Source organism: Callithrix jacchus, chromosome 5 (assembly GCF_049354715.1).
Source record: "Callithrix jacchus isolate 240 chromosome 5, calJac240_pri, whole genome shotgun sequence".
NCBI lineage: Eukaryota > Metazoa > Chordata > Mammalia > Primates > Cebidae > Callithrix > Callithrix jacchus.
Genome location: NC_133506.1, coordinates 93,076,680 through 93,326,161, shown reverse-complemented (window position 1 = coordinate 93,326,161; position 249,482 = coordinate 93,076,680). Strand labels below are relative to the sequence as shown.

Genomic DNA, 249,482 nt, shown 5'->3' with positions numbered 1-249,482 from the left:
TGTACAGCACCAGTCTGTGGCCTGCAGGTTGAGGACACCTACATTAACAGATAAATGGATAAACAAAATGTATACTACTAGTCTCTTCTTACCTTTGCACAGTTTCAATTACCTGAGGTCAACTGGTGTCTAAATATAGTCAATGAAGAATTCCAGAAATAATTCCTAAGTTGTAAATTATGCAATGTTCTGAGTAAAATGATGAAACCTTGTACCATCATGCTCTGTCCTGCCTGGGACATGAATCATCCTTCTGTATATGCTACCCGCCCTGTTAGTCACTTCATAGCTGGCTCGGTTATCAGATCAACTGTCAGGTATAAGTATGGCAGTATTTCTGTTTAAGTATCCCTTATTTACTTAATAATGGCGCCAAATTGCAAGAGTAATGATGCTGGCAATTAGGATATGCTAAAGAAAGCCATAAATTTCTTCTTTTTAGTGAAAAGGTAAAAATTCTAGATTTAATAAGAAAAAAATGTTACGTCAAGATTGCTAAGAGCTATAGTAAGAACGTGCCTTTTGGCCGAAAGCAGTGGCTCACGCCTGTAATCCCAGCACTTTGGGAGGCCAGGGAAGTGGATTACCTGAGGTCAGGAGTTCAAGACCAACCTGGCCCACGTGGTGATACCTCGTCTCTACTAAAAATACAAAAATTAGCTGGGTGTGGTGGCACGCACCTGTAATCCCAGCTACTCTGGAGGCTGAGGCAAGAGAATTGCTTGAACCTGGGAGGCGGAGGTTGCAGTGAGCCGAGAGTCTGCCATTGCACTCTGACCTGGGTGAGAGAGCAAAACTCTGTCTCAAAAAAAAAAAGGAACAAGTCTTCTATCCAAGGAATTGTGAAGATAAAAATTCATGTATCATATACATAGAAGTGTGGTACTATCTTTGGTTTCAGGTATCCACTGGGGGGTCTTAGAGTATATCCTCCTTGGATAAAGGGACACTACTGAGGTATATACATGCAATGGAATATTATTTAGCAATTAAAAGAAAGTTCTTATATATGCTACAATATGGATAAACCTTAAAAACATTATGCTAAGTCCAGATGCAGTGGCTCATGCCTGTAATCGCAGCACTTTGGGAGTCTGAAGCAGGCAGATCAACTGAATTTAGGAGTTCAAGACCAGCCTAGGCAACATGGGAAACCCTGTCTCTACAAAAAATACAAAAGTTAGCTGGGCATGGTGACCTGTGCCTGTAGTCGCAGCTATGCTGGCAGCTGAGGCAGGAGAATCGCGTGAGCCCAGGAGGCAGAGGTTGCAGTGAGCCAAGATTGCACCATTGCACTCCAGCCTGGAAGACAAAGTGAGATCCTGCCTTAAAAAAAATCGCTCCCCAGCCCCCAAAAAATGAAAACCAGCATTATGCTAAGAGAAATAACGGAGACACAAAGAGAACACTATTAGCTGGGCATGGTAGCATGGACTGTAGACCAAGCTACTTGGGAGGTTGAAGAGGGAGGAGGCCTTGAGAGCAGCAGTTCAAGGCCTGTGTAACATAGCAACCCCCTGTCTTAAATAAATAAAAATATTGTAATTTCACTTTATATTTACAGTAGGCAAATTCAGAGGCACAGAAAGTAGATTAAAGATTACCAGGAGCTGGGGAGAGTGTAGAATGGGGAGTTACTGTTTAATGGGTACAGAGTTTTTGTCTAGGGTGATGAAGTTTTAGAAATTAGTGGTGATAATTTTACAATATCATGAATGTAATTATTGCCATTTAATTGTATATTTATAAATGGTTAAAATGGCAAATTTTATGTATAGTTATTTTACCACATTAAAAAAGTAAAGATAAAGCCAAGGAACTATTAATTTTATATTCGCAATCAAACATACTCATAAACACCATCCTATGCATGACCATAATATTATCTGACCATTTGAAAAACGGAATTTGTTCATATCACATCGGAATCACCAAAAAAAAAAAAAAAAGAAAGAAAAGAAAGAAAAAAAACAATTTATTCCAAATCTTATTTGAAATATTTATTATTTCAACAAGCGGTTAAATGTGTGCTAGACATTGAATGGATGGAAGGAAGAAAAGATGAAAAGCAGGCAGGCTAGCCTATCACATCCACCTTACAGAGCTGCTAGAAGGATCAAATGAAATAATGAAGTGTTTATTTATTTATTTTGAAATGGAGTCTCCCTCGGTTGCTGAGGCTGGAGTGCAGTGGCGTGCTCTCAGCTCACTACAACCTCTGCCTCCCAGGTTCAAGCGATTCTCCTGCCTCAGCCTCTCGAGTAGCTGGGACTACAGGCATGTGCCACCACGTCCAGCTAATTTTTGTATTTTTAGTAGAGATGGTGTTTCACCATGTTGATCAGGCTGGTGTTGAACTCCTGACTTCAGGTGATCTGCTCACCTCAGCCTCCCAAAGTGCTAAGATTACAAGCATAAGCAACCGTGCCCAGCCAAAGTGTTTCATAAATAATTAAGAACCATATAAATGTTTTAAGTTGCATATCCCCAAAACTGAAGCTAAAAATACAATTTATTTTTTCTAAGAAAAAATACTTCTGAGCTTTTAATTCCATACTTTACTTTTTTTTTTTTTTGAGATAGTCTTGCTCAGTCCAGCTGAGGCTGGAGTGCAGTGGCGCAATCTCAGCTCACTGCAACCTCCACCTCCTTGCAACCTCCGATTCCTGGGTTCAAGCAATTCTCCTGCCCCAGCCTCCTGAGTAGATGGGATTACAGGCATGCACCACCATGCCTGGCTAATTTTTGTATTTTTAGTAGAGACAGGGTTTTGCCATGTTGGTCAGGCTGATCTTGAACTCCTCACTGCCGACGATCTGCCTGCCAGGTTCAAGCAATTCTTCTGCCTCAGCCTCCGGAGTAGCTGGGACTACAGGTGTGCGCCACCACGCCCAGCTAATTTTTTTGTATTTTTTAGTAGAGACGGGGTTTCAACATGATCTCGATCTCTTAACCTCGTGATCCGCCCACCTTGGCCTCCCAAAGTACTGGGATTACAGGTGTGAGCCACTGCGCCCGGCCTATTTTATATCTTTAATAACTTATTTGGGATTAGAGTGATTTTTCACAGGCATCAGAATAGGTTTCTCAAAGCAGAGCAAATTTCAAATTGATAGTATTTATTTGTTCTCAGAATGAATAATTTTTAAAGTAGACTCTATGAATAGTCTGTGTTATACGAACTGTGGCCAAGTTATGGTAAAACACAGTTGACACAAAAAACTTTGAAAATAAGTTTTTTCAGTGTGTGTATCAATATACTTATGTGTAAATGGATTACCAGAAAGGGTGATCATAGCAATGGCACAAAAAAGTAAAAGGCAATATACATATTTTATATTTGCCATACTCACTACAAGATGAAACCTGGATGCCATCAGTGGTTTGCCAGAAGGTGAGACTTTAACCAATTTACTGATGTAGCATTAGGCGGCAAGCCTATATAAACTGTGGGACATAGGTGTACTATTACAGCTTGAGTTAAAACCAAGTAACAGAAAATGCTAAGGGAGCTGGGCATGGTGGCTCATGCCTGTAACCCCAGCATTTTGGGAGACCAAGGTGGGTGGATCATGTGAGGCCAGGAGTTTGAGACCAGCCTGGCCAACATGGTGAAACCCCAGCTCTATGAAAAATATAAAAATTAGCCAGGTGTAATGGTATGTGCCTGTAGTCCATCTACTCAGGAGGCTGAGGCAGGAGAATCCCGTGAACCCGGGAGGTGGAGGTTGCAGTGAGCCAAGATGGTGCCATTGCACTCCAGACCAGGTGACAGAGCGAGAGACTCCATCTCAAAAAAAAAAAAAAAGAAGAAGAAAAAGAAAACGCTAGGGGGAAATCTTTATATTTACATGTATTTCATAAATTAATAAGAAATAAAAATCTTTGAAAAATAAAGCTTTCAAAAAGCTAAGAAACTGGCCTGGTGCAGGGGCTCATACCTGTAATCCCAGCACTTTGGGAGGCTGACTCGGGCAGATCACTTGAACTCAGGAGTTTGAGACCAGCCTGAGCTACGAAGTGAGGCTCCGCCTCTACAAAAAACATAAAAATTAGCCAGGCGTGGTGGTGTATGTCTGTATTCCCAGCTACTTGGGGCGCTGAGGTGGGAGGATGGCTTGAGTCTGGGAGGCAGAGGTTGCAATGAGCTAAGATTGCAGCACTGCATTCCAGCATGGGTAACAGTGCTAGACCTTTTCTCAAAAAAAAAAAAACCCAAAAAACAAAAAACCTTCTACATTTTTTTAAAATTAACTTTTTAAAAAATAAAGTGACAGAAATAATAATAAAAAAAAAAAGCTAAGAAATTGCCCTTCAGTTTCCTAAGTGGAAATGACCATCTATGAATGCAGCTTTTTTAGAGGTTTCAGATGAGACATGATTGCAATTTTAAAATGGTAACAAGTTTGTCACAGTGCTTTTCAAACTTTTTTTTTTAAGCAGCTACCAGCTGACACTTGTGAGTACCCACAGAGGACGATTTTCAAACTTTAATGTTTATATAATTCACCCAAAGATCATTATTTCTTGAATTATGTTGCCATATGAATTGAGGGGCTGAATAATGATTACTTTAAGATGTTTATAACTTAATCCCCAGACTTTATTAATGTTATCTTACATGTCAAAAGGGACTTTGCAGACATGATTGAATTAAGGATCTTCAGATGGGAAGATTATCCTGGAATATCTTGGGTGGGCTCTAAATGTAATCGTAAGTGTCCTTGTAAGAGTGAGAGAGGAGGAGTAATGGTGAGAAAAAGGCAATGTGACAATCAAAGCAGAGAGGGATTGGAAGAGTCTATTCTTCTGAGTCTGAAGATGGGTCTATGAGCCAAAGGAATGCAGGCAGTTTCTAGAAGCTAGAAAGGCAAGGAGTCAAATTTTCCCTTACATCCTCTAGAGAAAATGCAGGCCTGCTGACAAGTTGATTTCAGACCACTGAAACTGATTTCAGACTCCAGAACTGTAAGATAATCAATTTGTGTTCTTTTCAGCTATTAAATATGTGGAAATTTATTATAGCAGCAATTAAAAAATTAATAAAAAACAATTATTTCAGGTAAGGTCTTCCTAAGAAGAAAGAGCAAAAAACAAAATTTTTTTATTTCTTTAAAATGTAATTTATGCTGAATCCAAGGGGCACCAGAAAAAAAGGAACTTACATGTTTATTTAAAGCATTGTTTTTAACACTAAAAGTCAAGTAACAACTGAAACTCCAAAAAGAAATTTTAAAATTATACACAACTATTCAAAGTTGTCATAGAGCCGGGCATGGTGGCTCACGCCTATAATCCTGGGACTTTCCGAGGTCAAGTGGGGGGTGGGTCACTTGAGGTCAGGAGTTCGAGATCAGCCTGGCAAACATGGTGAAACCCCATCTCTACTAAAAATACAAAATTAGCTGGGTGTGGTGGTGGGTACCTGTAATCCCAGCTACTTGGGAGGCTGAGGCAGGAGAATCACTTGAATCTGGGAGGCAGAAATTACAGCGAGCCGAGATTGTGCCACTGCGCTCCAGCCTGGGCAAAAAGAGCGAGACTCTATCTCAAAAAAAAAAAAAAAAAAAAAATTAGCTGGGCATGGTCATGCATGGCTGTAGTCCCAGCTACACAGGAGCCTGTGGGATGAGAACTGCATGAACCTGGGAGGCAGAGGTTACAGTGAGCTGAGACTGCACCACTGCACTCCAGCTGGGCAAGACAGCTAGACTCTGTCTTGAAATAAATAAAGTACAGTGTTATGATACTTTATAAAAGGAGATTCTAGAGGCCAGGCACAATGGTTCAGCACTCTGGGAGGTTGAGGCAGGAGTATTACTTGAGCCCAAGAGTTTGGGAGCAGTCCAGACAATATAGTGAGATCCTGTCTCTACAAAATAAAAATAAATTAGCTAGGCGTGGTGTGCATGCCTGTACTTCCAGCTACGAAGGAGGCTGAAGTGGAAAGATCATCACTTGAGCCTGGGAGGTCAAGGCTGTAGTGAGCAGTGATTGTTCCACTGTACTGTAGTCTGGGTAACAGAGTAAGACCCTGTCTCAAAAAAAAAGAGATCCTACCTTATCTTACCTATCTTATCTGATACTTGGTAACACTGATATTTATCACTTACTTAATGCTTCATACTCTTGATTTTATGATTTGAGCAGGCAGAATATAAAATAATGGGCATTTGTTAAAATGATGGCATCAATTATAATAAAATTATATGCTTTGAGGCCCATAAAAGATAGTCACAACCAGTCATTCTATGTTAGAGAAGTAATTTGAAGTTAGTCTTGGTTCCTATCTTCTGTACTGGCATAATTGTTAGCAGTGCCTGCTTTCACTCCCAAGTCCTGGTAAATGATGGCTATTCTATATAATCCATTTCAGAAAAGAATAATTACACTGAAGTAATTTTATAAATTTACTGTTTAGTCTGTGATAGGAAATATCAACTATCACTAACACTTGGAAAATACAGGTGTGGCAGTATTTATTTATTTATTTATTTTTGAGACGGAGTTTTGCTCTTGTTACCCAGGTGCAATGGCGTGATCTCGCCTCACCGCAACCTCTGCCTCCTGGGTTCAGGCAATTCTGCTGCCTCAGCCTCCACGTAGCTGGGGCTACAGGCGTGCGCCACCATGCCCAGCTAATTTTTTGTATTTTTAGTAGAGACGGGGTTTCGCCATGTTGACCAGGATGATCTCGATCTCTTGACGTTGTGATCCTCCTGCCTCAGCCTCCCAAAGTGCTGGGATTACAGGCTTGAGCCACCGCGCCCGGCCTCGCAGTATTTAATATTCAATTATTTAAATAATTTTGCAACCACAAAAAAGAACGAGATCATGTATTTTGCGGGAACATGGATGGCACTAGAGGCTGTTATTCTTAGCAAACTAACGCAAGAATAGAAAACCAAATACTGCATGTTCTCACTCATAAGTGGTAGCTAAATGATGAGAATTTATGAACACAAATTAAAAAACAGGCAAGGCATGGTGGATCATGTCTGTAATCCCAGCACTTTGGGAGGCCAAGGCAGGCAGATCACAAGGTCAGGAGTTAAAGACCGGCCAGGTCAACATGGTAAAACCCCTCTACTAAAAATAGAAAAAACTACCTGGGCATGATGGCGAATACCTGTAAGCCCAGCTACTCGGGAGGCTGAGGCAAGAGAATCACTTGAACCCGGGAGGCAGAGGTTGCAGTGAGCCAAGATCCCGCCATTGTACTCCAACTTGGGCAACAGAGCAAGGCTCCATTAAAAAGAAAAACGAACCAACAGACACACACTGGGTCTACTTGAGGGTGTAAGGTGGGAGGAAGGAGAGAAGCAGAAAAGGTAACTACTGGGTACTGAGTTTAATTTCTGGGCGATGAAACAGTCTGTATAACAAACCCCTGTAATATGAGTTTATCTATATAACAAACCTTCACATGTACCTCTGAACCTAAAAGTTTAAAAATAAATATATAAATATGGCTGGGTGTTCAGGTTCACACCTGTAATCCCAGCACTTTGGGAGGCTGAGGTGGGTGGGTTCCTTGAGCCCCAGGAGTTTGAGACCACCCTAGCCAACATAGAGAAACCTCTCTCTGCTAAAGATACAAAATATTAGCTGGGCATGGTGGTGCATACCTGTAATCTCAGCTACTCAAGAGGCTGAGGCACAAGAATCGCTTGAACCCTGGAGGTAGAGATTGTGGTGAGCCGTGACTGTGCCGCTGCGCCCTGGGTGACAGAGCAAGACTGTCTCAAAAGAAAAAATAAATTTTTTTCCCCTACAGGGAAGCAAAGTAAATTTTGTGACTTGAAAAGGTGCCAAAAACTATACATATATATATATAGCTTTTTTTTTTTTTTTTTTTGGGAGTCTGACTCTGTTGCCCAGGCTGACGTGCAGTGGCACGATCTCAGCTCACTGCAACCTCCACCTCCCAGGTTCAAGCGATTCTCTTGCTTCAGCCTCCGGAGTAGCTGGGACTACAGGTACATGCCACCATGCTCGGCCTGTTTTTATATTTTTAGTAGTGACAGGGTTTCACTGTGTTAGCCAGGAGGGGGTGCCAAAATATTTTTAGGTGATTTTGAAACCATCACAAATAAAAATCTTTACTTAAGAGTATTCAAAGAAAAATGTCAATATAACAACTATAATTCTAGATTGGATCATACCAATCTTCTGTTTCAAAATACAGAAGTAAGGCCAGGTGTGGGGCTTACATCTATAATCCCAGCACTTTGGGAGGCCAAGGCAAGAGAATCGCTTAAGCCCAAGAGGTTGAGACCAGCCTGGGCAACATAGCTCATGAGACCTTGTCTCTACAAAAAAAATTTAAAAATTAGCCAGGCATGGTGGTGCCTACTTATAGTCCCAGCTACTCAGGAGGCTGAAGTGGGAGGACTGCTTGAGCCCAGAAGGTCAAGGCTACAGTGATCTGCTGTGATCATGCCACCACACTCCAGCCTGGGTGACAGAGTGAGACCTTGTCTCAAAACAAAAAAACAAAAATGTAGAAATAAATGATTGTGAGCCTATCAACCTGATTATTCTGGAAGATATATGTTCCAAACAATCTCTAGATAACAGCTCCAAGTCCTCCCTTTAATATCATAAAATGTCATAAAAAAGCTAAACAAATGGCTTAGATTTTAGGATTGAGGTCACTAAAATCAGTTTGGACACCCTAAAATTTGTATCTTACCCATAAAACTGAAAATAATAATACGCTGACTCATGGTGCAGGCTTCTCTTTTATAATTATAAAAGCAGATCAGGCGGGGCGTGGTGGCTCACGCCTGTAATCCCAGCACTTTGGGAGGCCGAGTTGGGTGGATCACAGGGTCAAGAGATCGAGACCATCCTGGTCAACATGGTGAAACCCCGTCTCTACTAAAAATACAAAAAATTAGCTGGGCATTGTGGCGCGTTCCTGTAATCCCAGCTACTCAGGAGGCTGAGGCAGGAGAATTGCCTGAACCCAGGAGGCGGAGGTTGTGGTGAGCCGAGATCGCGCCATTGCACTCCAGCCTGGGTAACAAGAGCAAAACTCCGTCTCAAAAAAAAAAAAATAATAATAATAATAAATAAAAGCAGATCATTTTAAGGAATTATCAAACTTATATTTAAAAAGAACAGTTGGTCACGGTGGCTCACACCTGTAATCCCAACACTTTGGGAGGCTGAGGTGGGCAGATCACCTGAGGTCAGGAGTTCAAGACCAGCCTGGCCAACATGGTGAAACCCTGTATCTACAAAAATACAAAAGTAGCCAGCCATGATGGCAGGTGTCTGTAATCCCAACAACTCAGGAGGTGGAGGCGGGAGAATTGCTTGAACCTGGGAGGTGGAGGTTGCAGTGAATCGAGATCTCGCCATTGTGTTCCAGCCTGGGCAACACAGCAAGGCTCCATCTCTCAAGAAAAAACCAAAACAAAACACACACACACACACACACACACACACACACACAATAAGAATATGAAAAAATCTTTTCTTCCTAAGATTTTCTAGGGAACTGGCAAAGAAAGGGGTTAAAACAGTTTAAATGGTAAATTCAGAGTGGCCACATGAGATCAGCTTTCCACATTTGTGAAATATAATAATCTCTATTGAATGTTACTGAAAATGGAAACAGGGTAAAATATAACTGTAGAATACTGCTTTACAAAAACTTTCAGAAAATCATATTCTTTAGGTATTTTTCCCATTCACTTCATATAATCTGGATTCATTCATGCCATAGTGTTTATTTATATCTTACAGTAACAAGTCTACTTGTACACATTGATTTCACAACATCAGTAAATTTATATACTTGGAAATTTGTTTCTGGGTTAAAATTCTTCCTCTGCATCTCGTGACCGTTTCCGGGTATTCAAGGAATCTTCTGTCTGCAATGAACATGCAGAAGTAATAACAGTATCTCTAAATCCCTGAGGCTGCAAGATAAAAAATAAAAATATAAAAATATGCTTTAAGAACATTTAAAGACCTATCTTCAAAATATTTTTAAGTAATTGGTAAGAAAGCTACTTTGCTCTAGGGCCAGGTGCGGTGGCTCACGCCTGTAGCTCCAGAACTTGGGGAGGCCGAGGCAGGCAGATGACGAGGTCAGGAGTTTGAGACCACCCTAGCCAACATGGTGAAACCCCATTTCTACTAAAAATACAAAAATTAGCCGGGCATGTTGGCGCATGCCTGTAGTCCCAGCTACTCAGGAGGCTGAGATAGGAGAATTGCTTGAACTCGGGAGGCAGAGGTTGCAATGAGCCAAGATCATGCCACTGCACTCTAGCCTGGGTGACAGAGCGACACTTTGTCTCAAAAAAAGAAAAGAAAAGAAAGCTACTTAGTTCTTGAGATAGATATTTATCACCCACTGTGAAGAGGATAAACCTCATGGGTATTTGTCTAAGCCTGGGCTATACGAGAATATTTTATATATACTTATTTATATGCATGCATACACACACACACAGAAATAACATTTCATTATAAAAATGTTCTCAGCTGGGCGCGATGGCTCACGCCTGTAATCCCAGCACTTTGGGAGGCCGAGGCGGGTGGATCAGGAGGTCAAGAGATCAAGACCATCCTAGTCAACATGGTGAAACCCCGTCTCTACTAAAAATACAAAAAATTAGCCGGGCATGGTGGTGCGTGCCTGTAATACCAGGACTCAGGAGGCTGAGGCAGGAGAATTGCCTGAACCCAGGAGGCAGAGGTTGCGGTGAGCCAAGATCGCGCCATTGCACTCCAGCCTGGGTAACAAGAGCGAAACTCCATCTCAATAATAAATTAATAAATAAATAAAAATGTTCTCTAAAGGACAGTCCTAACAAACTTTAAAATGGCTTTGTTAGAAGAACTGAAAGGAAATAACCTAAGTCTTCGATACTTTACAGATTTATTTTCATCATTAAATACTCTGAAGTTTTCCAACTAGGATATTTCAAATGCACCTGGACAGTGCAAAGTCCAGGTGGATAATTCAGTTTCAGAATCTCTATTTCTGTTTTTGTCCTTATAAAAATGAGATAAAGCCGCAAGCAGTGGCTCATGCCTGTAATCCCAGCACTTTGGGAGGCTGAGTCGGGCGAATCACTTGAGGTCAGGAGTTTGAGACCAGCCTGGCCAACATGGCAAAACCCTGTCTCTACTAAAAATACAAAACTTAGCCAGGCGTGTTAGCACACACCTGTAATCCCAGCTACTAGGGAGGCTGAGGCAGAAGAATTGCTTGAACCAGTGGGCCAGAGTTTGCAGTAAGCCAAGATCGTGCCACTCCACGCGGAACCTGGTTGGAACCTGGGCAATACAGTGAGGCTCCATCTCAAAAAAAAAAAAAAAGAAAATGAGATGCCAAAAATATACATGGTTCTCAACATTATTGATAAATATACATATTTTATCCAAAAAATATGTGTTCTATGATTTAAATTCACAGAAAAATTAACACCTTAAAGTGGGCTATATTTGGTGGCTACAATAGCTCTATAATACATACAAGACCAAAATAAGTAATATTAGTAGTTTTTCTTTTCTGGAAATCTTCAACAACTTTCCCTTTAAAGATTTTTAATATCCTGACATTACATATGGCATGGAACATGCTACCCGAAAATAAGTATTTCCTCTGTTCTTAAGAATAAATTTCAGTCCATTTGTGACTACAATATTCTGTATATTACTATTTTGGGGACAATGTTCTAAGCATCAAAAGCTGTCCTCAAATATGCTTGCTGCCTACAGAAGTTAACAGAAGCAAGTTGTAAATTCTCTCTTTAGATAATTACTGCCCACCAATATAAAAATCCCACTCTCATCAAATAATACTGACTGTGATTTGAAACAGTACTGTGGATTCCTTCTGGCTGGGTGACTTGTACAATGTTGCCAACCTGCTCAAAGAAAAATAATACATACAAACACATGAACTTAATTAATTAAAAATTCAAATGACCAAACTCATAATTTAAATGTATAGGTTTATTATATTAATAAATCTATTTTTTTTTTCTGTAAGGACAAAAAATAGAGAGAAATATTAAAATACACCCTTAAATACCTGTATGTATTTAACAGAGTTGTTTACATGAGTGAAATTTTAAAGCAATCTAAAAGTTCAATGACTGATTTAAATAAACTATCTTATAAATGAGATATTAGTTATGCTAAAAACTAAAGGTGGAAGGCCAGGCATGGTGGCTCACACCTGTAATCCCAGCACTTTGGGAGGCCAAGGTGGGCAGATCATGAGGTCAGGGGTTTGAGACCAGGCTGGCCAATATGGTGAAACCCCGTCTCTACTAAAAATACAAAAATTAGCTGGGGGTGGTGGTGCGCACCTGTAGTCCAAGCTACTTGGGAGGCTGAGGCAGGAGAATTGCTTGAACTCAGGAGACAGAGGTTGGAGTGAGCCGAGATTGTGCCACTGCACTCCAGCCTGGGCAACAGAGCAAGATTCTGTCTCAGAAAAACAAAACTAAACAACAACAACAACAACAACAAAACTAAACTAAAGGTGGAAAAAAATATTCAATGAGATAGGAAAGTATTAATAATATACTAAATAAGTTATACTGAATAATCTTATAAGTATGTATACAGACATCTAAAAAACTGATAGAAGACTACAATCAAATAGTTAACAGTTGTTATCACAAGGTGAAGGCTGCTTGCTTGTATTTCCCAAACTGTCTCTAGTAAATCATGTATTTTTTTGTTATTGCTGAAGAACTGTGATAATTTCTTATACTACAAATGAGAAACACTTATTCATATTATACCAATAAAAATAAGATAGGAAGACATTGTTTTAAAATGATATGGCTCATGTCTGTAATCCTAGCTCTTTGGAGGCCAAGGCGTGAGGATCACTTGAGATGAGGAGTTTGAAGCCATCCTGAGCAACACAGTAAGACCCCATCTCTACAAAAATAATAATAATAACATAAAATGATTATGTCCCAAAAATAAGACATGATAGAACAGTATCTGGGATTTTATTATGTCTTATACAAAATAATATAAAACTGAAAGCTGAAGGTAGCTGAGAAATTTCTAAGCTCTTATTAACTATATTCAAGTACTGTAACTGCAACAAAATAAAAACCTTTAAAACTGCTTTTTGGCTCATGTCTGTAATCCCAGCACTTTGGGAGGCTAAGGCGGGAGGATCACCTGAGGTTGGGAGTTCGAGATCAACCTGACCAACTTGGATAAACCCCATTTCTACTGAAAATACAAAATTAGCTGGGTGTGGTGCCACATATTTGTAATCTCGCTTACTTAGGAGGCTGAGGCAGGAGAATTGCTTGAACCCAGGAGGCTGAGGTTGCAGCAAGCTGAGATCAGGCCACTGTACTCCAGCCTGAGCAACAAGAGTGAAACTCCATCTCAAACAAACAAACAACAACAACAACAACAAAACTGCTTTTAAGAATTACTTTAGGCTGGGCATAGTGGTTCAGCCTGTAATCCCAGAACTTTGGGAGGCTGAGGTAGGCAAATCACCTGAGGTCAGGAGTTCGAGACCAGACTGACTAACATGGAGAAACCCCATCTCTACTAAAAATACAAAATTAGCTGGGTGTGGTAGCATATGCCTGTAATCCCAGCTACTTGGGAGGTTGAGGCAAAAGAATAACTTCAACCTGGGAGGCAGGAGTTTCAGTGAGCTGAGATTACGCCACTGGACTACAGACCATGCAATAAGAGCAAAACTCTGTCTCAACAAACAAACAAACAAAAAATTTACTTTAAAACTGATACACTTATAAGCAAAACAAACAAACAAACAAAGAACAAAAAAAAAATAAATAAATAAAACTGATACACTGTAACTTATTCACAACAGCCAGAATGTAGAAGCAACCCAAGTATGCATCCACAGATGAATTAACAAAACGTGGTATGTATATACAATAGAATATTATTCAGATTTAAAAAGGAAAAAAATTCTGACACATGCTACAACATAATGAGCCTTGAAGACATTATACTAAGTGAAATAAGTCAGTCACACCAGAACAAATATTGTATGATTCCAATTATATGGGGTAGGTAGACGAGTCAAATTCAGAGACAGAAGGTAGAATGGTGATTGTCAGGGGCTAGGGGTAAAAAAGAATGAGAGTTAGCATTTAATGGGTACACAGTTTCAGTATGGGAAGATGAAAAAAGTTCTGAAAATGGATGATGATGGTTGCATAATATTAATGTACTTAATGCCAATGAACTATACGAAAAAATTGTTGACGTGGTACATTTTTTTTGACACAGCATCTTACATTGTTGCCCAGGCTGTAGTGCAGTGGCGCAGTCTCGGCTCACTGCAATCTCTGCCTCGTGAGTTCAAGCAAGTCTCCTGCCTCAACCTCCCAAGTAGCTGGGACTACAGGTGTGCGTCACCATACCCAGCCAATTTTTTTGTACTTTTAGTAGAGACAGGGTTTCACCATGTTGGCCAGGATGGTCTCGATCTCCTGACCTTGTGATCCGCCCGTCTCAGCCTCCCAAAGTGCTTGGATTATAGGCATGAGCCACCGCACCTGGCTAAAGTGGTAAATTTTATGTTATATATATATATAAAACCACAATTTAATAAAACGGATATAATATGCTCCCCTTAAATGGAAAAAAAAAACCTGATATAATACACAAAATACATATTCTAAAGTAAAGGAAAATAAGATTCTCAGAGTTATAAGGGTTATTTATTTACACAAAACATAATGATTTGCTTTCAAAGACAATTCAAAAAGGACATTTTGGCTATGATTTGTTACTCTCTTAATTTTGAAATAGCCCCTCTTCTCAGACACAATTCAAAAGAAAAACAGAGACCAAAAACAGCAGAATCCAAAATGTCCTATATTCCATAATCGTAACTTTACACATAAACAAAATAACTGCTAAGTAATATGTAATATAAACATAGCTGTGTGCAGCCGGGCGCGGTGGCTCACGCCTATAATCCCAGCACTTTGGGAGGCTGAGGTGGGTGGATCATGAGGTCAAGAGATTGAGAGCATCCTGGTCAACAAGGTGAAACCCCGTCTCTACTAAAAATACAAGAATTAGCTGGGCATGGTGGTGTGTGCCTGTAGTCCCAGCTACTTGGGAGGCTGAGGCAGGAGAATTGCTTGAACCCAGGAGGCGGAGGTTGCGGTGAGCCGAGTCATGTCATTGCACTCCAGTCTGGGTAACAAGAGCAAAACTCCATCTCAAAAAAAAAAAAAAAGCTGTGTGGAGCCAGGTGTGGTGGCTCATGCCTGTAATCTCAGCACTTTGGGAGGCCGAGGTGGGCAGATCACGAGATCGGGCGTTTGAGACCAGCCTGGCCAACATGGTGAAACCCTGTCTCTACTAAAGAAACAAAAACAAAAATTACCCAAGTGTAGTGGTGTGCAACTGTAATCCCAGCTACTCGGGAGGCTAATGCAGAAGAATCGCTTGAACCAGGGAGTCGGAGGTTGCAGTGAGCCAAGATTGTGTCACTGCACTCTAGCCTCAGCAACAGGGCAAGCCTTAGTCTTAGAAAAAATAAAGAATGGCTGTGTTGAGTGGGATTATAAACGTTTAGGGTTGATAAACTATCTTTAATGCAAAAATTCACAAAAAAAGAGAAGCAAGGTGTATTTTAACCTGCCTTTATTAGGAAATCACTTTTTGAACAACAAAAATCAGCTAGCCTGCCAAAAAATTAGTATCCAAATCATCTCATTTCAACAATATGTCCAAAAAAGATACCCAGTACATCTATCCCAAGGAAATTATTAAAAAGTAATAAGCTTTTAAGAAGCATTTACATGCTTATTAAGAATCCTTAAGTCAGCTGGGCACAGTGGCTCATGTCTGTAATTCTAGCACACTGGGAGGCTGAGGTGCGTGGATCACTTGAGGTCAGGCATTCGAGACCAGCCTGGCCAAAATAGTGAGACTCCATCTGTATAAAAATACAAAAATTAGCCAGGTGTGGTGGCACATGCCTGTAATCCAGCTACTTGGGAGGCTGAGGCAGGAGAATTGCTTGAACCAGGGAGGTGGAGGTTGCAAGGAGCTGATATTGTGCCACTGCAATCCAGCCTGGGTGACAAAGTGAGGCTCCATCTCAAAAAAACAAACAAAAAGAATCCTAAAGTCAAAGGGCCATTAATTATTCAGGCTGAAAATCAACCTCAAATTTCTAGGTAAAAATACCATTTTTATACATCATGTCTTTTTAGAAATCTTTTTTTTTTTCTGGAGACAGAGTTTCATTCTTCTTGCCCAGGCTGGAGTGCAATGATGCGATCTCAGCTCACCCTCAAAACCTCCGCCTCTTGGGTTCAAGCAATTCTCCTGCCTCTGCCTCCCGAGTAGCTGGGATTACAGGCACTTGCCACCATGCCCAGTTAATTTTGTATTTTTATTACAGATGGGGTTTTTCCATGTTGGTCGGGCTGGTCTCGAGCTCCCAACCTCAGGTGATTTGCCCGCTTCAGACTCCCAAGTGCTGGGATTACAGCTGTGAGCCACTGCGCCCGGCTAGAGATCTTTTTAAATGAAAAACTAAACCAAAGAATCCCTTGGCTCATGGCCCCAGCTGAGATGTAGCTTAACATATGGCTGAACTACATAGTTTGGGTCAGGAAGAAACAAGACAGAAGCACAATTTGTGCTCTAAAACTGAGCACACATATGAAACACTGTGTGGGGGTGTTGATTTATTACTCTACCACCAGATCTTCTTGGCAAAGAGTAGTGTAATTCTGAATAATCTTAGCCTCATATAATCATGAATATGCAAACTGGAGGAAAACCCACATATTATAAAGACACAGATAAAGGTATTTATTTTAATAACTGTTGGAATATTATTCCATCATTAGTCTAAGGGTAAAAATCAGGTGTTACTGGTAAAGGATGGGGTCCGGGGCATCAGATAGTACACTTAAGTTTAATTCCCAATATGAATTTGGCAATTTAAGATCTTTATTTCTGGACGGGTGCCGTGGCTCATGCCTACAATCCCACCACTTTGGGAGGCCAAGGTAGCTGGACTGTCTGAGCTTATGAGGTCAAGACCAGCCTGGGCAACATCTTGAAACCCTGTTTCTACAAAAAATACAAAAATTAGCTGGGTGTGGTGGTACATGCCTGTGGTCCCAGCTACTTCGGAGGCTGAGGTGGGACGACTGCTTGAGCCCAGGAGGTTGAGGCTGCAGTAACCTGAGATCATACTACTGCACCACTGCACTCCAGCCTGGACAACAAAGCAAGACCCTGTGTCAAAAAAAAAAAAAAAAAAAAAAAAATTTAGTGTTTTATCCAAATGAAAAATGTTCTTTTTTTTTTTTGAGACGGGGTTTCACTCTTGTTACCCAGGCTGGAGTGCAATGGCGCGATCTTGGCTCACCGCAACCTCTGCCTCCTGGGTTCAGGCAATTCTCCTGCCTCAGCCTCCTGAGTAGCTGGGATTACAGGCACGCGCTACCATGCCCACCTAATTTTTTGTATTTTTAGTAGAGACGGGGTTTCACCATGTTGACCAGGATGGTCTAAAATGTTCATTTTTATAACGATTTTTCCCTGATATGAATTTCCATTTTCATCCTTTTAAAATAAACTAAAAATTTAAAAGCATAAAGCATATAAAATTTCACGCAACTTTTTTTTTTTTTGAGATGGAGTCTCGCTCTGCTGCCCAAGCTCACTGCAACTTCTGCCTCCTAGGTTCAAGCAATTCTCCTGCCTCAGCTATATTAAAGTAACCCACCACCATGCCTTGCTAATATTTTTGTATTTTTAGTAGAGACAGGGTTTTGCCATGTTGGCCAGGCTGTTCTCGAACTCCTGACCTCAGGTGCCTTGGCCTCCCAAAGTGCTGGGATTATAGGTGTGAACCACTGTGCCCAGCCTGGAAATACCATTTTTAAAGTAGACACAAACTGCACGATCAGTTGCAAAAGATATATACAGAAGTGTAATCAGTATATATCTTTTTTTACGAGCTTCAGGTCAGTAAAACCTAACTTGGTCAGGCAGGATTTTTTTGTTTGTAGAACAACAAAGAAATGCAGATTAAAAAACAGACAATTTCACTGGCTAGGCCCAATATGTATTTAAGTGACCCTTTAGTCCATCTTTGCTTGCATGTGATCTTAATTTCTCCCTTTATTAGAGCATTTCCAAACCAAGATCTATGTTATACCAATTAATCACAAAGCAGAGAGGCTAGCATAAATCTGACATTTTCTGTAAGTGTAGGAAAGACTTCACAGCTTTCAATGGCCTATTTTCAAGAAAATAAAAGCTGCTTTGTTCACTTGCTCAGCTGCTTTAAAAACAAATACAAAGACTTCATGCTGCCATACTTTTAAAGAACAATACTTGTGAAAGTGGATAATAAAAGCCGGACAGCAAAATACAAAATAAAAAAAATAACAGACACAATTTCATACAAGAAATACACTAAGCAACTAAGAAAAACAATCCTATCTTCCAAATAAATTAATTTTAAAGCTAACTTCAACAATTTTCCTTTTGTCCTGATTTTATTCTTTCTTTTCAATCTCTTCCAGGAACATAGAGTACTAACCTCCTTCTACATGGCTAATAAATGATTTCAAAGAGCTTTAGAAAATGGCATTCCTTAGCCACCTACTCATTTCAGGTGCATGCACCCCGTCATTTAAGTATTCCAGAGAATTTCCTGTGTAGCTAAATGTGCAGTAATAATAACACATTTCCATGTTTCCTCTAGGTGATATCAGACAAGGCAACAATATAGATCATTGTATATCTAAACCACAGGACTAGCTCTAAAAAACTTCTAAGTGTTCATTCAGTGTAATTAACCCAATATTCAGAATTATTAACTTGTTTCTATACTGACCTTTGCTTTCGGTCCCAATGAAAGATTAGCCGTATTGTAGCAGCATGTCCCCAACTTTCCCCTGAGAGTAAAGAACATAATAACTGTATATTGCCTTACTGACTTGGTTATAAATTTCTCAGAATGCCTCTGATCAAATATAATCTTACTTTACTTAATTTAACATAACAAAAGTATACTTGCTTTAAAAAAAAACCTGGGAAATGAGTAACATCCTGAGATTATAAGATTTTTACCTATCTAGGGGAATATTGCAAATCATTATCCTCTATTTGCTTTGAGAAAACTTAATAGTCTGAGTCCATATATTTGCCAATTTTCCATATCATCAAACCTAACATATTTCTGACCTCCAGAAGAAAAGTAAAAACTCTGGTAGAATATTCTTTAAGATTTTAGTGGACATACATCTTGAAGCATTGCATTCTAACAAAACCACGATATTTACTGTAGTGTGATTTAAGTGGATTCACCCCTCCTTCTGCCTAAAGCTGTGAATTATCTGGGGGCAAGAATCTTTGACACACAGTAGTTGCTAGACAGTAGATACTCAATTTTTTGAGACAGTCTCGCTCTGTCACCAAGGCTGGAGTGCAGTGGCAGGATTCCAGCTTCTCACAGCCTGCATCTTCCAGGTTCAAGCAATTCTCATGCCTCAGCCTCCCAAGTTGGTGGGATGTGTGCCACCATGTATGGCTAATTTTTTGTATTTTTAGTCGAGATGGGGTTTTCACCATATTGGCCAGGCTAGTCTTGAACTCCTGGCCTCAAGTGATCCAGCTCAGCCTCCCAAGGTGCTAGGATTACAGGTGTGAGACAATGTGTCTGGTCACTCAATAAATGTTAAGTAACTAAAAGAAACAGTCAGTATCTAAGGGTACTGTACTTAGTGCTAAGATTAACCAGTGAACAAGACAAATACACTCTGCTTTCATGGAGCTTATAGTATTCAATGAGAATCAAATGAAAGAGATAGGAAAAACTGTGATTAACTAAAATCTTTATCTCATTGATTACCCACCTAAAGCAGGAATGAGCAAGGCCTGATTTTTATCAATCTTTGTTGTCATCTGATTGGTTAAAATTACCTATAAAAACAAAATGTAAGAAAGTTAGGTGAGTCTCTTTAAAAATTATCAAGTAAAGTCTTGTGATTTTAGTAATCTGAAAACAATCTACCTACTAAAGATGGCCATTTATGTAATAAAAATTTTTCTGATTAAAAAACTTAAAAGATCTACCCATAAAATATGTAGTTATCTGAAAACATGATTCTACTGATCATAAAATATTTTATTTTCATACTTTAGAGATGGGGTCTTGCTAGGTTGCCCAGGTTGGCCTTGAAGTCCTAAAATCACACAATCCTCCCACCTCAGCCTCCTGAATAGCTGGGACTAGAGGAGTTTGCCACATCTAGCTCACAAAACTCTTTTTTTTTAAGCGACAGGGTCTTGCTATGTTGCCCAGGATTTTCTTGAACTCCTGGGCTCAAGCGATCCTCCTGCCTCAGCCTCCCAAAGTGCTGGGATTATAGGCATGAACCACTGTGCCTGACCTACAACAAACTTTTTAAAACATTGGCTGGGCATGGTGGTGCACAGCTGTAGTCCCACCTACTCAGGAGGCTAAGGTGGGAGAATTGCTTGAGCCCAGAAGGTTGAGGCAGGAGTAAGCCATGATCATGTCACTGTACTCCAGCCTGGTGACCAAGCAAGACCTCATCTCAAAAAAGAAAAAAGAAAGATTGAATTTTGCTCTGTTGCTTAGGCTGGAGTGCAGTGGCGCAATTTCGGCTCACTTCAACCTCCACCTCCCAGGTTCAAGCGATTCCTACCTCAGCCTCCCAAGTAGCTAGGATTACAGGTGCCTGCCACGATGGCTGGCTAATTTTTGTATTTTTAGTAAAGACGGGGGTTCACCACGTTGGCCAGGCTGGTCTTGAACTCCTGACCTCAAGTGATCCACCTGCCTCAGCCTCCCAAAATGCTAGGATTACAGGCATGAGTCACTACAACTGGCCTGAGTCCACGTTCTTTATCACTATTACCTCCCCAGAATATTTTTATTCAAAGGAATATGAAATCCTTAATAAATATCTCAATGTTTACATTTTTAGGAAGGAGGCAAATATAGTATTAGTTTATAATCTTATAGGAAAAAAAGAAACTGAGGCAACAAATTATGAGAAGAGACTTAAAATCATAAAGAAAGTACAATATAAGTAGATGAACTAGGAAAAAAAAAATCCTAGTAGCCAGGTCAAATGACTCCAAATTATGATTATGCTAAGCAGCTAGTAACAGCCACAGGTGTTGCTTTGGAACTCACAGATGGCCCTCAGTTTCATATTGCTAATTCTCTTGGAATAAATACTGACCTACAAAAAAGGTTCCAGGTTTTGAAAGATAGTAATTTTAAATAAAACAGGGAAAACAAAAGTGTTTAAGGCTGACTTAACATAGAAGTCAGATCTGTTCTTTTTCTACCCCAAAATCTCCAGAAATGGCTACTTTATATATTCTTCTAATACAGATCTTCCCTCCAGAAAAAAGAAAGTTAATACTGCAACCTAAAACTGATAACAAAATTCCATGAAAAACAGTTAAGAAAAAGTTGTCTACTCTGAAAATGAATTTTTTACGTAAGAAAACTGAGAAACAGGCTGGGTGCAGTGGCTCACACCTGTAATCCCAGCGCTTTGCAGGGATGAGGCAGGCACATCACCTAAGGTCAGGAGTTCAAGAACAGCCTGGCCAACATGGCGAAACCCCATCCTAAAAATACAAAAAGTTAGCCAGGCATTTGGGCAGGCACCTGTAACCTCAGCTACTCTGGAGGCTGAGGCAGGAGAATCACTTAAATCCAGAAGGTGGAGGTTGCAGTGAGCCAAGATTGCACCATTTTACTCCACCCTGGGCAACAAGAGCAAGACTCCATCTCAAAAAAAAAAAAACCTGAGGGAAAAAAGGTTATTTGGCTGTTACCATTGCACTGGTAACACCCTAACATTTCTTTTTTTTTTTTTTGAGACGGAGTCTTGCTCTGTCACCAGGCTGGAGTGCAGTGGCACAATCTCGGCTCACTGCAACCTCCACCTCCTGGGTTCAAGCAATTCTTCCGCCTCAGCCTCACGAGTAGCTGGGACTACAGGCATGTGCCACCACACCCGACTAGTTTTTTTGTATTTTTAGTAGAGACGAAGTTTCACAGTGTTGGCCAGGATGGTCTTGATCTCTTGAGCTTGTGATCCGCCCACCTCGGCTCCCAAAGTGTTGAGATTACAGGCATGAGCCACCGCGCCCGGCCAAAATTTCTATTTAGCCATAAAGGAAAAATCTGTGATTCACCTAGATCTCAATTAGATACCAAGGTGATGACATAATTTTCTTCTAGTTCCTCTCCCCTTACATGCCATAGGGCATTCTCCCTTTGTTACCTCACATCTAAGGACAGGCACCTTAGAATAAGCTAAGCAGGAACTTAAATTGGTAGCTTTTTTTAAAGAATATTTCTTAGAGATGGGGTCTCATTCTGTCACCCAGGCTGGGGTGCAGGGGCACAATCATAGCTCACTGCCTTGAAGTCCTGGGCTCAAGCAATTGTCCTGCCTCAGCCTCCCTAGTAGCTGGAACTATAGGTATGCACCAGCATGCCTAGCTAATTTTTAAATTATTTGTAGAGACAGGGTTTCGCAGTGTTGTCTAGACTAACCTCGAACTCCTGGCCTCAAATGATCCTCCCACCTCGGCCTCCCAAAGTGCTGGAATTATAGGCATGAGCCACAGTGCCTGGCCCATGTGTAGCTTTTAAAAGTTAAATTAAAACTATAAATTCAGTAGGATTCGCTGTATTTCAAGTGAACAGCCATGCAGCTACTGTACTAGACTGTACATTTTCATCTTTCCATCAGTTCTACTTAACAGTGCTGGTTTAGAGAGTATTTAGTTTACCCATTACGTATCTTCAGGAAAATATAAATCGAACTACTGATTTACCAGGTATTCGACATGTCAAACTTAGAATTTCCATTACTGGCAAATATTTATGTAGTAATTATATTATTTTTGCAAAATGATTGGCCTCCATGATACAAGTCAAAATTATTATGTGAATATGCCAAGCTTCTAAAGAATAAGTGTTTTGTTTTTTTTTTTTTGATGGAGTCTCACTCTGCTGCCCAAGCTGGAGTACAGTGGCATGACCTCGGCTCACTGCAACCTCCACCTCCCAGTTCAAGTGATTCTCCTGCCTCAGCCTCCCAAGTAGCTAGGATTACAGGTGCCTGCCACCACATCCATCTAATTTTTTTTGTATTTTTAGTAGAAACGGGGTTTCACTATGTTGGCCAGGCTGGTTGCAAACTCCTGACCTCAGGTAATCCACCCACCTCAGCCTCCCAAAGTGCAAGGATTACAGGCATGAGCCACTGTGCCCAGCAGAAAAGAGGATTTTTTTTTAAAAAAACCTGGAACTCTGTTTCCCAGAACCCAGAATTACTTTCTCCATAGGGTACAAGGTTATAGTTGACCACAAAAAAAATTTGCATGAGATTTGAAAAGTGAAAGTGAAGGAGCAGACATTTTAAATATTCTGAAGGTCATTGTGAGGTAGGGGTTTCTTTTTTGGGGTGATGGAAATATTCTAAAATTAGACAGTTTTGATGGCTGCAAAAACTCTGTGAATACACTAAAAATCACTGAATTGTACACTTTAAAAGGATAAATTTTAAGGTATATGGATTATATGTCATTAAAGCTGTTTAAAAAATTATCCTAATAATCAAAGAAACTTTTTTTTTTGAGACGGAGTTTTGCTCTTGTTACCCAGGCTGGAGTGCAATGGCGTGATCTCGGCTCACCTCTGCCTCCTGGGTTCAGGCAATTCTCCTGCCTCAGCCTCCTGAGTAGCTGGGATTACAGGCATGCACCACCATGCCCAGCTAATTTTTTGTATTTTTAATAGAGACGGGGTTTCACCATATTGAGCAGGATGGTCTTGATCTCTTGACCTCGTGATCCACCCGCCTCGGCCTCCCAAAGTGCTGGGATTACAGGCTTGAGCCACCGTGCCCAGCCTAAGAAACTTTTTTTTTTTTTTGAGATGGAGTCTTGCTCTGTAGCCCAAGCTGGAGTGCAACCTCCAACTCCTGGGTTCAAGCAATTCTCCTGCCTCAGTCTCCCAAACAGCTGGGACTGCAACTGCAAACCACCACAGCCAGCTGATTTTTTCATATTTTTAGTATGAAAATGTGGCCATATTGGCCAGGCTTGTCTCAAACTCTTGACCTCAGGTGATCCACCCTCCTCAGCTTCCCAAAGTGCTGGGATTACAGGCATGAGCCAGTGTGCCAGGCCAAGAAACATATTTTTTAAAGGACTTTCCCCATATCAATTTGGCAAAGATTTAAAAGACTGGTACCCAAAGTTGGTAAAGATATGGGAAAAAAAGTGTTCCTATTCATTGCTGTAGAGACATACTTTAGAACACAGTTTCTGAGGGTAATTTTATAATATATAACAAATGTTCAAAAATTGATTTCTTTGGCCTAATAGTTTCACTTTAAGAAATTTATTCTAGGCTAGGTGTGGTGGCTCATGTCTATAATCCCAGCACTTTGGGAGGCCGAGAAGGGTGGATCACTTGAGGCCAGGAGTTTGAGACCAGTCTGGCCAACATGGCGAAACCCCATCTCTACTAAAAATACAAAAATTAGCCAGGTGTGGTTGTGCACACCTGTAATCCCAGCTACTTGGGAGACTCAGGTACGAGAAGTTCTTGAACCTTAGAGGTGGAGGCTGTGGTGAGCCAAGATTGTGCCACTGCACTCCAGCCTGGGTGACAGAACAAGACTCTGTCTCAAAAAAAAAAAAAAGAAAGAAAAAAAAGAAAATCAATAGAGAGGTGGTTAAAAAATACATTCCAGGCCAGGCACAGTGGCTCATGCCTATGGAAGGCTGAGACAGGTGGATTTCTTAAGCCCAGAAGTTAGAGACCAGCCTGGGCAACATAGTGAGACCTCATCTCCACAAAAAATTTAGGTATGTATGAGACAGAGTCTTGCTCTGTCGCCCAAGCTGGAGTGCAGTGGTATGATCTTGGCTCATTCTAACCTCCGCTTCCCGAGTTCAAGTGATTCTCCTGCCTCATCCTCCTGAGTAGCTGGGACTATAAGTGTGCACCACCATGCCCAGCTAATTTTTGTATGATTGATACAGACAGTTTCACTATGTTGGTCAGGCTGTTCTCTAACTCCTGACCTCAAGTGATCCGCCTGCCTTAGCCTCCCAAAGTGGTGGGATTACAGGTGTGAACCACCGCACCTGGCCTCTACCAAAAATTTAAAAATCAGCTGGGTGTGGTGGTGTGTGCCTGTAGTCCCAGCTACACAGGAGGCTGAGCTGAAAGGATTGCTTAAGCCCAGGAGATTGAGGCTGCAGTGAATCAAGATCATGCCACTGCACTCCAGCCTGAGTGACAGAGCAAGAACCCGTCTAAAAAAAAAAAAAACCTAAAAACAAATACAAAAAAATCCTATGCTACAGTCATACAACAAAATACTACATAGCTGTTAGTGTAAAGCAGACTTATAAGTAGTGTACATAGAAAACAAAACAAAAAAAGTAGTGTACATAAAAAATGTTCATACTGTATTAAGCGAAAAACAGAAAGCTGCTTTGCAAAATAGCATGTATATGACCACATTTTCTTTTTCTTTTTGTGTTTTTGGAGGTAAGGTCTTGTTCTGTTGTCTAGGCTGTAGCACAGTGGTATGTTCTTGACTCACTGCAACCTCCGCCTCCCAGCCTCAAGCAATCCTCCCACCTCACCCTCCCAAGTAGCTAGGTCTATAGGTTCATGCCATTATACTTGGCTAACATTTTTAAAAAATTGGCCAGGCAGGGTGGCTCACACCTGTAATCCCAGCACTTTGGGAGGCTGAGGCTGGTGGATCACAAGGTCAGGAGATTGAGACCATCTGGCTAACATGGTGAAACCCCCATCTCTACTAAAAATAAAGAAAATTAGCCCAGTGTGGTGGTGCACACCTGTGATCCAGCTGCTCAGGAGACTGAGGGAGGAGAATCACTTGAACCCAGAAGCTGGAGGTTGCAGTGAGTCAAGATAGCACACTGCACTCTACCCTAGGCAACAGAGCAAGACTCCCTCTCAAAAAAAAAAAAAAAAAAAAATTGTAGAGACGAAGTCTCACTGTATTTCCCAGGTTGGTCTCAAACTCATGGGCTCAAGTGACCTTGGCCTTCCAAAGTGCTGGATACAGGCATAAGCCACTGTTTTGGCATGACCTCATTTTCTAAAAAGTAAGTTTGTATATGCATAAAGTCAAAAAAAAATATTTACACCAGATAACAATATTTACATCATTTCTAGGTAATGAATAATCACTTTCTGCATTTTTTTATTGTTTAGAACTTTTTTTTTTTTTTTTAACAAAAAGCATACATGGGCCTGATGCAGTGGCTCATGCCTATAATCCCAGCACTTTGGGAGGCTGAGGTGGGTAGATCACGAGGTCAGGAGTTCAAGACCAGCCTGACCAACATGGTGAAACCCCATCTTTACTATAAATACAAAAATTATCTGGGCTTGGTGGCATGCACCTGTAATCCCAGCTACTTGGGAGGCTAAGGCAGTAGAATCGCTTGAACCTGGGAGGCAGAGGTTGTGGTGAGCCAAGATTGTGCCACTGCATTCCAGCATGGACGACAGAGCTAGACTCCATCTCAAAAAAAAAAGAAAAAAAAGCATACAATATTCTTTTTTTTTTTTTCTTGAGACAGAGTCTGCAGTGAGCTGAGATCAGGCATTGCACTCCAGCCTGGACAACAGTCTGTCTCAAAAAAAAATAAACAAAAAATACCTTAAAATTATTATTTTCTTTTCTTTTTGAGATGGAGTCTCGCTGTGTTGCTCAGGCTAGATAGAGTGCAGAGGTGTGATCTCAGCTCACTGCAATCTCTGCCTCCTGGGTTCAAGCGATTCTCCTGCCTCAGCTTCCCGAGTAGCTGGGATTACAGGAGCATGCCTGGATAATTTTGGTATATTTAGTAGAGACGGGGTTTCAGCTTGTTGGTCAGGCTGGTCTCAAACACCTGACCTCATGATCTGCCTGCCTCAGCCTCCCAAAGTGCTGGGATTACAGGCATGAGCTACCTTGCCTGGACAATTATTCTTAGTTTATGTATTTTTTTTTTAAGAGATAGGGTCAGGCTTTGTCGTCCAGGCTGGTTTCAAACTCCTGGCTTCAGGCGATCTTCCCACTTTGGCCTTCCAAAAGTGCTGGGACTATAGGTGTGAGCCACCACATCTGACCTTAAAATTATAAAACACATTATCAAAAGCCATACATGTTATATATATATATATGCTAACTTGGGGGAAAAGAACCTTCAAGCAAAGAATTTATAAAGTAAGAGGGGGAAAGTGTGTCCCTGACCCCACAAAATCCTATCCTTAGAAGTAACCAAAGCTGGGCACAGTGGCTCATGCATGTAATCCAAGCACTTTGGCTAAGGTAAGCAGATGATTGCTTGAGCCCAAGAGTTAATGAGCAGCTGGGAGACATGATGGAAACCCCATCTCTATTAAAAAAAAAAAGTACAAAAATTAAGCAGGCATGGTGACATGCGCCTGTAGTTTCAGCTACTAGGGAGGCTGAGGTGCGAGGGTCACTTGAGCCTGGGATGTTGATGCTACAGTGAGCCTTGATTGCACCACTGCACTCCAGTAAGATTGCGTATCCAAAAAAATAAAAAAGAAGTAGCTACTGTTAATGTTTTGGTCCTTTCAGATCTTTCTCTTCATATATACAAATATAAATGCATACATATAATTTCAAGTTTTCTCTAACGTGGGATTACACTAAATATATTTTATATACAACTTAAATTTTCTCAATAATATATCTGTATGTATCTTCTTCCATGTTAGAACGTTTATATTTACAGCACTCTTCTTAAACACTACCTACTATTTGATGTTATTGTTTGGATTGCTTTTTTAGTCAGACAAGATGAAGCTATTTCTGTTAAAATAATAACATAAGGAGCCAGGTGCAGTAGCTCACACCTGTAATCCCAATGCTTTGGGAGGCAGAAACGAACGAATTGCCTGAGCTCAGGAGTTGAAGACCAGCCTGGGCAACACGGTGAAACCCTGTCTCTACTAAAATACAAAAAATTAGCTGGGTGTGGTGGCTTTCACCTGTAGTCCCAGTTACTCGGGAGTCTGAGGCAGGAGAATTGCTTGAACCTGGGAGGCCCTCTGCCTCCCAGTTGCAGTGAGCTGAGATCATGCCACTGCACTCCAGCCTGGGCAACTGAGCAAAACTCCATCTCAAAAACAAAACAAAACAACAACAACAAAATAAGGAATTATGCAACCCATTAGTCTTGAGTGCCCCCTACTGGGAGCTCTTAACTGACATTAACAAAATGCTAAATTACAATTAATTTAAGCAAGAAGTAATTCAAACATGGGACACTATGCTTTTCAGCATATGGCAAAAATCTGGAAATTCAAAGAAAAAAGTTTGCTTTGAAATGATTTTATTGGGGAAGTTCTTTATTTACTTATGATGTATTACAAGCACGCGCTAAGGTCTCTCTAATTAAGGTAAGGACAAAGAAATCAAGCTAAGCAGTCTGACCTTCTTATATCTTACTCCCAGACAAGTGTGTATATTTGTATCAATGGTGAGATGCGGTTTCAGAATGGGAAGTAATGGCAAACAGGCAGTTAAAAAGGAGTAAGGCAAAACTTTAAAAATATATAAATATAGTTAGATAGATAGATAGATATAGATATAGGTAGGGTGTGGTGGCTCATGCCTGTAATCCCAGCGCTTTGGGAGGCTGAGGTCGGTGGATCACAAGGTCAGGAGTTCAAGATCAGCCTGGCCAAGATGGTGAAATGCCATTTCTACTAAATATACAAAAAAATAAGCTGGGCATTTTGGCAAGCGCCTGTAATCCCAGCTACCCAGGAGGCTGAGGCAGAGAACTGCTTGAACCTGGAAGGCGGAGGCTGCAGCTAGCCAAGATCACAAACCACTGCAATCCAGCCTGAGCAACAGAGTGAGACTCCGTCTCAAAAAAAAAAAAAAAATACAAAACTCTTCACTTCTGAGCCTATATTTACTTCTCTCCTCACATTTCAAATCTTCAAGAGTTATTTAGCTCTACCTCAAATCATCTAGGTTGTTTACACTATGTAATGTTTAAATCCATCTTAATCTGTGATTATATATTACATAATAATCAAAGACTCGGAGTAAAAGAAAACCAGGGATGTTGGAAGAGTTGACCTGAAAAACATCCAAAGTTTATTTAAACAAAGAAGACACTGCAATTAATAAAGGTGGGACTTCTTTATCAAACAAAGTTCATTTTTTTTTTCTTGAGATAAAGTCTTACTTTGTTGCCCAGGCTGGAGTGCAATGGTGCCATCTTGGCTCACTGCAACCTCCGCCTCCTGGGTTCAAGCAATTCTCCTGCCTCAGCCTCCCAAGTAGCTGGGATTACAGGCATGTGCCACCATGCCTGGCCAATTTTTTTTTATTTTTAGTAAAAAGACAGGGTTTCACAATATTGGCCAGGCTGGTCTTCAACTCCTGACCTTGTGATCTGCCTGCCTTGGCTCTGGAAGTGCTGGGATAACAGGTGTGGGTCACTGTGCCTGGCTACAAAGTCTATTTTTTAAAATGACATATTAATTATGCTTGTTTTTTGAAGAAAAACTGACATTTATGACTAGAATTTTTTAATAGAAACCAAACCAAACAGAAACTTTACTCAAAACTGCATGTCTATATTATTTATTACTCAGGCAAATGCTATCTTGCTATTTCATTTTATACATTTTTTTTTTTTTGAGACGGAGTTTTGCTCTTGTTACCCAGGCTGGAGTGCAACGGTGCGATCTTGGCTCACTGCAACCTCCGCCTCCTGGGTTCAGGCAATTCTCCTGCCTCACCCTTCTGAGTAGCTGGGATTACAGGCACGTGCCACCATACCCAGCTAATTTTTTGTATTTTTAGTAGAGACGGGGTTTCACCATGTTGATCAGGATGGTCTTGATCTCTTGACCTCGTGATCCACCCGCCTCGGCCTCCCAAAGTGCTGGGGTTACAGGCTTGAGCCACCGCGCCCGGCCTTTCATTTTATACATTTTGACATGAACATTTTATACAGTCTTTACTTTGTTGTATAACTCTCTTCACTAGTTAATACTTACAGCTAATCTGTGATTATTCGCAAGACTGATCATTTGCTGGGCTAGGCCATTTAATAACCGAGTACGAAGAGACAGGTCATCTAGGTCATGACGAAATGGAAAAGCAATACCATCCACTATCACCAATCGAACCTAAATACAAAAGAGATAATATTAGATTTGGTATGAAAAATAAAATAATAAAGATGGCATCCAAAAACCATAGTCCATTACATGAAAAAACCTTAAAATCTAGGGTTTTATTTCCAGCTGTCTAAAGTATGGCTTTCTTGTGGAAAGTTACAAAGCTATTCACTCAATACCCTCTGCAATAATCACTAAAAATTAAAATGGACTCTGCTTTGATAATTTATTAACTTTAAAAAAGTAATTATTATAATTTTCTTATAACTTGCCACTAGTCTTTACTTATAAAAAGCACATTTAAAGTCCTCGTAAAACTTGTGAAAACGCTTAAAGAAAAAGTCTTGTTAAAACAACGAATTTGTCAATTAACTATATGAATTTTAACTTCAGGGTTCCTTTTATGTTTCCTTAAAAAAAAACCCTACGGGCTCATGTCCGTAATCCCAGCACTTTGGGAGGATGAGGTGGGTGGATCACAAGACAGGAAATTGAGACCAGCCTGGTCAATATGGCAAAACCCATCTCTACTAAAAATTAAAAAAAAATTAGCCATGCGTGGTGGTGGGCACCTGTAGTCCCAGCTACTCTGGAGGCTGAGGCAGAAGAATCGCTTGAACCTGGGAGGTGGAGGTTGCAGTGAGCCGAGATCATGCCACTGACTCCAGTCTGGGTGACAGAGCAAGACTCTGAGTCAAAAGAAAGAAAGAAAAAAAGAAAAACAAAAAAAAAACCCTCTAGCCTAGACAACTGAGAGAGATCTTGTCTCAAGAAAGAAAAAAAGAAGAAAAAGAAAAGAAGAAGAAAGCAGTATTAGTTTTGATTTTGACATTACAAATAAATTTCACCAAGTAGGCAAATTCGCAATTACATAATCTGTGCATAATGAAGATCTAAGTAGTTAATAGTGATTGTCTGAAAGCTTTCCCCTAAGATCAGGACCAAGACAAGTATGCCTGTTTTCATCATTGCTATTCAACATTATACTAAAAGTTCTAGCCAGATCAATTAGGAAAAAAAAAAAAAAAAAAAAAAGAAAGAAAGAAAGAAAGAGCATCCAAATTGTAAAGTAAAACTATCACTATTCACAAATGATAGGATTTTATACATGGAAAAACATAAAGAATACACACACACACACAAAAAATCATAGCCATGCACTGCATAAGCCATTTCAGTCAATAATGGACCACATTCACAACACTGGTCCCATAAGATTATAACAAAGCCTTCTATGAGGCTACTGGCTTTTGAGAAAATTTCTCTGACAGAGCAGAGAAATTCCTACAGTCTAGTGGCATCATGGCTATCATAACATCAAAGCACAATGCATTACTCAGAGTCTGTGGTGATGCTGGTGTAAACAAAGCTACTAAACTGCCAGTCATAAACAAAATGTGCCGTATACATAAAATGGAACATTATTAAGCCATAAAAAGAAATGCAGTACTGATATATGCTACAAGGATAAATCTTGAAAACATGCTGATCGAGAGAAGTGAAACACAAAAGACAATAAAATATATGACACCACAGAGACAGAAAGCAGAATAGTGGCTGCAAGGGTTTGAGAAGAAAGGGAAACAGGGAGTGACTACTTAATGAGGACAAGATTTCTTTTCAGGGAGATAAAAATGTTCTGGAGGGGCCGGGCACAGTGGCTCACGCCTATAATCCCAGCACTTTGGGAGGCCGAGGCGGGTGGATCACAAGGTCAAGAGATCAAGACCATCCTGGTCAACAAGGTGAAACCCTGTCTCTACTAAAAATACAAAAATTAGCTGGGCACGGTGGTGCGCGCCTGTAGTCCCAGCTACTCTGGAGGCTGAGGCAGGAGAATTGCTTGAACCCGGGAGGCGGAGGTTGTGGTGACCCGAGATTGTGCCATTGCACTCCAGTCTGGGTAACAACAGTGAAACTCCGTCTCAAAAAAATAAAAAAAGTTCTGGAATTGGCTGGGCTTGGTGGCTCACGCCTGTAATCCCAGAACTTTGGGAGGCTGAGGCAGGTGGATAGCCCGAGGTCAGGAGTTTGAAACCAGCCTGACCAACAAAGGTGAAACCCCATCTGTAATAAAACAAAAAAATTAGCTGGGCATGGTGGCAGGTGCCTGTAATCCCAGCTATTCAGGAGGCTGAGACAGAAGTGCTTAAACCTGGGGGGTGGAAGTTGCAGTGAGCTGAGATCGTGCCACTGCACTCCAGCCCAGGCAACAGAGCAAGACTCTATCTCAAAAAAAAAAAATGTTCTGGAATTAGACAGTGATGGTTGCTTAACACTGCACATTTACTAAAAGCTGTTAAACTATATACTTTGGTTAAAATGGTAAGTTTTATGCAATATGAATTTTATCTTAATTTTCAAAATTGTTCAATAAAATTTTTTTTCAGACAAGGTCTCACTCTGTTGCCCAGGCTGGAGTGTAGTGGTGCAATCACAGCTCCCTACAGCCTTGAGCTCCCTGGGCTCAACTGATCCTCCTATCTCAGCCACCTCAGTAGCTGGCACTACAGGTGCACATCACCGCATCAGCTAATGTTTTTAATTTTGTAGAGACAGGGTTTTGCCATGTTGCCCAAACTGGTCTCAAACTCCTGGGCTCAAGTGATCCACCTGCCTCAGCCTCACAAAGTGCTGGGACTACAAGGGTGAGTCACTGCAACTGGCCCAAAAACTTTTTATTTGAACAAAAAAAAAAAGAGGGAAGAAGGTAGGGCAAGATGGACGAATAGAAGTCTCCACAGCTTGTCCTCCCCACAGGAACACCAAATTGAACAACTATCCACGTGAAAAAAGCACCGTCATAAGATCCAAATTTCATATGAGTGATCATAGTACATGGTTTCAATTTCATATCACTGCAAAGAGCACTGAAGAGAGCAGGAAAGACAGCCTTGAATTGCCAACGCTGTCCATCCCCCAACCCCAGCAATCACTGCCTGGCACAGAGAGAAAATTGGCATGCTTCAGGGAGGGAGAATGCAGTAATTGTGGGACTATTCATTGGAATTCAGTGCTGCCCTGTCACAGCAGAAAGCAATACCAGGCAGAACTCAGCTCGAACTTAGGGAGGGAGCATTTAGACCAGCCCTAGCCGGAGGGGAATTGCCCATCTCAGTGGTCGCAACATAAGTTCTGACGAACCTTGCCACTGCAGACTAAAGTGTGCTGGGGTCCTAAATAAACTTGAAAAGCAGTCTAGGCCACAAGGACTGCAATTCCGGGGCAAGTCCTAGTTCTGTACTGGGTTCAGAGCCACTGGACTTCACGTCCATGTGACCTAGAGAGATACCAGCTGGGGCAGCCAAGGTAGCCTGGAGTCACCCCTCCCCTAACCCCAAGCAACACTTTGGGAGACTGAAGTGGGATGTGTGCTTGAGCCCAGGAGTTCGAGACCAGCCTGGGAAACATAGTGAGAGCCTGTCTCTACAAAAAAACAAGCAAACAAAAACAAAAAAAGAATCAAGCAGATGTTGTAGAGTTTAAAAATGCAGTTGACATACTGAAGAACGCATCAGTGTCTCTCACCAGCAATACTAATCAAACAGAAGAAAGAATTAGTGAACCTGAAGACAGGCTATTTGAAAATATGCTGTCAGAGGAAACAAAAGCATAAAGATTGAAAAAGAATGAAGCAGCTAGATGTGGTGGCTCACACCTGTAATCCCAGCACTCTGGAAGGCCAAGGTAAGTGGATCACTTGAGGCCAGGAGTTCAAGACCAACCTGGGCGACATAGGGAAACCTCATCTCTACTAAAAATACAAAAACTAGCTGGTACATGGAAGGCTGAGGCATAAGAATCACTAGAACCCAGGAGAGGGAGGCTACAGTGAGCCGAGATCATGCCACTGCACTACAGCCTGGGCAACAGAGCAAGACTCTATCTAGAAAAAAAAAAAAAAATGAAGCATGCCTACAAAATCTAGAAAATGGCATCAAAGGGCAAATCTGGCCAGGTGTGGTGGCTTATACCTGTAATCTCAACACTGGGAGGCCAAGGTGGGAGGATGGCTTGAGGTCAAGAGTTGAAGACCAGCCTGGGAGACTGCCATCTCTCTCTCTATATATATAAAAGGGCAACAAAATGAGACCCTCATCCCTCTCTATGTATATATAAAAGGGAAAATCTAGGAGTTACTGCCCTTAATGAGGAGGCAGAGAAAGAGATAGAGGTAGAAAGGTTATTCAAAGGGATAAATATGAGAACTTCCCAAACCTAGAGAAAGATATTAATGTTCAAGTACAAGAAGGTAATAGAAGACCAAGCAGATTTAACCCAAATAAGACCACCTTAAGACATTTATTAATTAAACCCCCAAAGGTCAAGGATAAAGAAAAAAAAGTCTGAAAAGGAGCAAGAGAAAAGAAACAAATAACTTACAAGGCAGTGCCAATATGTCTGGAAGCAGACTTTTCAGTGGAAACCTCAGAGGCCAGGAGAGAGCGGCATGACATATTTATAGTGCTTAAGGAAAAAACTTTTACCCTAGAATAGTATATCCGGCAAAAATATCCTTCAAACATGAAGGATAAAGACTTTCCCAGACAAACAAACACTAAGAGATTTCATCAACACCAGACCTATCCTACAAGAAATGCTAGAGAGTTCTTCAACCTAAAAGAAAAGGATGTTAATGAGCAATAAGAAACGATCTGAAAGTACAAAACTAACTGGTAATAGTTAAGTACACAGAATAGTATAACAATATAATTAGGCCAGTGCAGTGGCTCATGCCTATAATCCCAGCACTTGGGGTGGCTGAGGCAGGCACACTGCCTGAGGTCAGAGTTTGAAACCAGCCTGGCCAACATGGTAAAACCCCATCTCTACTAAAAATAGAAAAATTAGCTGAATATGGTGGTAGGTGCCTGTCATCCCAGCTACTCAGGAGGCTGAAGCAGGAGAATCACTTGAACCCAGGAGGCAGAGGTTGCAGTGAGCTGAGATTGCGCCCTTGCACTCCAGCCCGGGCAACAGATGGGAGACTCCATCTCAAGAAAAAAACAAACAAAACCCTACAATGTAATCATGGTGTGCAAACTACTCATATCTTAAGTAGAAAGACTAAAAGATGGACCTATTGAAAACAATAACTTTCCAAGACATAGACAGTACAGTATATACATAGAAACAAAGAAAAAGGAGCCAGAGACCATTATTCTTAGCAAACTAATGCAGGAACAGAAAACCAAATACTGTATGTTCTTACTTTTAAGAAGCTAAATGATGAGAACACATGGTCACATGGAGGAAAACAACAGACAATGGGATCTACTGGAGGGTGGAGGATGGGAGGAGGGGAAGGATCAGAAAAAATAACTAACAGGTGCTAGACCAAATACCAGATGAAATGGTCTGTACAACAAAGCCCTATGACATGAGTTTACCTATATAACAAACCTGTACAGTACTCCTGAACTTAAAAGTTAAAAACAAAACAGAAACAACAAAAAGTTAAAAAGGGGGGGACAAAGTTAGAGAATTTTTATTAGTTTTCTCTTTGCTTATTTATTTACACAACCAACGTTAAATTGTCATCAATTTAAAATAATGACTTATAAGATATTATTTGCAAGCCTTAGGGTAATCTCAAATAAAAAAATATACAACAGATACACAAAAAAATAAAAAGCAAAAAATTAAAACATACCACCACAGAAAACCACCCTCACTAAAAGAAAGAAAGAAAGGAAGGAAAAGAACACCAGAAAACAAATAACAAAATGGCAGGAGTAAGTCCTGACTTATCAATAATAACACTAAATGTAAATGGACTAAACTCTCCAATCAAAAGACATAGGGTGGCTGATTAAAAACAAACAAACAAACAAACTCAACAGTCTGTTGCCTGAAACACACTAACACACTTCACCTATAAAGACATACACAGACTGAAAATAAAAAGATGGAAAAAAAAATTCCATGCAAATGGAAACCAAAAAGAGGGATAGTGATACTTTTATCAGACAAAATAGATTTCAAGAAACTATACAAAGACACAAAGATCACTATATACTGATAAAAGGGTCAATTCTGCAAGAGAATATGACAATTGTAAATATGTATGCACCCAACATTGAAGCATCCAGTGTTGCTACTATAAAGCAAATATTAATAGAGTTAAAGCAAATACTAATAGAGCTAAAAGGAGAGAAAGATCCTAATACACTAGTGGAAGACTTCAACACCCCATTTATAGCATTGGGCAGATCATCCAGATAGGAAATTAGCAAAGAAACATCAGACTTAATTTGCATTACAGACCAAATGGACCTAATAGATAAGTACAGAATATTTAATCCAATGGCTGCAGAATACACATTCTTCTCAGCACATGGATCATTCTAAAGAATAGACCATACAGGCCAGGTGTGATGACTCACGCCTGTAATCCCAGCACTTTGGGAGGCCAAGGAGGGCGAATCATGAGGTGAGAAGTTTGAGACCATTCTGGCCAACATGGTGAAACCCCATCTCTACTAAAAATATAAATACTAGCTGGGTGTGGTGGAGTGTGCCTATAGTTATAGTCCTAGCTACTCAGGAGGCTGAGGCAGGAGAATGAATCACTTGAACCCGGGAGGTGGAGGTTGCAGTGAGCCAAGATCGTACCACTGCACTCCAGCCTGGCGACAGAGTGACTCCATCTCAATAAATAAATAAATAGACCATATGATCCATATGATAGGCCAAAAAAGTGAGAAGACACAAAATCAGAGAATGAAAAAGGAAAAATTGCCACCAATACCAGAGAAATTCAAGGTTCATCAAAAGCCACTATGCCAATGAATTGGAAAACCTAGAAGAAATAGACAAATTCCTAAGACGTATACAACCCATCAGGAGTATCTTTAAAAAATTCAAAAAATTTGAAATAATATCAAGTATTTTCTGACTACAATGCAATGAACCTAGAAATCAGTAACAAGTGGAATTTTGGAAACTAAACGAAAACATGAAAATTAAACAATATGTTCCTGAACGACCAGTGGGGTCACTGAAGAAATTAAGAAATTCAAAAATTTCTTGAAAAAAATAATGAAAACACAACATACCAAAACCTATGGGATACTAGAAAAGCAGCACTAAGAGGAAAGTTTATAGCTATAGGCATCTACATCAAACAAGCAGAAAAACTGGGCCAGGCGTGGTGGTTTATGCCTGTAATCCCAACATTTTTTGGAAGGCTGAGGTGAGTGGATCACCTGAGGTCAGGAGTTCAAGACCAGCGTGGCCAACATGGTGAAACCCTGTCTCTACTAAAATACAAAAAATTAGCCAGGCAGGGTGGTGCATGCCTGTAGTCCTAGCTTCTAGGGAGGCTGAGGCAGGAGAATTGCTTGAACCCAGGAGGCAGAGGTTGCAGTCGGTCAAAATTGTGCTATTGCACTCCAGCCTGGGCAACAGAGAGAGACTGCCTCGAAAAAAAAAAAAAAAAAGTAGAAAAACAGCAAGTAATCTAATGATGCACCTTAAAGAACTAGAAAGCAAAAGCAAACCAAACCTAAAATTAGTAAAATAAAAGAAATAATAAAGATCAGAAGGCCAGGATTGGTGGCTCATGCCTGTAATCTCAGCACTTTGGGAGGCCAAGGCAGGCAGATTACTTGAGGTCAGGGGTTCAAGATCAGCCTGGCCAAGATGGTAAAACCCCCTCTGTACTAAAAATACAAAAATTAGCTGGGAGTGGTGGTGGACACCTGTAATCCCAGCTACACAGGAGGCTGAGGCAGGAGAATTGCTTGAACTCAAGAGGCAGATGTTGCAATGAGCTGAGATCATGCTACTGCACTCCAGCCTAGGCACAGAGCGAGCCTCGGTCTCAAAAAAAAAAAAAGATCAGAGTAGAAATAAATGGAATTAAAACAAGGAAAACAGTACAAAAGATTAACAAAACAAAAAGTTTTTGAAAAGAAAATCAACAAACCTTTAGGCAGACTAAGATATAAATAAACAAGATCAGAGATGAAAACGGAGACATTACAACCAATACCACAGAAGTTCAAAAGATCATTAGAAGCTACTATGAGCAACTACATGCCAATAAATTGGAAAACTTAGAAGAAATAGACAAACTTCTAGACACACACAACCTACCAAGATTAACTATGAAGAGATTCAAAACCTGAATAGACCAATAACAAGTAATAAAACAGAAGCTGAAATAACATCTCCCTGCAAAGAAAAGCCCAAGATCCCTCGGCTTTGCTGCTGAATTTTATTTAGCAAACATTTATCTATTCATTCATTCATTCATTCATTCACTCACTAATTCACTCATTCAGACAGAGTTTTGCTCTTGGTGCCCAGGCTGGAGTGCAGTGGTGCAATCTTGGCTCACTGCAACCTCCACCTTCCAGTTTCAAGCGATTCTCCTGCCTCAGCCTCTCAAGTAGCTGGGATTACAGGCGCCCACCACCACACCCAGCTAATTTTTGTATTTTTAGTAGAGACAGAATTTCACTATGTTGGCCAGGCTGGTCTCGAACTCCTGACCTTGTAATCCGCCTGCCTCAGCCTCCCAAAGTGCTGGGATTACAAGCATGTGCCACTGTGCCTGGCCTAACAAACATTTAAAGAACACCAATCCTGCTCAAACTATTCTGAAAAATATAGGAAAATAAAAAACCTCCAAACTCACTCTACAAGGCCAGTATTATCCTGATACCAAAACCAAACAAAGACACATTAAAAAAAAAAAAAAAGAAAACCATAGGCTAATATCCTTGATGAACATTAAGGCAAAAATCCTCAACAAAATTACTAGCAACCTGAATCCAACAATACATTAAAAGATCATTCACTGTGACCAAGTGGGATTTATTTATCCCAGGAATGCAAAGATGGTTCAACATATGCAAATCAATCAATGTAATACAGCATATCAACAGAATGAAGGACAAAAACCACATATTTTGAGGCCAGGTGCGGTGGCTCATGCCTGTAATCCCAGCACTTTGGGAGGCCTAGGCGAGTGGATCACCTGAGGTCAGGAGTTTAAGACCAGCCTGACCAACATGGTGAAACCTCATCTCTATTTTTCAAAACAAAAACAAAAACAAAAAACCCCCACATATTTTCAACTGATGCTAAAAAAAGCATTTGATAAAATTTAAAATTCTTTCATAATAAAAACCCTCATAAAGCTGGGTATAGTAAGGAACATCCTCAACACTATAAAAGCCATATACAACAGACCCACAGCTAATACTATACTGAATGAGGAAACACTGAACTAAAATCTAGAATACCACAAAGATGCTCATTTTAACCACTGTTATTCAACATAGTACTGGAAGTCCTAGCGAGAGCAATCAGGAATGAGAAAAAAATAAAGGATGTCCACATTGGAAAGGAAGAAGTCAAATTATCCTTGTTTGCAGATGATATGATCTTATATTTGGAAAAACCTAAAGACTCCACCAAAAAACTATTAGAACTGATAAAGAAATTCAGTGAAGTTACAGGATACAAAAATCAACATACATAGAAGACCCAGAATAGCCAAAGCTATCCTGAACAAAAAGAACAAAACTGGAGAAATCACATTACTTGACTTCAAATTATACTACAGAGTTTCAGTAATGAAAACAGCATGGTGCTGGCATAAAAATGTACACATAGACCAATGCAACAGAACCCAGAACCCAGAAACAAATTCATATGCCTATAGTAAACTCAATTTCAATAAAGGTACCAAGAACATACATTAGAAAAGAGCAGTCTCTTTAATAAATGGTGCTGGGAAAACTGGATATCCATATGCAGAAGAAAACTAGACCCCTATCTCTTGCCATATATGAAAACAAAAAAAAAAAATGAATTACAGACTTAGATCTGAGGCTGGGCATAGTAGCTCACACCTGTAATCCCAGCCCTTTGGGAGGCCAAGGCAGGCAGATCATCTGAGGTCAGGAGTTCAAGACCAGCCTGGTCAACATGGTGAAACCTTGTTTCTACTAAAAACACAAAAAATTAGCCAGGGGTGGTGACAGGCGCCTGTAATCTCAGCTGCTTGGGAGGCTGAGGTAGGAGAATCACTTGAACCTGGGAGTTGGAGGTTGAAGTGAACAAAAAGGGCATTTTCTATGCAGAATCCTGGCAAAAATATTCATAAGATCAGGATGATGGATAACAGGCATTCTAATATATTGCTAATAAGAGTAGAATTGATGCAGTCTTTCTGAAGGGCAATTTGTGTTAAAAAAAATTATTCTAATATTTCTTAAAACAGTAAGGAGACTTTATTCAAGGCTATTCCAAAACGGGTATCACAATAGGAGAGAGACTGGGTTCAAATCAGAATACAAGGACAAGTGGGGATTCACAGCCAAGAGCAAGGTAAGGCCGGGCATGGTGGCTCACGCCTGTAATCCCAACTCTTTGGGAGGCAAAGGGAGGCGGATCATGAGGTCAAGAGATAAAGACCATAATGGCCAACCGGGTGAAACTTGTCTCTACTAAAAACAAACACAAAAGAAATTAGCTGGGCGTCGTGGTGGAGGCTGCAGTGAGCTGGGATTGTGCCACTGCACTCCAGCCTGGTGACAGACTGAGACTCCATCTCAAGGAAAAAAAAAAAAAAGCGCTGGTGAAGGAGTCAGTGGATAGACAATTTCTAACAGTGAGACATCATGGGTAAGGAAATTCTTACTAAACTGACCTAACAGGATTCTTATTAAAGGCAGGCCGGCCAGGTGACCAGCCTAGCCAACATGCAAAACCCTGTCTCTACTAAAAATACAAAAAAAAAAAAAAATTAGCCAGGCACAGTGGTGCATGCCTGTAGTCCCAATTATTTGAGCGGCTGAGGCAGGAGAATCACCTGAACACGAGAAGCAGAGGTTGCAGTGAACCAAGATCCCGCCACTGCGCTCCAGCCTGGGAAACAGAACAAGACTCCGTCAAATCAAAAAACTAAAAATTAAAAAAAAAAAGGCTGGGCGTGGTGGCTCACGCCTGTAATCTAAGCACTTTGGAGGCCAAGGTGGGTGGATCACCTGAGGTCGGGAGTTCAAGACCAGCCTGACCAACATGGTGAAGCCCCGTCTTAAAAAAATAAAAAAATAAATAAAAATAGAGAGAACTAGAGGATGCCACACTTTCAGACAAATTCTGGTCGCTCACGGAGCAGAAGATCCCCCAGTGGAGGAAACACACGGGTCGCCAGCGAGACTCTCGTGGCCGGCGCAGCAGTTCCACCGGCACCTCGGCGCGCAGCTCTCGGAGCAGAGTAAACAGGTTTGGAGGACCCGCAGGGGGCCCCAGCACAACACCAGAGCCTGGCAGCGGCTGTGACGGCACCTCGGCGCAGCAGCGCTCAGCACAGAGTAAACGGGACTGGTTCCCCTTCTGACCGAGGTTTGGAGCCCCAGGAAGGCAGAGTCGCCTACTACGGACACAAGAAGGAAGCCCGACAGGAGAATCCTGGGCAGAAAAGCACCATCAGTTTTAACGCTGCTGCTCTGGCCCTGGGAACTAACAACCTGGACGCCCACTCAAGAGACCTAATCTGAAAGTTGGTAAATTCAAAGACGGCAGGAGGATAAATTTACAATGACGGGAAGAAACCAGCGTAAAAAAGCTGAGAATACTCAAAGTCAGAACGCGTCTCCCTCTAAAGATGATCACAGTTCCTCATCAACAATGGAACAAGGCTTGATGGAGAATGAGCGCATCCTGATGACAGAATCACTCTTCAAGGAATGGATAATAAGAAACTTCTGTGAGTTAAAAGAACACGTTGTAGCCCAACGTAAAGAAACTAGGAACTTTGAAAAAAGGTTTGATGAAATCCTATTGAGAATAGACAACTTAGAGAGGAGTATGAGTGAATTAATGGAACTGAAGAATATAACACAGGAACTCCGAGAAGTATGCACAGGTTTAAACACTTGAATTGTTCAAGCAGAAGAAAGGATATCAGAGGTCAAAGTCCAACTTAATGAAATAAAACGTGAAGAAAAGATTAGAGAAAAAAGGATAAAAAGGAATGAGCAAAGTCTCCAAGAAATGTGGGACTATGTGAAAAGACCAAATTTACGTTTGATAGGTGTACCTGAATGCAACGGAGAGAATGAATCCAAGCTGGAAAATACCCTTCAGGATATTATTCAGGAAAATTTTCCTAAACTAGCAAAGCAGGTCAACATTTAACCCCAGGTAATACAGAGAACACCACAAAGATATTCCTCAAGAAGAGCAACCCCAAGGCACATAATCGTTAGATTCACCAGGGTTGAAATGAAGGAGAAAATACTAAGGGCAGCCAGAGAGAAAGGTCAGGTTACTCACAAAGGCAAGCCTATCAGACTTACAGCAGATCTCTCAGCAGAAACTCTACAAGCCAGAAGAGAGTGGGGGCCAATATTCAACATCCTCAAAGAACAGAACCTTCAGCCCAGAATTTCATATCCAGCCAAACTAAGCTTCACAACTGAAGGAAAAATAAAATCTTTTATGAACAAGCAAGAACTCAGAGATTTTATTACCACCAGGCCTGCTTTACAAGAGCTTCTAAAAGAAGCATTACACACAGAAAGAAACAACCAGTATTAGCCTTTCTAAAAATACACCAAAAAGTAAAGAGCACCAACATAAAGAAGAATTTACACCAACGAATGGATAAAACAGCCAGTCAACATCAAATGGCAGTAACCCTAAATTTAAATTGACTAAATCCCCCAATCAAAAGACACAGCCAAAACCCAACGGCAGGTTACATCCAGACATGTTTCACATGCAAGGATACACAAAGACTCAAAACAAAGGGATGGAGAAAGATTTACCAACCAAATGGAGAGCAAAAATAAATAATAAATAAATAAAAAGCAGGAGTTGCAATTCTCGTATCGGATAAAATAGATTTTAAAGCAACAAAGATATAGTGGTAAAAGGATCAATGCAACAACAAGAGCTAACGATCCTAACACCCAGATACATAGGGACTTAGATTCAATGAGACAGAAAATTAATAAGGATATCAAGGACTCGAACTCAGATCCGGAACAAGTAAACTTAATAAATATTTATAGAGCTCTCCACTTCAAATACAAATAAATATTTATAGAGCTCTCCACTTCAAATACACAAAATATACATTCTTGTCAATACCACATCACACCTACCCATAGGTTTAAATGAAACATTGATTGGCCATTATTAATAACCAATTTTTTTCAGAATAAAGCAATATTTCCATTTACTCTCCCTCTTTCTCTTCCTCTTTCTTCCTCTCCTTTACTTATTTTTTTTTTCTTTCCTTCTCTCAAAAAAAAAGAAATCAACGTGTAAACCTCTAGATCCAGGTCGGCAATGTCTCTCTCATTGCTTGATTTCCTTCCTTCCCTTCCCTCCCTCCCTCCGTTCCTCCCCCCTCCCTCCCTCCCTTCCTTCCTCCCTACCGTCCTCCTTCCCTCCCTTCCTGCCTTCCTCCCAAAAAAAAATTAAAATAAAATAAATAAAAATAAAAAATAAAGGCAGGCCAAGGATTTGAACATTGAAGGTAGGAAATGAGGAATGTGATCAGATATCAAAGGTGATCAGACTATCAAGTGTCAGAAATTCTCTCTGAATTGACAGCAGGATTCTTTGCTAAGACTGGGCTGGGCAGGCCAAAGATGGGATGGGGCCACGTTCCCTCAAGGAGAATCTCTGTCACTGATAATGTTTATCAAAATTAAAGGGCCAGGCACAGTGACTCATGCCTGTAATCCCAGTACTTTGGGAGCCTGAGGCGAGAAACCGCTTGACCCCAGGAAGTGACTCCATTTCTACCAAAAAAAAAAAAAAAGGCCATGTATGATAGCATGGCAGCTCAATGTAGCATTCAACTGCTGGGCTCAAGCAATCCTCCCAACTCAGCCCTGCTCCACCCTGGCTTTTAGTAGCTGAGACTACAGCTACAGCTACACCACACGTGGCTTTTTTTTTTTTTTTTTGTAGAGACAATATCTTTTTTCTTTTTTTTTTGAGATGGAGTTTTGCTCTTGTTACCCAGGCTGGAGTGCAATGGCGCGATCTCAGCTCACCGAAACCTCCATCTCCTGGGTTCAAGCAATTCTCCTGTCTCAGCCTCCCAAATAACTGGGACTGCAGGTGCACACCACCATACACAGCTAATTTTTGTATTTTTAGTAGAGACTGGGTTTCACCATATTGACCAGGATGGTCTCGATCTCTTGACATCATGATCCACCCGCCTCGGCCTCTCAAAGTGCTAGGATTATAGGCGTGAGCCACCGTGCCCAGCCTGAGACAATGTCTTACCATGTTGCCCAGGCTGGTCTGGAACTACTGGGCTCAAGTAATCCTCCCACCTTGGCCTCCCAAAGTGCTGGAATTACAACTATGAGCCACTATACCTGGCCAATAGTGATCAACTCTGGCGGGAGGCACTAGGAAACAGTAGCAGAAGGAAGTTTTTATTTTTCATTTCATACCTTTTTAGGTATGATATACTACACTTTCTAGGTATAATATAGCTATCCTACTATTACTGGAAATGAAATTTCTTTCTATATTATTTCAGTTTCTTACTCTGAGCATACACTACATACATATGCACAAAACAAACATAAATAAATTGTAGGTCAAGGAAGGAAGACATTTTCTCAATTGGCTTTAACTTTGATTTTATGCTAGTGTACTGGTTGGTTATTTTTTCATGCTTATCAGATACCTCAAAAAATACTTGGTTAGTTACATTTGAGTAGTCTGACTCATACCTGTGAGTGTTCTGAAAGGAAATCTGGAAGAAGATAAACTTGTGCCAGTAACTCTGTGTAGTCACGACAGCGAAAATAATAAATATGGGAAAGAATATTTTCAAGAGTGAAACCCTCCAAAGCTTTTCGATGTTCTGAAACAACAAAACAATCTTAATTAGTTTTACCTATTTGGATGTGCTGGCAATTGTAGGAAAACAATACTTTTTAATTACAAATTGTTCTCCTTTAGATAACAAAATTATTTAACTGAAAGATGACAAACTGTAGCAAAAATTGCTATAAACTATCAGTTCATAATTCCTGATCTCTCTTAATTTTTTAGAGGTGAGGTCTCACTCTGATGCCCAGGCTGGAGCACCATGGCAATCATAGCTCACTGCAATCTCCAACTCCTAGGCTCAAGGGATCCTCTTGCCACAGCCTTCCAAAGCACTGGAATTACAGGCATAAAACACTGTGCCCAGCCACTTGATTTTTTTTAATTTTTTTGAGATAAAGTCTCACTCTGTCACCCAGGCTGGAGTACAGCGGCACGATCTCCACACACTGTAACCTCTAGAGCCTCTGGGCTCAAGCGATTTTCCTGCCTCAGCCTCTCGAGTAGTTGGGATTACAGGTGCTCACCATCATGCCCGGCTAATTTTTGTATTTTCAGTAGAAATGGGGTTTCAACGTGTTGGCCAGGCTGGTCTCGAACTCCTGACCTCAAATGATCTGCCTGCCTCAGCCTCCCAAAGTGCTGAAATTACAGGCATGAGCAACCACACCAGCCTGATCTTTTATTTTCACGTTTTCCACTGTTTCCTTACATATCAGGCTTTGTAAAATTATTTATAAACAAATACAACTAGTGTTTTAATGCCTGCCTTTTCATATTTCTTTTCTTTTCTTTTTTTTTTTGAGGTGGAGTTTCGCTCTTGTTGCCCAGGCTGGAGTGCAATGACACGATCTTGGCTCACTGCAACCTCTGCCTCCAAGGTTCAAGCAATTCTCCTGCTTCAGCCTCCCGAGTAGCTGGGATTACAGGCACCTGCCACCATGCCCAGATAATTTTTTGTATTTTTAGTAGAGACAGGTTTCACCATGTTGGCCAGGCTGGTGTCAAACTCCTAACCTCAGGTGATCTGCTCACCTCAACCTCCCAAAGTGCTGGGATTACAGGCATGAGCCACTGCGCCAGGACGCCTTTTCACATTTCTAGTCACTGGTTTCATTGAACAGAAGTAACATAATGAAGTTTCTATTTCTTGTTTTGTTCCTTTGGACTACAAATTAAGTTAATGGCAGCCTGGGCAACATGGCAAAATCCCATTATCTGCAAAAAATACAAAAATTAGGTGTGGTAGAGTGCAACTATAGTCTTAGCTACCTAGAAGGTTAAGGTAAGAGGACTGCTTGAGCCTGGGAGGTCAAGGCTACAGTAAGCTGTGATTGTGCCACTGGACTCCAACCTGGGTAACAGAATAAAATTTGGTCTCTTAAAAAATAAAGTTGGGAAAAATGTTCAAATGAAGCATTTTTTCTGTTGAATGCTATAGTATAATTTGATATTTAACTAGCAACAATTATTTAAAATCCTCCTTAGATTGGATGTTTAAAAAAAAATTAAACAGTTTGAGGCTGGGCGTGGGGGGCTCATGCCTGTAATTCCACTACTTTAGGAGGCCAAGTTAGGTGGATCACTAGGTCAGGAGTTCGAGACCAGCCTGGCCAACATGGTGAACCTCTATCTCTACTAAAAATACAAAAATTAGCCTGGCATGGTGGCGCGTGCCTGTAATCCCAGCTACTCGGGAGGCCGAGGCAGGAGAATTGCTTGAGCCCTGGAGATAGAGGTTGCAGTGAGATGAGATTGAGCCACTGCACTCTAGCCTTGGCGACAGAGCGAGACTCTGTCTCAGAAAAAAAAAGTTTCATTTTGTACATATTTCAAGATTGCGCCACTGCATTCCAGCCTGGGTGACAAGAGTGAGACTCCGTCTCAAAAAAAACTTGAGGAAGGGCAGAGTTCCTTTATCTGTTTCTTCTCAATTGCCTTCAGCTCAAAATAATCCTTATGCCAAACTGGCATATTTTGGGGTGGCATATCCTGCCAGTGCCCAAAAGTCTTTCAGTAAGCGTGCCAGTCATCAGCTAAATGGAATACTTAGAACCTCCACAAAAAAGAAAATGCAGCTTACTACACTCATTTAAAGAAAATAGACAAATAAAATCTTATGAAAAGCATTATTTTTTTACAAAAACTTCTAGAGGAAAGAATAAAGACCTCACATCCAAAAAATAAATAAAGCAAAAGAAAACAGTCAATCAGGCTGGGCACGGTGGCTCACACCTGTAATCTCAGCACTTTGGGAGGCCAAGATGAGTGGATCATACGGTCAGGAGTTCGAGACCAGCCTGGCCAGCATGGTGAAACTCCATCTCTACTAAAAATACAAATTAGCTGGGCATGGTGGTGCCCACCTGTAGTCCCAGCTGCTCAGGAGGCTTAGGCAGGAGAATTGCTTCAACCAGGCAGGCAGAGGTTGCAGTGAGCAGAGATTGTGCCACTGCACTCTAGCCTGGGTGACAGAGCAAGACTCCGTCCAAAAAAAGGAAAAAAGAAAACAGTCAATCCATAAGCCATTTAATTTATAAGTAATTGAAAGAATAAGGACTTGCATATAAATTACCTTTCAAAAAACTATTTTAGGCCAGGCTCATGCCTGTAATCCCAGCAGTATGGGAGGCCAAGCAAGATTCTGTCTCAAAAAAACAAAAAAATTGTTTTATAGTCACTTTATTTTCACCTAACAAGCACCAAAGATACCTCCCAAACACTAAAACTCAGTGCAGTTGGCCGGGGCGCAGTGGCTCAAGCCTGTAATCTCAGCACTTTGGGAGGCCGAGGCGGGTGGATTACTGGTGGTCAGGAGTTCAAGACCAGCGTGGCCAACATGGTGAAACCCCGTCTCGGTCTCAAAAAAAAAAAAAAAAAAGTTAAAAAAAAATTAGTGCAGTTATGAAATCAGCTATACACTACGAAAGCCCCATGTCTATCTACTTAATATGCTTAATAATCCAAACATTTCAGACATAATTTTCTTTTTTACCAAAAAAATTTTAACCTTTTGAGTTGGTTTCAAACATTCTTTTCTTTTTTTTTTTTTTTTTTCAGAGACAGTCTTACTCTGTCGCCTAGGCTGGAGTGCACCAGCTCATTCTGGGCTTACAGCAACCTCTGCCTCCTGAGTTCAAGTGATTCTCCTGCCTCAGCCTCCTGAGTAACTGAGATTACAGGCGTGTACCACCATACCTGGCTAATTTTGTATTTTTAGTAGAGACAGGGTGTCATCACATCAGTCAGGCTGGTCTCAAACTCCTGATCTCAGGTGATCCACCCACCTCGGCCTCCCAAAGTGCTGGGATTACAGGCATGAGCCATTGCACTTGGCCTCACACGTGGTTTTCGAAGCTACCTTTGGTTTTTGGAAAGCTAATATGGAAATTATACATTGAATATATTTAACAACAGTCACTTATATTAAGGTGTCCAAAAACATTAACTTATACCTAATAAGATGGAGTATGATGACTGAAATACATACATAGGTTTTGTCCCAACGCTTCTACGGTAAGAAGTGAGGGCCATAAAGTGGGAGGGGAAAAAAACCAGTCCAGGCTGTGGCATTTCCCATTTTGTAAAAGTAGTAGCAGAGTTTAACACTAGTTCACTGTCAAGTCATTAGGCTTTATATTCCAAATGATCTGTTGCCGAGGTCTGAGATGGGCACAAATGCAAATTACTAATACAGAAAATGCAAATTATTAATAGAGAAAAAAGGAGGATTATTTGCTAACTTACCCTCTCCCTTGTGTTTTTCTGCTATAAGGTGAAGGTGCTGAATGCAGGCAGTAGCAAGGTCTACCATTCTATCAACCATAAAACTTCCCTCTGTATCAATAAAAACTGCTTCACCTGCCACTCCTCCAAAACATTCCGGTATCTGCACATCTACTGCCAACTGCATACTGTGGAGAGAAAGATGGCAAATTAACTAAATCATCATGATCATCTAAGACAGTGTATTTGAAACTCCAGATAATGACAAGTTAGATATCACTAAAGTTTTATAAATGCAAATATACTCCCAAGGCAACAGAAATGTCTAACTCTTCATGGCTCCAGATGTAATGTGAACCAATTGACTATATGTGAATCAAATGGATTAGGGGGAGGGTATGCCTATAAAATCAAGATTAAGGATATTTTAATATTTTCCAGGCCTCTAGAAATGGAACCCCTTTTTATACATAAATCTACTTTCTATTTTTGCTTTTTTTTGAGACAGAGTCTTACTCTGTCACCCAAGCTGGAGTGCAGTGGCACAATCTCAGCTCAACGCAACCTCCATGCCACATTTCCTTGACTCCACTGTGGTCTGTTAGGTGAAGCCTCAGAGTCATTAATAGGAATGATCTCAAGTGGGAGTAGTGACCAACAAGCACACACTGGCCAGTTACCTTTTTTTCTTGGTGTGAAAAACTCAGGCAACAATCATTTGGATTAGTCTGCATGCTCACTGTAGAGTTGCAGCCTCTTGGCTCTTCTCATTGGCCAACCCCCTTTTGTAATCTTCCTCGATTTTCAGGCCCCGGTGAGGGATTGTAGGCCAGCTCCCAGTGGCCCCTGGGAGACAGTCCCCATTTCCCGCACCCACCCATGCCTTCCTGGGAGTTGAGTCTCGAGCATGGAGGTTTCTGAGACTGTTATTCCTTCATGGCCTGCCTAGCTTAAGAAGTAGCTGGAAAAGTAAGCAACTAATGTTCCCATTAGTGGGTCTAGGCTCCTGGGATCCTGAAAGGGAGGAGCTGGGCTACACAAGAGCTCCTTTTGTGGTTCCCAGGTTCAAGCCATTATCCTGCCTCAGCCTCCTGAGTAGCTGGGACTACGTGCCACCATGCCCAGCTAATTTTTTTGTATTTTTAGTAGAGACAGGGTTTTGCCACGTTGGCCAGGCTGGTCTCGAACCTTTGACCTCAGGTGATCTGCCCACCTCTGGCTCCCAAAGTGCTGGGATTACAGGCGTGAGCAACAGTGCCTGGCCTCTTTTTTGATATAGGGGTCTCACTCTGCTGCCCAGACAGGAATGCAGTGGCGCAATCAAGGCTCACTGCAGTTTCAACCTCCCCAACTGAAGCAATCCTCCTGCCTCAGCCTCCCAAATAGCTAGGACCACAAGCATGTGCCACCACAGCCAGCTAATTTTTCGTTTTTAGTAGAGGTGAGGTCTCACTGTTTCCCAGACGGGCCTCAAACTCCTGGGCTCAAGTGATCCTCCTGCCTCAACCTCACAAAGTTCTGGGATTATAGGCATGAGACACTGCACCTAGCCATAAATCTACTTTCAAACATCTGACTTTCAAATATAGTCTCAGGAATGAATGAAGCAGAAACTTCCTGTTTAACCTTATGACTACAGTACAATTTGCAAAAGAAACATTTTTCATATCAAAATAATTGCATCAATTTATTAAGAAGGGATACTGAAGTAACACAAATAGTAAGTTAATTTTTGTTTGATGCACAGACACACTTAAAATTAAGAGCACATACATACCTTACTTGGTTTCCTGACTATAAACCGACAGTACAAAATATTACTTTCATAATATGTTATTAAACCTGTCCTTAAAAGAAGAACATTTTATTTTACCATAATTGTGTTTTTCCAATGCCTGGTGCACCACAAATTTCTGTTGTTTTCATTAAGGGTACTCCACCCCCAAGAATATTATCTAGTGCTGAACAGAAGGTAATTATGGAGCCCTGGATATGCTCCTGCTCAAGAAGTTCCAGTGCTGTACACTTCTTGCCTGACTCAGATGTACCAGCATATCTTGGTTTATTTGTGAGACATTCTCTTCTTATAATTTGCAGAGTTTCTAAGGCTTCATCTTTAGATATCCCAACTTCTGAAAATAAAATAAGAAAAAAAGAACCCTAATTTTAGAGATTTAAAACAGTGTAACGTGATCATGGATTGTCTTCATTAATTTTAATTTTTAGACAGCAGTGATGCTAAGGGTAGAGAAAGATAAAAATGTAACATTCTATCAACCATTTAACTTTTGAGTTTGGCTGGACACTATGGCTCACACCTGTAATCCCATCATTTTGGGAGGCCAAGGTGGGCAGATCACGAGGTCTAGAGTTCAAGACCACTCTGGCCAATGTGGTGAAACCCCATCTCTACTAATACAAAAATTAGCCAGGCGTGGTGGCACACGCCTGTAATCCCAGCTATTCCCTGGGAGGCTGAGGCAGGGAGAATTGCTTGAACCCGGGAGATGGAGGTTGCAGTGAGCTGAGATAGCACCATTGCACTCCAGCCTGGGTGACAGAGCGAGACTCCATCTCAAAAAAAAAAAATTCAGATTATTAAAGGAATTTGTTTTCTTAGTCATCACTTAAAGATTTTCCTATTATCTCAGAAATGATTCAACTAAAGCATTTCTGAGTACCTACAAGAATGTCTCAGGAAGCAGAAATAAAAATGTACTCACTATTTTTTTTTCTTTTTTTGAGATGGAGTTTTGCTCTTGTTGTCTAGGCGTGATCTTGGCCCACCGCAACCTGCACCTCCCAAGTTCAAGCGATTCTCCTGCCTCAGCCTCCCGAGTAGCTGGGATTACAGGCATGCACCACCACGCCCGGCTAATTTTTTGTATTTTTAGTAGAGAGGGAGTTTCTCCAGGTTGGCCAGACTGATCTCTAACTCCTGACCTCAGGTGATCCACCCACCTCAGCCTCCCAAGGTGCTGGAATTACAGGCGTGAGCCACTGCGCTTGGGGTTTCTTTCTTTTTTTGAGACGGAGTCTTGCTCTGTCTCCCAGGCTGGAGTGCAGTGGCTCCATCTCAGCTTACTGCAACCTCCACCTCCCGGGTTCAAGCAATTCTCCTGCCTCAGTCTCCTTGAGTAACTGGGATTACAGGCACACACCACGACGCCCAACTAATTTTTGTATTTCAACATGGGGTTTCACCATGTTGGTCAGGCTAGTCTCCAATGCCTGACCTCGTGATTTGCCCACCTCAGCCTCCCAAACTGCTGGTATTACAGGCATAAGCCACTGCACCCAGCCAAAATGTACTCACTATTAGCACATTTTTACTATCTCTTTTGGTCTTATGAAGCCACAATTATCTCGTACTCATAAAGTATACAAATTTTTCACATGAGAATGAAAAATTCTCATTTTTTAACTGGCTGAAATAAGGTACAACTTTAAGAAGCACATATGCATGTATTATTTACAATAAAAAGTTTTCATGGAAATAACTGATGTAAAAAAATTCATATATCACTGCAAACTAATGAGAACAATTACCCAATGCACAAGTATTTTAAAGAATTCACTTATGCTCCCTTGACTATGCAATTTCACCCGTCTGACAGTATGGCCTGAGAAGAGAAAATGGCAGTTACAAAACAAGCTGGCTGAAGAAATAATGGTGAAGATGACATCACTTATCAGTTTAATATATTGGTGCTTGATTTGATAAGAATATGAGCCATAAATATAGGGCTAATAAAAGACAATGGTGATGACAACATTTAGGAAATGAAAATCTTATCCAGTTCAAGAGCCTGAATGCTGGAATCAGATTGCCTGGGTTTGTAAATTCTGGCACCACTTATGGTGTGACTTTGGACAAGTTACTTCACTTCTTTTTGCTCAGATTTTTTCTTCTATAAAACAGGAATGAGACAATACATGTAAAAAGCTTGGTAGAGGCCCGCTGTAATCCAGTACTTTGGGAGGCCAAGGTGGGTGGATCACGAGGTCAAGAGATGGAGACCATCCTGATCAACATGGTGAAACCCCGTCTCTACTAAAAATACAAAAAATTAGCTGGGCATGGTGGTGCATGCCTGTAATCCCGGCTACTCAGGAGGCTGAGGCAGGAGAATTGCTTGAACCCAGGAGGCGGAGGTTGCAGTGAGCCGAGATCGCGCCATTGCACTCCAGCCTGGATAACAAGAGCGAAACTCCGTCTCAAAAAAAAAAAAAGCTTGGTCTTATGAAGCCACAAGGCCATCTAAAATGGTCAATAGTTGTTAGTGATTATTATTATTCAGCATCTCACATTTCTTCTTTGAAAAACCAACTTATTGAAGAAAAAGGAGCCCATCAAATTTTGGGGGACACAGTCTCCCTGAGGTAATGACTTAAACAGTTAAGGCTGGGCCTAGAAAACTTTTTTTTTTTTTTTTCCTTTTTTGAGACAGAGTCTCACTCTGTCGTCCAGGCTGGAGAACAGTGGCGCGATTTTGGCTCACTGCAACCTCCACGTCCCGCTTTCAAGCTATTCTCCTGCCTCAACTTCGCAAGCAGCTGGGACTACAGGTGCCCGCCACCACATCCAGCTAACTTTTATTTTATTTTTTTTCTTTTTTGAGATGGAGTTTCGCTTTTGTTACCCAGGCTGGAGTGCAACGGCGCGATCTCAGCTCACCGCAACCTCCACCTCCTGGGTTCAAACAATTCTCCTGCTTCAGCCTCCCGAGTAGCTGGGACCACAGGCACACGCCACCATGCCCAGCTAATTTTTGTATTTTTAGTAGAGACGGGGTTTCACCATGTTTACCAGGACTGTCTCGATCTCTTGACCTTATGACCCACCCGCCTCGGCCTCCCAAAGTGTTGGGATTATAGGCGTGAGCCACCACGCCCAGCCAATTTTTGTATTCTTAATAGAGACGGGGGTTTCACCATATTGACCAGGCTAGTCTGGAACTCCTGACCTTGTGATCCGCCCACCGCGGCCTCCCAAAATGCTGGGATTACAGGCGTGAGCCACCGCGCCCGGCCAAGACATTCTTTAGAGGCAAATTGAAACCTCCGTATTTTCCATCATTAAGGGCAATAATGAATAGCACAGGTCTGAGCATATCACAGTGTAATGTGCACAAAGAGTGACCACTGCAAGCTTCATATTTGTATACCTCAGGATGCAGGGGTTCCCACCAATGTATAATCTGCAGTGGTCTGGAATATGAGGTTTTGGGTGTTTTTGTGAATTAGGTAAGAGAAGAATATCCTTCCTACTGCTTCCTTAAGATTCCAGGGATTCTACTCCCTTTCTCATTCTTTGTGTCTCCAGTCCTACACAAATCCTGCATTTCTGAAATTTAGCCCTTACCCCTTGGATCTTGGAACAGCAAAAATTAGACAACCAATTGTGACTCCACTATTTCCTAACCCAATTATCATGAAAAGTTACCTAACCTCCCCAAGATAAAAGTTGTCTCTCTCATCCATATGCTGAACATAATAACCGTAAGCAGGTTCTTTGGGGGTTAAATGAGACAATCCTCAAAGCATTCAGCAGGCATTGCCAGAGGAAAAGCAGTTGGTTAATGTTTTCACGACCGCAGTTCTCCTAACCATTCAAACAACTTGTAAGTGGAGTCGAGGAGCTGTTTGACGTTGTAAACGCGGCCGTGAGAGGCAGCAGAATCTGAAGGAGACTGGGCTGAAGCCCAAGGCGGGAGAACCAAGACTGCGGCGGCACTGACGGCGGCCAGTGTGCCTCGGCTTGCCATCAGGAATCGTTACCTTTGCTAAGCTCGGAGGGTTTCACCTCCAGGAGTTCCTCAGCAGTCTGGAAACCCGCAGACACCAACTTCACCCGCACCGCTGAAGACAGCGGGAAACGCAGCAAATCCCGCTGCATTTCAAAGCGGAACGTCTTCTCGCGCAGTCGCACAGGCTCAGGGGCTAACCCCGGAGCGCCAAGCTCCGCACGCCCTCGCCGGGGAGTGCGGCGTGACGTCAGACGTAAAGCGGAAGGGGCTGGCCACGCGGCCGTGAGCTTTGCAGCTCTGCGCAGGCTTGTATGTTTTCATACTTAGGCACCATTCCATTATAATTCCCCAAAATCCCATTTAGAGATTCCTCAGGCCGGGCGCGGTGGCTCATAGCTGTAATTCCAGCACTTTGGGAGGCCGACGCGGGTGTTTCACGAGGTCAGAAGATCGAGACCATCTTGGCCAACATGGTGAAACCTTGTCTCTACTAAAATACAAAACAACTAGCCTGGTGTGGTGGCGCACGCCTGTAGTCCCAGCTATTCGGGAGGCTGAGGCAGAGGAATCGCTTGAACCCGGGAGGCGCAGGCTGAAGTGAGCAGAGATCGCGCCACTGCATTCCAGCCTGGCGACAGAACAAGACTATGTCTCAAAAATAATAATAATAAATAAATAAAAAGAGATTCTCTATCAAATGTACACCCTGACTGTAAAACAATGGACGGAGACCCTAAGATAGAGAGCAAGGCCCAGTGGGTTTTCCACACCACATTTCCTTGCCTCCACTGTGGCCTGTTAGGTGAAGCCGCAGTCATTAATGGGAATGATCTCCAGTGGGAGCATTAAGAGTAACGAGCATACACTGGCCAGTTACCATTTTTTTGGTGTGAAAAGCTCAGGGAACAATCATATCAGGATTAATCTGTGTGCTCATTGTAGAGTTGCAGTTTCTTGGCTCTTCCCGCTGACCGTCCCCCTTTCCTGACCCCCTCGCTTTTCCCGCCCTCGCAAGGGATTGTGGGGCAGCCCCCAGCTGCCGCTGCGAGAGATAAGTCCTCATTCACCGCACCCACCAACGCCTTTCTGTAGAGTCTCGAGCATGGAGGGTTCTGAGACCGTTATTTCTTCATGGCCTGCCTAGCTTTAGAAGTAGCTGGAAAAGTAAGCAACTAATGTTTCCATTTTTGAGTCTGGGGTCCTGAGAGGGAGGAGTGGGGCTACACAAGAGCTCCTTTTGTGGTACAGAGTTGGGAAGGGGCCTTCAAGCCATGGTAGTGACCGCTTCTAAATAAATGAATTTTGGGGAGAAAGGGAAGCAGTTTAGAAGGTGGTTTATGAGATCTTTCCTCGCCTAGGTGAGTGTGACTTATTTAAGGGGGGTAACTTACTCCCTACCTATTGGCGATGATTCCTTGTGTTGACTTTTCTTTCCAGCTTAGAAGAACTTCCTAAATATTGCAAATCAGAGCCTTCTGCATACTTAGATATAAAAAAAGGAAAAAAGGTATGTTGAGCACTTTAGCAAATCTCACACATTTCAGATGGCCATGAAGGAAGATAAGGAGATAGAGGCTCAGCATGTAGTTTAATATCAATTCTGATCAAAGAAAAAGGGCTGACCGGGTGCGGTGGCTCACACCTGGAATCCCAGCACTTTGGGAAACCAAGGCAGGCAAATCTCCTTGAGCTCATGCATTTGAGACCAGCCTCGACAATATGGCAAAGGTGGTGAAACCCCGTCTCTACCAAAAATACAAAAAATTAGCTGGGCGTGGTGGCGTGCACCTATGGTCCTAGCTACTCAGGATTCTTCTTCCTCAGCCTCGTAATCTGCCCTCCTTGGCCTCCCAAAGTGCTAAGATTACAGGTGTGAGCCACCGTGCCCAGCCTTCATCATCATTCTTAAAATGTCTTTAGGCTGGGCACGGTGGCTCACACCTGTAATCCTAGCACTTTGGGAGGCTGAGGCAGGTGGATCACACGGTCAGGAGTTCAAGACCAGCATGGCCAAGATGGTGAAACCCTGTCTCTACCAAAAATATAAAAATTAGCCTGGCGTGGTGGTGGGTGCCTGTAATCCCAGCTACGTGGGAGGCTGAGGCAGAAAACTGCTTGAACCTGGGAGACGGAGGTTGCAGTGAGTCGAGATTGTGCCACTGCACTCCAGCCTAGGTGACAGAGCGACACTTTGTCTCAAAAAAAAAAAAAAAATGTCTTTAATGCAGTTTTCTCTGTAGTCATGCTTTCAAACTGGGATCCAGGTTTTTGAAGCCAGGCACTAGGAACTAAACAAACCTATGGGATAAATATGGAAGGTGCACCTTCTTGTATTACCACTTTTTTTTTCAAAAAAGATTTTTAGGGAGGTAAGAGTTAAATAATTTACTCGATAAGTCATTTGAAATGGCTTACATTTAAACACACATTGCATCTGTGTAATGTAGGTAAATCATTTAAAATTTTGAAAAAGATACCACGTAAGACATGCCTTTGTTCCTCCTTAAAATTTTTTTTTTTGAAAAAGAAAATAAACATTAATAAAATGTGGGTTAGGCTGGGCTCAGTGGCTCACACCTGTAATCCCTACACTTTGGGAGGCTGAGGGAGTCAGATCATGAGGTCAAGAGATCAAGACCATCCAGACCAACATGGTGAAACCCTCTCTACTAAAAATACAGAATTAGCTGGGCATGGTGGCGCCCACCTGTAGTCCCAGCTACTCAGGAGGCTGAGGCAGGAGAATCGCTTCACCCAGGAGGTGAAGGTTGCAGTGAGCTGAGGTTGTGCCACTGCACTCCAGCCTGGTGACATAGTAAGGCTCTGTCTCAAATTAATTAATTAATTAATTAAAAGTAGGGTAAAATGCAAATATAAAAATAAATTTTAAGAGAAAAGCATGAGGTCAGAGACATATCAGGCTTAAATAGGATACTTCAGTAATCTCCCAAACTCCCCTAGGAATATATTTTGGTTTTTCTTGCAACTTAAGGTTGCTTCATGAAAAAATTTGAGGGACATTGCTATGGGCAAACCAGCATGGGCTACTACGGAATCATACAGATTTGGATTTGTATCACATGTCTGGAAGTTACCAACTATGTGACCTTCAGCAAGTTACCCAGTCTCCTCATCTGCAAGTAGAAGAGAATATCTCCTGGGGTTTTGGGCAAGGTTCAATGAACACATATACAGTATTTATCAAAAAAAAAGGTACATAATAAATCTGAGTCTGTTTCTCCATTTTTATAGTATCTTAATGTGCATGTTCACTTGGAATAAGTCCTTATAGAATACCTAGCTCAGCAGAATGCTGATGCTGAGACATTTTTTAAAAATGTCTACAATTGGGCTGGGCGCGGTGGCTGACGCCTATAATCCCAGCACTTTGGGAGGCCGAGGCGGATCACGAGGTCAAGAGATCGAGACTATCCTGGTCAACATGGTGAAACCCGACTCTACTAAAAATACAAAAACTAGCTGGGCATGGTGGTGAGCACCTGTAGTCCCAGCTACTCGGGAGGCTGAGGCAGGAGAATTGCTTGAACCCAGGAGACGGCGGTTGCGGTGAGCTGAGATCGTGCCATTGCACTCCAGTCTGGGTAACAACAGCGAAACTCTGTCTCAAAAAAAAAAAAGTCTACAATTGGGCCAGATACAGTGGTTCACACCTGTAATCCCAGCACTTTAGGACTCTGAGATTGGGGGATCACTTGAGGTCAGGAGTTTAAGACCAGCCAGGGCATCGTGGTAAAACCCCATTTCTACTAAAAGTACAAGATTAACTCGGGGTGGTAAAGGGTCCTGTGTTTTTTTCAGATGGAGTTTTGCTCTTGTTACCTAGGCTGGAGTGCAATGGCACGATCTCGGCCCACCGCAACCTCCGCCTCCTGGGTTCAAGCAATTCTCCTGCCTCAGCCTCTTGAGTATCTGGGAATACAGGTGCGCGCCACCATGCCCAGCTAAATTTTTTGTATTTTTAGTAGAGATGGGGTTTCACCATGTTGACCAGGATGGTCTCGATCTCTTAACCTTGTGATCCACCCGCCTCGGCCTCCCAAAGTGCTAGGATTATAGGCGTGAGCCACCATGCCCGGCCAAGGGTGCCTGTTATCCCAGCTACTTGGAAGGCTGAGGCAGGAGAACCACTGGAACATGGGAGGCAGAGATTGCAGTGAGCTGGTATCACCACACTGTACCCCAGCCTGGGTGACAAGAGGAAAACAAGACAAAACAAAACAAGTCTGCAATTGTAAAAGTGCCAAAGTAAAGTGCTTTTACATATTTTATTTTCTTCAACTGGATCCTTACAGTAATCCTATGACTGGAGTCTCCATTCAGGATTAGCACCATGAAGATTGGATCACTAAAACAAAATTAAATATTTGTTAAATGCAAGTTATGTGTCAGATGACAGGGTAAACAACACAGATTATCTGCCCTCATGGAGTTTATAATCCATCAGGATCTTTTTTGAGTATGTCTGACATTTTGTGTTTCTGACTTGTGTAGCTATCTTGATATAATACTAAAAGTAGGAAGGAGCTATTACTGTCAATATCTATAGTTAACCTGTTAGAGTATTCCAGTAATGAGACATTTTCAGGTTAACTGGGCTGTTTTCTGGAGATGTATGAGAGGAATAATATAAACACTTTTGTTAGAGCTGGGGAGAAGTTTATTTTCTTTTAGCCTAAGAACATAGAACTTTAAAAAATATTGACCATGGCTGTGTGTGATTGCTCATTCCTGTAATCCCAGCACTTTGGGAGGCTGAGGTGGATGGATCACTTGAGGTCAGGAGTTCCAAGACCAGCCTGGCCAACATGGTGAAACCCTATCTCTACTAAAAATGCAAAAATTAGGCAGGCATGGTGGCAGACACCTGTAATCCCAGCTTCAGGAGGCTAAGGCAGGAGAATTGCTTGAACCCCAGAGATAGAGATTGCTGTGAGCTGAGATCCCACCACTGCACTCCAGTCTGGATGATTGGGTGAGACTGCATCTCAAAAAAAAAGAAAAAAGAAGAGATGACCTTTCATGTTCAAGTTGATCTGGGAATGGAGAAAGAAGTGAATGTTGTTTGGACTGAGGGAAAAAAAACCTCTGAATGAAGGCATAGCTTTAGAGATGGTTATGATAAAGCTTCTTTAAGGCCTCAGACATATATAGTAGCAGTATTAATTTTACAAGGCGTTATACATAATAGAAGCCCAATATGTATTTGCTGTCCACAGACTCCTTGACACATTCTTCTCACTTGACTTCGTATTGCTACACTTCTGATTTCCTTTCTACATATTTGGCTTTTCTGTCTCCCTTGCAAGCTCATCCTCCATAACCTGGGCATGGCAGTGACTCTCAAATTTCTATATCTAGCCCTGACCTTCTGCCCTCTGGATGCAAATATCTAATTACCTACTGGACAATTCAAAGTCTCCTCCAACTCAGCCTATCTTAAATCTAACTCATTATCTTCACCCCACCCCCAGAACCTTACCCTTTTCTTGCATTTCCTGCCTCCATCAACTATATATCCATCCTTCCATCTGCATAAACCACAAACTTAGAAATCATTCTTGACACCTTCTTCCCTTTCGCTTTCCATGTTCACTGCACTCCATGGCAGGAGTGCAGTGGCATGATCATATCTCACTGCAACCTTGAACTCCCGGGCTCAAGGAAGAGATCTTCCTGCCTTGGCCTCCTAAGAAGCTGAGAATAATAGGCACATGCCACTGTGCCCAGCTAATTTTTTATTTTTTTATTTTTTTTGAGACAGAGTTTCGCTGTTCTTACCCAGACTGGAATGCAATGGCATGATCTCAGCTCACCGCAGGCTCTGCCTCCTGGGTTCAAGCAGTTCTCTGCCTCAGCCTCCCGAGTAGCTGGGACTACAGGCGCACACCACCATGCCCAGCTAATTTTTGTATTTTTAGTAGAGACGAGGTTTTGCCTTGTTAACCAGGATGGTCTCGATCTCTTGACCTCGTGATCCACCCGCCTTGGCCTCCCAAAGTGCTGGGATTATAGGCGTGAGCCACCGCGCCCGGCCAATTTTTAAAATTTTTTATAAAGACAAGGTGTTGCCCAGACTGGTTTTGAACTCCTGGCCTCAAGTCATCTTCCTGCCTTGGCCTCCCAAAGTGCTGGGATTACAGATGTGAGCCACCATGGTCCTACTGGCATGATCTTTTTACAGTACATTTCACTTCATGTCACTCATTATTTTGCTCTTAGGATAAAGACCAAATTTCCTAATCAGGCTTAAAAAAAAGGCTTGCATGTAGGCCGGGCATGGTGACTCACACCTATAATCTCAGCACTTTGAGAGGCTGATACAGGTGGCTTACAAGGTAAGGAGATTGAGACTATCCTGGCTAACATGGCGAAGCCTGTCTCTACTAAAAATACAAAACGTTAGCCGGGCATGGTGGCATGTGCCTGTAGTCCCAGCTACTCAGGAGGCTGAGGCAGGAGAATCCCTTGAACCTGTGAGGCAGAGGTTGCAGTGAGCCGAGATCGTGCCACTGTACTCCAACCTGGATGACAGATCCAGACTCTGTCTCAAAAAAAATAAAAAAAAAGGACTGTGGTCTGGCATAGTGGCTCCATGCTTGTAATCCTAACTTTTTGGGAAGTGGAGATGGCCCGATTACTTGAGCCCAGAAGTTTGAGCCCAGCCTGGGCAACATGGTGAAACTCTCTCTTTCTACAAAAAATACAAAAATTAGCCAGACATGGTGGTGCGTACCTGTAATCCCAGATACACAGGAGGCTCAGGTGGGAGGATTGCTTGACCCTGGGAGGCCAAGGCTGCAATGAGTTGTGATGGTACCACTGCACTCTAGCCTGAAGAAGGCACTGCTAGTCACATATCTTCTGAAATGGACATTTTGGTTATATTGTTTGGTGGTAATAGCAGTATAGTTCACATACCTCACCTTTTCCCTTACTTGAGTTGTTCCACCAGATTTCCTTTTTCTTTTCTTTTCTTTTTTTTTTTTTCAGACAGAGTTTCCTGCTGTCACCCAAGATGGAGTGCAATCACATGATCTCAGCTCACTGTAACCCCTGCCTCCAGGGCTCAAGCAATTCTTGTTCCACAGCCTCCCAAGTAGCTGGGATTACAGGAGTGTGCCACCACATATTTTTGTATTTTTAGTAGAGACAGGCTTTCACCATGTTTGCCAGGGTGGTCTCAAACTCCTGGCCTCAAATGATCCACCTGACTTGGCCTCCCAAAATACTGAGATTATAGGTATGAGCTACTGCATGCATCCAGCCCTCCAACCAGATTTCAAAGTATGTTTTATTTCACAAAACAAAATATTGGTAATTCATAGATCATACATATACATATATTAGATAAACTTATTTGAAAAGGCAAGTATGTAAAAATCAAACCGATAGACTGTCAAAGCATCAGGCAGAACAAGTTGTCTGCTTGCATCACAGAATCTCCTACCTCCTTGTCCCAATATTCTTTTCGCCCCATCTAAGACACCTCTTTGTTCTCGGTTGTTGCTTAACAAGATTTTTATTTTTATTTAATTATTATTTATTTATTTTTTGAGACAGAGTTTTGCTCTTTTCGCCCAGGCTGGAGTGCAGTGGCATGATCTCAGCTCACTACAGCCTCCACCTCCAGTGATTCTCCTGTCTCAGCCTCTCGAGCAGCTGGGATTACAGGTGCCTACCACCACACCCGGCTAATGTTTTGTATTTTTAGTAGAGATGCGTTTTTGCCATGTTGGCCAGGCTGATCTCAAACTCCTAGGTTATCTGCCCGCCTTAGCCTCCCAAAGTGCTGGGATTACAGGTGTAAGCCACCGTGCCCAGCCCAAGATTTTAAAACAGCTGTTTTTAAAACAGTATTATTTCTTCCTGTTGTAAAGATAGAAAACTGTGAGCTTGAAGTCAGTAACAAGGAAAAAAAAGTTATAAAACTCTGGCTAATATATTTTGGCAGAGGAGAAGATACCAGAAGAGTCCTTCTGTAAGATAAAAGATGTGGGAAATTAGGGTGGTTCTAGTGTGATCTTGGAAAGAAAATTGAACAACAGTGTTAAACTTTGTATCTCCAATTCGAATTTGTTTTTTTTTGTTTGGGGGGAGATTTTTTGAGGTGGAGTCTCACTCTGTTGCCCAGGCTAGAGTGCAGTGGCATAATCTTGGCTCACTGCAACCTCCACCTCCAAGAGATTCTCGTGCCTCAGCCTCTCTAGTAGCTAGGATTACAGGTATCCACCACCATGCCTGGCTAATTTATATATTTTTATTAGAGATGGGTTTCACCATGTTGGCCAGACTGGTGTCAAATTCCTGTCCTCAAGTGATCTGCCTGCCTTGGCCTCCCAAAGTGCTAGGATTAGAGGCAGGAGCCATAATGTCCACCTGCTTCATTCAAAATTAGAAGTAGTGTTGTGCAATTGTTCTTTCAAATAAGAGTGATCATTGCTGCATATTTGAAAGAGCATTTTGTATATAAGCTTGATACTTCTGACTGATAACCTGTACAGAGATTGCATTTTCAGATGTGTAGACTGGATTTTCAAAAATAATTTTACCAAATTTCATGTTTTCAAACTTACTCAGATTACATGTACAGCAGCTTGTTTAACTGCTCAAGAAATTGGTGTGCACCTGCTTTCGCAGCTGCTGGGGGAGGTGAAGCAGGAGGATCCGCTGAGGCCAGAAGTTTGATAACTGCCTCACCCCAGCCTGGGCAACAAAGCAGGATCTTGTTGGAGTGGGGAAGGGGGGACAAAAAGAAAAAAGACACCATAGTGACATCATTAGCGCAAAACCTTGAAAGGCAGGAGCTGGTTTATGTTATTTACCTTTTAATCTGTAGGGTGTCTTTAAGTTTTATTTCAGTTGTGTCACCAAGCGTACTGGGAAAGAACATACTGAATGATATCACCAGAAGGGGTGTGGAGTATGTAGATAAGCGTGGTGACTATTGGTTATTCATACCTTAGGCTTATATTTTCTAAGATTTTGAATAGCCAGATATTAAAAAGTTTGCACTGGGTTATTGTAGTTTGAAAAAATTTTTATTCCAGAAATTAGGGGTTCTACTGGTCGCATCAGAAAAATGACCATATATATATATATATATATATATATATTTTTTTTTTTTTTTTGAGACGGAGTTTCGCTCTTGTTACCCAGTCTGGAGTGCAATGGCGCGATCTCGGCTCACTGCAACCTCCGCTTCCTGGGTTCAGGCAATTCTCCTGCCTCAGCCTCCTGAAATGACCCTATATTTAGAGTGGTTTGAATCTAAGGGTGAGTTCTCAGGCATCCTCACTAGCTCAGGCTTAACTAACAGTAGTAATATGAAAATCAAGAAAGTCATTTTTCTTTGGTTTAAGTTTGTCAATTGTACTCTAAGTGTAGGGGATGTGGTTGAATAATTTGTGGTAGAGGTAGGACTGTGATTGTTTTCTACCCTGGTCTGGTTTCGTTTTAGAAGGTTTTTATTGGTTATGGTGGCTTGTACTTGTAATTTTGGTACCCTTGTGAAGTCAGCAGTTTAAAACCTGCTTGAACCCATCTCTACTAGAGATACAGCAATTGGGTGGGTATGGTGCACTCCAGCCTGGGTGACAGAGCAAGAAAAGACATTGCATCTTGTGTCTTCCACCACAATCTCCTGTTTTGGAGTATCCAGAGGTTTATATTTCTGAACAGTCATTTTCTCCTTCACACATATTTCTGGTCTCACCCCACTTCACTTGTTGGTTGGTGCTATAATTGAGTACTACAGTGATTTGCTGTTACAATCAGAAGTCTTCAGTTAAATTTTTCAGGAGGCTCTAAAGGAATGCTAACTCTCACACTTTCCTTGCTTGTAGCCCTTTCATTTTCCAAGCTAGCAATTTAGCATCTTCTGACTTTTCTTCTGTCTTTGTATCTTTTTGTGGATCTCTAGAGTCCTTTTTTTTTTTTTTTTTTTTTTTTGGAGATGGAGTTTTGCTCTTGCAGCCCACGCTGGAGTGCAATGGCGTTATTGGCTCACTGCAACCTCAGCCTCACAGGTTCAAGGGATTCTCCTGCCTCAGCCTTCCGAGTAGCTGGGATTATAGACATGCACTGCCACGCCTGGCTAATTTTTGTATTTTTAGTAGAGATGGGGTTTCACCATGTAGAGTGGTCTTGCACTCCTGACCTCAGGTGATCCACCTGCCACAGCCTCCAAAAGTGCTGAGATTACAGGTGTGAGCCACCGCACCCGGCTCCAGTGTCCTTCATTTTAAGGACACTGTGATTACATAAGGTTCATCTGGATAAGCTTTTCATCTTAAATCAATCCCATCTAAAAACTTCCCTTTATAATGGAAAATGTTACAGGTTCCAGGAATTAAGATGAGTACATTTTTGGTGGGCCATTATTCTGCCTTATTCTACCACCACAACTACAAAAGCCTCAGATTTGTCAGGAGCCTTTTTTTTTTTTTTTTTTTTTGAGATGGAGTTTCCCTCTTGTTGCCCAGGCTGGAGTGCAATGGCTTGATCTTGGCTCACTGCAACCTCCACCTCCTGGGTTGAAGTGATTCTCCTGCCTTGGCCTCCCGAGCAGCTGGGATTACAGACGTGCACCACCATCCTAGGCTAATTTTTGTATTTTTAGTAGAGACGGGGTTTTAACATGCTGATCTCAAGCGATCCGCCACCTTGGCCTCCCAAAGTGCTGGGATTACAGGTGTGAGCCACCAAACTCGGCTCATTGGGAGCTTTTTATGTCACCAAAAGAGGCTTGGAGTATGTAGATAAGCACAGTGTCTTCTGGTCTCATTCACATTGTCCATACATTTCTTAGGATATTGTAAATATTCTGGGTCCACAGTGTTGTTTCTGGCTTTTTTTTTTTTTTTTGAGACGGAGTTTTACTCTGTCACCCAGTGGTCTCAGCTCACTGCAACCTCTGCCCCCCACGTTCAAGTGATTCTCCTGCCTCAGCCTCCTGAGTAGCTGGGACTACAGGTGCATACCACCACACCTGGCTAATTTTTATATTTTTAGTAGAGAGGGGGTTTCATTGTGTTGGCCAGGCTGGTCTCAAACTCCTGACCTTATGGTCCTTCCGCTTTGGCCTTCTAAATGCTGGGATTACAAGCATGAGTCACCATGCCCAGCCATTTCTGGCTCTTAAACTTTGGAAAAGTCTTTATCTTTTAAGTGGTAGGCTAGACCTTGTGCAAGGAGAGTGACCCTATGTGAAGAGTGTTTTGAATCTGAGAGTGAGATGTCAGGCAACAACCATATCTTTCACTTACCTGGCAGGAAAGATACCCTGAGCACAGGGCTTGGCATGACTACACAAGGAAACAAAAACATCCTCACAGATTTTCAGAATTTCCCTTTGGGAATGTTTCAGCTGTCATGGAGAACCACTCAATTGTGGAGAATGTTTGAAACAGCTGGGTAAAATAAATTTTTAAAAAAGATATGCATAAAAGGAATGCCGGCCGGGTGTGGTGGCTCACGCCTATAATATTAGCACTTTAGGAGACTGAAGCGGGTGGATCACTTTAGGTCAGGAGTTCAAGACCAGGCTGGCCAACATTGAGAAACCCCGTCTCTACTAAAAATACAAAAATTAGCTAGGTGTGGTGGTGCACCCCTGTAATCCCAGCTACTGGGGAGGCTGAGGCAGGAGAATCGCTTGAACCTGGGAGGCGGAGGTTACAGTGAGCCAAGATTGTGCCATTGCACTGCAGCCTGGGCGACAGAGCAAGATTTTGTCTCAAAAAAAAAGAAAGAAAGAAAGAAAAGAAGGAATGCCAAGTAGCAGAGCAGTGAGAATGTAGTTGCAGTTTGCATAAATTTGGAGTATCTGGAGTAAGAGTGCTGAAAGATTCTGCAACTTTCTTTCTCCAGCAGTGCTGGGGAAATGGGAGTTGAGGAGATGACTGCTGGTTGGATCTCGGATCAGTTAGAGCAGGGAGTCCAACCTCCTGGGCCGCACATGGTACCAGTTGGTGGCCTATTAGGAACTAGGCCACATAGTAGGAGGTGAATGGGTATTAACTCCTAAGCTTTGCCTCCTGTCAGATCAGCAGCCACATTAGATTCTCATAGGAGTGCCAACCCTATTGTGAACTGAGCATGCGAGGGATCTACACTGCACACTCTATGAGAATCTAATGCCTGATGAGCTGAGGTAGAAGAGTTTCATCCCGAAACCTTCCCACCCCGCCCCCATTATCTGTGGAAAACTTGAGAATTGTCTTCTATGAAACTGATCCCTGATGCCAAAAACGTTGGGGATCTCTGAGATAGAGGAAATATGCTATGCTGCAGCATGAAGTAGGTGAGAGAGGGGGCTAAAGGCCTCGTGAATGAGATGACCTGGGAAGTCTGAAGGATCAGATGAATTGCGGGATGAGCTGTGGCAGGGATAACCTGAGGTCCAGGGAAGGCTTTTGAAAGCTTAAAATGTATAAAATGTTGAGAAAATGGAACAAGAAAACAAGTTTTTAAAATGTATTTCTAATCTAGCAAAAAGAGAAATCCACAGTGACCCAGAGAAAGAAACAAATCCAGAAAGGAAAGGTAGGGATGTACCCTGTGTATTTCCTGAGGACATTGGCTATCCTCGGAAGCTCCGGGCTGGGATCACAGGCAGGAAACAAAGCCTGGGGCCTGAGCTGGGTGGGATGTCTGACTAGAGAGTCCCTCCGCATTCTATAAAGTGGCAACCCCAGGAGATGAACACCCTCAGTTCTGAGGAATGCCCCCTCCCCAAGAGAAAGATGTTAGGGATATGTGTCTATGTAAGCCTCACTTAGAGAATGGGAAGGAGCACAGAAATCTTCACCACTATCTCATACTCACAGTCCCTCAAAATGGACCAGAATTCATACGAATATGTGCATATGATAGGGGATGGCACAGAAAGTTACTTTGAATTAGCCTGGCTTGGTAATGTCCCCAGGCACCAGGCAGAAACAAAAGAAAACCCTCTGTAGTCTGTTTATTTCTCAAAATGAAAGTACAATAATTGAAATAACAATCTTAGTGAATGGGTTAAAGAGCAGACATTGTCAAGGAGAATTAGTGAAGACATACATATCTGAAAAATTACCCAGGATGCAGCTCAAATAAATATAGAGATGGGAAAATGCAAGAAAGGTTCAAAGATATGGAGACTAGAATGAGAAGGGTCAAGAAAAATGTAATGGGAGTTCCAAATGGTGGAGTGCAAGCAATATTTGAAAAGGTAATGGTATATATAAATGTATTTATTGTGTATACATTGTTTTGAAGTATCTATACATTGTGGAATGGCTACAGGGAGCTAATTAACATATGCATTACTTATGTACTTATTTTATTGTAGTGAATATGCTTAAAATACACTCTCAGGAATTTTCAAGAATATATTAAGTATAGTCACCGTTTTTTTTTTAGAGGGATTCTCACTCTGTCCCCCAGGCTACATACAGTGCAGTGGCGTGATCTTGACTCACTGCAACTTCTGCCTTCTGGGTTCAAGTGTTTCTCTTGCCTTGGCCTTTTGAGTAGCTGGGATTACAGGTGCCTGCCACCACACCTGGCTAATTTTCATATTTTTAGTAGAGATGGGGTTTCTCCATGTTTGGCCAGGCTGGTCTCGAACTCCTGACCTCAAGTGATCCACCTGTCTCCGCCTCCCAAAGTGCTGCAGTCAATTACAGGTGTGAGCCACTGCACCTGACTAAATTTAGTTTCTTGATCCTTGATGATATCCTTTTTTTTTTTTTTTTTTTTTTGAGATAGAGTCTCACACCGTCATCCAGGCTGGAGTGTAGTGGTGTGATCTCAGCTCACTGAAACCTCTGCCTCCCAGGTTGAAGCAATTCTCCTGCCTCAGCCTCCCAAGTAGCTGAGACTACAGGTGTGTCCCACTGTGCCCAGCTAATTTTTTGGATTAGAGACGGGGGTTTCACTCTATTGGTCAGGCTGGTCTTGAACTCCTGACCTTGTGATCCACCCACCTAGACCTCATGCTCATGGGATTACAGGCATGAGCCACACGCCTGGCCAGATCCTTGATCATATTTTTATCTTCCCAAGGTTTTTTTTTAATCTTCCCAAAGTTTATTCAGGCTTCCCATACTCCTTTTCTATCACAGTTCTCAGACTGCTTTCTAATCATCATACACACATCCTATAGATAGATGGGTAGATAAAAAGATATGTAAGTGTAGATATCCTCCATGCCAGGTACGTTGCTAGCCTGAGACTCCAGCAGTGACTAAGATGAAAACTCTCCGGTCCTTGGATAGTCAGTAGTCTAGTCCAGGAAACTGACTGATAATCACACAGTGGAATAATGAATGGATTGGAGATGTGATAAAAACTACAAGAGAAATTAAATAACTCTTACTGTGATAACAGAGGGTTCTCAGCATGGGAAGAGAAGTCAGATTTAGCATGGTAAAAACATTTTAAGCAAGGGAAACTACACAGGCAAAGGCTCTGAGGCTGGAAGGAGGCTGTGCCTGTAGCTGTGGCTGTGGCATGGTGGACAGTACAGGGAGGCTGGAAAGGCTATGGAGCCAGCCCATGCAGAACCTCGAGCATGGGAAAGAGTTGGGGTTTTATCCAGAGGGCAATAAAGGGGTATTGAAGGGCTTTGGGCAATGGAGTAACATTAGATTAGAGCAGCACCAATGCTCCTTCTTGACATCTTGTTAACATGTATTCACATGAGGGTGCTTCCTGCTAAACCTCAATCAAGTCTCAAGCTGCTTGGCTTTTTTTTTTTTTTTTTTTTTTTTTTTTTGATAGGAAGTCTTGCTCTGTTGCCAGGCTGGAGTGCTATGGAGTGATCTCAGCTTCCTGCAACCTCTGCCTCCCAGGTTCAAGCAGTTCTGCTTCAGCCTCCTGAGTAGCTGGGATTACAGTTGCCTGCCACCACAACCAGTAATTTTTGTATTTTTAGTAGAGATAGGGTTTTACCACCTTGGCCGGGCTGGTCTCAAACTCCTGACCTCAAGTGATCCACCCACCTCGACCTCCCAAAGTGTTAGGATTATAGGCATGAGCCTCTGCGCCCAGCAGCTGGCTTGTTATATTCTTTAGCCATCCTCTGGTCATTTTTAGCAAATATGACAAACTCATCTCTCCCCGCTTTTTTACACAATACAGATGTATCCGTAATCCTCCATTCATACAGTGTTGATAATTGCCAGGTTCCATTTTTCATGCTTGCCTAGAACAGTGGTTCTCAGCCTTTTTTTCTAATTTGACATATACCCAGAACAAATGATAATCACTTGTCAGAAAGTTTCCACCCTACAGCTTCTCAAACTGTGTGATGTAACATACTGACCCCCCAATCCTGAGGGCCTTTGGGTGGGATGTTAGAGTGGGTGACTGGAGCCCTTGGGCCAGTTACCTCACATAGCAGTTCACCTGGGGTGCCACATGCTTTCTGGGTGATCCAGATTGTTTTTCTATAGATGTCACCCTAGTTCTGTGTGCATAAAAATAAAAAAGGGCTGGGGCTCACTTTTTATATATCTGGACTTTAATCCCAGCACTTTAGGAGGCCAAGGCAGGTGGATCACCTGAGGTCAGGAGTTCAAGACCAGCCTGGCCAAGATGGTGAAATCCTCTCTACTCAGAATACAAAAAATTAGCCAGGCATGGTGGCGTGCACCTGTAGTCCCAGCTACTTGGGAGGCTAAGGCAGGAGAATTGCTTGAACCTGGGACGGGAGGTTGCAGTGAGCTGAGATTGTGCCATTGCACTCCAGCCTGGGCAAAAGTGAGACTCTGTCAATAAATAAATAAATATTAGCTAGGCGTGGTGATGGGCACCTGTAATCCCAGCTACTCAGGAGGCTGAGGCAGCAAAACTGCTTGAACTCAGGAGACAGAGGTTTCAGTGAGCTGACACAGTGCCACTGCACTCCAGCCTGGGCGACAGAGTGCTATTATATCTCAAATAAATAAATAAATAAAATGGAAGTGCTCTCCAGGGACATGTGGATTTTAATGCCTCCTCTACCACTTGAACACATTTCTGCCTCTTTTGGCCTCAGTTTTCTCATCTGCAAAATGGAGATATTATCTATTCTGTAGAATTGTTGAGTGGATTAAATGAGTAAGGTGTGTGAAGTTCTTGTCCCTGTGCTGGTGCACCATGAGCCTTCAGTGGGCATTGGATGAGATGATTTAGTAGACAGTCATGACTGGACCCAGGCTCCAGTTACTTCTTCCACATTTGCAGGGGTTTATAGTTACTAGAGCTCCTCCAGGAATATCAGTAGCAGAGGCTTTGGTAGCTGGGAGAGGTGCAATTTTTTGCTGTAAGGATAACTTTGTTTAGAACCATGAGGATAGGTATAGGGACCACTGCAACCGGGTCTTGCAGTGGAGGAGAAAGATTAGGCATAAGTCTGAAGTACAGCATGGGCAAATGGGAATTTATACCCAAGGAGTAGTGTGAAGGTCAGTGGATGGAAAATTACCAAGAGGAAACATCAGGGGTAAGAGGAATTCTGGCTAAACTGATCTAACAGGATTCTTGCTGAAGACAGGCTGGGGTGATCAGCTATCACTTGGGAGTTAGTATAGGATGAGGAACCTGATGAGATTTGGAGAATGGGGGTTTCAGCTAAATTGACTTAGCAGAGTTCCTTTACTAAAATTGGAATTTACAAGAACATGCACATACTGGCCTATGAGAAGTTTCAGAAGCCTGACCAAAGTTTGGCTAAGCAAAGAATCTTTTTTTTTTTTTTGAGCCATAGTCTTACTCTCTTGCCCAGGCTGGAATGCAGTGGTGCAATCTCTGCTCACTGCAGCCTCCGCCTCCCAGGTTCAAGCAATTCTCCTGCCTCAGCCTCCCAAGCAGCTGGGATTAGAGGTACACACCACCACACCCTGCTGATTTTTTAAATTTTTAGTAGAGACAGGGTTTCACCATGTTGGCCAGGCTGATCTCAAACTTCTGACCTCAGGTGATCCACCTGCCTCAGCCTCCTAAAGTGCTGGGATTACAGGTGTGAGCCACCATGCCTGTCCAGCAAAGAATCTTTGTCATGCCTCAGGTTCTTTATCCACGAAATGGGAGTGTGATTCCATTTTCTACCTCAGAGTCGTGAGGATTAACCATAAAGTCCAGATGCATAGTAAACATTCAGTAGATAGTTAGTTGTTAGTATTTCTTTGCAACGAGCCAAGATACTGCACTCCAGCCTGGTGACAGAGAGAGACTCCGTCTCAAATTAAATAAATAATTAAATGAATGAAATAAAAATAAATAAAAATGGTGTTTTATTATATAAGTTCATAAAGCAGTTGTGACTGTCAAAAAGTCAACGTTATACACATACATACACATCTGTACATGTACATCATATATACACATGTAAGAGCACTCTGTTAGGAAATCCAGACCTGATGCTACTTCCCTGTGCGGCAGGAACTGCAGATACTTGAATCTTGGCTAAGTCAGTTTGGGGTCCCAAAGTACAGGGGACAACAGTGGAGGGGCTGAATAGCCTGGGTGGGGGGTAGCTGCATTTCACACGCATTCTGTTATTCAGTCCTCACAGAAATCTTGTGAGCGAGGCAGGCAGTGTTACTCCCACTTTACAATTTTAGGAAATGGAAACAGAGAGACAGAGTTTAATGAAGACCCAGAGTGGAGGAGCAATTCAGACCTGGCCTTCCCCTATGCCGCCCCTAAAGCCACCTCCTCCCTGACTGCCCTGCCCAGCAGTGCTGATTCAGACTCGTTGTTAGAAATCTACTCCAGAATCTTTACGTGTACCCACAAAGGGAAAGAATCAACATTTCGCGTCAGCCTCCCCAAGACGACAGCTGCTGAAGACGAGTTCCTGCCACCGCTGTGGCTCCCTAAGCTGTTCGATTCCGGCAAACAGCTACTGGATGAAGTTGAAGGAGCAGCTGAACCCACCGGTTCCGGGATAATCCAGGAGAAGGTGTCCAAGGGCTTCGACCTCCTTGAGAAGGCTGCCAAAATGTTATCGCAGCTTGACTTGTTCAGCCGAAATGAAGATTTGGAGGAGATTACTTCCACCGACCTGAAGTACCTGATGGTGCCAGCGTTTCAAGGAGCCCTCACCATGAAACAAGTCAACCCCAGTAAGCGTCTAGATCATTTGCAGCAGGCTCGCAAACACTTTATAAACTACTTAACTCAGTGCCATTACTATCATGTGGCCGAGTTTGAGCTGCCCAAAACCAAGAACAACTCAGGTGAAAATCACACTGCTATTACCTCCCTGGCTTATCCTAGCCCCGTTGCTATGGCATCTCAAAGGCAGGCTAAAATAGAGAGATACAAGAAGAAGGAGTTGGAGCATAGGTTGTCTACAGTGAAATCTGAAGTGGAAAGTGGTCAAGCAGATGATGAGCGTGTTCGTGAATATTATCTTCTTCACCTTCCGAGGTGGATTGATATCAGCTTAGAAGAGATTGAGAGCATTGACCAGGAAATAGAGATCCTGGGAGAGAAAGACTCTTCAAGAGAGGCATCCACTTCTAACTCATCTCGCCAGGAGAGGCCTCCAGTGAAACCTTTCATTCTCACTCGGAACATGGCGCAAGCCAAAGAATTTGGTACTGGTTATCCAAGTCTGGCTTCTGTGACAGTGAGTGACTGGTATGATCAACATTGGAAACATGGAGCGTTACCAGATCAGGGAATAGCCAAGGCAACACCAGAAGAATTCGGAAAAGCCACTCAGCAAGGGAAAGATCAAGAAAAGGAAAAAGAGGATGATGAACAAACACTCCAGGGAGCTCGGGAGTGGGATGACTGGAAGGATGCCCACCCTAGGGGCTATGGCAACCGACAGAACATGGGTTAATTTTCCCACAACACAGCAGCACTGCAGGGTGCACACCTTCCCGGGCAAGGAAAACCATGTAGCTTCCCCTCCCCCTGGGCTACCCCTACAGCTGTGTACAATGAAGGCAAAGATGCTTAATGTTCATGCTTGCTTTGAGTTCAATAAAGTATTAAATTATTAAGCATGTATTTGTACCCTAGATGATGTGAGCCAGTAATCTAGTTTTGGCATCATCATCCTCATCCTGGTGTGTTCCAATTTCTTTTCTTTTTTATTTTAAAAAGAGATGGGGTCTCGTTCTCGTTCTCCAGCCCAGGCTGGAGTGCAGTGGCTATTCACAGGTGCAATCCCACTACTGATTAGCACGGGAGTTTTGACCTGCTCCTTTTCCGACCTGGGCCGGTTCACCCCTTCTTAGGCAACCTGGTGGTCCCCGGTTCCCGGGAGGTCACCATATTGATGACGAACTTAGTGCGGACATCCGATTGGCATAGCACACTACAGCCCAGAACTCCTGGGCTCAAGCCATCTTCCCACCTCAGCCTCCCGAGTAGCTGGGACTACAGGCATGCGCCACCGCCCCCGGCCCAATTTCTTAAGTGGAAAGAAAAGGGCACTGAGGGCCGGGCGCGGGGCTCATGCCTGTAACTCCAGCACTTTGGGAGGCTGAGGTAGGCGGATCACCTGAGGTCAGGAGTTCGAGACCAGCTGGCCAAGGTGATGAAACCCCATCTAATGGGGTTTTGTATTTTGTACTAAAAATACAAAACTACCGGGCGTGGTGGCAGGCGCCTGTAATCCCAGCTACTCGGGAGGCTGAAGCAGGAGAACTGCTTGAACCCGGGAGGCGGAGGTTGCAGTGAGCCGAGATCACGCCATTCCACTCCAGTCTGTGCAACAAAAGTGAAACTCCGTCTCAAAAAAAAAAAAAAGCACTGAGAAATGGCTCTGTATAATTAATGGTTGTATGAATTCTCTGAAAATAATAATAATAATAAAGCCCGTGCAGAAAAAAGAAAAAAAATTCTTATCACACAAGGCGATTTTTTTTTAATCGGAGCAGTATCTAGAGCGAATGGAGAAAGCAGTAAGGGCAGCCAGACGTATGTGTAACGTCACTATAAGAGGCGGGGATATGTAGATAGGGGCGCAGTGATTGACGGTTCTAGTGCGTTCTTCTCACAGAGAATTTTTCTAGCGAATATCAGACAAGGTGTAGTCTGAGATGTGTCATACAAAGAAGCGGTAGTTTCGAACCGAACGCCTAACTCATAATACAACTTGCCATGACTAAGATGTGTATTAAAGATGTTGAGGTAGTAGCAGTCACCATTCGTGTTTCAAAAAGCACTGTTATGAAGGTGGTTGTTTTGTAGCGTGGTTTGAGTGTAGTGATCTTTGAAGTTTTTCCCAAGTATAGCAATCTGGTGTATAATTGTGGTAGTCCCGGGCTGTGTTTTCACATTCCCCTCGAAGTTTAGGTTGAAGAGCGCTATATAAGGTAGCGTTATCATTGTAATGCTGTGTATTTGTAGTTTTGGTAACTGGCTTACGACTTTTTCTTTTTTATCTTTTTTTTTTTTTTTTTTTTGGCTTATGGCTTTTCAGTTGTTTGCTTTGGGTTTAATTAGGTAAAGACCCAAACACCAGTTACTCCCCTCAATATCTGAGTTTTAGCCTGGCAAAACAGAGAAGAGGGTTTCCTCTGAGTGAGGCTGCTGAGCTTCTGCTAGTGATTCCTTCAGGATTCCATGTCCCCGCCGCCTCCCCCCCCCATCCCCGAGACACACACACACAGACGAGACAAGAACAGGCACAAGCCTTCACAAATCAGAATTCTAAAACGAGATTTAGGCCCAGCGTTGTGGCTCATGCCTGTAATTACAGCACTTTTGGGAGGCTGAGGTGGGAGGATCACTTGAACCTGGGAATTCAAAATCAGCCTGGACAGCATAGTGATACCTCATCTCTATTTAAAAAAATAAATAAAAATAAAACCATATTTGGCCAGCATGGTGGCTCACACCTATAATCCCAGAACTTTGGGAGCCTGAGGCAGGAGGAGTATTTGAGGCCAGGAGTTGAAGATCAATCATCCTGGGCAACATAGCAAGTTCCCACCTCAAAAAAAAATTTAAATAAAATAAGTAAATAAAACCAAATTTCTTTTTTTTCCCTTTTTTTTTTTTGAGACAAGAGTTTTGCTCAGTCACCCAAGCTGGAGTGCAATGGCTTGATCTTGATTCACTGTAACCTCCACCTCCCTGGTTCAAGCAATTGTCGTGCCTCAGCCTCTTGAGTAGCTGGGACTGCAGGTGCTTGCCACCACCCCTGGCCAATTTTTTTTTTTTTTTTTTTTGAGATGGAGTCTCACTCAGTCACCCAGGCTGGAGTGCAATGGCATGATCTCGGCTCACTGCAACCTCCACTGCCTGGGTTCAAGCAATTGTCCTATCTCAGTCTCCTGAGTACCTAGGACTACAGGTGCCCACTACCGTGCCCAGCTAATTTTTTTAGATTTTCATAGAGATGGGGTTTCACATTGGTCAGGCTGGTCTCCAACTCCTGACCTCAGGTGATCCACCCACCTTGGCTTCTCAAAGTGCTGGGATTACAGGTGTGAGCCATCACGCCCACCCAAAACCGGATTTCTGAAATGAGACCTGAAGGGTCCAGGAGTATTTCCCCTAAACAGTGCCCTTTATTCTCCTTCCATGGGAAAATTGCCTTAAACAGGGCCCTTTATATAGGTTAGGGAGGGTTAATAAGACCTTTGAAGGCTTTACAGGGCCTCTGAGGAGGCTAAACAGATCAGGAGAAGGGAAAGGGAGTACAGATTATGCTTGGGAATAATTATCAGAGACATCTTCCAGAATCAGAAACCATTTCTCTGCTGCAAGCCAGCTTATGCGCCTATGGTTGGCAATCCCCCTGCCTACAAGGGAGGTGCCAGAGATGGCCCTTGGCTTAAAGGAGGGCTTGTCTTGGGCTGCTGAAATGTTAGGGTGTTCCAGGACAGAATAAGGTCCCGCAGCTTGTTCTCATGGCCCAATAATGAGATGCAGACTGGGAAAGAAGGGAGTTTATAGGCCAGGCACAGTGGCTCACACCTGTAATTCCAGTACTTTGGGAGGCCGAGGTGCACAGATCACCTGATGTCAGGAGTTCGAGACCAGCCTGGCCAGCATGGTGAAACTCCATCTCTATTTAAAATACAAAAATTAGCAGGCATGGTGGTGGGCACCTGTAATCCCAACTACTGGGGAGACTGAGGCAAGAGAATTGCTTGAACCCGGGAGGTAGAGATTGCAGTGAGCTGAGATCAGGTCACTGCACACCAGCCTGGGTGACAGAGTGAGACTCTGTCTCAAAAAAAAAAAAAGCTACAAGTTTTAAAAATAGACATTCAAGGTTCATGCCTATGTGTGTGAGTATACCTACAAGTCGTAGTGTTTCATTCAATCTATATATAATCTTTAGGGTCTAGGGTCTAGAAAGCCTTCTTTAGAGTTTTGCCAAGTTTCTTAACCTTGTTTATTTTTGAGATGGCATACTCTCAGCTCACTGCAACCTCTGCCTCCCAGGTTCAAGCAATTCTCCTGCCTCAGCCTCCCGAGTAACTGTGATAACAGATGCACGGCACCACACCTGGCTAATTTTTGTATTTTTAGTAGAGATGGAGTTTTGCCATGTTAGTCAGGCTGGTCTTGAACGCCTGACCTCTGCCCGCCCTCCCAAAGTGCTGAGATCACAGACATGAGCCACCAAGCCCAGCCAGAAAGTTTATTAATCTTAAGTGGGCCCTGTTACAAGGTGTATGTATAAAAATGCTTCTATTCTTTGATCAGACTTTAGGGTCTGAGAAAGCCCAGGTAATGTCTGGTTTTTTTTGTTTGTTTGTTTTGTTTTTTTTTTTTTGAGACAGAGTCTCACTCCATCACCAGGCTAGAGTTCAGTGGCACGATCTTGGCTCACTGTAACTTCTGCCTCCTGGGTTCAAGTGATTCTCCTGCCTCAGCCTCCTGAGTAACTGGGATTACAGGCGCCCGCCACCAAGCCCAGATAATTTTTTTATTTTTATTAGAGACAGGGTTTCACCATGTTGGTCAGGCTGGTCTCATATTCCTGATCTCATGATCTGCCTATCTTGGCCTCCCAAAGTGCTGGGTTCACAGGCGTGAGCCACCTTGCGGGGCCCCAGGTGGTGTCTTAATGGGTTTGTTTTTGCATTCTAGCCTTTGTACTCAGGCCCCAGTTTCTCCAGTTCTTTAATGCTTAATATATACATTCATCAAAATTATAGTAAAGGGTTAGTGGAAATGGACTGTTCTCACTGCTGATGGAAACCTGGACTGTTACAAAGGGGGCACTGAGCCATGGTTAAATGTTCACAAGGGGCATCTTTTCATGGGATCACCATTAAGTTGTAATCCCACATGGCAAGTCAGTATAGTGAGACACAGGGTTGCAGCAGAGAACAAGGTTTAATTATAGGGGCGCAGAAAATGGAGAAGGAAAGAAACCTCAAACGTCTCCCAAACTCATCCTCTTATAAGGAACCCACTCCTCCCATAACAACCTACTTCCTTGATATTGACGATAGCACCAATCTATTCATGAGGGTGGTGCCCCATGACCTAAATACATCTTAAAGGTTCTATCTCTCAGCACCTCCATATTGGGGATGAAGTTTTCAACATATGAATTTTGGAGGATCATTCAAACCATAGCCATAGGTATACCACAGACACTTGATTTTAAGAATGATGGTCAGGTGTGGCTGCCACATATGGTAAGTAAAATTTCTCTGCATGGTTCTTATCATGCACGGTAACAGCTAACAGTGATAGAGAACTTGCTTGGTGCCAGGTACTATGCTAAGCACTGTACACAAATTAGCTCATTTAAAACTCTCGGGAACCGTCTGGTTATTATTATCCCCATAATACAGATGAAGAAATTGAGGCCTATCACTGTTAATTTCTCCAAGGTCACACAGGGAAGTAACAGAGCCAAGACAATTTCAGAGTCTGAACTGTGAACCTAAACCACCGTGTTATACTATGTAGACTTACATAATGACTGCATTTGTGTTCTAACCTTTCAAAGTCAGTACTCCCCTATTATCTTGATGACTAATGAACATGTGTATTTAGAATTTTACTTCCTGGAAGTCCTCACTTTTTCAGTCCTGGGAGTTAGTGATAAATATTGTATTAGTCTGTTCTCATGCTGCTGATAAAGACATATCTGAGGTTATGTCATTTTTAAAGGCAAGAGGTTTGACTGACTCACAGTTCTGCAGGGTTGGGGAGGGCTCAGGAAACTTACAATTATGACAAATGGGGAAGCAAACACATCCTTCTTCACGTGATGGCGGGAAGAAGTACTGAGAAAAAGGGGAGAAAGCCCCTTATAAAACCTTCAGATCTCATGAGAACTCACTCACTGTCACAAGAGCAGCATGAGGGCAACCGCCTCCATGATTAGATTATCTCCTGCTGGGTTCCTTCCATGATGTGTGGGGATTATGGGAACTACAATTCAAGGTGAGATTTGGGTGGGTACATAGAGCCAAACCATATCAAATATATTCTCATATATATATATATGTGTGTGTGTGTATATATATAACTTGTCTCTTCTCACTATTCCTATATTCAATGGTATATTAAAGTTCTTTAATTTCAGCAATAACACTGAGGAAAAACATTAATCTTACAGAGTTTCAGTAATTGTTCCCCTAATCGTCATTATTAATGAAGGTGGCTGGACAGGTTTTTAAATGTGGAAGAATTAAGTTGTTTCCTTGCATTTCTGGTTCAGTTAAAATAAGCATGTTGCTCTCATTTGGAACAGGATGTCTCGGGCTGTTCCTCTTCCAGTCCCCTGCCCTGTTCAACTTGGTACGTTAAGAAATGACTCCCTGGAAGCTCAGCTTCATGAATATGTCAAACAAGGGAACTACGTGAAAGTGAAGAAAATTCTTAAGAAAGGTAAGCACCATGTTGAGATGGCAGATGCATCTTGGTTCACGTTTCTGAATAGTGTTCAGAGAAAAGGGGATATTATAAAGCTATGAATGAGTTCTTAGGGAAATCCAGAAATTAAATGTAGAGATTAGGTGTTCTCTAGGAGTGCCATCAAGAGAGGTGTTAAATCCTTATTTGTAGGTGGTTTTGTTTTGTTTTGTTTTGTGCTGGGAAAGCACAAGCTCATCAAACTGCTAGGCTCCTAGGTTTCTCTGAAGTCACCCATCTGCTCCATCCATTGAGTTATCTGACACCTTTGGTTGACTGAGGAGACCAATGTTCACAGCTGTCCCCTTCCTTGCTGTTTACTTCCACTTGGTGCCTTTTTTCCAGGGTTTTCTTACTGGAGGATACAGGCAGACATGGCTCAATGGCTGAAGCAGTCTTCCAAAGAACCAACGAATGTGCCCTTTGAATTTGGTCTAAGAAAAAAACAACAACAAAGAACAAAGTTACAAAAACCCATATATAAACAGAACCTCTTCTGATGTTTGGCTTCTGATCTAGGGACACAGACCTGCTGCTTTTTTTTTTTTTTTTTTTTTTGAGGCAGAGTCTCACTCTGTTGCCAGATGCAGTGCAGTGGCATGATCATAGCTCACTGCAGCCTCGACCCCAGGCTCAGGTGATTCTCCTGCCTCAGCCTCCCAAGTAGCTGGGACTATAGGCACATGCCACCATGCCTGGCTAATTTTTGTGTTTTTTGTTTGTTTTTTGTAGTGATAGTTTCACCATGTTGCCCAGGCTGGTCTAGAACTTCTGGGCTCAAGTGATCTGCCCACCTCAGCCTCTCAAAGTGCTAGGATTACAGGTATGAATACAGACCTGCTATTTTCAATATGAGCAGAGGTCCTGCTAGATTCCCCCGCCTCCTTCCTTAGTATTGAAGGGGAGGCTTCTGAAACTTCTCTTTGCTGATTTGTGGAACAGTCAGGGTGACCTGGATTTTCTTCACTTGCTTCAACAAAATTCCTGAATACTTCCAGAAGGGTATCTCCAATTTTCCACCTATCCCATTGAATAGTTCCCTCATACAGTTCTCATGGCTGGCGCAGTGGATCCCACCTATCTGTAAACCCAACACTTCAGGAGGCTGAGGCAGGAGAATTGCTTGAGGCCAGGAGTTCAAGACCAGTCTGAGACCAGCCTGGGTAACACAGTGAGATCCTGTCTACAAAATTTTTTTTTAAAAAATTATCAGTAGTGGCCAGGTGTGGTGGCTCACACCTGTAATTTAAGCACTTTGGAGGCCAAGGCGGGTGGATCACCTGAGGTTGGGAGTTCAAGACCAGCCTGACCAACATGGTGAAACCCCGTCTTTTTTTTTTTTTTTTAAATAAGTTGGGGTTTCACCATAATTTCCAGGCTGGTCTTAAACTCCCGACCTCAGGTGATCCACCCACCTCAGCCTCCCAAAGTGCTAGGATTATAGGCGTGAGCCACTGCACCCGGCCGAACCCCGTCTTAAAAAAAATAAATAAATAAAAATTATTAGTAGTTGGTACTATGCACATGGTAGCGCATGCCTGTAGCCCACCACAGCAGGAGGCTGAGGGGAGACCCCATCTCAACAACAAAAAAATAAGTTCTCAAACCTTTTCATGTACTACCCCTAGTCCGTAGGTGAAGTAGCTCACAGTGAGCTCAAATCATTTATGTGAAAGGTCCTGGGTTTTTTGGTTACTTTTTCCTCAAAATTTTGCATTTTGCTTGATAACATATCCACATATGTTGTAAAATAGAATGTTGTAGGGGGGTGGGGAATTGGGGAGAGACAGCATGGGGAGAAATGCCAGATATAGGTGATGGGGAGGAAGGCAGCAAATCACACTGCCATGTGTGTACCTATGCAACAGTCTTGCATGTTCTTCACATGTACCCCAAAACCTAAAATGCAATTTAAAAAAAGTTGTAAAACTCCACTTCTCAGGCTGGGCGTGGTAGCTCACATCTGTAATCCAAGCACTTTGGGAGGCAGAGGCGGGTGGATCACCTGAGGTCAGGTGTTTGAGACCTGCCTGGCCAACATGGTGAAACTCTGTCTCTACTAACAATACAAAAATTAGCTGAGCGTGGTGGTGTACTCCTGTAATCCCAGCTACTTGGGAGGCTGAGGCAAAAGAATTGCTTGAACTCAGAGGCAAAGTTGCAGTGAGCCGAAATTGCACCATTGCACTCTAGCCTGGGCAGCAAGAGTGAGACTCCATCTCTCAGAAACAAAAACAAAAATAATTGTTTCCTATGATCCATGTTAGAGGAAAAAAAAAAACAGAAACAAAACTCTGTTCCTCACAGTGAATGGTGTGGATACATAGTCATTGGAAGTCATAGCATACCTATATTGAACATCAGTTTTTTTCAGTGAACATCAGAATTTTATGACATTTATTATCTCCTGAATATTCTGCATCTTCAAATTCTTGATATTCAGTTAGAGTAAGGGATGGGGTTAACAGTTGTACCTGGATATAGAACAGGACTTCATCTGGCTGAGCACAGTGGCTTATGCCTGTGCATAAGGTCAAGAGATTGAGACCTTCCTTGCCAACATGGTGAAACCCCATCTCTACTAAAAATACCAGAAATTAGCCAGGTGTGGTGGAGCATGCCTGTAGTCCCAGCTACTCAGGAGGCTGAGGCAGGAGAATTATTTGAACCTGGGAGGCGGAGGTTGCAGTGAGCCAAGATTGTGACACTGCACTCTAGCCTGGTAACAAGAGTGAGACTCTCAAAAAAAACCAAAAAATAAAAACAGACTTCATCTGTGTCTGGGAATTAACTCCATCTCAAGACTCAGAGTGCTGCTGAATAAAACAGAGTAAGGGGTTATAAGTTCTCCCACAGTCTAATAGAGGGCTTCTTAGGAGATGATTTAAATGGCCCTTAGATTCTTTAAAAGGTATTCACAGGGCCGGGCACAGTGGCTCACACCTGTAATTCCAGTACTTTGGGAGGCCGAGGTGGGTGGGTCACTTGAGGTCAGGAGTTTGAGACAAGCCTGGCCAACATGGTGAAATCCAGTCTCTACTAAAAATACAAAAATTAGCTGGGCATGATAGTGGGTGTCTGTAATCCCAGCTATTCGGGAGGCTGAGTCAGGAGAATTGCTTGAACCTGGGAGGCAGAGGTTGCAGTGAGCCGAGATCATACCATTGCACTCCAGCCTGGATAACAAGAGCAAAACTCCGTCTGAAAATAAAAGAGGCTGGGTGCAGTGGCTCACACCTGTAATTGCACCACTTTGGGAGGCTGAGGCAGATGGATCACTTGAGGTCAGGAGTTGGAGATCAGCTTGACCAACATGGTGAAACCTCATCTCTACTAAAAATAAAAAAAAATTAGCCAGGCATGGTGGGGTGGGCTTGTAGTCCCAGGTAATTGGGAGGCTGAGGCAGGAGAATCGCTTGAACTGGGGAGGTGGAAGTTACAGTGAGCTGAGATCACACCACTGCACTCCATCCAGCCTGGGTGACAGAGCAGGACTCCCGTCTCAAAAAAAAAAAAAAAAGTTAAAAAAAAAAATAATAGGCCGGGCGCGGTGGCTCAAGCCTGTAATCCCAGCACTTTGGGAGGCCGAGGCGGGTGGATCACGAGGTCAACAGATCGAGACCATCTTGGTCAACATGGTGAAACCCCATCTCTACTAAAATTACAAAAAATTAGCTGGGCACGGTGGTGCGTACCTGTAATCCCAGCTGCTCGGGAGGCTGAGGCAGGAGAATTGCCTGAACCCAGGAGGCGGAGATTGTGGTGAGCCAAGATCGCGCCATTGCACTCCAGCCTGGGTAACAAGAGCGAAACTCCGTCTCAAAAAAAAAAATAATAATAATAATAATACAACTCAAGAACAGCCAAGGCTGGGCAGGGTGGCGCATGCCTGTAATTCTAGCACTTTGGGAGGTCGAGGTGGGTGGATCACCTGAGGTCAGGAGTTCAAGACCAGCCTGGCCAACATGGTGAAACCCTGTCTTTACAAAAATACAAAAATTAGCCAGGCGTGGTGGCATGTGTCTGTAATCCCAGCTTTTTGGGAGGCTGAGGCAGAAGAAATGCTTGAACCCAGAAGTCAGAGATTGCTGTAAGCCGAGATCATGTCATTGTTCTTCAGCCTGGGTGACAGAGTGAGGCTCCATCTCAAAAAACAAAAACAGCCAAATGTAAGAGATATATAGGGCTTTGTGTAGGTGTAGGGTGAGGGACTTCCATTTCCTCTGGCAGCATTCCACCCTTCCAGCTCTTCAATGTGTTTACCATCCCAGAAGCTCTCCAAACTATTTATGGATTTTTATGGAGGTCTCATTATGTAGGCATGATTAATTAAATATTGGTTATTGGTGATTGAACTCAATCTCCAGTCCCTCTCCTCTTGCTAGAGGTTAATGGCAGGGGAAGGTATTGAAGGTCCCAAACCTCTATAATAGCTTGGTCTTTTTGGTGACCTACCTCCATCATACAACACAGGTGTGATTAGATTTGCATTTCTAAATGGCTGCTCTGGCTGCAGGAAGCTATGAGGTACGTGGGGGGGAGGGAGAAAAGAGTGAATGACTTAGGTTACTTTTGTTTGTTTGTTTGTTTTGTTTGTTTTTTCTTTTTGAGTCAGAGTCTTGCTCTATCACCCAGGCTGGAGTGCACTAGTGCAGTCTCGGCTCACTGCAACCTCCACCTCCTGGGTTCAAGTGATTATCCTGCCTCAGCCTCCCTATTATCTGGGATTACAGGCATGCACCACCATACCTGGCTAATGTGTGTGTGTGTGTGTGTGTGTGTGTTTTAGTAGAGATGGGGTCTCACCATGTTGGCCAGACTGATCTCAAACTCCTGACCTCAGGTGATCCACCCGCCTTGGCCCTCAGAGTGCTGAGATTACAGTTGTAAGCCACAGTGCCCAGCCCTAGGTTACTTTTTTCCATTTTTGAGACAGGGTCTCACTAAGTTGCTGGACTTGAACTCCTGGGTTTAAGTGATGCTCTTGCATAGTTGGGAGGATAGACTCACATGCCACTACAGCTACAGGCTAAGTTTTTGTTTTCAGCAATAGGGTCGAAAGTGACATTATTGCCTAAAAGAGGAATACCTTTGGGAGGAAGCTGATGTAAGTCAGTTTGGATAGGCTGAATTTGAGATACCTGTGATTCACCTAAATGCAATATCAAGTAGAAGCTGGCTATCTGAGCCAGAGGCTCAGAGGAGTGATCTGGACTGCACAGACATATTTTGAAGCTAAGGATAGGCAAGAGGAGAAGGCCAGAAAACCTGCTGTTAGGTAACTCACCATCTTATAGACAAGGCTAGTTTTGTTGAGGGAGGAGTAGAATAAGAAGGAAGGGAAAACCAGGTGGTTCCCAACAGGTCAGCAGCAGGGCTGGAGGGAAGGAACAATACATTCACTAATTCATAATTCATTCAGTTAGTCAGCATTTCCTGGGCATCTGCTGTGCCAGGCAATGTGTTGGAGATACAGAAATATGTAAGACATGTTCCTGTTTTTAAAGAGCTCACAGTTTAGTAAGGGGAAGTAAATGTTTTTGCAACAAAGTGAGCTATGTAGAGGCCCATACAAGGATGATTAGGGACACAAAAGACATAGTGGCCAGTGTTACTTGCAGAGGTGAAGGAAGGCTTCCAGAAGAGGTGACATGAACTAAGTCAGAATGTACTGAAGTGATGGTCACACCCATGTGAAGTTGGAGAAACTGCTCAGAGGAGGCCAGAAAGATTGGAGGAATGGAGAATGGAAGACAGATATAGAAGGGCTCAGACCAGAGATAAGACCCTCAGAAGAAAGTGACTGGATAGTACTTGATAAATTAAAAATATGCTAGATGGGAGGCTGAGGCAGGAGAATCACTTGAACCTGGGAGGCAGAAGTTGCAGTGAGCCCAGATCGTGCCATTGTATTCTGGCCTGGGGAACAAGAGCAAAACTCCGTCCAAAAAAAAAAAAATACACACACGCATATATAGGTATATATATATATGCGTGTGTGTGTGTGTGTATATATGTGTATATATATATGCATGTGTGTGTGTATATATATGTATATTTATATGTGTGTGTGTGTATATATGTATATGTATATGGAACTGCTTTGAAACCAAAAGATAAGTCCCAGACCTGGCCAGATTGCCCCAACACTGTCCCCTTCTCTGAAAAAAATTAAGTATGGAGCATTTGGCTGTCTCTAAAGAGAGCTGTCTGTGAGGAGATCCTATTAGGAGAGGTGATTGAATGAGACGACTGACTGCTAAGCGTCTTTACAACTTGATGGTCATGTTTGTGATGCTGCTATAATGCAATTCAAAGTGTGGTTGATAAGAATACTGTGCCATGAGAATGTCCACGTGACCCTGTGCTTCCTGGCATGAAATTTACAACAGGAAGTTAAGTGACTAAAACAGTTCCACATGATCATATCTGAGATGTGTTTGTCGAGGAGAAATCGGGACTAGCTTTTCCTAGAAGTAAACAGGTAGGCTTCCTCAGGGATTTAGAAGTCAGGAAGATGAGTCATTCAGACAGAACTTTGAGAGATGATGTATTTAATGCTTCACTAGAGAAATGGATTTGACTGGAGTCTAAACCTTCTGAAGATCCCTTTGGCTTACCAGAAAGAACAGGGACTTGATTTAGTGCCAGACAGGTTTAGGTTCCAGCTGTGGTTCCTTCAGCAGTGTGACAGATGCTATACACAGCATCTATGAAAAGAGAAATAACTATTCTCCTTCAGTTGTTTAGATGATAAAATGAGATAATGGATTAAAACATCTATCACTTAGTAGTCATCCAGTAAGCCATCATGGTTATGATTATCATTATGTGGAGTTAGAAGTGTACAACAGTTTGGGCGAGGTGGATCACACCTGTAATCCCAGCACTTTGGGAGGCAGAGGCGGGCAGATCACTTGAGGTGAGGAATTCGAAAACAGTCTGGCCAACATGGTGAAACCCCATCTCTACTAAAAATACAAAAATTAGCTACTGGAGAGGCTGAGGCAGGAGAACCTCTTGAACGCAGGAGGTGGAGATTGCAGTGAGCAGAGATCATGCCGCTGCACTCCAGCCTGAGCAACAGTGAGACCCGCTCTCAAAAACTTGGCCTGTCTCTATTTCTTCTCTTTCTTTTTTCTTTTCATCCAGTAAGTCTTTTGGACTTTTTTTCTTTCTCCCCAATCGCGTTCTGTCACCTAGGCTGGAGTTAAGTGGCACAATCTCGGCTCACTGCAACCTCCACTTCCAGGGTTCAAGCCATTTCCTGCCTCAGGCTCTGGAGTAGCTGGGATTACAGGCGGGCACCACCATGCTCGGCTAATTTTTGTATTTTTTAGTAGAGACCGGGTTTCACCGTGTTGGCCAACAAGCTCCTGACCTCAAGTGATTTGCCTACATCGGCCTATCAAAGTGCTAGTGGGATTACAGGCGTGGGCTGCCGCGCTAGTCCTGCAGTCTTAGTGTGTCTGTTTCTTTCGTTTCTCTCTCTGCTTCTCTTTCAAGGAAAAGGAAACCTGGTCTCTCCAAGTCAGCTGATCTCTAGTAGACAAGAGGACCTCCGCACTGACCTGCAACAAGAACAGCTTGTCCTTAGTGGATAGTGGGTGGAGACTGGCTTTTGGGCCGAGTAATCGCAGCTGGCTTGAGGTCAGGGGAGAGTCAGACTCCGGCAGAGAACACAGAGTGTGATTGGCTGCTGAGACGCTGTATGTTAATGAAGCCTATTGGCGCTTTGAAAAGTTTTTGGAAATTTACAAGCGAAAGTCATGTTTAGGACTTCTTTTGTGTTTACCTGGATCAATTATTAGCTAATATTTAACATATAATATATCTGAAAAGGGCAAATAACCTAACCAAAACCAAACAAAATGAGCCATTATGTAAAGTGCTCCACCGCTACGGACGAAGCAGAGGCGGCCGCAATCAGACCACCAAGCCTATACTTTCGGGGATTGTTTCTATAGTTACTACTGTTGAGGTTTCTTTGAATGTGCAGAACACTGAAAACCGCGGAGGTGCAGTGTTTTCTTTTGATCCTGCAGCCGGCTCTATGGAGTTGCTTTACTGTAGCTGTTACTTGCCATTCTTCTTTATCAGGGAGAGGTTGCAATCTGAATGGTTTATTTGTTGGTTGAATGGCAGGCAAAGCTTTTCAGGCAATTTTTCATCCTAGCACTTTTGTGTTTACGTTAATTATTAAGTATTTTTTTCCTTTTCCTTTTTTGAGACGGAGTCTTTCTTTGTCGTCTAAGGCTGGAATGTAGCTGCCCGATTTCGGCTCACTGCTACCTCCATTTCCCAGGTTCAGGCGATTTTCTTGCCTTAGCTTTCCTGGTAGCTGGTACTACAGGCGCCAGCTACCACGCCTGCTTATTTTCTACTTTCTATATTTTTAGTAGAGACAGGGTTTCTCCATGTTGGTCAGGTTGGTCTGGAATTCCTGACCTCAAGTATTCTACCCACCGCGGCTTTCCAAAGTGCTGGGATTACAGGCTGAGCTACTGCGTACGGCCAATTTTGTGTTGAGTTTCAGTGAGGTGATTTGGTTGTCCAATAGCAGCCTGCATTTAGGTGTTGGGAATAGGATTTCTGTAGTGTTGCTCTCCTCATAATGTTAATACCTATCTGACCTTCAACATTTCAAGCATTTGCCATGTTCTGCATTTTGAGCAATGGAATTGGAGCCTACATTCTGAGTTACTTTGTAAAGCAGTGGTTTTAGATGTGCTTTTAATATTTTCTTGCCAGGTGTGGCGGCCCATGCCGGTAATCTCATCACCTTAGGAGGTGGAGGTGGGAGGTTCACTTGAGGCCAGCCTGGGCAACGTAGCCAGACCCTAACTCTATTAAAAAAAAATTTTTTTTTTAAAGTAGGCCAGCATGGTGGCGAGTGCCTGTAGTCCCAGCTACTCAAGAGGCTTCGGTGGGAGGATGGCTTGAGTTCCTTGGAATTCACGGCTGCAGTAAACCCTGATGGCACCACTGCTCTGCAGCCTAGGCAACAGAATGAGATCCTGTCTGGAAAAAAAAAAAGTTTTCTTAAACACTTAAAGATTTTTTTAGTAATCTTTTTTCTTAATCACTTAAAGATCTTTAGTAAAATGCAATTTAAAAGTAGCCTTTTGGTGGCGTGCTGGTTTTCTATTTCTTTTTCTTTTTTTTGTGACAAAGTCTTTCTCACTCTGTAACCCAGGCTAGAGTGCAGTGGCACAATCTCAGCTCACTGCAACCTCCACCTCCTGGGTTAAAGCTCAGTGCCACAGGTCTGCCCCCCAACTTCAGATGCCACTCAAAAGCAGTGTCGTAACCTATACTTCTTAAAATGGACTATACATCGGGTGTTCCCAAAACCCACTCCCCAGGTTTGATTAATTTGCTAGAGTGGCTCATAGAACTCAGAGAAACACTTTACTTATGTTTACCCATTTATTGTAAAAATATTAGAAAAGATACAGATGGGCCGGGCGTGGTGGCTCATGCCTATAATCCCAGCACTTTGGGGGCCAAGGCGGGTGGATCACGAGGTCAAGAGATCGAGACCATCCTGGTCAACGAGGTGAAACCCCGTCTCTACTAAAAATACAAAAATTAGCTGGGCATGGTGGTGCGTGCCTGTAGTTCCAGCTACTCGGGAGGCTGAGGCAGGAGAATTGCTTGAACCCAGAAGGCGGAGGTTGTGGTGAGCCGAGATCATGCTAATAGCACTCCAGTCTGGGTAACAACAGCGAAACTCCACCTCAAAAAAAAAAAAAGAAAAAGAAAAGAAAAGATACAAATGAACAGCCAGATGGAAGAGATGTCTAGAGCAAGGCATGTGGGAAAAGGCTTGAAAGTTACATGCCCTCCCTGGGTCATCCTCCAGGAACCTCTCCATGTTCAGCTATTGAGAAGCTTCCCAACCCAGTCCTTTTGGGTTTTTAAGGAAAACATCATCTTGTAGGCATGGTAGATTAAGTCACTGGCCATTGGTAATCAATTTAACCTTCAGCCCCTCTCCCCTCTCCAAAGGTTGGGGGAGTGAGAGGGGTGGGCTAGGAGTCCCAACCCTCTCATGCTTTGGTCTTTCCACTGACCAGCTGTCATCCTGTTGCTATCTGGGTGATTATAGCCGCTAGCCACAATCAGCACAAAAGATACTCATCATTCCAGAGGTTCAAAGAGTTTTAGACGCTCTATGTCAGGAAACAGGCACAAAGACCAAATATATATATATATATTTATTTATTTATTGAGACAGCGTCTTACTCTGTCACCCAGGCTGGAGCACAGTGGCACACTCACAGCAACCTCCGCCCCCTGGCTTAAAGCGATTCTTGTGCCTCAGCCCCCCCAAGTAGCTCAGATTACAGGCGCCCACCACCATGCCCAACTAATTTTTGTATTTTTAGTAGAGTTGGAGTTTCATCATGTTGGCCAGGCTAGTCTGAAACTCCTGACTTCAAGTGATCCACCCACTTCTGCCTCCCAAAGTGCTGGGATTACAGGTGTTGAGCCACTGTGTCCAGCTCCAAATATATATTTCACAATGTCACAGAGACAGTGGTATAGTGCATGGACTTTAGAACCAGACTGCTTTGTGACCTGTGGCAAATTGCTTGACCTCTCTCCATTTCTCCATCTACAAAACAGTGATGGGTTAGGTGACTGACCCATCTGGAGGCCCTGGGCTAATGAGGGTGGTATTAGGACATTTGAATCCAGGTCTTTTAACTTTTTTGGTCAGTCTTTGTACCATGTCATAGCTGCCTCTGGTCACTTCTTGTGGAACTGTTTTAAGTTACCTTTATAGCTGGCCTAAAATAATTATTTGTTGAATGAATAAGTGTTATTTTTTGTTAGGAAATCTCCAAAGGGCATATTTGTTTAAGTTGTAGGGACAGGGGTTTTTACATATTTTTCTTTCCCGCCACCTGTATCCCCTCAAGATTGTTGCTCAGTGCCTTCCCTAAGTGTTTTCTGATCCCTAGAGAAGCCCTTGGAGGGCCAGGCACAGTGGCTTACACCAGCACTTTGGGAGGCCTAGGCAGGAAGGTCACTTGAGGTCAGAAGTTTGAGACCATCCTGGTCGACATGGTGAAACCCTGTCTCTATTCAAAATACAAAAGTTAGCTGGGCATGGTGGTGGGTGCCCGTAATCCCAGCTACTTGGGAGGCTGAGTTGCGTGCCATTAATCCTAGCTACTCAGGAGGCTGAGGCAGGAGAATCACTTGAAACTGGGAGGCAGAGGTTGCAGTGAGCCAAGATCTTGCCACTGCACTCCAGCCTGGGCAATAGAGCGAGATTCCATCTTAAAAAAAAAAAAAGAGAGAGAGAGAGAGAACCCCTTGGAGTCCTTAGTTGATTTAATTTTTTGCCTCCTTGACTGTAATTTCTTCCTGTCAATAACTATGAATAAATTAGACTGATAAATTAGACTGTTACAGGTGTATAGATGACCCTTCTCTTGGGGTCACAGATGAATGATGGTTTATTACTCATAGCAACAGCAGTAGCAAGAATATCAGCATTTTTTTCCTTTTCTTTTAACTTTTTTTTTTTTTTTTTTTTTGAGACAGAGTTTTGCTCTGTCAGCCCAGGCTGCAGTGCAATGGTGCAATCTCAGCTCACTGCAACCTCCACCTCCTGGGTTCAAGCGATTTTCCTGCCTCAGCCTCCTGTGTAGCTGGGATTACAGGCGCCCTCTACCATGCCCGGCTAATTTTTGTAGTTTTAGTAGAGGCGGAGTTGTATCATGTTGGCCAGGCTGGTCTCGAACTCCTGACCTCAGGTGATCTGCCTGCCTCAGCCTCCCAAAATGCTGGGATTACAGGTGTGAGCCACCGTGCCTGGCTGGAGATACTGTTTTTTTTTTTTTTTTTTTGAGACGGAGTTTCGCTCTTGTTACCCAGGCTGGAGTGCAATGGCGCGATCTCGGCTCACCGCAACCTCCGCCTCCTGGGTTCAGGCAATTCTCCTGCCTCAGCCTCCCGAGCAGCTGGGATTACAGGCACGCGCCACCATGCCCAGCTAATTTTTTTTGTATTTTTAGTAGAGACGGGGTTTCACCATGTTGACCAAGATGGTCTCGATCTCTTGACCTCGTGATCCACCCGCCTCGGCCTCCCAAAGTGCTGGGATTACAGGCTTGAGCCACCGCGCCCGGCCTGGAGATACTGTTTTTATTATACTGGATAGTAAGCCTGTATTCACTTTGCTCTGAATGTAGATACTATCTATCTTCCAAAGTTCACTATACAATATCTTCATAGAGGTGCCCTGAACAGGTTAGTGCCTTGTCCTCATGATGTGCATAATTCTGAGAGATGCATGCAGAATTGTCCTTTTGCTAGTTCTCTGCTGTTCTTCTCTACTCTTAGTCTGGCTTGTGTTGGGCAGGTAAGTGAACAAGGCACTGAAAGTAGGGGAGATACATTTGGCAGTTCCTACCCTCTGGTGTAGGAGAGACAGTCTGGTAGAGGACACAGACATACTGCAAATGTAAGACAGCAAGCCCTGACCAGTAAGACATGTGAACCACACTAGCACTGCTCTCACCAAGAACACTGTTTCTTCCTCTCTTTTTTTTTGAGACATGGTCTTACTCTGTTGCCCAGATTGGAGTGCAGTGGCATGATCTCAGCTCCCTGTAATGACTGCATCTCAGGTTCAAGCAAAACTCCTGCCTCAGCCTCCCAAGTAGCTGGGATTACAAGCATGTGCTACCAAGCCTGGGTAATTTTTGCGTTTGTATTTTTAGTAGAGACAGGGTTTCACCATGTTGGCCAGGCTGGTCTTGAACTCCTGGCCTCAAGTGAACTCCTGGCCTCAGCCTCCCAAAGTGCTAGGATAACAGGCCTGAGCCCCCACACCCAGCCCAGTGTGTTCTTACTAGATAACTCAGGCTTTGATACTATTGACTGATCCTTTTTGAAACGCTTAACCTTCCTTGTCACTGTGACCCATTTCTTCCAGGTTTTCTCTAATCTCTTGCCTACTTTTTGGCTTTGCCTCCTTTTTTTTTTTTGGCAACGGAGTCTCACTCCGTCGCCCAGGCTGGAGTACAGTGGTGCAATCCTGGCTCCCTGCAACCTCCACCTGCCAGGTTGAAGCAATTCTCCTGTCTAAGCCTCCGGAGTAGCTGTTACTATAGGCGTGCACCACCACGCCCAGCTAATTTTTGTGCTTTCAGTAGAGACGGTATTTCATCACGTTGGCCAGGCTGATCTTGAACTTCTGATGTCGTGATCCACCTGCCTTGGCTTCCCAAAGTACTGGGATTACAGGTGTGAGCCACCATGTCCGGCCTTGAAAGTTAGACTTTTAATAAGAGTCTTGCAAGATTGGGTGTCTGGTAATAATTTATTTCCTAGCATACAAGTCCCTCCCCCAGTTCCTCATTGGTTGTAACTGTGATGTTGGTTACAATCTTCCCTGATGACACCTAAGTTTCATTATCACCCTTATAAGGTTATACCCTGTCCCCTTCCTTAAGTTTCAATTTCCCAATAATGAAACTTTTTTCCCTTTATGGGCTGACCCTTACTCTACATTCTGTTCGCTTATTGTGACCTAGGTGCATGAGCTGTGTGGTTAGTTGCATTTGCAGGCTGGCTGCCAGTACTTAGATTTATTATTCCTTGAAAATGGGCCATTTAAAATATTTTCTCACATAAGTATATAGAGAAGTTTTGTCTCTACCTCAAGAAATGGGAAGTTACTGAAGCTTAAACGAGAGGAATATATTGTCCTGCTTGGTTAAACAGCAGTGGCCGGGTGTGGTGGCTCACACCTGTAATCCCAACATTTTGGAAGGCTGATGTTGGAGGATCACTTGAGACCAGGAGTTCAAGGCCAGACTGGGAGACAGAGCGAGACCCAGTCCCAAAAAATAAACGCAGCAATGCTATGCAGAATAAAACCTCCCTGGTTTTAGGAGAAGAAATCTAAAATATTTACATGTCTGGAATGTTGATCACAGGATAAAATTTAATAGGGTGTGCTATGCAGATATCATACTCTTTGGCTTTGAACTGCCGCTTTCACATTCACGCTTTAGTTTTTCCTCAAGGGATTCCCGGCTTCAGATCATCAGCCCCAACTGAGGTGTGTCCCAACCGAGACAGTTTCTGGCGCTCCGGCGCGCTTTATAGTCGTCAGTGTTACGTGTAGAGAAAGTGGGGCAGGGTTAGGAAGTAACTGGCGAGTGATTGGCTGTTTTGCTACCATATGTTAATTAGCATGGGTGCCTAAGGTAACTTCGAAATTTTGAGCTTATTTTTAAAGGCTTTGTTGAACTTCGGTAATAGAAAGATGGGTTTTAGAAAATCATATATCAGTATTCTCCGGCGACAATGGTGCCTACAAAAAAACTCACCATCCGTAATATGAGTGTGAGTTTCTTCCACGTTGGGAAGGCATGTAGTTTGAAGGTAAGACTATACTTTCAGGGATCATTTCTATAGTGTGTTACTAGAGAAGTTTCTCTGAATGTGTTAGAGCACCAGAAACCACAAGGAGGAGATGTAGTGTTCTTTCTTGCGCGTGAAGTTGGTTTTTGGCGTTGCATTAGTGCAAGTACCATTTACCGTTGATGATCGTTCTTCTCTTCTTCCGGGAGAGTAAGAGGGAAAGAACACAGTCTGAGTGGTCTTTGGTTTTATTTGAGTATTAGAAATAGAATCATTGTGTTTAGTAAAGTTATTTTACTATACAGAATTTTTGTTGAAGAAATTTTGAGTCTTTTGATAGTAAGAGCGCAGATTGTCTTCGGTTTTAGTTTAATGGCAGATAGAGTTATTTTAACTGACTGTAATCTGTATTTAAGTGTTGTTGTTTGGATTTAGTTTCCCGAGTAGCTGGGGTTATGAATGTACTACTGCACTTTGCTAACTTTTTAGGATTAGTTAAGAGATAGTTTTGCCACATTGGTTAGGGTGGTCTTGGTCTTCAGCTTCCGGTCTTAGGTAATTGACCTGCCTTGGCTTCTCAAAGTCCTGGGATTATAGATGTGAGCCACGGCACTTGGCCAGGTTTGGGTAGTTATAATTTTTAAAACTCTTAGTGATTTTTGGTGTTCTGGAGGACTGATTTTTTTCTTGGTAGGGAAGGCATGTTTGACATCTACTTACGTTTTTCCTTTTTTTCTACTTGGTTTTGGTTGTTAATCCTTTAGCTTTTTGTTTCTAGTCTTAATTATTCATGGCACCATTGTTTGATTGTACTGGAAATTGGCCTGTTTTTGTGTGTTTTGTTTTCCCTTATTGAATTAATTTTTACACTTTCTTTTTTTGGTGAGGATTTGTATTCCAGTGAGCTCTTTTTATGTTACAGCCTTTCTCCCAACACACACAGTATCATTAGTCCCTCTCTCATCCCTTCCCATGACTGAGAACATTTTAATCTATGTTATAATATACCAAAGTATGGTGAAATAAATGCTTCAATGCAACTCTCTGTAAATATTTTTGATGAATAAACACAGGTTGCCTTCCAGTATATCTATGTGCAACTAATGAAGGTCTTTAGAAAAAATTTTTTTTAAGTTTAAAATGTAGTTTTTTTAAAAATTTAGACCAATAATTAAACTCCAATTCTTTTACAGCAATAAGAGTCAGGTAAAAGTCACTCTTTTTTTTTTAAATTTTTATTTTTGAGACAGAGTATCACCCTTGTTGCCCAGGCTGGAATGCAATGGCACCATCTCAGGTCACTGCAACCTCCACCTCCTGGGTTCAGGTTTCTCCTGTCTCAGCCTCCCAAGTAGCTGGGATTACAGGCATGTGCCACCATACCCGGCTGTATGCAGTATATGAAAGTACACCATAAAGACATTTAATTCCCTCCCCTCTCCCCACCCAGTTCCATCTCAGGAAAATTACTAATATTTGCATTGATTCTGGTATTTCCTTTGCAGGAATTTATGTCGATGCAGTTAACTCCAGGGGGCAAACACCACTTTTTGTTGCGGCATTATTGGGCCTTATGAAATTAGTTGATGTTCTGGTGGATTATGGGTCAGATCCAAATCAGTAAGTACAATCAATTGGTGTCTAGAAAATGGAGGTTGTGCTGTTAAAGATGAGTTGGGGTGTTTAGAAACTAATTTGAAAAACATTAAAAGAAAAGAACCGTTGTTAATTTATATCAATGATATATAGTTGTATACATATGTTGAAACATAATTTAACTGCTAATAAAATTTTTCTAAGCAGTTATACTGGACTCAATGAAATGTGATTGAGATTAGTCATTAATATGTTCCTTAGTCATTAATAGCACTGTTTGCATATTTCCACTCCAGATTGTAATTTGTATTATGTACTGTACTCACTTAGGCAGTTTGACATCTGCACAGCCAATTTAGTTCTTCACTAATTAAATATACTTGGCATCATTCTGTCAGAAAGGGTGACTTTTGGGCTGGGTGTGGTGGCCCATGCCTGTAATCCCAACACTTTGGGAGGCCGAGGCAGGTGGTTCACTTGAGGTCAGGAGTTCGAGACTAGCCTGACCAACATGGTGAAACCCCGTCTCTATTAAAAATACAAAAAATTAGCTGGGTATGGTGGCACATGCCTGTAATCCCAGCTACTTGGGAGGCTGAGACAGGAGAAACCTGAACCCAGGAGGTGGAGGTTGCAGTGACCTGAGATGGTGCCATTGCACTCCAGCCTGGGCAACAAGGGTGATACTCTGTCTCAAAAATAAAAATAAAAAAAAAAAGAGTGACTTTTACCTGACTCTTATTGCTGTAAAAGAATTGGAGTTTAATTATTGGTCTAAATTTTAATATGGAACAGCAACCCAATGTAATGAATTAGTGACAGGTGAACAGCTGCTTCTTTTCTTTTCTTTAGTTCTTTTTTGAGACAGGGTCCTCAGAGCCCAAAATTATTGATGCTGCTTTGTGGGCATGCAGATGGTTCAATGATTTTGCTAAGTACAGTTTGCATCCTAGAGGCTGTCAAGGACAAAGCAGGACCTCATAAGGAAATCTACCCCTATGTCATCCAGGAACTTAGACCAACTTTAAATGAACTGGGAATCTCCACTCCAGAGGAACTGGGCCTTGACAAAGTGTAAACCCCATGGATGGGTTTCCCAAGGATTTATTGAGGATTTATTGATATTGCTACTTGAGTGTAGACAGTCACCTGGAAATACTGATGATAAATTATTTGAATAATTTTCCCTTTATTGAGTACCAAGCCATGTAATGGTAACCTGTACTTTAATAAAAGGGAAATGAGTTTGAACTTAAAAAAAAAAGAGAGAGACAGGGTCCTACTCGGCCCAGGCTGGAGTGCAGTGGCATGATCTCAGCTCACTACAGCCTCTGCCACCTGGGTTCAAGCAATTCTCCTGCCTCAGCCTCTGGAGCAGCTGGGATTACAAGTGTGTGTCACCATGCCTGGCTAAGTTTTTGTATTTTTAGTAGAGACAGTGTTTCCCCATGTTGGCCAGGCTGGTCTCGAACTCCTGGCCTCTAGTGATCCATCTGCCTTGACCTCCCAAAGTGCTGGGATTACAGGTGTGAACCACTGCACTTGGCCAAACATCTCTTTTTGTAAAGCACTTTGGCTTTTCCTAGGGCCTTCCCAAATACTAGCTTATTTGACACCTTTTTGACAGAGAAGGAAGGTGGGTGGTGGTTATTTTTTCAGTTCCCATTGAAACAGAACCAGAAACTGGGGTTTTGCGACGTGGTTTCTCCATCTTGGTCAGGCTGGTCTTGAACTCCCAACCTCAGGTGATCCACCCATCTCAGCCTCCCAGAGTGCTGGGATTATAGGCATGAGCCATCCCAACCAGCCATTTTTTCTTTTTTTGAGATATTCTTGCTCTGTCACCCAGGCTGGAGTACAGTGGCACAATCTCGGCTCACTGCAACCTCCCCTCCCAGGTGCAAGCAATTCTCCTGCCTCAGTCTCCCAAGTAGCAGAGATTACAGTTGCCCACCATCATGCCTGGCTAATTTTTGTATTTTTGGTAGAGTCAGGGTTTCACCATCTTGGCCAGGCTGGTCTCGAACTCCTGACCTCATGATCTGCCAACCTTGGCCTTCCAAAGGCTGGGATTACAGGCGCGAGCCACTGCACCTGGCCTAATTTTTGTATTTTTAGTAGAGATGGGATTTTACCATGTTGGCCAGGCTGGTTTTACCATGTTGGCCATGTTGGCTAGACCTCAGGTGATTCACCCACCTCGGCCTCCCAAAGTGCTGGGATTGCAGGGGTGAGCCACCACGCCTGGCCTACATATTTTCTTTTTTTTTGAGACGGAGTTTCGCTCTTGTTATCCAGGCTGGAGTGCAATGGTGCGATCTTGGCTCACCGCAACCTCCGCCTCCTGGGTTCAGGCAATTCTCCTGCCTCAGCCTCCCAAGTAGCTGGGACTACAGGTATGCACCACCTTGCCCAGCTAATTTTTATATTTTTAGTAGAGACGGGGTTTCACCATGTTGACCAGGATGGTCTCAATCTCTTGACCTCGTGATCCACCCGCCTCGGCCTCCTAAAGTGCTGGGATTATAGGCGTGAGCCACCATACCCAGCCTATTTTCATTTAAGAATCTATTTATTCTGATGTGCAGCCAGGTTAGGAAACTAAGGCTATACATCATATCCTCACCATATCCTGAACACAATAAAGGCAGTCCCTTCATGCTTCAGATAGTTTATTGGCTTTCGTGGAATTTTTCTGAAATAGATCCTTGACTGCTACTGATGCCAAGGTTTTGTGGGCCTCTACCACAGGATGTTTTTTGGAGAGGGGGAGGCATTCTTACCTGAGAGAGGTGGTGCCTTGTTAGGCTGTGCTTGACCAGCCTGATCCCAGGACACTGCAGATGTGAAGACATTGTTTTCAGGCAGCCAATATTACGATGCTGGGGAAAGAAAACTGGATTCGGAACCAGGTCCATGCCAGGGAATGAACCTCAGCTTTGCCATTTTATTTCCTCATCTGTAAATTGGGAAATGATACTTCCTTTAAGGGTTGAGGGAAGGAGGGAGAAAAAGGGATATGTGTCTATGTAGAAAGTTCCTTTGGGCACCAGGCGCGGTGGCTCACGCCTGTACACCCATCACTTTGGTAGGCCAAGGCAAATGGATCACCTGAGGTCAGGAGTTCGAGACCAGCCTGGCCAACATGGTGAACCCCATCTCTACTAAAATTACAAAAATTAGCTGGGCATGGTGGTGGGCACCTGTAGTCCCAGCTACTCGGGAGTCTGAGTCAATTCACTTGAACCCATGAGGCGGATGTTGCAGTGAGCTGATATCCCGCCACTGTACTCCAGCCTGGGCGACAGAGCAAGACTCTGTCTCAAAAAAAAAAAAAAAGGAAAGAAAGAAAGGTCACAGGCAGGGGACTTACAAATTATGTTGTTATATCCCTCATTCCCTATTCTTGTAGAATGGGAGCCCTGTGTTGCACACCCAGCCTGGCTCTGTGGAATGCAGGAGCATTGCCATGGACACCCATTGTACCCATCTCCCTCCCCAGCCGCTGCTTTGATGGGAGCACCCCTGTCCATGCAGCAGCATTTTCAGGCAGTCAGTGGATCCTCAGCAAACTGCTGGATGCAGGAGGTGACCTGCGACTCCACGATGAGAGAGGTCAAAACCCGCAGACTTGGGCCTTGACAGCAGGAAAGGAGCGTAGCACCCAGGTAAGGGTGGGCCCCACTCAGCATCCACGCCCAGTAGAAGAGAACTGGGCTGATAGTCAGGCTCCCAGTGGTCAGCACAGAGTGTGCAGTGGCCTTGGCATTGGCACTGTACTTTCAGGCCTACATCTAAACAGGTTAGCCAGCTGTGAAACTTCCAGCAAGTCTAGTGAACCTTTCTAGTCATCCATTCTGTGGGAGGGGCAAACAACTGCAATTTTGTCTGACCCATTTAATTAGCACTTACTATGACTCAGAAGTTGTTCTAAATGTTATTTTTTGTAGTTTTTCTTTTTCTTTTTTTTTTTTTTTTTTTTTGAGACAGAGTTTCACTCTTGTTACCCAGGCTGGAGTGCAATGGCGTGATCTCGGCTCACCGCAACCTCTGCCTCCTGGGTTCAGGCAATTCTCCTGCCTCAGCCTCCTGAGTAGCTGAGATTACAGGCATGCGCCACCATGCCCAGCTAATTTTTTGTATTTTTAGTAGAGACGGGGTTTCACCATGTTGACCAGGATGGTCTCAATCTCTTGACCTCGTGATCCACCTGCCTTGGCCTCCCAAAGTGCTGGGATTACAGGCGTGAGCCACTGCGCCCAGCTTTTAAATGTTTTTTTATTTAAAATGTATTAACTCACTTAATCTTTGCCACAACTTCTCAGGTAAGTACTATTATTGTTTTTATTTTATAGGTGGGGAAACTGAGGCCACTGGCATTAAGTAACTTGTGATTTTTTTTTTTTTTTTTGAGGGAAAGGAGCCTCACTCTGTTGCCCTGGCTGGAGTGCAGTGATGTGATCTTGGCTTACTGCAACCTCTGCCTCCTGGGTTCATGCCATTCTCCTGCCTCAGGCTCCTGAGTAGCTGGGATTACAGGCTTGCACCAACACACCCAGCTAACCTGTATTTTTAGTAGAAGTGGGGTTTCTCCATGTTGGCCAGGCTAGTCTTGAACTCCTGACTTGTGATCTGCCTACCTTGGCCTCCCAAAGTGCTGGGATTACAGGAGTGAGTCACCATGCCCAGCTGGTATGATGTGTTTTAATGAAGAAAAAATAACATAAATGTAAAACACAAAGGGCAGGTACAGTGCAGGCCCCAGCTATTGGGCCTTGGACCAGCAATTTTATTTCTCTTTGCATCAGTTTTCTCATCTGTTGAAGGAGGGAGTTGGAGGAAATTGTTGCCCCAAATCCTCTCCCGGAAAACATTCCAGAAATGTTTAGAAAATCACCCAGGCCCTTTCCTTTCAAGAGGTTTTTCTGTTGGGGGCTCTCTGCTCCTCAGACCATTTATCTTCACATCCAAGCTTCCATTCCACTGAAAAGTGATGTGCCTGCATTGGGTGTCTCTGCGACATTTTGCAGATAGTGGAGTTCATGCAGCGCTGTGCCTCACACATGCAGGCCATCATCCAGGGCTTCTCTTGCGACCTCCTAAAGAAGATAGACTCCCCACAGCAGCTCGTCTACAGCCTGCCCTGGTTTGGGGGCCTTGTGCAGAGGTGAGTACTGCCTTGAGCAGAGTGGGATGTTCTCCATCACCCAGCCTTCCTCGTGGGAGCCCTGCAGCATTGGCTGCCTTGGATCCTACACATCAGTGCCCTCTGGCTTCCAGCCCAGAGGGGTGTGCTTGGAAAGAAAAGACTTGGCCTTGATGAATGAAGACCAGAGGATCACCTTTGGCCCTCTCTCCTCTCTCCCTGAGAAGGTGTGAGAGAAATGAATGTGGGCTCTGGTGGGAACCACCCTGTGGTTAGCAGAAAGGTTACATCTTCGGTCAGCAGAAAACCCTTACCCAGCAAGGCACCTGGCTGGCTTTTTTGTCATCTCCTGAATCATGGAAAGAGTGTTCCTTTATTACTAAGGTTGCAAAAGACCACCAGTGCTTAACTTACAGTTTCTTGGGCTATTTTCATCTGATATGAGAGACTTGCTGCCAGCTGGGTGGGCAGCCCCATCCCTCTCCCATCACAGCTGCAGGAGGTGAGCCCTAATGCTTCCCTCCATACTCAGGGCTAAGCTTGGCAGGGAGAAGTCATTTTAACTTCTCTGGGATTGGTTGACATAGAGTTTGTATGTAGAGAATCCCTCTGTTTTGCTTTTCTCTGACCGCATGTCTTTTTGTAAGCAGGGTAGCTGGGCTCACTACACTCTTGCAGGCTTCCTTGTTCTACATTCATGCACTTTGAGTCCTGGTTTTCCTCTGATGATTTGATGCTGCTGGCTTCTCAGGCAAGATGAGTTAATGATTCCCAGTTACTCCTGACTGCTGTGCTGCCTGCCACTCTGGCAAGTTTCGGTTCTTTACTCTGCACCCAGAATGACCTTTTAAAAATGGAAATCAGGTGGCTGGGTGCAGTGGCTCACACCTGTAATCACTTTGGGAGGTGGAGACAGGTAGATCACTTGAGATCAGGAGTTCGAGACCAGCCTGGCCAACATGGTAAAACTCCATCTCTACTAAAATTACAAAAATTAGCCAGGTGTGGTGGTATGCACCTGTAATCCCAGCTACTCTGGAGGCTGAGGCAGGAGAATCGCTTGAACCCTGGAGGCAGAGTCTGCAGTGAGCTGAGATCGCGTCACTGCACTCCAGCCTGGGCGACAGAGTGAGACTCCATCTCAAAAAAAAAAAAAAAAAACCAACCAAAAATTAGCTGAGTGTGGTGGTGTGCATCTCATAGTCCCAGCTACTCAGAAGGCTAAGCTGAGAGGATTGCTTGAACCCGGGAGGTGGAGGTTGCAGCGAGCTGAGATAGCGCAACTGCACTCCAGACTGGGGACAGACTGAGATTCTATCTCAAAAAATAAAAATAAAATAAAATGATAAAAATAAAATAATGGAAATCAGGTTGTACCGCTCTGCTAAAACCCTTTAAGGACCTTCCCCATGGCTATTAGGATAAGCTCCCAAATCTCTTATCTGGCCTTGGAGGCCCTGCCTCATCCAAGCCCTCCCACCCCTCCCACTTCATCTCCTGCCTCTATCCCTGGTGCTTGCATGGAGACCCCTCCTTCCAAGTTTAGTGAATTGTCACAGCTTGCAATTATTTTGTTGGCATACATTCTTCTCCAGTTTTCCAATTAAATTGTGAATTCCAAGAGGGCAGGGACTGTGTTTGTTCTATTCATCACTACTACCCTTAGCTACTTGGTGCATGGTAGGGCTCTGTACAAGGAGGGGAGGCTCATGAGTGAGCCTGAAAGGAAAACCCAAGTGTAAGGGTAGATGAGGTTTTACAATCTAAGTTAATCATCTAGATACAACATCTAGTTTAGAATTAGAGGAAACATTCTTATGGGGTTAATGAAATGCTTAGATGGGAATACACTTCTTTCCCCCAACTTTTCTTTTTTTTTTTTTGAGATAGAGTCTTACTCTGTTGCCCAGGCAGGAGTGCAGTAGTGCAATCTCAGCTCACTGCAACCTCTGTCTCCTGGGTTTAAGCAGTTCTCCAATTCTCCTGCCTCAGCCCCCTGAGTAGCTGGGATTATAGGCACCCACCACCACACCTGGCAAATTTTATACATTTAGTAGAGATGGGGTTTCACCATGTTGGCCAGGCTGGTCTGGAATTCCTGACCTCAGGTGATCTGCCCACCTCCACCTCCAGCAATGTTGGGATTACAGATGTGAACCACCATGTCCGGCCCCTCTCCTCTTAATGTAAAAAAAATCACACAAATTCTTTTTTTTTTCTTCTTTTTTTTTTTTCTTCTTGGAGTTCCTGTATTGTATTCTTCAGTTCCATTAATTCACTCACACTCCTCTCTAAGTTGTCTATTCTCAATAGGATTTCATCAAACCTTTTTTCAAAGTTCCTAGTTTCTTTTTTTTTAACTTTTTTATTTTTTAGAGAGAAAAAGAGAAAAAGAAGGGGAAAAAAAGAAAAAGAGGGAAAAAGGAATATTACTTCATTCCTAAAATGGGTTTCAATAATGGCCGATCAATATTTTGAGTGTTTAAAGTGGTTAATGCATATTTTATGTGTTTAAAATGGAGACCTCTATTATGTTTATTTGTTCTGGCTCTGAGTTCAAGTCCTGGATATCGTTATCAATTTGTTGTCTCGTTGAATCTAAATCTCATTATGTGTCTTATGTATCTGGGTGTTAAGATCTCTTATTGTTACATTAATCCTTTTACCCTTGCATCCTTGTAGCTTTGAAATCTATTTTATTAAGTGTGAGAATTGCAACTCCTGCTTTTTATTTATTTATTTTTGCTCTCCATTTGGTTGGTGAGTTTTTTTCCATCCCCTTGTTTTGAGTCTTTGTATATCTTCAGATATATCGTTAGATTTTGTGGATAATGTATATTTTGTGTGTTTAAAATGGAGAGCTCTATTGAGTTTATTTGTTCTGGATCTTAGTTCCAGTCCCGGGTATCGTTATCAATTTGTTGTCTCGTTGAATCTAAATCTCATTATGGGTCTTATGTATCTGGGTGTTAAGATCTCTTATTATTACATTATTCCTTTTACCCTTGTATCCTTGTAGCTTTGAAATCTATTTTGTCAAATGTGAAAATTGCAACTCCTGCTTCTTATTTATTTATTTTTGCTCTCCATTTGGTTGGTACGTTTTTGGTTTTTTTTTTCCCAACCCTTTATTTTGAGTCTATGTATATCTTTGGATATACCGTTAGATTTTGTCTGTATCTTTTGATTGGGAGATTTGGTCGATTTAAATTTAGGGTTGCTGCCATTTGTTATTAACTGGCTATTTTGTCCTTTCGTTGATAAAAATTCTTCTTTATGTTAATGCTCTTTACTTTTTGGTGTATTTTTAGAAAGGGTCATACTGGTTGTTCCTTTCTGTGTATAATGCTTCTTTTAGAAGTTCTTGTAAAGCAGGCCTGGTGGTAATAAAATCTCTGAGTACTTGCTTGTTCCTAAAAGATTTTATTTTTCCTTCAAATGTAAAGCTTAAATTGGCAGGATATGAAATTCTGGGCTGAAAGTTCTGTTGATTAAGTATATTGAATATTGGCCCCCACTCTCTTCTAGCTTGTAGGGTTTCCGTTGAGAGATCTGCTGTAAGCCTAATAGGCTTACCTTTATGGGTGACTTGATCTTTCTCTCTGGCTGCCCTTAATATTTTCTCCTTCGTTTCGATCTTGGTGAATCTAATGATTATGTGCCTTGGGGTTGGTCTTCTTGAGGAATATCTTTGTGGTGTTCTCTGTATTGCCTGGGGTTGAATAGTGTCCTGCTTTGCTAAATTAGGAAAATTTTCCTGGATAATGTCCTGGAGAGTATTTTCCAGCTTGACTTCATTCTCTCCGTCACATTCAGGTACACCAATCAAGCGTATATTAGGTCTTTTCACATAGTCCCATATTGCTTGGAGACTTTGCTCATTCCTTTTTATCCTTTTTTCTCTATTCTTGTCTTGTCGTTTTGTTTCATTAAGTTGGTCTTCGACCTCTGATACCCTTTCTTCTGCTTGATCCATTCGGCTGTTTAAGCTTGTACATATTTCACTAAGTTCTCGTGTTGTATTTTTCAACTCCATAAGTTCATTTGTATTTCTCTCTATATTGTCTATTCTTTTCAACATTTCATCGAACCTTTTTTCCAAGTTCTTAGTTTCTTTACATTGGGTTAGAACAAGTTCCTTTAACTCCCAGAAGTTTCTTATCATCCACCTTTTAAAGCCTACTTCAGATAATGGAACACAGTCCTTTTCCATCAGGGCTTGTTCCGTTACTGATGAGTCCTCTTCCATCAGGGCTTGTTCGGTTACTGATGAGTCCTTTTCCATCAGGGCTTGTTCCGTTGCTGATGGGTTCTGATTCTGAGTATACTCGGCCTTCTTAGGCTGTTTTTTTCCCTTCATTGTAGATGAACCGCATTTCTAATTAGTTTTCTGAGTCGACATCCGACTTATTGATTCCCAGTGCTGGGATCCAAGCAACCCACTGTGGCAGCCTAAATAGCAGCAATAAGACTGATGGTGCTCTCCTGCCCGGGAATCTCTGGTCTGGCTTCCCTCTTGAGTCCGCAACAAGCGGCTCTGACTTCCTGGAGCTCCAAACTCCGGTCAGTAGGGGAAGCAGTCCCGTTGGCTCTACGTGAAGAGCTGCTGCGCCGAGACGCCGGCAAAACCGCTGCGGCGGCCACAAGAGTCGCGCTGGCGACCCGTGGGGCTCCTCCACTGGGAATTGGCTGATCGGTGAGTGATGAAAATTCGTCTAATGATGTGGCGTCGTCTCGTTCTCTGAGCTTTCACTGGGAGCTACAATCCTGAGCTGTTAGTGGTCGGCCATCTTGGATCGATCTCCACAAATTCTTGAAATTAGAGTTAGCCTCTGAGATTTGTGAGTGGTGCCATGTCAGATAAGATTCCTCACATGTGTGTGTTAGCACAGAGCTTGGACTGGGGAAAGAAGAAAAGCCCTGAGTTGAGAACCGATGGTTGTAGATGACTAGAGTTAGTTTCTTCTTCGATCTACCCAGCTGAGTTTAGTTATATAGATGTGTGCTGAGAAATTTAGGTAAGAGAGCCAGAAATGTTGGTCTGAACTTCAGTTGTTGTCCAGGTCATTGTTAGACTGAAATAGAACTCTCCCCTCCAAAGAGCCACGTATGCCAAGAGGCCCCACAGTGGAAGGCAGGAGGCCTTGTCAGTGGTAACCCCCAGTTCCACTGCTGCTGGAGGCTGACACCCTCACTGTCAGCACAAGGTCTGTTCCCCTGGGCAGGAAATGGTCCACTGTCTCCTAGCTCTTTTGAGGCCTAAGCACATAGGCCTTTTTTTAAGAAGAGACTGATGATTTAGTGTAGAAAAGTGGCTTTTTCCTTATGATCTGTCTACTCAAGTGAGAGTGACCATATAGCTTATCGGCTGTTTTGCAACTGAAAGGGAAACTATCAATAATGGTACTAAGACAGTAGGTGTAAATTGGGTTGCTCAGTTTCTCTCAGTCTGAACTTCAAAGTCTTCTCAATAGCATAGCAGCTTATAGCAGGGATGGGACAGCCTGACACTGATGAGTTGCTGAGGAAATAGAGCAGAAGTAAAGTATTTACATCTGTTCACTAATAGTGGCATGTGGGTCCTTACAGACCTGATGTAGGCTGGCCCTGAATATGCGCGGTCCCCCAGGTCCTTTGCTATTTGCCAAGGAAAGGAAATTGTCTCTGTTGTCGGTAGGATGTTTTCCCCTTCAGTCTGAGCTGAAACTACTAATCTGGCAAGTCTTAACTGAGCACCTACTGCATGGCACCATGCCAGGTTCTGGGAGCCAAAGAAATAAGAGGCATCACCCCTTCTTCCAAGACTCCTTCAGTGAATGGGGGCCCTGATGATGTGCAGGTTGTGGTTTGCGTGTGGAATATGGGAAGAACAGTAGCTCGCATGAACAACATCAGAATCTGGTCACTGCTGTGTTTTATGACCTCAGGCCAGCAGGTTTCCTGTTCCTGGGCTTCATTTTTGCCTATATAATGAAAAAACTGGACAAGATTTGCTTTATGATTATTTCCAACTCTGATCATCTGTATTTGTTATCTATTGCTACATAATGAATCACCTCCCAAACTTAGCAGCCTCAAACAATAAACATTTTTATCTCACACAATTTCTGTGGGTCAGGAATCAGGGAATGGTTTAACTAGATTGTTGTGGTTCATGGTTTCTAATAAAGTTGCAGTCAAGATGTCAGTTAGGGCTCGTTCACATGGCCGGGAAATTGATGGGCATTGAGCCTTTCCCTAGGGCCGCTTGAATGTCCTCATATCATGGCAGCTGGCAGAGCAAATGATCCAAGAGAAATCAGGACAGAATCCCTGGTAGATTTAGCCTCAAAGTGGCATACCATCACTGTTTTGTACTGTTAACAGTCAAAGATGAGTTAACAGGTCAGCCCTGTCTGACCCGTGAGGGGCTACATGAGTTTATGCATACTGGTAAGTGAGAATCATAGAAGCCCTCTCAGAGGCTGGCTATTACATCATCTCTAATTCTGTAACAAAAAGTCTAGCAATAAAGACAAAATCAACTATACCGTCTGAAGACTTGGTTCAGCATAAACTTCTGGATGTGAGTGGTTAATTCTGAGTTTTTTCCCCTTTTTAAAATATTTCTAGAAACCCTAACAGCTCTCCTAACCGACTGCTTAAAGCCGGAGTCATTTCTGCTCAAAAGATCTACAGCTTTGGCTTTGGAAAGGTAAGAGGTTGCCCCTGACAGCCAGTGTTTGCAGGATTAACTGGACAATCATCGGGCCCATCTCCCACCTTTGTCTAACTCCTCCTTCCTTATCCTCAAAAAAGAAAAGTGTTGTCCTTTCTTTTTTGTCCCTGTTGAGGGAAAGGTATCTCTTAGTGTTTCTGTCCTTACTAACAAATTGTGAAAACCCCAGATAATTCCCTTGGATGACCTTGGGCTAGATTTGAGTTTAGAAAATTATCTTTTAATTAATTAAATAATTTTTAGTTTTTAATTTTTAATTTTTTTTGAGATAGGGTCTTGCTCTGTTGCCCAGGCTAGAGTGCAGTGGCACAATCTTGGCTCACTGTGACCTCTGCCTACTGGGTTCAGGCAATTCTTGTGCCTCAGCCTCCCAAGGAGCTGGGATCACAGGTGCCCACCACCACCTGTTACTTGTATTTTTAGTAGAGATGGGATTTCCCCATGTTGCCCAGGTTGATCTCAAACTCCTGGACCCAAGTAATTCAACCACCTTGGCCTCTTAAAATACTGGGATAACAGGAGTGAGCCACCTCACCCAGTCCTACTCTCCATTCTGTTTGTTGTGCTGAGCAGCCTGGAGGGGAGAGGGAGGAGGAATATGAGATTTGGCCGCACACAATCCTGGGTGCTGTGGGGGCCACAGTAGGCTTCTCAGTCCCAGCTATGGCACTTGAGGTATCTGACTTCTTTCTGTGAGCTTCAGGGAAAAGAATAAAAAGGAAAGAATAATAGAATCTTAAAAGATTTTTAGAAAGACTAAAGATAATAATTAAAGATTAAAGAATTGTGGCGAGGGCTGGTGGTTCACACCTATAATCTTGGCACTTTGGGAGACCAAGGTTAGTGGATCACTTGAGCCCAGGAGTTTGAGACCAGCCAATGTGGCAAAAGCCTGTCTCTATAAAAAACAAAAAAGGCTGGGTGTAGTGGCTTATGTCTGAAATCCCAGCACTTTGAGAGGCCGAGGTGGGCAGATCACAGGGTCTGGAGTTCAAGACCAGCCTCTGGCCAACATGGTGAAACCCTATCTCCACTAGAAATACAAAAATTAGCCAGGCATGGTGGCAAGCGCCTTTCAGCTACTCAGAATACTCAGATGGAAGAATCGCTTGAACCCTGGAGGCGGAGGTGGCAGTGATCTGAGATCGCGCCACTGCACTCCAGCCTGGGCCACTGAGTGAGACTCCTTCTAAAAAAGCAAACAAAAAATAAAACAAAGCAAAATAAAATTAGCCAGGTACAGTGGTGCATGCTTATATTCCCAGCTACTTGGGAGGCTGGGTTGAGAAGATTGCTTGAACCCAGGAGGTCAGGGCTGCAGTGAGCCAAGAGTGTGCCATATGCTCCAGCCTAGGTGAGAGTGAGACCTTGTCTTAAAAAAAAAAAAATGCCCAGCGCATAGGAGTATTCAGAAAGTTGATAAATAGCAGCTGTCATTCTTTTAGCTGGCTGTTAAGATTCTGGATGTATTCTGCTTTTCCTTCCTCTCCCCATAATTTGAGGCTATGCCTTGGTTTCAGTTTTATCTTACAGGGGCGACACAGATAGCCTATCTAGGATCTCTTCCGGTTATTGGAGAAAAGGAAGTGATTCAAGCTGATGATGAGCCCACCTTCTCTTTCTTCAGTGGCCCCTACATGGTCATGACCAAGTAAGTGGGGGCTGGCCAGTGGGAGGTCTGATTCAGTTTCAGAGGAAGAGTGGGCTGCATGTGACTTCCTTATGTTTGGGAAGTTTCTGCTCAAACACAGGAAACACAAGAACATCTGTCTAAATCAGGATTTCTCAGCCAGGACACAATTACCATTTTGGGCCAGATGATCCTTTGTTGTTGCAGCAGTCCTGTGCGTTGTAGGATGTTAGAAGTCCCTGGTCTCTACCCACTAGTGTCAGTAGCAGTCCCTTACAGCCCCTACAGCTGTGACAACCAAATTGTCTTACAGACATTGCCAAATGTCCTCTGGTGGGAGAACTGCTGCTCTGAAACATTACTCATTACAATATTTTAATATCTCTGCTTGCTAAAAAATTAGAGGCAACTTGGTAGTGACTGTCTTGCCTCTGATACAGGCCAAAGGTAATGAGTTCCCCTATAGAAACTGTCTTATTGCTGCTGCCTTTGCCCAGGTCATCACCCTCCCCAACCTGGACTGTTCTCCTAACTGGCCTCCCATTGACTGGACCACCCCTCCCCTCCCCATTCCCCACACTGCTGGTACCATTCTGCCTCTGAATACAAACCTGATCAAGTCACTCCCTTAAATTCACTGACTTCCCACTGCCTACACCTAAGTTCCCCAGGGTGCTTTAGTACCTGGGGGTAGTGGGAGGGAGGACCCAGTAGTGCCCAGTGGCATTTCAGGTTCTGTGTAGAGACCACGTCTCTGGTCCTTGCTTAGGAAAACTCATTCACTGAAGAAGTGGCTGCTCAATCCTTTCTGTTGAAACTCTTTCCTGTCTTTGTAGCTTGGTGTGGAACGGGAACAGGGTCACAGTGAAAGAGCTGAATCTCTCCACCCACCCACACTGCAGCAAGCTGCGGCTGGCCGACTTGTTAATTGCTGAGCAGGAACACAGCAGGTGAGAAGGAGACCTAAGGGCCAGACCCCTTATAGGTCCAGGTCTCTCTATAGACCCAGGTTCTGGGCTGTTTAGCTCTGTGCCTAGGATGGGGAGCTCCAGCCCCTCTTAATCTCAGCATTTCCTGACCGTTGAAATTGATTGACTTGACTTCCAAGGGCTGCCAGGAAAGAGGAAGAGAAGTTCATGAGTAGCCTGAGCAGTGGGGACAGTGGTGTTGAGGGACTCTGTCTGTCAGCTGCCTGGCAACCCATGTCTCTGAATGCTACAGCCTCCATGCAGGCCCTTCTGGTTCTCCTGCTACAACTTCTGAGTCCCACCCACTTTAGGCCCTGTGCCCATCAGAAAGGCATGTGGCTATCCTGTTTTCATAGAGCATGGCTTGCATGAGATCCAGATGTCTGAGGACATATCTCTGCCATTGAGGACATGCTCATGGATCTCTGGACCTTAGGGTTCCTGTGACTCCAGAGTTAGGTCCTTCTGCTCTTGTTAGGACAGGCTCTTGATTTATTCATTCAGTGGACCCAGGCTTATCAAGATGTCTCCTGAGAAGGCTCCTCAACTCCTACAGGAGGCATCTAGAGAGGCTACATCCTTCTTTTTGTGGAAGTCGGCTTGAAGGGACCAAAGGAAGCTGGAAGAACTCCAGCCTGGGCAATACAGACTTTGACATGAGACTGAGTCAGGCATGCGACCTTGAGTGGTGAATTCCTGACATATTTTCTTTTCTTCCTTTTTTTTTGAAGGGGGGACCAACTTTCGCTCTGGAGTGCAGTGGCAGGATCTGGGCTCACTGCAACCTCCACTTCCTGGGCCTCAGCCTCCTGAGTAGCTGGGACTACTGGTGTGTGCCACTACACCTGGCTAACTTTTGTATTTTCAGTGGAGGTGGGGTTTCACCATCTTGGCCAGGCTGGTCTTGAACTCCTGATCTCAAGTGATCTGCCTGCCTTGGCCTCCCAAAATGTTTTGATTACAGGTGTGAGTGACTGCACCAGGCCCTGCATTTCCTTGATGTTGGTCTCCTCATCTCTAAAATGAGTGTAATGATACATTTCTTATAGGTGGTTGTTAGGATCTGAGATGCAAACAAAGTATACAGGAGCTCTTAGCCACGTTGTCATTGTTATCATTGATGGCTCTAAGCTCTCAGGTTCTCATCAGTGAGGGTCACAGATTCCAACAGAAACCCTCACCCTATCCTGTTTACTTAGAAAAGATTGTATACAAATGGCATTCGTTTAGAATGTGCTCAAAAGGCCTACATCCATTTTTTCATTATGTCTGCCTCTCGCCTGCCCTATCTAAAGCTTCTTTTCTTTTGCAGCAAGCTACGGCACCCCTACCTGCTGCAGTTGATGGCTGTGTGTCTGTCCCAGGACCTGAAGAAAACCCGCCTTGTGTACGAGCGCGTCACCATCGGCACATTGTTCAGTGTTCTTCATGAACGAGTAAACCACTGTTTCCATGGATTTTTCATTGCTGCCCTCCCAGTTTCTTCCCTCCCAACCCTCTTGCCTCAGCTGTGGCAATCCTATTTGTGCATGCATGGAAGATAAATATCTTTTTTTTTTTTTTGAGGCAGAATTTAGCTCTTGTTGCCCAGGCTGGAGTGCAATGGTGCCACCTTGGCTCACCACAACCTCCGCCTCCCCGATTCAAGGGATTCTCCTGCTTCAGCCTCCTGATTAACTGGGACTACAGGCAGACGCCACCATGCCTGGCTAATTTTGTATTTTTAGTAAAGACAGGGTTTCACCATGTTGGTCAGGCTGGTCTCGAACTCCTGACCTTGTGATCTGCCCACCTTGGCCTCCCAAAGTGCTGGGATTACAGGTGTGAGCCACTGTACCTGGGGAAGATAAATATGTTTATTCTTTTGCTTTATAGGGGCTGTATAATGTACTATTTAAGGCTGATAAGCACATGGTCAGAACTAGTATGGTTTTATTATTGTCAGAGTGCTTTTTTTGTTACTGTTGTTTCTTTAAACTCAAAGCTGTCCTTGTTCATTCCCCCTTTTATGTATATATGAGACAGAGTCCCTCTGTTGCCTAGGCTGGAGTGCAGTGGCACGATCTTGGCTCACTGCAGCCTTCATTTCCTGGCTTCAAGTGATTCTTCTGCTTCAGTCTCCAGAGCAGCTGGGATTACAGGCACCTGCCACTATGCCTGGCTAATTTTTTTTGTTTTTAGTGGAGGCAGGGTTTCACCATGATTGCCAGGCTGGTCTTGAACTCCTGACCAGTGCTGGGATTACAGGTCACTGCACCTAGCCCGTTCTGCTTTTTTTTTTGAGACAGGGTCTTGCTCTACTGCCCAGGTTGGAGTACAGTAGTGAGATCATAGTTCACTGTAACCTCAAACTCATGGGCTGAAACGATCCTCCTGCATCAGTCTCCCAAGTAGCTGGAACTACAGGTGCATGCCAACATGCCCAGCTAATTTTTTTTTGTTGTTTGAGACAGACTTTCTGTCCTCCAGGCTTGGAGTACAAAGGCACGATCTTGGCTCACTGCAACTTCTGCTTCCCTGGTTCAAGCGATTCTCCTTCCTTGGCCTCCCAAGTAGCTGGGATTATAGGTGCCTGCCACCACACCAGTCTAATTTTTGTATTTTTAGTAGAGATGGGGTTTCACCATGTTGGCCAGGCTCGTCTTGAATTGATCTCAGGTGATCCATCTGCCTTGGCCTCCTAAGGTTCTGGGATTACAGGCATGAGCCACTGCGCCCACCCAGCTAATTGTTTAATTTTTAGTAGAATCATGGTTCCACTGTGTTGCCCAGGCTGTTCTTGAACTTCTGGTTTCAAGCGATCATCCTGCATTAGCTTCCCAAAGTGTTGGGATTATTGGTGCAAGCCACTGTGGCCAGCCTAGTCCTGCTTCTTTATCAGGCATCTAAGAGTGCAACAGACCCACAAAACATAGACACCTTTCGACTAACTATAATGTAGCAGCTACTGGCTTTATTTTCCTACATTTTCACTTGTGCTGCATCCCAGTTGTTTCTGTAGAGGCCTTTATTCACTTCCCTCTCACCTCTGAAGTTTCTTTGGGGTTAAGAGACATCTTTCCAGGCTTATATAGAGTCCTTGGGATGGGTGCTTTGGGCTGAGATGTAGGTTTAGAGAAATCTTGGCGTATTTGAGTTTTTTCCCTCTGTGACTTTGTTCGAAAGACCCTGGATAGAAGTGAGGAGAGCCCCTCTAAGAAGGGTCCTTCCCCCAAATGGCTTGCCCTTTCTTCTGCCTCAGGACCTCCTATTCTGTTTTTCCCCCTTGAGTGAGTGTATTACTCTAAAGACCATTTTTTCTGGGGGAGAGACGCATTAAGACTTTAGTCAGCCAGGTGCATTAATGTTAGTAAATTTCTGTCCCTTTAGGATGCACTTTCTGGCTTGTCTGACTGGGTTAGGGACTGGATTGGTTATCTGCATCCTGCAGAGTCTTTTGAGCTTCCAGGTTCTTCCCAGCAGCTTGGGCTTGGACATGGAGGGGACAGGGCAGGTTTACTGGTGTTGTTGGGGACCTCCCCTGGCAGTTTTCCCTAGGCCAATCCTGAATGCACATAACAGACTTTAAGAAGTTTCTTTTCATTTTTTGTGGTATGAAGCGGCTCAGATGAAGAAAAGGAATCCAGGTTGGGGTTCAGGGGGCCTGAGTCATTGGGACATCTGGCCATTCAGTTAGCCTCACTGACCGTTAGGTTCTGAATCTGTAAAATGGAGAGCCTTGGTAACCATGAGGATTATATGGAAAGACTTTGGAAATCACAAAGCATTCCACAGTGTCAGGGCGTCAGTCCTTTTTTTTCTTGGCATTTTATCTCTTGCTTGCAGCGGTCCCAGTTCCCAGTGCTGCACATGGAGGTGATTGTGCATCTGCTGCTCCAGATCTCTGATGCCCTGAGATACCTGCATTTCCGGGGGTTTATCCACCGCTCCCTCAGCTCCTATGCTATCCATATCATCTCCCCAGGTGAAGCAAGGCTGACCAACCTGGAGTACATGATGGAAAGGTAGGCACAACATGAAGAAGGACTTTCTCCTGAAGGTGATCTCCCTTGGGGGCCTCTCCTGTAGACACAGAATCTGATCTGGTGGGACTCCTCATTGGTGAGCTGAACCTGTTCATCAGGGGCTAAATCTGTTCCAAATGTCTTATCTTGTCTGTCAAGGCTAGAGGAATTTGGAGATATTTATTTATTTATTTATAATTTTTTAATGAGACGGAGTCTTGCTCTGTCACCAGGCTGGAGTGCAGTGGCTTGATCTCGGCTCACTGCAACCTCAGCTTCCCAGTTTCAAGCGATTCTCCTGCCTCAGCCTCCTGAGTAGCTGGGACTATAGGCATGTGACACCATGCCAAGCCAATTTTTGTATTTTTAGTAGAGATGGGGTTTCACCATGTTGTCCAGGATGGTCTCAGTTTCTTGACCTCATGATCCACCTGTCTTGGCCTCCCAAAGAGCTGGGATTACAGGCATGAGCGACTGCACCTGGCCTGGAGATACTTTAATAAACATTTAACAAGTAAGAGCTCACATTAGCCAATGTGTATAAATGCTGTAATTATTGACTCCAAAATTTTCGGTGGCTTTTAACACAATGAGGTGTATTTCTCACTCTTGTTGTAATCCAGCATGTGTTGGAGGTGGGGACAGTGTTCTCACTCCAGTCTGTAGCTTCACCAAGTTCCAGGCTTTGATCCCCCACTGCATTCTTTGCACTGCCAGTCAGCAGGCAAAAAAAGAACATGGAGGGGACACAGTGGGGTTTGGGGCCAGTCTGAAATGGGTACATTACTGCCTCTTTGCAGTGGCCAGAGCCCAGTCACCTTTTACTGGAGGGAAGCTGAGCTGTGCCTTAGCTGTGCATCCTGGAAGGAGAGAAGATGATGGGTGCTAATGAGCCTAATGGTCTGTCATACCTCCTACATCTGGGCCAGGCATTGGCCTGGAAGGACATGGAGGGCATTCTCTGCCCTCAGGGGGCTCAGCATAGTGAGAGAGGCAGTCAAAATTCAGGAGTTGGTAGATGGGCTTAATTTCCTATTGGCAGGAATCAAAGTCCTCCTGAGAGTCCTCAAGCTTTGAGAGGCAGAAGCTCTCCCCTGCGCTTCCTTACTACCATCCACAGCTCTGAGCCTTTGGGCCAGTATTGGTTCTGCTCTTCTGTGAGGCCTCAGCTACTGGGCACACCCCTTGCCTAGACCCACCTACCTCCTCTTAACCTTGTCTTCCACCTACCCGCTCTTACCCTTGTCTTCCACCTACCCATCACTGATGCTTAGTTTCTTGTCTCTTACCAGGTCTTTGCTTGTCACATACTCACTTCTCTCAAAGATGAAAAGCTCCATGAGGCTGGGATTTCTGTTTTATTCACTGCTATATTTCAAATGCCCACAACAGTCCTTTGCACATGTGCACTCAGCATATGTTGTTTTGAACAAATGAAACAGAAAGGCTCTCACTTTCCCAGACCTGGAGTGCTGCTTGTCCCTCTGCACGGAGAGGAAGCAGAGGCCACGTTGTTCTTGGCCTTGTGTGCCCTGGTGAGGAGTTTGAATTTTATCTTAAGAACATTGGGATGCTGTGTTCTTAGGATGGATTTTTTTGAGCATTATAGTGTCATAGGTGATTTGTAGGTTAAGATCCTCCCTCTTGTCCAGGCATGGTGGCTCACGCATTTAATCCCAGCACTTTGGGAGGCTGAGGTGGGCAGGTCATCAGAGGTCAGGAGTTCGAGGCCAGCCTGACCAACATAGAGAAACCTCGTCTCTACTAAGAATACAAAATTAGCCAGGCATGGTGGCAGGTGCTTGTAATCCTAGCTATTCAGGAGGCTGAGGCAGGAAAATTGTTTGTTTGAACCTGGGAGGCGGAGGTTGTGTTGAGCCAAGATTGCACCATTGCATTCCAGCCTGGGTGATAAGAGTAAAACTCCATCTCAAAAAAAAAAATCCTCCCTCTTGCTCCTATATATGGAAAGGGGCTGTGACCGGGCAAGAGAAAGCAGGGGAGCTGTTAGGGTGTGACTGGAGCCATGGCACTTTTCTAGATGGGAACAGGCAGATGACTGTCACTAGTTGAGCTGCTCAGCCTCACATATGGTCCATTCTTAATCTGAGTTAAAAGCTTTGAGGGTCTCCTCGTTGCCTGCAAGATTAAGTCCAGACCCCTTTGCATGGAGCAGAAGCTTCACTAAGTGGGAGTCTACCCGTAGTGCCAAACTCATAACTGCCTTGCTCCCTCCTGACCATTGAAGGCACTTCGCTACACTGCTCCCTGCATCTGGAATACCTGGCACACACTGCTTTTGCCTTTTAAACTCATTTCAGACACACTCTCTGTGAAGTCTGTACTGATGCCCTCATCCCTTGAGGCACTTTGCATATTCCTCTCCTCAAATATATCACGCAAGTTTACCACAGTCATTTCTTTCTTTTTCTTTTCTTTTTCTTTTTTTTTTTGAGACAGAGTCTCCCTTTGTTGCCAGGCTTGAGTGCAGTGGCATGATCATGGCTCACTGCAAACTCTGCCTCCCGGGTTCAAGCAATTCTTCTACCTCAGCTTCCTGAGTAGCTGGGACTACAGGTGCACGCCACCATGCCCAGCTAATTTTTGTATTTTTAGTAGAAACAGGGTCTCATCATATTGTCCAGGCTGGTCTCCTACTCCTGACCTTGTGATCTGCCTGCCTCAGCCTCCCAAAGTGCTGGGATTACAGGCTTGAGCCATCATGCCTGGCCATACCAGTCATTTCTATGCAAGTGTGTCTACCTCACCAGAAGGGGAGTTCATCACCAGCTCTGAGCCTGCCACATGTCGTAAGTGTTCAGTAAATGTTTTATTTGTTTATTTATATTTTGAGACAAGATTTTACTTTATCACCCAGGCTGGAGTGCAGTGGCACAGTCTCAGCTCACTGCAACTCCCAATGTCAAGTGATCTTCTCACCTCAGCCTCCTGAGTAGTTGGGACTATAGGCACACACTGCCACATCTGGCTAATTGTTGTATGTTTTTATAGAGACAGGGTGATGCCATGTTGCCCAGGCTGGACTTGGACTCCTGGACTCATGCAGTCTGTCTGACCTGGCTTCCTAAAGTGCTGGGATTACAGTTGTGTGCTACCATGCCCAGCCTTCTTTTTTAGGGGTCAGGGACACAGGATTTCTCTCTTTTGCCCAGGTGAGAGTACAGTGGCTCATTACAACCTCAGTCTCCTGGGCTCATGCAATCCTCCTGCTTCGGCCTCCTGATTACAGGCATGAGCCACTATGCCTGGCCAGTAAATATTTCTTAAATGATTAGATGACCTAGTTGAAGGAAAACTTGAAATGGTTCAGAGCAAGGTTAACTCCACTGGCTCTGTGTTAAGGAGCAGTGGAAGCCAAGAGGTGTAGACTGTTGTCAGTGATGGAATGCCATCTGCTGTTGAGAGAAAGGTACCGCAGTTTCTTCTACTCTACTTCTTCTATTATATAGAAATGTGCATCCTAGAGTGAAATGGAGCTTTGGAGATGGCCCAGCCTAATGCTGTTCTTTTATAGTTGAGGAAACTGAGGCACCCAAGGGTGAAGCAATGGTGTGAAGTTACCCAGTTGTTTTGTTAGAGACACAGATGAGGCTAAACCAGATGATAGAGGATATCTCCAGGATATAGGGGCAGGATGGATTGGTGGTTGAGGACAGGAACACCAGCCTAGAGACCATGAGACAGGGCCTGGTGGTGACCATGGAGCCAAAATGGGAGGAAATGAAGTGAAATGCATGAAGTTTTGAGGTCAACAGCTGGCCAAGTGAGGGGGTAGGAGGTAACCAAGGGTCTGTGAATATCTATGAATGACCTTAGGATGGAACTTGAGGAAGAAGTGTCAGAAATGTCAGTCAGCAAGCCACTGCAGGTGTAGCAACATAACCTTCTTAGAAAGTTGATAACATGAATGGATTATTCACTAACCACCAATCCCATATTTAGTTTTGGTAACTCTACTAGGACCATCAGTTTGTTGAATGTTACTGTCAAGGATAGTGTTCCATTTCTTGGTATAAAAGTGATACAGCTGTTTCTCCTACCCTTCAGCTCCATTTTTTTTTTTTTTTTTTTTTGAGACAGTCTTGCTATGTTGCCTAGGCTGGAATGTGGTAGTGCAATCTCAGCTCACAGCAACCTCTGCCTCCCAGATTCAAGTGATTCTTCTGCCTCAGCCTTCTAAGTACCTGGGATTACAGGCATGTGCCACCATGCCTGGCTAATTTTTGTGTTTTTAGTAGAGATGGGGTTTCGCCATGTTGGCCAGGCTGGTCTTGAACTCCTTACCTCAAGTGATCCATCTGCTTTGGCTCCCCAAAGTGCTGGGATTATAGGCATAAGCCACCGCACCTGACTCTTTTTTCTTGAGATAGAGTCTCACTCTGTTATCCAGGTTGGAGTGCAGTGGCATGGTCTTGGTTCACTGCAACCTCCGCCTTCCGGGTTCAAGCATTCTCCTGCCTCAGCCTCTTGAGTAGCTGAGATTACAGGTGTGTGCCACCACACCCAGCAAATTTTCGTATTTTTAGTAGAGACAGGGTTTCACCATGTTGACCAGTCTGGTTTCAAACTTCTGACCTCATGTGATCTGCCTGCCTCAGCCTCCCAAAGTGCTGGGATTACAGGCGTGAGCCTCCGCACCTGGCTGAGCCACCATGCCTGGCCTCAGCTCCTTCTTAATGGAATCTTTAGAGCTGGAATTCACCTTGTAAGCGGTGTCACATAGCTGCAGCCTAATGTAATTTTAATGATGCCAGAACTGAAGCTCAGAAAAATAACTGTCCTAGAGTAACAGCAAGAAAAGAAGACCCCCGGCTGGGCACGGTGGCTCAAGCCTGTAATTCCAGCACTTTGGGAGGCCGAGGCAGGTGGATCACGAGGTCAAGAGTTCAAGACCATCCTGGTCAACATGGTGAAACCCCCGTCTCTACTAAAAAAAAAATACAAAAAATTAGCTGGGCATGGTGGCGCGTGCCTGTAATCCCAGCTACTCAGGAGGCCGAGGCAAGAGAATTGCCTGAACCCAGGAGGCAGACGTTATGGTGAGCCGAGATTGCGCCATTGCACTCCCACCTGGGTAACAAGAGTGAAACTCCTTCTCAAAAATAAAAAAGAAGACCCTCCCCCAGCCCCACCTAGCTTTAACAGAAGGAAGAAGGGATTGTAAGAGAGAAAAGAATTAAAAGAGAAAAGATTTAAATCATAGTTATAAGTGACTTGTCTCTTGCCAGGGACTTAGACAACATTGAGAGGCTTGTCAGAGTAGGTGGGTTTCAGTGTTTCTCTTGGAGAATTGCCCTCTAACTTGGAAAGCCAAGCATGGTAGTTGTCAGAATATGTCTCTGACAATAAAGCCATTGTTTTTTCTGTGATACAAATATAATTTTTATTAATTTAATGTATGATTATATAATGTGTTTGCAAATATATTAAATTTATGTAAATGTTTAACATATTTGCTTTTTTGTTTGTTTTTTGAGATGGAGTCTTGCTCTGTCACTCAGGCTGAAGCACAGTGCTGCAATCTCAGCTCACTGCAACCTCTACCTCCTGGGTTCAAGCAATTCTCCTGCCTCAGCCTCCCGAGTGGCTGGGATTTTATAGGTGTGTGACACCATGCCCAGCTAATTTTTCTCTTTTTAGTAAAGATGGGGTTTCACCATGTTAGCCAGACTGGTCTTGAACTCCTGACCTCAGATGATCCACTCACCTTGGCTATAATCCCAAAGTGCTGGGATAACAGGTATGAGTCACTGCACCCGGCCTGCATATGTTTACTATATAAATATTTATGTATTAAATTTGTATACATATCCACACTGTTCACACTATGCCAGGCCATGCCTGACTATTCAGCAATACAACTAAAGTCAGTACTACCTTTTACACCTTCATGACTTCATGAACTCACTGCCCTCTATGAAAAGATTTGCTGCAAGAAACTTTATTTAGGGAAGTTTGCTCAAAGTCTGAGAAACTCATCTCATCCTCTAAAATCTATCCTTTTGCCAGACCAACAAAAAACTTGCTGTCACTTGCTTTTTAAAAACTTAATTCTTAATTATCAACTGGCAGTCATTAACTGTTTACTGAATGCCTCCCATAATATTCATGCTAATTCTTGTTCCTTTTTTTTTTTTTTTTTTGAGATGGAGTTTCGCTTTTGTTGCCCAAGCTGGAGTACAATGGTGCGATCTTGGCTCACTGCAACCACTGCCTCCTGGGTTCAAGCGATTCTCCTGCCTCAACCTCCCAAGTAGCTGGGATTACAGGCGCATGCCAGCACGCTTGGCTAATTTTTTGTATTTTTAGTAGAAATGGGGTTTCACCATGTCAGCCAGGCTGGTCTCAAACTCCTGACTTCAGATGATCCACCTGCCTCAGCCTCCCAAGGTGCTGGTATTACAGGCATGAGCCACTGTGCCCGGCCTTCATGCTAATTTTTTTTTTTAATTAAACGGAGTCTCACTCTGTTGCCAGGCTGGAGTGCAGTGGTGCGATCTCGGCTCACTGCAACGTCCATCTCCTGGGTTCAGGTAATTCTCCTGCCTCAGTCTCCCAGTAGCTGGGATTACAGGCACATGCCACCATGCCTGGCTAACTTTTGTATTTTTAGTAGAGACAGGGTTTCACCTTGTTGGACCAGGATGGTCTCGATCTCCTGACCTCGTGATCCACCTTCCTCGGCCTCCCAAAGTGCTGGGATTATAGGTGTGAGCCACCATGCCCAGCCTCTTCATGAAAGAGCGCTTTATTGCTCACCGAATGTTTCTGCATCTGTGATCTCATTTGATTCTCATGATACCTGCGGGCAGAAGTCAGTGCTCAGTTTACCCCAAGGGCTCTTGCTGGGCCAGAAGACATTTAGGATGCTCTGACTTAGCTCTTAAGGAGTCTGTTTGGGAAGATGAGTTTTTTAAGCAAGTGAGTGAACCTCTGAGTGCTGAACTGAAAGGGCCCATCCCAAAACGGTGGGAGTTCTGAAAAGAAGCAATCATAAGGAGTTGGGGAAGTCCCAGATGGCTTTGATAAAGCAGATGGGGCTTGAGGGGGGTATTTAAAGAGCTTACATTCATTTATTCAACAGCAAGCATCAAGGCCCTGGTGAAAGCCCAGGGGTACAGTGATATAAAGGCAGATGAGGTGCCTACTCTCATGGAGCTGACTCTCTAGAATGGAAGGGAGACAGATAATAAACTAAATAAATGAACATACATTCAAATAACAAGTGCTCTGAAACCAATAAAATAAGACTACTTTAGATTAGATGGTCAAGGAGGGCCTCCTTGAGGAAGTGACTTTCAGACAAATAATCTCAGTCATAAGAAGTAGCTAGTCACTTTAGGATCTGTGGCAGAAGCTGCCAGTGCAAAGACTTGAAGGGGTAATGTGCTAGGTATGTTGGAGGAACCAAAAGAAGGCTCCTGTGACTTGAGTGAAGTAGGTAAGCAGTAGAGTTGCCAGATGAACTCAGGGTGAGGTCCTGGATGGAACAGTAAGGAATTGCAGGTGTTGGAACAGCTCTGAAGCAGCATGGTTTAGCTCAGTGTCTAGCTAGGTTTGCAGAAACTCAAAGAGGTTGTCAGCCTTCAGAGGCAAAGTTTTCACAAATGCAGTGTGTTGATTAAAAGAACCACTCGCCTGGCTAACATGGCAAAACGCTGTCTCTACTAAAATACAAAAATTAGCCTGGCCTGGTGACACACACCTGTAAGCCCGGCTACTTGGGAGGCTGAGGCAGGAGAATCTCTTGAACCCAGGAGACGGCAGAGGTTGCAGTGAGCCGAGATCATGCTACTGCTCTCCAGTCTGGGCAACAGAAAGACTCTGAATGAATGTCTAATTAATAAAAGGCCCTTTAAGGCATGACCCCTGCCTTGTATGTTTCCTTCCATAGCCAGGATGGAGGTGTACAGAGGGACCTGACTCAAGTGCCCCTCCCTACCCAGCTGTACAACTGGGCCGCACCAGAAGTGATCTTACAGAAGGCAGCCACAGTAAAGTCGGACATCTACAGCTTTTCTATGATCGTGCAGGAGATTTTAACAGGTAGATCCAGATCATTAATGGTTGACCAAAGTCCCTATTCTTAGGTTGTATTTTTCTCCCTGCCAGGAGTTACTTACTTTTATGAAAATAGAAGACTTAATTATCAAAAAAGAGATTCCTTGGCCAGGTGTGGTGGCTCATGACTGTAATCCCAGCACTTTGGGAGGCCAAGGTGGGTGGATCACAAGGTCAGGAGTTCAAGACCAGCCTGGCTAACTTGGTGAAACCCTATCTCTACTAAAAATACAAAAATTAACCGGGTGTGGTGGTATATGCCTGTAGGTCCAGCTACTTGGGAGGCTGAGGCAGGAGAATCACTTGAACTTGGGAGGTGGAGATTACAGTGAGCCAAGATTGTGCCGTTGCTCTCCAGCTTGGGCAACAGAGTGAGACTCTGTCTCAAAAAAAAAAAAAAAAAAAAAAAAAAAAGGATTTCTTAAGGAAACCTTTTTGTACTTACAGAAAATATAAGATGATTGCCTAGAAATATTTGTCTCTTTTTTTTTTTTTTTTGTCTTTTTGTTTTTTTACTTTTTGTGGAGAACGGGGTCTCGTTATATTGCCCAAGCAGGTCTCGAACTCCTGGGCTCAAGCTATCCTCCTGCCTCTGCCTCCCTAAGAGCTGGGATTATAGGCGTGAGCCACAGCGCCTGGCCAAATATTTGTCTTTTAACTATTCTTTAAGACGCAGCAAACTGGGCAAGGTGGCTGATGCTTGTAATCCCAGCACTTTGTGAGGCCAAGGCAGGCAGATCACCTGAGGTCAGGAGTTGGAGACCAGCCTGGCCAACATGGTGAAACCCCGTCTCTACTAAAAATACAAAAATTAGCTGGGCATGGTGGCATGCACCTGTAGGCCCAGCTACTCAGAAGGCTGAGACAGGAGAATCTCTTGAACCTGGGAGGCAGAGGTTGCAGTGAGCTGAGATCACACCACTGCTTCCAAAAAAAAAAAAAAAAGTCAGCATGGATGAATCTGGAGAACATCATTCTCAGCAAACTGACACAAGAACAGAAAATGAAATACCGCATGTTCTCACTCATAGGCGGGTGATGAACAATGAGAACACATGGACACAGGGAGGGGAGCACTACACACTGGGGTCTATTGGGGAGAATAGGGGAGGGACAGCAGGGGGGGCGGAGCTGGGGTGGGATAGCATGGGGAGAAATGCCAGATGTGGGTGAAGGGGAGGAAGGCAGCAAATCACACTGCCACATGTGTACCTATGCAACTATCTTGCATGTCCTGCACATGTACCCCAAAACCTAAAATGCAATAAAAAAAAATGTCAGCAAAGCCCACCCATCTGCTTGTCAGTGATAATTCATTTAGTCCAAGCAAAATTTTTAATCTGAATATTGGTATCAGTACTTATGATCTATGTTAGGTATCCCTTGAGAACTTGTAAATTAGGGGGAAAGACCAGCCTCTGAGAAGTAAACTATGAAATTAAACACACCCAGGGTCCAGTAGATGTATAAGCAGTGTCACTTGAAAGAAATGGATGTACTTCCAAACCCACAGCTCTGATGTGAAGAAAGTAGTCACATCTCAAGATGGAAGGAATCCTTCAAGAAAAAGGCACACACACACAGTAAAATCACATTCATTAAGGGCTGTTTTGTTTGTTTGTTTTTGAGATGAAGTCTCACTCTTTTGCCCAGCCTGGAGAGTGGTGGTCCAATCTCGGTTCACTGCAGCCTCTTCCTTCTGGGTTCAGGCAATTCTCCTGCCTCAGCATCCCAAGTAGCTGAGATTACAGGCTCCCACCACCAACTGGGCTAATTTTTGTATTTTTAGTAGAGATGGGATTTCACCATGTTGGCCAAGCTGGTCTCGAACTCCTGACCTCAGGTGATCCACCTGCCTTGGTCTCCCAAAGTGCTAGGATTACAGGTATGAGCCACCATGCTTGGCCAAGGGCTACTTTTTCATGGTATTTATGGTCCCAGAGGCAAAACAGTGGCATACATAAGATGATATTGGGCTTCCCTGCCAGCAGGGAGTCCATGTGTACATGTTGCTGACACTACTGTTTCCTATCTCTGTGGCAGGGATTTCCCTGATAAATGGGTAAAGTGGCTTCTCACCTATCACTGGCATTTTGGCCTTCCAGGTAGTTTTTCTACAGAGAGAAATTAATATATAAAGGAGCTAATTGTTTCTAAGGTACAGTGGGTTAGAAAAAAAAGTAAAGGAGTTAAGTGTTTTGCCTAAGGATACCAATCTTCATTGATTTCTTTTCCCCCCACTCCATTCCATGGTTTCCTAATGTTACTCCTTTCTGTGACTTTTTCCTTACAGATGACATACCCTGGAGTGGCTTAGATGGCTCAGTTGTTAAAGACGCCGTGGTCTTGGGGAATTATTTAGAAGCTGACGTCAGGCTTCCAAAACCTTACTATGATATTGTAAAGTCAGGCATCCACATCAAGCAGAAAGACCGAACTATGAACCTTCAAGATATCCAGTATATTCTGAAGAATGACTTGAAGGTAAGACTTGAAGTTGTTGGGAGTTTGTCTGCTTACCTATCTCAGGAGAGTAGGGAGTTAGAGACCAAGACAAAGCTAGAGACCAAGTTGTAAGAAATTTTGGAAATCCTCACATTATTACACCCTTTCTGCGTTCTCGAGAAAAGCCTAACTGCTTAACTTGGTGAGAGCAGCATGAAATTGAGGAGGGGAGCCAGGGAGGTTCAACACATATTCATAGTAGGGGCATACTGAAGGTACTTCATGGAGATTTAGTGCATGATAGCTATTATTATTGCTTTTAAGGTATTGGCAATAACAATAAACTAGTCAGTCTACCCAACAGGAATAAGAGTGAGTCTATTAGATACTTAGATGGTTTCTAAAGCTCCAGTCACATTCAGAATGACTGAGACTATGTCCTTGACAATATTTCCTGTGTTATAGGATTTTACTGGAGCCCAGAGAACTCAAACAACCGAGAGCCCCAGAGTGGAGAGATACGGACTCCATCCTGATGTCAATGTCTATCGAGGACTGACTTCAGAACACCCCAAAGAGACCCCTGACATGGAAATCAAAGCACTAAAAGAAATGGGTATGCCCCTAATTCACAGGTTGTGTTACTTTGACACAAATGTATTCTGAGAGTCACATGAGCTACAACTAATTGACTCCTCTAAACTGTAGACATAACTTGTTTGTTTGTTTTATGAGACAAAGTCTTGCTCTGTTGCTCGGGCTGTAGTGCAGTGGTACGATCTTGGCTCACTGCAACCTCTGCCTCCTGGGTTCAAGTGATTCTCATGCCTCAGGCTCTGAGTAGCTGGGATTATAGGCGTGTGCCATCATACCTGGTTAATTTTTGTTTTCAGTAGGGACAGGGTTTTACCATGTTGGCCGGGCTGGTCTTGAACTCCTGGCCTCATGTGATCTGCTTGTCTTGGCCTCCCAAAGTGCTGGGATTACAAGCATGAGCTACCATGCCTGGCCACTGTAGATGTAACTCACACTGGGAAAAGATGGATACCTTAGGAAAAAAATCAAGATCCTTAAATTATTAAGGTAAACTTTTTGGGTTTAGCATAAATCTAGAACTAAGTCATAATAATTGAGTTTATTTCGAGCATGATTAATCTTAAGAATTTGTTTAATTGCTTCACAAATAAAAAATACTCATTATAGAAAATCTGGAATCTTTTAAAGAAGAAAATTACCTTTTTTTCTTTTTTTTTTTTTTAAGAGACAGGATCTTACTCTGTAGCCCAGACTGGAGTATAAGGCACAGTTATAGCTTACTGCAGCCTCCAATTCCTGGGCTTAAGCCTCTTGAGTAGCCATGACTACAGGTACATGACAGTATGTTCTGCTAATTTTTTTTGAGGTTTTTTTTTTTTTTTTTTGAGACGTGGTTTTACTCTGTTTCTCAGGCTGGAGTGCAGTGGTGCAATCATAGTTCATTGCAGCCTCAATCTCCCAGGCTCAAGTAATCCTCCTACCTTGGCCTCCCAAATAACTGGGACTACAGGTGTGTACTATTACACCTAGCTAATATAAAAAATTTTTAGTAGCGTTGAGGTCTCACTATGTTGCCTAGGCTGAACTCAAGCAGTCCTCCTACCTGGGCCTCCTACAGTACTGGGATTACAGGCATGAGCCACCACACCTGGCCTAAAAAAAAAGGGTTGTTTTTTTTTTGTAGAAATGGGGTCTCATTATATTGCCCAGGTTGGTCTTGAACTCCTGGCCTCAAGCAGTCCTCCTATGTCAGCCTCCCAAATCACTGGGATTACAGGTATGAGCCATTTTGTCCAACCAGTTTTACTACATTTTAGTACATTTGAAAACCTTAGAATTTAGAGCTGGAAAGGGCCTTGCAGTCATCAGGCTTAATGCCTTCATATTACAGATGAGAAAGCTAAGGTTCAGAGAGGTTGTAACCTGCTCAGGATCACAGAGAACTTGTTACAGAACTGGAACCCAGGCCTTCCAATTCCAGCCAAATGACCATTCACTCTGACTCTCCTTCAGCAGTGCTTCCAGAGTTTCCCCATAACCTCTCATTACTTTGGCTCCTTCATCCCATTCTCTGCAAGGTATATACCTGTAAACCAGGGGTGGTGAGTGGTCAGTCCTGGCATTCTTTTTTGAGGCTTTTATTACTCCCATAATGTAATAGCTCTTTGGGTGGTCTCTAGGCTACTTTTATCAGATGCTCACCAAGAGCATAACTTTAACTGAGAAATAGTCAAATTCTTTTGTATGAAAAGAAGGCTATGATTGTGGTCCTTAAGATTCAGGGGAGCCGGGCACAGTGGCTCATGCCTATAATCCTAGCACTTTGGGAGGGTGAGACAGGAGGATCACTTAAAGTCAGGGGTTTGAGAGCAACCTGGGCAACATAGCAAGGGCCTGTCTCTACAAAACAAGACAAGATTCAGGGGCCAATAATTTGCATGTCTTGAAAGTTATGCGTGTTTTGGACACACAATAAATTAAGCAAAACATATTTCCTCCATGGCTAGATCCCTGCCCCAACAATTTCTGCCTTATTCCATGTCAAAATAGGAGCTTTCATCTAGGTGACAAATACTCCCTCACCCTTTGTGAGTGTATCCAGTAGTCTTCCACAAGTGGGAAGGGGGTGGGATAATAAAAGGCTTAAAAAAAATTTTTTTTTAGAGTCTTGGCCTCTTGAACAGGCCAAGGCTGCTTAGCTGCCAAATATGTTCATTTTAATCAGTTGCATTTTGCTGCTCTTTTCAATAGGCAGTCTACCTCATTCACCAAAAGTTCACTCTTTATTCACCGAGGGGACGCTAGATCCTCAGGCCCCAGATCCATGTCTGATGGCTAGGGAGACTCAGAATCAAGATGCTCCTTGCCCTCCTCCATTTATGTCAGAAGAAGCCAGCAGCCCCAGCACAGGTCAGGCAAGCCTCTGTAGTTTGGAAATCAATGAGATCTTCTCAGGCTGCTTGACTTTGGAAGATGATATAGAAGAGCCTCCAGGAACTGCTTCATCTTTTGAGGCAGACAGATCTAACGAGGTAGATGAACTAAAATCCATGGAAGAATTACTGGATAAGATGGAGAGAGAGGCATGTTGTTTTTGGAGTGAGGATAAGAGCTCTTCAGAAACTGGCACAGAACACTCTTTCGAGGACTGGGACTGGCAAAGTGGTTCACTCAGTTCACTCAGCCTTCCTGAGCCAGTCAGAGAAGCCATGAACAATTTGAACAAGAGGTCTGCAACTGAGGAGTATTACCTCAGTAAGTGTGTACTGGATCTAAAGATTATGCAGACAATAATGCAACAGAATGATGATAGGCTGAGGAATATCGAGCAGATATTAGATGAAGTTGAGATGAAACAGAAGGAGCAGGAAGAGCACATGTCTTTGTGGACCACTTCAAGAAATTTTGCAAATGTCTACAACTTACCTCCCGCTGTGGGCCCTCCATCTTTAAGCTATATTCCTCCTGTGCTGCAGCTTTCAGGGGGTCAGCAGCTGGACACTAGTGGCAACTGCCCAACTCTAGCAAGGTTTCCAAGAACAGTGAGAGACTTTCAAGGGGGACATCTTGGCAAAAGATCCAGGAAAAGAAGTGGCTGTGGCTGGAAACCTTTCACCCAAGTCTCTGAAGTAAGCACTGGAGATCAGTCAGAGATGAGCCATCAGGTAACCTAAGTGGGAGGAAGGGGCAACCTAAGCAGGACCCCAGAGCTGGGTTCAATGTTGCCCCTAATCTATGTGCAGGGACTGACATATATGCAAATGGCTCATAGCAAGGTACTCTTGGCTTTGGGAAATCAGAACTCCAGGATCAAGGTAGAGATACTCTGCCTCCCAGTCCAAACCCAACACACAGACCATGTCCTCTGTAAATTCATATGTATCAAATTGAACCATATGCAGTTGCTGTTTTATTAATCAAAATGATCAAGTATTGGCAATTTTGCATGGCTCAACTTATTGAATATAGTATTTTGGACAGGTATTAATCTCCATTCTAAGTTGCTTATTCATTCATTCATTCAGTCAGTCAGTCAGTCAGTGACTCACTCACTCATTCAGCAAACATCTGTAGAGCCAGAGGCTATGTAGACCCTGGGTTCTGAAGATGAGTAAGCCATAAACTCTGCCCGTAAGTAGCTCAAATATCAACTGGGGACTGGGGGACCTGGTGGATCAAAGAAAACACCTCGGAATAGGTGAGCGGACACCATGGGAGCTGGCTGGGAGGTGTAGCTTGCAGAAGGATTCCTCTGTGAGCTTCCTTAGGACAGGGTTGACCTCTGGCTCCCTATGTCCCAGCACCTAGCACGGTGCCCAGTACATAGAAGGAACTTGATAAATGGTCAGTGAAGGAATGAGGGAATGAATGAATGAATGAATGAATTTGAACAAGTTCACACTCAGAAAGCTGGCTGTCTCTTGAATTATAGAATATTAGAGTCAGAAGATCTCTTAGACATGGATTAGCTCTGTCATTTTACAGAGTATGAAGCTCAAGCTCAGTGATGTCAAGATGCAGATGGGGTAGGAGAGGTCTACCCCATTGGAAGAAAGTTGTTATTACTGATACTTAGAATTGCTAGCCCATGGCGATAAAAAGCAGGCAAACTTTTACTGGGTTTTGTTACTGTTTTAAAATTCTCTGCTTAACGGGTACCCTCTTTTAAATTTTTAAATTAAATTAAATTTATTTATTTTGAGACAGAGTCTTGTTCTTTTGCCCAGGCTGGAGTATAGTGGCAGGATCTCGGCTCACTACAACCTCTGCCTCCCAGGTTCAAATGATTCTTCTGCCTCAGCCTCCCGAGTAGCTGGAACTACAGGCATGTGCCACCAGGCCCGGCTAATTTTTTGTATTTTTAGTAGAGACAGGGTTACACCATGTTGGCCCAGCTGGTCTTGAATTCCTGACCATAGGCAATCCACTTGCCTCAGCTTCTTAAAGTGCTAGGATTACAGATGTGAGCCACTGTGCCTGGCCAAATGTACCCTTTTATTGCCTATACACGGCAGATAGCTCTCCCTGCTATCCTCAACTTGCTGTGCTACTACCAAGGGCCAGGTTGGTTAGGAGCAGGTCTCCTGACTCCTGGTCTGTTGTTCTTTCATTGTACAATGCTGAAACTTAGGCTTCAGTCCTCACTCAGAACATTTGGAAAAGCATTGGCATTTATTTTTTTCTGGAGTGAAGTGGCACTATCATGGCTCACTGCAGCCTCAATCTTCTGGACTCAAGAAATCCTCCCACCACAGACCCCTGAGTAGCTGGAACTATAAGCCATACCAGCACACCCAGCTAATTTTGTGAGTTGTAGAGATGGGGTCTCAACATGCCCGGCCGGTATTTATTTATCTTTTTATTTTTTGAATAGAGATGGGGTTTCACTCTTCTGCCCAGGCTGGTCTCAAACTCTTGAGCTCAAGCAGTCCACCTGCCTTGGCCTCCCAAAGTGCTTAGATTACAGGCAAAAGCCACCACGCCCAGCTGTCATTTGTTTTTATATAAAGAGAAGACACAGTCAGGTGGAGTGGCTCACGCCTGTAATCCCAGCACTTTGGGAGGCCAAGAGAGGTGAATTGCTTGAGCCCAGTAGTTCAAGACCAGCCTGGGCAACATAGCTAAACCCTGTTTCTACAAAAGATATCAAAATTAGCTGGGCATGGTGGCACATGCCTGTAGTCCCAGCTACTCGGGAGGCTGAGGTGGGAGGATCGCCTGAGCTTGGGAAGTCGAGATTGCAGTGAGCTGAAATCATATCACTGCACTCTGGCACAGACAACAAAGTGAGACCCTATTAAAAAAAAAGACACAAATAATTTATTTATATCCTAATATTTCTGTTTCCATAGAAAGTTAGAGTTTGCTAGAAACTATTAGAAATAACTTTTTTTTTTTTGAGACAGAATCTCATTCTGTCAAAGAGGCTGGAGTGCAGTGGCACAATCTCGGCTCACTGCAGCCTCTGCCTCCCAGGTTCAAGCAATTCCTCTGCCACAGCCTCCCAAGTAGCTGGGACTACAGGCACGCATCACCATGCCTGGCTAATTTTTGTATTTTTAGTAGAGACGGGGTTTCATCATATTGGCTAGGCTGGTCTCAAACTCCTGACCTGGTGATCCGTCCGCCTCGGCCTCCTAAAGTGCTGAGATTACAGGCGTGAGCCATCACGCCAAGCCTGAAATAACTTTAATATATTATGTTTTCATTATCTATTGATGTGTAACAACAACAGCAAAGCCCAAAACCTAGTGGCTTAAAATAACAATAGTTTATTATTTCTCACAATTCTGTGGGTCAGGAATTTGACAGGGTTTACTTGAGTGGTTCTTCTGTTCCACATGGCCATTGGCTGGCATCATTCACTTGATTGGGGTCAGCTGGAGGTTCTACTTACCTGTCTGGTACTTTGAGCTCCTCCAGGTGGCCTCTCTTAGCACTTGACTTGTCATCATTCAATAAATAGTCTCACCCAAGCTTCTCTACAGCATGACTTTGCAAGTGAAAGCTAAAATTACCAGGCCTCTTAAAAGTTAGTTCTGACCCTAGGACTGTGTCACTTTCTCTGCTTTCTGTTGGTCAGAGAAAGTCACGAGGCCAGCCCAGTTTCAATGGGTGGGGAAATAGACTTAGCGTGGCAGGGTGGACAGGAGGGAGGGAATTGATGGTGGCTACTGCTGGAAACCGTCTACTGGTACATAGGACATAAATCCATACCAGATGGGCACAGTGGCTCACGCCTGTAATCCTAGCACTTTGGGAGGCTGAGGCAGGCACATCACAAGGTCAGGAGAGTGAGACCATCCTGGCCAACATGGTGAAACCCCGTCTCTACAAAAAAAATACAAAAATTAGCCGGGTGTGGTATGGGCACCTGTAATCCCAGCTACTAGGGAGGCTGAGGCAGGAGAATTGCTTGAAACCGGGAAGCAGAGGTTGCAGTGAGCTGAGATCGAGACACTGCACTCCAGCCTGGCGATGGAGCAAGACCCCGTCTTTAAAAAAAAAAAAGCTACCATGTTTATTTTTTCTTTAAAGATGTCACCCTCTTTTTCTAGCATCAGGGAAAAAGCCATCTCCATCTAAATAAATGTTTCAGACAATTCAAGTTTATTTCTTTAATTTCTTAGTTCTTAAAATTTTAATTATACTGAATGAAAACATTACAAACTTCATTACATTCTAAATGTCCATTTTGATTATATTCTAAACATATTCTAACCTTTCCTTAGTGACAGTGGTATTTTTCTGAACATCTGTTATGGTGAAGCATCATGATACAGTGCTATCTTAAGCTTCCACTAAGGAGCATGTTTGCCCATACAAAGGCCTTTGGAGCTTCAGGGAGCATGTAGTAATTTTTTGTGCCTCCTCTCACTTTTAAACATCTTGCTGCCATCTCCAAACTCCACATTTATTGCTTTAATTTGCTGTAGGCAAGGAAATATAGTTAATTAAGTTTCTTAAAATTATGTTAAAATTGGGATAAGCAGAGCCAAAAGACTCTTGAATAAAGAGCATAGACTTTCATTTGTTTTACTTCTGCTATTTCCTAAGTATTGTAACCTTTATTGTATTATATTTTATTTTCATAGCATCCTCACTGGTAGGTATTATTGTTCTTATTTTATGGATGAGGAAACTAAAGTGCAAGATTGTCTTAATGGCAGGGTGCAGTGACCCTGGTAATCCCAGCACTTTGGGAGGCTCTGGCGGATGGATCATTTGAGGCCAGGAGTTTGTGACCAGCCTGGCCAACATGGTGAAAACCCATCTCTATTAGAAATACAAAAATTAGCGGCGAGGTAGTGGCCGTCGCCTATAATCCCAGCTATTCAGGAGGCTGAGGCATGAGAATCTCTTGAGCCTGGGAGGCGGAGGTTGCAGTGAGCCGAGATCACATCACTGTACTCCAGTCTGGGCAGCAGAGTGAGGCCCTGTCTAAAAAAAAAAAAAAAAAAAAAAAAGAAAAGAAAAAGATTCTCTTAGGTTAGTCCGAATAACACTTAGACTACACCCCAAGGCCCATGACTCCTGCTACAAAGATCTTCTTGCTTCATATTTATATAGGAGGAGGAAAACGCTCAGGACAATGTTTGGCTTTTTAAATTTCTACATTGTCTGCTTATTCTCCATTTGTGCCCTGTCTGGGCTAGGTTCCTGGAGACCAACATTTCTGAGTAAACACCTCCAGATAAGAGATGGGTTATTAGATAGGAAACATGCGAAGGGAAATCCTGGTAGGTCTGGTTATTTCTATACATTTAGCAAGAATGGCTTTGAAAATAGTGTGAGAGTGAAGAGAATGGGAATTCTCTCATCAAAGTACTAAAACATGTTTATTGCTTTTTAAGCTGTCAACTCTTTGCAACCCTGGAAAACAGAACACAGATCAACAATTTCAGCCCACTCAAGGGGCTAAGGACAGTTTGGAGAGAAGCAGCATCCAAAATACCAATAGGTGCGTCAACATTTTGTTGTTCTTAATGTCACCATGCCTTTAGACTTCTCTGTGTCTCTGAGCCCACTCGGTGATCTTCCTATGTCTAGTGACAAAAGGACTGTGAGTGATGAGGTAGAGCAATGCAGATTGGCAGGTTCTTCCACTGAGTGAGTGGGAAGAGCAGTGTAATGGGAACATGAGGAAGCATCAAAGCCGAAGTGGCTGGCAGGTGAATCAGAAGGAACTCATCAATTGTCAGAAGCAAAGCATCTTGCCTGTCCACAACTGCACAGATAGTTTTTCTTACAAAAACAAACACCAGGTATTCCATTTACCAGTGCTCCACAAGCCAAACTAATTGGAAACCAAGGTTGTTTAAAGTGTCACTGACTCCAGAGGGAGAGTTGAACAGCATCACTATTACTCTGGGGTGTGTGATTTCCAGCCAGATGAATGAAACAAATTGTCTTTAGCGCAGATCACTGGAAGAAGAGTGTGTGTATGTTTGTATATATATATATTCATACACATATATATAATATATTCATACATATATGCATATATTGATCCACACATATATGCATATATACATCTATTCATGGATGTATGTGTTTATATATATATATATATATAAACACACACACACACACACACATATATTCATACATACACACATGCTGAGTTTTAAATAAGTAAAACAGGCTGAGCGTGGTAGGTCATGCCTGTAATCCTAGCACTTTGGGAGGCCGGGGTGGGTGGATCACTTGAGATCAGGAGTTCGAGAACAGCCTGGCCAACATGATGAAACTGTCTCTACTAAAAATACAAAAATTGCATTGGAACCAAATTATTTTCTGTGTGAGAAAAAAAATACAAAAATTAGCCAGATGTGGTGGCAGGTGCCTGTAATCCCAGCTACTTGGGGGGTGGAAGCTTGAGAATCCCTTGAACCCAGGAGGCAGAGGTTGCAGTGAGCCAAGATGGTGCCACTGCACTTCAGCCTTGGCAACAGAGCGAGACTCTGACTCAAAAATAATAATACATAAATAAAGAACTTAAATAAAACAAATTTATTTGGTGTGTGGTAATTTTTTTTAATTTTAAAAAAATTTAAATTTTTTTGGTTTAAATTTAATTAGGTATTATAAGTAAGGGACTTACTAAAGGAGCAATAAATGTTTTTCAAGGTAGACTAATATATCAGTTTTAGTTTTTCTTTTCTGTGGATAAATGGCAGCACTAATCCACAACTTTCAAGTCAGTTCTCCTGGGAAAAAAAAAAGAACTTTTTATTCCTCCCCCTATTGGTGACTGAGACTAATGACAAGTTTGCTGTTTCATGTTGGTAAATATGTACGTAAGGGAGAATGAAGGAAGCTGTCCAGACATTTAATTATATTAATTAATTAATTACATTTTTTTGAGACTGAGTTTTACTTTTGTTCCCCATGCTGGAGTGCAATGGTGAGATCTCAGCTCACTGAAACCTCCACGTCCCAAGTTCAAGCGATTCTCCTGCCTCAGCCTCCCGAGTAGCTGGGATTACAGGCATGTGCCACCACACCTGACTGATTTTGTATTTTTTAGTAGAGAGGGGGTTTCTCCATGTTGGTCAGCCTGGTCTCAAACTCCCGACCTCAGGTGATCCGCCCACCTTGGCCTACCAAAGTGCTGGGATTACAAGCTTGAGCCACCGGGCCTGGCTAGACATTTCAGATTAGTATATATTCCTATGAAGGGAATAATGAAGAACTACCTAGCTGGCATCAGAGCATTTGGCACTCACACCACTGATAGAAGCAGATGGGATGACATAGCCATTAGATGACAAAGAACACCCATAATTGTGGCCTCTCCTGCTTGGCACCCTCTTTCCTCAAAAGTATAAAAAACAGACCAAAGGAAAGTTTAACATTTTTCTACCTATTTCTCTAGTCTTTTTGTATGCTTAAAAAAGATAAAGTGACAATTATGATATGTGTAGGCAATTTTATATCCTGCTTTTCCACTTTAGATTAGAACATGAGCATTACTCTATGTTACTAAAAAAAAAAAAACAAGAAACAAAAAGCCTTGTAAACTTATTTTGGAATTGTTGGGCTGGATGAGGTGGCTCCCACCTGTAATTCCAGCACTTTGGGAGGCCAAGGCAGGCAGATCACTTGAGCCCAGGAATTGGAGACCACCCTGGGCAACGTGGCAAAAACCCTGTCTGTACAAAACATTAGCCAGGCATGGTGGTGTGCGCCTGTACACCCAGCTACTTGGGAGACTGAGGTGGGAGGATCACCTGAGCCTGGGGAGGTCAAGGCTGCAGTGCCATAATTATGCCACCGCATTCCAGCTTGGGGGAGAGAATGAGACTCTCTCAAACAGCAACAAAAATTGTTGGATTTCACCTATTGTTGAATTTAAGGTTGTTTCATTTTTATTCTATTTTGAATAGGGACACAGTTACTTGTAAATAATACTTTTTTTTGCATTTTGGATTATTTCCTCAGGATAGATTCTCAGAAGCAGAATTACTTGGTCAAAGGGTTTGAACATTCCAGTGATTTTTTTTTTTCCATTTTAAGACAGGGTCTTACTCTGAGGCTCAGACTTCCTTGCAGTGGCACAGTTTCAGTTCACCCACTTTTTTTTTTTTTTTTTTTGACATGGAGTCTTGCTGTCTCCAGGCTGGAGTGCAGTGGTGCGATCTCAGCTCACCACAACCTCTGCCTCCTGGGTTCAAGCAATTCTCCTGCCTCAGCATACCAAGTAGCTGAGACTACAGGCGCGTGGCACCACACCCAGCTAATTTTTGTATTTTTAGTAGAGACAGGGTTTCACCATGTTGACCAGCATGGTCTCGATCACTTGACTTCATGTTTTGCCCACCTCAGCCTCCCAAAGAGTTGGGATTACAGGCATGAGCCACTGCACCTGACCAATTTCAGTTCACTTTATGGGGCCAAGGTGGGAGGGTTGCTTGAAGTCTGGGAGTTTGAGACCACCCTGGGCAACAAACATGGTGTGACTTCATCTCTACCAAAAATGCAAAAATTAGCTGGCTGTGGTGGCAGGTGCCTGTGGTCTCAACTTCTTGGGAGGCTGAGGTGGGAGGATCACTGGAGCCCAGAAAGTTGAGCCTGCAGTAAGTGATCTGTGACTGAGCCACTGTACTCCAGCCTGGGTGACAGAGTGAGACTCTGTCTCCAAAAAAATTTATTTTTTTAAAAAGGAAGCTGATCAGATCTGCCCTCTCTGATTCAGCAGTCTCTCTGCTTTCTGGTCCCCTGGTGAATAGGGCATTCTAGATAATAGGGAACTCATATCTGTGCCACAGAGCACATACTTTTTTTTCTTTGGAGATAAGAGTCTTGCTTTGTCACCCAGACTGGAGTGCAGTGGTGTGATCTCAGCTCACTGTAACCTCTGCCTCCCAGGTTGAAGCAATTCTCATACCTGAGCCACTGGAAGAGCTGATATTACAGGCATGCACCACCATGCCCAGCTAATTTTTTTTTTTTTAGTAGAGAGTTTTCAGCATGTTGGCCAGGTGGCCTCAACTCCTGGCCTCCGCCTGTGCCAGCCTCCCAAAGTGCTAGCATTTCAGGTGTCAGCCACTGTGCCCAGTCATATCATACATTTTTGAAAAGTTAATTGAATAGATGATAAAATGTATATGTTCATGAGATATTTATAAACTTTATTTATTTTTTTTCTGGAGACAGGGTTTTACTATGTTGCCCAAGCTATTCTTGACTTCCTGGGCTCAAGTAATCCTTCTGCCTTAGCCTCCAAAATAGCTGAGACTACAGACCTGAGCCACTATACCTGGTTAGTTTTGGGATATTTAAAGGAAAAAAATACTCCCTTGTGTTGCAAATGAGGAAGCCTCGGCCTAGAGAGATTGATGCTTGCCAAAGTCAGATAGTAACCTAATGGTAGGTCAGGGTCTAGAATTCAGTGGGACTAGACTGAAGGTCTCTGAATGTTCTTCAGGATCCCTGGTGCCATAAGACTGTTTTTACAAATGTTAGGCCAGGCATGGTGGCTCACACCTGTAATCCTAGCACTTTGGGAGGCCAGGGTGAGTGGATCACTTGAGATCAGGAGTTTGAGACCAGCCTGGGTAACATGGCAAAACCCCATCTTTACTAGAAATACAAAAATTAGCTGAGCATGGTGGTGTGCACCTGTAATACCAGCTACTCGGGAGACTGAGGCACGAGAATTGCTTGAACCTGGGAGGTGGATGTTGCAATGAATAGAGATCACACCACTACACTCCAGCCTGGGTGACAGACCGAGACTCCGTCTCAACAACTACAAATATTATTGTGCTGTCACTGATATGAAGGTGGGCCTGTTATCAGAGAATTCTGATGGAATGGCAAGAGCAGATCCCTCATCCGAACCATCACCTGGCATTTGTGGCATTTGCAGGGGAGGGCTCTGCAACAGCCCAGGGATTGTGTCTTGTGAAAATTTGCTTCAACTGTGGGTTTCTTCTACCTCTGAAAATCTCCCAAGAACACTTTGATCATGAAATCTAAATTTAGAAAATAAAATCGCCCTTGGAGATCTTATAATTCAGTCCTTTCGTTTCTTAGCCAAGGAAGACCTAGAGAGTCCACTGCCCAGGCCAAAGCCACACGACTTAATAGTGCACTCTTCACTCTGTCAAGCCACTGGCAGGGACCTTCTGTGTCACCCAGCTCTCACCAGGATTTTACCAGGTAAGGATCCTTGCTGGCTGGAAACTGGCAGTGGGGTTGGGGGTGGGGGTCGGGGTGGGGTGGAGTCTTGTGCCCTCTGCTGGTGCAGTGGGGTCAGTGCAACTCTAGGAATGGTTCATGGTGTAGGGAATAGGTCCCCTGGATGGGCTGGTTGGGCTTTGGGTTCTGTCAGGACCTTGAGCAAACTGATGTGTTTGTGTTCACTCTGCTCGCCTCACCTCCAAAAAACCCATGCAATTCAGGATGAGTATGGAACCTGTTTCTTCTGAAATCTATAATGCAGAATCCAGAAATAAAGATGATGGAGAGGTACACTTAAAATGGAAAAGTGAGTATAAAGTCATGGGTTTCATTAGTCAAAATGAAATTTAAAGTATATTTCTAATGTGGTTGATATTTCTAAGTACACAACCTGTGATGCACATTTAGAACCATAGCAATGTCCTTTGAAGTTTTTTCTTTTATTATATAATTTCGTTTTAAAAGCAGGGCCCTTTTGATTACAGCCTTCAGAAGGGAAATGCTTTTTTAAAAATTTCTAGACTTTATAGGAAATATTTCTATTATATAAATGTATACTGTATAAGCAATGTAATAAAACAGTACACAATACAGTCAGTCCTTATTTAATATGTTAATAGGAAACGACAATGACTTTAAGCAAAATGATGTATGACAAAACCAATTTTACCATAGGCTAATTGATGTGAACAAGAGTTAAGTTCCTACAGCATATTTCTGCTCACAAATACATCACCAACTTCTAAATAAAGACCAAATCACTTCTAATATTAAACATTGAAGTAAATGTGAGCTATATATACATTTAAGAAAGAGTAATAAAAACAAGTAAGAAAAGTAATTACCCATTTATTCTAGTTCAGGGTCACAGGTGGCTGGAGCCTATCCTGGCAACTCAGGGTGCAAGGAGGGATCCAGCCCTAGACAGACACCATTCCATTGTGGAGCATACTCACACACTCCCACTCACACAGACTGGGGCTGTTTTGACACACTAGTTCACCTAACGTGCACATCTTTAGGATGTGGGAAGAAAGCGGACTACCTGGAGAGAACCCATGCAGATATGGGGAGAATGTGCAAGTGCCACACAGACAGTGGCCCCAACTGGGAATTTATTGTTCTTTTTTCTCATCATAGTTATAATGAAACAATGTTGAATAAAATGACATTATTTGAGGAACTGCTACATAGATATTTACTATATCACATTATTCAAGTGGAGAGTATGCAATGTCAGTCTTAAATCCTGTGGGCGTTATCCTTTGTATGTTTTCTCTTGTAGGCTTAAAGGATATAATGTCTATTTTTAATACTAGTCATAAGTGACATTAGCGGAAGTGTAGAAATTTTGAAATGAAAACATGCATATATATATGGACTCCAAAAATATAAGCTCAGGATAGTTTGGAAAGACTAGGCAAACTCAAATAGAATCCTTTCTGTTATTACAGAATGAACTTGAGATGTCATTTTTCTTGTTAAAACTTCTCAGGAAGAGGGTCTATCTGTAAGTTTTTTGCTGCCTCTCACCTTGGAAGTCAGCAACAAGGGCTGTTGTTGGGGATAACTAACTGAAATTCCCTTCTCTCTCTCTCTGTCATCTGTTTCTCCCCTCACCTCCTATTCAAGCCAAACAGAGCAAACTAAGGATGAGGCAACTATAAAAAGGCAGTTATTGCTACAGTATGAGTTATAATAGTATTATATATTTCTTTTAAATGAAAGCCTGTGTTTCCAATGCTTACAACGATGTTTTAAATACTGCTTTCTCTTGTGCCCAGTGGAGGTGAAAGAAATGGCAGAGAAAGCAGCTACTGGGCAGCTTACAGTACCTCCTTGGCATCCTCAGAATAGTTTGACTTTAGAGAGCAAGGCTGAAAATGAGCCCAATGCCCTGCTGCAGCCCCCCATTAGGAACGCTGAAAACATGGATTCGAAGCGAGTTGTTGAATATCATAGGGAAAATGATGAGCCCAGAGGAAATGGCAAGTTTGACAAGATGGGCAACAGTGACTGTGACAGTGACCAGCGTGGCAGACAGCCTGGGCCTCAAAGCTTCTTCAGTAAGTTTATTTCGGGAATTAGGATAGGCGAACTCGATCAAGTGATTGGTTGGGCAAGGTGGCTCAGCCTGTAATTCCAGCACTTTGGGAGGCTGAGGTTGAGCAGATTGCCTGATCCCAGGAATTTGGGACCAGGCTGGTCAGCATGATGAAACCCGGTCTCTACAAAAACAAACACACACACAAAATTAGCTGGGCATGATGGCACATGCCTGTAGTTCCAGCTATCCAAGAGGCTGAGGTGGGAGGATCACTTGAACCTGAGAGGCGGAGGTTGCAGTGAGTTGTGACCACTACTGCACTACAGATTGGGTGATAGTGAGACCCTATCAAAAAAAAAAAAAGTTATCAGCTCTCAAAAAGGTAAACCTTCCTATATATATATATTTTTTTTTTTTTGGCTTGGTCCTCTCTCCTTTCCTACTTTTCTGGGAACCTTGAATTCCAGGGGAAAGCAGTATACTCTATATGTCATTGCATTTCCCCCAGGCAGATAGATCCAGACATTGATCAGTTTTTACATTACTGAAACAGGCCCCTTTGTCCAAAGGAAGTAAAATAATCACATACCAACTCTGATCCTGGTGAGGAATCAGACTTCTTTACCTGGGGATAGAGGTGGGCCACCACTGCCTACTGCCCATATCTCTGCATTGTACGCTAAGCTGTAAGTAAATTCTCCCAGAATTTATTTAGAATGTATTCTAAGCTGGCATTAAATTTTTCCAGAGAGTCTATGCTGGAGGAACCTAGAGACACATAATATTTATTGTCATCAGTTTATAGATTTACAGGTTAAAAAAATGAAGGCCATATATTTTCACTTGGTAATTTGCTTACAATCAGAGCTTGGAATATTGTTTCATAGTTGTTTGTAAGTCAAGGAAAGGTACATCTAAAATTGTCATTTGTCTTAGGTAGAAAATCTATTGGCTTAGGTAGTATTTGTATTTAGAATCTGTTTCTTGTCAAACATCACTCTCGAATGGTGGGCAAAAGGATGGATGATCCAGGGCTGCATTTTGGGGTCAGGCTAAACTAACAGTCTCTACTCTCTGGACTGAACCTAACATATGGGACATAGCCACTTTTGGCAGAATATGTATACATCTCTTCTCTCATGCCACCTTTATCCTCTTTCATGCTGTCTGAATATCACTGAATGACTTTGGCCCTGATTGTGTTATAATCATTAGGTATCAGTCACCCATCTCCTGGACAAAATGAACAACCAGAGCATAGTGAAGATTTTCAAGCAAGTTCTGATGCATTGGTGGCCTTTGAGAAATCTTACAGTGTAAGTAATACTGTCTGGAGAGCCAAGCCGAACCCAAGGATCTGTTAAGGTAGAACTGAGCTGTTGTTATGCTATGACATCAAAATAATATCTATAGTAGTTCTTTTTGGCTGGAGCATGTGCCTTTATGTCACTGACATGAATATAATCTTTCCTTCTGTCTGATACTTTTTAAGTCAGTTCATCTCAATGAGTTGTGTATCCTGGAGATTGGGGAGAGCACAGGAAAGTGTCAGATTCAGCTTTGGCACTTGAGTTTCTGGTATAGTTGGGTAAACAAAACTGGGGCAAAGCTCCTGCCCCAGCAGGTGACTGAGGTCCAGTAGGAGTAGGAAAAACCAAGGGCAGGGTTGCTATGAGCGTGCCTTCACCTGGAATATCCTCTAAGGGCCAAACTCAGCTCCCAACTCAGTGGAAGCCATGTGTTTGTGCCTGAAAACTGTGCCTCAGCAGGACCCATTTGCATTTGCACTGCAGTGACAGCCTTGCTTCGGGGCTTTAACCCACTTTAGGCCATAGCCCAGCCAGACTAAGACACCAACATTTATTTTTATTGTCATTGACATGGGGCTGCAATCATCTAAAGAATATAGACAGCAATTGAGAATGATATATGAAAACAGTAGTGATAAAATGTGAGGTCTTTTGACCTATGGTATTTAATCATAGCATACAAACCATTCATAAGATCAACTTATCCTTTCTCTCACATGAGGGCTGGAAGAATAGTCATATTAAGCATACTGGCTGAGCTGGAAAAGCAGGCCTAGGCAGGAAAGTAGGGAATATCTGCAGGTGGTCAGGACTCAAATTCAGTTTTATGAGAGGTAAAGGGGAGCAGCCGTTAAGTGCACAGGAAGGGAAGCATGTGGCAAAAGTAGTGTCAAAGGAAATTAGTCACAAAATCTCTGCCAAGAGAGTTCTGAAAGTTGGGTATAGTGGCACACACCTGGTATTCCAGCACATTGGGAGGCTGAAGTGGGAGGATCGCTTAAAGCCGGGAGTTCAAGACCAGGCTGGGCCTGGTATGACCCTGCCTACAAAAAATGTAAAAATCAGCTAAGCACAGTGGCTTACTCCTGTAATCCCAGCACTTTGGTAGGCCAAGGTGGGCAGATTGCTTCAGCCCAGGAGTTCGAGACCAGCCTGGGCAACATGGCAAGACCCCATCTCTACTAAAGATACAAAAGTTAGCTGGACATGGTGCATGCCTGTATGCCCAGCTACTTGAAAGGCTGAAGTGGGAGGATCACCTGAGCCTGGGGAGGTTGAGGCTTCAGTAAGCCATGATCACATCCCTGCACTCCAGCCTGGGGGCCAGAGTGAAACCCTGTATTTTAAAAAAAGTAAAAACTAGCCAGGCATGGTGGTGTGCACCTGTATGTAGTCTCAGCTACTTGGGAGGCTTAGGCAGGAGGATCGCTTGAGCCCAGGAGTTCGAGGCTGCAATAAGCTGTGATTGGCCCACTGAAGTGGAGTGAGACCCTGTCTCAAAAAAAAAAAAAAAAAAAAGACTGAAATGAGAAGAGCCATTTGGCCATGTGGTAATAAAAGCCTGAATATAGCAAAATAAGCAGGAAAAAGGGGATGGAGCAGAGATGCTTAAGAAATAAATTTGCAGACCAGGCATGGTGGCTCACGCCTGTAAGCCCAGCACTTTGGGAGGCCGAGGCACGCAGCTCACGAGATCAGGTGTTCAAGACCAGCCTGGCCAACATAGTGAAACTTCCATCTCTACTAAAAATATAAAAAGTAGCTGGGCATGGTGGCGCATTGCCGTAATCCCAGCTACTTGGGAGGCTGAGGCAGGAGAATCGCTTGAACCTGGGAGGTAGAGGTTGCAGTGCGCCAAGATCAGGCCACTGCACTCCAGGCTGGGCAACAGAGCAAGAGTCTGTCTTGGGAAAAAAAATAAATAAATTTGCTACTTTTTAGCTATTTTATTTTTATTATTGAGATTACATTGCTGTTTTTAGAATGATGCTTCTTCACTTGCCTTTAACCTATAATACTTGAGGGACTCACAGGTTATGTGTAGCTGAAGCCTCTTCATCTGTAAGATGATGCCAACACATGGGCTATGTCTGTACCTATGAGGGATCAAGGTGTTTAAATTCAGTCCTCAGCTTGAGTTGACTAGGGCCTTTCTCCTTATTTAGAATATTAGAATAGGACAGTCACCTCATCCCCACCCATTCAGCAGATGGTGCTGCTGAGGCTCAGGATTAGCATTCCTCCATGCTTACTCCAGGGAGATCACAGCTGCTTTTCCCCACTGGGAAGGGAAGGCAGAGGCACACCCACAAAGAGGTAGGGAGATTCAGCTCACAGTGTCACACTGACTGATGAAAAAATTTTGATTTTTGAGGATGGGAGATCATATGCAGTTTCTACCAAAATTGTGGTTACTACTGAGTAATTTTAGATAACCTTGTTAACACTGCATCCAACTATAAAAAGATTTGGTCACAGTGAACAATAACTTAAAAGTGATTTCCTATATTATTAATAGAATGAGTCCACGCAATCAACTTGTTCACCACAGTCTTCTGAGGACATAACAGATGAATTTTTAACTCCAGACCATGAATATTTTTACTCATCGGCTGCTCAAGAAAACTTAGCTCTAGAGGTAAAAAACACAGTTCAGGGTAAAGTCCATTTTTAGCTTTCTCCATGCTTATTCTTTTATTGAGAAAAATAGCTTATATGTCAAAGTATATAATGTTTATTTATCAGTGTTTTTTAATACCTTTTTTGGTGTCAGGAGTATAATGTGAAACCATGTATTCATATGCATTTTGGAGAAACATCTGAAAAAATTTTGATCTTTGAGGATGCGAGATCATAGGCAGTTTCTACCAAAATTGTGGTTACTGCATTTATACAGCGCTTTGTACTTTTTTTCCAAAACATTTTAATTCATGCTACCTAATTCACATATTCTTCCTATTGTAAGAGACAAGGCTATCATTCCTCTCTCTGAGGAAGACTGGTGTTCTGCAGATGTAGGGAATAAACTCCAGACTGCCAAGTTTTAGTGACAGGAGAGCCAGGATTGAGGCAAGCGTTCAGCAACAAATATAAGACTGTCCAATACACCAAGTTTTCTTGGGAATCTGCCCAGCTTTTCTAAGAACCTGCCATATAAAGTATTTTCATTTGTAAAGTGAATTTTATTGTATTCTCTCATTTACTTATTTTCTACCCTACCTCCCTCCTAACCTGGCACCTTTTTGGGACCTTTTACTAATACGAAAGGTGGGGTGGAGGAAAGGGAGGATTGTATGTGTCAATCACAGCATTTGACTGCTGAGAATTCTAGGATGCATCAAAGGTATAATTTCAGCCAGGTGTGGTGGCTCATGTCTATAATTCCAATACTTTAGGAGGCTGAGGTGGGAAGATTGCTTGAGCGCAGGAGTTTGAGAATAGCTTGAGCAACATGGCAAGACCCTGTTTGAAGAAAAGGAAACGAAACATTACTAGTCCCCCAAAGACCCCTTATGCTCCCTTCCAGTTACTGCCTCTTCCAAAAGGAACCATTATTCTGACTTCTCACCTCATAATTTTGCAGACCTGGCTATCTTTTAAACCTTCTTTAGCTCTTCTGATAAAGCTCCCAAGAACCAAAACATCTTTGTTGGAAGATTGGGATATATAGGGATAGTGATATAAGGAGGGGCAGTCATTTAATTCCTCTTCACAATGGGAGGTGAGGGAGGACTTACCGAGGAGGGGACATATGGTACAGATAAGTACTTAATGTCTAGGAAGCAAGTTTGTACTTTTTCTATAAAGATGCAAGGATCTTATGAAGATTTTTAAGATTTCAAAACATCAACAAATTATTGATCTTTTAATATATCTGCCTCCAGTGAACCTGCTTTCTTTGCTTTTCTTTTATTCTTTTTTTAGACCTCGAGTGCCATAGAAGAGGAATTTGAAGGAATACAAGGTGCATTTGCCCAACCTCAAGTCTCTGGTAATAAGCCCTTAGGGAAGATTCCTTGAGAATCACTTGCCTTCACTTTGTTCTGTTGGATCACAGATGTTTAGAGCTGAGGGGATCCTGAGGGACAGCCTCACCCAAACCTTTTATTATATGGTTGAGAAAACTGTGTTTCAATGATTTCTCCTCTATAGAATGAATCCCTTGCTCCTCACCAACCTCATGACATTCAAATGTTGTATTATTTATACCTCCCCTTGCATTTTTATAGCATACGTTGTTATAGTCACTGCTTTTTCCTCCTCTGGTCTCTCAAGCTTTCAGGCTGTATGCTACATAGCAAGCACACAGTTATCTTTGATAAGCTGACCTGGGGGATTTGCCAAGCTACATAGCTAGTTATTGACATAACAAAATTAGAACCAGGTTTCTATGTATTTCTTCTCACTGGAAGGCAGTGTCATCAGCATTTTCCTTTGCTTGCATAGCATCTTAGCAAAGAGTTAGTAACAGCCAACAATGCAGATTCAACTTAACATCTACCCCTTGGGAGGCCTTGGGTTTTATATAACTTAGCAGGGGCTATTAGATGAGAAGTTAGCCTTGGATCAGTAACCAGGGATGTGGCACCAGACAGATATAAGTTAACTGTTGGCTCTGTTACATTTTAAAAATTGTGTACTCTTGTTCTTTTAAGGTATGCACTCATCTATTTTTTTTTTTTTTTTTTTTTTTTTGAGACGGAGTTTCGCTCTTGTTACCTAGGCAGGAGTGCAATGGCGCGATCTGGGCTCACTGCAACCTCCGCCTCCTGGGTTCAGGCAATTCTCCTGCCTCAGACTCCTGAGTAGCTGGGATTACAGGCATGCACCACCATGCCCAGCTAATTTTTTGTATTTATAGTAGAGACGGGGTTTCACCATGTTGACCAGGATGGTCTCGATCTCTTGACCTCATGATCCACCCGCCTCGGCCTCCCAAAGTGCTGGGTTTACAGGCTTGAGCCACCGTGCCCGGCCCCATCTATTTTAAAACTAGAGTTACCCACCTATCAACCTGTGTAGCTATTCATGGTCATGTTTCAACCCTCTGAACCCAAAGAGGGTGGGATTATGAACTTACTCCCTTCCTCCACTGCATACTTCAGCTTCCAGCTGTAACCTTGTGTAGGCCTCTGGCAGAGTTGGGAGCATTTTAAGAAACTGTAAGCTTTTAGATGAACACTTAAAGTATCAGCACAATATTTATTAAAAGTTTCCAGAGCCTCGGGCCATCGACCTCTTCCTGCAGAGCCTCTTTTTTGGACCTGGCTTGTATGTGGCCACTTAACTTGTATTTGGAGGTAAGTTGAGTGGGATGAAAAAGTTGTAGGGCACACAGGTCAGATAACAGAGCCAGTTTAATAAAGACATCTGAAGTAGGTGAAAAAATCTCTGATTTCTACTCCATTCACTTCTTTCTGCCCCTCTCTGCCCCCGTTTCCACCTAGGGCTCTGATGCATATCCCCTTCCACATCGGAGAACACAACAGGGATACAGGATGGAGCATGCTAGGTTCCAAGCCCCATTCTGCCATTGAACTTTTCTGCATAACCTTGAGCAAGTCACTTTACCCCAGGGCCCTAGTTTCTCCTGGTATAAAGTAAATGAGAGGATCAGACTCTAAAGTCTCTTAATTTCTAAATGTTGCTTATTAGGAATTCGTTTATGCTTTCTGGATATTTATCATTTTAAAAGAGGGTCAGAGGAAGAGGAACCTCCAATTTCTCTTCACTGGTGGGGTTTCAGAGCTCCTTGGTAGCTGTGAAAGGTGGCATTGTTCTGGTGGGCCTTCTTAGTGTCTACCAGACCACCTGGACCTAAGGAATGGGGCGGGGATGGGGGAGTCATGGGCATTTGGAAACAGGGCTGGATGTACCATCTACCCCCTTCTTTAGGACAGTACAGTAGTGGGAAGGAAAATGGATACTGGCCCTGCCTGCCTGGAGCAAAGCATCTTACTGAGAACTGGAGAGGAGTAACTTCAGATAACTTGATGCCAAGGAGAACAGGAGACAGTTGAATTAGCTCCTCAGTAATCAAGATCCCCGCCCCTACTCTTTAGGTAGTGTTTGATGGCCAAGTGGCATAGTTAGAGCTCAGGGCTGTTCAGTTAACAAACAGTTCTTGTTTTCAATGCCCCCTGGTGTCTGTTGATAGGAACCCTGTCAGTTTGCCTTCTTAAAAAGACAAAACAACATTTGTCTCCAGAAATAACTGTGGTTATAACTAAAAAGGCCAGTAAATGGCTTGATTGTATTCTGAGTGTCAGAATATAGTTCTGTGCTCTGATCAAGGAAAATAAACTTTCAAAGCAAAAACCTCTTCTATAGCACTCAATCCAAACCCAATTAGGGCAGCACTTTACCCAGATTATTTCTAATTCTGGACCAGACCACGTGAAATTCTAGGGAATGATAGGGATTCTTAACCCCTCTATTCTATTTTCCCATCTGTGAAGTAGGGATAAGAATCCTTACAAAGGCTTGGTGTGGTGGCTCACACCTGTAATACCAACACTTTGGGAGGCTGAGGCGGGCAGATCATGAGGTGAAGAGATCAAGACCATGCTGGCCAACATGGTGGAACCCTGCCTCTAATAATTTGGGTTGGCAAAGATTCAGTAAAAAAAATTTTTTTGGCTGGGCGCATGGCTCACGCCTATAATTCCAGCACTTTGGGAGGGCGAGGCGGGTGAATCATGAGGTCAGGAGATCAAGACTGTCCTGGCTAACACAGTGAAATGCCATCACTACTAAAAATGTAAAAATTAGCCGGTCATGGTGGCATGTGCCTGTAGTCCCAATTACTTGGGAGGCTGAGGCAGGAGAATCGCTTGAACTTGGGATATGGAGGTTATAGTGAGTCAAGATCGTGCCACTGCATTCCAGCCTGGGGGACAGAGCGAGACTCCATCTCAAAAAAAAAAAAAATTGTACTTTATTCTTTCAGGTGAGGAAAAGTTCCAAATGATAAAAATTCTTGGAAAGAATGCTGAGATTTTGCCCAGGTCTCAATTTCAACCTGTACGAAGGTATGGGCTGTTATTATCTTATTCACAGTTTCAGACTCATCGATGCAGTGTTAAATGGTGGTAATGCCCCATGTTTATATATTGCTTGTCTTCAAATGTATTAGCCACTGTTTTATAAAATTTAGCTTTGGGCAGCTTAGCTTTGTTAGGACTTGTGCAGTAGAATTTGAGGGGTAGTGAAAAGGAGTCATCACCTTTACTCAGATCCTGACTCTGACCTTCTGTTCATGTAATCTTGGTCAAGGTTCTTAACCCTCTATTCTATTTTCCCGTCTGTGAAGTAGGGATAAGAATCCTTACTGAGGCCGGGCATGGTGGCTCATGCCTGTAATATCAGCACTTTGGGAGGCTGAGGTGGGCAGATCACGAGGTGAAGAGATCAAGACCATCCTGGCCAACACAGTGAAACGCTGTCTCTATTAAAAATACAAAAATTAGCTAGGCGTGGTGGTGTGCACCTGTATTCCCAGTTACTCAGGAGGCTGAGGCAGGAGAATCACTTGAACCCAGGAGGTGAGGTTGCAGTGAGCCGAGATTGCGTCACTGCATTCCATCCAGCCTGGTGACAGAGCAAGACTCCGTCTCAAAAAATAAAATAAAGTCCTTACCGAGAATGTTGACAATAGGAACTTAAAGTAATAATGTAACTCCTGGGCATTTATCCCAGAGAAATGAAATTTTACATTCATGCAAAAATACATACAGGAGCAGTTACAACAAATTTTTCCATATTAAGTCCAAACTGGAAACACAGATATCCTTCACTAAGTAAATGATTAAACAGACTTAGATTCCTCCATACCATTGATTGCTACTCAGCAGTGAAAAGGAATAAACTATTGATACATGCAACAAGTTGGCTAAATTTCCAGAGAATTATGCTGAGTAGGAAAAGCAATCCCAAAAAGTTATTTACTATATGATTTCACTAATATAACATTATTGAAATGACAAAATCATAAAAATAAAGAACAGATGAGTGGTTGCCAGGGGTTAAGGAGGGGATGGGGAAAGGAGGGAAGTAGGCATAGCTGTAAATAAGAAATATGAGGGATCTTTGTGGTGGTAGAAATGTTCTGTATCTTGATTGTATCAATGTCGATATTCTGGTTGTGATAATGTCCTATATATTTGCAAGATGTTATCATTGGGATGAAGTGGGTAAAATGTATTTTTTTTTTTTTTTGAGATGGAGTTTTGCTCTTGTTACCCAGGCTGGAGTGCAGTGGTGTAATCTCAGCTCACTACAACCTCCACCTCCCAGGTTCAAGCGATCCTCCTGCATCAGCCTCACAAGTAGCTGGAATTACAGGCACATGCCACCACACCTAATTTTGTGTTTTTAGTAGAGATGGGGTTTCAACATGTTGGCCAAGCTGGTCTCGAACTCTTGACCTCAGGTGATCCACTTGCCTTGGCCTCCCAAGGTGCTGGGATTACAGATGTGAGCCACCGTGCCTGGCCAGTAGAGTGTATTTCTTAAAATACACTTGCATGTGAATCTACAATGATCTCAAAAGAAAAGTTTAATTAAAAAAATTCATAATTGATATAAAGTATCTGGCACAATAACATTCCATTTATTTTCTTTTCTCTGGGCCTCAATTTCCTTAATTATAATTATTATAGTTAGTATTTCCTAAACATCTAGCATATGCCAAGCACTCTGTTTCATTGTCTAATTTAATCCACATGACAAACCCTCTGAGTTACATACTGTTTCTTCCCTTTTGCCAACAAGGAAAGCAAAATTCAGAGTTTAAATATTTTTTTCTAAGGTCATGTTAAATGTAAATTTTTGGTGCCACAATAGAAGTAGCACTCGAATATAAATTTCTTCAGCAAGGCAAGTGCACACCTGAACAAGGGAGGGGAAGGGGTTCTTATTCCTGACACAGGTAGCCCCTAGTGCTGTGTCCTTCCCCTATTAGCTAGAGTTAGACTGCACAGCCTAAGCTAATTCTGATTGGCTATTTTAAAGAGCGCGGGGGTACGAGCCAGAGTGGTGGAGTGGGTAGTTTGGTGGGAAGGTGGTTATAGGACAGGGCAGAGCTGGTGACCAGGGGTGACTCAGGTCAAAGCAGGTGACCAGGGCAGGTGACTGGGATGACTCAGGACAGAGCAGGGGACTATGTGAACTACTGATTAGAACTGGTGGAAAAGTTTGTTTACTGAAACTACAGGGAAGTTAAACTTTACAATGGAGAATTAAAGAATAAGAGAGCTGAACATACTGACATACTGATTCTTTGAAGAGAAACTCGGAGTTCACTATATCAAACAGTCACACAGCTAGTTAGGATAGACTAGATTATGCTATATATAGTAAACAACTCCCAAATTTTAGTGGTTTAAAACAACAAAAGTTCATGTCCATGGCTCATGGGTTGGCCAGGAATGTTCTATGCTATATTACCTTCTATCAGACTCAGGATGAGGGAGACTCCATTTTTGAGCTTCCTTGATCACGAAGGCAGGAAGAATGGAACATGGTAAGGTGTGCACTGGCTGTTAAAAGTTTCTGCCTGGAAGTGACTCATCACTTTTACTCATATTTTATTGGTTAAAACAAGTCCTGTGGTCATTTATGTAAATTAAGAGGGCCAAAAAGTGCTATTCTACCTGTGCTTAGAAGGAGAAACAAACATTTTTTGGAAACAATTAATAAAGTCACAACTCAACTCCAAATCCATACTATTTCATTTATATCGTTGGTCTCACAGGATTTTTGTAAGGATTAAAAATGTGAAAACATATGGAAGGATTTAGCATGGGATCTGCCTTATAGGTAATGTTCAGTGAGTACAGAAATTGAATCTTGAATATTGGTTAAAGTAGAAATGAGTCAAAGTTTGTCTTCAGTATTCTCCTCTGGCCATTTTTTGGTACAAGCTTTTCTGGCCTCTCCCAGAGCACTGTGCCTGGAAGCTTCTCACAGTTGTTGAGGCCTCATGGCAGTGCCCCTTTGCTCCAATATCTTAACGTCCTAGCAAAGTTCCTGTGCTCTGTTGATTTTGTCAGGAACTTGCTCATGGTCGTATAGAGTCTTTAACTAATTTCAGAACTGACCCTTAGAGAGTATTTATTCAGTCTCTTGAGAGAAAATTGAGGACCAGACATGCCAGAGAACTTCCAGCTAGTAGTACAGCCAGAACCAGAACTCACACCTTTTTTTTCTGGAGATGGAGTTTCACTCTTGTTTCCCAGGCTGGAGTACAACAGCGCAATCTTGGCTCATTGCAGCCTTTGCCTCCCAGGTTCCAGTGATTCTGCTGCCTCAGCCTCCCAAATAGCTGGGATTACAGGTGGGCACCACCTGGCCCAGCTAATTTTGTATTTTTAATAGAGACAGGGTTTCACGATGTTGGTCAGGTGGGTCTTAAACTCCTGATCATAAATTATCCACCCGCCTCAGCCTCTGGAAGTGCTGGGATTACAGGTGTGAGCCACTGCTCCCAGCCAGAACTCACACTTTCTACTCCTGAGCTTAGTGCTTTTTCTGCTGCTTCTCAAGCTGGGCTATCAACTGGTTCCTTGTACCAAATTAGTGTACTTTGCTCACAGAGGGGATTCATGTAGTTTTCTTTCTTTCTCACAGTACTGAAGATGAACAAGAAGAAACATTGAAGGAGTCACCAAAGGAACTGAAAGAAAAAGACATGTATGGTCACCAAAGAGAGTTTCCTAGGGATGCTTGTGTAAAGTCTTGATTTTGAGGGACTGGTATATCCTTGTTTGTAAGAATCTTTCAATTTTTATGTGTAGACTTAATATGAGCATGGTGCTTCTTTCACCAAAAAGTTCTCAAATTGATGATATGATTTATAACTAATAGCAGCTTACACTCAAGGAAATGTAGTGATGATAATAATAATATAAGTTTATGCTTAAGGTAGACTAAATCTTTTCCACAAAATATCCTGGAACTATAGAATATTTTATCTATGGAAAGAGTTTATTTTTAGCTGCTGAGATATGTTTATAGTTACAGTATCTGGCAAAGAAACTCTATGGTGCTGGATGTGGTGGCTCATGCCTGTAATCCCAGCACTTTGGGAAGCTGAGGTGGGTAGATCATCTGAGGTCAGGAGTTCAAGACCAGCCTGGCCAACATGGTGAAACCCCATCTCTACTAAAAATACTAAAATTAGCTGGGTATGGTGGCACACACCCCTACAGGCAGGAGAATTGCTTGAACCTGGGAGGTGAAGGTTGTGGTGAGCTGAGATCATACCATTGCATTCCAGCCTGGGCAACAAGAGCAAAAGTCCACCTCAAAAAAAAAAAAGAGAAATCTCTATTATAATAAAAAATATATATAAAAATAAAGTTACAATCTCTTTTAGATATATTCTTTAATATTCTCTCTCTCTCTCTCTCTCTCTCTCTCGTTTTTTTTTTTTTTTTTTTTTTGAGATGGGGTCTTGCTCTGTCACCTGGACTGGAGCGCAGTGGCACAATCTTGGCTCACTGCAACCTCCGCCACTTGCTGGGTTCAAGCGATTCTCCTGACTCAGCCTCCTGAGTAGCTGGGATTGATTACAGGCATGTGCCACCATACCTGGATAATTTATTTTGTATTTTTAGTAGAGATGGGGTTTCATTGTGTTGGTCAGGCTGGTCTGGAACTTCTGACCTCATGATCCACCTGCCTTGGCCTCCCAAATTGCTTGGATTACAGGTGTGAGCCACTGCGCCTGGCTAATATTCTCTTTAAGATGTATAAGATATTCTAAAATATTCTCTAATTCTGGCCTATTGACACATTAAAAATTTTGATAAGAGTATACTTAAAAAGTATCTCTCAGGAATATATTCTTTGATTTTCTAACCATCTTCTCATCATTACTGTGTGCTCTTAATTCTTTAGATCATTGACAGATATTCAAGACCTGTCTAGTATCTCCTGTGAACCAGACAGCTCTTTTAAGGAAGCTTCATGCAAAACACCCAAAATAAACCATGCACCTACCAGTGTCAGCACTCCACTCAGTCCAGGTAATCACAGGGAAGAGAAGAACTTACAGCCCTAGCCCCTTGGCTCTGGGAAACCAAGCCATGAGATCAGAGCCGGTGGCTGTGTTGTCACAGTGCAAAGGTTTTTTCTTGGTGCCAAAGCTGGGTAATCCCATGGGAGGCCAGGTGGCAGGGTGGTGGTGATTATTGGGCAGCCATTAGTAGGTTTTACTTAGAACTGCAGTGGTAAAGCCATGCAAATGCTAGGTCTCCTCTAAGCACTACTGAATTTAGTGCAAAAGCACTGAGTTTTGTAGGGTTTGCAACTTAAAACAGTACCATGTGCTTAAACTTTATATAGTTCTTAGGTCCTGCAAGCATATGCAACCAGCATCAAATATCCTCTCTTTAGTGGCCTTATTTCCAGTATATTTGTGGTTTGAAAAATCTCCCTTGAATTATTTTGATAAAGTTTAGAGTCCAAGTTTAGAGACTATTATTTTTTATACTGTGAGGAGCTGTGTCTCAGATTAGTGATTATTTAAATTATTAACAATTTGGAAAATCCTTGGTATAGGTGTAGTTTTGTGGGTTTGGATGTGTGTGTGTGTGTGTGTGTGTGCATTCTTTTTTTTAATGTACATCATATTGGGGCAGAAAAAAAAAACCAAAACGAAGGAAAAGAGGAAAAAAGGATAAATGATGTAAAGGATTCAGACAGTGACCTCCCTCTTTTCTCCAACAGGGTCAGTTTCTTCAGCTGCCAGTCGGTATAAAGACTGCCTTGAAAGTATGACATTGCAGGTAAAGACAGCGTCTTCCTCTTGCTGGAACAGTCAAGAATCTATTCGAACTTTGTCTGATGAATTTACAAGTGTCCGAGAGAGAGCAAAGAGACTGGATTCTCTCCTTACTTGCTCCGAAACTCCCCCTTCAAGACTCACTGGCCTTGTAAGTGTATCTGTTTCACGTTACACGCTCAAGGAGTCAGCCCAAAGGGCCCAGTGACTCAAACTGCCAAGATTTATTCAAATTCATTAAGAAAGCAAGAAATAGGCTGGGCACGGTGGCTCACGTTTATAAACCCAGCACTTTGGCAGGCTGAGGCGGGTGGATCACGAGGTCAAGAGATCGAGACCATCCTGGTCAACAAGGTGAAACCCCGTCTCTACTAAAAGTACAAAAATTAGCTGGGCATGGTGGTGCACGCCTGTAGTCCCAGCTACTCAGGAGGCTGAGGCAGGAGAATTGCTTGAACCCAGGAGGCGGAGGTTGCAGTGAGCCGAGATCGTGCCATTGCACTCCAGTCTGGGTAACAACAGCGAAACTCTGTCTCAAAACAAACAAAAAAAAGAAAGCAAGAAATAAGTTGGGTTCTCTCCAGGCTTCCCGGGGACTCCTCTCTTGAGTCTATATTGTGGAAGGCTTAAGTTTTGCTTCCTCCTTGAAGCCTCCCCTGGTTACTTCCCTGAGACTTTTGATTGATCTGTACTGTTCCCTGAACTTCTGAACTAATAACCTGCAGGAAAACCACTTAATTGTATACTGCCTTCTTCTCCTCCTCTTTTACTACTGCTTCTTTTTTTTTATTTTCCTTTTTCTCTCCCTCTCTCATATGTGTAGTCTCTGCAGGAAAACTACAAGTTCTGGGCAAGCATGGGGGCTCATACCTGTAATCCCAGGATCTTGGGAGGTTGAGGCAGGCAGATAACTTGATTTCAGGAGTTCAAGACCAGCCTGGGCAGCATGACGAAACCCCATCTCTATAAAAGACACAGAAAATTAGCCGGGACATGGTGGCATGTGTCTGTAGTCCCAGATACCCGGGAGGCTGAGGTGGGAGGATTACTTGAGCCCAGGAGTCAAGGCTGCAGTGAACTTTGATTGTACCACTGCACTCCAGCTTGGGTGACAGAGTGAGACCCTGTCTCAAAAAAAGAAAAAGAGAAGAAAAGTACAAGTTCTTTACTTTATGAAAAATTGATTGCCAACTTTTTTGGCATCTGGCTCAAAAAAAAAGGTCTCACTCTGAAGTAGGTAAATGAAGTATGTGTTCATTTAACAAACTGCTAATTGGGCAAATTCTAAATGCCAGGCACCATGTCAGGCCCTCTTTGAGGCATCCAAGTGTGAATAAGAAAGACATAATCCCTGCCTCGTAGGAGCTCACTGCCTAGTGAAAAAGACAGGCCTGATGTAACACAGCGGTAAGTATTGAGTGCTGAGGAGGCAGTTAGGGAAAAGAAGCTTCCCAGGCCAGATGCAGTGGCTCACATCTGTAATCCCAGCACTTTGGGAGGCTGAAGTGGATCATTTGAGGTCAGGAGTTCAAGACAAGCCTGCCCAACATGGTAAAACCCCATCTCTACTAAAATTACAAAAAAAAAAATTTTAGCTGGGAGTGGTGGTGCATGCCTATAATCCCAACTACTTGGAGAATTGCATGAATCCGGGAGGTGGAGGTTGCAGTGAGCCTAGATTGTGCCACTGCACTCCAGCCTGGGTAACAGAGTGAGACTCTATATCAAAAGAAAAAAAAAGAAGGCTTCCCAGAGGAGGGGACATGTGAGTGAGTTTTTCGTGACTTACAAAACAATTGGAAATGACTGAGCTGCATATGTGTGTTTAGCTCAACACACATGACAGTTACCATGTTTATCTCTTACTTATAGAAAAGATTGTCTTCATTTACTGGGTCTGGATCCCCCAGGCTTGCTAAGGCATGTGACACATCACTACCCCATGCCACCCAGAGAAGGAGCCTGTCTAAAGGTACCCTGTGTTTAATATCAAAATAGAAGTTTAAGGAGGCTTGAATTGATGCTTGTCAATCTTTGATGCCATGTTAGGTTCGGACAGAAATGCTGTTTTCCCCTTGATTATAAAAGTAAAGTTCACTCATTGTAGAAACCTTGGAGAATAAATAAAAGTTTAAAAAAGAAAGTGACCACACTTTTTTAACCTCACGTACTATTTTTTTACGTATCTTTTTTATATTTTTATAAATATATAATAATACATTTTAGCATAGTGAGATCATATTGTGTATCAGTTCTGGACTGCTTTATTCCCTTGATATATTTTGAGGCTTTTCCCTTGTCATAAAAAATTATTCATAAATATATGTAGTAGCTATGTAATAGTCTATTCCTCATATTGCTTAACCATTTTCTTTTCTTTTTTATTTGAGACAGAGTTTCACTTTTGTTGCCCAGGCTGGAGTACAATGGCTCAATCTCAGTTCACTGCAAACTCTACCTCCTGGGTTCAAGCGATTCTCCTGCCTCAGCCTCCTGAGTAGCTGGGATTACAGGCATGTGCCACCACACCCAGCTAATTTTGTATCTTTGGTAGAGATGGTGGTGGGTTTCTTCCTGTTGGTCAGGCTGGTCTCAATCTCCCAACCTCAGGTGATCCACCCACCTTGCCCTCCCAAAGTGCTGGATTTACAGGCATGAGCCACCATGCCCAGCTAACCATTTTCTTATGTTTAAGATTTATATCATTTTTGAATGTTTGCTCTTTGTACATAAATTTTTATCTGTACCTCTGATCCTTTCCTTAGGATAGACTCTTAGAAGACAGTTTCCAAATTGCAAGATCTGAGAATATTAGCAATCTTAAGGCATACTACCTTTATTACTTAAATGTCTTCTGTCTTTGGTATAACTCTTTGAATTTCCCTCAGGGGATAGGATAGGAAGTTGTGAATTATGCTGAGGTATTTTGGTTAATGTTATAATTAAGCACTTGGGGCGAGACCCAAAGTATGGTTGCCCCTAAATCCCCTGGCCTGATAATATTTAGTTAAAGGCCTTCTACTTTGTGCTTTTGTTCATTTTGGTTGGCCCAGAACCTCTGTATTCCTCCAGCAGCCCTAGTCCAGATTGAGCCACTTAGTAAGAATTTGTAACTTACCTCCTTCAAAATCCTTAGAAAGGGAGGGGCATAGATCAAGCACTATTGGGGTAAGGGGTGATGTAGGAAAGGAAAGGGATTGGTGTAAAAGAGGGTAGTAAAGGCCATTCACATGTTAGGAGCTCTCTACTGGGACTGTTACATAAGAGGCTTTCTTTCTCCTTATTTTGTTTCATCATTGAGAGAAATCCTCAATCAAGTCTATTTGATAGCCTAGGAAAATTCAGTTCATGTCCAGGAAGGTGTTAAGTCATTTTCCTGTTTATCTTTTTTAAGAACTAGTAGAAGCCGTCTCACAGCATCACATTGATGAGCTGCCACCACCATCTCAGGAGCTACTTGATGAAATTGGTAAGAGATGTTCAATACAGAATATATTTCTTGGCCCTGTTAGTTTCATCACTGACCAAATATGGTGTCTTTGTCTCAAGTACGAACACTAGTATAAAAGGCCCCATGAAGGCCTGGTTGAATATAGGAAGGGGCAGTTTTCCAATAAAATGAGCCACAGCCTGACCAGGATGATTGGCTTGTATCAGTTGTCATTTTGTTACTCAAAGGACTTACGTTGATGAATCTAAGAGGAAATAACATATAAGTGGTTTATTATAATGAATTTCTTTTTTGAAAGAAGTTCTTATCTCCTTGGAGGCCTGAGGTCCAGCTGCCCAGGCCAAGACACCTGTACTTTCAGTTTTGCCATTAGCTGTAGGTATTAAAGGTATTGGAATTGTGAATAAATCCCCTTCCTAAGAACAGGGAAGTCAGTGGCACAAAACCTAGTAAGACTAGAATTTGCAGGCAGAGACTGAGCAGTACTAAACAAATTTTATATGCAGCTGATTGACTGACCCTGTACAGCTGGTCTGATGCTTAAAGTAAATGTTACATGGTTATGGAAACACTGGGGGGCAGGTGCTCTGTTTCACTAGGAAAGACCCGACTGCTCTTTTCTTGACAGCCTGGCCAATCAGCCCCTCACCCTCAGAAAATGCATCTCATCAGAAGGTTGTTGTGAAGATTAATTGTGAACATTAATCTTGAATTAATGTAAGCAAGTGCTTAGAACCTGACTCCTAGGGTTCTGCAAGTGTTATGTATGATCATCATCATTTCTATTTTGAGTGTTGTGTGGGATTTTGTCATACTTGAATAATTCCTTTCAAACCTGGAATGCCCTAAAGCAGTGGTTCTCAAATTTTATCAGGCATCAGAATCACCTGAAGGGCTAGTTAAAACACACATTGCTAGACCCCCAGAGTTTCTGATTAAGCAGGTCTGAGATGAGGCCCAAGAATTTACATTTCCAGCAAGTTCCCAGGTTATGTTAATGCGGCTAGTCTAAGGATCACCCTTCAAGAACCACTGCTCTAGAGAACAGCAGGACATCCAAAGGAGGAAATAAGTTTCTTTTGGCTTTTGTGTTGTGACAGAGCTCTTAAAGCAGCAGCAGAGCTCATCCACAGTGTTGCATGAGAACACAGAAAGTGATGCAGGAATCACTGCAAATGGTAAGTGAACTACCTACATCCTTTTCATCATGTTTTTGTAATGCTGTTCTTGGCAACACAGTGCTACATATAGGGAAGTGTGACCTTGAGGTCAGGCACAACTCCACCTCAATTCTGACTTTATAGTTATTTGTATGACAAGCTGTTTTACTGTTTCTGAGCCTTACTCCTCTTAATCTGTAAAATGGGGTTAATAATTTCTATCTCATGAAGTACGTATTAGCTCCATGTACAGAGCCATGTACAAGTATTAACATTTTCAAATATTAGCAAATGTTAGTCCTCTTCCCTTTATAGGACTGCTGGCAGGATGGAATGAGATAGCATAAGTAAAATGCTTGGCATACATTAAAGGATACATCTCTTCCCCACCCAAATTTCTTTCTTGGAGCTCCAACTTAGAAACTTCTAACAAGTGAGAACAAGATGATCCCCAAAGTAAATGTGTGCAATTTGTTTTCATGGTTGCTTGCCTCCTCTTTTATGTGCTCTTTCTTTCTTCTGCCTCCTCTGTCTCCTTTGAGCCTTGGCACAAGCAAGGTTTCCTGTTGCTTCACCTGGTACTGAAAATCTCCCAAGACCCCAGAAGTAGCTGCTGCAAATACAGGTGGCCTGCAGACTGCCACCTGGCCCCCTGCTTTCATGGGAAGAGAGGAGCTAATGCATTGCATACTTCAGGGACCACTTATTGGCATTAATTTTTGCACTCTATTTTAAGGCAACTTTTCTCAAAATTTTTTTTTTGTTCTAATAAAGTTAATTCTTTCAACTGTTTTTAGATCAAAGGCACTTAGAAGAACAAGAAACTGACAGTAAAAAAGAAGATAGTAGTATGCCTTGGTCCAAGGAAGCTGAAGATCTAGGAGAGGACACAGACAGGTAACAGTAAAAGCTGGATTTTTGAAAGGATTTTAAAAATTGCATTAGTTTATATTAGTTTTTTTTTTATATTGACAAATAAGAAATGAAAAAAGTGGTCTTTTTCCATACTACCTAACAGCCCCTATTCCTAAAGGATTACCTTTTTTAAAAGGGTTGCTTTTTTTGCTTTAAAAAATGTTTGTGATAAAATATATATAACAAGATTTATCGTCTTAACCATTTTTAAGTGTACAGTCCAATAACATTAATAAGTATATTCACATTGTTGTGTAACTAATGTCCCAAACCTTTTCATCTTGCAAAACTGAAACTCTATAACCATTTAAAAACTCCCCATTTTCGGTTGGGCGCCATGGCTCACACCTGTAATCCCAGCACTTTGGGAGACCAAGGTGGGTGGATCACCTGAGGTTGGGAGTTCAAGACCAGCCTGACCAACATGGAGAAACCCCATCTTTACCAAAAATACAAAATTAGCCAGGCGTGGTGGCACTTGGCTGTAATCACAGCTACTCAGTAGACTGAGGCAAGAGAATCACTTGAACCAGGGGTGGTGGAGGTTGCAGTGACCTGAGATTGTGCCATTGCACTCCAGCCTGAGCAACAAGAGCAAAACTCTGCCTCCAAATAAAGAAACAAACAAAGCACCCAACTCCCCATTTTCTTTTCTTCCCAGACCCTGGCAACCACTATTTTACTTTTTGTTTCTATGAGTTTGACTACTGTTGATACTTTACATAAGTGAAATCATACAGTATTTTTCATTTTGTGACTGGCTTATTTTAACTTAGCATAATGTCCTCAAAGTTCATTCATGCTGTAGCATGTGTCAGCGTTTCCTTCCTTTTTAAGACTGAATAATACTCTGTGGTATGTATATACCATGTTTCATTTATCCATTCATCTGTTGATGGACATTTAGGTTGCTTCCACCTTTTCTTATGGTGAAGAATTTTGCTGTGAACATGAGTGTACAAATATCTCTTTGAGATCCTGCTTTCAATTCTTTTGGGTATATACCCAGAAATGGTAGTGCTGGATTATATGGTAATTCTATTTTTAATTTTTTTAGGAACTGCCACACTATTTCCATAGCAGCTGCCCCATTTTACAGTCCCACCAACAGTGCACAAGCGTTTCAGTTTCTCCATGTTCTTTCCAACACTTGTTATTTTCTCTCATTTTGTCGGGGTGGAAGCTTTTTTTTTTCAAAAGTAACCATACTAATGAGTATGAGGTGGTGCCTCACTGTAGTTTTGATTTGCCCTTCCCTAATGATAAGTGATGTTGAACATCTTTTCATATGCTTGTTGGCCATTTGTATATTTTCTTTGGAGAAATGTCTGAGTTCTTTGCCCAGTGTGTGTGTGTGTGTGTGTGTGTGTGTGTCTGTGTGTTTGTGTACAGTAGAGATGGGCTCTATGTTGTCTAGGCTGAACTTGAAGTCCTAGGCTCAAGTGATCTTCCTGCCCCTTCCATTCAAGTAGCTGGGACTATAGGTGCAAGCCACCATGCCTGGCTCTTTGCCCTTTTTTTTTTTTTTTTTTTTTTTTGAGGTGGAGTTTTGCTGTTGTTGCCCAGGCAGAGTGTAATGGTGTGATTTCGGCTCACCACAACCTCCATCTCCCAGGTTCAAGCCATTCTCCTGCCTCAGCCTCCCCAGTAGCTAGGATTACAGGCATGTGTCACCACACTCAGTTATTTTTATATTTTTAGTAGAGATGGGGTTTCACCATATTGGCCAGGCTGGTTTTGGACTCCTGACCTTGTGATCCACCTGCCTTGGCCTCCCAAAGTGCTGGGATTATAGGCATGAGCCACTGCACCCAGACTTCTTTTTTTATTTTTTGAGACAGAGTCTCACATTGTTGCCCAGGCTGGAGTGCACTGGGGAATGAACACTGCTCACTGCAGCCTTGACCTCCTGGGCTCAAGTGATCCTCCTGCCTCAGCCGCCAAGTAGCTAGGTCTACAGGCTCGTGCTACCATGCCTAGCTAATTTTGGTATTTTTTTGTAGAGATGAGGTTTCACCATGTTGCCCAGGCTGACCTCAAACTCCTGAGCTCAAGTGATTCGCCCACTTTAGCCTCCCAAAGTTGAGATTACAGGGTTCGAGCGTAGTGGCTCATATCTGTAATCCCAGCACTTTGGGAGGCTGAGGTGGGTGGATCACTTGAAGTCAGGAGTTTGAGGCCAGCCTGGCCAACATGGCAAAACCCATCTCTACTAAAAATATTTTTTAAAAATTAGACATGGTAGCACACACCTGTAGGGCCAGCTACTCAGGAGGCTGAGGTGGGAGAATTGCTTGAACCCAGGAGGTGGAGGTTGCAGTGAGCTGAGATGGCACCACTGTACTCCAGCCTGGGTGACAGAGCGAGACTCCATCTCAAAAAAAAAAAAATTAAATTCCTTTAACTTGATCAAAAGTTAGCTACTCTTATTGTTGTATCTTCCTTTTGCAAAAGGGCCAGCAGTGCTGGCCACAGATAGATGTTCTGCAGATGCTCGGTCATCTCAGTGCCGTGAATGGTCAATTCAGGCACCAAGCCAGAGTGGAAGATATTTTTTCAGATGGGTGGGAATTTCAGGCCTTAAAATACCCTGCATCTTCTAGTTTTTTTTTTTTGAAAAACGTGTAGGAAAGCATGTATAGTTCCAGCCTCAGGTAGAAAACTGACTCAGTGACCTAGAATTGAGACAGAGTCTAGCATCAGATTTGGGGAAGCAGTGAACTTGAATAGGCACTGAGGCTTTTTGTCAAGGGATTGAAGGACTATTTCAGTGTATTTTTTTTTTTTTTTTTTGAGACAGAGTCTCGCTTTGTCACCCATGCTGGAATATAGTGGTGCAATCTCGGCTCACTGCAGCTGCCAACTCCTAGGTTCAAGCCATTCTCCTGCCTCAGCCTCCCGAGTAGCTGGGATTACAGGTGCACACATCCATGGCTGGCTGATTTTTGTATTTATAGTAGAGATGGGGTTTCACCGTGTTGGCCAGGGTGTTCTTGAACTCCTGACCTCAAGTAATCTGCCCACCTCAACCTCCCAAAGTTCTGGGATTACAGATGTGAGCCACTACGCCTGGCCAGTGCATATTTCAATCAGATCTAAATAACCTTTATGACTCCAGACACAATCTTACTGAGCTCTCTTGTTTTTCATATGCATAGTGAAAGCACAGGTTATAAGGTCCCTTTCCGCTGTAAAGTGTTAGGCATCTTTGTCGAGGAAGATGGGAAATGACTGTTGTCTCCATTCTTTTCACTTGTCCTTGGACAGAGCTCACTCTACTCTGGATGAGGACCTGGAAAGATGGCTGCAGTCACCTGAGGAGAGCATGGAGCTACAAGACCTTCCCAAGGGGTCTGAAAGGTTATTGTTCCCCAAGAGGGGATCCTTTTCTTCTTTTTCAGGAAGTGGGGCTAGGTTTTAGACTTCTAAGAGAATGAATGCCTGGTGATGGCATTACATCGATTTAGATAAACTAGCCCTGACTCCATCTGTCTGCACTCACATTTGCCCCTCTTCCTCTGACCACCCGCAGTACTCAAGATATTGATTAGCAGATTCTTATCAGTATAGACAGAGGCTTCTAAGTTTGCTGTATTTTGGCCCTGCTACCTTTGACATTTTCATCAGCCATTTGAATTAAATCAGAAAAGGCATGCTTATCAAATTTTTAGATAACACAAATCAAGGAATGAATGCTGATGTGATGAGTGATAGACTGAGGATTCAAAATCATCTTGACAGATGGAAATGTTAGATTCTATAAAAGATAAAGGTCAAAGATTCAAAATTACAGAATGTATGAGACCTGGCCTAACTGGAGAAGTCATCAGAAGCTCCTGCTCACTATATTTTCGTTGAGGGCAAGAAATATGTCTTATTTTTGTATGCCCAGCACTGAGCCATGCATCTTGAGACATGATGAGAAGTCAAGAAATTCTTCCTAAGGAAAACATGGGCATTGACTTTGTGAGGCCTCAGTTTGATGAAGTGCTGAAAAGGTCAATGCAGCACTGATGCTGGATATATAGAAATGTACTGTCCAGATGATGGGAATGTATTGTTTAGAGGACTCCTAGGACACACGTGAGGCTCCTTTCTGGGTGTCACATTTTAAAAGAGATATTAACAAACACAAGAGTGTGGCCACAGAACATTCAGAGGTCTGGAAACCATGTCATGAGAACAGCTGAAGGAGCTGAGAAGCTCAGTGTGAGAAGAACAGATGGAGAGGAGAATTTGATAGCTGCCCTCAGATTCCTGAAAGATTGTGAAGCGAAGAGAGTCAGCTTACTTTTCTGCCCCAGAAGACTGACGAGAGAATAGAAAGTGCAGAGTAACAGATTTTTATTCAGTAAAGCACAAACCTAATAGCCACAGCTATCTGATAAAGGGAAACAGCTGCCTTTACACTTACTTTAGCAATGGTTACTGCTGCTCAGGCAGATCATTTGAGGTCAGGAGTTCAAGACCAGCCTGGCCAACATGGTGAAACTCCAAATGCCTGTCTTGGGCATTTGAACAGGGGCAGAAGATAACCCAAAGGCTTCCTCCAGTTCTTGAGCCTGTGATTCTATTAGTGAGAAAATATTAAGAGGGGAAAAACCCCTTTTCACTCTAGCTGGTTTTATTTTCTCTTTCATTTTACATATTTTGTTTGGACTCTCCATCAAATGAAAACAGAAGAATCCCTAAACAGTGTTACTTTGGTTCAGCCAGCATCCACCAAGCAATGACAGTATGCAAAGCACTGTGCTAGGGGTTGGAGGTACCACAAAGAGGGATAAGATGGCTCTGTCTATAAGGAGCTTCCAGCTGGATTGGGGAGATGGTTTCTGCTTAGTAGTTTGACAAACATGGTCTTAAATTGTGAGATACTTAAATTACTTACGTATTTCACTTAGAAGAGAGTTTTGGGAAATGAAGATAAGATGATAAAATACACAGTGGTTTTGAAAAGGACACCAATCAAAACATAAGTAAAATGCCTTTTTTTTTTTTTACTTTGAGACGATGTAGCATAGTGGTTGAAAGTAGAGTCTAAGCCGGACTGAGTGTGAAGTCAGATTCCAGCTCTAGGAATTATTAGGTGTGTAATTTAACTTCTCTATGCCTGTTTCCTCATTGCTTAATGGGGATGGCAATGGTAAGTACCTTATATAGTTATGAGAATTAAATAAGCTAAAATAAATTATAGCTCTTAAACCAATACCTGGCCCACAGAGAACACTTTTGTTAGTGCTAGTTATCATGGTTTTTTTTTTTTTTTTAATACAGTTCTGTTTCCTTGGCTGTTAATGCATATGTTTTCATTCCCTAAATCATTGTTGTTAAAGGGAGACAAATACCAAAGATCAAGAAGTTGGTGAAGAGAAGAAAAAAAGGGAAGATAGTATCACACCAGAGAGAAGGAAATCAGAGAGTGTTTCAGGGACTTCTGAAGAAGGTATGAATTAATGAGTGTTTCTAATGTAGTCTGTAGTCCTTGGGCTTTGATGTGCACCAAAGTTATTTAGAAATGTTCCCCAGATGTTATACATAATCCTCTTACCTTTGATAATTTATCTTTCCCTGCAGTTCAGCCCAGGTTTTCTGTTAATTTCCAATCATAGCTTTATCACAAAAACAGTAATAACATTTTTTCTTTTTTTTTTGAGACTGAGTCTTGCTCTGTCACCAGGCTGGAGTGCAGTGGCACAATCTCCGCTCACTGCAACCTCCACCTCCTGGATTCAAGCGATTCTTCCACCTCAGCCTCCCGAGTAGCTGGGACCACAGGCACATGCCACCATGCCCAGCTATTTTTTGTATTTTTGGTAGAGACAGGGTTTCACCATGTTGGCCAGGATGGTCTCGATCTCTTGACCTCGTGATCCACCGCCTCGGCCTCCCAAAGTTCTGGGATTCCAATTCTATTTCTAAAGCAAGCTTTTGCCCAGTCTCATCATCATCATCTTGCACATTGTCTGGAGAGATGTTTTGCTTCTAATTGTCCAACATCTTCAAAAGAGTTTTAAATTTAGCTCACAAATCTAAATCTATTGCTGCAAAATCCAGTAAGAAATAATATTTTATGAAATTTAAATGGAGTCTACAAGTAATGTGAAAATTATAAATTAATTTTAAAACTATTTTGATAGAGCTTGAAGGCTTCTGATATGCCCTTTACAATGATACTCTCCTATATTTAAGTTCTTCCTACTCAGGGAATTAAGAGATATAAACTCTTTCAGATCATCTGGTATTCCTTTTATCCCTTTCTGATTTCCTTCTCATTCTCCCCATCTCTGCCCTGCTTTGTGCCCCAGAATGCTGGCCTGAGTGGACTGCATGTCCTGGGCTTCCTGTTAGCCAGCAATAGGCCCTAGCAGAAGATGATGGGGCTAGAGAGAAGTTGGGGTATTACTTTGCCTTCCTGCTTACTTTAGCACCTTGTGCCTGGTAGAAGTGGTGTTTCTCCACAAGTGTGGCTTCTATAGGCAGCACATTCTTTCCAATTCCAGCTCTTATTAGGCTCTAGTAACTAACCTCTCATCTCCAACACTCAGTTCCTTCAGACTTAGTCTTCCCACTGTTGCTAATCACTGGATGTCTTGACATTCCTTGTTTGTTCCCTTAACTTTAACTAAACCTCTGTATGTAGTCACTTCATTAAGGATCTTTCTTTGAACCAGCCATGAGTACATTCAGTTTCCTTGAGAACCCTGACTGCACAGGGTCCAGATTGTGTAGGCATTTAGCTATTAACAGTATTGATTTAACTGAGAAGATGATACAGGAACTTTGTGAATTAGTGTCATTAGTGTCCATTGCTGCAGCAGAAAACTGTAGAATATTAGGAGGGGAAGCCCATTAACTGTGTTTTTAGAAATAGTCTTATCTGGCAGAATAGAACAACCATTGTAGGTAAAACAGTCTACCCTAAATTAGAGGAGCACTAATATGATACTGGCACCCTTTGACCTAGAAATTAATCATGTGGTTTTTTTTTTTCCTTCCTCTTATATTTCATCAAGATGAGCTAAAACCCTGTTTTTGGAAGCGACTAGGTTGGTCCGAACCATCCAGGTAATGAGATACCAGATGTTTGCAGATCAAAACTCACTGTTTATAGACGACAGAAGCAGGCTTGAAAACATTTACATGTCTAAATACACATTAATGACAAAGACTTGAATTCAGACAAAGTTGCTCAATTTTTAAATGTTAGTGTTTATAGTTAATAAAAATACAAAGTGAGGCTGGGCACGGTGGCTCACACCTGTAATCCCAGCACTTTGGGAGGCTGAGACAGACAGATCATGAGGTCAGGAGATTGAGACTATCCTGACCAACATGGTGAAACCCCGTCTCTACTAAAATACAAAAAAATTAGCCGGGCATGGTGGAACATGCCTACAGTACTGGCTACTCAGGAGGCTGAGGCAGGGGAATTGCTTGAACCCAGGTGGTGGAGGGTGACTACAGCCTGGGTGACAGAGCAAGACTCCATCTCAAAACACACACACACACACACACACATACACACACAAACCAAAGTGAAATTAATGCCAACTTTAATTAAATTAGTGACAGAGTGAGCATAAGAACAGTTTTAATATGGAGAGAATACAGAAGATGTTGCTGTCAATTGCTTTCCAGTCATTTTGCATTTCCATGACACACTGTTGTTCATAATCCCCCTTGATTATAAAGACCAAAATCCCTTTTCCTTAAATTTAATTGAAAAGAAAGAAGGTTTGTGTTTTTAAAAAATGTACACAGCAACTCAACACTTTTTTTTGTTCTTTAAAAAACATGTGCACAGGATAATTGTGCTGGATCAGAGTGACTTGTCAGACTGACTGGAATTGGATCGTACATGGACTCCTGGCTTGAGTTTGAGTGTCCTGGTTGTGAGCTCCTTTCTTCTCTTCCTGCTTCAGTTACTATCAGGACAGCAGTTACAGTTCTGTAAGTCTCACTTTGCTCAGCTGCCACAATAGACATCATCATTTGGCCCTCTTTGTTAGCAGCACATTCAAACATTTGTTTTCAGTCAGATTTCTGAAGAGTACGAGGTAGTTTTGATTGTAAAAAATTTTGGTTGTGCCTAGAATAGCTTTGGTTTTGTTGATGTTAATTTTCAAAAACTTCAACTCTTGTTATATAATAAAATGTTTACTTTTAATAACAGGTTTCAGCTGTGTAAAGATATATTTCTGAGTTTAGTTATTGGGAGTCGGGGGGAGAACTGCCATCCAAAGAGGCTTCAGTTTCTGACAAATATGCAGCTACTGCTGCTACCCATTATACATACTGGTACTAGTCATCTGCGTCTCATAACAGAACTACAGCCCATCCACCTGGCTGAAATTGCTATATTCCCATTCCAACTAGAATTGGCTTACACAATCAATGTACAGGTAGTGGCCAGATGTGGTAGCTCACATCTATAATCCCAGCACTTTGGGAGGCCAAGGTGGGAGGATTACTTGGGCCCAGGAATTTGAGGCTGGCCTAGGTAACATAGGGAGACCCTGTCTCTATAAAAAATTTAAAACTTGGCTGCGTGTGGTGGCTCATGCCTGTAATTCCAGCACTTTGGGAGGCCAAGGTGGGTGGATCACGAGGTCCAGAGATCGAGACCATCCTGGCCAACCTGGTGAAACCCTGTCTCTACTAAAAATACAAAAATTAGCTGGGTGTCATGGTGCACACCTGTTGGGAGGCTGAGGCAGGAGAATCGCTTGAACCTGGGATCAAGCCACTGCACTCCAGCCTGGCGACAGAGTGAGACTCTGTCTCAAAAAAAAAAAATTAAAAATTTAGCTGGACATGGTGGTGCATGCCTATAGTCCTAGCTACTTCCAAGGCTGAGGCAGGATGATCACTTGAGCCTAGGGGATTGAGGATGCTGTGAGCCGTGATTATACCACTGCACTCTAGCACTCTAGCCTGGGTGTGGAATAAGACCCTGTCTCAAAAAAAAAAAACAGTAAGTACAGGTAGCAATAAAATCCTAAGTTAGTTTGAACTCATTAAGATGAACAAACATTATCTCCCATATATTTTGTATTGTACCACTAAGATCACAACATTGTTTCTAATTTAGCTTCTTGTGATGACTGACCAGGTACATTTTTGCAGTTTTTTAATATACCTTAATATACCTCCAATTTGGAATCTTCATAATTAAAAAAAATGTTTTCTTTTCTTTTTTTTGGTCTTTGAGACAGAGTCTCACTGTGTTGTCCAGGTTGGAATGCAGTAGCACCATCTCAGCTCACTGCAACCTCTGTCTCCTGGGTTCAAGTGATTCTTGTGCCTCAGCCTCCCGAGTAGCTGGGATTACAGGTGTACATTACCATACCCAGATAATTTTTGCATTTTCAGTAGAGATGGGGTTTCACCATGTTGGCCAGGCTGGTCTTGAGCTCCTGACCTCAAATGATCCGCTTGCCTTGGCCTCCCAAAATTTGGGGATTGCAAGTGTGAGCCACCATGCCTGGCCATGAATAAAAACATTTTCTTAGAAGCTATGTGCTGTTTTGCAGTACTAGCCAGCTAACATTTTATTCTGTCTTGGTGAGTAAATAGTAGGTCTTTAGTTTGTGAAAATGGAATCGTTCATGTCATGGATGGTTATATTTATACTTCCTTGCACTCGAAATCTTAGCCTGCACAGATAAAATAAGAAGGTACAAATCTATTTGACCATTTTAAAGTAAGGAAACAGTTACTTGCTATTCTAACCAGAGGAAAACCACCAGAAAATAAATTAGTTTATAAATTATACCAGGTGACAAAAATTTTGGTTTTCTCAGGGGCAGAATTTCACTTTGGTTCCCAGGCTGGAGTGCAGTGGCACAATCATGGCTCACTGCAGCCTTGAACTCCACCTCAGCCTCCCAAGTAGCTGGGACTACAGGCATGTGCCACCACATCTGACTAATTTTTTATTTATTTTTATATTTTATTATTATTATTATTATTTTTGGGGGGGTTCAGTTTGAAACCTTGTATTTTATAAAATGGATGTTTAGTAAAGGAACTGGTTCTCAGTTATGTTTATAGCACTTGGAATTATGTGTAATTCTTGTACATTTTGTATTTTAAAACCTTTTATGGGAGTACAGTGCTCCTTACACAAATGCAAAGGGAAGAAGAGCCAGCAGTTCAGGCTCCTCAGTTTTAGTGCTGAAATAATAAATGGTGACAGGCCAACAGTCTTCTTAAATCTGTCTGAGTGTTCCTCTGCCTGGGGCTGGTGTGGAGCCCCTCACTCTGGGGGCAATGTGAAGGGTCCTGTGGCTTTTAAAAAGTCCATTTGATCAGTAACTTCATTTTATGGAGGAGAAGACAGAATTCCAAATTGCTTCTGAGGCTTTAGTTCTGTACCACTTAATGCATGCAAAGGACATTCCATGGTGTCTGCTGGGTTCAGGGCAACTGGCTTTCCCAAAGTGTACAAGAAAAGTTAGCAGCAGAAAGTCCCCTTTTAAAAAAAAAAAAAAAAAAAAAAAATCAGGCCCGAGTTTTTGTGTGGGGGCCTCCTGCCCCCTAATGTCTTCTGGGGATACTGCAGTACAGTCCATCAAAATAGTTTGTGGTTTTGCCATCTGTTACTCCTTAGGCTCACCCAGAGAGGGGCTAGCATCTTTAGGTGGGACCACCCCTGGCACAACATGGTCTCTGAGGTCCAAATATCCCGAGGGTAGGGGCTGGCTCTCTCTGCCTCCCCATCCCCCATGAGAGGGATGGGGGAGGTAGAACATTGGGATCTTTACTCAGAGGCTCAGATGGACCCTTCATTCTCCCAAGAGTTATACTTGAAGTTACCAGAGCTTCCATTTTAAAAAACAAAGCAAGCCTGCCATGGACCTGTCAGCCCCAGGATATCTGTTGTCATGGGCCACAGCCAGGACAGACCAAAGGGCTCTCCAGGTGCCAGTCAAGATGCCTGGCTCAGGCCATCAGGAGCTGGTTACCCCATTCCACTCCCAGCCCTGCATGCACGGTCCAGCCATTGTCTTTGGGGTAAACAGGCAGAAGAAAAAGTGGAGGACAGAGCTGGGGCTTTGGGCTCCTCTAGGTACCTTCTGAGAGCTTTGACAAGCCAGAAAGAAGCTACTGTGTTGAGGGCGCTGGTTTCTGGACGCAGGAGAGACATATTTGCTGAGGATATCAGCTGGCTCTTACGTCCTGGCTTTCTCTTCTGCAAACACACCCATTCCTTGGAGGTTTGCAACACAGTTCGAGATGGGTCACCAACAGGCATCAGACTGGTGTACTCATCAGGGGCTAGCTGGTAGGCCTGGAAGACGCTGAGCAGATCCTTCCTACCAGCTGTGTATGGCACACCCGGCATGCGGACCAAGGCTCCTGGCTGGGATAACACTGAAGTGGGAGCAGAGGCCAGGGCAGTAGTGGGTGTGGTGAGGTAGCCCACAGTGGTGGGGGAGACTGGAGGGCTTGGGTAGTAGGCTGTGTAGTTCAGGTAGAGTTGAGTGGCTGGACCTGGGTAGTAGGCAACGGGTGGGGGCAGCAGGCACCCTGGCAGCCGGGAGCAGTGCTGAAGATGGGTATAGAGCTGCTGTCTCCATGGGAATGAGGGTTGGGGTGGCTTGGAAGGTGGCGTAGGTAGGCGGTGAGAGGCAGGGCAGCTTGCAGGGTGGAGGGGACATGCCACTGCGGCCCAAGGTGCCCCCCATCAGCACACCACGCATCTCCTCTGTGGAACAGGGGACCACCTCCACTTAGCGCTCCTTCATCACCTTCTTATGGCAACGCTGAGGAGCAGCTAGGACTCACTCTGCTGATGTCATCTGGATGAAGGCATCACCCGATGGCCGGCCCTGCTGGTTGAGCACCATGTGCACCCCGTGGGGCTGGATGTCAGCTGCTGCCTCCCCGAGAAAACTCAGGATGTCTTCAATAGTGGCTGTGTAGGGCAGGCCTCGGAGGCGTACACAATCCCTCCCGGTCCCAGCTGCCAGTGCGAAGGGGATGGGCAGCAGTGGGGCAGTCAGTGTGGGAAGGAGTGGGCCGGATGCATAGCGGTTCAGGACCTGCTGCATCTCCGCTGCAGTGCTCCGGAAGAGTTCAATGTATCGCTTACCCAGCATGCCCTTGTGCCTGCGCAGTGCAGCCTGTGCCACCTCCTCACAAGCAAAGAGGGCAAAGGCATCACCAGTCGGCCGGCCGTCAGGGTGGTGCACAAAGAGCAGCCCTTCGGCACCCCCAGTCACTGGGCACTCTGGCCCCAGGAAGCCTAGCACATCCGTTGGCCCAGCCAAGAAGGGCAGTCCCCGCAGCCGCAGGATCACTTGGTCTTCCCGTGACAAGAAACGAGCCACCTCTAGTGATGTGCCCCCTGCGATCTTTACGAACTCCTCCCCAGTCGCTTTATACACCTCAATATAGCGGACGCCCATGTGGTGCTTGTGTCTCAGCAGCGCTAGGTCCACAAAGCGGATGAGTGCCTCGCCATTTCTGTGGCCCTGGGCGTTGAGGCAGAGCGCTACACCACCCGTGGCCACATTGAGCCCTTTGAAGAAGCGAGCCACGTCCTGGTCTGATGACTGCCAGGGCAACCCACGAGCCGGTACCACAGTCTCACTGTCCACCACATCAGCCTTGCTGCAAGGCCCTGTTTCATATTTCCGCTTTATCACCTCAGGCTTCGAAAACAATTGACTGCTGGGCTCTTTGAGTAGATAGAGGATAACAGCTACCATTGTCTTCACTTCCCAGACCCCAAAGTCATCCTCTGTGGCATCTGTCTCCAGTCCTAAATCCTTCGCCATGGTGGCCACAGTGAGGTCCTTGGCAGGGCAGGTGCTTGGGTGCTGCATATGGAATTCTCTTCGGAGGTTGTAGAAGAAGAAGGTTTCGGGAGCACCAGGTTCTTCCTGGAGGCCTCTGGGTGCAGCACCCGTCGCAATAGCTGCTGCCCATCAGTGCAGAGCACGTAGGGGCCCCCGCCCAGCAGCGCCACATCCCCGTTCACCAGCTGTGAGAACTGCTGCAGTCCCTTGTCCAGCGGCTCTGCCTGCGCCAGGCTGTAGGTGCTCAGGCCGCTCACCTCGTGGCACTGCGGACTCATTGCGGCCGCCTCCGCGCGAACCAGAGATTTGTGCAGCGTCCCCACCTGGCAGCTCCGCGGCTCAACCACTTGCCAGACTAGGAGGATTAAGTCGGTCTCGTCGGAGCCCAGGTCCCGCCCCAGCGCACCAGCCGTAGCCCCAAACAGGACGACCAATGACCCAGGTCCGGGGCAGGGATCCACAGCGGAGTCGGCCGCGGGGTCAGGGCCTGGGGTCGGGGGCGGCGGAGGCGTCATGGCGGAAGAGAAAAGGGGCTCTCGGCCATACACACGCGGACCGACGAGGCTCATGCACGCACCGACCGACGGCAGGCGCTGATCAGCTTGGGCGGGACATCGTGTGTCGGGGGCGGCACCTGCGGCCCGGCTGGCTCAGTGGGCGCTGCCGATACCAGCCCGTGGCGCCCCATGGGGCGGGGCGGCTACCGGCCCCTATTATTATTTTTTGAGACGGAGTCTCACTCTGTAGCTAGGCTGGAGTGAGTGGCGCGATCTCGGCTCACTGCAACCTCTTCCTCCCGGGTTCTAGCAATTCTCCTGCCTCAGCCTCCTGAGTAGCTGAGATTATAGTGCCTGCCACCATGCCCGGCTAATTTTTGTATTTTTAGTAGAGATGGGGTTTCACCATGTTGGTCAAGTTGGTCTCGAACTCCTTACCTCAGGTGATCCACCCGCTTCAGCCTCCCAAAGTGCTGGGATTTCAGGGAGCCACCTTTCTTTCTTTTTTTTTTTTTTGAGACAGTGTTTCACTTTTTGTTGCCCAGGCTGGGGTGCAATGGTGCATTCTTGGCTCACTGAAACCTCCACCTCCTGGGTTCAAGCAATTATCCTGTCTCAGCCTCCCAAGTAGCTGGAACTACAGGTGCCCACCACCATGCCTGGTTAATTTTTATATTTTTAGTAGAGATGGGGTTTTACCATGTTGGCCAGGCTGATCTCAAACTCCTGACCTCAGGTGATCCGCCCACCTCGGCCTCCCAAAGTGCTGGGATTACAGGTGTGAGCCACTGTGCCAGGCCTTTAAAAAATTTTTTTTGAGATGGAGTATCACTCTGTCACCTAGAGTGATAATGGCGCGATCTTGGCTCACTGCTAGAGTTTAATGGCGCGATCTTGGCTCACTGCTAGAGTTTAATGGCGCGATCTTGGCTCACTGCAACCTCCGTCTCATGGATTCAAGCAATTCTCTAATTTCAGCCTCCAGAGTAGTTGTGATTACAGGGGCGTGTCACCACACCCAGCTAATTTTTATTTAGTAGAGACAGGGTTTCACCATTTTGGCCGGGATGGTCTCAAACTCCTGACCTCAAGTGATCTGCCCACCTGGAGCTCTTAAAGTGCTCGATTACAGGCATGAGCCACTGCACCCAGCCACTGTGTTTCTTTAGTATGCTTCTTTTCCCACTGTCATTATCTATTTCAGACTTCCATCCCTCACTTTGCATAAACTCTTAACAGATGACTTTACCCCCAACTTTACAGAAAAAATAGAAGCCATCAGACGGGAATGAACTCAGCTGCCTGCCACCAAACCAAAACTACTGACACGGCCACATCTACCTGTGTAGAACAGAACAACATAGTTGTAGGTGAAGCAGTCTGCCCTACACTAGAGATTGGCCTGTCTACACCTATTGTTTTCACTTTCCTTCCTGTTATACTGAAGAAGGTGTCCTTCCTATCCTTGGCCAATATCATCTTTCGTCCACTCAGTTATCCTTCCCAGGTTATCATTGCTCTTTTCAGTAGCTTCAGCCTACCCTCATTTTTTTTTTTGAGACAGGGTTTCACCATGTTGCCCAGGCTGGACTCAAACTCCTGGGCTCAAGTGATCCTCCCACCTCAGCCTCCCACGTAGCTGAGACTACAGGCTTTCATTATTGAGCCTGGCTTCTTGTCTTTTCATCAGCATTGACATACTTGGATTTTCCTATCTTTAAAAAGTGTTTCCTGAATCTCACCTCCTTTTCCAGCTACTGTCTCATCCCTCTCCTCCCACTGCAACACGAGTTCTTGAGAGAGTTGTCTACACCTGCTATCTTTACTGCCTCATCTCCCACTCCTCAGCCCGTTAGAATCTGTATTTGACTCCTTCCATTCTCTAGCAGTCATTAAGATCATAGTGACTCGGGGCCAAGCAGTGGCTCACACATGTAATCTGAGCACTTTGGGAGACCAAGGCAGGTGAATCACTTGAGGTCAGGAGTTTGAGATCAGCCTGGCCAACATGACAAAAACCCTGTTTCTACCAAATAGAAAAAAATTAGTTGGCTATGGTAGCACATGCCTGTAATCCCAGCTACTCAGGAGGCTGAGGGAGGAGGATTACTTGAACAGAGGAGCTGAAGGTTGCAGTGAACTGAGATCCTGCCACTGTACTCCAGCCTGGGCAACAGAACAAGATGCTGTCTCAAAAAAAAAAAAAAAAATCAGCTACTCATACTCCTAAATCTGATGGATACTTTGGCCTTCTTGTCATTTCCTCTTAGTCTGTTCCCTTGGCTTTCCTGATGTCACACTCTGGTTTTCCTTCTATCTCTCGATTACTCCACCTCAGGCTCCTTAGGTGGTTCCACCTCTATCTTTTCTCAGACCAAGTTTTTCTCCTAAGAGAACTTGTTCACTACCATGGCTTCAGTTAGTGTCTATATATACACTGGCAGCTCCCAGATTTGTATTGTAGTCTAGGACCAGATTTCTCTTCTTAGCTCATATTACTACCCATATATTTGATGTCTCCACTTGGACTGAATTCTTAGTCTTAACTTTCTCCACCTCCAGCATTCCCCTTCCAGAGTATTGCTGTCCAGTCAGCCACTCAAACCAGAAACCCAGGAGTCATCCTTGACTCTCCTCCCATTCCCTTACTCCTTACATAAAAAAATCTATCAGGCCAGGTGCCTTAGCTCATATCTGTAGCCCTAGCACTTTGAGAGGCTGAGGTGGGAGGATTGCTTGAGGCTAGGAGTTTGAGGTCAGCCTGATCAACATAGCAAGACGCTGTTTCTATAAAATATTTAAAAACTAGCCAGGTATGATGGCATTTGCCTGTAGTCCTAGCTACTTGAGAGGCTGAGACAAGAGGATTTCTTGACCCCAGGAGTTCATTGCAGTGAGCCATGATCGTGCTACTATACTCTAGCCTGGGCAGCAGAGCAAGATACCGTCTCAAAAAAAAAATAATAATTGGCAAGGCATAGTGGTGCACACCTACAGACCCAGCTCCTCAAGAGGTCTCTAAAATCTATGTCCTTTATACCCACTTCTTTCCATTTCTATTGCTACTATAGTCATGCAGACTACAATTAATTCCTCCTTGGACCATATGCAACAGCTCCCTGAAGTGGCTTCTTCCATCCAGTCTCACACTCAACAGATCTTTTTTGAATGACTCCTATGTTCCATGCACTACTTTAGGTGCTGGGGTGATACTGAACAAAGCAGAGTCCCTGCTGTCCTGGAGTTAAATGAACAAATAGATTATATGGTAAATACGAAGAAAATGGTAAATAGGTTAAAGTTGTAACTGAGTTAGGGAGCAACTTAACATTAGCTGGGGCTCTTCAAGGGAAAGTTGCTCTGAAGAAGTGACCCTTGAGCTTTGATTGGAATGATGAGAAGGAGCCAGTCTTGTGACTCTGGGAGATGAACATGCCAGCAAGGGAATGGCAAGTGCAAAGGTCCCACAGGAAACACCTAATGAGAGCCGCAGAAGGCCAGTGTGGAGGAGAGTAGTCTGGCAGGAGGCTGGTAGGGGATGAAGTGAGGCTGGAGACAGAGCAGGGGAATTGTAGACCATAGTAAAAAGTGGAAATCCAGTGGAAGGTTCTAAGTAAGGGGACGGAGTGGGGTAAAACAAACTGAGTTACATTTTTTAAAAGATTTCTTCAATACTCTTGCTTCTCTATATTTTTTTCTACAATCTTTTTTTTTTTTTTTTGAGACGGAGTCTCACTCTGTTGCTAGGCTGGCATGATCTCAGCTCACTGCAACCTCTGTTTCCCAGGTTCAAGCGATTTTCCTACCTCAGCCTCCAGAGTAGCCGGGATTACAGGCACGCACCACTACGCCCAACTAATTTTTGTAGTTTTAGTAGAGCTAGGGTTTCACCATGTTGGCCAGGATGGTCTCGATCTTCTGACCTGGTGATCCGCCTGCCTCGGCTTCCCAAATTGCTGGAATTCCAGGCATGAGTCACCACGCCTGGCCTACAATTATCTTTTTAATATGAAAAACATAATTGTTTTATGTCCTAGTTTAGGTCTTTGCCTATTGCTCTTAGACATCACTGGATTCCTCTCAGTTCTTCAAATACATTATGGCACATACTGTTCACCCTGCACAGAATGTCCTTCCTCATAGGTACTTCATTCAGTTCTTAGCTTACCTTTAACTTCCTCGGGGAGTTTTTCTGAAGGCTATGAACCTTAGGCCAGGTTAGGGCCCTCTGTAAGATAATCCTATTGTTCCTTGCCTGCCCACCACACATAACCATTTTTATTTCATAGCATGTAGCACACTTATAAGCCAATAGAATGTTCTACCACCACGTGTCTCCACAGAATTATTGTAAGCTATACAGGCCAGGGATCATGTCTGGGTTGTTCATTAAGGTATCCCCAGCTCCTAGCACAGAACCTATACATATCAGGTGCTCAACAAGTATTTGTTAACTGAGTATTTTAATCTTCACAATAACACTAAAAGTACTTACAAAAGAAGAGACTACCCAAAGAGGGTTCCATGGCCTTCCCAAGATCATACTAAATATTATTTGCATACTTACAGTAAAACACAGTAGCTTACCTTGAGAGAGTTTAAGAGTGCCCTAAGCAAAGTTTCAGGATTGTGAAAGTGAACCAAGGGCCAACTTCTAGTTAAAACTCATTGCTGTGGTTTGAATGTTTATTCTCTTGAAACTCAGGGTGAAACTTAATCCCAATGCAACAGTATTAGGAGGTGGGCCTTTAAGAGGTGATTGGGTCATGAGAGCACTATCCTCTTGAATGTATTAACTCATTAATGGATTTATGGGTTATCATGGAAGTTGATTAGTTATAAAAGCCACTTTGGTTCTCTCTTGTGAGCCCCTTTTGCGCTGTGATGCCCTCTACCATGTTATGATGCAACAAGGAGGCCCTCGCCAGATGTGACCTGTCGCCTGGGACCTCAGAGCATCCAGAACACTGTAAGAAATACATTTTTTTCTTTTCTTTTCTGTTTTTTTGTTTGTTTTCTGAGACAGAGTCTCACTTTGTCACCCAGGCTGGAGTGCAGTGGTGCTATATCTGCTCACTGCAACCTCCGCCTCCCAGGTTCAAGCAATTATCCTGCCTCAGCCTCCTGAGTAGCTGGGACTACAGGCATGCGCCACCATGCCCAGCTAATTTTTGTATTTTTAGTAGAGATGGGGTTTCACTATACTGGCCAGGCTGGTCTCAAACTCCTGGCCTCAAGTGAGCTGCCTGCCTCAGCCTCCCAAAGTGCTAGGATTACAGGCATGAGCCACTGTGCCCGGCCAAATGCACCTTTTCATTGCCTATACAGGGCAGATAGCTTTCCCTGCCACCTCCTAATTTGCTGTGCTATTACTGAGAGCCAAGTTGGTTAGGGGCAGGTTCCCGACTCCTACATTTTTTTTTTCTTTTTAAGAAATTACTCAGTCTTAGGTTTCAATTATAGCAACAGAAAGCAGGCTGACACTGGGATGACATGTCCTTTAAGAACCTCATCCCAATCTCCATATTTATTCTGTGGGTTTTGTGCCAAGTTTTTAGAATTGACTAAGTCCTTCAAGATGAGAAAGCAGAGAGAATATGTAGCAAGTTCTAGACACATAGGTGATTTGTAAACATCAGCTCACTGTTGAATGAAATTATTGGAGTACCCTTGGAAAGTTTGGATTATTAGAGATTTTCAGAACAAGGCTTTGGGCAGGGGGTTCAGGCCTGTAATTCCAGCACTCTGGGAGGCCAAGACAGTTGGATCATCTGAGGTCAGGAGTTCAAGACCAGCCTGGCTAACATGGTGAAACCCCATCTCTACTAAAAATACAAAAATTAGCCAGGCATGGTGGCACACATCTGTATCCCAGCTACTCAGGAGGCTAAGGCAGGAGAATCGCTTGAACCTGGGAGGCAGAGGTTGTAGTGAGCCAAGATCACACCCCTGCACTCTAGCTTAGGCAGCAGAGTAAGACTCTGTCTCAAAAAAAAGAAAGAAATTTTTGGAATAAATTTCAGTCGCTCTTTTCCAAATACATTACTTTTGGCTTCTTTTCTGAATGCTAATAGTAATGTTACTTACTCACATGTGTTGGTATCGGAAGTGGGTTATAGTGATGTGCCCCCCCAAGAACTCAGAAATAAGTTGGTTCTCTGGGAGTTAAATAAGTAAAACCCACTCTCCTACTGAATACTACTAATTGTATAGAAGAGTAAAATTAAAGGACTTTTAATAATAAATGCATGCTTGAGGCAATGCTGCAAAAGAAGAGTAAGGAGGAGGGGCTTGTCCTGCCAGATATTAAGGCATAATATGAAGCTGCAATCAACAGAGTATGGCACTGGAATAACAGTGGAAAGAATTATAGAACATAATAGAGAGTTTCTAGCCTGGGCAACATAATGAGACCCCATTTCTACAAAAATTTAAAAATTAGTTGGGTGCGGTGGCACACACCTGTGGTCCCAGCTACTCAGGAGGCTGAGGTAGGAGGATCACTTGAGCCCAGGAGATTGAGGCCACAGTGCGCTGTGTTCACACCATCACACTCCAGCCTGGGTGACAGAGCAAGACCCTGTCTCAAAAAAAAAACCAAAAATCCCCAAATAGTCCAAAAACATACCAAAGAATAAAGTTTGGGAATTAAGAATAGGAGATAGTGGGCTAGGCATGGTGGCTCACACTGTAATCCCAGCACTTTGGGAGACTGAGGTTGGTGGATCGCTTAAAGTCAGGGGTTCAAGACCAGCCTGACCAAGATGGTGAAACCCCGTCTCTACTAAAAATACAAAAATTAGTCAGGTGTGGTGGCAGGCATCTGTAATCCCAGCTACTCAGGAGGCTGAGGCAGGAGGATCACTTGAACCTGGGAGGCAGAGGTTGCTGTGAGCCAAGATCATGCCATTGCATTCCAGCCTGGGCAACAAGAGCGAAACTCAGGCTCAAAAAAAAAAGGAAAAGAAAAAAGAAAAAAAGAATAGGAGATAGTGTGTATCAAATTAGATTATTTAACAAAGGACTTTGGGATAACTGATCAGCCACTGGGAAAAATATAAAAGCTGAATCCTCATACCAAAAATAAATGTCTGATTAAACAAAAATGTAAATGTAAAAACTAAATATGTAAAGTTAAGAAAATATGTGTAAAGGATATATATATACATATATTTTAGATAGAATCTTTCGCTTTTGCCCAGACTGGAGTGCCGTGGCACTATCTTGGCTCACTGTAACCTCTGCCTCAGCCTCCCTAGTAGCTGGGATTACAGGTGTGCACCACCATGCCCAGCTAATTTTTGTATTTTTAATAGAGATGGGGTTTCACCATGTTGACTAGGCTGGTCTTAAACTTCTGACCTCAAGTGATCTGCCCACCATGGCCTCCCAAAGTACTGGGATTACAGGTGTGAGCCACCTCACCTGGCCATATGTGATGATTTTTTAAATCTTGGAGGAAGAAAAGCTAAGCCATGACTTCAAAGTAAGAAGAGATTGGTGGATTTTAGTACATAAAAATGTAAAAGTTCTTTATTGCAAATAATGCCTGAACAAGGTTAAAGTCAACAAACTGAGTGGAAATAATTGCAATATATTGGATACACAAAAGGTTTATATCCCTAATATACAAAGAGTTCTAATAACCTGTAAGAAAAAGACAAACACCTTAACAGAAAAATAGGCAAAGAATAATTTGCAAAAGAAGCTGTACATATGGCCAATCAGCATACTGAAAGATACTCAGTTTAACTTGTAATCAAAGAAATGAAAATTAAAACATAGTTGTTTTTCACCTAGCTGATTGCAGAGGACAAGTACTGATGATATCTAAGGTTGCTGAGAGTATGGAGAAACAGACATCTTTCTTTACTGTGTTGGGGGTATAAATTGGTACTACCTCTCTGGAGGATATTTGTCAGTTTGTATTTTAAATGTGACTACTTTTTGACCCAGAAATTCCATTTAGACCAGTATGTCACAGATTTTATTGTACATATGAATCACTTGGGGGTTTTGTTAAAATACTGATTCTGATTGAGTAGGTCCAAGGTAGGGCCCAAGCTCCTGCATTTCTAACAAGCTCCCAGGCAGTGCTGATGACACTGGTCCACGGACCACACTTTGAATAGAGAGGATTTAGAGAACTTTATCCACACCCTGGTTGCACATTAGAACCATCTGAAGCATTTAAAAAAAAAATACTGATGCTCAGACCTTACCCCCAAATTATTTGAATCATTTTGTCTGAGGTGGAGCATGGGCTTTGAAAGCTCTCCAGGTGATTCTAATGTGCAGCCAGGATTTAGAACTATTGTCCTAGGAGAAAATTGGACTATACACAAAGACATATTTATAGAAATGTGTGTTTATTGCAATATTGTTTATAATATTGAAAAGTCGGAAACAACCCAGATGTGGCGGGCTACTCAGTAGGTTGAGGCAGGAGAATCATTTGAGCCCAGAAGTTTCAAGGCTTCAGTGCACTGTGCTCAGGCCTAGGAATAGACATTGCATTCCATCCTGCAAGAACAAAAGACCTGATGTCCAGCAGTAAAGGACTAGTTTAAAAAATTCTGGAACAACCATAAGTGGATCAATTAGAAATTATATCATACATATAGATTTATTGACATAAAGGTAATCATAACATGTTATGGAATAATGCTAGTACTAGGATGCTAGGAAGTTTATAATAGGACTCTGTAAATTTAGAAATAAACGTCTGTATATGGTAAATGCGTAGAAAGATATGTGGAAAGATGCTTATTAAAATAGTAAAGGGGTCCTCTTAGGTGATTTCAACTTTTAATAATTATTTGTATAGCTATTTTCTAATTTTTAAAAATATATATTTATTGGGCCAGACATGTTGGCTCATACCTGTAATCCCAGCACTTTGGCAGGCCAAGGTGGGCAGATCATGAGGTTGGAGTTTGAGACCAGCCTGGCCAATATGGTAAAACCCTGTCTCTACTAAAAATACAAAAATTAGCCGGGCATGGTGCTGCATGCCTATAGTCCCAGCTACTCAGGAGGCTGAGGCAGGAGAATCACTTCAACCAGGGAGGCAGAAGTTGCAGTGAGCCGAGATCACCCCACAGCACTTTTTGAGACTCTATCTCAAAAAAAAATTTATTTGTTTATTTTATAGAGATGGGGTCTCATCACGTTGCCCAGGCCGGTCTGAACTCTTGAGCTCAAGTGATCCGCCCACCTCAGCCTCCCAAAGTGTTGGGATTACAGGCTGAGCCACTGCATCCAGCCAAAGCTGTTTTCATTTTGGTGAATAGAAGGGGTTTAGAAATACTTAAAACTGGCTGAGCGAGGTGGCTCATGCCTGTAATTCCAGTACTTAAGGAGGCTGAGGCAGGTGGATCACGAGGTCAGGAGTTTGAGACCAGCCTGACCAACATGGTGAAACCCCATCTCTACTAAAAATACAAAAAAATAAGCTGGGTGTGGTGGCACATGCCTGTAATCCCAGCCACTCAGGAGGCTGAGGCAGGAGAATCCCTTGAACCCGGGAGTAGGTTGCAGTGGGCCAAGATCCTGCCACTGCACTCCAGCCTGGGTGACAGAACGAGACTTTGTCTCAAAAAAAAAAAACCTTAAAACATAGGCCAACCACAGTGGTTTATGCCTGTAATCCCAGCACTTTTGGAGGTTGAGGTGGGTGGATCACTTGAGGTCAGGAGTTTGAGACTAGCTTGGCCAACATGGCGAAATCCCATCTCTACTAAAAATATAAAAATTATCAGGGCATGGTGGTGGGTGCCTGTAATCCCAGCTACCCAGGAAGCTAAGGCATGAGAATTGCTTGAACCCAGGAGGTGGCTACAGTGAGCCAAGATAGTGCCACTGCACTCCAGCCTGGGCGACAGGGCAAGACTCTGTCTCAACCAAAATAAAATATTTAAAGCTAAATCAATGGGAAGCAGGACTAGAGTGTCATAATTAATAGCTAAACCTAATCAATTGTATTATAGCTTTTTTGAGGAAAAGCTGTTAACAGAAGAGAATGGTCAGTGTAGAGCATAGAAGAATGAAGCTGACCATCCTATAACCTCAATGACCCTTCAGAGTTCATGATAGATTGTTGTATATAGTAAAGTCTATGTCTAAAAGAGAGAAAGAACATGTGAAAGGGAGAGAGAGGTGACAGAGTCTCCTCCAAAATGGTCATCCAAATTGGAAAGTTACTCTTCAGAAGAGAACCAGAGTCTGGCTAATTGGATGGCTGACAGGATCATAAGAAAGGACATTAACATTTGTAAGGTGACACCCATGTGCCCAGCAGTGGTCTCCAGGTGAAGAAACCAAGGCCCAGGCAACTCAGGTAATTTCTCTAGGTACCCAACTAGTCATTTATGATAGAAAACAATGACTAACTACAAATCCTTCTCTTTTTTTCTTTTGAGATGGCGTCTTGCTCTGTTGCCCAGACTGGAGTGCAGTGGCATAATCTCAGCTCACTTCAGCCTCCACCTCCTGGGTTCCAGTGATTCTCCTGCCTCAGCCTCCTGGCTAGCTGAAATTACAGGTGCACGCCACCACACCTGGCTAATTTTTGTATTTTTAGTAGAGATGGTGTTTCACCATGTCGGCCAGGCTGGTCTTGAACTCCTGACCTCAGGTGAGCTGCCCGCCTCAGCCTCCTAAAGTGCTGGGATTATAGGCATGAGCCACTGCACCCAGCCCAAATCCCTTTTAATAATAAAACACTAGACACTCCTGGACCAAGAATGTGAGAATTTATTATTTGAGCAACTTGTATTTTTATCCCAGGAGCAATGAAACAATCCTTGAGACTGGAAAAGGCTGAAGCTGTATTTTTTTTTTTAACTTGTACACAGTACAGTTTCAAACAAAAGTGGGGCAACTTTATACCTTATTAAAACTGTGGTGAACACAGCATGTTTGGTTTCACCTTGTCTTCATAGGATCTTCTGGCTGTTTCCTTCTCTGGATGAGTCCCTGAGAATTTCTAGAATCTGGGGAGAGCAAGGGAGGGTCTGGAGCCTTCTCTATATACAAGAAAATCCCAGTTTTGTTAAAAACTTGCCAAAGGCTTGGTGATGTAACTCCAAGGACAAATCCACATATTCCCTTCAGGTACTGCTTTGGGATTCTGTGAAGAATTGTGGCTCTACACTAGGATGTTTAATAGGAAGGAAGCTCCTTCCTTTATGACATCACCAGACATCACATTACAGAGCAGTAGCTAAGGAGACTATTTGAGACACTCATAGAACAACAGCCAATTTTGTAGATGCCCAAGAAGAGCAGCTTTAAAACAGGATAAATATTCAGGCATCATTAGGCTCCTGAATACAAGCCAGCCGGTAAAATATGGGATCTACTCTGAAAGGCACAACTGTCAAGACAAATAAACCTGGGGCCAAGGTATCGGTTTCAGCACAGAGAGGGTCTGAGGTTACTACTAACACATTCCCTCAGCGGGGACATGGGTACATTCTTACCTCAAGCCATCGAAGTGCTGCAGTCTCCCTGAACCCTTCCCACCAAAGATCAGAAGCTGCACATCCCTCCACTCTCCATTCGGCATCAGACTATCCTAGATCTGTCTCCCCGGAGTTAGGGCCTGGATGCTATGCGGTACCCACCCCTCAGGGAACCGAGACTGGACCAAGAACAGAATCATCCCACCATTCCTCTCCTCATCCAAAGAGCCAGCGAACTCAGACACTGGCTTCCCATGCTTCAAGCAGACAACTGAATGTTAGTCCACCCAGAGAGGAAGCAACACGAAGAGGCGGTGAGAGCAAGTCAGGGCACAAGGTTGGCCATCATGCCTCATCGATCCCAGATGGCAAATCTTCTCGTCGATTGAGTTTTCAAGACCAGAAGGATAACTTGCAATCACAAATCTTACAAGATGACCCACCATCCAAGGTCCAGAACCCCCAAGGAGTCAGAGTTCCCCGCAGGATTTTGTCTTACCCAAAGGATGAAGCTGTACAAACTGAACCCATCCAAAGGATTATGACTACTACTAAGATCAGATCTCCAAGGAGTCCTTCTCTCCCAGAGCACAGAAGCAGCAGTGTCTCTGCAGACCATCAGACAGCCAGGAGAAGGGTCCCTGTAGAAGAATCAGAAACAGATCCTTATGGGTCAATTCCTTTGGAACCCAAGGCCTCGTATAGAAATATGAACTTGGTCTCATCACGCAAACTCTCTGTCCTTCGAGATTCTGATGGGGTACACCAAGTTTCTGCATGGGTAGACCCTGAGTCTCTTCACAACTATTCTGTCTACCCCGAAAGCAAGCCCTCCACAAAGGTCTTAGTATCATCACAGGTGGAATCCAACGTGAGGGCCCCAATTCGAGGAAACAGCAAGGTTGGCCGCAGGGTCACCCTCTCCCCAGAGGTAGAGTCAGTAGAGCCAACTCACCATGTGACAGCTCTATCAGTGTCTGAGGACTCCAACAAATCATCCATGTTTGTCACTCCAGAGCCCACCTATAAACAGCAAACCCAAAAACCCCTGGAAACTACCTACATGTCCAAAGGACCCACACCCATCTCGCAAAAGTCCTCCATCCATGCAGAATTGGAACTGACCCTTCAGCCCTTGCCTCCTCGGTCCTTACCTAGATATGGGCCTGGCTCCTCATGGTGGGCCTTGCTGAATCCTGAAGTTGGAATACCCCGCAGTTGGCCAAAAACACCTGATTTTGAGCGTAAGTGTTCTCCTTCCCTAGATCCTTTATTGTCCTGTTTTAAAATAGACTCTAGCCCTTTATTTGAGGATCTGAAGTTCCAGAGAGAGAAGGCAAGCCCATCACCACCACCATCACCAAAGGAGTCTCCAAGTGGGGCACCACTGAGTGAAGTGCCACAGACCCCCAAGCGTGCCTGCAAACAACCCATTCAATGGTTTAGTGCTTTCTTCCTGGGTATGTGAAGAAGCAGACTGCCCAGACGCAGCCCCAGTTTAGTGAGATGGGGATGTTGGGGTGGGCAGGAAAGGCCAACTCTTCATTCTGGGCCTAAGGGCTGCTGCTCTCCTGCCAGTGCCAAAGCTAGTCCTATACTTAAGCCCATTGTTCCATTCCTTCCCTGCCAGCTTCTCTGTGCTCCTAGCTAATGACATCGATGACGATGCTTGGGCCAGGTGACAGGCATTGACTCCTCTAGGCAACACTGCTTACCTTTTCAATTGAAGGTAGTAAAGAGGGCTTGCGGGGTTGAAAGCTGCTTCCTGAGTGGAGATGAAGCACTGAGCTGGGGTGAGGGCTGGTAAGGGCTGTTAAACAGAATAAGGGCCTCAGGTAAATACTCCGGCAACAAAGTGGACAGGGTGGGGTGCGGATGAGCTGGGATTTAGACTTCCAGGAAAGGGAAGGCATTCACGGGGCACAGAGAGAGGGATAGGGAGAGTGGGAATATATAGTCCTATGCTGGAGGAGCTTCTTGGAGAGGACCAAGGGCTGAGGGCACCTTTGGGTGAGAAATGTGGAGCTAGAAAGGGAGCTGCAAGCAGTGGAGGGTGGGATTTGCATCCCACAGGGAGAAGAAAAGCAACCATCCCTCTGTTGCTTTCAGATGTCTCTGAGGAAATGAACAATCGTGTCATCTGGTGGCTGAAAGGTCTGTACTTTTCCCTCCTGTGGGCCTGTTGTGGGAGCTTGGGAGATGGGAGGGCAGGTGAGGATGGCATCTATGTGTCTACAGAGCTGGGTCATTTAGGAGATAAATGCTGGGATTTTGACTTGAAGGAGCAGAGGAACTTCTCATCTTACTGAAATTCCACCATTAGAGTAATTTCTTTGGGGCTTGGAATCTTTTCCATTTCCTTTTCTTTTTTGAGATGGAGTTTTGCTCTTGTTGCCCACGCTGGAAAGCAATGGCGTAATCGCAGCTCACAGCAACCTCCACCTAGGTTCAAGCAATTCTTCTGCCTCAGCCTCCCAAGTAGGTGGAATTACAGGCATGTACCACCATGCCTGGCTAATTGTGTATTTTTAGTAGAGACAGGGTTTCTCCATGTTGGTCAGGCTGGTCTCGAACTGCTGACCTCAGGTGATCTGTCCGCCTCAGCCTCCCATTAGTGCTGGGATTACAGGCGTGAGCCACTGCGCCTGGCCACATTTTCCATTTTCAAGAGTCTCCTTTTAATAGGAAGTCACTTCAGGAATGGAGAATAATTTAAGCTTCATAGCCTTTCAGCTTAGTTGGCCACCTATCATGTAATTAAAAAAAAAATACACCAAAGCATACTGCCTGCTTCACAGTCTTGCTCAGGGTTGACTTCATATTTATTCCGGCTGGGGACTCTTCTCAAGTGTTTCTCTGGTTTTTTAGAGCCCTCCTCATGACCCCACTCTACCACCTAGGGTACTTATTGATGCTGCCCAGGCAGGATCTTCAGAGATGTCTGGGCTTTCTCCTTGAGGCCATCAGTGTATCTTGCAGCTCTAGAATGCTTGAGAGAAGTGTCCCCCAGCCTTGTCACCCTCTGCTCCCTTTATAGCCTTGGCCTCTCTGGGGACAGGGGAGGGTGGGGACCACCTTCATGGAGTAAATCTTGGCAGCAGGGGCTTCTTGTTGTGAACATCATGGCCCAAAATACACTCCAGCCCTTGAGCATGACAGAGGCCAGGGCTCTGGATAAAGCAGTTCCTGGGAGCAGAGAGCCCTGGGAATGCCATCCAATCCCAACCAGCATGAACCCTCCTAGTGATGGTCAGCAAAGAGCAGAGAAGGGCAGTCCTGCTCCTCAGAGACAGCAAAGCTCTATAAAGTAGGGGCACAGTTAAGTACAAACTTGAGTTACTAACTGGATTTGAGCCCTGGGTCCACTATTTACTGACTGTGACCTTGGGTAAGTTATTTTACCTCTCTAAGCCTCAGTTTCCCCATCTGTTAATGGAAATAATGGCTCCCTCTTAGGGTTATTGTGAGGATTATTACAAGGTATTACCTCTAAAGCTCTTAGCACGGTACTTGGCAACAGTGAGCTTTCGGTAAAGACCAGCTGCTATTATTTGGGCCACTTGCACTAGAAAGGGATTGGGCCAGGTGTGCCCAAGTCCACTGGGCATCTTTAGTAAATTTCTCTTTTTCCTTTCCTATTGGCACACTCTGAATTCCACTTGCTGCCCCCCGGGAATGCCTGGCTTCTAATTCTCTGTTATGACAGATGAGGAGGTAAGAACACCCTTGGGAGGTTACTTCCAGTCTTCATGTGCCCACCCCACTATCCAAATCCCTCTCCTGTCCTATAATGGGAGTGGGTATGGGGGGAGACAGAGCTGCTCCCTATGGTTGGGCAGACTGTTCACTGCACAAGAGCACCTGGTGGAGGGGGAAAGTGGGGGCTGAAATCTAACGTATGTTCCATTTGCTAAGCTGTTCACCTGTGGGTCTGCATCTTTCCAGAGGGGTATTTGCACAAAAGCACTGTATGAGCTAGTTGCAGTCCTAGAAAAAGAGAATAGAGACATTTTGGCAGATGATGAATCTTGCCAAGTGCTCTGTGGGAAGGCCGTCTAGGTAGCCACTGGATCCGTCCCCACCTGGTTCTCCCCTTTTCAGCCTGGGGCATTCCAGAAAGGTGTCACTTTTCTGGGTTACACACTATTTGGGTCCTCAACTTGGAAAAACTCAAGGTGGACTCTGCTCTTGGCAGTCCTGTGTCCTGATTTTTGGTAGGGTCCTGATTTCACTGCATTGTTCCCATGAGTACTTTCGCTATTCTTGGCCCATGTTTGATAAGATGGTCAAAGCTCTTCCTACTTCCATTCTTCCTCTTGCCATATTTCTTTATTATTCAAAGCCTAGCAATGGCCTCTAATGGGTCCCATTCATAGGCTGACTCAGGATGGACAGTTGGCCATAGAAAACAAATGAGTTCATAGTGGGGGTTGGCCTAAGCTCAGATAATGGAACAGCTGAAGGGGAGGTGTCTAGAAACAAGGCTGCCACCTTCCACTGCCATGGGTTCTTATCCAGCCTTATGCCATGAGCTCAGCTGTAGGTGGGAGCGGCTACCTTCAGAGATTGTCTCCATGCAAGACAGTGAGTCCCTCCCTTTCTTTTTCCTTCCTCCCTCTCTCCCTTCCATAAACAGTTTTTATTCAGATGCGTAGCACTCTGCTAGGCACTTTTAGGGGAAGCATTGAAGCTTTGCAGTACACACATTCCTTGGCCTTGAGAAACTTGCCATGTGGTTGGGGAGATAAGACACAGACAGAAAACGTTTAAACAACAATATGAAATGTTTGTGCCCAAATGTCAAAATAGATGGAAGAGACTGAGTAGTGCTCTTGGAGAGTCTTAGGAGAGAGGGAGTCCATAGGGAGATGGATAGATGATGAAGGAAGGGTTACGCCCTCCTTCCCAAAGCTAGGGGATGATAGTGTTCTTAGCTAGACTTTTGCTCACCTCTAGATGCAAATGTGTACCTTTGGGAAGGGTTTAATATTTCCCTTTGGTCAAGATTTGATGTTTTTGACTGAGCATGCTCCTCCCTGTTCTCCCCCACCCTCACCCCCTTTTTCTGTGCATCTTGTTTTAGTTTAGGAAGTCAAAAGCCTTGGCAGCAGGATGGCTCCTTCCTAAAATAGCTCTTATCCTGTCTCAATAATTACAGCTCTCCAGCCCTGTTCAGCAGCAGAGCTGCTTCCTAGAAGCCGAGAAGGCTCCCAGGCATCTGGGCTGCTGGTCTTCTCTGACTCTCTGGAGGTAGGGTGTCATGGAGGAGGGCCAGGTGCTCTCTAACATTTGAGAAAGCTAGGCTCTCCCTGGCCTGTCCCTCAGCCTGCATGGCCCCATGTAGCCTCAGGATGGAGACTCTGTGGTGCTGGTGTCCAAGGCCTCTGGTTCCTCTGATCTGGGAATGGTTGACCATAGAGTCTGTTCCAGATTCCATTCCTGGCAGGAATTCTCTAGTGGTCTGGCCACGACGCCTGGCTTGTGGAAGGCAGCATGTTTGTTGTTGAGCTTCACAAACCTCTCTGGGTGAAGAGCTGGGGATGGTTCCTGATTCAGCTCATCTCTTTCTCTTAAGTGTCGATCCCTTCCCAAATGGCCCCTCAAGGCCCTTTTGTCTAAGGAATAGGATGGACAGATGCTTCTCATCCTTGGATTAGGACTTCAGGGGCTGGAGTCTCCCCAGAGGAGGTTGTGCTGGACTAAGGGAAGCATTCCTGATGGTTTTTTTGGGATCAGAACTAGCAAAAGCTCAACAGGAAGGTCCTGAGGGTGCCCTAATGGGTCACTGGGGGCTGCCTTCTCACATAGCCCTGGGGAGTTCCTGGAAATAAAGCAGTTCTGATGGGAGGGGCTGCAATGCCTTTGATAGACAGGGTGCATAGCCCCAAGATCCTGTGTCCTTGAGAAACCTGATCTACTTATCCTTAAATGTGACTTCTGAGGCTGTGAATCAACTCTGGATAATAGGCCAGGAATCAGAGAAGGCCATCTCACTGATACTTAAGGCAGACCCCAGTGTCTTTTGGGTGACATGCCATATGGCCCTTGAGGGATGGTATGATTAGCCTCCTGTTGGCTTCTGAATCACAGACACTTTGCTCAGATTGGCATCCTTTACAAAGAGAAATCCAAAGCCTCTGAGGAACTCAAGGAGTTTCCACATTCATGAGGATGTTAACAGAATCCTAGGTCATGAGCTATCTCCCTTTTTTTTTTTTTTTTTTTTTGTTTGTTTCTTTGTTTTTTTCTTTTTGAGACAAAGTCTCCCTCTGTTGCCCAGGCTGGAGTGCAGTGGTACAATCCATAGCTCACTGTAATCTTGAATTCCTGGGCTCAAGTGATCCTCCTGCCTTAGCCTCCCTAGTAGTTGGGACTATGGCCACAAGCCACCATACCTGGCATTTATCTGCTTTGTGTAGAGGCTTGTACTTCAGAAGAAAGAGAATTGTTGAAATAATGGAGTAGAGCTGCTAAAAATGGGACAGGGCATCTCTGGAGGCTTTTTATAGCAGTTTGACCATCACTGCAAGCTTCTCAGGAAGGAAGCGTCTTACCCCGTCAGATGGCACCCTGTTCATTTCCAGCTACCATGGGCAGCCAATTCCAGAGCAGGATGGAAGGCTGGTGACCTCTGGTCATGACTTGCTAATTTGGGGACAGGCTAAGTTGACCAGCTCATCAGGGTTTCCCTGGACTTCACTGGTTTTAGCACTGAAAGTGCCATGTCTCAAAAATTCCCTCAGTCCTGGGCAGACCAAGACAGTTGGTTACCTAGTCCAAGCTGTCATGCAGTCCACCTGGAAGCACAGAGTGAGGTGACAATGTCCCAGCTTCACAGTGAGACCTGAGCACGTTACTCCCTCTGCCTATAAAATGAGGGGCAGAAAAATATGATGCTTTTCTCTCAGGCTTGATAGCAGAACTGAGGCCAGACTACCTGGCCTCAGTTATTCATTTTGCCCAGAATAATCCCGCATAGGGAAGAATGTGCCACAACCACTGTGGACTTTTTGGTGTATTTTCAGAAGCTGTTTGGTGACTGGAACCCATCTCCAACATCACATCTTTCTGCAGAGTAGTTTGGTGGTGTTTCAAATGGTGGATTTTCCAACTAACAGAAACAGTGGGCCTGGGTCAATGAGGGAGCTTGGCTTCAGAGGCCAGGGTGCATACTCGGGTGAGGAAGCAAATCTGTAACCCAGGAGCCACCCTGACAGCTGCTTAGCCAGAGGAAGGCTGTCATGAGGCAGAAATGGCCATGTCCCCTCACCCTCCTCTGCTCAGCTGCCTTTGGCTCAGCTGCTGTTATGAGAGCAGCAGGAGACAGCTGCACCTTGGGGGCTGAATGAAGCCTGGAGGAAGGGGACAGAATGTGAGGCAGTTCCTGAGGGAAGCTCAGGCTAACACTGTGGGTGTCGCTTCCTTGGCACACCCACTACAGCCAAAGTCATCTAGTTCCAGGGGTCTCCAGAGTGGCTGTTTCTGGGAATTTGGATTAGTAGATCTGAGACCAAGCACCAGCTTTGAGAGATGGTGTCTAGCTGGAGAAGCTGCCTCCACCGGTGGTCACAGGTGGCAGCTTGGTCACTCCAATATCGCTTCCATCTAAGGCATTACTCTGGTATTCTCTGTCCTCCTATCTCTCTACACCTATTTCACATGCACACTCCAAATCCTTTGGAGGGAAGACATTTGAAATAGTCACAGTTGACAGTTGCTGGTTTGGTGTTGATAATTTTCTCATTAGCAGAGATAATAGCTACTGTTCATTCAGTGATCATGTTAAGTGTGTTAGTGGATTTTTACAGTAACCTTTGGGTGGATTTATTCTCCCTATTTCACAGATGAAGAAACTGAGGCTCAGAGTTTGTTCAGCAAAGCTGGAAGCATTTTAAGGAGCAGTGTGCCCAGGGAGTCAACTATGTGGGATAGAAATCCTTCTGTGGCCACATCTCCCTGTAAAATAAATTCTCAACATTTCAGCAGCATCTTTAGATATCAAGAATTGTGAAGGGAAAGGTTTTGGTGGGAGTAACATCTGTATCTTTGCATGTAAACCACAAGGCTGGGAGGTGGGTGTGAGCTTGTGAGCATCCAGGATGAAGGGCAAGTGAAGGGTCAGTGAAGCCAGAGCCTCAAGGCTTGTCTGGGCTCTAAAATCAGAATGGAAAACTAATCAATGAGTCTTTTTAGTCAATCCATATTGATCAGCCATCTCCTGGGGCCAGGGGCCTGGACACCCAGACAAACATCACATCATGTGTTTGCTGATTTAAAGTGAGCAGAGGTTAAAAGAGAAGACATACCCCCTGCTCTTGAGGGGCTTGTGGTTAATTTAGGAGAGAAAAGTTTGCAGATGGGTCACTTAAAGTGTGTGGACATTAAAGGAAAAGTCCAATGGAATGAGTCAGCAAAGCTTACAGCATGGAGACATTTGGAGGGTAAAAGCCAGGGAGAGACAGATTTTGGCTCAGTATAGTGAAGACTTTGGTAACTTGGCTGCCAAAAGATTGAAGGGCAGTTATTAGAATCAGTGAATTTTTGGCCATCAGAGGTAGGTATTTAAGCAGAGGCTGGGAAGGCGGGGGAGCCTTTGGACATCTGGTGCGTAGTCACATTAGGAGGTATGTAAGTCCTTTCCAACCCTGAGCTACCATGTCCTACCTTGCTCACATTGGGTATTAGATGGACTGTCTTCCCTATCAGAGTGGTCGGCTTCTAGCAACCTGCCAGCTTCGGAACTGCCCCTCTTTGCAGCCATTCAGCAGGTGCCAGGAAACACAATGCTCCCAGCCTTGCCACCCATACCTCATGCCTGCCCCCAGGATCATGGGACATGTGGCAGCAGCTGGGGGAAGATTTGGGCTTAATGTATTTTGGTTTCTTGCCTTTGTCCATCACAGACCTTGTTGGACAGACTTACTGAGGTTTCCGTGAAAGACACAACCCAGTGATGGCCTTTTGGTCCAAGGACTCTCTGACTGTATCATCAGCGACTCATCTACCTCAGCAGGGAAGGGATGTACGATAAGTTCCTGCACCACTTTAGGGAAACTTAGCTACTGAGAGGCAGAAGTGGCCGTTGCTAGTCATGCAGATTTGTAATCCTGATTTCCTGTGGTAGTTGCTCTTTATTATTGGCTTTGAACCTGGGCCCTGACATGGCCCACATGCAGCCTCCTTGCTTAGGTCCTGTGACATACAAACTGCATCTATGGGTGGGCAGGAAAGACCTAGTGGAGGGCGCCAGGACATACCATGTTGGCTTGACCTAAGCAACAGGCCCAGGACAGCAGGCTAGATCGATGGTGGCTGAGCTGAGTTTCCCAGCTAGATACTCTCCCAGACACTTGGCTCAAATACCATGCCCTAGCAGTGCCTGGGGAGTTGTACTCTAGTCAAGGCCATCAATGTCTAGTGGGATGTTGAATTTTGAGGGAGAGCTAGTGCTCCAAGAGCTGAGCCGTGGTGAAGCAGAGTTGGCCAGGCCACCTGCTGGCTGGAGATGAGGAAGAGTACTCAATAAATCATCAGTGACTTATGCAGGGGCTGCTGCTGTATCTTGGCTCTGCAGGTATCAGGTAGGCAGGTATCAGACCCGGCCTCCATCACACAGAAATTAAGAGCTAGAGTTTGGAGGAGTCCAGTCTTCTCTTTCAGTGGGGGAAACAGAGGCCCAGAGAGGCAAGGGACTTTCAGGCAGTGAGAAAATAGCCAAGTTGGCATGGGACTTGTGCCCAGGCCAAATTCTCTCAGAGCCCTCTGAATGCTGCAGTAGATTAGCATCCAGGGCTTATGCAGGTGGGGGGGCTCTAAATCAGTCTTCAGCTTGTATTTCCCCCAGCATGCCTCATGTTAGGCCTGTGGTAGAGTGATTAGAAAGGGATTAGACTCGAATATTTTTGGCTTAGAGCTAAGTTCTATGGTCCCAGGACTTGCTTAGGGCCTCGCTTTCCTCAAGGCAAGCTGGTACCAACCTGCCTCAGGACACACAGGGCACTCTGGAGGCTGGGCAGCAGGTGCCAGAGAAGAGCTGGGATTCCAGCCACAGCTGAGGATGAGCTGGCTGGGCCGTCTTTTGAGATGTGTCTGTGTCCACACTTGGAATTCAGCTGAGGCTCAGGGGAAGGGCCTGTTATAATAGAGGAAAACAAGACTTTCTGCTGGGGCCTATCTTCCCTGATGTAGGCTTTCTCCTCACGCCAGGCCACACGACTCTGGAAGCATGCAAGAGGTATTCTTAGAGTGCATACATGAGTACTGGCAGCCTGGGGCTTTGAACAGTGGGGCTTTGTATAGCCTAAGCTTGACATTTGGGGCTAATGGCAGCAGCTGCTGCTTCTGCAGACTTCCAATAGCCATTAGTTCCTTTATGTCTTTGTTTTCCTGAGTACAGCTTCAGATCCCCTGATCTACCCCAGGCCTTTTCCTGGAGCCTCTCTGTATCTTTAGAGCTTCCCTTTCATGGGAGCCAAGCTGCTGCCTCCTCCCTCTTTTCTCAGATCCTGGGCCCTCTCCTGAATCACTGCATGGCCAACTTTTCTCCAGCACCTCCTGCTGCTGCGTTGTTCTCTTATCTTCCTCCAAGGCCTACAGTAGCCTACAGCATATCCTCCTTCCCCCACTGCATCCACTTTTAGAAGGCCTGAGCAGCAAGAAAGCTTATAAATCTTTTAGTTTAATCCCCTCATTTTCAGGTATGGAAACTGAGGCCCTGACAGGTGAAGCGAGTTGCTCAAGGCCACTCAGCTAGTAAGGTTTCTCCTCAACCTCCTGGCTCATGAACACCCTGCCATCTTCCAGTTCACCAGTGCCAAACAGCCAATAACATCTCCAGTAGCAGCCCCATTGTTTTTCTCAGCCTGATCGTACCTGCTGCCCCAGGCCCTCTTCCCTCCTCTGGCTGAGTTGTGACTGGTCTCAACCACTGCTACTGGTTTACAGATTAGACTGAAATAAGGCAGGCAGGCCTCTGGCACTTCTACCAACAGAGAGGACTAGGCCTGTGGGTCTCAGTTTTGTCCGGAGTGTATTCAGGGAGAAGCCAGTCAGCTTGCCATTGAGAGAGGGGTCTTGGGGGTCAGGAAAGGACATGGTTCTGGAAACTTGCAGGAGCCTGACCAGCTCAGACCCTACTTAGCTCAGGAAATCCCTCACCAACACCCCACTCACCAAGCATCTGCCTTCCCCTAGCTGCTGCTCTGACCCTTCTGAGCCTCTAATGCCTCTAAAGCTGCTGAGGCATCTGTCCCCTCAGCATCTCACCTGCTTTTCAGAGGAAGAGGGGCCCAGCTGGGCATGGGTCATGCCTGAGTTGGCCTCTCCTGCAACCCTCTCCACTGTCCTCAGCCACAGGCAAAGCTCCACCGTCCTGTTAAAGCCACTGAGCCTCTCCCTTCCATCCTTCCAGTAGATGATCCCTGGATAATTTGTGCAGCAAATCCTCTTTCATCTTTAATCTGCGGTACTGCACGAAGGGAGCCTGTCTTTAACCTGCGTCTTCACAGCTCAGGTGGAGGTGGAGAATATCTGACATTCCTCTTTAAGAGGTGTGGTGATCAGTAACGGGCATCATTCGGCTTCACTTTATGAAAACCTTGCTGAATCTCTGGGGTAACTAATGGTTTCTCTCCAAGTCATGCAGCAACTCCCCCTCCCTTCCAAAGGCATCTCCTTATGGGGATGCCAGGTGGGCCATTCTTTTTTCTTTGGGAACTGGCTCAAGCCCCCGCGGTACTTCTGGAGCTGAGTAAAGAAGGGCCAGGTGTCCGGTGCAGCCCGGGGACGAGGAGCCGAGGCTCTCCGCTCTGCCCTAGCTGTCTCTCCATACTCTATGTCTCCTGGGGTCAAGGGCTGCGAGGCCGGCCCCCAGGTGGTCACCCAGGCCCCGGTCGCTCCGTTACCCCAACCGCTGTGGTGCAGGCCCCGCCCCGAGGCCGGTTCGCTCCTCCCCCGCCGCCGGTCCCGCCCCCAGCGGTCCGCACTCGGGGAGGCGGGCGGGGGACGGCGTTGCTGTGAGGTCGGCGCGCAGCTCCAGCCGCGGGTCGCTCGGGCGCTGTCCAGGCGGAGCCGGCCCCGCCCGGGCTGCAGAGATGATAAGGCAGGCGGGTGGGCGCGGGGCAGGGCCGGGGTGCGCAGGACAGGCAGCTCCCGGGCTGCTCCAAGGGGACCCGCGGCACCGCAGTCGCGGCTGTGCGGGATGGGAGGCGCCGTCGCCGGCATAGGCTGGCACTGCTGCCGGGCGGTGCTGCGTCGCGGCTCCCAAGTTTTCCCTCTGAGCAGCCACAGAGTGGGGCCCGACCCCTGGGTGATGCCTGCGGTCTCGAACGAAGGGGTGGGTCCGTGCTGAGGGAGGTGCCCGCCGGCGGAGACGCGCATGTTGGGCTGGGGAAGGCGCGTCAGTGATGAGCTGAGGTGAGGGTCCCCATGCTCGCCTGGGTCAGCTTTTACCTGAGTAACCCCTCCTCACCCACCTACCCTGGGCACCGGGGTCCGTATCAACTTCCTCTGGAAAACACAGAGGAGGCCCATAAACACTGCCTGCCTCCCTAAGAGGGATTGTGAGATGCTTGGCCCCTCCTTCCCTCAGCCTGACAAGGGGCAGTCCCTGAGGCTTTCCCAAAGAGACCCCTGAGAGGAGGCCCAGCCCACCGTCCTGCCCTGTGGGATTAGCTGTATCTCTTTGCCCCGAATCAGGAACCAGTGGAAAGCTTCCTCCTGCTGCACCTACCTCCTCCCTCTCCACCATCAAGGTCCCTCTGCAGTGTGCCCACACACCTGCCTCTAGTGGGAAAAGAAGCAGTAACTCCAGCCAGCCTCCCTGGAGGTGCCCAGGTAGGAAGTTTTGATGCTTGGCTTAAGATGTCTTCTCTTCTCCTCTTCTCTCTGCCAGACATTGTTGCCGAGTCTGTCATAAATAACATAAGGCTGTCAGGACCTCCAGGCCACACACCATCCTTTCCTCCCAGTCTGGAAGCCCTACAGCCTTTGCCCTCTGCACTGGGGGCACAAATTGTTTATAGCAGGAGGGGATCCCTGACCAGCCGGTGGGGTGCGATGTTGGCTGTGGGCAGCCTCCAGAAGGGAACTCCCTGGGCCCCCTGGGATCACAAGCTTTCAGGTCTGGAAGGGCCAACTTTTGGGCTTGCCTCTCAAGCTGTGTCTAGGCAGAGGCCCAAGCCTTGGCCAGGAAGTCTTGGTGACCCTGTGACCTTCCCCAAAGGGGGTTCCTGGGAGAGGCCTGTCCTTATTCCTGTCCCCCACTTCTCCCCACATGGGGGATGGAGGGACTGATCGTTCTAGGGATGGAAGCCTGGGGAAGCACTGATTGTCCCCAGTGCCAAGCCCAGCAGGGGCTAGAGGGGCTTTTTCTGCCACACACTAAGTTCAGTTCAGCTGAGGTCTTGGTGCTTTCAGCTTGTCTAAGGCCACCCTGTTCTTCTCTAATTAAAGACACCCCCCACTCCAACCACCACCACCAAAGTCCCCATCCTCAGGCCCCTGCTCTCAAGCCAGCCAAGTTCTTAGGCTGACTGGTTCAGATCAGACTCTTCTATGAGGGTCTCTTTGTCCAAGGACATCAGTGTCCCAGGAATCAGTGGGGAAGACCTCCCCAACCCAGATGCCCCAGGGAGTTGAAATTTACATGCGAAAAGAATGACAGGTCAACATTAATGACCATTCTGTGACTTGAGATGCACCTTCTCTTCTCAGGTTCAACACACTAACATCTGTGAGTGCTTTCTCTCCCCAGCCTCCCTGGGAGGCAAGGAAGAGCCATTCACAACAGACCATTAAGGTCCTGAAATTAAGATACTATCCAGACTCATAAAAGATGTTTCCTTCCAACCAGAAACAGTGGCCCCCTGACTCCTAGTTGAGTGCGCACTTCTAACCAGGCCTCTTAATTTGTCTCCCACTTAAATGGCAGCTCTGAAGTTTCTGGGCTGCCAGCCTCCCATTGTCTTGAACCCATGCTCTTCAGAGACCAAGTGCTAACATCTCCCCTGTTGACGCTATGGAAGCAATGGAGTGGTGGAATTGATATAGGTTGCTATGAGTAGGAGGTGAGGTGTCCTAGGGTAAGGGGAGTCTCTTGAGCAAAGTCCCCTCTGTGGCGGGGCTCCCTGCAGGGAAATCTAGGAGCAGATTTCTAAAGACAGTGAGGTTACCCACTGGAAAAAAAGAAAGGGACACTTGGGAAGAAGTATGGGGCCATTCCCACAAAAATCTATATGGGGGATTATAGGGCATCTCGTCCTACTCCAGCACTGCTTAAAGTTAAGGTGAAAGAAAGAGATTGGGGCATTGAAATCCTTTGGGAATGGGTATCCTGGGTGGCTGTCCTCAAGTGCTGATGGGCTGGGTCACTTGGGGACAGCTCATAGTCCTCAGGCAGATCACGGCGTCCTTGGAGGTTAACAGGAGAGGTCAAATGGATCAAGAGCTTGTGCTGCAGGCAGACATTGGGAGGTTGGTGCTGTGCCCACCAGGGTAGGCAGTGGGCAGGCGTCATGGGGCAGCCAATCAGAGGAGAAGGGGACTGCAGAGGAACCAAGTGATCCTGCTGCAGCTGAGCTGTCCTTGGAGGGTGGGAGCCAAGGGAAGGGGGGGTGGGGAAAGACATTCCACAGGCTTTTTTGGCCCCTGCCAGAGACAGAAGGGGGTCAAAGAGAAAAGGAAAGGAGCAAGCCAGGAAGCTAGACAACAAGAGCATCAAAACAAGGCTGTCTCCGTGTATGAGGAACTTTGCCTGGGAGATAAAATTAGACCTAGAGCTTGTTGACAGGGAGTCTGAAGCGTGGGACATGGACCATTCATTGGGATGGCAAGGGAATTCTGTCCCTGAGGACAGGACTGAAGCTGGGTAAGGTGTTGCTCTGGGAGATGGGTGGACCTGACCTGTCTTCTCCCTGCCTTGGATGGGATTGGGGCTGAAAGTCAGAAAACGATTTGGTCACTGGCAGAGCTGGTGGTGGGGATGGACAGGCAGGAGGTGAGGACCCCAGCATCCTGACTCCTAGTCTAGAGCCCCTGTGGCCTCCTCCATGTGGATGAGTGGCCAGGGCTGGCAGAGATAAGGATGGTGCTAGATTCCTGGAGGCTCTGCTGGAAGATCGTGGGGGCTAGGGATCTTCATTAGTGCCTTTCTTTCTCCCTTCCCTGCCTCTCCACTCAGTGTCCCTGAGTGAAACCAGGTGAAGCACAGCTTTCTCTCTCCCACCCTTGTCCTGATCCCCAGACCAACTGCTGGGTCATTGTGGATTTGTGCAGAGAGGCAGGATTTCTTGGAATTCCCCAGACTTATTATCTGCCAGACAACAAGAGCTGCTGCCCCCAAGTTCCACCCTTTTTCTGTTGCCATATAATTAATTGTCTAAGCTGGGACACTTTTGAGAGTGAAAGGGCACAATTAATCATGATGTCAGGACAACAGGCATAAACTGGGATGTATGGTCGCCACTGGACCTCACAAATATCATAGGTAAGAAAAGCCCTGGGTTAGGCTGGTCTCAGGACACCTAGCCTCCACCTGCTGGTTCCAGTTTTTTCCTCCCCTCTGTCCAGGTGAGCACTACGGCTATAAGCAGGCGTGAGGACTTGAGAGGCGACAGCCTGGAAGTAGATCCTAGCAGACTTTTTCCTCTAACCTCCCTATCTCAACCTCTTCCCTCTAGCATATACCTGTCAGTGTGCATATCCACCTCCCTCAAGTCTTCCCTTTGTAGGAAGACTGTGGCCGTCTTATCTCCCCAATTCTAGCTGTGACTCCACAGTGGTCTGGGGTAGTCCCCACTAGCTTGGCTAACCCCCAGAGAGTGAGTCAGTTTCTGCAGCTGGCCCTTGTCCATTGTCTGGGGGTGGCACGTGGGTATTGTGAGGCGGAGCTGAACCCAGCACTGCCAGGCACCCCACAAAGGAGGCTGACCCCCAAAGGAGAGGAGAATCTTTAGGGTCTAGAGCTGACCATGAGAGTTGGGGGGAAATGGTCCCTCTTCTGAGCTGGGGATAGGGTAGAACAGGCTTCTACAGAGGAGTCAGACCATTCTCTGCCTACCACCCCCTGTGGGTCATGGTTTAGGCTAGACCCTGCTGGCTGGGAAGAGGGGTAAGGAAACAACTGAGGGTGCTTCCCCTGATATGTCCCTCACAGGTGGGGGCTGTCAGAAGCTCTGGAGGCCCAGCCATCCTTCAGCCTTCTCCAGGCTCTTCCATCATCCCTTAGCTGGTCCTTCCCAGCTGCCTTCCACCCACAGTCAGCATCCACTGGCAGGTTACTCTTCTCCCCAGGGCCCAGGGTCAGATTTGGGTGTGGCTCAGTGTCTGAAGTAAGGGGTAGGATCAGCTATATTGAGCACTGGGCCGTGAACCTTGGGGATTGAGCACTGGCAGTAGAATCTGTACCTCAGTTCCCCAGCTCACTGACCAGTAGTGACAGGAGGCACAGAACCCCCTGCTGGTTGACCTGCCTGGCACAGGCAGCTCTCTTCTCTCCTACCTACTTCCCTCATCCCCTGCCCCATTCTGAGGCTCTGTACTCTCCTTTTGGGTCTAATGCCTCTGTCTGCTCTATCTTAATCAGTCTGGCCTTACTTCCTGGCCTGAGATAGTCCCTGGCTAGGCCAGAGCCCCAGGAAAGGCAGCCTCAAAAAACGTGCTGCTGAGAGGGAGACCAGAACTGGAGTTCCTCAGTTCTCAAGAGCAGTTGCCAGGGACTTGGGGGTGCCCAGGGCTCTTCTTGGACCCTGGGGCCCTTCCTGGCATCTTGGACTGGGGAGGCTTGTGAGCAGGTGAGGGAGGGATGGTGAGCACTTGGTCTGGCTTGGCTGCAGTTTCTCTTCTAACCACAAGTGCTTTCCCTTTCCCTCTTGCCTTCTCCTGTCTTCCATCTCCTTCCTCATTCTTCCCTTCCCATCACCTCCTACCTACTCTACCCACCCCACTTCCCCCAGATCAAGCGTTTCCTGGAGGACACCACAGATGATGGAGAACTGAGCAAGTTCATGAAGGATTTCTCAGGAAGCGAGAGCTGCCACCCACCAGAGGCTAAGACCTGGGCATCCAGGCCCCAGGCCCCAGACCTCTATGATGATGACCTGGAGTTCAGACCCCCCTCGTGGCCCCAGTCCTCTGACAGCCAGCAGTACTTCTGTGCCCCAGCCCCTCTCAGCCCATCTGCTAGGCCCCGCAGCCCATGGGGCAAGCTTGATCCCTGTGATTCTTCTGAGGTAGAGCCCCCAGCCCTGCCTTTGCCTTTCAGTGGGCTGCTGCAGGAAGACCGGGGTGGGGTGTGTGTGTGTGTGTGTGTGTGTGTGTCTGGGACCTCTTTCAGTCCTGTGTCAGCCCTAGCTCTGTGATATCTGCCCCCAAGGGCATTGGAAACTAACAGTTTCAGCAATGGCAGGAGGCCCAGTTGGTGGCCTGAAATAGGAGCTCACAGGAGTCTGGCACTGCTTCTTAAAGGCTGGGGCAAAGACCTGAAAGGGAGAGAAGATCAGTGCTGGGTGCCAGGGCCCCTTGAGCTCCTTGTCCTGACGCATTCTGCCTTCCTGTCTGCTAGGATGACAAGGAGTATGTGGGCTTTGCAACCCTCCCCAACCAAGTCCACCGAAAGTCCATGAAGAAAGGCTTAGATTTTACGCTCATGGTGGCAGGTAGAAAAGGGGCAGGGCTGGGTTGGGCAGGGTGTGTTTCAGGTGGGGATGGTGTGTGCGTCCCTGAGTGGGAAGGGAGTATAGGTTGAAAGGAGCAAGCAGTGAGTGGCTGTGCCTCTTTGCCAAATAACCACGAGTTATTGGCCTCTGAGAGTGTATGTATATGGGGTTGGGTTGGGGTGGGGGTACAAATTGGTTGCAAAGAACATTTGACCAACACTTTTCTAGTATTTGCCTCTTTTGTGTGACCTTGAGCAATCTCTTGCTCTCCCAAGCCAATCTCTGTGCTTCCTTCAAACTCTAAAATACTATAGTTAGTCTAGTTCCGATTAGATAAGAAAGTAGTTTCCTCTAAACCTTAATCCAGTGGAGTTGCTTTTTGGCTATAGATCTTACCTTCTGATTTGGTGCCTCTGTCCTCTCTCCTCTCAGGAGAGTCTGGCCTGGGCAAATCTACACTTGTCAATAGCCTCTTCCTCACTGATCTGTACCGGGACCGGAAACTCCTTGGTGCTGAAGGTAAGGAAAGGAGAGGACAATCGGACAGACTTGTCTTGGGAAATTAAACTCACTCCAGAGTCTGGGGGATGGGACTCTCCCCCACATGCTGGAAATGAAGGCTTCCTAGAGAGACTGACAGCAGCCCTCCATAGGCCTATCTGCCTGGCAGCCCACCAGCCAGCTCCCTAAAGATTTGGGTGCTGAAGCAGGGCAGGGACTAGAGTCTTGCTCTCTGAATGAGTCTCTGACCCCCAAGGATTCCAGGAATCCAAGAAAAAAAACAAAAAAAAAAAAACAGCATCAGAGAAGAGGCTGGGGCCAGAGCCAACAGCCACTGGCATTTCCTGTGTTGGGAAATGTACTCCTTGCTGGTTCCCAGGGAACAGTCCCCCAGGCAGCTTGGGGGTGGAGAGTGCAATGTGGATGAAGCAGTCTGGGCAATGAAGCAGTTTGGGGTGGGTGGTTCATCCTGACTGGGCAGATCCCTGCCCTTGCCCTGGCCTCAGTTTCCCCCTTCTCCAGAGCGGATCATGCAAACTGTGGAGATCACTAAGCATGCAGTGGACATAGAAGAGAAGGGTGTAAGGCTGCGGCTCACCATTGTGGACACACCAGGTTTTGGGGATGCAGTCAACAATACAGAGTGGTATGTCTGACTAAGCACAGTTCCAGCTGCCCCTGAGCCACCCTTCTCCATACACACACAGATATACATATAGGCCCAGATATAGTCATACTTCTCAGGAGGAAGAGGTCTATGACCTTGAGCATGTAACTTCCCTTACTTGACAGCCACCCCCTCCTTTATTTTTAAGTAAGAGGAAAAGGATTGGAATAGGTGACTTCTAATGTTCCTCTAATGTTCCGGTTCTGCCCTATGATTCTTTAATGGGGTAGGGACATAAGAAAGAAGAGGCTGAGGCAGAAGGATCATTTGAGGCCAGGAGTTCAAGGCCAGCCTGGGCAACATAGTGAGATGCCATTTCTACAAAAGTTTAAAAAATTAGCCGGGCATGGTGGCATCGGCCTGTAGTCTCAGCTACCGGGGAGGCTGAGGCAGAAGAATCACTGAGCTCAGAAGGTCGAGGCTGTAGTGAGCCGTGATCACACCACTGCACTCTAGCCTGGAAGACAGAGTGAGACCAAAAAAAAGAAGGAAAAAAAAAAAAAAACAGATAAGAAAGAAGAGCCTCAAAAAGCAAACACATGTGAAGTGTGAAAACATGTAGGACAGAGTTTGATTACATAGTAGATGCTCAATAAACTCACACTTTTTCCTTTCACTAGCAACAGTCTAGGTGCCACAAACAAGGGTACCTAAATGTTGAAGGGCTGGTCATGAATGGAGGGAGGGTAAAGGCGAGGAAGAATAGGCAACGGGGAAAAATGGTGGAACTTTGTTTAAACTCCAGGTACCTTCTAGGCTACCTGGTGAAAGAAAAGCTGGCTTTACCACAACCTCCTATCATTTGGGCTTTTTTATTTTTCAGGTGCTAGAGGGATGCTTAGCTAATGGTCTGACCTAAGTGAGTAGATGAAGAGGGGAATTGATGAGATTGACAGGAGAAAAGGTGATACCTTTGATGAAGAAGTTAGGCAGGTGGTGCTAAGAGCCCTAGACAGAGAGTTCAGATCTTGATTGGCATTTAGTAACTTCATGATCTTCAGCAAATGATCTTCTTAAATCAGTTTATCTACTGTCTCTTACCTTCCATAATACTAATAACTTCATTTTCCAGGCACCTCACAGTTTAAAGTGCACCTCCATATATACTCATTTTGTCAGACATTTATTTAATTAAAACATACCAGCCCTTAACTACCTCTCCAATTGATCTGATCATCACCCAGCATGATGCATGCACACTCAAGAGTGCAAAGGGCTATTTATAGCATACTGGTGAATTTTAACAATGCTAATTGCAGGACCAGAAACATAATTTGTTGGGCCCAGTGCAAATGAAAATGTAGGGCCCTTCGTTCAAAATGTTTAAGAATTTCAGAATTTTGGCAACAGGAAAGCATCAAATCAGCTAGAATGTTATTGAGCACATACTAGATGTCCAGCCTGAGCTGGACATTTTAAGGGATTTAGAATGAGCATGAACGATTCCTATCCCTGAGAGGCTTATAGTCAAGTGGCAACAGGGAAGCAGGGGAGGTGGGGGTAGTTCTCTAACAATGTTTCAATCAGATAGCAACTTAAATTAGTAAATGGGTCAGGCAATGTGTAATGGCAAATGCACTGAGCTGTAGAGGCTCAGATGGGTAGAGAATTTACTAGCTAAATGACCTAGAGCAAGTCCTCTCCCCGCCATTTTTTTTTCTTTGAGACAGGTTCTCACTCTATTGCCCAGGCTGGAGTGCAGTGGCCTGATCAACCACCTCCCCAGGCTCCCTGGACTCAGGTTATCCTCCCACCTCAACCTCCTAAGTAGCTGGGACTACCGGTGTATGCCAGCTAATTTTTTTGTAGTTTTTTGTAGATGGGGGTGTAGCTATATTATTGCACAGTCTGTTGTTGAACTCCTGGGCTCAAGTGATCCGCCTACCTCAGCCTCCCAAAGTGCTAGAATTACAGGCGGGAACTACCACATCGGGCCTGGAACAAGTCTGTTAGCTGCTCTGGATTTAGTTTCTTCATGTATGAAATGAGAGTGATGGTGATCATAATGCCTAATGTCCACCTGTGAGGGCAGTGAGGATTAAACAAGATAATAGAAGCGCAAAGGATATGAAATTGAGGTTCTTGGGGAAATATATTAATTTATTTATTTGTTTTGGGTGTAGTGAAGAGAAGGAGAGAGGTATAGTCAAAGGAGACTTCGTGGAAGAGATGGTTCTTATGGCTTGAAAGATAGAATGGGTTTGGAGAGGTAGAGGAGAGGGTAGAAACACATGAGCAAAAAGGCTCTGAGGTTAGACTGGAAACCTGACTTAGGGTTTCCCTGGCTTCCAGTTGGTGTTTGCTTGCAGCCCTACCTTGCTATTTTTTTTTTTTTTTTTTTTTTGAGACAGTCTGACTCCATTGTCCAGGCTGGAGTGGCATGCTCTTGGCTCACTGCAACATCCACCTACTGGATTCAAGTGATTCTCCTGCCTCAGACTCCCAAGTAGCTGGGACTATAGGTGCACACCACCCACATCCAGCTAATTTTTGTATTTTTAGTGGAGACAGGGTTTCATTATGTTGGTCAGGCTGGTCTCAAACTCCTGACCTCAAGTGATCCGCCCTCCTCTGCCTCCCAAAGAGCTGAGATTACAGGCATGAGCCACCACACCCAGCCTATTCTTACTCTTTTGTTTGATCACCTGGGCCCTTTTCCTGTCATCAAACTAGTATTTATTAAACTCTGCCTGAGTACTCAGGCTTTTGTATCAAGACGAGGTATACACCATCCCATTCAGGAATTTCCCTGAAGATGTGGTAAAGCAAGCCAGGGAATAACAACGTCTTGAAAACACTGCTCAGGGAGGGGCTACTTCTCTGCAGTCCCAAAGCTCACTAGGTGGCGCCCACGCTCACAGTTTCTCTGTTTGTCTGTCCCTGCCCCAGCTGGAAGCCTGTGGCAGAATACATTGATCAGCAGTTTGAGCAGTATTTCCGAGATGAGAGTGGCTTGAACCGAAAGAACATCCAAGACAACAGGGTGCACTGCTGCCTGTACTTCATCTCACCCTTCGGCCACGGGTATGGTCCAAGCCTGAGGCTCCTGGCACCACCGGGTTCTGTCAAGGGAACAGGCCAAGAGCCCAGGGGCAGGGCTGCCACTAGCAGGTGGTCACAGATTCCTGTTCTCCAGGCTCCGGCCGTTGGATGTTGAATTCATGAAGGCCCTGCATCAGCGGGTCAACATTGTGCCTATCCTGGCTAAGGCGGACACACTGACACCTCCTGAAGTGGACTGCAAGAAACGCAAAGTGAGGGAAGCTGGTGATGGGAGGGGATCAGGTGGGCTTCTAGAAAGGATGTGGTCCCCAGAACTGTGGGCCCTTCATCTGTTTGCCAGATCCGGGAGGAGATTGAGTGCTTTGGAATCAAGATCTATCAATTCCCAGACTGTGACTCTGATGAGGATGAGGACTTCAAATTGCAGAATCAAGCCCTAAAGGTAGGGCCACTCTAGGGCATCCCCTTCCCATCTTGTTTCTTCTGGGTGGAAAAAGGGAGTGAATTCTATATTCAGGCTATCAGGGTGGGAAAGGACCCTGGCTTTCCAGAGTGAAGCAGAGAAGATGACGATACAGGTGGAAAGAAACAGGTGAGAACAGAGGGTGTTGACAGGCACCCCTAACCTCTTCCAGGAAAGCATCCCATTTGCAGTCATTGGCAGCAACACTGTAGTAGAGGCCAGAGGGCGGCGAGTTCAGGGCCGACTCTACCCCTGGGGCATCGTGGAAGGTAAAGCACTGAGCCTGTGACCGGGGTATCTCCTTGCCCCTCAGTGGCTCTCCCCTACCTATGCCTCTGGCTGACCCCTAGCCTTGCTATGCAGTGGAAAACCCAGGGCACTGTGACTTTGTGAAGCTGAGGACAATGCTGGTGCGTACCCACATGCAGGACCTGAAGGATGTGACGCGGGAGACACATTATGAGAACTACCGGGCACAGTGCATCCAGAGCATAACCCGCCTGGTGAAGGAACGGAATCGCAAGTATGACCAGAAGCCAGGACAAGGTGGCAGGGGGATCCCAAGCCTAGCCTTGGGTGAGACCAAACCTTTCTTTTGTTCTTCTATAGGCCCAATCTAAGTGGGTACTGGGGTCCTCCCAGCCTTACCAACCCTTCTCTTCTCTTAGCAAACTGACTCGAGAGAGTGGTACCGACTTCCCCATCCCTGCTGTCCCACCAGGGTCAGATCCAGAAACTGAGAAGCTTATCCGAGAGAAAGATGAGGAGGTGAGAGCAGTATGGGGTATAGGGAAGGTCCCCTGTTTGATCATCAACATTGGTATTTCTTGGTTTGGTAATAGAAAGATCCCTGGCTCTGCTGCCTGTTTGGGTCCTGGATAGGTCAATAGGTGGTTCTGTCCAGAGTCTCCATCATACCTCAGGGCTACCAAGGTCCTGGCTTAAGGGATTAGAAATTTGGGGCACTTCCCCAATACTAAAGGACTCTCCAAAAAGGCCCATTTTGATGCCTATGCCTATTCCAGCTCCGGCGGATGCAGGAGATGCTACACAAAATACAAAAACAGATGAAGGAGACCCATTAATGGCTTTCTGCCCTGGATATTTAAATCTCTTCCTCTTCCTGTCCATGTCGGCCCCTCCCAGCACCAGCTCTGCTCAGACCCCTTCAGCTATTGCCACTTCGCCTTACATCCTGCTGACTGCCCAGAGACTCAGAGGAAATAAAGTTTAATAAATCTGTAGGTGGCTTCTGGTGTCCCTGTGTGTATCTTTATGACCTCCTGGAGACCAAGATCCTGGGACCCAGTTTTGAAAGGCTAATGGTAGATGTTGGCTTCTGGCTTTTAGTAGGGAAGGGAGAGTAGGGAAAACTTTCTACTTTGTTTCCCCTTCTTAGTCCCTGCTTAGAATCCAATCTGGCTTCTCCATCTTAATGACCATATCTATCCTGCCTTTATTATCTGGCCTTTGGGTCTCTCTCCATCTTTCCCACGTACATACCTTTAATTCTGCAGCAGTTTTGGATTTCATACCTGCCCTTGGGAAAACACAAGGTATTAACTGTGTGCAACTTCCTGACTTTCTATTTCTCCTGATCTGGGAAAAGGAATAGGCAGGTTAAGCTCTACACTGTAAAAAACCTGTGACAGAACTTTAAACAAATGCAGCCACTGTAATCACCAAACACTATAGTAAGTGCTAGGAATGAATAAAAACACAATCATTGTCCTACAGGAGTTCAGTATTTAATTAAAAATTTTACAGCATCTGCTACATTGCAGACCGTTCTGGACCCTGGAGTTAAAGTAGCGCAGAGTTCTCGTCTTCCTGGAACTTACCAACTGTACTGAAGTTTCAGTTCTATAAACAGAGAGGTGAGGACCCATTGGCCCCGGGGCTTCGTATTAAAGCGCTCAGGCCCACTCCAGACCTGAGAATATTAGCTGAGAATCTGAATCAACTGTTTTCCAATTCTGTCGGTTGGTGGTATCGCGGGTCCACGGCGACCTCCAGCGGCCACCCTCCGTCTTGTGGTCTGTTCTGGGTCCCCGGACAAGAAAGAAAGGGAGGAGCTATAAGTTGGGTCCTTGGGAGCGTCCTGGTCTCCCTTCCCTTTACTGACTAGGAGGCCGCAGCTAGTTACTGGCAGTCTCAGATCCAGATTTTCCATCTCTCGGATGAGAGTTCTTCACTCAGGACTAGCAGCACAATGCAGGTTGTGAAGAACGGCGGGGTCGTTTATCGATACACAGTGAGTGTTGGAGGAACCCAACCAGACACAGGAAGGGGGAAATCCCAGCCAGTCGGAGTTGACCAAGATGGAACCTCAGGCCTAGCCCTCCCTTCTCTCCTAGCCTGCAGGTTTTTCTCCTATTCTGGCATTGGGACTGGATGACAGCAGCGAAACCAAAACGGGAATGGATAAACTGAGGTGCCACTGGGGATCTGTTTGAGAAGGACCTCCAGGGCGGGTCCATCGCCGGAAGTGGCTTAAGGCTTGTACCCTACAATGCCCGCCTCTAATTGCGCTACCAGTAGGCGACTAGCCGCCCCCACTTCCGGTCCCCAGAGCTGTAGCCGGCAGCCCCCTCTTTACTGCTCTCCTATTGGCTACCGCAAGGACGAGCTGTGATTTCCCATTGGTCGCGTCTCCTCTCCGGCGCCGCGCCTCCTCCCTCCATATATAGTCTTGTCTTCCGGCATCCGATTGGCTAAAGGCTGGGAGGGCGTCTGCCCGTCTCGACCAATGAGTGCCATCGAGAGTGAGGGCGGCGGCTGTGTGATGGGGGGCAGGGCGGGACTTGGCGTGGTTATTGGCCAGGGCGGGCACAGGCTAGAGATATAATTGGTTGAGGCGAAGAGCACCGTGGTGGGGTCGGGACAGCCCGGCCTCAGCAGCTGCGGGAGACGGCAGTGGCTAGAGCGCGGCCTCGGACGGTCGGGCGGACGCCGCCTGGGTAAGTCACCGTGCCCCTTGCACTGCGAGCCTGGGAACCGCAGCGACCACGTCTTGCCCGGCTCCGCCCTGGCCCCCACCTGCTTTCCTGAGTTCCGCCTTCTGTCATTTGGGGCTCCGCCTCCGAGTCTTTAAGTTCCGCCCCTAGAACCTGGGCACCTGGGTTCCCTTGCCAACCTGGCCCGCCCCCCGGGACCAGATCTCGTAGGCCTGAAAACCCTGGGCCTCTCAGGCCTGATCCTTGTCCTTCCTACCCTCCCTTCGTTCCCTGGGGCTGCGTGCCAGTGGGCGGTGAGGCAGTACCTCTGGCTTGCCTCTTGCGGGTTCCCCCATGAGGGAAAGTGGTCTAGGGAAGAGGGTACTGTGGACTGGGAGGTAGGCAGGACCACAGATGGAGGCTTTTATCCCCGCAGTCTCCCATAGGGCTCTGCTGTACTTCCCCTGAGGATAGCAGGCATGAAGGAAAGTGTCAGTGAAATCTGGGCCTGGCTTCCTAAGTAAGCCTAGGAGGCCCCATCCTGAAATCCCTGTTACTTGGGCTCATTGGACAGATGCTGACTCCAAGGTCTGAATTGGCCTGATTCTATTCCTGTTGTGTGGGCTCCTCTCCATAACCTCCACCCAACTTGGTGTCAAGTACACTCAGCAGGACCTGTGCCTGTGCAGCCCTGCTGCCCTCTGATCACAGGTTGTGGTCTCCCCCACCCCCCACCTCCACGCTTGTCCCACTTTGGACTCTGCCCCCAGTAAACAGGTCAGGTAGGTACTACTCCGAGACTCAGAGACTGGCAAAACATTCCTGTGGATTCATGTCCCTTCAGCCACTGCCACTTTGCCCAAGTTGGTCAGCCTTTGTCTCTTCAGAGTTGGCACTTCTGCTGTCCCACAAAGAAGTGTTCTCCCTCTGCATCTGGGAATCTGGACTCCTGAGTTCTGGTGAATAATCTTGGATGACACTCATTCCTGCTCCAGAACCTCGTGGCTGACTTTATGCCCTGCAGAATCACTTGTTGCTTTCTCCCTATGTAGCTCCCGTTGCCTCTCTCTGGTATGGTGACTTGTGGAGAGACTAGGGTCTCTGCAAGGGAGAAGAATATGGTGTAGAGAAGGTCAGAGGTAGATGGGTAGCATTTGTTGATTCCATGGTAATGTTGATGGGGCTCTTTACTTTTATTTTCCTCTGTCTTCTTACAGTGAGAAGCAGGCAGCCAGGACCCTTGCCACGGTAGAATGGTGAGTACTCTTTCTTTCCTCAGGCCATTGTGTTTTCTGTAATTCCTGTGTCTTTCTCTGTGAAGCTGCCCCACCTCTCCTAGACCTTGAGCTCCAGGCTACCCTGTTCAGCTCCTAAACAGATTCATCTGCCCTGGAGATAAATTAGGGTTTCTTCAGATTGCAAAACATTAGCCAGTATTCAGCACTGGGACCGGAAGCTTCTAGAAATCTTTTTCTGCATGTGCTATGCCTCACACTTTCCTCACACTACTATTAACCCTTCATAACAGCCCTCCTTTTTTCTTGCGTCCCCGGCAGGATCTCTGTGTTCTGGTCTGAAAAGCCAGGGCTTCTTTATCTCAGGATCCTTGGACTTTTGGTGGGTCCTTTGAATACTGTGGATGCTATATCAAGAGTGACTCCACCAAAACTGGGGGGCTTCTCCAGCTCCAGGGTGCTGCCGTTAAGCCACTACAGGTGACAGCTGACTAAATATCTATCAGGATAGCATCTTCAGGGTGCCCAGAATATCACTAGAGGTAGTTTACAATGATCCTGTGAATTTTCCATTAATTGTAACTGCCCTTCTCTCACCCCAAGTCCAGGGAACGCCGTAGTTCCTGAGAGCTAGGATGAGGTAGTGAGATGGGAAAGGCCTAGAGAGCTATAGGCCCTGGCTCAGACCAGGCCCTTAACCTGGTGTTATCTTCAGTTTCTTTTGGGTGTCCTTTGTGCTTAGTGGCAGGTTAAAGAATTCAGTAGATGAGAGGATTTCCTCCTTCCCTCCCTCCCTTCCATAGACGTGGATTTGGTGTGTGCATTATTGGTTCGGTCTCTTCTCAGAAAGCCTGCTGGTTTGGGCTCCCACCAACAGATTGCCCTTTTCTCTTCTGGGATAGTGTGAAAAGAGCATTGGCTTCAGAGTCAGCTTCATCTGATTTCAAATCCTAGCACACCACTTAGGTAAACCGAATACTTTCTCTCGAAGTTTAAGTCTCGCCAGTAAGACAGGATAAGGTTTCCTTCTTGAGGGCTTGAAAAGTTTTAGTGAGGTAGTTAGAAACTGCCTGGCTCATTGTAGATGCTTAATAAAATGTCAGGTTTTCTTTTATTCCTCCCTTCTCCCCCAGACAAGACAAAAGCCCTGGTGTCTGAAAGTTACCAGGTGCAGGAAGTTTGGGGTTCCAGTGAGCTCCCTCTGTGACTCTTGGTAATATTTTGAGCCCCTTCTTCCTGCTCCTTATTCCTTAGCCCTCTACCCAACTCTCTCTACTCCCCTGCTCCTGAGTTTCAAGTTTCGTTTTTGTGTAACTTCTGTGGTCCATACTTCCAGCTCTTCTCTTTCCCTGGCTAAGAAATCCTTTCTCCTTGAAGAAGGACTTTCTTACCCAGAGATCAGAATGTGAAACAAGGGAGAGATGGAGCTGAAGGAGTTGGGTTTGGTAGGGGTATTGGAATAAAAGCTCATTTCCCTTTCCAGGAGCGTGGAATGACTAACCTGGTACCATCCTAAGGGGAAAGAAGGGTTTAGCAATCCCTTCTTTCAATTATGGGATTGAAAGACCCTGATGGGCAGGGGCATGGTGGGTAGTGGTTTTGGAGTGAAAGGAGGAAGCAAATGGGTTGTGGGTTGGTGAGCTCCACCTTGGGATCCAGAGCAGGTGTCGGGGGAACTTAAGAGAGGAGGGGAGGGCATGGGATGGGTTTCTAAGAGGGCATAGGTTGGCCCACCTGGGAAAAAGATAAACGAGAAGATGTAGGCGGTCTTGTTTTCTGCTCCAGGCCGTCTGTCTGGGCGGTCCCATAGCCCAGATTCCTGAAAGCCCCTAAAGGTCCCTGAAGTGGGGTACGCCTTCGGACAAGGCCCAGGGTCCCGGGGAGGGAGGAGCCTGGGGCTGTGGGTGGGGCTCGCGGAGCCGCCCCGCCCCTGCCTCCGCCTTCCCGCCGCTTCCCGGGCTCTCCCCTCGCCCAGCTCCCCGCCCTTCCGCGCTAGTGCTGGAGGGCGGAGCTGGGCCCGCTCCATTGTGAAAAGGAGGGGAGAGGCGTGCGGGAGCCGTGCTGAGGGCCCGCCAACAGCGCCCTCACTTCCTGGCCGCCGCAGCTACACCTGGCGGTCCCCACAGCCGGGATGCGGCGGGCGCCCGGGGCTGGCGGGCAGCGCAGCGGCTCCGGGGGCATGTGCGCTGGCCCAGACCGCCCGTGACCATGAGCCTGACCGCCCGCGTCTCCAGCTCCATGCTTAGCTGCTTCGTAAGTGCTCACCCTGCCTCTGGGTGCCTAGGAGACCGATGCTTGCTTGCGCCCACAGGCTACCCCAGGGTCAGCCCTCGATTTCAGGCCATCCCCCTTCCCATGGCCCCTGGCCCGACCCCGAACGTTTAGGGGCAGGGAAGGTGGGTTAACTCTTATTTCTTGGACTTGCTTCAGTCTTCTGGTGCCGGGGATGGTCGAAGGCCAGGAATGGAAATTCTGTGGTCCGTCCCGGCCCCGCAGCCACTGCCCTTGACTGCAGATCTCCAGGCCCCGCCCTGCAGGGGTACATCCCTTTACCTCCGCTTCTCCATCTTGGTCCATCCCGCTGTATCCTTGCTTGGGGATGTGGGATGTGGCCAGTAGGCTGCAAGGGATGTTATGGGGGCTGGTCAGGGAGCGAGAGATGTTCTGTGAGCTGGCTCAGGTCTCCAGTCCCTTCTCTCTTCCACCACTCCATCCCTTACCTGACATGCCAGCCTTTTCTCCTTGACTGTCCCCTAGACAGCCTCTCTTCTCCATCTTCCCTGCCTCTGCAGGGTTCCTTATCTCTGCATCATTCCCGGTCCTCTCCTCCTCCCGCGCTGGCCGATGCTCCTTCCCAGCTTCCCCCATCTCTCCTCGCAGCTGTCCCCCACTTTCCCGTGGGTGTCTGCCAGGTCTCCTCTCTCTCTCTCCCCCCTGGCTCTCCTTGGGTCTTCTGGCTCCTCCCAGGCCCGTGGATCTCCTCGGGTCCCCTCCCTGGTGGTTGGGCGGGGAGTTCCTTCTTGCCGTGGGTATTCCTCAGGAATTCCCCTCTGATTAGCAGGCAGAGCAGGTTACTTGGCAGGTAATGGGGACTTGTCAGCAGTGTGGGCCTAACAAGAAGATAAGCCCAGCTCCCAAACACATCTTCCTTTTGAAAGCATCAGTGAAGGCCCTCTAGAGGCGTGGGACTGAATCCCCCCACCCACTCCTCTGTGTTTCCCTCACCCACCAGATTGAAGCTTCAGTGGCTACAGGGGCCTGATTTCCCTCCTCTCTGTAACCAGCTGCCACACCTGGCTCCTTTTCCTCAGGACAGCACTTTCCCATCCCCATTCCTGCCTTACCCTTACATGGGTCTAAGGAAAAGAGTGTTTCTTTTTCTTAGTTTTCTCCTCCATTTTTGAAATGTTGGTTGTATAGGAGAGTCCTTCTTTGAAGAGTGCAGGTTCCCAATTCCTCCTGGGGCCTCACTTTTTCCTTAGGCTTAATAGGCTTGAGTACTCTCTCCATTTCACGCTTACCTGTCTCCAACCAAGGCAGGTCTCTTTTCCCTCCTCTGGTGACCAGAACCTTTAGAGGTGTGTGTGTGGTTGTCTGTGGATTTCTTGGTGGGGGAGGGGAGCAGAATGAACCTCATGGGCTAAGCGGAGCTTGGTGACTTAGAACTGTGGCCTTCCTACAGGGTGAGGAGGGGCCCCCCAGCCTGGAGTACATCCAAGCCAAGGATCTGTTCCCCCACAAGGAACTAGTGAAGGAGGAGGAGAATCTTCAGGTAAGGAGGTGTTGGGGGCCAGGATAGATGGGGCTTCCTGTCCAGTTAAAAAAACATCCTCCCTTCCCCCAAATATCTTCAAGGGGATCTGGTAGTGGAGCTCTGGCTTCCTGCTCTGTGGTCTCAGGAGGAGGAGGGTTTGTCTGTATATCCTGGAGCTGTTGGCCCCAGGGAAGGAAAGGCAGCTTTCCTCTTCAGCTGTTGCCTGGTGCTCTCACCGTGGAGAGTACTCTCCTCTCCTGCCTTGATCCACCATTTCCAGAGCTTTTCCAGAGGCGATTCCACAGAGCAGAGGCTGTAGAGGAGGATGAGGCGGTCACTCACTTCTGGACTGAGGGTTTCTCTGCCCCTTGACTGGTCCCCTTCACAGTGCTGCAGGGCGAGGGAGTAGAGTTCCTGGGCCGGGCAGCCGATGCCCTCATTGCCATCTGTAACTACCGGCTGCATATCAAATTCAAGGACTCTGTCATCAACGTGAGTTTCTGTATTGTTCTCCTACCCCTAAGCTAAAATCCCTGTGAAGTTCAAGGTGGGATTATTCCAAAGCTCTCCTTGATCATGTCTTTTAGAAAGTTGGAGGCTGGGCGTGGTGGCTCATGCCTGTAATCCCAGCACTTTGGGAGGCCAAGGCAGGCAGATCACTTGAGGTCAGGAGTTCAAGACCAGCCTGGCCAACATAGTAAAACTCTGTTTCTACTAAAAATACAAAAATTAGCTGGGCTTGGTGATGCGCACCTGTAGTTCCAACTACTTGGGAGACTGAGGTACAGAAATTACTTGAACCCAGGAGTCAGACGTTGCAGTGAGCCGAGATTATGCCACTGCACTCCAGCCTGGGTGACAGAGTGAGATGACGCCTCAAAAAATAAAAAGTATATAAAAAGTTGGGGTTCCCTTCTCTTTCTCCCTGACCTCATGTTTTCCGGCCTTATTTTCCTAGCTATACCTGTTTCTGGCTCATTCTCTTTTCTCCTGTCTTTCCATTATTCTCTCACTGGCCCTTCTAAGGAGCATGGTGGCATTGTTGGAAGAGCACAGGCTTTGGAGTCAGCCAAACCTCGGCTCTTTTCCTGCATTGCCACTCACCAACTGGGTGACTGTGATTTTCCTCCTTCAGCCTCCCCAGGAGCTGGGACTACAGGCCCGTGCCATCATGCCCAGCTAATTTTTGTATTATCAGTAGAGGTGGGGTTTCACCATGTTAGCCAGGATGGTCTTGATCTCTTGACTTTGTGATCATCCCATCTCGGCTTCCTACAGTGCTGGGATTACAGGCGTGAGCTACCGTGCCTGGCCTTAAGATTATTTTTCTATCTTTCATCATTTCTTTGGCATCTTTTTTGCTCCTTGCTTATTCCATAGCCCACTGACTTCACTAATAAGCCAGTACTGGCCAGGCATGGTGGCTCCCGCCTGTAATCCTAGCTCTTTGGGAGGCTGAGGGGGGTGGATCACCTAAGGTCAGGAGTTTGAGACCACCCTGCCCAGCATGGTGAAACCCCACCTCTACTAAGAATACAAAAACGAGCTGGGCGTGGTGGTGGTTGCCTGTAGTCCCAACTATTAGGAAGGCTGAGGCAGAATTGCTTGAACTCGGGAAGCAGAGGTTGCAGTGAACCAAGATCCAGTCACTGCATTCCAGCCTGGGTGACAAGTGAAACTCCATATCAAAAAAAAAAAAAAAAGAAGAAGAAGAAGAAGAAAAAAAGCCAGTACTGCCCTTGTGTATTATTATAAGATGTTCTTACACAATTTTCTACAGAGGATAACATTCTACCTACAAGCTGTTTTTCTTTTCTTCCTTCCTCCCTGGGGTCTGACTATATTGCCCAGGCTGTAGTGCAGTGATGATTCACAGGAGAGATTGTAACACACTGCAGCCTTGAACTCCAGTGCTCCAGCAATCCTCCTGCCTCAGCTTTTTAAGTAACTGAGAGAGCAGGTACACATCAAACCTAGCACAAGCTGTTTTTCTTGTCTTTTTTAAAAATATTTTTTCAGGCTGGGCGTGGTAGAAAATATTTTTTCAGCCACCATGCCCAGCTATAATTTAATTTGTAATGATGGCTGTTTTTAGTAATTGTCTTGCAAAAAATCTTGACAGTTTAGGCTGGGGCTGGTGGACCACGCCTGTAATCCCAGAACTTTGGGAGGCCAAGGATGGCAGATCACTTGAGGTCACGAATTTGAGACCAGCCTGGGCAACATGGTGAACCCCATCTTTGCTAAAATACAAAAATTAGCTTGGTGTAGTAGTGGGTGCCTGTAATCTCAGCTACTTGGGAGGCTGAAGTAGGAGAATTGCTTGAACCCAGGAAGTGGAGGTTGCAGTGAGCCGAGATAGAGCCACTGCATTTACAGCCTGGATGATAGAGGACAGAGTGAGATTCCCTCTTAAAAAAAAAAAAAAATGACAGGGCCAGGAGCAGTGGCTCAAGCCTGTAATCCCAGCACTTTGGGAGGCCGAGGCTGGTGGATCATGAGGTCAAGAGATCGAGACCATTCTGGTCAACATGGTGAAACCCCGTCTCTACTAAAAATACACAAAATTAGCTGGGCACGGTGGCGCGTGCCTGTAATCCCAGCTACTCAGGAGGCTGAGGCAGGAGAATTGCCTGAACCCAGGAGGCGGAGGTTGCGGTGAGCCAAGATGGCGCCATTGCACTCCAGCCTGGGTAACAAGAGTGAAACTCCATCTCAAAAAAAAAAAAAATTGACAGTTTAGTTGACTTCATCATACCATTGATTAGAAGGGTACTCTTTGGTATCATATTAAAATATAGGTTATTTAAAAGTAGAAACCATTTCTTTTTGGTACCATTTGATGATTAACACAGTTTTGGCCCCCAGGTATTACGGGAAATCATAGCTAAAACCACTCTCTTGAAAAGAGGCCAGGCCGGTGACTCACACCTGTAATCCCAGCACTTTGGGAGGCCAAGGCAGGCAGATGACACAAAGTCAAGAGTTTGAGACCAGCCTGGCCAACATGGTGAAAGCCTGTCTTTACTAAAAATGCAAAAATTAACCTGGGCATGGTGGCTTGTACCTATAGTCCCAGCTAGTTGGGAGGCTGAGGTGGGAGTGGGAGGATCACTCGAGCCTGGGAGGTGGAAGCTGCAGTGAGCCAAGATGCTGCCATTGCACTCCAGCCTGTGTGACAGAGCAAGACCCTATCTCAAAAAAGAAAAGAAAAAAGAAAATGAAATAAAATATATAATGTATATATAATTATATGGTCTACATTTTAGAGCTTTATGTCCCCCAAACTCATCATGTTTTGTCATATATACATTTGATTATTATAAATATCTTCCAAACCTTGGAGCTCTCACTTGCCAAATTTAGGACAATTTATGCCCGTAGTCCCAGCTCTCAGGAGGCTGAGGCGGGAGAATTGCTTAAACCCAGGAGGCAGATGTTGCAGTGAGTTGAGATACCACCACTGCGCTTCAGCCTGGGTGACAGAGCAAGACTCTGTCTAAAAAAAAAAAAGTTACTGTTCAATGAACTACATGAGATTGTGCTAAACTTCAAACAGAACTGAAATATCAAGTTTTTAAATATGTAAAAAAATTATTTCATAAACATATTAAGGGCTCCTAGAATAAAGATTCTGTCTGAGGAATTTCTGGAGCCACAAATTCCATAATTTATGGTGAATTAAATGAATAAAACAAGCTTGAAAGACTCTTCTTTAAAGTTGTGCTTAAGAATGTTATGTAACTCATTGACTAAAGCTATGGAATTGTGGTCTATTCAGTGATTAAGATAAACAAGAAATCAGGTCTTGAGTGCTGATGGCCTTTGTTAACTTTGATTTCCTCTGGCCCCTGGCCTTTCCTCATTCTCTCCACCCACATGTTTGATGGGTTAGTGTACTTATTTATAGGAGAAGATAATCCCTAAGTATATCCTAATATGATAAATTATGCCAATAAGAATATCTTAGTACACACACAGACACACACACATTAGTATTTTTAAGGAAGTGTAATTATTGATTAATTTAATCATGACATCTAATCTAACAAATAAATAGGACAAATGAAAAGCCTCCACTTTTTGGAAGTCATTTAATTTTATTTTATTTATTTATTTTTTTGAGACAGGGTTTCACTGTTGTTACCCAGACTGGAGTGCAATGGCATGATCTCAGCTCATTGCAACCTCTGCCTTCTGGGTTCAAGCAATTCTCCTGCCTTAGCCTCCCAAGTAGCTGGGATTACAGGCATGCGCCACCATGCCCAGCTAATTTTTTATATATCTTTAGTAGAGACAGGGTTTCACCTTGTTGACCAGGATGGTGCCCGATCTCTTGACCTCGTGATCCACCCGCCTTGGCCTCCCAAAGTGCTGGGATTACAGGCGTGAGCCACTGCGCCCGGCCTTTTAAATTCCTTTCTAAAAACTTTCAGAAGTGTTAGTCTTGATAGTTAATTTTAAATGAAAAGTTAATAGAAATATTAAGTCTCGGCCTCATGTATATTTTTTTCTAGTAAAGAGCTCACAATCTGAAAGTGTGCTAGGTGGCAAACTTACCTGTAAATCAATACTTCCATGAACAAAAGCAATTGTAAGACAAGTAGTTTTTAAACAAACCTAATCCACGTGAAAGGTAATTTTGAATAATTAAATTTATAAAAATTTACCTCTTCCTGAATCGTGTTTCATTTATTTCCTAAATGTTACATTTTCTTATCGTCTTCAAAATTATTCATTAGAAACAAAATACCAACACATAAGTAAAAAGAAACTGATGCACAATGGCAGGTTAATTTTTATATTTTGAATACATTCTTTTCAGAACACACAAATCGGTCTTATCAAAAGTAGCCTTGAAATTGGATCTATGTTAAATGCAATATTTTAATTTTTCAGTGGTTAGTGAAAGACCATAAAGAGTATATACTAGCTACTGAAGAAATAAATCCTTTTCGTAGTTGAAAGCTTCATAGCCACAGGGTTACACAATAGAAGGAAATTATAGACCACAGAAGAAATTTCCATTTATTTACTATAATATTGAGGACAGAAGAGAAAAATCTTTTTAAAAGGTTGTAAATAACATCCCAGAGTAATTAACAAACAGATGAATGATAGTTAACTTAGGGACTAAACTATAATGGCTGCTGTCCATCAAAAGAGTGTGTAAAAACTAGGCTATTGGAAAAAAGTAATACGTTTAAATAATTTATGGCATGTAAACCACATGGTGACCCTTTGTAAGACAAAATACAACTAAAAAAATTTTAAAGGTTATTTTCTTTATAGTAATGACTGAAATACTTTGAATTGTTTTTTAACAATATTTATTGAATTTGTTTAGAATTGGAATGTGCTTTTTACTCTTATCACATTGGGTGAATCATTACTTTTAAAAGTATCAAGAAGTATTAAGTATACATAAAAATTAAACTTATTATAAATATATGTGTCGGGTTCCTCCTTAAAATGTTCTCAAATATTATAAAAATTGCACTGGGAAACTTCGCTTTTCTCTATTTAACTAGAGAAAGTCACTTTTGTCTATTTAAGTCCTTGACTGTATTTTTTTCTTCCCTTCCAACAAGTCAACATAAAATTAAACAATTCCATTAGACATTGAATAAGAACATGTTGTTTCTGGTATCTGAAGTCCTTTGGTGCTTTTTTGCTACCTTAAGTTCCACTGTCTTCCCAGTGAATTGGCTGTGCTATGGCATGGCCTGTCTTTCAGTACAAAGTGGTTTAAGGAACCAAAACTCAGCCTTTCCTGGAACATGCTTTTGACTGGAGCAGGAAAATCACTGTATTCCAGAGGAAGGAATATTTCTATCATTGGAATCACCACATCTGTGGTTCTGTTTTTTTTTCTTCAGCAAACTGTGGTTCATTTTTGCTTAGGAAAACAAATACACATATTGACAAATTTTCTATTACAACCTAAGAATATTGGTTTTACATTATAAAGTTTTACACAAATGAGTATTAACACATTGATCTGAATGCCAGTTTTGAGGGGAACTTGAACGTCATCTATGAGTCGTGACAGAACTTTATGCTATTCTTGGCAGATACATCTGTGCCAGGATTCCCTTATTATTCAAAGACTAACCCTATTAAAGTCTAAATATAAGGTTTTCATTTGCAAGGCAGGGATTTGGGAGATGTGTTAGTCCATTTTTGCACCACTGATAAAGACATTTGAGACTGGGCAATTTACAAAAGAAAGAGGTTTAATTTGATGTAAAGTTCCACTTGGCTGAGGAGACCTCACAATCATGGCAGAAGGCAAGGAGGAGCATCTTACAAGAAGGATCAGGCCGGGCGCGGTGGCTCAAGCCTGTAATCCCAGCACTTTGGGAGGCCGAGGCGGGTGGATCACGAGGTCAAGAGATCGAGACCATCCTGGTCAATTTGGTGAAACCCCGTCTCTACTAAAAAATACAAAAAATTAGCTGGGCATGGTGGCGCGTGCCTGTAATCCCAGCTACTCGGGAGGCTGAGGCAGGAGAATTGCCTGAACCCAGGAGGCGGAGATTGCAGTGAGCCGAGGTCGCGGCATTGCACTCCAGCCTGGGTAACAAGAGCGAAAGTCCGTCTCAAAAAAAAAAAAAAAAAAAAGAAGGAGCAGAAGGCAAGGATGGCAGCAGGCAAAGAGGGAATGAGGAAGACGCAAAAGCAAAAACTCCTGATAAAAACCATCGGATCTTGTGAGACTTATTCACTACCACAAGAACAGTCTGGAGAAAACTGCTTGAATGATTCAATTATCTCCCATGGGATCCCTCCCACAGCATGTGAGAATTATGGGAGTACAATTCAAGATGAGATTTGGGTGGGGACACAGAGCCAAACGGTATCAGGAGACACTGATAACTTTAATCCTGGTTCATCTCTTTGGTGACCCAATACATTACTAAGTTACATTTAGCTTTTAATGTGCCTAAAATAATTTGTTTCCACTGATAAAGTGAACTTGAACATTTTTAAATAGTTGTAGTCAGTTTAGAATTATTGCTACAAAGCATCAGCTAGTTTTGATCTTGCTACATTTGTCTAAGAGGAAAAGATTGCAGTTACAGGTGGGCATGATTTGGATTTGTGTCCCCACCCAAATTTCATGTTGAAATGTCATCCCTAATACTGGAGATGGGGACTGGTGAGAGGTGACTCCCATCATGGGGTCAGTTTCTCATGAATAGTTTAGCACCATCTCCTTGGTACTGTCCTCGTCATTGTGAGTTCTCATGAGATCTCGGTATTTAAAACTTGTAGCACTTCCCACTTCTCTCTTTCTCTCACTCCTGCTCCCACCATGTGAGATGACTTGCTCCCCCTTTGCCTTCCTCCATGACTGTAAGTTTCCTGAGGCTTCCCCAGAAGCTATGTAGATAATAGATTTATGCTTCCTGTAGAGCCTACAGAACCAGGAGCCAATTAAACCTCTTTTCTGTATGAATTACCCAGTCTGAGGTATTTCTTTACATGTATGGATGACTGCTATGGGAAATTGGTACCAAGGAATAGGGCAAGTACATGGACTTATGCATATCCTAGAGCCTAGAGCAATTGGAATCTGTCAAGCAATGACACATATGTCACGTCTGGAACTTGGAAGATGGCTGAGATACAGCAACAGATCATGCACATTTGGTTATTGCACAGCTCACAGACAGATAGCCCAGGACTGACATTAGAATAAGGCATAACATGGGACAATTTTCTTTCCTACTATCAAAGCATTTGGACACAGGAACGTTTTCTGTGGGTTCATAACATACTCAAAATGCTCTGCTGCTCCAGTTCCTCTAATTAATTGCCCCAGTTGTTATTTACATGTAATTTTCATATACAGATGCTTCTCGACGTATGATAAGGTTTTATATTTCCAGGGAAACAAATGGTAAATTACAAATACTGTTAAGTCAAAAATGCATTTAATACACCTGACATACTGAATCTCACACCTTAGCCTCGCCTCCCCTAAAAGAGTTCAGAATGCTTAAAATAGTCTAAACTTGGGTAAAACTAACACAGACTATTTTATGATCATGTTATAAAAATTTGAATCAAAATTCAATATTCAAAGTAAGATTTGTATTAAATGCATATCACCATAGAAAAATAAAAAATATCATTAATCAAAGGAAGTACCAGAAGTTAGGGACCATGTGAAGTGTAAAGTGTATAGTAAAGTTGTTTCACAGAAGACAGACTTCTATGAGTTTTGACTTCCACTTTAGTTCTCTCATAGTTTTGTCTTCAGATTTATTTACCTCAAAATAATATGCAAAGGCGCCATAAAACATCTCATGTTGATTTTTCCAAGATTGCCTTACTTGGATGTATTTTAAAGCTACATGGCACACACACGGTTTATTATGCCTGAAAAATAAATACACGTCTACCTCAATTCCCCTTCCCAAAATCTAAGTCCATTTGCTAATGTGAAGATGAGTTGTTAGCTGTGTGTATGTTCACTTCTCACTCTTAATATAGAGTATTCTCTCAATGCTCTTTGTACTTACACTTGATAGTAATGAATAATAGTTCCATTCATTTTACAAGTTGATCCTCCCCTGAGTGCTTTTAGCAAGAGTTGACTTTAGAGAAAGTAGACTTGATTTAATGGATATAGAAGCAAGGGACACAGAGAAATTAGAGAACAGGTTTCTAAAAAAGAGACTACAATTTGCCATTTTGATGTTTATCTGAATAACTACTTCATTTTAGCATTATCAGAGGAAAGAAAGCACTTATTGAGAGCTACCATAGCATTTTAACTAACCAAATCCCTTCAGTATTTTTTAAATGTATGGTGGCTATTCAAATTTATAGAGTGAGTCTATCTATTAGGAAATATGAAATATAGAATTAATGGACTTACTAAATGTTTTGGGATTGCAGTTGGCCTTTCTATGCTGGCCTCTTCAATCTTAAGTAGTTCCTTCTTTAAAAAGATTTATCCTGGTATGTTCAAATATAATATAATTATTTATTTATTTTTTGGATAATTCTCCTTTTCAGCCATAAAAACATATCTATCATTTTTGTTTTTCATTAAAAGGACAGTAAATGGCACTATTTTGAAAAATCTCTAAACCCAGCTTGAAGATAGGGTCTGATGTCACCGTGACAGCTTTTATGCAACGGTTAAGCATTATCATTTTCTACCTCATTTACTCCTTTAGAACACCCTGACATTAGAAAATAACTTCACCCAGCAAGTCAATTCATTTAAGTACTTGGCAGGCCAGAAGCAATTGACTCTTCTTGGAAGACCCATTAACAGAGAACAGTGTTCTAAATCAGACTTGCTAGGGGGGCCACACTGAAGTTATTTTACGACACAAGATGCTGAAAGTTAATACCTGTCCCAAATTTTCCAGGCGAAAATGAGCTTATCTATGGCGTAGGCTCCATAACATTTTGTGTCTCAACTGAGCACTTGTTCATGGACTTAAGCAGGAAGCAGGATAGCAAACCCATAAAGCAGGGGCACTGAAATTAGGCAAATGTGGATTTTGGTCTTGATTCTGCCACATAAATGGTGTAATATTTGGAGCAAGGTCAGTTTCCCTTAGCCTGTTTCTTTCTCTGTAAAGTGTAAATCATCCTTTGACAAGTATGTGAGAAGTACAACACATAGGGAAAGCATTAGTAAAGTGTTCAACTATGAGACAATCACCTTAGCTTCTATTGATATTTTCATTACACCTACTATTATTTGACCTTGGGAAAATCTCTTTATTGATCTAAGATGCAGTTTCTCTCTGTGAAATGGAATTACAACACCATGTTCCTAAGTTATAGATGTGTGTAGAAGTGACGATTAAATGAGCTCATAGCTGTACTTAAGGAGCTCTCTGATAATCCTTAATAATGGATATTTATATTTTTAAATACTAAAAAAGGACAGGTAATTGCAAACAACACAAAACAAAACATTGCTTTAAAAGGCTGTGGATAGTGATAGCTATAACAACGACAAGTTACCCTGAGACTATCAGCAGGCACAGGCTTGGAAGTAATACAGATTAAGGTTCAAATCCCAATTTTATCACTTATTTGCTCCCTGTCCCTGAGCAAAACACTAACCTTTTCACGTCTTTTCTCATCTTAAAATGAGAAAAATGTTACTTTTCCATAGAAAGTCTGTGACAGGATAGATACATAACAAAAGTTTCACACACATAATTAAAATAAGAAACAGAATAATAACAGCTGACATTTGTGGTACACCCATTATTTCCCAGACACTATAGTAACCAATTAACATAAATAACGTATTCTTCACCACAACATGACAACATATCCACTGCATTTTATATATGAGAAAACTAAGACATAAAGAGGTTTATTAATTAGTCCAAAGCCACAGAGCAGGTGGTGTGGCACAAAAATTGAGTAGGCACTCAAAAACTAATCATTGTTACTGTACTCCCCATCATAACATGAACACCTCACAGGGACTGGGAGAGTGCTAGATCGTGTGTATATTGAAAAGATACTGGAAGGACTCATGCCTCATTATGTTGTTCCTCCACTAGAGACTATGAAATTAAGTAATTCTAACTTAAAGCTGTTGGAACTAAATTATTCTGAGCCTTGAAAGCAATATGGCTATGTGGCCTGAGTCAAGTAGCATGCAGTTACAACTTACCCCCTTTTTTTCCCTGTTAATTATTAGGCAGATCAAACAGCTCCAAAGATAAGACCCTTTAAAGTCACTACCCCTCCTACAGAGCAATAAGGTAATTTCCTTATCCTGCAGTCTGAAACTGATAAAACTGCTGTAACTTATGTACTCGTCTCATATGAAAAGTGTTGTAACCCTGCTATAGTGTCTTTCTGCCTAGAGAAATAAAATCTTGGCTTTTACACTTTGGAACACTGATCCAACTTGTTAGAATTAGGTGTTTCCAGGTAACTATCCCCAAGTTTTGTATTCATATCAACTTTATACTTAATCATGTATTCCGAGTCATATTACTTAAGGTTGGCATGACCTACCTAATCACTGCTTAAACCTTTTAAGACACCCTTGATGAATAATAATAACAGTGGTTGCTTATTGACACCTCATGAGCTGGGCAGTTTATATTATCTCCATTCTTTATAATGTTCTTGGTAGTTACTATAATTTTCTTCATTTTTCAGGTACTGATAATGAGACTCAATGAGGATAGATTACTTTTCCAGATTTATGTATGAAGGGATTTGAGAAGGATAAATCCAGGTCTTTCTGACTGTAAAGACTACGTTTGTTTCACCACAATATATTTCTTATTAGAAGTATCTCATATACGACTATGAACTTCAAAACTTTTAAGAACCAACAATTCAATAAGCAAAGATGCTATAAATATCTAAAAGATATGAGATTTGGCTTCTATCCACTAAACATTAGTGATTCTTTAAAGAAAGAGCAATCATAAATATATACAACTCTTTAGGATCACTGCCTTCATTATTTCTGGACTGCTGTAACAAAACCCCTGAAAATGGATAATTTATAAGAGAAAAATGTATTTCTCACAGTTCTGGAGGCTAGAAAGTCCAAGATTAAGTCACTATCATCTGGTAAGGTCCTTCTTGCTGCATCCTCACATGGTAGAAGAGAAAAGGGCAAGAGAGAACAAACTCCCTCTATTAATCCCCTATACAAGGGCACCAAATCCTATTTGCAAATTTTGGACAGGACACGTTCAAACCATAGAAATCACATATGATGTGGTTATAACTATTGTAAACAAATCAATAGTATTTATTACTATTTCTTTAACAACCACTTATTAGAATACATTATTTTCTCTGTTATATATGAAATAAAAAAATTAGCTTTTCCCTGTATATTGTAGTTGGAGAGATAGTTCATCTACATAAATTACAGAAAACTAAATAATAATATCATTTATAGGTACAAGAAAGCTGAGAAAATAAGACAAGAAATAAATTGTCTGACAAGGACATTAAGGCAAAGCAGAACATTGTTTCCCAAAATCAAGCAGAGAAAGTGTTTTTGGAAAGAGGGAGTAGTTGATTCTATGATGCCTTGAGAAAGGTTATATGATTTGATTTTAAATGGTTTCAAGGGATTTAACAAGTGGTCACTGGTGATCTTTTTTTTTTTTTTTTGAGACGGAGTTTCGCTCTTGTTACCCAGGCTGGAGTGCAATGGCGCAATCTCAGCTCACCGCAACCTCCGCCTCCTGGGTTCAGGCAATTCTCCTGCCTCAGCCTCCCGAGTAGCTGGGACTACAGGCACGCGCCACCATGCTCAGCTAATTTTTTGTATTTTTAGTAGAGACGGGGTTTCACCATGCTGACCAGGATGGTCTCGATCTCTTGACCTCGTGATCCACCCGCCTTGGCCTCCAAAAGTGCTGGGATTACAGGCTTGAGCCACTGCGCCTGGCCCACTGGTGATCTTAACTGGAGAGTTTCAATGGAGTAGTAAAGTTAGAAATTAAAGTAGAATTAATTTACAATGAATGGAAGATGAGAAAGTAGAACACCCAAGGAAAACAATTTTTTCAAAAATGTTTTTTTATTTTTCTGTGAACAAGAGTAAAGAAATACAAAAGCTGGAGGAGGATATGGGGTCAGCCACATCTTAGTTTACTAAATGAGTAGGTATAGGAACTCCAAAATACGAAATTTTAAACGAACTCCTCTGGTAACAAACAGGTACACTATAGTTTAAGAATGACATACTGCAGTGACATACTACAAACATGTCTATTTTGCAGAGTCAAATGCACACATTGGACTGCACATTTTTCTATCACAATTATTCAAGAGAGTCGTCATCATTATTTTACCCATGGTGTAAAATCTTTGAAAGCACTCTCCCTATTAAGGAAGTTTCCAGAGGAATATCCTTACTTTGTTTATTCTAGGTAAGAAAAATCTCCCTCATAAATGTAATCCACTTTCTGTCCTGGACTTTGTACAGTGGAACGTGCCATTTACATGCTCCTCTCTCCCTGACAGCCTCTACACCTCCTTGCCTTGGCATTTCTGAGAAGTTCCGCGCTTCTTCCCTTCCCCCCACCTCTCTGCAAAACCGAACCTGTCTGCAGGTCCTTCAACTTTGTAATCCTGTTATGAGTACTCTTCCCAGCACTTCAGCACAACCTTATTTTTTATTACTCTAATAAAATTCTTTTGCCTCATGTACAGTGGTTAGAATAGGCCTTATAACCTCAATGTTATATGTCAGAATTATACCCATTGTGCATACATCTGTTACCTTGCTTCCATAAGCTTCAGTTTCCTCCCCGGTGAAATGGGAACAATGACATTCACCTCGTAGTGTTAAGAGTTGACGTGAGGACACATGTACACGAATGTTCATTGCAGCACTGTTTACAATAGCAAAGACCTGGAATCAACCCAAATGCCCATTGATAATAGACTGGATTGGAAAAATGTGGCACATATACACCATGGAATATTATGCAGCAATCAGAAATGATGAGTTCGTGTCGTTTGTAGGGACATGGATGAATCTGGAAAACATCATCCTCAGCAAACTGACACAAGAACAGAAAATGAAACACCGCATATTCTCACTCATAGGTGGGTGATGAAAAATGAGAACACATGGACACAGAAAGGGGAGTACTAAACACTGGGGTCTATTGGGGGGAAAAGGGGAGGGCCAGTGGGAGGGGGAGGTGGGGAGGGATAGCCTGGGGAGAAATGCCAAATGTGAATGAAGGGGAGAAGAAAAGCAAAGCACACTGCCATGTGTGTACCTACGCAACTGTCTTGCATGCTCTGCTCATGTACCCCAAAACCTATAATCCAATAAAAAATTAAAAAAAAAAAAAAAGAGTTGACGTGAGAACATTGATGTTCTCACTCATATGTGGGAACTAGAAAAGTGGATTTCATGGTGACTATACACAGCAACAACGTATTGTGTAATTCACAGCAGCAAGAAGAGAGAACTTTAAATGTTCCCAACACATAGAAATGATAAATCCTCACACACTGGGGTCTGTTGGGGGAAATAGGGGAGGGACAGCAGGGGGTGGGGAGTTGGGGAGAGATAGCATGGGGAGAAATACCAGATATAGGTGATGGGAGGAAGGCAGCAAATCACACTGCCAAGTGTGTACCTAGGCAACAATCTTGCATGTTCTTCACAAGCACCCCAAAACCTAAAATGCAATAAAAAAAGAAATGATAAATCCTCAAAGTAATGGATACCCCAAACACCGTCTCTTGACCATTACGTATCCCATACATGTAACAAAATATCACATGCACCCCATACATATGTAAAATACATGTGTCGATTTTTTTTAAAAGTTAAGGCATTGAAATATTTATAATACTGTCTTGGAAGAGATAAGTAATATGCATAGGTAGTCTTATTTCTCTTTAATGGAAAATACCACAATGAGGAGAAGTACTTAATATGTTATAGTCTTAAGTTACTATGTCTCTTTTTAAATACAGATTCTGAAAGTCTTAAGTTACTATGTCTCTTTTTAAATACAGATTCTGAAAGTCTTAAGTTACTATGTCTCTTTTTAAATACAGATTCTGAAAATCTACACTAATGAAATTGTTTCAAAGGGTTTACTTTCCTCAGAGTTTATAACTTCTTCTATGCTGAGTGCCAGTAAATTAATTAAAACATCACTAATCTTTCACTGGGAAAGAGACAAAAAAAATTCTTTTTAATCTTGGGCTAATTACATGCAATAATTTTGAAAATTTGCTTAGTCCCTAAGAGTTTTCTATTTCCTGAACTTCAACAAAAGTATAGTAGCTGAATGTAATGATTATTTATACTGCTTCATCCTTCCCTTCAAAGTAAAATAACTGTAGAAGCATAAATTGTGAAGAATGTCACACAAATATAAAAATAAATTACTGTGTATAATAATAAACACCACAACACATAAACATCACATTAAAATATCCAATAGCATTGTTAAAAAGGTTTATAATAATAAAGCTTTATTGTTTATCCAATAAACAAAGGCAGGGGAACTTAATTTTTTATTATTATTTTATTTCTTTAATGTTGTCTTTTTATTTATATATATATATTTTTTTTTTTTTTTTTAATTTTTTTTTTTTTTGAGACGGAGTTTCTCTCTTGTTACCCAGGCTGGAGTGCAATGGCACGATCTCGGCTCACTGCAACCTCCGCCTGCTGGGTTCAGGCAATTCTCCTGCCTCAGCCTCCTGAGTAGCTGGGATTACAGGCACGTGCAACCATGCCCAGCTAATTTTTTTTTTTTTTTTTTTTTGTATTTTTAGTATAGACGGGGTTTCACCATGTTGACCAGGATGGTCTTGATCTCTTGACCTCGTGATCCACCCGCCTCAGCCTCCCAAAGTGCTGGGATTACAGGTGTGAGCCACTGCGCCCGGCTTAATGTTGTCTTTTTAAAAAAGAGACAAGGTCTTGCTCTGTGGTCCAGGCTGGAGTGCAGTGGTGCGATCTTGGCTCACTGCCACTTCCAACTCCCGGGTTCAAGCGATTTTCCTGTCTCAGCCACCCAAGTAGCTGGGATTACAGGCAAGTGCCACTACACGAAGCTAATTTTTGTATTTTTAGTAGAGACGAGGTTTCACCATGTTGGCCAGGATGGTCTCAAACTCCTGACCTCAAGCAATCCACCCGTCTCAGCCTCCCAAAGTGCTGGGATTACAGGCATGAGCCACTGCACCCGCCCGACGTCTAGATTTCTTACTTGGCTGCTGCTGACACCCAACGGGAGGATGCTCCTTATGACTGACACGTGTGGATCTAAGATCCCTATATGGTCTCTGCTGATACCATGGTGGGGGTGGAAGTCCTGGTTCTCTACCTGGCCTACTTGACACACTGGTGAGGATGTGGACTGCCTCGTGACAGCCTGTATTGGTGGAAGTCTGGGTTTCCCGCTGAATGTTTTCCAGCGTCGACAGGCGCGGCAGCACAACTACTCTGCAGTGCCTGGCTGGAGGAAAGCGGCTGTTGTCTGAAGGTCTTCTGTCTTGCTAGGCCGCTCCTTTCCTGGTCCACTGGCCAGAAAGGACAGGCTTTGGTTGGGCACTTTTGTGTCAGTTTGCCAGCTTCCTCAGCACTGTGTGGGATACACAATGCAAAAAGAAAATCCAGGGAACTCATCCCCATGCTGCTCCTGTTTCTCTCTCTTGGTAAGAAGTTTCTAACAAAAAGTATAGTGGGGGCAAGAAGTAATTTCCCAGTTAACATGTCACTGTACATAGAGGGTACACAGGAGCTATCAGAAAGAAGACCAGGGTGCTTCCGTGTGGCCCTGCTGATCCCCGAAGTTAAAACAGCAGCAGGCCTCAGCTATGAAGGGTCCAACAGTTCTCTCACCAGTGGGCTGGGCCAAAATTACAAGGGGAATTGGATGCTTTGAAGCAGTTAAAAGAAACGGAGATTTCCTTCATTGCCAGAGAGACTGCAGGTCCCGTGAGTCCTCAGCATAAAATCAGTCAGTGGAGCCAGCTGTGACAAAGCAGCAGCATGGACTCTGCTACAGAGCCCCCCACGAGACAAAGAAACGGTGCCATGGTTCTTCACAATGTCACTGCTCTACAGACATGACACGGCCAGTTAACTTTCTGCCTTACCCTGGCCTGAAATTCTGTTCTTGTCCACCTCCAAACAGCATAGGGTAGAGAAGGGTACATTCACCAATTCCCCCGTACATAAAGTGCGCCAGTCCTGGGACCATTAAACTTGTGCCCCACGATTGTAAGGAAGTCCACGCCCAGGTCCTCCACATCCACGCGCCGCTTCCCCAAGGCCTGTGCAGCATCCGTGTGCACAAGGATGGGAGGCAGCCCGGCAGCTGCCCGTTCCTGGTTCAGGGCTTTAATGCGTTGGCTGATTTCAGGGACAGGAATGACGACGCCGGTCTCGTTGGCCAGCATGATGCTCACGAGGCGTGTGGTCCGGCGGACGGCTACAAGGATGTCGTCTACCTCTGCCTTTCCGCTCGCCTTGGACACCGGGACAAAGGTGACCGCTGCTGCTTGTTCTTCTGCCAGGTGCTCCAGGGGTAGTCGAATGGAGTCGTGTTCCGCAGAGGAAGTGATGAAATGGGGCTTTGCCCATCTACTGGGCTGTGGTGCACACCCGTGTCTCCCTGTGAGGTCTGGTTTACGTGGAAATGTTTCACCACAGAATGGATTACTCAATTATTTGACTCGGTGCCCCCGGAAGTGAAGATGATGTCTTGAGGTTTCCCACCAATCATCTTCGCAAGGCTCTCCCGAGCTGCTTTTATAATATCTTTGGCCTTTCTTCCTCTCCAGCGAGTTGTGTTTTCCGCAGCCGCTGGGCTGACTCGCCGTGCTCCCCGGTGCATCCCGCCCCGGCGCCGCGGCCGCCTCCATCCCCTCCCGCCAAGGCCGGAACTTAATATTTTTAAGTACACACATTTAAATTTTATATATGAAGTTTCACAAATTTTTCATGTCTTGTTCTGTAACAATACGCATCTAATGATTTTAAAAACTAAAAGGTAAACGGATTTAAGTTAGGTCCATACCTCAGTGGGCCCTAAAGGAATGCCTATTTTTGAGTCTATGTTAAGCATATTTGTACCTTTACATCTTATTCAATTAATGCCAAGTAAAATATTTCTACTTGAACCTGCAACACTAGGAATTTGCATAAAACACATGAGGTGAACACCATCACGATTGGTTATTTATGTATTTGCAAACCAGGAAACTGAAATAACTACATTTGAAAATCAGTGAAAGCTTTGAAAGCCACGTAACATTGGCAGCAGTATGCTGCCTTCCAACATCTATTTCTTACCCTGGTGGGCATTTTCTTTTAACTGAAAACCAAGAAAATGGTATATGCACGACAAGCATTTCCCTGTAATTAGTAATACTTACGCATCACTACCATATAATTAGAAGTACTAGATAAAATGTGTGCTTCTGTAAGGAGCAAGCACATAATTATTAGAGATATTTCCAGTCCCAGTTCTCTAAACTCTATCACAATTTACTCTATAAGACATAGGGCATGAATAATTCTGACTTTTTGGAGAGCAAAATGCCAGGCTACAAATAGTACATCAGGGCATTATCATGTTAGCAGAGAGAACGATTAGATTTGTTTTTTTATTTTTCTGCCTCTGAACTCAAAAGGCTCATGGTTTTTACTCTAAGAAATTTACATAAAGATCTTTGCTTTGCATTAATAATACTAAGCATGTGTCACGATTCCTCCACAAGATTACAAACTCGCTGAAATCAGGGGCTCTTATACCCTCTGTTTGTACTTCGTCTTGACTAGAGAATTGCCTTCAATTTTCTAAAGGTCAACAATTTGCAAGGGATTGAACGAGTGGTTGAGGGAACACGTTAAAACACCTGTGACTCCCAGAAGTTGCTGCAAATGAAGTTTCAGGTGGAAGCGTCCCTCCCTCCATTAAATTATTCAACTCCTAAAGGAGTTTTTCCCCTTCCCTTTTTATTTCCTATAATACTTCTTCATTGCTCCTTTGATAGTCATTTAATTTGGCACCGGTAACAGTTCATGGAGATTTGGAATACAGTTCTCCCCTTCACAGCATTAATTTTTAAGTTTGTTTGGCTTGGAAATGTGACTGTTGCTTCAGTTCTGTCTTGCCGTCTGCACATAGGTAGCATGGCCTACTGTCATAATGGACTGTATCACATTTGAACAGCCGAGCCATTAGGCAGTACGTTACACAAAGCCTCTCCAGTAAAAGGTCTAAGAATGGCTCAATCTTCGAGAGGCCAGACCTGTACAAACAGAGCCCTTGAGATGCATTTTCTTGAACTTTCTTTCTTTGTATTCTCTGATGTTTGCCGATGCTATGTGTGTTTTTGATTGAGTCTATTTGGTTGGTTCAAGGAGTACACCCAGTGGGCTTTCTTCCATGTGAGTTGAAATAGCAAAGGACCATGATGAAATATTTCCACCTGTACATAAAGATCTTATCATATGTTACAGCCAGCTTCACCACATTTAAAACTGATGGATTTTCTGAGCGTCATTAACTATTATTATTCTCCCAAAATAATTGCCATTTTAAAAATATATTTTCTCTTTACCAGGAATGATTTTTAGACATCTAAAGCAAATCTGAGCTTACAGACTGATTAATAAAACCTAATAAATGGTATGTCTTCAGAAATTTATTATACTATAAATATGCTTTCAGTTGAGTACATATTTGCAATAATAAACAATGGAAATTTGTACACATGCAAATCAAAACCTCATAATCAATTCATCATTATATATACATGGAAATTTATTTATAGAATATTCGCATACACAGCATTTTTATATAGCATTGCTAGGTATTGCCCAAAACATAGTAAGTGTCTCTTTCAAGAGAATCAAATTACCTGAACTTTGCAAAAATAAACATAGTGATTTCTGGATGAGGTTTTGCAAAAATAGGTGAATAAAAAAAGGTCCATCCTGAAGAAAAGTACCAGGTTTCTCTGCCACTGAGATGACACAGTTTGTCATCTCAGCAAACCTTCAGATTCATGTAGCTGTGACCTGTTGGTACTCCTCTGACTATATTCCAATATAAATGAATATGCCATCTACATGGAATCATAGAGATTCCAGTATACCACAACTTTGGAAAAGAGAGAGATTTTTTAATGCAACCATTACAAAAGATATGACTAATCCAAAGCATTTCCATTTGAAAGAGAAATGACTAATAATTGACTGGCCTGAATCCAAAGTCACAGTGGGGTTCAGAAAGCGGGTAAGCGCCCTCATAAAAATAGAAGCTGTATCAACCAATTCCATTTAATTATGTATGAAGGTGATGATGGAGCTAAACTGCCTGTAATTGGAGTCCAATTACTCAGCTGGTCTTCCATAAAATTAATTCAGCTGGAAGTTTGCCATTGTCCTGTGCTCCAGGCCTGCTGCTGGTTTAATTAGTTAACACAGAGGAATCCTGAAACAGTAAATTATTTTATCTTTATTGCCAATTATCGGTTAAGGTAAATTGTATATAAAATATTAACATCTGCTTCTCAGACAAAAAGGAAAGGGCACAAGGAAAGTATCTTTTTGGTTTTCTACCTAAAAAGACACGTACGCATAGAAGAGCTCATCTTCCTGTGGGTTATTTATGTTAGAGACACTGGAACTTGTAAGCCATTGAATACATTGCAAATGCACATACTATGCCATCGGCAATGATTTTACAAATAAGACCCTATGCCCCTTGCGATGTGCACATGTAAACATCAAGTTTAACATCAACAGAAGCAAATTGTATGGGTAGAGGACATTCCTGAAGAAATTCCTCTTCAGGCTTTAAATTACTTTGTTCAAAATTTGGTAATGTTTTGTGTACTTTTAAAAAGATAGGGGCTGACTTCTGAGGTTTGACAAAGCAATCTATACGAGGTTGTTTACAATTATCTGAGTTGTGTATTATAGATTAATCACTAAGCAGTTAAAACTATTGAAAAAACTAATCTAGTGGCTTAAATACTCATCTCCAATTATTTTTCTTTTTAATATGACAAATGTAATATTAACCATTGTACTGAAATGATTGATACCATTTCAAGGCTGCCTCCTATCAGTATCATTTCTATTTAATAGATACGACTCACTTCTATTTTATTGGTTTCTTCATAGTATACTTTTATTTAAAAGAATTTCTACTCACAAAATTTTATTCTTTAATTTCATACCCAATAACTAATTCCAAATGAAACATCAGTGGTCTTATTTAATAATAAAAAAGTTAATTGCAAACATCTGATGTATCCACAAAAGAACAGCTAGTATGATCAGATCCAAAATAAAACAGTCTCTTTAACAGTCACAGTGGAATAAACATTACAACCTTCTCCAAATATACTATTATTTATATATAGGAAAATGAAAAATTGGATTTCATGAAGCTTTAAAAAGTTTTACATATCTTTCAGAATGAAAGTCTTTAGTGTAAGATAAGGTTGTGATTTATTATTATACTATCCATTTTTAGACAATTTTAAGTGCTAAAACAGACGTTAGCTTTTGTACGGCCTTATTCAATAGATGTGTCTTCAGATTTGTAGCATTTGCAATAAACAATTCTTTTATTACATAGTACAATTAATGTAAGAATAATTATTACATTTTTCTATATCTTTTCCAGGAATGACACTGCAAAACCAATTACCTTTTAAACCTATATATTTAATCAAAATGTCATGATAAAGCTCAACTTGTATAAGAAAACTGAAGCCAAACATTTTAAAAAGACATGCATATCAGTTCAAGAAAAGCACTCTGCAAAATGACCCTGAAAACAGGGTTTCTTTTGTAATATTTCACTAAAAAGAAAAATCTTTTATTTAACATATAAGTAGTTATAACGAAATTCAGCTAGGTTTCACTAACTTGATAGAATGTTGGCAATTTCCTTCTGTAGACTGTTCTGTTTCGTGCTATCTCAATTTATAGCTGTGTTTTTTCACAGAATCCTCACTTGCCAAATACTATTAATATAGTTATCAAATATATTCAACATCTCTGTTGTCATACATTTTGCAAAAATGTAGGTAGCATTGCCATTTTTAAACAAGTTAACAAATATGTCCCCAAAACCAAAAATAGCAGAGTGTTTCATCTTAATTTTAAAGTAGAGGATATTTGCTGAAATATTTGTTTGTGATACATCTACAAATAAAAGGCTGAAAAGAGTCTTCAGTTTTTCTCCATGTGTAACGATTTTAGAAAGTTCTGCACAATATGTGGTTGCTTAGAGTTACAAGGGAGAAAAAGCAACATGGGTCTTCCCATAGACCAAAGTGGCAGGACATGGCTCCAAAATGTCACTAAGCACAACTGGGATGAACAGCTGTGCTGAGACAGGCTCTCTTGTTAGGCTCTGACTGCTGTCTGTTAAAAGAAGGAAACACGCTCTTTCAAAAGAATGGGAAATTTTCTCACTTTACACAAATAATACATTTAAGGGAAGATGATACATGAGAAGAAAGTATCATTGGTCTACTTTCTCAGTAGCTTTCTGCAAGGCAATGCTTTATCATGATTACAATACACAGTCAGTTCAAACACATGTATCAGATTTTATCTTTTTTTGTCTAACTTATTAGACAATTACATAAACGAGACGTTTCTCCCGTGCTTTAAGGAACCTATTGCCTAAGTGTGTAAGATTATCTAAATAATTATTTTCCTTTCATCTCATTTTCTATAACCAAACTCTAAATGGGAACTGCCTTTTCTTTTTGCAGTAGCTTAAAGATGCTAGATTCCTCTCTTACCCACCCCACACACATACACACACACAGACAAGCAGTCTGGCTACCAAGAAGGAAGAGTTTGCCTTAGAAGGAGGCATTTTTCATCAGATAAGCACTGACATTCACCTGGTTTCCCTAATCTAAGTCCCCTAGGGCCCTTTATTTACTAGAACCAGAAACAAAAGGTTTCTAAGGATTGGCTTGAGACCATGCTAAGCAAAATTGGGCTTACATTGAAGTGGCACAGCAGTCCTGGACCACTTGAGGAATCCAAAAGTACTAGGAACAAAGCCTTCAGAAGCCAAACCCCTCAGCCAAGCAATGCATATGCTGGGATACATGGTGTCCTCATGCCATGTGGGATTCACATTGACCTTCACTTCCAGAAACATGCTGACTCCTTCATTGGAACAGCCCCTTGATCAAGAGCGCTGTCTGCAGGGCTTTCTGCTGTGCCTGGTTTGAGTCCTTGATTTGTGTAGGTCTGAGGTTATTGGTTGGTCAACTTAATAATGTAAAAATTCAATCCCACACTGACATTGGTCTTCACGGTGATAACAGCATGAGACTAAATTAACCCCAGAGCATGAGAGCATAGACTTACAGACAATGATAAAGTTATAAATTGTTCAGTATGTTTAAGCGTCAGAATCTTCTTTCCCATCTTGATTGACTTTTCCATTGCTATCACTCTAGCTAGGCAGAGATGATACGAAAATGTAACTTGATCAAGAAAAGTAAGTAGTAACAGTGGGGAGCAATTGACTGTCACTTGAGATCCAGAAATCACCAAAGAATTTTGTGTTTTATTTTTTTGTGAAGAAATAACAACTTTTTTTTTTAACCTTAGTCCTAAGGCACATCACACAAAATGAGAGGGAAAAATTGTCAGTTCTGTTCTGACAGGCCTCTGCTACTGAACAGTGGGACTCTTCATCACACCCAATCCACAGGTGCAGAAGACTTGCATATCCTGGGGTACCAAATCTTCAGACTCTTGACTGAAGAAAGTCAGAACTGTAAACAGAACTGCTGGAATGGCAATGACAAGTTGCTCAACTCCTGAAATAAATTTTCTCAGTCCTGCAGCAATGGATCGGATCTGAAAATTAATTTTCTTTCTTTACTGGCATCTGTCAGGTGGCATCCGCTCATGGGCAGCCATCTTGAGGCCTCCCCACCACCAGCTCAGATGCATCTCCTACCTTCCTACGTTGCTTTAGAAAAGTACATGTGTGCCTTCTTTTTAAAAAAAAGATACAAACTGAGTCTATAAAAGATATACACTTGTAATTAAAGTTTTATTAAATGAAAATATAAGGGAGAAAATTTCAGCGAAAAAATGTTTAATTTTGTCTTAGGTTTCTGATAGTTGGATATACTTTCATTTTATTTAGTTGGAAATGTATACCCAGCAAAGACAGCTTATTATTTCTAGTTAACTTATATTTGGAAATTGGGTAACTAACACCAGAGAGTCTTGGATAATTAGATTAAATAGATAATAAACCTTATCATCAAATAGGAGTGGTAGGCATTTTGAAAATTCATTCATTCACTCATTGTTTCTTTATTCAATGAAAGTTTATTAAGCACCAACTAAGCACTATGCTCAACATGTCATCCTTCTATTAGCACTGTGAACTGATTATATATCATTTGACAGTGTTTAGATTCACTCATCTATCCCATCATATTGATTGATCACCTATCATGTGAATGCAATTCTTAAAAACACAGTTTGATGTCTTGTAGCAGTCAACAACACAAAAGAAACAACATAATCCCTGCCTTTGTAGAGTTCACATTCTAGTATTGTTTAGAGAAAAGTAACTGATAAACACAATAAATAAGTACCTTACGAAATTGTTTTCTTTTTTTTTCAGATGGAGTCTCGCTCTGTCACCAGGCTGGAGTGAAGTGGCATGATCTCAGCTCACCACAACCTCTGCTCTTGGGTTCAAGCAATTCTCCTGCCTCAGCCTCCTACGTAGCTCATGGAGAGGGGGATCACAGTAGGTCCCCTTCTTGCTGTGGGTGGACCCACTTTTTGCTCCTCTGACCTGTGAATGCACAGCCTGGTAGCCCTCTGGAGCCCTGCTGCCCATCCCATCTCCTCCTTTACACTCTGGGCATCCTCTTCCCAATCTGTGTCATCCTTCAACAAGTTTTCCTTCTCATTTTCCTTAAAGATATCTGTTTCAATTTTTTTTCATGGAAGGGTCCTTCTGCCTTTCCCTTGGCTGTTATGTTTCTTCATTTAATATTTTTAATGGGATCTCAAGAAGAAAAGGTATGGAACACAAGTGCTGAGTTAACCATTGATATGGTTTGGCTCTGTGTGGCACCCAAATCTCAGGCCCAGTTGTAATCCCAAATGTTGGGGGATGGACCTTGTGAGAGGTGATTGGATCATGGGGGTTTCTAATGTTGCCTTTGTAGTATGTATTTTCCAAAAGGGAATCAAGCTTAGAGTGCTCCTGAAGAAACTGACTCTATTATATACCACCAAAATATTTGAAAAATACAAAGAGAATCTATCATAATTTTTGAAGAATAAGTTCCTGATTCTGATATGAGTGCTTTTAAGCATTAATCACTAGCTGAAAACACACAGTATAGTTATGAATTATCACTCATTAGGATTCTAGGTCCATCAGAGCAGGGTTTCATCTGACGTGCCCATCACTGTTTCTCACTGCCTCCAACATTGACTGGCTCAAGGCAGATACTTAATACATAATAATGAAATATGCTGGATAAACATTTCTAACTAGAAATTAAGGAAGCCTCTGAAGTCACAAGAAGAAATCAGGTTAGAAAGCAAATGATCTTCCCCACAGTTCTTGCTATGTCAAGACCAAGCCCTATAATTTTCATTTCTTCCTAAACCTCTTAAGAGAATGAGAAGAGTGAGGTAAGGCTAGCAAAGACAGGTGACCCAAAAATGCTTCTGAGTCATGCTCACTTTGGAGAGCAGAACTTCAACTCAGAGCTCAGAGCTGCAGGCTTAGAGATCATCAGAATCTCCCCAGCCAGCCACTCCCTAGAGTAAGCTCCCATGCCCATTGCAGCTTCAGTCCCTGCCTAGCACTTAGTGTAGCTCTACCAGCAACACCAGCAGACAATAGAATTGCAGGAAGAGATAATATTTGTTCCAGGGATGTTGGCATAGACACCCTGAGAAGCAAAAAGAAATAGTAAGTTTCTGAAGAGCCAGGCCATAGATGAAGCTATCTCTTCACACTAAATATACCACCATGTTTTTCTTAGAAGAACTTGAGCATGCCTTTCTTCCTTATAGCCAAAAAACAAAACAAAACAAAACAAAACCTAACTTTTCTAAAGCACCAGGCTTCCCAGGAATGGCTAATCTTTTATACCCACTTGTATTTCTGTGTAAATGGAAACCAGAAAATGTCTGGAAATTCAGGTACATAGCAGGGAAACAATACAATGGGAAAATAATTAGAGCCATTTTGTGCTCGGTTGGTGCTTTGCCTCCTTTTCCAGTTAAATCTATAATGTGTGGGCATAAAACGTACGCAAGTTAGCAGAGGACTGACACGTTCCTATTGAAGTAACAGGAAAGCTGGCTCGTTCTCCACAGTCTGACCCTCAGAATACTACTGAGGATGTCTGTCCCACGCCTTCTGGGAGTAAATTGAGGCTAAATGTGAGTCTCTCTGGAGATGGTCATAATCTTTCTCACATTGTATATGATTGCATATCATTCGTTCTACTTCAAATTACATATAATGGAAAACCTTTTAGCTGTACAGTCCTCTGTAGGGTGCTCAGAGGAAAAACGCAGACAAGACATGATAAATGCATAGATAATCAAATAGAGAGAATCTGTTTCTCATCCTTTCACTCATAGAAAGGCATTAGAGCTGTGTGAAACTACCAATTTTCACATTCTTTACATTCACTTGAAAACTTAGCTTTTACAATAATTTGAAATTTTAATCTAAGGCATAATATTTTCATCAGCAACGAAATTAAACAAGGGATATAGTTCTGAGCTTTGGTGAGCTCTAACATTGCTTACAGTACATACTAAATAAACTTCTGAATATTAGTCTCAATCAATTATTTAAAATAGAATTATACTTCAAATGCAATTGGATCAAGCTGCCAAAGGACTTTAACTGCCAGTTTTAAAGTGAATAATATCTCTAGTTTATCAATATTTTAATCAGCTTTGCATATACATCTTGTTAAATGTACTACTTTCTGACTTCTTTATCCCTCTGTATACTTATATCTCTATAAAATTCTGCTCTCTTACTTCATCTATGGTGGTAAATGGGAAATGGGTCTTCCTCCTTGATATACACTTTCTCTAATCTAATGAAATGTAGATTTATCTACCCATTTTCTCTAATACTTACTGATAAATCTCTACATGGGGTTATAGGAGAAACTGACACATCTCTACATGGGGTTATAGGAGAAAGCCAACGTATGATGTCCTACACACTTCCCTGAACACTCCTCTTCATGCTCACGTGGTCTCTCACAGACCCTTCACTGTTGGAATAAGGTGTTCCTTTTGGTGAATCACAGAATTGTGTCATGCTGGTGCAGAAAGAGAACATGGAGAAGTCAAGTGAACTAGGCAATGAGTTGCTTAAAAGCTGGGAGTAAGCTTTGGGGCTTTCATTGCACTATCTGCCAGTATCCTAATAGTTAAAACAATCTAACCCCAACATTTCTCTTGAACTGTCAACTTTTGATCTCCTCTGCTTACTCTATTTGCAAAGATTATATTTCATTCACTCCTTTGAAATCTCTAATGGGTTTTCTGGGTTTTCCTTTGTTTCCTTAGAATTCAGCATTTGTTTACAATAATAATTATTATTTTAAAATCTAAGTCGAACCATGGGATCAACCACCACGTTGTAAAAATAAGATGGAATATTATGAGTCAATGATTTGTAAAACCAGTATCATACAAACATATTTGTACTGTATTCTCAGAAGAAACCACTTTTATTTAACTGAAGCTACAGACAAAACTCTTTATATCACCTTTTGAACTCTTCAATGCTATCCAAAAAATTCTTATCATCTATGTTAAAAACAAGAAAGTATTTAGCTTTCTTTTCCTATAAAACTGTTAAAGAGCAGGGTTTCAACACTATGGACAACATATTGTGGATTTTGCAGATGCGATGCATGTTCAAATATTTGCAATAGTATTATTGTCACAATAAAAGAAAAGAAAAGCAATGTTACCAACATAATCATATCTGCTTTGTAAGAAAGAATGATAAACTCTTTCATAAGAACATGCTGTAATCACTGGACTTCTGAGGCATGGAAATCTCGTGAGCTGAGAACTTCCGAATGCTGTGTTTCATTAAATACTTCAGGCAATGCCACTATTATACTAGAAGTTTATCTTGATAATTTAACCTTCTCACTTTCTGTTTGTGAAAAGTCTGGATCATATACTATTTTGATAATACATTTAATGAATACATCAAACATTTTATACCTCTTGGAGCATCAAATACCATGTAATCCAGAGGTAATTCCTCAAATTCTGTGTTTGATTGAATGATGGCATTCTTATTGTGAATACAGCAAGCTTTCTAAAATTATTATTTCTGGATTTCTTTTTTTTTGTCTTAATTTTATATTATCATTCTCATTCTTTTATCACCCACATTGGTAGAAAAACAAAGTATTCTGCTACATGTTATAATTAAACATCACAGGTATCTTTTTTTCATTGCAAATTGCTTTTTCCCTTAAGGAATTCTGTGTGCCATTTGCCCTATATTGCAAAAGTATCTTAATCAAGTATCTTTTTCTTTTTTTTTTTTTTGGTCAGGGCTCAAAAAGGATTTCTCTGCTCCTGAACCAGTTTTCATGTTGATTTCTTGCTTTTGGATTACAGAGGAGTGCGTAGTGGAATCATTGAGCAGGGCTAAAACAGATCTTGAGTTTTGATTTTTTGTAGGTGGCTGTTTTGGCTGTTTTTTTTCTTTTCTCCCGTCATCGTGACCACGGGCAGAAAGTAAGCATCCTTGCAGCTTCCTTATGCTGATTATACAGCTTTTTTAGGTGCTGAAATGCCTCCAGATTTTAGGCTTTATAAAAGGATCTTTGTTTCAGATCCCTACTTTGGGCAGTGTGAAACCACATTTCCCAGAATCGGATACACACTGGTTAATGGTGGTATCAAGTCTAGTTTACTAATCTGACTTTGAGGTCTGTATTTGTTTTTGAATATGGGTATAATTTGGCTATTGATTTTATAGTTTTCAAAATTTAATAAAGTGTATTTTTGAGAAAAGTTTTAGGTTTGTAGCAAACTTGAGTGGAAATGAAGTTATCATAAGCTCCTATCCTCACACACGCACAGCCTCCCCACCGTTGACGTCTTGCACCACAGTGGTACATTTGTTACAACCAATGAACCACAGTGGTACATCACCACCCAAAGTTCATGGTTTACATTAGGGTTTATTCTTGGTGCTTCACATTCTATGGGTTTTGCCAAATATATAATGACACACATCACCACTGTAGTGTCATACAAAATCATTTTACTGTCCTAAAAGTCATCTTAAATATATGTTTTATCCATTATTTCTATAGTTTTTTAGTTAGGGAAAGGAAAAGGAGCCAATACTAACTTAGATGAGCATGAATATAGATGTCTTCCTCCAGTTTTATAATGTATTTCATTATTATTATTTTTTTTTTTTTGAGACGGAGTTTCACTTTTGTGACCCAGGCTGGAGTGCAATGGCGCTATCTCGGCTCACCGCAACCTCCGCCTCCTGAGTTCAGGCAATTCTCCTGCCTCAGCCTCCCAAGTAGCTGGGATTACAGGCACGCGCCACCATGCCCAGCTAATTTTTTGTATCTTTAGTAGAGACGGGGTCTCACCATGTTGACCAAGATGGTCTCGATCTCTTGACCTCATGATCCACCCGCCTCAGCCTCCCAAAGTGCTGGGATTACAGGCGTGAGCCACCGCGCCCGGCCTCATTATTATTATTATATAAAAATATTTTTTCCATGTTTTTAGTAGAATATGACATACAAAGGTAAAAAAATTCAGTAAGCTTCAAGATGTTAAAATTTCAATGATCACATGGTTAATGGAAATTTGTTATTGTGATGAACATTCTTCAATATCACAAAACTTTTGCTGAAGACTTTGTTTTTTACATTAAATCTGTTTCCCTTTGTCACACACACTATAGTGTATATCATTGCAATCTAATATTTTATACTCTGCATCTTAACACTAATGAAGTAATACAGAATCAGACACTCAGCATTATTGCATGGTTCATACTTTTAAAATTGTCATGTGAAGTGTATAATGTTAAATAATATTTAAGATATTTTCATACAATTCCTTTTGCTTGCTTATTTTGAAGATAAAGCACTAGCAAAAATGCCAACAGAAAGAATACAAAGAATATACATATATGTAATTCACCATTTAGATATTAAAACAATACATCATTTAAATTCACATCTGTAAAATGTTAAAAAAAAAAGATCTTATCTCTGTATGGGTACAATAATGCTATATATTGATACCTTTGACCCTTTTTTTACAAAAGTAGAAATATTACAAATAATTGTTTTTAAAGTTATATTGTTTTTGGATATAATTGATTTGGCATCAACTTGTTTTTTTTTTTTTTTTTAAAAAAAGGCAACTATGTCCTTTAAGCTAATGAAATGGTATTTCCACCATTTATGTCACTGAATGCTCTAGGCCTTATCCTGAACTTTTCAACTCACATGTGCATCTTGACTAAGATTCTCTCTCTCTCTAGAGAGAGAGTCTTATAGCTAGATACCTGTATATGTGTATGTATATATATATATATATATATATATATGCACTTACTCTCTAGAAAGTAGATAGTATATAGACAGATAGCTGTGTATATGTATAGACAGCTGTCTCTATATACACGTATAGATAGCTGTATATATACATAGGTCTATATATATACATATATATAACACACATATATAATGATACACACACACACACACACACACACACAGACACACACATGCATAGCTCCTAAGATATCTACTGTGCTTATATTATCTCTGGTAGAAAAAATATTCTCAAAAAGGAAAACCAACTGCTTAGTAACACTAAAGACATTTGTACATTTAAGCAATATCTTCTTAAAATTTGCATGGAATAAAACAGTTGCCATACAAAACAGTCTCTTTAAAATGAATACAAAAACAGATTTTATTTTTCCTTAATTTTTGAGAAATTATCACGCTAATTGTAATTTGGGAAATAGCCAAAGAAAGCAGGTTGATAGATTGTTAACAAAAGACCTAAAAATATTAGCAAATATGGTCTAAGAGATAATGTGAATAATTTGTTAGTTAAATATGTGTGTTCTCCAATGTTTGTCATTTGACGTGTTTTATATTGCTCTTGACATTAAAAATTTTACGATTAACATGATCAACATAAATCAAACATTTCTGAGTGGAAACAACTTTCTAAGTATAACTATTGGCTGTGGAGTCTCACTGCCACAATAGTTATTATATGTTTATGTATGTAAGACCTCGTTTATAAACCTGCAAACTATTAGGTTTCTAATGGGTACTGAAAAAATGAACAGTTGAACCATTCTAAGGTTTAACACCGCAAACTGAAAATTTCTCTTATTTTATCGGGTGGTTTGATGCCAAACCCCAGGACCCCTTTCAGCCACATTAAGTTCATCTGTAAGAGCAGAGTATGGAGTATGCAGTAGTGAAGATTTAACCAGGATTGTTAATACAAAGGAACTGGACAAAGTGAGCAGGGCAAAGGTTAATGCCAACTGAGTTGTTGTGATCACTGACTCATCAATTAAAGTTGAGTAGAACAGAAAAGTTAGAATGACGAGCGTAGAAAAATGGCAGCTCTAGTAAGTCTGAGGTCCATGAAGAGTTATCATTGAGAGTGAGCTGTCAGAGCAAAGTATTTAAAATTAAGATTATGATGGGTTTGCATCTATTAGTAACAGCAAGATCTAGGGTATGACATTTATGTGTGTGCATATGTGTATTATGTGCGCGTGTTTAAATGTTTACGAATCTTGTGTTCTACTCTTCTCATGTAGAACACATTGTTTTCTTTAGCAAAATTAAAAGTTTTATTTTATTACCCAGTGATCACACGCTCCTTCCACTCCTCAGTGCTCCTTGTTGTCTCCAAATTGCAGAACTCTGCTAGAGTTTTTCATTTCCTTCATGAGCAATTTATTTCTGCCACTGGATATAAGCTATCCCTCATTTCTCATCATTTACATTACCTAATATTAATATAAAATTTTGTAAGTTTCAAAGAGATTTTTCAAATATTAATATAAGCATTACCTATAGTTATGAAATTACTACCAATGTAGATATCAAATACATATCTAGTTCATATTAACAGATATATTCAGCATTAGATGACAAAATATGAATAAGTAAATTAAGAAAATAATAAATACATGAGTGAATAAAAGAAGCAATGGAAGTAATGTTTTTCTTTTAAAATTCTCTAGATAGTACTAGGACCAAGAGCATTGGATTGCTGGGACGGTTGATGTGATGTTTGGCATTTTAATATTATTGCTTTCTACATCATCAATTCACCTGTATGTAGTAAACTGACTTAGGACACAGGAGACTTGCGTTTGATACCTCTCTCTATTATTTAATAATGGATATATTTCAAAAATGCCTTAGAACTCATATGTACATTCTGTCTGCTCTTAAAAAAGTGTGCCACTGCTCAATGTAAGGGTGACAAGAGCACTGAATTAAAAAGATTTCTAGAGGCTCCAACCGCCGCCGCCGCCGCCCAGGCCCCCGCCCCAGGCCCCGGCCCCGCGGGGCCTCCCGCTCCCACCCAGGGGGCGTCGCCGCCGTAGCCGCGGCGCTCCGCAGCACGCAAGGCGCCCTCCTTCCCTCCCGCCGGCCCGGGTGCACGGGCCACGCCTTCGGCTCGGCCCAGGCCGGCCGGCCAGCCGTGGGCGGCGCCCCGAGCCCGGGCCCCGCGCGGCTCCCCGAGCCCCAGCTGAGCCCTGGGGGCCCCGCTGCGGCCGAGGCCTTGTTCCCGGTGTTCCCTTGCACGCTGCTGGCCCCCGCCTTCCCCGTGCTGGGCCTGGACTCCCCGGGGGTGGGCGGCCTCATGAACTCCTTCCCGCCACCTCAGGGTCACGCCCAGAACCCCCTGCAGGTCCGGGCTGAGCTCCAGTCCCGCTTCTTTGCCTCCCAGGGCTGCGCCCAGAGTCCATTCCAAGCTGCGCCGGCGCCCCCGCCCACGCCCAGGCCCTGGCTGCTGAGCCCCTCCAAGTGGACTTGCTCCCGGTGCTGGCTGCTGCCCAGGAGTCCGCCGCCGCCTCCGCTGTCGCCGCCGCGCCCCTGGCTCCGGCCGCCGCCTCCACGGTGGACACAGCGGCCCTGAAACAGCCCCTGGCGCCCCCCGCCTCCGCCACCACCATCACAACAACAGCCACCGCCGCCCCAACATCGACGGTCGCCGTGACCCCAACGCGTCTGCCTTGTAGAAGACAAAGAGCCAGGGGCCCTACATCTGCGCTCTCTGCGCCAAGGAATTCAAGAACGGCTACAACCTCCGGAGCACGAAGCCATCCACACGGGAGCCAAGGCCCGCCGGGTCCCCTCGGGTGCCATGAAGATGCCCACTATGGTGCCCCTGAGCCTCCTGAGCGTGACCCAGCTGAGTGGAGCAAGCGGGGGAGGAGGAGAAGCGGGTGCCGGCGGCGGCGCAGCCGCAGTGGCCGCCGGTGGCGTGGTGACCACGACCGCCTCGGGGAAGCGCATCCGGAAGAACCAGCCTGCGAGATGTGCGGCAAGGCCTTCCGCTACGTCTACCACCTGAACCGACACAAGCTGTCGCACTCGGACGAGAAGCCCTACCAGTGCCGGGTGTGCCAACAGGGCTTCAAGCGCAAAGACCGCATGAGCTACCACGTGCGCTCACATGACGGCGCTGTATGGAAGCCCTACAATTGCTCCCACTGTGGCAAGAGCTTCTCCCTGCCGGCCGGATCACCTCAACAGTCACGTCAGACAAGTGCACTCAACAGAACGGCCCTTCAAATGTGAGAAATGTGAGGCAGCTGTCGCCACGAAGGATCGGCTCCGGGCGCTCACAGTAGGACACGAGAAGGTGCCATGTCACGTGTGTGGCAAGAGGCTGAGCTCGGCTCATATTTCGGACCACATGAAGGTGCACAGCCAGGGCCCTCACCATGTCTGTGAGCTCTGCAACAAAGGCTTCACCAGGGCAGCATACCTGCGCATCCACACGGTGAAGGACCACGGGCTCCAGGCCCCGCGGGCTGACCGCATCCTCTGCAAGCTGTGCAGCGTGCAAGACCCCTGCCCAGCTGGCTGGCCACATGCAGACACAGCTGGCTAGCCACATGCAGACCCATCTGGGGGGGACCGCCCCCCCCGTCCCAGGAGATGCCCCCCCAGCCACAGCCCACCTGCTGAGGGGGACCCCGCACCCACCAGGTACTGGTGAGGTTTGTCCAATGGCTGCGGCGGCGGCTGTGGCAGCGGCAGTAGCAGCTCCTCCCACAGCTGTGGGCTCCCTCTCCGGGGCACTTCCCTCCCAGCCCTGGTGAGCTCCCAAGTTGGTTGTGGGGGGAGAGGGGAGAATGGAGTAGAGTCCCTTGGTACAGGCTTCTCTCCCCCGCTCTTTTTCCACCAACTCCTCACTACTTCCCCACCAACCAAGGAGCCTCCGGAAGGAAAGGAGGAAGAAATGTTTTAGGGGAATTCGCTAGGTTTTAACATTTGTTTCTCCTGCACCTCTCTTCTGTCAGACCTGACCCCACACAAACCTGTCCCCTCGGTTGTGTTGAAGTCCCGTGGACAGTGGGCAGGAGTGGCAGAGGACAGGAGCAGCCACTGCCGGTACCCCCTCTCCTCTCTGTAAGCCTGTGCCCTTTCCTCCCAGGGACTTGTGAGCCTCTTCCTTCAATGGTTCTCTTACTCTCCTTCCAATCCTCTCTCCTTGCTGTCTGCTGTCCCTCCCTGGGGAGTTGGTGCTTTCTTTTCCTTTTTCTTTTCTTTTTTTCCAGGGGGAGGGAGGAGAGGAAGGAGGGAGATCAGAGCTTCTGTCCCAGAGAGGGAAAGCGGTGAGGTTTGAGGAGGGGCAGAAGCAGGGCCCGCAAAGGTTGTACCTTCATAAGGTGGTAGGGGGTTTGGGATCAGGCCCTGAACATCGTCCTACTTGAGAATCTGTCAGGGGAAAAAGTTCAGGGGAGCAGAAGGAGGAGCCAGGAGGGTCAGAGGCAGAGGAGAGATGGAGTTTTAGGGGCCAGCGTGAGCGAGGGGTCCAGGGTCTAGAGGTGCTTCCTGGAGGTGGGGGAATACAGCCAGTGTCCCCCTCCCCTCTTCCACCCCAGCTTCAGCCCTGGTCTTGTCTTTTCATCCCTCTTCCCCATGACAGAAGAAGCTGTGGCCCTGGCCATGTCATCATGTTCCTGTGTCCCCTGCATGTACCCCACCCTCCACCCCCTCCTTTTGTGCGGACCCCATTAGAATAAATTTTAAATAAAATCCTGAAAAAAAAAAAGATTTCTATTCTGGTACCATTGGTTACCAACTGTGAAATTGTGGACAATCCTTTTGAAATGCTCCTTTATCATGAATTCTTGTTAATTGTTATAATACTGTAATTACTACACAGATAAAATAATGAGAAGACATCTTTTATTTTATGGTAGTCTAAAGAAATATTATATGTTCTTGTTATCTCATTTTATTAATTTTGAGCAAATTAATGCTTTCATTTGCTAGTGCCTCTATTAAATATTCTCATTTAACCTTTTAAATATCCAAATATTATGCATCAACCTAAATCAGATTTAATTAATATATTGGTAATGAACATTCAAAAACTCTAATAAACTTAAA

The 249,482-nt window shown here is 43.7% G+C and overlaps 5 protein-coding genes, 1 long non-coding RNA gene, 1 other non-coding gene and 4 pseudogenes across 46 annotated transcripts; 7 read left to right on the top strand and 4 right to left on the bottom strand.

Moving 5' to 3' along the window:
• Positions 1 to 9,720: 9,720 nt before the first annotated feature.
• On the bottom strand, positions 9,721 to 54,807 carry RAD51C (RAD51 paralog C). Of its 3 annotated transcripts, none has more exons than XM_054256081.2 (10): positions 54,590 to 54,807; positions 48,830 to 48,996; positions 44,983 to 45,116; positions 30,131 to 30,262; positions 19,896 to 19,962; positions 18,875 to 18,935; positions 12,342 to 12,439; positions 11,834 to 11,894; positions 11,192 to 11,325; positions 9,721 to 9,932 (listed from the first exon to the last, which is right to left on the bottom strand). In XM_054256081.2, the coding sequence occupies exons 2-10, from the start codon at positions 48,993 to 48,995 to the stop codon at positions 9,919 to 9,921; spliced, it is 867 nt and encodes a 288-aa protein (XP_054112056.2). In that variant the 5' UTR covers position 48,996; positions 54,590 to 54,807; the 3' UTR covers positions 9,721 to 9,918. The 3 variants fall into 3 exon arrangements, with proteins under 3 accessions (XP_054112056.2, XP_078229795.1, XP_078229794.1); XM_078373669.1 differs by lacking the exon at positions 54,590 to 54,807 and adding an exon at positions 50,842 to 50,915; XM_078373668.1 differs by lacking the exons at positions 9,721 to 9,932; positions 11,192 to 11,325; positions 12,342 to 12,439 and adding an exon at positions 50,682 to 50,940 and having other exon boundaries at positions 11,819 to 11,894.
• A 797-nt stretch (positions 54,808 to 55,604) lies between these two features.
• On the top strand, positions 55,605 to 167,447 carry TEX14 (testis expressed 14, intercellular bridge forming factor). Of its 19 annotated transcripts, none has more exons than XM_078373658.1 (34): positions 55,605 to 55,722; positions 55,996 to 56,065; positions 79,241 to 79,377; positions 95,298 to 95,412; positions 98,891 to 99,056; positions 100,419 to 100,555; positions 107,147 to 107,228; positions 108,773 to 108,903; positions 109,719 to 109,832; positions 111,163 to 111,286; positions 113,676 to 113,854; positions 121,770 to 121,921; positions 124,230 to 124,420; positions 124,847 to 124,997; positions 127,169 to 128,046; positions 132,772 to 132,878; positions 137,459 to 137,584; positions 137,827 to 137,912; positions 139,390 to 139,671; positions 140,868 to 140,968; positions 143,481 to 143,600; positions 144,887 to 144,953; positions 147,912 to 147,993; positions 151,592 to 151,654; positions 152,864 to 152,991; positions 153,695 to 153,900; positions 155,622 to 155,721; positions 157,144 to 157,218; positions 158,301 to 158,378; positions 159,158 to 159,257; positions 162,543 to 162,635; positions 164,609 to 164,718; positions 166,289 to 166,340; positions 167,080 to 167,447. In XM_078373658.1, exons 3-34 carry the CDS (start codon positions 79,242 to 79,244, stop codon positions 167,114 to 167,116), a joined length of 4,569 nt encoding a protein of 1,522 aa, XP_078229784.1. In that variant the 5' UTR covers positions 55,605 to 55,722; positions 55,996 to 56,065; position 79,241; the 3' UTR covers positions 167,117 to 167,447. The 19 variants fall into 19 exon arrangements, with proteins under 19 accessions (XP_078229784.1, XP_078229783.1, XP_078229781.1 ...); XM_078373657.1 differs by having other exon boundaries at positions 127,169 to 128,082; positions 144,887 to 144,926; XM_078373655.1 differs by having other exon boundaries at positions 127,169 to 128,082.
• IGBP1C (IGBP1 family member C) lies at positions 69,118 to 73,520 on the top strand. Its single transcript, XM_078375422.1, has 2 exons — positions 69,118 to 69,174; positions 72,065 to 73,520. The coding sequence occupies exons 1-2, from the start codon at positions 69,118 to 69,120 to the stop codon at positions 73,397 to 73,399; spliced, it is 1,392 nt and encodes a 463-aa protein (XP_078231548.1). The 3' UTR covers positions 73,400 to 73,520.
• LOC118154124 (small nucleolar RNA U3) lies at positions 87,338 to 87,524 on the top strand (annotated as a pseudogene).
• Positions 93,816 to 94,032, top strand: LOC118154115 (small nucleolar RNA U3). Its single transcript, XR_004744030.3, has one exon. It is a non-coding gene; the product is annotated as a small nucleolar RNA U3 (small nucleolar RNA).
• Positions 167,448 to 170,130: 2,683 nt separating the features above from the next.
• LOC144582621 (epithelial splicing regulatory protein 2 pseudogene) lies at positions 170,131 to 172,772 on the bottom strand (annotated as a pseudogene).
• An 11,045-nt stretch (positions 172,773 to 183,817) lies between these two features.
• On the top strand, positions 183,818 to 207,581 carry LOC100410707 (septin-4). Of its 7 annotated transcripts, XM_078373666.1 has the most exons (14): positions 183,818 to 185,503; positions 186,153 to 186,197; positions 187,750 to 187,757; positions 200,996 to 201,271; positions 201,604 to 201,697; positions 202,130 to 202,216; positions 202,721 to 202,844; positions 205,755 to 205,889; positions 206,002 to 206,119; positions 206,209 to 206,310; positions 206,504 to 206,600; positions 206,695 to 206,854; positions 207,000 to 207,099; positions 207,357 to 207,581. In XM_078373666.1, the coding sequence occupies exons 1-14, from the start codon at positions 183,931 to 183,933 to the stop codon at positions 207,414 to 207,416; spliced, it is 2,979 nt and encodes a 992-aa protein (XP_078229792.1). In that variant the 5' UTR covers positions 183,818 to 183,930; the 3' UTR covers positions 207,417 to 207,581. The 7 variants fall into 7 exon arrangements, with proteins under 7 accessions (XP_078229792.1, XP_035156503.3, XP_035156504.3 ...); XM_035300612.3 differs by lacking the exons at positions 183,818 to 185,503; positions 186,153 to 186,197; positions 187,750 to 187,757 and adding exons at positions 195,779 to 196,143; positions 196,740 to 196,877; XM_035300615.3 differs by lacking the exons at positions 183,818 to 185,503; positions 186,153 to 186,197; positions 187,750 to 187,757 and adding exons at positions 196,052 to 196,457; positions 196,740 to 196,877.
• Positions 185,642 to 195,425, bottom strand: LOC144582626 (uncharacterized). Its single transcript, XM_078373670.1, has 3 exons — positions 195,309 to 195,425; positions 194,021 to 194,260; positions 185,642 to 185,853 (listed from the first exon to the last, which is right to left on the bottom strand). The coding sequence occupies exons 1-3, from the start codon at positions 195,348 to 195,350 to the stop codon at positions 185,755 to 185,757; spliced, it is 381 nt and encodes a 126-aa protein (XP_078229796.1). The 5' UTR covers positions 195,351 to 195,425; the 3' UTR covers positions 185,642 to 185,754.
• An 818-nt stretch (positions 207,582 to 208,399) lies between the features above and the next one.
• On the top strand, positions 208,400 to 242,143 carry LOC144582627 (uncharacterized). 14 transcript variants are annotated; one of them, XR_013535697.1, is made up of 6 exons: positions 209,203 to 209,291; positions 210,485 to 210,523; positions 214,185 to 214,274; positions 214,645 to 214,748; positions 227,760 to 227,843; positions 238,421 to 239,048. It is a non-coding gene; the product is annotated as an uncharacterized LOC144582627 (long non-coding RNA). The 14 variants fall into 14 exon arrangements; XR_013535695.1 differs by lacking the exon at positions 214,645 to 214,748 and having other exon boundaries at positions 238,421 to 242,143; XR_013535696.1 differs by lacking the exon at positions 227,760 to 227,843 and having other exon boundaries at positions 238,421 to 242,143.
• On the bottom strand, positions 230,750 to 231,643 carry LOC144582623 (selenocysteine lyase pseudogene; annotated as a pseudogene).
• Positions 242,144 to 246,483: 4,340 nt separating the features above from the next.
• LOC144582622 (myc-associated zinc finger protein pseudogene) lies at positions 246,484 to 248,189 on the top strand (annotated as a pseudogene).
• Positions 248,190 to 249,482: the final 1,293 nt, after the last annotated feature.

Coding starts and splice junctions, on each gene's coding strand:
- TEX14 (XM_035300619.3), top strand. CDS start 79,242: ATGTCTCGGGCTGTTCCTCTTCCAGTCCCCTGCCCTGTTCAACTTGGT. Junction 99,057..100,418: donor GAAAGGAGCGTAGCACCCAG/GTAAGGGTGGGC, acceptor GACATTTTGCAG/ATAGTGGAGTTCATGCAGCG. Junction 164,719..166,288: donor TTCAGGGACTTCTGAAGAAG/GTATGAATTAAT, acceptor TATTTCATCAAG/ATGAGCTAAAACCCTGTTTT.
- RAD51C (XM_078373668.1), bottom strand. CDS start 54,707: ATGCAGCGGGATTTGCTGCGTTTCCCGCTGTCTTCAGCGGTGCGGGTG. Junction 50,941..54,589: donor ACCCTCCGAGCTTAGCAAAG/GTAACGATTCCT, acceptor TTTTATTTTCAG/AAGTTGGGATATCTAAAGAT. Junction 11,895..18,874: donor CATTGGGACCGAAAGCAAAG/GTCAGTATAGAA, acceptor TTCTTTGAGCAG/GTTGGCAACATTGTACAAGT.
- LOC100410707 (XM_078373666.1), top strand. CDS start 183,931: ATGGGATCTACTCTGAAAGGCACAACTGTCAAGACAAATAAACCTGGG. Junction 202,217..202,720: donor GAAACTCCTTGGTGCTGAAG/GTAAGGAAAGGA, acceptor CCCCTTCTCCAG/AGCGGATCATGCAAACTGTG. Junction 202,845..205,754: donor GCAGTCAACAATACAGAGTG/GTATGTCTGACT, acceptor TCCCTGCCCCAG/CTGGAAGCCTGTGGCAGAAT.
- IGBP1C (XM_078375422.1), top strand. CDS start 69,118: ATGCAGAACCTCGAGCATGGGAAAGAGTTGGGGTTTTATCCAGAGGGC. Junction 69,175..72,064: donor ATCCAGAGGGCAATAAAGGG/GTATTGAAGGGC, acceptor GGGGCTGAATAG/CCTGGGTGGGGGGTAGCTGC.
- LOC144582626 (XM_078373670.1), bottom strand. CDS start 195,350: ATGACCCATGCCCAGCTGGGCCCCTCTTCCTCTGAAAAGCAG. Junction 194,261..195,308: donor CCTCTTCCTCTGAAAAGCAG/GTGAGATGCTGA, acceptor GCATGCTTCCAG/AGTCGTGTGGCCTGGCGTGA. Junction 185,854..194,020: donor CCCTGTGTGTCCTGAGGCAG/GTTGGTACCAGC, acceptor TCTGTTTAACAG/CCCTTACCAGCCCTCACCCC.